The sequence below is a fragment of the Camelus bactrianus genome, chromosome 32 (assembly GCF_048773025.1).
Source record: "Camelus bactrianus isolate YW-2024 breed Bactrian camel chromosome 32, ASM4877302v1, whole genome shotgun sequence".
NCBI classification, from domain to species: domain Eukaryota; kingdom Metazoa; phylum Chordata; class Mammalia; order Artiodactyla; family Camelidae; genus Camelus; species Camelus bactrianus.
The window spans coordinates 8,305,108-8,519,152 of NC_133570.1; the positions used below are offsets into that span (position 1 = coordinate 8,305,108).

The window sequence follows — 214,045 nt, forward strand, 5'->3', positions numbered from 1 at the left end:
AAATGGGAAGTACTTTCTACGCAGCTGGTGGTAAGAGAGAGCTGAGAGCTTTTCCAGAAAATCAGACAATGAGTCAAGTGACCCCAAGAAGTCTCCTCCCTTGGAACTAGAAGGACTCTGCGCAAGCATCTGGGAGATGAGGAAGCTGGCAAGCAGAGGAACTCTGCCTGCTAACCAGGAGGGCTGAGAAATTTCCCAGCATGCTTTGGGAACTCGGGTCTAATCTCCAGTCTCCTTATGAATATGTATGAGCCCCTAGAAGTCAGCTGAGTTTCCTAGCCCCCTGCTTCAGAATTGACAAAATAGTCTTGTATGAAAGGAGAGAAGGTTAGCAAGGTCAAGGTCCCCTTGACAAGAATGCAAGAGGGCCTTGGGCCTGACAACACACACACACACACACACACACACACACAGACGGTTAAGGCATTGCCACCTGCTTTGTGGCTTCTAACCATCGTTTTTTATGTATGTATATGTATGGCTGAAACATTCTGCTATACACCAGAATTTGACACGTTGTGAACTGACTGTATTTCAATTTTTTAAAAAAAGAGAGGAAAGAAAAAAGAATTGACAAAATAATGTAAACATCTCAGAGCCTGAGGACCCAAATATAGCATATTTCAGGGCCTGACACCTGGATTAGGAAACTGTTTTCTAGCAGTGGCTTCACAAGTATTCCTTCAGTGATAGATGAATATACTTGTGACTATGTGCAACATACCAAACAAAATGGATTTTTTTGAAGACTGCCAAAAAGTTCTACCTCTATCCACAGGGTGAGTGTATGGAATGAATGCCCTTCCTGTGGCAGACACAGAACTGACTCCCTAATAGCTACCTCCCCCTTTACTCCCTGCCAGAGGTCCTGTTTCCCCCTCCCAGCTTACCAATTGTCTAAGCCCCTGTGGGTAACCATCAGGTGGCTAACTAATGGGTGTGTGCCTGAGTCATCCCCTGGAGTCGGTGAGAAAAAGAAGAAGTTGGAACCTAAAACTCACAGGTGGAAATTAATAGGCTAGGTAAATAATAATAATAATAAAAAAATAAGCTAGGGCTAACTGCAAGAACTTGAAAATCACCAACTCATAAGAGCTGGAGATATTTATGAATATATGGATGGCTGAAAGTTTTAATAACCAAAAACTAAATAGATGGATACTCTAGAGTCCAGCCCAGCAATTCCACTTTTGGGTGTACATCTAACAGAAGTGAACATCATATCTAACTAAGAACAAGAGTATTCATTCCAAAATAGAAACAAACCAAATGTTCATCAATCGTGGAATGGGTTAATAATTTATCACCTGTTTACAGTTTATTTGGAATACTATATGGAAAGGAAAATAAACAAACTAAGGCTATACTCAAGAATATGAGTGAATATACCATATGACCCAGGAATCCCGCTCCTGGGCATATATCCAGAAGGAACCCTACTTCAAAATGACACCTGCACCCCAATGCTCATAGCAGCACTATTTACAATAGCCAAGACATGGAAACAGCCTAAATCAATAGATGACTGGATAAAGAAGATGTGGTATATTTATACAATGGAATACTATTCAGCCATAAAAACCGACAACATAACGCCATTTGCAGCAACATGGATGTTCCTGGAGAATGTCATTCTAAGTGAAGTAAGCCAGAAAGAGGAAGAAAAATACCATACGAGATTGCTCATATGTGGAATCTAAAAACAAAACAAAACAAACAAAAAACATAAATACAAAACAGAAACAGACTCATAGACATAGAATACAAACTTGTGGTTGCCAAAGGGGCGGAGGGTGGGAAGGGACAGACTGGGATTTCAAAATGCAGAATAGATAAGCAAGATTATACTGTATAGCACAGGGAAATATATACAAGATCTTGTGGTAGCTCACAGCAAAAAAAAAAATGTGACAATGAATATATATATGTTCATGTATAACTGAAAAATTGTGCTCTACACTGGAATTTGACACAACATTGTAAAATGACTATTACTCAATAAAAAAAGTTAGAAATAAATAAATTTAAAAAAATGGAAAAAAAAGAATATGAGTGAATATAATAACCAAAATATTGCATGAAATAAGTGAGACACAGAAGAGTATATAATGTATTATTCTATTTACATGATGTTCAGGAACAGGTAAAACTTATTTTTTATTTGTTTATTTCAGATATAATTGACATAAAATACTACGTAAATGTAAGGTGTGCAACATGTTGATTTGATACGTTTATATATTGCGATATGATTGCCGCCTTAGCTAACACTTCTATCACCTCACATAATTATTACTTATTTTTTGTGGGGAGTTTGCAAAACTTGTTCTTAAATGATAGACGTCAGAAGACAGGTTGTCCTGTAGGAATAGGGAATAGGGACAAATAGGGAAGGAACCTAAGCGAATCTACTGGTGCTGGAAACATTCTATTTCTTGATCTGGTTGGTGGTAACATGCATGTATACGTATGTAAAAACTAATTGTGCAAACTCCTTTCCTAGTTGAATTTCTTCTAGCAACATAGAACATGTCCACACAAAAACCTGTATACGAGTGTTCACAGCAGCATTATTCATAAAAACCTTGTCTACTAAAAAATGCATCACCTAAAAGTTGAGAGTTAGTTTTATTCAGCAGACATTTCTGAGGATTTAAGCCTAGGTTACGCCTCTCAGGTCACTCTGAAAGACAGCTCCATAGAGTCAGGGGAGAAGCCAGGATATATAGAGGTTTTTGCAACAAAGACCAGGTAGTGGGAGCATCAAAAGATTACTGTTAATTAAAGAAAGCCAGATATCTCAAGGTAAGGAATTTAGTGCTTCTCTATGGATGGGAATATGCAAAAGTCTGGGCTCACTGAAATCATTCCTTTGATCTGCACCTAGCTATCTAGGGCCAGTATCCTGTTCTGAACCATCCCGAGTCCCCTCAGGCTACACATTGAGGGTGGTGGCAGAGGCCGGGTTGCCTGCTTTTCTCCATCCTGAGTTCCCTCTGGCTCATTGTGGCAGTAGTGGCTGATGACTTGATGGCCGCAGCACCCTTTGTTTACTGATATGACAGGCAATATTCTTCATTCACAGTTGAAAAGTGGAAACAACTCTTTATGAGTTTGCTAGGGCTGCCATAACAAAGTACACAGACTAGGTGCCTGAAACAACAGATATTTATTTTCTCACCATTCTGGAGGCTGGAAGTCAGAGATCAAGGCGTCATCAGGGTCGGTTTCTTTCTCTATAAGCCTCTTTTCTAATTGGCTTATAGATGGCTGTCTTCTGCCTGTATCCTCACATAGTCTCCTCTCTGTGAGTCTGTGTCCTAATTTCCTCTTTTGGCAGGGGTGGGTAACTTTAATTAATTAATTTTTAATGGAAATGCTGGGTATTGAACCCAGGACCTCGTGCATGCTAAGCACGCACTCTACCACTGAGCTGTACCCTCCCCCCTTTACCTAATTTCCTCTTGTTCTAAGGAAACCAGTCATATTGAATTAGAACCCACCCTAATAAATTCATTCATTACCTCTTTAAAGACCCTGTCTCCAAATGCAATCACATTCTTAAGTGCTGGGAATTAGGACCTCAACATATGAATCTCTGAAGGACACGATTTAGCTCATCACAAACCCAAACATCCATTGACTGATGACTGGAAAAACAAAATGTGGTATATCCATTACAAAAGAATGTTATTCAGGAGTGAAAAAAAATGAAGTACTGATCCATGCTACAATAAAAGCATCATGCTAAGTGAAAGAAGCCAGTCTCCAAAAGGTACATATTGTCTGATTCCAGTCATATAAATGTCCAGCATAGGAGAACCCATGGAGACAGAGAGCAGAACACTGGTTCCCAGGCCCAGAGTAGAGATAAAGGAAAAGTAGAGAGTGACTACTCCTGAGCTCAAGGGTCTTCTTGGGGTGGCAAAAATATTCAAAAATTAGATTGTGGTGACGGTTGCACAACTCTCTGAATATACTAAACATCACTAAAACACTTTAATTGGGTGGATTGGATGATGTGTGAATTACATCTCAAGAAAGCTGTTATGAAAGATTCATGGCACGATACACTTAAGATTTCTGTACTTTATTGTGTGTCATATACCCCGATACAAATTAAATCAAAACTATTAGTCCCTTCCTCCAGAGGCATTCAAGAAGATGAGTGGAGAGGGAGAATGTATTTGGGACTTGGGATGGAGGTTGGCTGGGAGGCCAGGGAACCAGGGACTCGCTCACGGCCAGAGTTGCCCCTCGCTGTACCCAAAAAAATGCCAGAAAGTTTAAGCATGGGGGCAGGTGGGACTAGGGACCTAAACATGGATGGAGCCGGATAAGAACTGAGGGAAGGACAAACGAGATGCCTGAGAATAAAATGGAGTCCAATTCAATGAAAACAGATTTGGTTTGGGCCAAACAAAAACAAAACTACCTTTTAGTGTTTCATATGAAGCAGCTCATAAAGAAAACCATCAAATCCTACAAAACAGAAATCACCACCAGCAACACCTTGTTGTAATTCTGCAAGTATGAACTGAGTGCCTTCTATGTTCCAGTCTGAGCGCGGCACCAGGCCAGGAATATGTGACTCCAGACAGCTGCTGGGAGGAAGGAAGAGAGCGGGTGTGGGCTAGACACAGGAGAAGCTGCATTCAGTTAGGGAAAATCCCTAACCTTGAGCCGGGGCGGAGGCTGAGGGGAGCAGAGGATGGTTGCGTGTCTGTGTGTGAACCGGGGCGTCGGGGAAATGTTGGGGAGGAGGAAGTCCATCCTGATTTCTCAGACTGGGTAACGACAGCTTTGGCTAGAAGAGAGGGGTCCCCCACCCCCATCCTGGCTGGGACCTGAATTTGGCAGAGCAGGGAAGAGCAAGGCAACACCTATCCCCAGGGCTTTATCAAAATTCCACTCCATCCAAGGCTGAATCTGCGGGGGCCGATAAGGGAAAAGTTCAGGCTATGCTCCCCAACACTCAGATTCAGCAAATCTGGATTTTGTTTGCAGGTATAAGACATTGGGGGTTGTCCGGGAACCAGCAATTTAAATTTTTAACAAGCCCTCAGATGATTCTGGTGCAAATGGGTGGGAGGCAGGGAGTTGTTCCTTAAACTACAGTTGGAGAAACACTGCCTAAGGGGAACTGCATCTAAGCTTCTTTTATAGATTCTCTCCTAGTAAATGGGGAAGCAATTCCTACCTAAAATCCTTTCTGCTGCTGTTGTAATCAACATGCCCTGCCTACCTCATTTGATCAGAAATCAGATGTTGGTAAATTTTAAATCTGCTGCTGAGTACCAGCCAGTAAAAATAAGGCACCCCTGGGAGTCAAGTGAACTTTGAGCTTGTCATTATTTCTACTTTATTCTTTGCTACCCTGGCTGATGTCTCCTACTGTGAACTCTGAATTCAGAGGGAGGAAAGTTAGTTGCTCCCAGGAGACAGGAGTGCTATTCTTTTGTTTGTTCTTTCAAAATGTATTTATACCAAGTGGTCACATACGTGGAACAACTGGAACTCTCATACACTGCTGGTGGGACTGTTAAATGGTACAATCACTTTGTGAAAACAGTTTGGCAGTTTCCTGTAAAATTAAAACATAGACTTACCATGTGATCCAGCAATTCCAGTTATAAGTATTAACTCAAGAGAAATAAAAACGTTATGTCCTCCCAAAAGGCTTGTACAGACGTTCATAGCAGTTTTATTTATATTAGCCTCAAAGTGGAATCAAGTCTAATGTCCATCAACACAAATTGTTGATGGACATTTACAACAGAACACTACTAGGTAAAAAAAGGGAATTGGTTATTGATATGATCGAGGGAACGGGTGAACCTCAGAAACATGCTGACTGAAAGAAACCTGATGCAGAAGTGAGCATACTGTATGGTCCCACTTACATGAAATTTCACTCTGCAGTAATAGAAGCATGATGTGGGCTGCCAGGGGCTGGCTAAGGGGTGGGGATTGACAGAAGAGTGATCGAAACCATCTACAATTGTAGTCATAGTTACACATGTCAAAACTGTCCTGTGCACTTAAAGATGGCTGCTTTGTTTGTAAATTATGCTTCAATAAAATTGAAAAGATAAGGTAAAAAAGAAAAAATACATTATGTTATAGATCATTCAACCATGAAGGCATACAAAGCAGTCAGCAAGTTAAAAAAATCTGTCTTATGATTCTCTCATCAATATACTGTGTGCAGGTCAGCTCAGAAGCAGAGGGAGAAATAGGAATTTTTTTTCTCTGCTTACAAAAATAACCTACTTGTAAGAAGTGAAATTCTCACCTCCCTCCCCCAAAAAAGACAAAGGTGAAAGGCCTTGTAAACCCAACATTTCAGAGGCTACCATTGGGACTGGATTATTCCTCCCGTTTATTCCTAAGCCTATTCTAACACATCATTAGATAAACAGTTTAATATTACTAATATTATTTATTAATATTGTATTTATGAATATAGAGTCCTGGTAACACATTTGGTTTTTCAACTTTCTTCTTCATAAAAACAATATGTGTTGTGTATCTTAATTTCCATACTTAATTCTTTTTACTTTTTGTATAGCTCCACTGAAGTATAATTTATTTAACTGGTGTCCTTTTCAGGGCCCATTTGTTGCTATTTTTCATTCCTGAAAACAGTAATAGTCATCCTTGTCATTACATAGCATGTGGATTCCTATATATAAGTTGGCTTTAAAGTTTCTTGCTCAAAAGGCATAGCAGTTTTAAGGAGGGGAAAATGATTTCCTTTCTGTCGCTGTGGCTGCAGGATATGGTGGGGAGTGGGGAGGAAAGGAGGTATATTCTCAGGGATTCCGGTTTTTATAATGCTTTCTTTATTAGACAAGATTGTTAATTACAAGACAAAAAAAAACCCCTACAACTCTTGCTGATCTAGTGAAAATGTATTTTTGTTGAAATGATTCTGTTTGGTTCATAGGATTGTGGGAAATTTTGGTACACATTGAGTAACCTGTGGGGCAGCCTGAGAGTGGAAATCACCACTGTAACACTGCTGCTATGGGAGAATCGGTTTCCAAGTTCAGAAACCTGTTTGCAAACAACCTGAATTCCTTGCAAGCAGAAACTACACCTAATTAATTGTTGTGGCCCAAAGACTTTGTGGCGTCTCACCGTGGGTTGTGTGGTCTTATGCTGTAACTGGGCTTCTCCACTAAAGCACGTGTTCTGTTTCATCCTCAGCTGGGTGCACTTACTCAATTCTGATGCTAACCTTCTGTAGTTAGCACCTGACTCCAAAGGTTTATGGGCTCAATCCGCGAGATATGGTGATACAGCAAGAAAGAAATGTTTGGTCTTTGTCCTAGTTCCTGGCCTAAGAGCGTCTAAAACCTTTGAAACTTCCGTGTGTGTTAGGGGTGAGAAGAGTTTTTTGTTATTCATTATAACCTCCTTTAAACCATACCTGAGTTTATACTAATGAAGTGACTCTTTGTGTCCTTAAATAGCTTCAGGACAGGAACTGGTTACCAGAAGAACCAGCCACGTGATTCGAGGGTTGGAATTTTTGGTCTCATCCCACTCTCAACCTCCCAAGGATGAGAGGGGGCTGAAGATTGCGTTAATCACTAATGGCCATTGATTGAATCAGTCGTGCCACTGTGTAATGGAACCTCCATAAAAACCCCTCAACTGTAGGGTTCAGAGAGCTTCTGTGTGTCAAGAGGGTGGCACACTCCAACTCCACGGAGATAGAAGCTCCTGTGCTCAGGACCATTCAGACCTTGCCCTATCTACCTCTTCATCCGGCTGTTCAACTGTGTTCTTTATAATACCCTTCCTAATAAACAAGTAAACGTAAGTAGAGTGTTTCCCGGAGTTCTGTGAGCCATTAGAGCCAGTTATCAAAGAGGAGGAGGGAGTTGTGGGAACCTTCAATTTATAGCTGGTTGGTCAGAAGTCCCCGAGACAAACTGGACTTATGACTGGGATCTGAAGTGGGGGGAGGAGGAGGAGCAGTGTTGCGGGACTGAGCTTTTAATCTGTGGGATCTGATGCCAACTCCTCAGGAAGTTAGTGTCAGAATTCAATTAGACTGTAGGATATGCAGCTGAAGACCCAAGAGTTGGAAGATTAGTTGTTGGTGAGGAAAAACTCTTACATGTTTGTTGTCAGAACTTAATTGCTGTGAGTGAAAAGCAGATCTCAGTAGTCGTCAAGACTACCCTCGTGTCATTTGCCAGCCACACTTTGAGAGTCCCCAAACCAACCGTATTTCTGACCAATTGGCTACAAATTCAGGGCTTCCCATGACTCCCTCAGGTTTGATAACTCATTAGAATGACCTACAGGACTCAGGAAAGCACTAAACTTACAATTACAGCTTTATTATAAATGATAGCGATCAGGAAAGGCCAAATGAAGAGACACAGAGGATGCAGCCTGAGGGGCAATACAGAGCTTTTGTGCCTTCTCCCATGGACTCAGGGTGTGTCACATTCCATGCACCTCAGTATGTTCAACCAGGAAGCTCCCACGAGCCTAGGTGCCTGGAGGGGTTTCATCAGCCCTAGGCTTGATAGAGCAAATCACTGGTCACACAACTGAACTCAATCTCCAGACCCCTCCAGTCCCTGGAGGTGGAAAAGTCCAATCAGTCATGTGATGGGTCTTTCTGGTGACCAACCCACCATTCTAAAGCTGTCCAGGGGCCCATCTTGAGTCACCTCATTAGTGTAACATAGACACTCCTACCACTCATGAAATTCCAAAGTTTTCTGAAGTTCTGTGCCAGGAACCAGGGACAGAAACCAGATACAGTATAATCTTTATTATACCACAGCAGTATCACACTCATGGTTATTACCATTGTGCCTGTCTCCCTGGGAAGCTTCTGGGAAGGCAGGGAGCTTAACCTGTTGTTTGCCAGTGAAGTTCCAGAATCTTATCTGGGGCCTGTCACATAGGGAGTGCTCTATACATTTGCTGAGCAAATCAGTGAGGCTGATCTGATGTAGTTCTGACTTCAGGTATTAGTTATGCTGTATTCAAAAATAAAACTTCGTAGCCAAAACATCTATCAACAGAGGAGTGGCTGAATAAATCACAGCTCATCATACAATGGAATTACTATTGAAAAAAGTAAGAAGATGCTGTAGATAGATGTGCTAATAATGGATAGATCTCCAAGTCAGATTATGTAGTATAACAAAAAGAAAAAGAAAAAAAAAGTCAAGGTGCAGAACAGTATTGATGGTATGTTCTCTTTAACATACAATATAAAGTATTTAAATCCTAACTGTACAGCCTCGTGACAATTTCCTAATTAATACATCTGTGTTTGCCACTTGGTAGATTGAGTTATAGAACATTTCCAGGACTTACAACTCTTTCTCATATTTCCTTGTAGACCATACCCTTTAAATGGAGCCATTATTTTAATTCCTCTCACTTCAATTTTTCCTGATTTAGAACTTTATGTATTTGGAATCACAGAGAATATACTGCCTATTTAAACTACTCTATCCGGTTACAAATAACGCTGTGTGACCCGCTTTTCCTGCTTAGCACTATGTGATGAATATCCTGCAATTATAATCTGCAATAAAATCATGACTTTAAATTGCTGTATTATAAATAGTATGTTCTCTGTTATATTTAACTATTCTATTTTTAAAAAATTATTATTCATGAGGGAAGAATTCAGAGAATCCATACAGGCAGCAAGTGGAGAAAGTGGAACTCAAACCTTTATCTCAGGCGCTCAGTCTTCCACTGCAAAAAGCCAAGTGCTCAAATATGGGCAGAGCCTTGCAGATGTCTTGCACGAGGCATAATGATAACAAGAATGACTAATAAGTATTAATGGCTCATGACAAAAGAACAAATGCCATTACCTTAATATATTAGGCATATTAGTACTGTTTGTGCAGTATTATTCATGCAAATATTATTAGCCTGTGGCAGGGACAGTTGTTGGACCCTGAACTAGGCTCATAGCTCAGGTCTCTGCCCTCCTTTCCATATGTGCAAGGGCTGGGACTTCTAGGGACACGCCCCGTAGCGCTCCGAGGGGCCAATCGGCTCGCAGAAGGCGGGACTCTGGGAGCGACAGCTGTGCTACCCAATGCGCAGACAGCCGGGGCCGACCCTGGCCAATGGGCAGGCTCCTCCGCGACGGTCGGAAGTGGTGAGGCGGCTTCGGGGGCCGTTGTTCAGTGCCCGGGCTGTCTGAGGAGGTTCTAGGTCTGTGGCTGGTTGGTCCGCTCGGCGTTTTTCCTCGCTTCCCGGGTGAGAGTTGCGACGGGCCGCGCCTGGGGAGCCTCCTGTGGCCTCCAGTTCGAGAGGAGGCCGGCATCCCGAGGGTGGGGTGTGTGGGTGAGGGGCTTCTGGGCCTTGGGTTCGTCGGCGTTTCTCGTAAGGAGAAAGATGCCTGCGCCGCGGCGTCTCCTCTGGCCAGTGGGGGAGGCCGTACTTTCTCTGGGAACCGGAGCCTCGACAGCCCCTGGCGGCACCGCCCCTTCCCGGCCTTGGCCCCAGGGGGACCGGGAGGCGGCCGTCCGGAGCGCCGCCGTGGGCGCCGCGCCCCGGGCGGAGCTGGGCCGGAGCCCCAAGCGGCCAGCGTGAGGGGGTCGCAGGTGGCCGGGTGCGGGCTCTACGCCGACGGACCCGGGTTGTGTCCCCGCCCTGAACAACTGTACGGCGACTGTCTCCCTGGACTTTCGCTTTCGCGGTCCCTGAAAAGGGGAGGATGACGTTCACCTTGTAGGTTGTGGTCTGGATTGAAAGATTGTCTATGTAAAGCGTTTGGCAGTCAATAGAGGCACAGTAAATGGTGGCTAGTATTTGCGAAGCTGATGCCCTCTCCCCTCCGCATCTCCGACCTCATCTACCTCGTTGGGGGAGGGGGCAGTTGGAAACCGCCTCGTACCGGGTCTGGACCGTACGGTGGTGTGCCCACCCCCTCGCGCACAGGGAAATTCCGGGAATCCTGGTCGATCTGTAAAAGAGGGCTTCCTTCTAAGGTTTGAAGGAAATTTACGCTACCAAAGCACTTCCTTGCATTCGCTCATTTACTCCTCACAGTGACCATTGTCACTTGTCTGTGTGGGGAAATCTGAGGCCCAGGGAGGGTAAATCACAGCACATCTGCTGAGTGGCCAAACCAGAATTTGACCCTCAGAGGGGCCAACTCCGAGCCCTGCGTGTCATCCCAATCCCCTTGCAGCTAGAAAACCGGGCACTTCACCTCATCCGAGGCTCTGGCCTCTGCTTAGTGGGCTGAAATAGGTCACGTCCAGGGTCAGTGGGTCAGCCCTGGGAAAAGTATGAGGCTTCCCGCTTTTGGCAACTTAATTTATTTTCATAGGTAGATGCTTTCTAACGCTAATTTACATCATAACAGAGTGGGTATCTTGAACAGTGTCACTCCCTAGTTTAAAACTCTTCTGTAGTTTACCACTGAGCTTGGAATATAATTGAGTAGTATTCTTTGTCTCCTACATGATAAGGTCCTGACTGATTCTCCTTTTTTCATTTTGCTTTTTCGGATCTATCTGTACTTTCTCTCATTGACTCTTAGGCCCACTGCCTTAACTGCATCGTTTATCTTATTTACTCTTTGCATGCCTGGCTCTTTGCAATTCGGGTCTTAGTTTGAATGTCATCTCCTCAGAAAGGTCTTCCCTCACACCTTTATCTAGAGTCCCTTTACTCCATCTCCAGTTGTCTACTTTTCCATCAAAATATTCATCTTAAGGTATATCTGGGTTTTTTTCTTGTTTTTCTCTATCACTAAATTGTTATGTTAAATCAGAGATCAGACACTGTATTTCTTTAATTTGTAAAGTATTTTTAGTACTAGGGTACAAGTGGCACACAGGGTTAACATGTTAACTTAATTAGTGTGTTAAATGACAGTACTTGTTTTGAAACGTGAGTTAGTTTGGAAATGTCAAAACCATTAGAGAGCCCCATTAGGGGTAAGCATTTTAGAACATTTTGCGTCACGGAAAAGGATAATCTAAAGTAAATATTGGTAATAAAGTTGCCAGGACTTTGCTTTCTGCCTTGACATCTTGTTTAGAAAGAAGGAAAAACTTTACACTGGAGAAACCTGGCACTATCTCAATGAAGTGCTCAGCAGCATCATCTGTATTAATAAGGCTGTTGATATAATGTGCTTTCTGATGTAATGCATTGAGATGAGCACCACATCACTGCTATGGTGTTTTTGCCAAAAATGTACTAATCATAAGAAAACATAAAATGAACCTAAATTGAAGGGCATTCTACAAAATAACTAGCCAGTATATTTAACAAGGGTTATGAAAGATGAAGAAAGACTGAAGAAATCCCTAGATCAAAGAAGATTAAGGAGAAATAACAACTAAATTCCATATGTGACTCTGGATTGCATCCTGAAACAGAAAAAGGGTATTAGTGGGATGAGTTGTGAAATTTGAATAAGATCTGTAGATTAGTTACTAGTATTGTATTGATTTCCTGCACTTGATAATTTTACTATGGTTATTTATGATGTATTGAGTGAGAAGTAGGTGGAAGTTCTTTTTCTTTTTTTTTTTTTTTTTAGTTATAGTCAGTTTACAATGTTGTGTCAATTTCTGGTGTACAGCACCATTTTTCAGTCATACATGAATATACATATATGCAGTATGTGGGAGTTCTTTGTACTGTTTTTGCACGTCAAATTACTTTAAAATGAAAATCAAAAAATAATAAAAAGATAAAACCCAAGTGTATTGGATATTAAATAAAATGCACTGGTTTCGGTGACATTTTCTGTGCACTGTTTGTTTCTGTATTTTGCATGTCATCCTTAAAAGCAGAAATGAAATTGAAAGATCACACTTTATTGTTTTCAGGAACATCTAGAGATGGCTGAATTTCAAGGTGACCAGGACACTCGACTGTGTGACAACTGGTAAGAAATCTAAGAAATGTTTCTGGAATGAGGACAAACTAGCTTCTGTAAAGAGTTGATTTATTTACTGGCAGGTTAAAATTGGAGCTGTATAGTATGTGGTGCAAATATATGAGACTAAAGCTTTTTTTTTTTTTTAACAATTTTGGATAAGATTGCTTGTTTTAAATTTGACAAGCTGGTTAGTTTAGTTTAGGTAGCATAGAGTAGTGACTAGAGTGACAGGATGAAGCTGGGAGTCAGGGCTCTTGTTCCTATCTGTAATTAGTTAATGACTTTTGGCAAGTCACTTGACTGCTTTGGAGCCTCACTTTTCTGACATAGAGGTAAGGGAATTTATTTTTTGTCTTTCTGAAAAGTATATTTTTTTAAAGGTACTAAAAATATAATGAAATATTTGGACTCGAGCAGTGTCTTTCAATGTGTGTTGCAAGGATTTCCCTGAATGGCTGCAGTGGCTGTCTTGAGGTTGATTGTGAGCAAGGCTTAGTGAGCTTGGCTTTATGTCTAGTAGTGAAAAAACAGTTCAACCAGAGCAGCTTAATTGTTTTTATAAAGAATTTTGCTGAGGGAATGTTCCATTGCTTAAAGAAAAAAAAAGTCAAAGTTTTCAGGAGTCTAGTTTAATCATTATCATTTCATGATTCCAAAATTGTTAGACTGGGTGTAGACTTGAATGTCAGGCTTTTTTATTTTGATGTTTTTGACACACGTGAGTGACAAGAAAGAGCAACTCTTTCTTACTGAAATGAAACTTAGCGCAGCTGATAATCAGCCAGTTCCTGGTTGGGATTTCTCAAGAGCTTGTGTTTTAGTAATATATGAGTTCCGTTACTGACAGCTAAAGAAAAAAGCAAGGCAGAGCTACCTGTGCTGTGTTTAACTTACCAAATTTGGTAGAAGGAAAGAGATGTTGATGAGAAAAGTTGTTCGACCTAGACTGGTGAAAGGTTGAGCCAGATAAAAATTTTTCTTTTTTTATTGCCTTTTTCTTCTCAGCTTCTTGACGGCATTAGGATATAATCAGAGCAGCTGCTGGGCACAATATTCTTTCCCTGCGTGGAATTAAGATTTCATTTCTGTGAAGGTGTCTTGCTGTACAGGGTATTTTTTCCTACTGTGCCACTATTACTTTTGCCATTTTAAAAACTTTTTAAACTTTGTTTGGGTTTTATATGTACTGTTTGAGATCCAAAGTATAATAACCAGTGATACAAAAAATCACAAGGAAACATTGTGATTTTATAAGAAAACAGACATATTGGCTTTGACATCAGTTAAGATATTCTTATTTTATCAGTCCACTCCAACTGAAGGAATCTCAAACCTAGGACAATATATAAATAACTATGCTAAGGGAGTTAAAAAAAAAAAAAGTGGGGAGTGTAAGTTAATGGAAAGCTAATGAAAACAAGGTTATTTGGAGCCCAAGCAATTTATTTAAAGAAAAAAAGCAGATTAGCATGGAAAGCTGATTAAGCCAGCACAAACCTCCTATCTAAGTAGCCCTGTTTAAATTCCAGGCTTTAAAATTTTGTCTTTAGAGCCATATTTCTGTTGTTCCCTAAGCCATATTTCTGTTGTTCTGTTGTTCTGTTGTTCAAAAAATACTAGCTGCAATTAGACCTACTGGACCAGTAAAAAGAATAGTTTATCGTGATTGAAGATGTTTTTTGCATGTTATCTCTTTTCTTACTGTATTGTCTGTTTGATGGGAGAGTTCGGTTCTAGGAAACAGGGTTTCAATGTTAAAAGATTTTGACTTTTTATCTTTGCATGTATTAAAGAATTAATCTCTGGCTCCTTGTGTTTGGGGATTTTTCTGGAAGCCTTGGCTTGCCTTTCAGTCATTTCTATCTAAAATGAGATTTCATCTGTAGCTTTGCTAGTCCTTCCTTGGGGCTTTTAGCGGTTTTATCTAGAATGGAATTGTGTTCTCATTTATCTCACTTAAACCATCTTGATATTATCTGTAGGTAGGAAGCAAGTGTATTGGTATTTTGTCTGCTTTGTAATGTTTGGTGGGACTATCTTGGCAGTTAAATTTAAAAAGAAAACCATCAGGCAGCTGTTTCATGTAATTGTTGTAAATATTGTTTATCTTTTTCTTTCAGGGTATCTGAATAGGTGAAAATGTGTAGTAGTAAATACTGCTCTGTGGTCTTAACCTGACGGCTGCCTTTGATTCTTGCTTCTTTATGTTATTATTTTGTGGTCCTTAATATTTTCTGTTTTAATTCTAAAATTTTAGTGGCCTTATGTGTGCAGAATGCTCTATGTCAGGAGATTATTCTAAATAGATCTGTAAAATAAAAACTAGACATTCATTTTCTTGACTTTTGCTGTTAAGAAAATTACTGTCAAAATTATGAAAAAAGAATCTAGAATCTTAGCACCGTAATCAGTAATTACTGGCTTTAATTTTTCATGGCATCTGTGCACAGAAGATTTGCAATCAGCATACAGCTCTGCTTCTTGCATGTTGTTGGTGTACCATATTTAACTTAGCTGTTTCCTTGTTTACACATTTTTAATGGTTTTCAGTTTTTTACCATTTTATGGCACTCTAAATGAAAATCTTCATAATCCCAAGAGTGGGACTACTGGGTTAAAAAGCATATAATTTTATGGTCCTAGAAACATATTTTTAGGCTGTTTATAATCAGTGGTTTTACACTACCATAGGTGATGAATTAAAGTACTAGTTTTATAACATCTTTAGTAGTGGGATTTACTAATTTTAATATTTATTGATTTAATAGATTTAAATGGTAACTTTGATTTATAGCTCCTTCCACTGTATATTTTAATATTCTACAGTTTTGAGATAGTTAGGCTGAATTTAAAGCCAGTGGTTTCCTTAGAGAGCTGGAAATTTTGGAGAAAAGGGGGAAATTAAATGTGTCAAAACATTGGTAGTTTCCCTCTTTATCTGTTAGTTTCCTTCCCATCTTTTACATTTGTTATTCTGTGTCACCTTCCAGTTTTAGCATGAGAACTACCTTAATAGTTCTACCTTTGGATGAAAATGAATTTGTATTTTTTGGTGTCTTGGTCTTTCAGACTGGGAGTATGACTATAGCTGGAGGCATATCAGTCATCCTACTTTGAAATGTTTCTTAGACTATGTATGAAGATTATGTAAGAGCAGTAAGCTATCTACAACTTAGTGTGGGAGAAGATTTCTGTAGTATTTAGCTTCCGAGGCAAAATGGGTTATTAAAGATTTGTTGTGGGTGAGGGAGAATATAGCTCAAGTGGTAGAGCAAATGCTTAGCATTCACCAGGTCCTGGGTTCAATCCCCTGTACTTCCTCCAAAAATAAGTAAATAAATAAACCTAATTACCCCCCCCCCCAAAAATCTGAAAAAAAATTTATTCTGTAACTAGCTATTTATCCTATTTAGTATTTTATTTTCTGAAAATTTATTCTAGGTGACATATTTATAGGCACATTCTTTTTTTTTTTTTTCAGCTTTTTTTTTTTTGAGTTTACAATGTCAGTTTACAATGTGTCAATTTCTAGTGCACAGCACAATTTTTCAGTCATGCATGAATATACACATATTCATTTTCATATTCTTTTTCATTGTGAGCTACTACAAGATCTTGAATCTATTTCCCTGTGCTATAGGCGCATTATTTTAATGCATTCTTTAGTTAGACTGTGGAATTGGAGTTTCCTAATGGGTATAACCAAATAAGTAAATAGAAGGCCTTTGAATATTATGTGCCTCTTGTTTGTGTATATATATACTCTTATTAAATTTAAATGATCTTTTTCAGTCAGGATTGTCGTATCTTCCCCTTTCTTAACTTAGATATGGTCTTTAATTGGATACCTTAAACTCAAGGAGAATGGCAAAGAACGAATGAGGTGACAGGACTGGGGGAAGGGGTTCAGAATTTCATTTTTGTACATTTCTGCAGTGACATTTATACCAGCCCAGCCAGAGCTTGTTCCCAACTAGCATCCAGCCTGCTTTGAAAGACATGTGGGACATAAAGTAGGCAAGTTTGTCTTCTCCATTGACTGTCCCAAAGCTGGCATCTGCTCTTTTTGGTTTGACTTTTAGTGGAATAAAATCTAATGGGATTAAACCTACCTGAGACTGGTAGTGAAATTTTTTTTTTTTTAAGTACTCCTGGAGTGGATCATTGTGCTTTGGGGCATGGTTGGATGCCTAGCTCAGCTCTTCTTGGCATCTGACTTCCTGTTATTGGTTGTGGCTCTGACATCTAGAAAGTGAGTCTGAGCTTTTAGAGGTAGTGTATTAGCACTGATAACTCAGTGTTGCACAGAAGACTCAAAACCTTCAGGAGTTAATTCTTGAAAAGCAGGGGTAGTAACAGTAATAGTACATTAGATACTCACTAAAGAAAAGTAATGGAGACTAAAGGTTAGACAGGACAGATTTCCATGTGATACCTCTGGGTATAGATGCCAGTAATTCTTGCCTTTTTCTTTGATCTATTTCTGTAGCAAAAAAGAAATTCCTGTGTTTAACTTTATCATCCATGAGATCCACTGTCAAAGGAACATTGGTATGTGTCCTATCTGCAAGGAACCATTTCCCAAATCTGACATGGAGACTCACATGGCTACAGAACACTGTCAGGTGAACCACCAAGTATTCAAACGTTCATAAATGGATTATACTTGCTATTGTGTAATAGCAAGTGAGCATATTGTCACAAAGCCAATTTATTGATTCTTACTTCTTAACCCTAGGTGACCTGCAAATGTAACAAGAAGTTGGAGAAGAGGCAGTTAAAGAAGCATGAGGTAGGTTTCCCTGCATTGTGAAGGGAGTGAGTTACCATGGGGCTAGTCCTACCAAGGTTACAGAGCCACATGCAGAGCAGAAAGCCAGTCTTGTTGAGTTTGTTCTCCACCAGCTCCATGCACACTGCCACTCAAAGCCTATTTGAAGCTTTAACTATTTGCTGCTAGATTTGGCTGAATGGCTGTTGTGCTTTGTGCTCAAGCCTCAGAGCCTTTCTCTTTGGAACTGAGTCATTTCTGCTGGGGTCTGGCTGTTGGCAGGCTCACTGAGCACTAAACCAAGCCTGGGGTTGGATAGTGTGATATGACCTCTTTAGCACAAAGCCTGCCTTACTTACATCTTGTAATTTCATTTTGACTTCTCCATCACTTAGATAACATGTTGTTTACACCTAGAGATTCTCAGAGAACATTTGATGAGAGAAAACATAGTATCATGTGGCCCCTAGTTGAAATAAAACTGGCCATAGTTGAATGAGTTTATATATTGAATGAGCATATTCACCAGTTAAAAAATCCCAGGAAGTGTTTAGTTGGTGGTCACACAGGAGTGTGAATACATATATAAAAATTCATCAAGGTATGCACTTAAGATACGTGCATTTCATTTTTTGTGACTTAAAATTATAAATGAATTACTAGTTTAAAAGGTGACTCATATATTCAATGTAAAAAATTTGGAAAATATAAAAAGAAAATAAGAATAACTCATGACCCCACAGCTCAGAGATAAACGTCTCATAAATAATTTAGCACATTTCATTAATTTTTTTAAGCATTTGACCTTTGTTTTACTAGGCCAAACCAGCAAGAGGGGTTATGATTGAGGTTATGTTAATAATAATGAAGAGGAGTATAGCTCAGTGGTAGAGTGCATACCTAGCATGCATGAGATCCTGGGTTCATTCCCCAGTACCTCCATTAAAAAAAATAAACAAACCTAATCCCCACCCCCCCACAAAAAACCCTTCAAAACTAAAACAAACAAGCAAAAAACAATAATAATGAGTATTTCTGTGACTTTTAACATCTACTTGGTGCATAAAACAACCTCCAATCAACTGCCCTCCTCTTCTAGTTTCTCTCCCAGCTATTTCTGGGAGTCACATGGTGATACACCAATCATCATAAAAGTACAAGTACAAAGTATTTCCTAAAAACAAAAACAACAACAACAAAAAGAACAAAGTATTTCTTAACATTCTTGCAAGTCAGGCTTTGACAGTTGTAGATATTGAAGTTCTTAGCTTAAGTTCCCAAGTTTTGGAATGACCATATCATAGTAACATTCCTTTTAATCTTTTAAATTATTTAGTGCTTTAATGACCATTTCAAATTAAATGTGAAAGTATTGTCCATCATCTGCTGAGTACATTCACATTCTTGGGTCATCTTCATTGGTGATTCTTGGTTTATTTCGTTAATTTAAAGCCAGTCCTATGTGTGGATGTGCAGATTAGAAAAATCAATGTCTTTCTAAAGAGCAGTCCTTTTTCTTCATTGCCAGGTACTTAAGACAAATTGGAGTAGTAAGGGGAAATTGGTCTGAGGGGAGCTTTGACAAGCTTATATGAATTGGTGTGCTTTTTGTTCCTGTACTTCTCAGGCTGATTGTGGGTTACTTTGTAATGTGTGCACAAAGTGATGAAAGGGTGACTGAATAAATTCCTTATAAGAGTTTCCCTTTTGTAGAACCTGGTGGCAGGACAAAGAGGGAAGCTGTAACTCTTAAATACATAGAAAATCATGTCAGGCAGAGCAGGGTTGGAAGCGAGTATTGTTGTGAATACTTTTTGCTTTCCTTGCCCTGTACTAAAACATGGCCTGTCTTAGATTTGCATGTTAACTGCCTCATTATTCTGTGTTGCAGGAGATTGAGTGTCCTCTACGGCTTGCCGTTTGCCAGCACTGTGATTTGGAACTTTCTGTTCTCAAACTGAAGGACCATGAAGATTACTGTGGTGCCCGGACGGAGTTGTGTGGCAATTGTGGGCGCAATGTCCTGGTGAAAGATTTGAAGACTCACCCTGACGTTTGTGGGAGAGATGGACAGGAGAAGAGAGACGAGGTTGCCATGCCACCTAATGCATATGATGAATCTTGGGGTCAAGATGGGATCTGGATTGCATCCCAACTCAGACAAATTGAAGCTCTGGACCCACCCATAAGGCTACCTCGAAGGCCCCTGAGAGCCTTTGAATCTGACCTTTTCCATACCAGGACCACCAACCAAAGGAGCGTGACAGCCCGGTTTCCAATTCAGAATAATCTACGTGAGTTGCGTTTGGGATTAGAAAACTGGAATGACATCAGGATCTCAGGGCAAATGGGAACAGGGCTTTGGAGCCAAATAAATCTTAATTATAGAAACCTGACTGTAGCTAGGTAGCATGAGGAAGAACACTTAACTTTCCTATAGGTGAGAATAACAGAACCTCTTTGCTATTGGATTACTCTTGGATGGCAGGGTTGATGGATGATGATGCTGTTAATAGCTAACATTTATTGAGCATGCCCTGCGTGCTTCAGGCATTTGCAAAGTGCTTTGCAGGTATTAACTCATTTAGTGCTCGCAGCCGGTTTATGAGCATAGTTAAGTAGTAGAGCTGGAATTTGGATTCAGGCAATCTGACCCCATGCTTTAAAGCCATTCTGCTATAATGTAGAAAATACATGTAAAATGTTTAGCATAGTATCTGCCTCAGTTATAGCTCATTAATATTGCTTATTAATAAAATAATTAGAATAATAATGGAGCCTTTTACCATGGCACTTAATATATGGAGTCCTGTAAGAACTGAAGGGCTGGACCTCTTTTCCTGCACAGATTCCTATAAACCTTGAATATTTGCTAGGCATGGACTTGAGTTGACGGATGGCAGTACCTCTAATGTATCTTGAATATTGGTTGGTTTTTTTTTTCCGCAGTGGAAGAACAAGAAAGGCAGGAAAGGAATAGAAGCCGACGGACCCCCAAAGAGGGTGGTGAAGACAGTGCGAACTTGGACTTCATGTTGGCCCTAAGTCTGCAGAATGAAGGCCAGGCCCCCAGCATGGCAGAGCAGGACTTCTGGAGGGTCATATGTGAGGCAGACCAGTCCCGTGAAGGTCCCAATGCTCTGGATGACATAAGGGGTAGGTTTGTTTATTCTGCACTAGCCTCTTTCTGTACAGTTTTTTAAAGACTTAACACTAAACAATTCGTTTAAAATGGAAAGTTTTTATGAAAATGAATTTTTTTTATTTTGTTTATTAGCTTTCCCCAACTCTTCATTTTTAAAAATTGTCAGAATAGTACAGCCAGTATCTGTATACCCCTCATTTGTATTCACCAACTTTAATTTTTTTATTTTACTATTCTTTGTATTTTTTCCCCTGTGAACCAGTTGAGAATACTTTGCAGACATAATATTTTATCCCTAAATCCTTCCTGCATCTTAAGATGAATTTCTTAAGAACAAGGGCACTCTCAAATATCACTGTCAGGAAGGTTCCCTCCTTGTACATAGTGTCCTTTTTAGTTTTGTTTTGAAAATCCAGGATTGTGCATTACATTTAGTTCTTTCTAGGTTCTTTTAGTTGAGCCCCCTCCCCCCACCTCCCTTTTCTCCTTTAGGGCATTGGCATTTTTGAAGAGTCCAGGCCAGTTGTTCTGTAGAATATTTCTTTCTCAATTAAGATCTGTCTGATTATTTTCCCATGTTTAAATTCAGCTTACAGTTTTGGCAGGAATGCTATTTGGCCATGCTGTGTTTTCCTCAAGATGCCAGTTTGTCCAGTTATTCATTTAAGTGGGGTCTGCCAGGTATCTCCATTATACAGGTAGCCTTCTTACATCATAATAGGTATATGCAGGATGTTATTTTTAGATTGTTGGGGAACAGGGTATCTACACAGTCTTATGTAGCAGTTTTAGTATTCACTGATGTTTCTTGGTTGAATCAAGTATTACTATGGCAATTTTAAAATGGTAATTTTTCTGTTCCTATCCTTCGTTCTATGTTTATTGTCATTCTTCTGTAGAGAACTTTGCTTCCCTCCGCACCCCCACTTAAAAACAATTCTTTTTTATTAGTATTACTGGACTCATGAATTAAAAGTAAGCTTTGAAGTGGGGGAGGGTATGTAGCTCAATGGTAGAGTGCAGGCTTAGCATGCAGGTGGTCCTGGGTTCAATCCCCAGTACCTCTGTTAAAAAAATAATAAATAAATAAACCTGATCCCCCCTCCAAAAGAAAAATCCCCTATGATTGATTGATTGATTGATTTGGAGGGGTGGAGGTAATTAGGTTTTGGTTTTTTAAAAAAATGGTTTTTTTTTTAACAGAGTTACTGGAGATTGAACCCAGGACCTTGTGCATGCTAGGCACACACTCTGCCACTGAGCTATAGCCTGCTCCCTAAGACCCCCTAAGTTTAAAACATTAAAATTGGATTATGAGCAGTGAACCGCCCATTGGGTCTTTTGTTTAGAAAATAATATGTTTGAGAAATGCATATCATATTTAAAACCCTCACGCTGTAAGATTTTAGGGACTTGAAAGTGAATTAGCTCTCAGCTGTGGTTTTTCTTCATGTCACTGTAAGGATAGTGATTCCAAGAACAGTAGGATTAACTCTTAACATTTTGTTGGTTTTGATAAAATAGGAATTGGTCCTGGCTCCAAGCATTGAAGTTGGGTCTTTCTATAGCCTGGTTAAAGGAGATAAATGGTAGTGTTAACAGAAATTTGGATAGGCAATGACATTTTTCCTTTTTAAAATTTTTGTATATTCTTAATTACAATAAATTACATTACTTTGAAGAATAGTAAATACATGTGCAGTATTTTTTTTTTTACGGTCTACTCTAGACAGTGGCTGGTTAACATGTAGATTCAAAGACTGTGGAAGATGAGTCTCTGATGTCTTAGAAGGTTATGTCCCCACAGGCTGAAAAACTACTATTTAGGCTGTATTTTCTCCCTTAAAAATAATGCTTTGTATTGGGGGGGGTGTAAAAATAGATAATTTGCATATGTAATAAAAATAGAAAATAGTAAAAGGTGTGTAAAAGGGAACATGTCTTTTTCACCCACTGGTGAGTTTCCCAGTTCTCCCCAGAGGTCTCAGATAGCTTTATATTCTTTGTGTATAAAATATGTGAATGTATAATACAGTGGGATTGTTTGAGAGCTGATTTTATTAGGGAGACATCCTGAATTTGGGGGAGCAGAACAAGGCTTCTCAGTGTTTAGCTTTGTAGTCTTTTCCATGTCTAAGTGTGGCAGCCCTTTATGGAATGTTGATATTCAGGTCTTCCTTTTGTTACCTTTGACCTGTTCTGTTTTAATAGCTGCTGCTTCTTTCCCTTAGGAAAATGTCCTAGTCCCACATAAAGTGTTTTCCAAACTCTGAGCAGTGTCTTTTCATCGTGAGTCTTCTTATCAGCGGTTCAGACTTGACTTCTATCAGAGCATTTAGATTAGTGAAGAAAGTAAAATCACAGTAGCATAGTTGTGGCAAGTGAAGAGTCTGCATTTAGTGTAGTTTTATTTTTTCCTTTCTTGGCCATTTCTTAGATTACTTTATTGACTTTTCTTTGTTTGCATGTTTCATTCCATCTTTCTGCTAGCTTCTAATTTATTCTCTTGTCTCTGTTCCTGTAGTGGTTGCCCTGGAAATTTTAGCATGTTAATATTTAACTTAGCAAAGACTAAATTTAATCAACGTATCACACTTCTCTTAATTAATACAGTACCCTTAGAATTTATAAATGATATAGACATTTCTTGTTTTATATACTCATTCCATTAATCATTTTATTTATTATATATTTACCATTTTCTTTGCTCATCCATGGTTCCTTGTTTCTCCAAACTTCCTTTTAGGATATATTTCCTGAGGTGAATTCTTTATAAATTCTATGGATTGTAAATTCTCTCTTTTGGTTTGTCTGAAAGCATCTTTATTTTGTCTTCATATTGATAGTTTCTCTGGTCATACAGTTCTAGATTACCAATTATTTTGTCTTAGTTCTTTGAAGATAACTATTTTATTTATTCTGTTGTTGGTTATAGAGAAGTCATCTGTTAGTTTGTTATTTCTCTGTAGGTGGCTCTCTCTTATTCTGTCTGGCAGATTTTAAGATCTTTTTGTCTTTGGGATTCTGCAGTTTCCTGATGATTTCACTTGCTTTAAAGTTTTTGGGATTTAATGGCCTTCCTGATTCTAAATTTACTATTTTTCATCTATTTTTTTTGCGTGTCTTCCATGCTCCGTAGTCTCTCCTTAAATTCCGTGTAGGTTTGTTAGACTTCTTTCTGTCCTCGGTTTCTTTACCTGCATTTTCCATTTCCTTGCCCTTTCTGCTGCATTCTGGGTAATTTCTTATCTGTCTTCTTAGTCTGTCGTTTAGTATGTCTATTGAGACTTTCGCTCTAATGATTGTATATATATATTTTTCATTTGTTCTGTTTGATTCTTTTTTCTTCAGTGTGCTTCATCATTTTAAAAATAATCTCTTTTACCTCTGTGGTCGTGGTCTAATTCTCCTATCATATCTTTAAACATGTTAAATATACTTATTTTTCTATTGTGTCTGAAAATACATCTAAAGTCTGGTTTTTCCAATTTGTTATTTCTGCTGACTCACTCATGGTGGCTTGCTGCCTGCCTGTATGTGTATGTGTGTGTGTTAACGTTAAGTTTTCGGGTGTGTTCCTCTGAGGGTATTTATTTATATATGCCTCCAGCAGACACCTGGGATTACTACTGACTGGGATAGATATTTTAAATTGAGCTTCTTAAAACTGTGCAATGTGAATGTATGTAAAAACATAAATGTAGATTCTCCACTCAAACCCATGTAAAGGCCAAACTCTGGTTACTATTCCTTATTGGAGATTTTTCTTTCTTCTCTGTAGAGCTAGAACCTAGGCAGGCAAGCTTCCTTGCCTCTTCTCACTGTTCACCCTCTACTTGTTCAAAGTCTCACTGAGGCTCTTGTGTTTTGGGAATCCTAGGTTTAAAATTGCTCTTATTTACTCATTTAAATTACTTTTATTTAACACCTTTTTTTTTGTACTTTGTGCTGGGAGGGTTTTTCTGTTCAGGATATTTGTCTGCCAATGTGATATATGAGTCTCAGTGCCTTCGTCTGTAAAATGAGGGTCATCTGGATCTATTTTGTAAGTTTTTCCTGAGGATTGAAATAATGCGCAAAAGGCTCTTAGTGCCTAGGGTAATGACACACGTACATTTCTTCCTTTATAGTGGGTAAACTACTACTTTACTGCTCCTCAGAAATGGTGAAAAGTAATTCTCTTTCTGTAGTGGAAGTTTTTTGCTTAGGGTTTGTCTCTTAGATGGTTTCACTTTGAGGATCTACAGCCCCACAAATTGCTATGTCTAAGAAATTGCAAAGGAAGTCAAACTTTCCTATCAAACCTCCCAAGGTAGGTAAAAAATTGAATCAAGTTGTTTTTGTTCATTTTGAGTCTGACTGTGTGGCCTGATACCTAGGTGCGGCTGATGAGACCATGTTGCCTTGTGAATTTTGTGAGGAGCTCTACCCAGAGGACCTGCTGATTGACCATCAGGTGTGTTGTGAGTTACTGAGGGCTTTAAGCTTTAAGAATGGACACGTACAGGCCATAATTGGTGTTGCAGGCCCCGTGAAGTTGAGCAAACTTTTAATACAGCTACTATGATGGGGTAGCAACTGTGTTTTTAACTCTGGTGTTTGTGACTGACATGTGGGTATGAGAACTCAGCTTGTTCCCTCTTGGGCAAAGCACTGTTCATGCCACCAGGCCCAGTTGCTCCCTCCGTACTGTGGTGATAGTGTACATCTCTGCTGACCATTTTGTAACCTGGTCTCCTCTCAGGCCGCGTTGTGATTTACTAGAGCCGTCCTGAAGTCTTTGCAGTTTTCTGGAAGGGTCAGGGGTCTCTTGCACTTTACTTTTTCTGCCTGGAGATGCATGGCCTTCTGCCCCTGCCTCTGTGACACACCCAGCAGCACACAGCCCTTACTTACAGACGTGGTTCAGATATGACTCTCAGGAGACCATCCTGTGGAACACTCTGAAGGCTAGGCCAGGGGTGTCCCACCTGTGTGCTCCCCAGAAGCCCACATTGCTCTTAGCCTGTCCCCTTCACCCTGTGATGTGGTCTGCTGATCCCCTGTTGGTCTGCACCTCTAGACTGAGTTCCTTGAGGGTAGGTTCTGGGTTTTCTTAGTTTCTGAATCTCTCGATACCTGGTAAGTGAAAGCTGTCAGGTATTTTTGAATGACTGAAAGTTCTTGAGCTATTTAGGAACGATCAGGGAATAGCCTTTGTGTTGGAAGATTACCTGGTGGAAGGAGACATTTTTCCCCTCAACACTCTTACTGTCTGACTTGGTTTGGTCTAGTCTGGCACTTCTGTAATATTAAGTGGTCCCTGTGCTCTGGGTGGAAATGCACCCCCCACAAGTGGAACAAATACATCTGGTATTTGCTTTGGGAGCAGGATCAGAAAATACATGAATAGGGATAACAAAGAATGCTTGGGCCTCTCTTACTGTATGGCCGTGGGAAGAATTTGAATCTTTTCGAGTTAATTTGAAAAGAATAATCACATACATATGATAAAAAAATTAAAACAGAACAGAAACACTTAAAATAAAAAAGCAAAGTGAGTGTTCCATCTGCGTTCCCTTGACCCTTTTTAGTTTCCCTTTAGGATCCCCAATATTAAGCATTATTAAAATTGTGTGACTTCTAGAAAATATTTTCAGAATGTAGTTTTTTCCTTAACCGCTGCTGTTTTTTTTTTTTTTTAAACCTGTGTTTTTTGAGACAGACAAGCTGTAACCCTCCATGTGCCTTACCTCCGCTCAGTGTGGGCAGAACTTCCCCCAAAGGGGTGGAGGACCCTGAGGTCATCTTCCAGAAGTTAATGCAGCAGGCTGCGAGTAACCAGTTTGACTCTTTGATGGGGCTGAGCAGCTCACCTCCTGTGGAGGACAGCGTCATCATCCCGTGTGAATTCTGCGGGGTGCAGCTGGAAGAGGAGGTGCTGTTCCACCACCAGGTAAGAACCTTCGGAGGCCCCGTCCCCTTCACCCGTGCTGCTGATCCTCTGTGAGCGAGCTGCAGGCTTTCAGAGCTGAGAATGCTGCTTTGGCCTTTAAGTTGCATGTGTACCTGATCCTTCTACTGGCCACGCCTTGTTTTGTGAGCTGCATGAGGTATACAGTTCCAGGCCTTCTGGCAATGGAAATCATCATATCACTAGGTGAGGTCCAGGGAACCAGGACTCCATTTAAGCAGGCGTGGAGGGCTTCCCAGAGGGGTTAGAGGAGAGCTTCCCTGAGGTCACTGATGTGTTCTACCTCTGACCAGGTGGCTTCTTCCTGTTGGGGTGGCATTTGTGTCTTGCATTCCAGGAGACCGGGATCTAGTTCTAGCTTTGCCCTTATGTTTGACCTTGGATAGGCCCTGTTCCCTCACTGGGACGTCTGTAAATGAAGGAGTTAGATTAGATAATCTGAAGCCCCTTTTCAGCTTTTGCAGTGTAGGGTTCCAGGGTCTTAGTGGAAAATACTTTTTCTGGCCCATCTTGCTTGTTAGTGGGAGCTAACACTGAAGGTACTTCAGGGGCGCTCCTGTGGCTGACGCTATAAAGCTGTTGCTGGAACACCACACATTTCACGTCTGTGATAAAGACTTCTGTTTTTGGATCAGGCAGTAGATAAGTAACTGCTTGCTGTCTCCTAGGGGGACTACAAAATAAGCAACAGTGCAGATTTCTCTGTGGTCAAAATGTAGACCTGCTTTTCCAGGCTCCCAAGACCAACCCTTCCCTCATCCGTACACAAATCAGAGACAGCTTCTGTCAGTGCACTGAGCGCTGGCAGGAATGACTGGTCTGTTCCAGATGCGTTTGTCTGTTAGTCCCAGTCCCTTCCTCTCAGTGATTGTCAGAGTTATCCTGCCCCATCGTCTGCCCCTTCGCCCCCCCAGATAAGGTGTGTGCACCCACCTGCTTTTCTTTCCTTTCATCCTGCTGCTCCCTCTCTTCTAGGAATGACTCAGCGCAGAGGTACTAATTCTCTAATTTGTTGTTGCTGTCAGGACCAGTGTGACCAGCGCCCAGCCACAACAAACAGCCATGTGTCAGAGGGGATTCCTAGACCAGATTTCCAGCCTCGGGAGACCTCACCAGAGCTGCCCAAGAGGCGTGTCAGACACCAGGGTATTCCGCAGACTGGCTGCTGCCTCGGGCCTGCTTCCCTCTTCTCTTCTGCTCTTCTGACATGGGGGTTGCCTGTATCCTGAGTTACCAAGTACAGTATGATCTCACTGGGGACTCCCTTGTGGCTAGTTGTGGCCCCGTGTTAGACTGAGCTGTTTCGAGTGGAGGTTTGTAGGGTAATGGCTTTGGGGACTGCCATGAGACGTGCTTCGGAGTGAGTGCTCATTCAGCTGCCGGTCTCCTGTCGGTGCCCTTAGTGGGTAATTTGGAGATCATTTTCAGACCTTAACTGTGGCTGCCCTGGGTGCCTGCTTCTAGTTGAAATATGCTCAACTAGAGTAGGGCACTCAAATTTATTATCCGTGTTGTTATTATTTAATAGTCTCGTGACTAAGCAAGTAATCTGTTTTTGAAACTCAATTGCTACAAAGCCGATTAGAAATTATTTTTCAAGGTTTGCTTGCACACTGTTGTTGACTAGTCAGGAGGCTGTGCTTGAGGACTTAGGTGCTATACTGTGTGGATTAATGTTCCCAAGCCTGTCCTGGAGACGTGGGTTTCAGCATCCTCTAGGGGTAGGGCAGTCGTCTTTTACCCAGGATCCTTTGTTCCTGTCCCGAATCCAGCTTTAGTAGCAAGAGCAGCCTTTTCCCTGAAGCTGGTGCTCTTTTCTCTTCTCAGGAGACCTGTCCTCTGGTTACATGGATGATCTCAAGCAGAAAACGGCTAAAGGGCCCACCTACCCTCTTCCCCCCAGCAGACCCACTAACAATATGACAGCTACTTCGAACCGCCTGTCAACATCCACGTCAGGCACCAGGGCCGTGTGCCAGCCCAGCCCTCCTCGCGCACCAAAGCTCAACAACTCAGACAGCCAGGGCATGCGGGGCTGCAGTCGGAGCAGCCGGAACGGGGCCTTGGCCCCTGGGCACGTTCCAGCCATTCACCCTGTTCGGAGTCTCTACCCAGAAAACCTTGTGCCCTCTTTCCCTCGTGGGCCTTCAGGGAGATACGGAGCAAGGTGAGAACCAGAGGCCTGGGAGTGGAGCTTGGAGGTAGCTCAGGAGAACGTGGGGGTGTGGACTTTGATTGTACTGTGGCCTGATTCCAAATGCTCTTTTGCTTTGTGTGGTTTTTTTTGTTCATTAGTTTCACCTGCTCCTGCAGAGCTGCTTTGTTCTGGTTCCAGCTCTTTCTGTTCCAAGTTTTCTGACCTTTGCTCAGGGGCATCTCAGGAACTAGTTTCCAATCCTTCTCTTTCAGTGGTAGGAGTGAAGGTGGCAGGAATCCCCGGGGCACCCCCACAACCACCAATTTCCGCAACAGGACCGCAAAGGTGAGCGGGCTCCAGCCTGCGGTGCTCAGCGAGGACTCAGACGTGGGTGGGCTGCTGTGGGTCTTGAGGTCCGAGAGGCAGCTGGGTGTAGGCCGATTGTGGCTGAAGGATTGTTCTCTGGGCCTTTCACAAGGAGGCTTCCATAAAAGCTTGGTGTTTCTGGGGCTCTTCAGGAGTGCTGCTTTCTCCCTTTCTCTGTAAACTTCACTTGTGTTCTATTGTTCAACAGGCAAAAGCCCCCAAGCAGCAGGGAGCTGGAGACACGGAGGAGGGGGAGGAAGAGTAGCGGCGTCTGCAGACAGCCTGCGTGTTGGTTCTGCCTCCTCTACACAACTCGCTGCGCTGCAGCCCCGCTCCTCGAGCTCTGCAGGAAGGGGCGATCTTACAGATTTTAACTTTTTCTAGGTTATGGCCATTTTGTGTCTTTTGAGATTGTGCTGTGGGAGTTTGGGGGTTTGAGGGAGGAGGGTTAGCAGGGAGGCTGTTGAGAATGTTTCAGCTTTAGCTGCTGCCTTTTGGCAGCACAGAAATGTAAGTTACCACCTCTCAGCCCACCAGGGCTCCATCTTCTGACATACTGTCACCGCTGCTTCTTGGTGCTGTGTGGTCCTGGTGTAAGGAAGAGAGGGTTCTGGGAACCTGGTACCCACCAGTGAGGTGATGCTCCTCCCTGCGGGGGCCTAAATTTGGGAACGTTTGGGTAACCTCTCCTGTGTACTGCCCATCCCCACTCTAGAATTTGGGCCCCTGGTATGTGTGGAGGAGCTTTGGTAAAGCGTTCAGGCCAGTTGCAATACGTGTTAGGAGCAAGGCTTTCGGAGATGAGCTGAGGTATAGGTGAGTGGATTAGGTGTTTTGTTTTAATCTGCTTCTCTGGCATTTGGCATCACTGCCGTTTGTTCTGATGGGGAGCACGCTTCTTCGTCTTCACTGCCTTCTGTTGGAGGAGGCCGGGGGCTCCCTTTCCCCCTCAGGGCTGTGCCGGGCTCTGTCCTAATCTGAACTGAGGCCCAAGCTCTTGGCTTGCTCTGAAGACCAAGTGTCAGAGCCCCCTCCCCCTCTTTTAATTTTACTATTATTATTAACATCCTTGTAATAGAAATAAAGTTTGTACTTGGAGTTCAGCCGAGTCTTGTGGTTCCTTCTCCTACATGCTCTGCGGAGTCCTCGGAGACCTCAGGGAGGCCGGAGTGGGCTGGAGGCAGCTGTGAGGAGCGGGGAATGGTAAGCGGGGCCGGGCTGTCTCTGCGCTTCCTGGAGCCCAAGCAGCAGATGCAGTGTGAGCTCCCTCTGAGTGCGCCGGGCGTTTACGGTATGGTTTTCTTTTCCTGGACTTTGAGAGAACTGACAGGTGACTGCAGCTCTGAGGATGATTTGGCAGTGGGGGTGGGGGGTGGCGTGCGAACCACCTCCAACAGAAGAGAGGAAGGCAGATTCCTCAGAAGCCTCAGTCCTGAGAGCAGTTGAGCCTTAGTAGAATTATCCATCACCCCTCGGCACCTCACACTTGGCACTCGAACATCTAGCACCTAAGGTCATTTTGAGCGCATTTGTTTTTCTCCTAAGAACCTAGTGGAGGCGGGAAGAGTAGGAAGAATTGCCCCGATTTCATAGGTGGAAAGGAATGACTTAAGGCTGTGCCACCCTCCTCCCTCCCTGGGACTTAAAAGAGGTGGAAGGAAGGATCCTCTCAGCTGGGGTGGAGAATAGTCATTTTGCCCATAACTCATTTTTTAGGGGGTGCAGGTAGACTTGAGAGAAAGTAAAACGTTTTCCCCCTCCCTCCGGTTGGATTAGACGTTGAGTAAATAGCAGAGGGTTGGTTTGCTTTTACTTTTTTTTTTTTAAAGTAATCTATAGTTTCTAAACATTTTATAATGGATACACTTTCTGAGATTTTTTTAAAAGTATTGTATGCAACTAAGAAGTAAAGCTAAGAGAAATAATTCCTTGTCCTCTTTTCAGAAATTCTCTTGCTTTGGGGTGTTTTTTAACTTTTTTTTTTTTTTTGCTGTGTTTTGTAAACTATTTCTTCAGGTAGTCACTGCCATATTTCCAAATCATGACATTTGATAGCATTGCTCTTTTTAACTATTTGCTTCAGCATTCCATCTATAATTTTTTTCCCCAACTATTTGAGAGGGAGTTGCAGATGTGGTGTCCCTTAACCCTAGGTGCTCCAGTGTGTGTTTCCTAAGAACAAGGACATTTTAAGTTTTTAATTTAACCACAGTCCAATAATGAGGAAATTAACATTGACACACTACCATTATCTAATTTACAAACCCTATTCAAATTTTACCAATACCAAATTTGTCCCAATACTGAGCTTTACAACAAAAGAACCATTTTTCTCTGGTCCAGGATGATGGGCTGCATTTAGTTGTTTTGCCTCCTTAGCCTCCTTTAAACTGGACAATTCCTCAGATTTCTTTGTTTTCAATGACCTTACATTTTTTCAAGAGTATAGGCCAGTTACCTTGTAGCATGTTCCTTAATTTGGGTTTGACTGGTGTTTTCTTACGATTAGATTCTGGTTACGCGATTTTGGTAGAGATAATGGAAGGAAATTTCCTTCTCAGTGCGTCATGTGGTACGTGGCTGCGAAGCCAGCTTGTCTCACTATTGGTGAGAACTTTGATCACTTGGTTAAGTCTGCCAGGTTTCACTGCTGTAAAGTTACTATTTTTCTCTTTTTAATTACTAAGTATTTTGGAGGGGGTATTTTGAGACTAAATACCTTCTTCCTCATCAAACCTTGACTGACTCGTTTTAGCATGCATGATTCTTGTCTGAATACTATTCAGATGGTGATTTTCTGACTCCATCATTCCTTCTACAGTTTAGTTGGCATTTACTTTAAGGAAGAGCTGTTTTTTCTCCCCTGTTCATTCCTTCATTTATAACAAAACAGATTCTTACTTAATTCAATTTTTTTTTATAATCCATCTCTATCATTTATTCTGATACTCAAATGTATTTATTTTGATGACCAGATTTGGCTGATTCCTGTGTTTTGGCATGGCCAGCTATTCCTTGAGCACATCCTTACTTTCTGGTATAAGATATTCCAGGTTTATCTTGTATTTTTTCCTGCGTCAGCCCTAGAATTAGTCATTTTGCTCAGAAACCCTGGATCCTTATAGGGAAGAACAGAATTTAGAAACCAAGATTTGGGCGCTAGGTGTGTATGTATGCTGCTACTACATGGGGGCAGGGGATTACTGCTTCTAGGTCATCTCAGTAGACAGGAACTAGCGTGTGTGTGTGTATGTTTATTATGTATGTGTTATGTAGGTATGCTAGATCCATGCATACACTTATTTTTGTATCTGTATACCACCATGAGTTCATAGCAACACAGCCAATATCCATCGCAAGGTCTATTCTGTCCTTTGTCTTCTCCAGCAATGAAATCTGGCTCCCATTTTTCTCAATATATTTACTTACTTGCTCATTCCTAAAGTACAGAGAAGCTAGTTTCAGAATTGCTCAACCTTCCCACTGCAGAAAAAACAGCCTACGAATGCGTTAAACACTTGTTTACAGTTCTTTGTGACTTTATTTATGAGAGTATACAGTCAAAATAATGTGTTCAAAATTTTACTTTAGTTTTTGTTCCGTCATCCTTCAGTGTGGTTAGGTTATTCATTTGAAATACTTATGTTAGTTTTTTTTTTATACTTCATCTTAAGAGTTTTTTTTTCCACCTACACTTGTTGATGGTATTTTACAGTATGTAAAATATTAATATGATTCCAGGTTAAAACTACATATACTCAAAAGTGTCACCAGCCTTCATACCTTCCACCTCCATTCAGCATCTCCATCCTTTCACCTTGTTTCCACCTACTGTCTGTGGGCAACCCATCTTACTAGTTTCTGTTTTATTCTTGTTTTTTCTTTTTCCAAATCTTTTCCTCTTTTTTTTTTTTTTTGCCAAAATAACCAAATACATGTGTATTTTCTTATTTACTCTTCCCTCTTACACCAGAGGTAGCAAATTATAAACACTCGTGAACTTTGCTTTTTTCACTTTAACAGTATATTCTCAAAATCACTCCACTGTATGTAATGTGTTAACTATACCTCAATTAAAAGAACAGGTCCAGGGCTATTCAGATTATCAGTTTCTTCTCAGGTGAACTTTGATGGTTTGTGTCTTTCAAGGCAATTGTCCATTTCAGTCAGTTGTTTAATTTAGTGACATAAAGATAGTCTTAGTATTTCCTTATTAAAAAAAAAATCTAAAATTTGTAGTGATGTCACCTCTGTCATTTCTGATGTTGGTAATTTGTGTCTTTTCCCTTTTCTGGATGTGTTTGGCTAGAGCAAGGATCTCCAAACTCTTTCCTAAAGGCCAAATAGTAAATATTTAAGGTTCTGCAATCTGTATTGTGTCTATGGCAACTACTTAACAATGCTGTTGTAGAGCTAACACAGCCATGGACAATACACTAACAAATAAATGGGTGAGACTTCTAATAAAACTTTATTTACAAAAACAGCGGGATTATAGGCCATAGCATGGCAACCACTGTGTTAGAGATTTAACAGTTTTTATTTTTACTACATTTATCAACTTTGGTTCCATTGACTTCCTTCACTGTTTTTTTGCTTTCATTTAATTGACCTCCATTCTGACTTTTATTACTTCTTCTGCTTACTTTGAGCTTAATTTTTAATTTTTCTAGTTTCTTAAGGTCAAAGTTAAGGTCAAAATTGAGGTCACTGATTTGAGACCTTCCTTTTTAATATAACTGTTTGGTGCTAGAAATTCCCCTCTAAGAATTGTTTTACCTGCATCTCACCAAGTTTGATGTGTCTTCATTTCATTCAGTTCAAAATACTTTTATTTCTTCTTTGACCTATGGGCTATTTAATAGTATACAACTTAGTTTCCAAATACTTGGATATTTCCCAGATTTGTTTTTGTTATTTCTAATTTAATTTCACTGTGGTCAGGAAACATACTTTGTATGAACTCAATCTTTTAAAATTTATTGAGACTTGTTTTTTTTAATCCCTAGAGTATTCTCCAGGCCATAAATGTTCTGTATGTACTTGAAAACAATGTGCATTCTCTTCCAGTTGGATGAGTGTTATATAAATGGCAGGTAGGTCAACAATGGTTTATATCCTTACCGATAGTGTCTGTTTCCTTGTTCTGTATATTACTGGGGGAGGGGCTGTTTGAAATCTCTTGTTATAATTGAGGATTGTCTGTCTTTCCTTATAATTCTATAATTTTTGTTCCATTATTTTCAACTCCTGTTATTAGATCTGCAATAACTTATGATAGTTATGCTTTTATTTAATCAGCCTTTTTATTATTATGAAATGACCTGTATTCTTTTTAATATTTGCTCTGAAATATACTTTGATGTTAACATAGAAATCTCAATAATTAATATTAACATTTCTCAGCTTTCTTAGTGTTAGCATAGACATCTTTTTCCATCTTTCAGTTTTATCCTATTTGTATCTGTGTATTTAAAGTCAGTTTCTTTTGGTTATGATTTTGGTTTGGGGGCCAATCTGATAATCTGTCTTTTAATTGAGGTGTATAGGCCATTTACATTTAATGTGATTATTGATATGATTGGGTTTAAATACATCATTTTCTCTGCCTCGTGTTATTTCCTTTTATCTCTTTTTCTGTTTTCTTTTGAATACTTTTATGATTGCACTTTATCTCCTTTGCTGGCTTATTAGTGATCACTGTTTATTGTATTATTTAAGTAGTTGTTATGGGACTTACAGCATACACCTTTAACTTACCTCAGTCTAGCTTTAAGCGATAGTATGCCACTTCATATTTAGTATTACCGCAGCATGGTTCCCAGCCTCGGTGCTACTGTCACACAGTTATTTCTGTATTTGTTATAAGTCCCCAACACACTGTTGTTCTGTTTAAAAAGTCAGTTATCTTTAAAGAGATTTAAATAGGAAAGATGTCTTTTGCATTTACAGTAGTCATTATTTTGGTATTTTTTCTTTCTGCTGATCCAGATTTCCATCTGGTGTTTCCCTCCTGCTTGAATTACTTCCTTTAACTTCGTTGTGGTGCAGCTCAGCTTTTGTGTGTCTGAAAAGGGCTTTCTTTCTCCTTCACGTATAAAAAATTGTGGTAAAATACATCTAACATGAAATTTTACATTTCAATTATTTTAAAGTGTACAGTTAGGCGGCACTAAGTACATTCAGTGTTGTGCAACCATCACCACTATCTAATTGGAGACTTTTCATCTCAGAAGGAAGCCCCATACCCACTAAGCCCTTACTCCCCAACTACTAACCTGATTTCCATCTCTAGGTACTTGCCTATTCTCTCCTTCCCTATTTGAAAGATATTTTTGCCAGCTATAGCTCCTCCCCACCCCTCCCCCTGATTTTAAATATGTTGCTCTACTGTTTTCTTACTTGCACTGGTTCCAGTGAGAAGTCTACCATCTTTATCTTTGTTCCTCTGTACATAATGTGTCTTTTGAGGGGTGTTTTTCAGATATTATCTATCACTGATATTAAGCAATTTGGTTGCAGTGTGCCTTTGTACACTTCCGTGGCGCTAAGTATATTCACATTATTCTGCAACCATCACCAGCACCCATCTCTTTGTTTTTTGTGCTTTAAGTTCATTAAGCTTCTTGCATCCTTGAGTTTATAGTTTTCAATCATATTTCAGCCATTATTTCTTCAGATTTTTTTCCTTCTTTCCCCATTTCCCCCCTCTGGGGGATTCTATTTACACATACATTAGGCTGCATAAACTTGTCCCATGGCTATTGATGCTCTTCACTTTTTTGGATTCTTTTTTCTGTGTTCAGATGGATAGTTTCTATTCCATGTCTCCAGGTTCACTAAATCTTCTGTAGTCTTATCCGTTGTTAATCCATCCAGTGTAGTTTTCATCTCAGACATTACAATTTTCATCTCTGAAAGTTCAATTTAGGTTTTTTATTTCCCATGTCTCTACTTAATATGCTCATTGTTTCTAGCTTCTTAAACATATAAAATATGGCTCTAATAATTGTTTTAATGCCCCTGACTATTAATTTATCATTTGTATACTTTCTGGGTGCTTTTGCTGCTGCTTCGCACGTCTGATGGGTTTTGATTGGATGCCAGATATTTCTGAATTTTATCTACTTGGGTGCTGGCTATTTTTGTATTCCTATAAATATTCTTGAGCTTTGTTTCTCATATTTGGTTACTTGGAAACAGTTTGACCCTTCTAGAACAAACTTGTAAGCTTTCTTAGGTAGGGCCTGAGCAGTGATTAGCCTAGGGCTAGTTTTTCTCCAAGACTAAGGCAAAACTGATGTCCCATAAACTGTTTTTCACTCTGGCTGGTGGAAACAGGAACTGTATCTCGTTCTTCCCCGGCTCTAATCTGTTTGGGCTGGTTCTTTCCCCAGCCTCTGGCAGTTTCCTTAATTCATGAGCTTTTCAGTACTCAGCTACATACTTGAGTGGGATTCTCAGCAGAGCGACAGAGTTCTCTCTCTGTGAATTCTTTCCTTTTTGCTCCTCTGCCCTGTATGCTGGCTGCTTTGGTCTCCTTAGATGCCTTGTCTTCTCAGCTCAGGGGGACGGTTGGGTTCCACCCTGGCTTTCCCCTCCCTTTGCTGCTTACTGAAAACTACCCCGACCACAAGCAGAGGCAATGGTAGAGCCCACTTTGTTTCTTTTCTCAGATCTCTGTCTTTCAAGCCTGATGGTCTTAAGAACTGTATACTTGTCATTTTTGTTTGTTTGTTTGTTTTTGTCTTTGTCCTTTTAGAAGGGGAGGGTAAGTCTGGTTTCTGTTCATCTACATTGGCTAGAATTAGAAGTGTGTTGAAAGCATTACTTTTACTTTCTAGGTTGTTATAAAGTCTGATGTCATTCTGATTTGAATGTAACTGACTTTTTGCCTTGAAGCTTTTTAGAATATCTGTCCCTGGTATTTTGAACTTTCCCTGTGTTCTGTGTTGGTAGTTTCTTTTTCCATTCAAAGACACTTAGTGAGCACTTTGTCTAGAAACTCGTCCTCTTGAGTTTTTCAGATTTTTCTTATAATTTTGGTAATTTCTCTTCTATGTTCTCCTTCTTTGCAGAATTCCAATTACAGTTGGATGTTGACTCTCTTAGACTGATCATTTAAAATTTTTTATTGTAGTTGATTCACAATGTTGTGTTAGTTTCTGGTGTATAGCATAGTGATTCAGTTATATATTTTTTCGTATTTTTTATATTTTTCATTATAGGTTATTTACAAGGTATTGAATATAGTTCCCTATGCAACACAGTGGGACCTTGTTATGTTTTATATATAGTAGTTTGTACAATATTATATGTTACAGGTACACAATAGTGATTCACAAATTTTTAAAGGCTATACTCCATTTACAGTTATAAAACATTAGCTCTATTCCCCATGCTGTATAGTACATTCTTGTAGCTTATTTTATACCTGATAATTTGTACCTCTTAATCCTCCACTTTCATCTTGCCCCTCCCCTTCCCTCTCCCCTCTAGTAACCACTAGTTCCTTCTCTACAGCTGTGAGTCTCTTTTCTGTTATATTCACTAGTTTGTTGTGTGTTTTTAGATTTAAGTGATATCTTACAGTATTTGTCTTTGTCTGACTTCACTAGTGTAACGCCCTCCGAGTCCATCCACGCTGCACACCAGAAACTAACGTATTACATCAACGGTATTTCAGTTAAAAGGCAACCAACCAACCAACCAACCCACCCACTTAAAATACAGGCAGAAGAACTGAACAGACATTTCTCCAAAAGAGGAAGCGCAGATGGCTCACAGGAACATGAAAAGTTGCTCAACATCACTAATATCAGGGAAATGCAGATCAAAAATCACAATGAGAGATCATCTCACACTTGTCAGAATGGCCATCATCAAAAAGAACACAAATAACAAATGTTGGCAAGTATGTGGAGAAGAGGGAACCCTTGTATGCTGTTAGCGGGAACGTAAATTGGTGCAGCCACTGTGGAAAACAATGTGGAGGTTTCTCAAAAATCTTAAAATAGAACCATCACATGGCCCAGCAGTTCCACTCCTGGGCATATATCAGAAAAACAAAAACATTGACTCAAAAAGACACATACACCCCGCTATTAACAGCAACCAGCATTTATTGTTCGTGTACTTTTTGGTCATGGCCATTCTGACTGGTGTGAGGTGATACCTCGTTGTTGTTTTGATTTGCATTTCTCTGATAATCAGCGGCACTGAGCACTTTTTCATGTGCCTGTTGGCCATCTGTATGTCTTCTTTGGAGAAATGTTTGTTTAGGTCTTCTGCCCGTTTTTTGATTGGGTTCTTTTTGTTGTTGAGCTGTATAAGCTGTCTGTATGTTTTGGAAACGTGTCTTGGTGACGTATTTCTGTTGGATTTACATTTAGGAGTGGAATTGCTGGTCACAGAGGAAGTGCATAGACAGCACCAGTTTTCCAAAGCAGTTGTCCGATACATTTCCTCAGCAGTGGGGGAGCGTTTTGTTGGCTCCACATCTTTCCCAACCATGGTATTGTCTTTCTAGCTCTTTTGGTGGTGGTGCAGTATATATACCTTGTTGTGATTTTAATTTGCATTCCCCTGATAACTAATGAGGATAGATATCTTCATTATTGGATGGTGTAATTCTGTACATATTTTGAGTGTGTGTGTGTGTGTGTGTGTGTGTATATATATAAAAATATATACAGTATACTTTTTATATATAAAGAGGCAACTTGTTAAAAAGGAGATGGCCTCCTCCACCATCCCAGACAGCAGGAGAGTCCTTGCTGTGCTCGGAGGGCAGAGGTAACTCACGCCCCAGCTGCGCATGTCTGACAGAGGTCATCTCTCTGCTCTGAGTGGTCACTTTTGCTCCGTTTCTAGCACCCTGAAGACAGACATGAGAAGAAGGGAAAGTTGCTTGTTCCTCATCTGAGAGGGTTCTTGCTCTTTGTGTAATAAAGACATACGTAGAACGCATTCGCTAAAAGTGAGCACTGACTAATGGAGTCAAGAGAGTGAGAATGAAGTGGGTCTGAGTGAGGGCTCCCACAGAACACGGGGAGGTGATAAATGAGTCAGGGAGACTGGCTGGGTTTTCCTGAATGCAGACCACAGGGGTGTGTGTGTGTGTGTATATCTGTGTGTGTGGTCAGGAGTATGTCTGGGACGGACACAGGAGCAAGAAGAGGGCAGAGTCAATCGGAGCTGATAAGTCCTCACTCTTCTGTGAACTTTCCTTTTGCAAGAAGTAGTTCTAAATCCCTGCCTGTGCCGAGGGAGGACACGTGGGCTCAGAAAGGCCCGGACTTTACTGGAGCAACAGCTCACTTGAGGAAAGGCCTCACACCGGCACAGGAGCAGAGACCAGCGCCAGGACAAGGAGCGGGCAGAACCTGCAGGGCCAGGCTTACCTTTGACCTCGGATTTCCATCCTGTCAATCCAGCTTTCTATACGAAGACAGAGACTCGGGGTGCCGAGCAGTCGGTAAGCGCGTGGGGCAAGAATCGCTCCGAGTGCAGAGACCATAATGATTAGAAACACTTTTATTTCCTGGCCTCCTGGCGACCCTCAAGCATCAGAGCCAGCCGAGCGCACTGGCCTTTGAGTCTTCTCAGCAAGAGTGCATGACGACCACACAGCGCTCAAGGTCAATCAAAATTAGATGAAGGTTATTTATTGGTGCAACTTTTCCTGTCGTGAGCTTCCTTTACACAGCAGTGGTGTAAATGGCATCAAATTGAATGAAAAGTTTGTTAAATGCAACCATAAATAATTATAATAAATATACATCAAGTAACTTTACAGCACACGTTTTTTAGGGCCAAGGTTTGGATCTGTCTGGACCTCAATGTGCTCTCTGGGAGAAGCAGTCACGTTAGCAGCAGATCTAGTCCAGTGATGGGCCAACAGAAGCTCACCAAACCCCTCTTGGGGAGGTAGCTGACAATTCTGAGTCCATCCAAGGGATAGGAAGGATGGGGGGAACAAGATTTAAAAGTACGAGGAGGAAAAACCACTTCTAATAAATCCAGAGGCCATTTCATTATGCAGAAATGAAATAAGAGGATCCTTATGGTCAGGATGACCTCCTGACGTGACCCCCAGTCAAGGGGGCTGCGGCCCCCGGGAGGGAGCGGCCGACCGTCTTCCTTCCAAGCAGGGCAGCTGCTTGCAGGCACTCACCTCCGGACGTGACTGCTCCTGCATCAAATGTAACTGATGCAACGAACGATTCATCCCGGTTTATCTTTTCCTTAGGTCTGGGAATCTTTTCTACAATGGTCCTTAACGCATTTCCTAAGAATAACAGGGAGGAGATGGATGCTAATGGCTCTAACTCTAAAATCCACACATCTTTCCGACAGGCCAGGGCCACAGCAGAGAAAGGAGGAGCACACCCTCTTTCTCTCACCAGCATTCACACTCCAAAGCCTCCTAGACAGCACTCACTCAGAGCTCCCACTATTCACAATATTGTACAATAAATACAGTGACGCGATTTTGCGAGAACTGGCAAGGCCCAAAATGACAGTGTCCAACAAGACGGCATATGCTGCTCTCGAACAAAGTACCATTGGACAAAGACCTATTTGGGGCACGAATGCACTTTTGGGGCAGTGGGTGAGCCTGGAGCAGCTCAGCCCTGGCACACACACACGTGGGGCGGGGAGGGGCCGCACGGCAGGCCTGGCTAGAGGGGCGGAAGGACCCCCGGTGTCTCCATCTGGACTTGAAGGTCTTAGTCATGGACGCAGACCTCAAATGGGCAGAGCATCTCAGAGAGCTCTTGTTAAAATGGGATGTGGCCCTTTCCTCTGTTCCTCACATTACAAAATCTGCAGCGAGGCTGGGCCATTTCTGAGTACGCAAGTGGGGCAGGCTTGAATCGTGTGCTTTCCTGTTCAATCAGAGTCTCGGGAGAAGGCCCCCACCTGAGCACTGTGCCTCCAACTCCTGAACTGAGGTGCAGCTGGCCTGGCTCTGTGAACTCAGGTAGAGTTACCCTTTGGTCTTCTGGTCCTGAACAGCACTCAGCGGGAACCTGTCGGACCAGGGCCCAGAAGAGTCGGAGAGCAGAGAGGGCTGTCTGGGTGGGAAGGGACAGGGGAACCACTGTGGGCTTTTCCTCAGAAAAAACCTAGACCATAAACAAGGTTCTAAAGCCCGAAGATGAACACACAGAGCTCGCTGGGCGCGTCTCCCATGTTTGGGGAACTAGCCCAACCATTTCGAGGTGGAAGGAGGCCTGCAGGAGCCGCGTCCAGGAGAACCTCCAGCTCGGGGCGGACGGGCACGGCAAGCCTGTGGTGACGCGCTGCAGAAGGAGCAGGACACTCTGTGGGCCGAGGGCGTCTCACTACCAGCTTCCTGCTGGGTGGTTCTATGATGTGGAACCAGCTGAGGCATCGGGGCATCAGAATCCAGTGGCCACGAAGGACAATGTCCAGGAAGATCAAATGAGACACAAACTGGGACCTAAACTATCCTACAAACATACCACAAACAGGTAGCAAAAGAACCGACCCACCACGAAACATACAAATACATAAGGGTAAGTCTTCCACGAGGCCCCGGAATGTGGACAAAAGTTTGGAAAAGCAAAATGTCGCCAACTCCTCACGCAGGGCCCCGGAGGGAAGTGCCCGCAGCGGCAGGCTTCCCAGGCCGGTGGAGCGGTGCCTTGGTGACAGCCTAACTCGGGCTTCCTCCCCTCAGCCACTCAGTGGGTCTTCGCGGTAGTGGATGGCACAACGAAGTTTCTCCAGCATGATTTCCAGCGAGGAGTACTGGGGAAGCTTGATCATGAACATGCAGGTCTCCACTCGGATGTACCGAGAGTCTGGGGAGCCTACAGGAGAGACATCGGCCGGCGTTAGTGTGGGCCCGGGTCCCACAGAGGCCTGGCTGGCCCCTCCGCCTCCAGGTTTGCCTTTCTCGGCGGATGCAAGCTAACCCCGAGGCCCAGCAGGAGAGGGACGAGGGCCTGCAGGGCGGGGCAGGGGGAGAGTCTGGGGGAGGAAAGGGCAGACCCGTAACCACCCCGTACAGCACAGGCAGCAGGTTGCTGACTTGTGACAGAATCTGGCTGCAGGCAGGTTTGGCCAGCAAGGAGTTTTGTTTTGATTTTTAAAATTTAATTATTTTGCTGCATTTAAAAAGTTAGAAGATCAAAACATTTCTGGATTTGTAGCTTTTTAAAATTTCAGAAGACGTGTCAACATCAAGCCTGTTCTGCCACTTGGTGAAGGTCAAGTTTGAGAAGCACATGACCTCTGACCTCCCTCCCTTGGCCTTTCCCTCATTTACTTTTGGGCTTTGGTGTTTGGGGGTCCCCGTCCATTGCTCTCCCCCCTCGTGCAGGGCCTAGCAGCCCTGGCTCCAAACAGAGAGGCATGTGTGTCCCCACTTGGAACATAACCGGGGGGGCCAGTACCTGCTGTGCCATCCGGGGGGGCAATCTTCATGGGGTACGGGGGCACATGGGCTGTGTCGGGGCCCCCGTCTTTGCAGGGGCAGGTGAACGGGATGCGCTCCTGGTTGCAGGCAAACTTGATGAACTTGCACAGCTCCTCCTGGGCAAACATCTCCAGTGCCCCCCAGAAGAACTCGATGTGCTGGTCCGTCTCCATCAGCCCCACCTGGTACATGGTGTGGGCCTGGGGAAGAGAGATCCCCAGACGTAAGCGGGCCTGGCCCTCTGCTAACCCAGTGCCCCCCAGGCCGGGCCCAATCCCGGGGCAGGGTGCAGCAGAGAAACGATGGCCGCAGGACACGGGGAGAGTACAGTGGTGGCCAGGCCCACAGAGAGCTGTAACTGTGTCTGTGTGACCGTGGCCTGTGCACTAGGCCCCGTCCCCCACTGACCCCACTGGGCGGGTCCTGTCACGATTCCCAGTAGGTGAAGTCACTTGGGCAAGGCCTCCCCACTAGCACAGGCAAGGGCCGGCCTGGCTGAGGCGTGCAGGAGGCTCGGCAAAAATGTGCTTCACCTTAATTCACGGGCTCTGGAGGCAGGTGATCCGGGCCCCAAGTTTGACTCTACCGCTTCCTGGCTGGGTGACCTTGGGCAAGTGACCTCTCAGCTTCAGTTTACTCAGCAGAGACAGGGGTTAGCACAGAGCCTCCCACATGTAGGGGGACAGAGTGCGGGGACACAGGAGGTACTGACAGGCCACTGCCGACTCGCCTGCCAATCCCGCCCAGCCTGGCCACCGACCTTCAGGAACTCGAGGTTGATGTAAGGGAGGCCGCACGTCCGCAGCTCCATCTCCAGCGGGCTGAGCGTGGTGAGAAGCTGCAGGGGGATGATGGCGCCCAGGCCCGCCCGCACGGCCGTCACGCACTCCACGTTCTGCAGCTCCCGCAGCCGCAGGCTCCGGATGGCTGCCGCGTAGATGTCCTTGTTCTCCCACCTGCAGGGTGTGGGGGACGCAGGTGAGGGGCGATGCCCTGTGGGCTGCTCCAGGGCCCGGGGGTACAAACCCGCTTGGGCAGAGGGGCCCAGGCCGGTACCCAGATCTCCCAGACCTGGCAGCTCATGAATTCCTCTCCTGCTCTGGGAGTCACCTGCCTGAGTCCGTGTTTCTGAATAAGGTCCTTCCACTGAGATATTCCACCCTCTCTCCTGGTGCCCCAACTCCTGCCTCACGACCCCCCTGGAGGAAGCCCCCGGCCCGACCTCGGCCCCGTGCACTCACGCCACAGGGATGTGCCGGCCGCGGCTGCACAGCTCCACCTCCTCGCCCGTCATGGTCAGGTAGGTAAACCGGCAGCAGGGCTTGTTGGGCCCGTCAGGGCTCTCGGTGGCCAGGTGCTGGGAGGCGATCTCGGCGCACAGGGCCTCCAGCTCGGTCTCGTCGTCGATCTGGAGGGAAGGGGCGGAGTGGGGCTCACTGCTGCCCGGCTCCCGAGGCCCCCGGAAGACAGAACCCCATCCCTAGTTGGGCAAACACTGGGTGTTGTTTGGGCAGGTGGCACAGGCCTGGGCCGTCAGCCTTGCCATCAGTTCAGGGTTAGGCACATGGACAAGGCCTGTTGGCTCTGGTACCCCGGCTCCCTCCGGGGTCTTGCCCATCCCCTCCAGACGGAAGCCTCGGCTGGGCTGTCTGCCTGGACACCGTCTTACATCTCTTGCCCGCTTCAGGCCCTCGCCGCTACCCACAGCCCCGGGAAGACTGCTCAGAGCAGCGCCTGGCAGTGACAGAACCCCGAAGCCCACAGTGGGAGGGGTGTCCTGCTTTAACCCTTTAGACAATCCATCATCAGCTGTTTCTGCTGAGAAGCCAACTGCTATCCAGGACCCCGGCTCTGCTGCTCCCCTGCATTCGTTGCCGTCAAGAGGCAGCTAAGGGGACTATGGAGAGTCCGGCAATGAGGCCCCTCAGAGGGCCTGTCATGTCTGTGTCGGGGGAGGCCGATCAGCTGACATCTCCTTCTGCTGACAGATGCCACCTCCTCTGACACGAAGTCTGCTCCCCGGAGGCCAAACACCATTGGCCCAAGGCGGGGGGGCTGGATCAGAGGCCACCTCCACTCTCCACTGGGACAGTCTCTGTTCTGAGGAGAGCGTGTGGGGCCAAAAAGCACAGGCTTTCCAGCTGGACAGACCTGAGCCCTGCTGGTGGCTCTGCTCCCAGCCAGCCCACCTCTCTGAGCCTCACCTCCCTCCTGGCCTTGCCGTGAGGACTTCTGAACACAGCCCTCCAGCACGGGCCTCACATAATCGGGGAGTAGCTCGGCGCTCCCTGGCCACGGACGGGAGCCCCAGCCTGGCCTCGGCGACTCTGCTGAGCCACTGGGCGGACGTGGTGGCAGCCTGAGCCCCGAGCACAGGTGGGCGGGCCTGCGTGTGGAGGGGGGCAGTCACACACTGCTGTGGTCGCTGTGTCTGTGGGTCCCAGCACACAGGGCAGGGAGAAACAGCCCTGTTCTCCAGGCCCTGGCCCAGGTGAGGCCCTGCCCAGGTGAGGCCCAGGAGCTGATCTCCCATGCTCTTCGCGAAGCCCTCAAACCAAGCGCTTAAAAGTGGAACTGGCTCTACTTGGAGCAGTTCCCACCCAACACCTCTGCTCATTCAGTGGCCAGGAACCCTTCACCCCTGTGTCCTAACAGGCCCCACAGGCTGGTCAGGTCGCCCCGTCTGCTGCTGTCCACAGGGAGGGAAGCCAGCGGCTCCTGTCCCCGTGAGGCAAGCCTGGCCAGCGGGGATGCCCCAGGCTCCCTAATGTTTTTCGGGAGAGCCCCGTCAGTCTGCGGGTGGGACACAGAGGCCTAAGCAGACAGCAGGCCACAGGGCACTGCCACCCCAGGAAAACACGCTTTTCACTTACACTCTCGAATTTCTTGACATAATTGTAGGTGAGTATGTCTGCTTCCTGCAGGTCCTGGTCGGGGTCCAGGGGCTCGCCCACCAGCGTCTTCCAGAAGGAGGGCAGGAGGTCCAGGGGAAGAGGAACATCTGCTCGGATCGCAATTCCCAGCAGCTGGCCCAGGAAGTGCAGCAGCTGCTCCTCGCCGTAGGTGATGGGGCTTGGGGTCAGGATGTACTTGCCCTGAAAGTGGAGGCGGAGGCGAGGTGACTGACGTGTGCCTCTGCTCCCCCTGGAACATGTGTCCCCGGCCCACGTGACCCACAGGAGGCGGGAAGGACCCCCTGCAAGGCAGGCCCCTGTCTCAGAGCTGTGCCGCCAGAAGCCTGGTGAAAGGACCAGAGCCGATGAGGACACGCGCGCACGCGCCCAGCCACCGCCCCTCAGGGAGCCGACGGCTGGGGCCTCAGCATCTTACCTTGCTCTTGTTGACGGCGGAGCTGGGGCACAGCAGGAGGAGGGAGAGCGAGGAGCTCTGAAGCTCTTTGCACACCTGCCACAGAAAGTGGCGGAAGGAGCCGCCTGCGGGACAGACGGGGCCTCTCAGTCCTGCCCCCACCGGGACCAGCACCTCATCTGCCCCCTGACCGTGACTTTCTCGGTGGAGTGGAGAGAACTCGCCTGAGGGCTGGGAGACTGGACCTGAACCCGTGGGGCCGGGGATAAGCTGGGTGACCCCACCTCAAGGAATCATTCCACTTCCTGACCGGCCTCGGCCCCTCCATCTCTCAACTGGAGGCAGTAATTGTACCGACCTCCAGGCTAGTTTCAGGGATTTGAAAAGATCAAAGGCAGATCCTACTCAGGGCACCTCACAGCTGCAAGCTGACAATGACACGCGGGCTTGTGGGACCCACATCCATGTGACCCAACAGCAGGCCCCGTTTTCCTTGGCACTGCCTCTTGCTGAGCCCAGGTGTCCCATGTACGTTCAGTGAGCACTAAAATGGATGCACCCACGGTTCTGTGCACAGGGCAATGGGCAAGGAGCAACCCTCTCCTGCTGCTGGTCCAAATGTGCCTCTGGGTGTCTCGCAAACCTCCTCTCTGTGGCTGGGTCTCCTCAGCCCCTCCCTGTCAGTACCCTCAGGTCAGGGAGCTCTGAGGACAGCTGTGCACACACTGTTTGGTCAGAGCCAGGCAGAGGACTTGCTTGGGGACAGATGTCAGGGCCTGGCCCTCACTCAGCTTCCACGGAGAAGCAGGAGACCCCTGTCTGCTGAAGCTGCCAGGCCAAGGGCTGGGCTTTGGAATCACACAGACCTGGGTTTGAACCCCAGCTAGCTGCCTGACCTTGGGGAAACTGCTTAGCTGTGTGGAGCCCCCATTTCCCCATCTGTGAAGTGGGCCAGTGCTGGTGTCATGAGGAGTGTAAGGTGTTAGCCTGGGCCTGGCACGTTCTGGTATCTCAGTGAATAGAGCTGCGCCCAGGGAGCCTGGAAGATGTGCCCAGAGGCTGCCACAGTGCTGGCCAGTGCCCAGTGGAAGAATTTTCTTTTCCCTTTTAGCATGGGAAGCATTTCCTGGATGTCTGGGGCCAAACGTGAGTGAAAAGGCCACGAGCAACTTCGTCTCTCACAGGGCGCATACTAGCTTTTAACCCGACCAACCCCACAAATAGGCACTCTTCCTGGAGAAGTCAATCCACACTGAAGGTGTTCTCTCCTGGGTCCACACAGCAAGAAACTCGCCCCCAGTGCTGATCAGAAGCATGGTCTCCAAGCCTGGACAGCGCTGGGCTGAAGTCCATGGGGATGGGGCAAGGCCGGGGGGCTGGGTCTGAAGAGCCTGGACAGATGGTGGCTCTGGGGCAGCCCTGCTCCTGTGCAGAGCAGGGACATGAGGACATGGCTTTACTCTGGCTAATGGGGAAGACCTCGGTCCATTTAGGCTAAAAATCACCCCGGCAATTTTTACATCTTAAACACAGCCTCCCTGCCAAAGTGGCTGACTGAGGGCCCGGCGGGGGGGCTGTCACTTACTGGTGCCGTGGACCTCCTCCCCAGTGAAGCGGATGTTGAAGGCATAGGTGGGGTCGCCGCCGCTCGCCAGCTTGACGCAAAGCTGAGAGGACGGCACAGAGGCCAGCTGCCTGGCCGCCTGGCAGAAGTAGGAGTTTTCAGAAGCTCTGATCTCCCCTGGAGAGAGAAACCAAGTGGTCGAACCCCATGGGGGTGGCTCCGGCCTCCTACCAAGGGACAGCCGCCTGGCCGGCCCGGCCTGCTTCCGCCGCCTTGCCTCCTTCCTGCTCCTGGAGCATCTCCGGACTTTTCACGCCTCCACCACGTGGGTCCCTCAAGGAGCCCACCCCATCCCACGTGGTCGGCCCCTCCCATCCTTCCGCGTGTCTCCTGGGGCGGCAGCCCACCTGGCTCCTCCTTTCCTGTCCCTCCTGACATCTATCTGTTCACAAGCTGTGGTGGGGACGCCTGGCTGCCTCCCCAGTATCCAGCCTCCCCTCTTCTTTGGTGCCAGAACCCTGATTTGAGCAGGTCCATGGCCAGGACTCGGCCCACCTCTCCCGCCCTCCCCTGCAGCCTGGAACAACGAGCCCCGAGCCCGGGAGTGACTGGGAAGTGGAAGCCACACGCTGTCAGAGCAGCCCTGGACCCCACCTCTTCTAGAGGCTTCTTTTATGTGTAAGAAATAAACTAGTTTAAGCACTACTGTCAGCATCATCTGGTCTGTGTAGCTAAGCTCACCTCCTACAATTTCCAGTGGGTCCAGAGTGATCTCCGGCGCCGCGTGGTCAGCTGTCCTCTGCACGGTGGCGTTCAGCACCCGATTCATGACTGTCACCTTCGTGTCATAAAAGATCAGCCCTGAAGGGAGGAATGTGGGACAGAAGCTGGGATGGCGCGGCTTCCTCTCCTTCCCAGTCACCCTGAGGCCTGGTGGAGGCCACACTGTCCCCTGTGGGTCTGTCCAGTCTCTTCTGGGACGGCCTGCGGGCCCCTGGGGAGGACATGCTGCAGGGAGCACAGGAGGTCCCGCCCTGCTGGAGGGCAATTCATTAGTATCCACCCAAATGTGAATGAACCCAGAATTAAACCTGTGGACCCTGCCACGCTCAGGAGACACCTCACTTTCAGGAATACAAACCCAAGTACACAGAGAACAAGGTATTGCTGTGGCCGCTCCTGAAACAACAAAAAATAAAAACCACCGAAGCATCTATCACTAAGGATGTGGGCACCTGCATGGCGGACGGTCAGGCAAGGAGGTTCTGAGCACGTTGACACAGATCTGGGCAGCAGAGTCACAGAACAGAACATATAAAGCCCAGTTTTTAATTAAAAAACAAACAAAAAAAATCAAGTGTGTGTCCATTTGTATGTGAACAGAAAAGTCTGGAAGGACAGACACTCATCTGTTAGCAATGGTCACCTCTGCAATGCAGGGGGCAGCTAGAGAGTCAGAGCTTTAACTTGATCTATTTCTAAATAATCTGAAAACATTTTTAGTAAATTTATTTTCTCCCAGTTTGTTAGTAACTGCTCTTGGGGGTACCCGCTGCTCCACAGGAGACTGTGTGTCAAACGTAAGGCTGGGTGTCGGGGTGTCACCCTGGGCAGCCGCCAAGGCCAGGTGACGGCGGCGACCCCGTGGTGGGGTCCCAGCCCGAGGGCCCCCGGCACTGACCCTTGGCCTCCTTCAGCAGGGCGGCGATGCTGTGGGTGTACATGGGCGTCTGGCGCAGCTCCACCAGCGGCAGGAAGAAGGTCTCCAGCGTGGTGTTCAGGGACTGGAGCAGGGCGAAGCGCAGGCGCAGACTCTCGATGGGCACGTCTGCAGGGCACAAGGAGCGGTCAGGCGGGGGCTCGGCCCCGTGAGGCCCAGACTCCCCATCTGTGAACGATCAGGTGGCCCGGTCACGGGGAGGGCCCTGAGAGTGGGGCATTTCAAGTGAGGCCAGGAGGCTCCCACAGGGGGTTTTACCCCTGGGACCCAGAGAGGCTGCTTGTGAGTGAGTGGGGCCCCGATCTCCCTGACCGTGTGCCAAGCAGGAGCGAAGGGCGAAGTCCAGGCTCTTAAGGAATCCAAGGGCCCCCTCAGCCGGCCTTTGGGGCTGTGCCCGGGCTGAGTACCATATTTTGAAAAAATTACAGGCTATAAGAAGTTGCAAAAATAATGCAGAATCTTGGGTACCTCTCACCCAGCTTCTCCCAATGCGACAGCACACATCAAAAACAGGAAACTGGGACACTGGCAGATTTTACTTGTCCGCCCTCACACCTGTCTCCTCTCTAACTGGGAGACGGACGTTCACCTTCACAGTATCCGGACCCGTGGCTAAGCGAGGCCGAGAGGGCTAAGCAGAGCCCGGGGCACGTGCGGCCAGGCACAGAGGCCGGTCCAGGACCGTTTGCCAACGTGCTATGACAGGGGTCATCTTGCAGGGATGGATTTGTGGGGAACGTCCTTTGTGTGCAGAATTCTTTTGTATATTCCTAGCTTTTGATAAAAACCTGCGGCTCTCCTGTAATTGGGGATGAAGCCTTTAACACATGCATCCAGACTGCACTGATCCCGCTCGCCCCCGACGCCAGCCGGGCATCTGTGGCGGCCCCTGGGCGGGGGCCTCGCCTCCCAGCCACCGTGCTCTCCCGGGTCAGCTGCCTGGCTTGGTTGCGCTGAGCACATGATAAGGCCTCACAAACTCTAATCTGCCGCAAGCACAGCTTCTTGTCTTTCTCTTCCTCTTTTTTTGCCCACCTGGTTCACAGCGGGTGTTCCCAAGGATTTGTTTAATGGACGTGTAAAGGGCACCTAGTTCTTCTAAACCCCCCGCGCCGTCGTGGGGGAGGCCCCCACAGGGCAGTGCAGAGGGTGGACCCCGAAAGGCTTCCCCATGGGGCCACGTACTCAAGAGACAGGCCACCCTGGGGTCGGCGGCGTCCGCGGGGTCCAGATACACCTCGTGGGGATGCAACCGAGCGGGCGTGATGGCCAGGTGGCGGCACAGCCGGTTGATGTACTGCACGAGCGCCACGTCCATCTCCAGGGTCCACTTCCTCGAGGCCTTGTGTGCGTGCCGGACGTCGATGCAGGCGCACCTGGGGCAGGGAGAGGCAAGGTGGGGCAGCAGCGCCGGGGGGTGGGGGGGGTCGCTGGGCCCCTCCAGAGCCACATCCCAGCTCCCAGAGGGCGTTTCTAAGACAGCCTTGCCTCCCAGGTGTTTCTTGGTGCTCAAACAAGATGCTGACTGCAGAAGGGCTGCTCCTCGCTGGGGGAAAGCTCCTTCCAAAAGAAACAAGCTGAGCGGGCTGGGGTCAGGAGGGAGGACGGCACAGCCTGTGTGGGGAGCTGGGCCGCACACAGCCATGCGTGCAGCCCTCTCGTCTGTGGGCAGCAGGGTCTTACGCTTTCCTCAGAGGCCACGTACTCAGGAGACAAGGGTTAAGGACAGGGTTCTGGAGTCTAGGCTACAAAGCACAGCTACTTCCTGAGCCTCAGTTTCTTCATCTATAAAATGGAGCTGGTGACAGCTCGGCCTTGTGTGCTGTCCTGAGGACTAAGAGGATGCTGTGATGCACACAGTACGGTGCCCAGCACCTTCTGGGGGCACAGGAAGTGCCAGCTGCCGAGTGACTGGGCCATCAGCCCTTACCCAGCGATCCCACCCCCGGGTTCATCCATGGAGCTACTTGGACGAGCAGGCAAGCTGCGTTTGTGAGGCTGCTTCACCACAGCACCTTCAGCCCTAAATCACACTGCCCCTTAATTGTGGACTGCTGGGCAGCCACCAAAATCATCTGGTGGCACAGGACCGAATGACGTGGGAAAATGAAAAAAGCACACTGCGGAGTGGTGTGTCCTGTCTGACCCCACCCTACTGGACTGAAAAAATCTACCCCCGCAAAAATGTTGGGAGAGGTATTTACTGAAACATTTCAAAGTGATCACCCCGGGCACAGAGCCACAGGCAATCTCCTCGTGTCTGTACACGCTGCACGCGGTTTTACTGAGTGCACGTGTCCCTATTCCACAAACATGGAGCTATTAGCCTAAGAAAGGATGGCAGGCGGCAGGCGAGGGGACAGGTGCCTCTAGTTCTGGAGCCCAAGGCACCTCAAGTGGGCCACATGCCACCCAGGGTGCATCATGGGGAGGTCACCTGGCTCAGGGAGGTGGTGGAACCTGCTGTCAGGCTCTGCTTGCTACAGGCCACCTCTGTCCTACCCCGAGAGTGCTCTGAGGGACCTAGCCTCCTTTGGAAGGGGATCCCCTCTGCCGGGAGGGTCCCCTCACAGCCCCTTCCAGGCTGGATGTGTCAGGGCATCGCTGTGACCCCACAGCACAGCCCTTCCAGCTGTTTCAGATGCATCATCTTGGAATTAGTTTGCAGTCCGATTTGCTCCCTTCCCACTTGGAATGCATTTTCTAGTCGAAAGTAGGTGAATCTACTTTTAACAACTGCCTCCCCTCTGGCCCCAGTCATGACTCTTACTGGTTTCCAGTACCAGTCAGAGAACTTGGCCCTGCCACCATGATCCAAGGCCCATCTGTGAGCCTTCAGTGAAGGTACCAAGCGCTGGTCCAAGCAGCAAACAATTTCTCAACTCTGAAAACAGGGTTTTAAAAAGGCATGCTCCTGACAGCCATTCCTTCTCTGAGGCCCGGGACGTCCTGCTGCAGGGAAGGATGGTGGACCTGCGTGTGGGAGAGCCTAGGGAGAGCGGGGAGAAGCCAGGGGGAGAGGGAAGGGAGACTTTTTTTGGTTTGCCAACATCCTGTCTGCCTGGGATTCACTTACAGCTAGAAAGGGGAACAGTATTTCTTTGGTCCTGGAGACCTGGTGACTTGTGACTTGCTGCGCTCCTGCCTGAGGGGAAGAGAGGGCAATGGAGACTGGGAGGGAAAGTGTGGCTCCAGGGAAAAAAGATTCTTCTGAATAAGAAATCATCCCTGATAGGGACTGAAATGGGTCCCCTTTCCACCAATTCGCATATATTTCACTGTATTTGAAAAAAAAAAAAGATTATTTGGAGACAGGGCCTTGAAAAAGAGGTAATTAAGGTTAATGAGGCCATAAGGGCGGGGCCCTAATCCGATAAGGACTAGTGTCCTCATAGGACGACGGAAGGCCACGTGAGCGCACAGCAGGACGGAGCCCTCCCGAGAAACCAACCCTGCGGCACCTTGGTCTTGGCCTTCCAGCCTCCAGAACCGTGAGACAATAAATTTCTGTTGTTTAGAACAGGGCTTGTTTCCAAATGCGTGAGAAAACCCACCTTTAACACTTATGAAAAATTAGCAAATAACTCAGTAGGCGTTAAAAACAGGCCCGATGGAATGGCCCCCCAAGAAGTAATTTCTTGGGGGAGCTTCTAGTGACGGAGAACAACCTTTACACCAGGTATCAGCGGGCACTGGTTCTTACCTCTCAAAATGAAGATCGTAGCCACAGGACAAAATGGCCCTCCAGACACTGCGGATGTCTTGCTTGGCTCGGTCAATAACAAACTTGTGAAACCCTTCCAAGGTCAGGTACTTTTCCTCAGGGACTGCTGGAAAGGTGTTCACAGTGTTAGGAGAACCCAGTGAGAAGCGAGGGCCTCACAATGTGCTCCCGTCACACTCTGTCTTTCAGGGCCCAGTTCATCCAACCCTCATTCCGCCTCCCGTCACTCCAGGGCCCGCCACCTGGCCATCTCACCCACTGCCCAAGACAAAATGACCCGACCTGACGGGGACTCTGAGCCGCAGCCGCGCGTCGTCCGGTGGGTCACGGATGGCGCAGCGCCTTCCCCTCAGTCCTGACTTCCTATCAGCTCAGAGACACTCCCCACTAAGCCATTCTGTGACCACGAGAGGCCCTTCCCCAACTCTCCCCGGGGCCTTCAGGAAGCTAGGGCTCTAATGCCCCAGGTAGTGCCTCTTCTGAGCAGATCTCCAACCTTTACTCTCGGTCGCACTCATCTCTCTTCCCTAGAAAGTGCGGTATTTCGGGAGCTGCCATTTCGCCCTCCACAAGTTCGATCGGCAGAGACAGTGTCCTGGGGCATAATCGGAGTTGGCCAGGGCTGCCTTCCGTGTCTGAGGCAGGGCTGCCCAACCTCAACTAAAACCCGAGGGAGCCAGCGGTTGGGGGAAGCAGGGAGGCTGGTCCCCAGGCTGGAAGCCGCCCTGAGCCCACATCAGACCCAGGCCTCTCACTCACCTTCTTGTTTTTTGGTGGGTGACTTTTCCGGGTCCTTTTCGTCTGGCTTGCTCTTCTCCGGTGACTTCGGCTTCACTGTGGGCTTCTTCTCGCTCAAGGCAGTCCTGCTATAGACCAAAGCAGCGGGATCAGAATTCCTCACACCCAGCCCTCCTCCTGGCAGAGGGTGCGCGGAACCTCTCCAGGCTGCGGTTCATCCTCCCCCAGCCAGGGCTGATGGTTCAGCCAGGGCTGGGGTCAACGTCAGCTTTGTTCTGACCAAGAAGAGTTTCCTGAGCAAACTATAAGGACAAATCGATGCTTTAAAATGTGAAAAATCTCGAAGAGACACTTTTCCAACATTCTTTGTACGTATTTCAGAGCTGCACTGTCCAAAAAGCAGGCACCAGCCAGGTGTAGCTGCTTAAGTTTAAATTACAATAAAATCGTAAGCTGAGGTCCTTGATGGCACTTGCTCCACTTCAAGGACCACACGCGGTCAGTGGCTACTGTGCTGAAGGGCACAGGGAAGCAGCAGAAAGTTCTGCAGGACGGCACTGATTTAAAAGCACCATGTATGCATCCTTAATTAATAAAAGACACTTTTTTCTCTGACAGTTTAAACAAGTCTGCTAGAGACTCCTGCTCGGTAATACTTGGCCATCTGAATTTCAACTGTGAGTACTTGAGAGCCATAAGCTTGTATCTAAAGAATATTCTATTAAATATGCGTGCACATCCACACATGGACTATTATGTAGCTATTTTAAAAAAGGACGGGGGAAGTTCTTTTTGTGCTAATATGGAATCATCTCCAAAATTAGTTGTAAGTAGAAACGGCACGGTACAGACATTCTGTACGGTTCCCGACACTTGGGTGTGTATACGCTTGCTGGTGTACACAGAAGAGTCCTGGAAAGCTGCGTGAGTGACACAGGCAGTCTCGGGGAGGGGAACCGGGAGGCTTAAGGATGGAGGGGAAGAGGGGTGGCTTTTCACTGTGTATGCTTTTGAATATTGTCCTATTTTAGCCATTTAAAATGTAAGAAAGTAATACACATGCGCAAATAAAACATCGTGCAGTTATTTTAAAGCATTTGCTATGTGTGGGGTGATTCAATTTTTCCAACATGCACGTAGGTGCTTTACAGCCATTCTACCACGACTATATGTCTTATGTGTGGGTAAAGGAATTAGACTTTTTCAACAATTCTGTGCATTTTAGATGTTTTATTAATTCAGACTAGTCTGCTTTCCAGCTGGCACGGTCCAGATTTGACTATCCTTGTGCGTCAAATGAAATGTTCTCTTGCCGTTGACGAGGCCGAGGACCACACAGACTCCAGCAGCAGAGCAGAGCCGAGCCAGGACTCCCCAGAGGGGCCAACAGCCGCCCAGGAAGCCTGCTGAGCGCTGGCCCCGCGTCCCCCAGCCTGGCCCACTCTCCGAGCTCCTCGGTCACGCACCTGACGCTGTTGAGCACGGCTTTGTCCTTGGCCGGCGGCTTGGTGATGGGCCGCTTGGTGCTCACCACCTTCCCGGGGTGCTGCTCCTTCCCGGCCTTGCTGTACTTGCTCTTGTCGAACTTGGGCTTCGGCACGCCGTACTTCCTCAGGATCTGCAGGGCACCAGGGCGGGAGGGAGCTCAGGCTCGGCCCGGTGCGCCCCAGGGCCCAGCACAGGCGCGGCGGGTCGGGGTGCTACCTGGGTGAGCTGGTCCTCCAGCACCTTTTTTGGAGGCCGGACGTTGGTGAAAAAGAGGTGGAGGAGGTTGCCTGGCGTCTGGGAGTTGATCTGCTCTTTGCTGAGGTAAATGTCAGACACTTTGATGGGCTTCACGGGGGTCAGGCTCAGCATCTGCTCCGAGTGGGCACAGCTCTTAAATATCTCCGTCAGCACCTCTCTGGCCCCGGGCACCAGCTTCTCTCCTGTTGCAGAGTGGAGGCAGGGCAAACAGTTCTGCCGTGAGCACGCTCTGTCAGGGTAAGCCCCCTGCAGCATCTGATTTGTTTATTTTCCATCAACAACTTATTTCTGAAGGTGGGAAATGGGCATTTAGTGGCGATGACGCCCTGCCCACCAAGCCCTGGTCTCCCCTTTCTGGGCACACACCTCAGTGACACCCGTGATGTGGACCGTGAGCCCTGCCGGGGCCCGTGTGCTCTCTGCTGTGCTCGCCCCCACCGCTGGCCAGGGACATGACAAGCCCCAGGGATGGCCGGCCTCAGGGCTCTCTCTGGGCTCTGACGTGTGCAAGAAATAATTTTCTACCGGGTTGGAGCCTCTGTACCCCGGGTCTCTGTACTGTGGCGGTTGAACCCCTCTTAACTTCAACAACACATCTGTGAGGGACAGTCCTCAGGGAACAAGGGGACGTAGAGGCTCAAGTATTTTTAGTGCGAAGTACAAGTTGTTCAATGAGTTATTATCAGAGGACACGTTTCAAAACTAGTACAACCAGCAGATGGAAAAGAAAGTTCTCTCAAGTAACAAGAGAACTGTCCACAAGCACGAGAAAAAAGATTTTTTTTTCTGGCCCCAGACAAGCACTCCAGAAGGCGCCCTCGCCTTTCCTAAGGGGCTAGTCAGGACCCATCTGCATGTTCCTCGAGGCCGAGGGCCCTGACCTACGAGCCAGACTGACGTGCTCATCGCGCCCCTCTGCTCCCGCGCCATCCTCCTCATCCTCTTTCTCGGGGGGATCTGACCTTCCAGAGCCGCCTCCAGGTCAAGCCCGGCTGAGGGAACCAGAGCACAAACTGGAGACCTAAGAGCTGACTCAGCAGAACCACAACTTAAAGAAAACATGTGTGGCTGTTACGTGGCAAATATGTTCTCAAAATACTGAGTACCTTATGTGGAAGGTTTGACTATCACACAATCAGGAACTAGAACTAAATTCAGACTGAAGTATGAAAAGACTGGTGAAGCATTAACTACGGCAGAAAAGGACCTCCCAGCTCCCACAGATCTTACACCTGCCGCCCCTACGTGGTGCAGCTGAGAGTTGAGGGAACACACACCAGTGAGGGAACAGGGCCGGGAACAGGGCAAGGAGAGGGAGGCAGCCCCTCAGGCGCAAGATTTCCGAAAACCTCAGAGATCAAGATACATATTTTAATACAGTGTTCAAAAAAGAATCAAAATTAATACAAAAAAAAACCCATGATGAGCAAAATATTAAAATGGTACCATGCCAACTGTATGAAAGCCAGATTCAAAAGGAAAAATCAGTAATTCTGATCTGTCTTTATTAAAATTTTAGTATTTTGTTCACCATGGATATTACGCATTTATTTTGATTTTTGTAAATTTTAAAATATTATTCACAGAGATAACTGAGTTTTGGGGGGACCTCACTCTGGTCCTAGTCCTGAGGGAACATTTCAAAGTTTCATGATTAGGGGATAATAATTTGAAACAACAACAAAACCCATACTCAATTATTACATTTCTGTCCTCAGAAAACACGAAACAAGACAAACTCAACGACTCTATTGTGAAGTTTTAAATAGTATTAAAGATTATAAAAGAGAACATAAATTAAAAATTTTGATACAGAATAAAAATGACAACACAAAGGACTATAATTATAAAAAGGAAAAAGAAACTGCTGCCACTTCTGAGGCACAGCTGGGGGCGGGTCCTGGCCTCAGGCTCTGCTGGGTGCAGCTCCATGGAGCCTCGGTAGAGCCTGCGTCCTGGGTGAACAAAAGAAACAGGGAAGCCAGACAGGGTCCACCGACATTAAGAGCCACCAGAAAGACAAAGCGGGACTTTTTAAAAAAGGAACTGGAACTGTTTATTACCCAAGAATTCGTTTTAAAGGGTGAGGCATTAGCCTCCTCAAGCATAGGACCAAATGGTTACCAGCAGTGGACTTGGCACATTCTGGCCCCAGAAGACAAAACAAAATAAAGACACTTGATCTTGAGCAACGGGAAGCCTGGCTAGACAAAAAGAAGTAAAACTACCTGACCGCAAGCCCACGTTGGAGGCTGACGCAGGCTGCGGCCTAGCCCTTCCTGGTGGTCCCCGGGCTGGCTGAACGCGGCAGGCCTGCGGCCGGGCCGGCCCAGCGGCCTTTGAGGCCCCGAAAGCTCTGCTGGGAGAGGGTAGGAGTGTTCTCGTTGCATCATGTGAAGATGCACACAATGCGTCTTCTGTCAGCCACGCAGTGAACCTCTTGTCCCATGTCCCCAGTACCCTCTGAATCATTTCTTCCATCTGTGACCCCCAGAGGTCCTCTTTACAGTAAGATGTTAGAACAGGGGAAACTGGGCAAGGTGGGGGGGAGTGATTTTTGCTCCAATTTTTCTGTAAATTTAAAACTGCTCAAAGAAAGTCTATTATTTAAAAAAAATCCATAACCCACCTTTAATTGACTTATCGTTGAAATAATCTTCTAACCCTGGGCTCCCCTGTGTATCAAACAAACTCTGATTTACTACAGACACAGTGAGAATCTCTTCTGTGGACATTTCCATCAACTCATCTTCACCATCCAAACTTGACAAACCAATCAAGTCATTATTGTTAAATAAACTTGCTCGAATTTTCTCGATTTTGGCTCGGGATCTTATCTGTGTGAACAAAGAAAAGGGTCAGGACTTGAGTAGTGAGACATCAGTCATTCAACAGGTATGCCCTTTCTTTCCCTCCCGCCGTCCCTGAAAGCCTCCACTCATCCTGAGCGTTGTGGGCATCGCCTGACTTGGGCGAGCTGGCCTTGCCGGTAAAGCCTCCCTCACCTGCCAACAGCAGTGACTTACAGGGGGACAACTCAGTTGGAAACCTCTGTCGATAAACCCTGCTTGTGGCTTTACCTAGATGCCCAGTGGGGTAAAGTTCATGCTTGGCTCTAAGAAAGTCCCCAAGAAGAAGGTGGACAGATTAAAAGAAGTGATTCTGGGGAGGAAGCCAACCGCTGGATCCTGAGCTCTCTGTTCAGAGCCCATGGGGTGGGTTGGGGTGGGGAACAAGACGGTGCAAGGTTTCTTCCTCGCGCCTTCCTCTTCACATCCAATAAGGGGGAGGGCAGGTTTTACCCCACCCCTGACTCCCATTACAGAGGGTGCACGAGACACAGGATGCAGGGTTTCTAAACAAGGAGGCCCAAGAAATAATGGGAACTTGAAGCAGAAATGTAAGCTGGCGACAACGCACGCACCACCTGAAACTCATGATCAACTGGAACAGAACGAACAGCAAGTCTGATCTCTGCCTGCTCAGCAGGGATCCCTCCTGCTGATGGCAATGGCTCTAAAGGCCCGAGGCCACTCTGAAAGATGCCAGTGCGGCCTGAGTTGGAAAGTACCTGGTAAAGCCCACCGTCAGGAAGGGTCAGCCCCTCTGAGCCCCCATGTCCCTCCGCCCCGCACTCAACAACGAACTGTGTTTACTTCCTGACATCAGACTTGCTATCGCTCTGAGATGTGACCCCAAACACAGACAATCGACATGATACGTGTTTGTTGTCTCCCCTAAGGGCCCCAGAGTCACCTATCAGATAGTCTCTTGGAAATAATGTTAGAAGGTTTAAAGAGGCCCGGGGGATTCTTACTGCTCACGGTTTAAGTGGTCGCCAAGGCACGAGCACACTGACCTCCACGACTGCAAAGCCTTTGATGGGGCGCGCTGCGAGGGGCTGGTTGTCCAGGGACGTGACTGTGTACATGGAGCCCATGTCCGACCCCGAGGCTGTCTCTGCGTTGTCCAGTGGCTCCCCCAGGCTCCCCAGGCTGCCCAGGCTGCCGGTGCTGCATAAGGAAATGTCCAGGCTCTCCTGGCTGGACACCACGTGGGGCTCCAACAGGCCCGCGGGGATGGGCAGCTCGAGGCCCGAGGGCAGTGGATCCGCGGAGAGGTCGCTGACCGCCTGTGAGATGCCCTGGGAGCTGCAGATGGAGGCCTGGCTGGTGGACGCAGAGGCACTGACGCTCACGGCAGGGGTCGGGCTGCTGGACGTGCTCACCTCCACGCTGTCTGTGCCGGGGAAGCTGAGGGTCTTCTCTGGCTCGGCTTTCCCATCACCGCCCTCGGCCTTGTCTTTGGGCTTCTTGGGGTCTTCGTCCTGCAGAGGGATGTAGATCTCGTCTTTGAAGACCCCGCCATGGGCGTTGCAGGCCTTGCGGATGGCACTTCGGACGATGCCCTCGTCCAGGTGGGTGGGGATCCCGGAGATCACCAGGAGGCGGCTGTGGGCAGTGGGGCCCACCAGGGCCTGGCAGGCGTCGGCGATGGCGTCGCTCGTCACGCCCAGCCCCTGCGGGTCCTTCCTGGTGAGGTGCCGGAGGATGATGAGCAAGGTCAGGGCTCGATGGAACCACAGCATATCTTCGGGCTTGCTGCCCCCAATGCTCAGCATGGCGGGGTCTGCGTCCACTGAGCGCGCGGACTGCCGCTTCCCAGAGGAGGAGGCCTTTTCCCGCTTCATCTTGACTTTCTTCCTCTTGGACAGGAGGCTGGGGCTCTGCGGCGTCTGCCCGGGGGAGGACGACGAGGAGGATGACGAGTCGCTGAGGTTCGGGGCGGTCGCCGAGGTCACCCCGCTGGCGGTGACGCTCATGTTGGTGGGCAGGGTCACCTCGGCCACCGCCAGGCAACCTTCCATGAGCGCGTGAAAGTACGTGGAGAATCGGCCGTGGTCGGGGGCTGCCGCGGCCCCCGAGCCTCCGCACGCGCCACCCGGGCCCCAGCTCTGCGTCTCCTCGTCGTACAGCTTGTGGAGCTCCGACTGCAGCGCCGTGAGCACGGCCAGACAGGGGTTCAGCTGGAGGGCGACGGAGGAGGGCAGGCCGGCGGGGTGCTTCCTCTGCTCCAGGCCATGCGCCGTGCGCAGGAGCTCTGCCAGGAGCTGGAAAACCAGCTCCTTCACGCAGGCCGCCAGGTCCGTGGTCCAGAGGAAGTTTCCTGAGGCAAATAAAAAGGAATACTTATTAAAAAAAGCAATCACTTACACAAAGCTTACAATGTACCCGGCACTGTTCTAGGCATTTTAATGGAGTCAGCCCTCACAGCGACCCTGTGAAACAGGTACCACATCCTTCATCCCCATCTCACAGATGAAGAAGCAGAGGCTCAAAGAGCTGAAGGACTCACACGCCACCGCACAGTCACAGTCGCACAGGGAGGGTCGCACAGGCTGGCCCCAGAGCCCGCGGCTTGGACCCCTGTGCCGTGTGATCGCACGCAGCCAGCTTCCGCAGCTCAGGCCGACACATCATTACTTTCTTTCTCGTAAAGTTATCAAGCAGGTTGGTGACAAATCACTAGAACAGTGTTTCCTGAACCATGGGATGCTTCCTACTGGGGGCATACAACCCAATTTTACCAAACAGCACAGAAACACACGTGGAAAATTATTCCTTTTTAATTCCTCTTTCTGTCCTGATTTTGTCAACAAGGAAGCCTTCCTGTGGGGCTAGAATATTCTTAACAGAGAATAGGCCAGAGACCGAGAGCCTTTGACAGGCAACAGTATTTAGTCACATTTCATAACAGTAATTGTTTACCCTTTTCATTTTTATAGTTATCTTATAGTTATAGCAAGGCATACTAATTTTTCACTTAAAGTAGCAACACAAAGTTTCCTTTGAAATTAAATTTAAGTTTAAAAATAGGAGAAAGGAGTTGATTGCCACAAGAACAAATCAATACGCATGACACGCATGACTGGTAGACGTGGCAGAAATCACATAAAGGCGGCATGAGAACAACTAAGTTTGGGAAATACTGTCTGTAACAGTGATGGGCCACACATCTGTGCCAAGGTCCTGGTCATGCCAGACGTGTGTCTTATATCCACAGCCACATTATGGGCAGGGAGTCGCAAGGTCCAGGTCCAGCTGACTTACCGATCATCTTGGCTAAGCCCGGAGCCTACAAAGGAGGGAACTAGGCTGACTACTCTCAGCGGTGACGCTGTTTGGTAATTCCAACTGAAAATGAACTCATGGCTGTCCCGGGACATCGGCACTCATGGAGCCATTCACAGGGGACAAGTGCCAGTGGGGTCCAGGGCCAGGTGTTTGTGGACCTCAGATGTTTGTGTTTCCTTCTCCATTGTCCTTCCTCTGCCACTGGGCACTTGTGGAAGAGGACGGCCTCGGAGAGAAGTCTTCGCCACTAAAACTGCAAATGGTGGCCCGTGGCTGAGACCGGCCACAGACATCTTGTTCCTACAGACAGTGGTTCCTTGCTCACCTCCCCCCACGCCCTGCCCAGTGTGTTTTAAAGAATTTGAATTTGTTTTCAACATTAAAAAATTGGGAAATTCACATCAGTATCTAGATTTCTGGCTTTTCTTGAAATAAAAAGTGATAGTATCTGGCAGGACTGGGGCCACATTCTTACACAGCAATGAGCAGCGGGGTGCAGCGGCTGCCCACCAGGGCACGTGCCCTCCAGTTCATGGATAGTCCCGGGCCCACCTTTGTGTTGTATTTCTCTCACTGACGTCATCTGCCTGACCCTTAAGGACATCTGAGTTTGCAACATGTTTTTCCCTCCAACATTTTATTAGGAGAAAATATAAAAATATAGAAGGCTTGAAGGACTTACACAGTAAATATCTGTATGCTCACCACCTCGATTCTACCGTTAACATTTTGCTGTGTTTGCTTTATTACACATCTGTCTACCCCTCCGCTTACCCACAGACTCAGTTTAGCTTTTGATTTCATTTCAAAATAAGTTGCAGACATCAGTATGTTTTATCCCTAAACACTTAAGCAGACACATCATTAAAGTTCAATATTTAGAAAATTCTTGAAGTATATTTACATATGCTAAATGCACAAACCTTAAGTTAACCATTCCATGAGTTTTTCCAAAATGCTATCTCTTCTTAACCTTTCAGGAGCTGTGAGGTCATGTTTGACTCTCTAACATCATTCACTTCCATGCCACCTTTCACCTTCAAAGTTACCATAAATGGCATATTTTTGTGTTTTAAAGTAAAGTATGATAAAATTAATCTTATTTTCCTAACTGGTTAGTTATTTCCCTCAAAATAATGGAAATACTCTGGGAGTCATGGATTTGGAAGTCTAGACAGCACCTTCCACTCAACTCCCCAAGCCCACTTCAAATGACAGCAACCTGACGAGAGCGGTCGCCGCCTGGGCTACCTGTGGCTGCCCCAGGCCCTGCGGCAAGCCCCCTCCTCAGGCTCCCGAGGGGAGGGAGGCCTCACCCAGCAGCTCCACCACTTGCAGGAGGACAGACGTCGGGATGGTGTCAGGCTCGTCCTCGGCTCTCCCCTCGCCGTCCTCTGACTTCCAGGACAGCAGCTGCTCTGCAAAGGCCACAGCCAGCGGGAACTCCAGGGGCAGAGAGTGCAACACCAGCACGGCTCCAGGAGGGGGGGACACCCCTAGAAGAAGCACCCAGGAAGGAAGCTTGTGAGCGGCAGCACCTGATCGAAGTAAGCCTGTGAAAAAGACCCGCCAGGTGTGCGCAGATAGCCAGGGCCGGAAAGCCCATCCACCCATGTGTTGGGGCCGAGAAGAAATATAACTCCCCACTCTCCAGACAGACTCAGCTGCAGGTGCAGGAGGACCGGAGGATGTCCTCTTGTTGGTGTGACAGTGGGACAAAGGGCAGCAGGGGACAGGGAAGGACAAACAATGCCCCGTCAGCCCGATGACCGGCAGGGAAACAGTAAGTCAGACTTTAGAAGATGCTTCGCTGGAACAGCCCCGCCCGGTGCCGCTGCAGTCCCAGGGAGCGCCAGCTTATCGGAGGTTTACAGAGTGGACCAGCAAGGGCCCCCAGGCTTCAGGCACTACCAGGACCCTGGGCTCTGACTCTTCTTTACTAACTTCTGTCAGTGCCGTGGCCTGAATCTGACCAAAGCCGCCCACGGTGAGAGAAGAAAGGCCCTGAGGCCTGATCCCCCTCACACCCTAACCCCCCAACCCCCTCCACAAGCACTGGCCAGACATAAGTCAGGGCGTCTAGGGTCTCTGGCCAAGTCAGGAGGAACCACGTTGACTGGCCTGTACTTTGGGGAGAGTGTTTATCTGGGGAATGATAGGTAAGACAGAGATCATCTTTGTTTAATACATAAAGTTTTAAAAAACAGTCTAGGCAAAATATGATGAAAAAAATAGACCCTAATATTTATTTTTAAAAATTTTTTCAAACAGAGGTACCAGGGATTGAACCCAGGACCTTGTGCATGCTAAGCATGCACTCTACCACTGAACTATAACTCCCTAGACCCTAATAAAAAGAGATCATAAAGTTATTTAGCACTGACCAAATCACTTAAGAAATGTCCTTTCATTTTATTCCCTGAAGATGCAATGTCCCCGGATTGCGGCTGTGGAGAAGCCAAGGCTCAATTTTGGCTGAAAGTTTAAATACATCTTTATAACTGTCTCCAGCTAACACATGTCCATCTTTTCCTGTCCAACACGCCAAGGAAGCACAGTGGAAACCTGAGACTAGGTCTTCCTCCCCACTGTGCGCTCATGCAGAAGCAGAGTCAGCGGGGCCCGGCATATAAAGCAGCCAGTCAGCGACGTCTTCAGGATTTACAGAGACAGAGCCTTCAACTAAACTTCAAACTGCAGAGGCTGAACAGAGGACACCAGGGAGACAAGAGCACTTGGGCCTCCCTCCCAGGCTTGGTTTACCATTTAGATGGGGCGTGGAGGACCACTGAGGCCCGTGTCTCAGGGAGCCACATTACACCCAAAAGAATTCTGTTTTCACAAGAACGTGAGGAATGACAGCCAGGATTATTACAGCTAAGTGATGAGACGGCTCTGTTCAGGTCGTCCTAAACAGTATGTGTCCCAGCACACACTTGTGAAAGGAAAGGAAATCCCCACTGCAGCCTGGGCAGCATCTACCAGGCCTTCCCCGGGCCGGCGAGGGAGAACATTTACTCTCCTGTCTCTGAAAGACACTGCCCACGCGGTCCTGTTCTTTACCCATAGGAAAGCGGAACACAGCAAGGTAGAAAATCCTTCCAGCTTTCACAAAGAAGTTAAGCAGAGAATGACTTCAAGCTGTTCTTATGACTGCGAGCTAATTCAGAGACTTACCCAGTTTGATGTGCACCTTGTCTGTGGAGAGGATCACAGAAGGGTACTGGTTGGTGGTAGGAGGCGGCGTGAGCCCCGTGTTGGCCGGAGACGCGTCCCGCGGGTAGCAGACGGCTTCGATGAGGTTGAGCTGGCCGTTGCGCTTCACTTTGTGGCCCAGCCCGTACACGAGCACCCGCGCCCATGGCGCCTTGTACAGAGAGGAACTGAGGAGGGGGATGAGTGTGAGCAGAATCCCACCATGCACGCCGGGGGCACCAACGGACACTTCGTCGTGAGAAGGGGGTAAGTGAGAACTGGGCACGTATGAGTCATTTCCACATTTCAGGTCATCCTTTATAAAAACTAATTTCCAAAACATGGAAGTAAGGGAAGGACTGTAAATCACTTTCAAATATAGGATGACTTAAAGAATAAAAACTACGTGAGGTTTTTTTTTTTCCTGTCAATTTCTCCAGCATCCGTTTTACTTTTCTCTCCCCATCACCATCTCCTGTAGAATGGGCAACTTACTCTTTGCGGAATCCAGACTGGCTTTCTTTGCAAGACACAACGACAAAAGCTGCCCCAGGGAAATTAACATCCATGTTGACTTTAGACTCAGAAATCGGGAACTCTTCAGAGGGGAACTGCTCGGGTGCCGTCTGCAGAGACATTTAACAAAGAAAACCATAGGCTAACCCCAAAAGAGCATTTCATCTTCTCAGCTCCCAGGCAAAGGACAGACCAATGCATAAGCTATAACAGGTTGGGGAGGACAAAAAAAGCCCACTGGGAGGAAGGACACCACAGATGGGCCAAGACAGGGGAGCTGTGAAGAAAAGCAGACTGGTGGGGCAGGAGGCTTGAGCAAGAAAGTGTCATTTTTAGTCAGCCAATAAGATTTCCAATTAAAAATTGTAACCCCGGTTCAGGGATGTCAGAGCTTTAGATTTTTACCTGCAGGAAAGAACAGATCTGTCTTGTCAGCTCCAAAAGGCTCTCCTCGCCCTGGTGCAGGGTCCGTGTGATGGCCACGTTGAGCCACTCTCTCACTGTCTGGGAGTTGCCCTGGTAGAAGAGGTCCGTGGCCGAGCAGTTCTGGGCATGGACGCAGTGCTGCAGGGACTGTGCCAGGAGGATGGAGCTGGAGCTGATGGTGCCGTCTGGGGACAAGAACGAAGACACAAGTTGACAAGAACCACGGGGGCCAAGGACTGTGAGACCCTAAGTGACAAACAAGGAGCAACCTGTCCAGATAACTGGGATGGGACAGCCTGGACATATGTCTTGGCTAATAGATGTTACCAACCTGACCCCACGGAGAGGGTAGATTCAGGAGTTCAGTGGTCTTCACATTTTTGCTTTCTTTTAAGCTAAAAAAATGTTTCCTAAAGTCGTGAGTGGAGGTCCAGGTCTATTAATCAGGTAGATTTGGAGCTGCTTGGATCAGGAGTTCCTGGAGTCTGACCCACCCTGAGCTGCCCCAAGGGACCACCAGGGCGACTCAGAGTGGAGTTTGTAAAGCAAGTGTTGTTCCTGTGGCAAACCTTCTTCCACAAGCACTTGAAAGCATTCTAAGTCTGTTTCAGAGCCTCTGCGTTGTTGGGGTGGGCCATGGAGGTGCAGCTCACACAGGCCCCGGCTGGGACCCCGTGGCTGTGAGATGCCCTCGAAGTTCAGAACGTCGCCAGCCCTCTTACCTCTTGCTCCCATCTTAGTTGCTGGGAGGTCAAGGGAAGTGGGCTGGGGGCCAAGGCGCCAGAGAAAGACAGAAGGGGCCCCTGAGTGTTCACCTGGGCTGCGGGCAGATTCATCACATAGCATTCACCAGGGAGCGAACACCCAGCACCAGCCCGCACCCTGAGGGCCCCAAGCTGAGCCGACGCACACAGGCCGGCCCATTAAAACCGCTCCGCCTGTAGTCACAATGAATCAGTTAGGTCTCTTTGGAGGAGTCTGACAGCAGGACCGCTTTCCTTTCTTTATGATGCCAAACAGAGTGTCTGTGACCCCAGTACAGTGACCAGATTTCATAAGTAATACTTCATTTTCCTTGATCCATGATTACTTTGGGAAGCTCAATGACGGCTTAACAGGTTAACGACTAAAATGTCATGTAATATACTTAGATTTTTCAAAGAGTGAGAAAGCACTGCCAAGACAACCGCGATCTTTCATGCGGTTCACCTACACTAAGTGTAAAGGTCCTGTGCGGGGAATTCCTCCTCCCGCTCACGTGGAGAATGAGCCCACGGAGCACCGCTCCTGCTCGGCGCCTGGCTCCCTCTCAGGGCTGCTCCAGCCTGGAGCTGCTTTCTGCAGTGACAGCAGCAAAGCCAAGGTTTACCTGGGAGGGGAGGAGCGAGGAGCTGATTGGACAGCAGCTGCAGATGCTCCAGGGTAATGTCCCGGATGGCAGGGATGTGGAAGAGGCGGGTAAACAGGTGAGGCAGCTTCGGGGCGAAGATGTTGAGCAGGGCCATGCGGCAGTACAGCCGGGCCAGCGCGGCCTCGCATCGCAGCAGCTCCCTGCAAGGAAAGGGCAGGGGAGATAAACTGAGCGTCGCTGCTCGGCCCCCACACTGGGCAGGGCCGCGGGCGGCTGAAAGGGCAGGACCGCATCTCAGGTTCTGTACGCTGAGCTAGACACTTGTGTTTTAAACAAAAAGCCACATTTAATTATGTTTGATTTTTTTCCCAACTCAAAAATCACTGCAGAAAAACAAATGAAAATATATGTTCACATAAGAAAGCCTCATATACATGTGTCCAGAGCAGCATTATTCATAGTAGCCAAGAAGTGGAAGCAACCCAAATGTCCATCAGCTGTGGAACGGCAGATCTGTACAGTGGATTATTATTCACCAGTAAAAGGAATGAAGCTCTGACACAGGCTACAACACGGATAGACCAGGACAACGCTGTGCTCAGTGAAAGAAGCCAGACACGAAGGGCCACCTGCTGTATGATTCTGTTTATATAGACTGTCCAGAATTAAGCAAATACACAGAAGCAGAAAACAGATTGGCGGGGCTGAGGAGGGGACAGGAGAATGGGAAGTGACCACTAGTGGGTGTGCGGTTTCTTCCTGGGTGATGAAATGTTCTAAAATTGATGGTAGTGATGGCTGCAGAACTGAACAGTCTAAAAACTGCTGGCTTCTATGCTTTAAATGGGTGAGTCACATGGTATGTGAAATATCTCTCAGTAAAGCTATCATAAAAATGTCACTGTGTTCACCCCTTTTCTGTGATGAATGTATGAACTGATTGGCATTCACCTTGAATAACAGCTCATTAGTGCCTAAGCAGGTCTCATTTAGAAACGCACCTCTTGGTAAAAAATCTAACCTAGCTAATACTAAGCATAAGGGAGGCTCCCTCTATTTTATTAGCTAGTCCCCATAATTTAAAATTCTCCTGGTATTACGCACTTAACCAAAAAGGCAAGTTAGAAGCAGCCTCATTGCTTCTCTGAAGTCTAGGTCTAAACCCCACTCAGAGCCAACAAGGGTCATTTGATACCACCTACTGACCTGACTTAAAGGTAACGCTGGTCCCTCATAACTCAGATTTGGGCCAAAGGGCAACGAAAGAAACCGCCACCCAACACGTAACACCGGATGAGTCTGTAGAGCTACGACGCGAAGATGAAAGAGGAGGCAGCTAAGATGCTGCGTGGTAGCTGGCTTCTTTCTCTTCTCCAACAGTGTGCAATATTCTTGGGCCAGAATTTAAAACAAACCAACTCCAGCTGTTTCCTCCCTCCTCGCAAGTCTGTCTGTCAACTATGCTAGCAGAGCTCATAGGAGCAGGGCAGCAGAACAGATGAGGTCTGACTGTGAAAGCTGAACACCCTCCAGACTCCGCTCCGCTCCCTCCCCGGGTTTCAGAAGCTCACGTGCCAGGGCGAAGCTGGAGTGAGACTATTTCCAGTCGACCCTGCAAGATTGTCATCGCCTCCCAAGGCTCTGCTGGCAAGCCCTCCACCTCGTTTCCCAGAGTCCTAGCCCAATCCACGTGAGTGCTTCAGACAGAGCGCACCTCTGATGAACACCCGCACTGCGACCGGAAACTCTGTCACTTTACTGATCAAACTGCGGCATGTTTCATATTTCTCCCAGTACCGAGATCACTGCATTAGTACTGATAATAAATGTCTTGTATCTGTAACCTAGCACTCTACAAAGCACTTTCTTGCCTTTTGTCTCAGTTGCTAGTCAATAGTCAATAATCAGAGAAATTTGCCAAAAATATGGAAGTCTTATTAAATAAAGCTTTACAAACTTTGAATAGTTTATGTTGATAGTCGAGCATATATGTTTGGGGATTCTTTTCAACAAATATTTGGAGTCTACAGTGTGAGAGCCAGGGCCCAGGTTAGACACTAGGGGCTCCAATAATGACCCAGACAAGGTCTCCGCTTTTGGGAAGCTTATGTTCTAGAGGGAGAAGATACAGAATAAGCAAATTAAAAAAAAGAAGAAGAAGGAGAAGAAGGAGAAGAAGAAGGAGGAGGAGAAGGAGGAGAAGGAGGAGAAGGAGGAGGAGAAGGAGGAGGAGAAGGAGGAGGAGGAGGAGAAGGAGGAGGAGGAGGAGGAGGAGAAGGAGAAGGGGAAGGAGAAGAAGAAGAAAAGAAAAAACATCAGGTCCTGGAAGGGAAGTAAATTACAGTCTACGACCACGTGCTACTGTGTGCTTACTTCAGATTAGATGGTGAGGCAAGGCCTTTTAGGAAAGGTGACATATTTATTGTGACAAGAATGAGCAAAGTTCTGGGAAAGCACTGTAAGCAGAGGGAACCACAAACACAGATGCCAAGGAAGGAACAAGCTTGGTGTGTGAGAGAAGCTGCAGGAGAGGGCGCTGGAGGAGCAGACAGACTCTCAGGCTCACAGAGGGTTTCGTGATCCAGGCTCGAATTCCACTCCATGGGAGATGGAACGCCATGGGAAGGTTTAAATTAGAGGAGAGACATGAATGATCTGATTTGTGATCTTCTAAAAGATCACTTCGGCTGTCGTGGGGAGAAGAGAGCTGAGGCTCAGACTAGTGTGGTGGTGGCGGAGATGGGGAGAAGTAGACAGACTGGGATGTATTTTGTAGGAAGAGCCAACAGGACTTGCTGATTGGTTACATGCGGTTGTGAGGACAAAGGATGACCCCTGGGGCCCCTCAGAGACAAGGAAAGACCACTGGAGGAGGAGGACCAGATTCTGCCTCACATGCTACATTTCAGGCGCTATTAGGTTATCTGTAAGTAAACGGTCAACAAAGCCAGTGCCTCATCCATGTAAGAACAGACTTGGTGAACTTGCTTTCAGCTCCATTCTTTGGAAAACTGACAAAAGCAGAATATCAGCAATATCACCAGGTATGTTGCTTATGGTCAAAATGACCCACAATTGGCAAGCTGCATCTGGACTGGGAGGACTGAAAGGAGAACACTGTTGGTGGGGAGCCACAGCTTCGGGGGTACCACGACTCTTGCTAACTGGGCATGTCTTCCCAGAATCCCTGGAAGCTGTGCCTGTGGAGTTGTCACAAAAGATACTGGCTTCTCTTTGGGATGTGGGGCTGCTCAGCCACCACGTGAACATGACCATGTGAAGCCTGTCCCTCACACGCGGGTTGTCACTGGGTAGATGGGGTCAGAGAACGGCCCCTGGACTTCTGTGTGGATTACCACGACCCCTGCTGTAAACACATGGAAGACACTGCCCTGGGGAGAGCCCTGCTTCCATCCTGGATCTTCCTAAGTGAAGCAAATGCCCAGTGCGGCCTATTTTGGCCTTGTGAATTTGACTGTCAAGTTGAACTTCAGACCACCCAATGGAGTGACGGAATATCTGGGTGACAATGGCAAGGATGCAGCTGGATGCACGTACCTACCATTCCAATGAGAGATCTAAGCTGAAAATATACTCAGGTTGGTTCAAAATTGACAATATAATGAGAAATTGTGATGCTAATGATTGAACAGCATGAAAAATAGTTTATGGAAACTTTTATCAGAGAACTCCATTTATTATTTCCTTTTCCTCTGAATTATGGCAAGAATTTTTAGGCTTGAAACAATTTACAGGTGCACGTGAGGGAATTTTGCCAGATATTTAGGTTTTAATCCACTGAGGCCAGGCGCATGACCCCTGAGAGGCCCTGCAGTGCGCTGGGCACAAAGCAGCGGGCAAGAAATACCTCGTTAGCATCACAGAAACGAGCTCGCTGCTCACCCAGCCCCTGGACTCCTCGTCGGTCGTTGTCACTGTCTCTTCCTGTCTTGCTTTGCTCCTTTTACACTCTCCAAATCTCCAGCTCCCCCTCCATCTCCCCAGCTCACAGCAGAGTGCCTGACAGGCCAGGTGATACTGGGTGATGGAACTTTTCTTCCCAACTCCTGAAATTTTTCTATTACCTTTACTAGCTCCTTCTAACTCTCAGCTCTTTGAAGGAAAAGCTTTCTTGTCAACGATGAACGGCACGTGAGATAAGACACAGTCAGTGGATTCCTGCAACCCTCCAAAAAGAGGGGCTCAATTTTACCTGTGAATCTGAAGGTTGGTATTGTCCAGCGTGACCAGCCCATTGGTGGCAGTCCTTCGGTAGCCTGCTGGAGGCCTTTCCAACATGTCAATAGGGTACCAGTATCGCACCAACACACCTTCACTTCGCAGGTACGTCTCTACCTGCACCAATTCATTCACCTACAATAGGAAAAGGAAATGTCTAATTGTTTTTTTTCTTTGAGCACTGACTTATTTTTCCCATGTTTAAATATGTGTGTGTGTATATATATATACAATCAAACTTTTATAGCAGTAAATGCAGTGTCATATCAGAGAGTTGAGAGTTCAGATAGTGTGTTTAGTCTTTTTCATACCAGTTGGCGAATTTTAATTGGTACAATAAATTAAAGAACTTCAATGTAATCATGAGTTAGAAACTTAAATAGTGCTATATTTCAGTAACAGTTCAACACACACTGTTGCCAGGTAAAATTTATGTTCGTTGTTTTTATATTAATAATTCGGTAAAAGCAGGGAATCTGACAGCTCTATTTTACTGCCAGAAAAATTTTAAAAGTAAGCTCATGCATATACATTCTAGATTCAAACAGCAATGTAATTTTTATTTAGGGATTAATATTAAAGGGAATCAAACGACTTGAGGAATAACAGAATGATGAACAAAATTTCTATTTTTCTAATTTTACTTTCACACATTTCCACTGCTGAAAAAATAGTGTCAGGTTTATAACTTCTGATAACCAGAATCAGAAATCTGTATCATAAGGTAGCGGGAGATTAACAGTATTATTGACGGAATTTTCTGCCTGAAAGTTCACCTTAGTAAACCACCAGCCAAAAGGCTCTCTTAAAAATGTAATGATTTCAATTACATTCTGGTAAAAGAGAGTCAGTCAAAGATGTAAGACTTTCAGTTTCAAAGCATTAATGATACCTAACATTATGTGTCTCTCTAGACTAGACAGATACAAAGTCTATCTACACGGTGACTGGTGCTTCTCTATCAGAGACTCTTAGGCTTAACCTGTGTACCATTTCATCAGTTTTTCCCTCGTGGGAAACTTAAATGCAAGCATGTGTTTACAACCTGAGGACCATGCAGTCATGGCTTTCAAACGGGACTCTGTTTTCAAAAGAAAGCTTCAGCTTGGCCCTGACTCCCTGTCTCTGTTCCTTCTTCCCTGCCACCTCCCGTTCCGCAATCCTTGCTGAGCCCCTGAGAGGGCTCCGCAAAGCAGAGAAGAAAATGACTATCTAGTTTAATACACTTGTTTTCCAGGTGGGGAAACCGAGGATGCGAGAAGCAGTAAGATGACGATATCAAAATCACAAAACTATTTCTTTGAGTCTGTATGACAATCATGACAATAGCAGATTATCCATTCATCAAGGACAACAGGGGGACCTTCCCTTGGAGCTCAGGTAGCTAGAACGTAGGGGCAGTATGAACACGGCTGGTGGAAAACAATGGCGGCGGCGGCACGGTCTGAGGGAGCTGACGGCACTGAGAGTCAGGAGTTTATATTCTGTCATCAGCCCTGATCTGGGCCCATGAGAAAATCTCAGGCAAGTCAGTTGTCATGACAGCACTCAGCCTGGTTTCTTCCCCCCAAGCTGAAGAGTAATCTATCTGCGTGATCACTTTTTGAGGTTACTTGGAGTCTGGGCATGAAAGTCTCAGTGTATATAAAAGGTGTTCACTCACTGAATCCACATCTAAGACAACTCCATGAAGCCCAAAGGTTTTCAGCATCCCTCGGATGGCAAATTTGGGGAGAGCGGTTCCAACTGTACTGCTGGCTACGTTATTGCTGTCTGGAGAGCGGGTTACTACCGTGAGACCTGAGGAGGGGAGAGCGAGAAGTTTTTTCAGGAGCAAGTACCATTATCACCTTGGGACCCTATATTTTAGGGTCTAAAATAGCTCTACGGCGCTGATCAAGACCCTCAGTTTAGTTCTAATCCAAAAGGGACACAGCTCAGTCTGGAAGATAATACAACAAAATGTTGTTTAAGAACTCCGGCAATTCAACAATAAAACAAGAAGACAAAAAAAAAAAAATTGGCAGAAAAGTTGAATAAACATTTTTCCAAAGAAAGAAAAGATACACATCAGCATTAGTTGTTAGAGAAACGCAAGTCAAAGCCACAATGAGATACCACTTCACGATGGTATTACGATGGCTATAATCAACAGACAGACAATACTAAGTGTTGGTCAGGGTGTAGAGAAAATGGAACCCTCACACATGCTAGTGGGAATGTAAAATAGTGCACTTATTTTGGAAAACAATCTGGCAGATCCTCAAAAACTTACACATAAAGTTACCACATGACCCAGCAATTCCACTCCCACAAATATACCCAGAAGGAATGAAAACATACCCACACAAAAGCTAGAACACGGCTGTTCACAGCAGCATTATTCATAACAGCCGAAAGGCAGAAATAACCCAAGTCCCCGTCAACTGATGATGGATAAACAAAATGGGGAATTATCCATACAATGAAATATTATTTTGCCATAAAAAGAAAGTACCAACATGAGCTACAACAGGGATGAACCTTGAAAAATCATGCCATGTGAAAGGGGCCAGACACAAAAGACCACGTGTTGTTATGACTCCATTTACACGAAACGTCCAGATTAGGCAAATCTATAGAAGCAGAGAGCAGATTAATGGTTGCCAGGGGCTAGTGAGAAGGAGAAATGGGGAGTGGTACAGGTACAGGATTTCTTTTAGGGGGATGAAAATGTTCTGGAATTGCAGGCAATGGTTTGGTGGTTGCATAACTTCGTGAATATACTGAAAACCGCTTAAATGTAGGCTTTAAAAGGATGGCATGTGAATTACATCTCTCAAAAAATAGAGAAAAGGAATAAAGAAAAAAGAAAAGTAAATATATATATGCCTAACTCTGTCCATGATGTTCTGATATTTTTGTGAAGGTCTAATAATAAGTGGTTTGAAATTCTCTTTTTTGTGCTTTTCTGTACTTTAATTTCCTCAAAATATGCAATAGATTTTTAATCAAAAGAATAGACACATTCCATCAAATTCTAATCAGCACAGCACAACCACATACTCCTGGTTTACTAGCTCAGCAGCCAGGACTAAGCCTGAGGGCCTCTCTGCAGTGCTCCCCCCAGGCCCCGCTCCTCCCTCTGACCAGCGTCCCGGCTCCCCCGGCTCACGCCAGTCGCTCTGGGAATGTGCAAGAGGCCCCCAGAGGCCAGACAAGCATCTGCTCGTGCCCCTCCAGGAAGCTGTAGGGCCTCACACGGGAGAGCCTGGAAGAGGTCACGGCACTGAGAGAGAGGAAAATCACCCTAGGAAAGCCAGCAGCTGCTTGACTCAAGCTTATGCTTGGGAAAACTCAACTTCTCACTTCAGAGGAGGTTTCACAGATGAAGGAAGGGGGAAAGCAAAACCTTTTCGAACTTTGTCAATTGTGAACTTGTTTGCTTCGTCTTTAATGTCTTCAATGGTGGGAAGGTAGAGGTCTCTGGGGATGCCACCGTTCTCCTCGTAAAGGAATTCAACCGTCTGCCGGGCAATATCCACCATGCCTGGAAGAACAGAACAGAATGACACGATCTTCAGTCCAACCACGACACTGACTCATTCCTAGAATGAAGAGATAAGAGGATCTTTCAAACACTGTTTGTAGGAGTACGTAACCTCTTAGCAAAGGTGAAGTGTCTACCAAGTTTAAAATTCTCAATGCCCTATTTCTAGAAATCTCTCAGTCTCTCCCACAGAAACACAAACATGAGTGTGTAAAGGTGTGAGAACACTCCCCGCAGTGCTGCTGGGAAATATAACAGAAGAAGGAAATAATGAAAATATTCATCAATAGAGAATGGTTAAAAATGACGGTTCATTATCATGTAGTCACTTCATTTTAGTTAGGTCAAGAGAACAAACTACATGACAAATGGAGAGTAAGAAGAAAGTGAGGGTGGTGGTTTTTTTTCTTACTTTTTGTGCTTTTGTTCTGTGTTTGATCATTGCTACAACCAGCACATACTGTTTATTTAAGAGAGACAGAGAGCTACACTAACTTTCATCCACTACTGGAATCTGCTGTCCTTCCTTCTCAGATTGAGGAGACATCATTTCATTCAATAACAACAGCCACTATTAATGAATAAAACAAGTAAGTAAGTGTGAAAGGCCCTGAAGAAAGCAGCACTGTGGGGAGGGTGGAGAGGTGGGGCACCCTGTTTCCATCTGCTGTTGCCGCCTCCCACCTCCCAAACCGCTGGGGAAGTGGTGGATGCCAGTGTTGACAGCATCTGCTTTTAAACAAGGCGTATCTCCATCACACTTAACTACCATTCCTTTCTTTGTTGGCCTTGCTGTAATGAAAAGGCATAGCAATTTTCTGAGCCAGTTAAGTAGGGGCTGCAATTAGAGGAGGATGCTTAGAGAAAGAAGTGTCAGAGAGAATAACGTGACATGTGGCCTGATATTAGATTATGGAAAAGTAGTCTTTGCAACTTTGCTAACTTTTCCAAAGAAATGTGGGTAGGAGAGAAAAAAAAAAACCTCTGCTGTCTACTGAGCTGGAACCTGGGAACGTGGGGAAAATGTCAAATTAAGTCTTGCACAGCACAGAGATGGTTTCATTAACCCTCCTTGGGGTCCTGACAACAGGACCCTCACAGAGGTGGCCCTTTGGGCACTAGAGACATCTTCCTATCCTCTTTTCGGCCTTTGCCACAGCTACACTGAAGGAGACTGTATTTGAAAGGTAAATGTTTCATGTTTAAGTTAATGTGGTTCAGATGACCTGCATGGCTGCACAGACGGAGCCCCAGAAGATCCCTTGGCAGCATGTGTGTCAGGGGCCACAGACACTTCTGGGTGAGTCAAGAGGCCAGGAGTCGTGGGTCTGGCTCTGTCTCGCAGCTCCCTTTGGATAAAAAAATTTTATGCTGTGTTATCTATATTTTCCCTCCTCCAAACTGCGAGCAGAGGAAGAGAAGGCACACTTGGTCACGGACATTTAAGATGGCTCTGGGACCAAATGGTGAAAGAAAAAGAAATCCTGAGTTAAGCAGAACCTACATGAAAATGAAGGCAGGGCAACCCATGATCACACACACGAGCTTCTATCTACACACTGTAAAGATTCTCCCCCTTCTCACTCTCCCAAAGCCGTAAGCAGCACCAGACTCCCGGAACAAACAGTGTGTCCTACTTGGAAACGTAACGCTGCTTTGCTGAATTAGCTCCAGGTCCCAGCTTCAATACTATGTTGTGTGAGCAGCCAAGCTAGACCGGGCTGCCCTCCTTACACCCGCAGTGGCCTCTTGATTGACCACACACAGCCTTCACCACGTGGGGCATGTTGTTGCATTACCTCTTTCCCATTAGGATGTAAGCTCTGGGAGGAGGGACCGTCTGTGTCTTGCTCGCAGAAGACTCCTTAATCCCTACCATAGGGCCTGACCCCGGGACGCATGTGTTGGATGAATCGATGGCTGAATAAATACAACAGAAACAAAGCCTCCTGGTTCTCAAAGTCAGTGACGTGTACGGTGCTTCATGGCAGAGAGCAGCGAGTTTGGTATCACACTGATTAAGGGAAAGTCGTCAGAAAACAAGATGAAATCTGCTCCGCAGTCTGATGTAACACAGACACGGCATTTTCTTTCAGATGCTGAGAGTGAATGGAGGGGCATGAATTATCTGTCCATCTGTAGGACCTACTACAGCAGATTACGTTTCTCCTTTGTTTAAAACCTCCCAAAGGCTCCTCATTTTATACAGAATCAAAGACGCAAAGTCCCTGCCAAGGCTGCCACAGCTCCCTGCTCCCTCTCGTCCTTCCTGCAGCTCCTCCCTCACCCTCTCTGCTCTCCAGACACTGGGTCAGCCTCACTGCCGCTCCCTCCTCCACCCAAGCTCACTCCCATCCGAGGATCTTCCTGATGTTGCTCCCTCTGCCTGAAACTCTTAAGAGAAAAGAAAAGAGAAGAACATGAATGATCTGCCCTGGAATTTGGGTTGGCAGCTGAGAGAGGGCTCTGATGAGAGTGGAAACGATGACACCAAGTCAGAGGATGAGTGGATATTTCCACGGTTAAATATGAACATGATCGTTCCGCTGTCATTGGTCTTAGCTTTGGGGATAGAAAGGGGGTAGGTACACACACTGACTAGTTCTGGCACCAGTCTGAGAAAAAGGGATCACCGAGATACACTGGAAATCAGAGATTCAGCATGTAAGTTGATGAGGAAATAAAGGCCCTTTAGTGGTTTTTCTCCTTGTTTCTAGTCTCAGTCAGGACAAAAGTTACAAGAGGAGAAAGACTGCTGACACAGGGACAAAACCATCTTCTTACAGCATCTCTGACTGCCACGATGACGGCAGAAAACCCCAACTGAGGTTCCACCAGAAGAGCGGCTGGGCCTCTTGGGGAAAGGCATTTGCGCATCTCAAAAAGCAGGTGTTTCACAGATGAGGAAAAGCCTTAAAACAGGAATCAGCTATCTGCACTTCAGACTCACTCCTAATCTGCTGTCTGTAGTCAGACTTGGCGCTATTGCTGGCCATGGGAGAAAGACCTCACTATCATCACTTGAGTTACCGCAACACTTAGAACTGTTTTAACTGAATGTTTACTATGTACGCTGCTCTTAGGAGCTTTATCTGTATTCATTCTTATTTTTCATGTACGTATGAGGTGGCTACCATTATCGATTCCATTTTAAAGGTGAGGGAAGTCTAGAAAGGCTAAGTAATACTCCCAAGTTCAGTAAAGGCCCAGGGAGAAGATACTGTCAGGTCTGGCTCGACTTCAGACGAGCCTCTTTTTCTGATTTACATCCTGTATTTCATCTACACGCATCTCTTCATGTCATGAATCGAGCTCCTTAGGAAAACACAAAGCCTCAGACCTAGTTGGAGAGCTCCCTTTATCTGGTCCAGGCCCGACTTCCGCTCTGCTTCATTGCGGAAGCGTCTTCGGATAGTAGGAAAAACCTTGGTCTCCCACGCTTTCACCAGCAGGGCATAGTGGTCCTCCTGGAAGGAGAAGGCACACGTGAACGGAGAAGGAAGGCCTCGTGCGGGCACCAGTCCTTCCCTGACTCACAGTTCTCACCCCTGAGCTCTTCAGCCACTCAAATGCCAGGGACGGAAACATCCCGTGCGGACCACCAAACTAACTGTATCCTCAGACACAGGGGAGGCGACAGCTGGACTGGGGCAAGCTCTTCCTTTCCCTCTAAAGCCATACAAACTCTTCACATGATCCCCAACTCTACTGCTGAATTACTGTCAAAGTACTTCATTTCTGCAACACCCGGACTGCTACTGGGCAGTGGAGCCCAACATTCTGCTACTGATGCTTCTGGTTTAGAAAAATGAATACCACAGAGTCACTGTGCAGACACAGTGATGTGCCTGAAGGTGTAACAACTCCAGCCTTGCACACTCAAATCCAAACACTCCTCATGGCCTAAGCAAACGCCGGGGGTCTCCCACCTGCGGAATGTCATCGTCGTCATCGTCATCACTTTCGTCATCTGCAATGGGAGGCGGGTGGGGGTCTGGGCCAGAGGTGATGAAATTCTCATAGCTGAGCTCTACTTTATAATGACAGGAAGTGTCACTATCATATTCTGTAACAAAGCACACAGACAGTGAATTCTAGGCAAGGGCACGTGAACTTCTCACCCTGAGACAAACCAGATTCACTTAATTTGCGTGACAGAAAGACTCCTAGTTCTTGGAGGGGTTTTAAAGCACAGAGTCAAAGGAATAACTAATCGCCTATAATTGCCCTGCATCCTAAAATAGTTTTTATGGGTATAATTCATTCAACTCAAAGACTTTGGAAGGTTCTTCATCACGGAAAATAATTAAATAGACTCTTTTCTTTTTTTAAGGGAGTTGTAATTTTATTTTATTTTTCTCTCCTTTCCTCTCTTTTTTAAAAAAATTTTTAAACCCAGGACCTTGTGCATGCTAAGCATGCACACTACCACTGAGCTATTACAGTGGTAATAGCTAAAACAGACTCCTCTCTAAAACATACTCTCGAAAAGAAAAATTTTTTTGTTTATTTTGCAGGGGAGGTAATTAGGCTTTTATTTATTTATTTATTTTAATGGAGGTACTGAGGATTGAACCCAGGACCTCATGCATGCTACACACGTGCTGTACCACTGAGCTGTACCCTCCCCTGTAAAACAGACTCTTAAAACTTTTCAAACCAGTATCCCAAGGGCCAAACATGGTGGCAGACATCTCATTTCAGGAAGCTCAGCTTTATTCCATCTTATTATGAAATTTTTCAAACAATCAGGAATTTTTTTAAGTGCACATCTATGCACCCACCACCTAGATTCCAGAGTTTATTATTTTCAATGACTTCCATTTTAAAAGTTTTTAAAAGTGATTAACATTATTAAATTAGGAGAATTCATATACAATTCTGGGGTTCTTAGCTGTCTTAGAAAACGTGGGCAGTCTTTCAGGCTTCTATCTCCATGTGGCGATGCTCTGCTGGCCCAGAAAAGTGGCAGGCTTCCTACGTGTGGGGGATGCCCCTTCCAACCTGCCACACTTCCTCCTGCTCCCCATTCTGTTTTACCAGGGCTGTTACCCCATTATCAGTGGGCCCTGGAGTGCGCCCAAGTTAAAGGGATGCACGGAATTAATAGCACTTGCATTCCCCGGAAGCAGTGGGGCCCCGGGAGGAGGTGACCTACGTTGCTGAGCAGTGGCCACAGCAGCAATCCGGCAGGGTGGCCCGTGAGTGCCAGGGTCTGACGCAATGCTGGTGCCAGCATCGTTGTCACTGTCAGATGCCATGGCAAAGGGCAGGGCCTCAAAGTTAGCACTGATCTCTTCTGCCAGGTCGGTGCACAGGTCAGCGGCGTTGCGGTGGGCCTGCCCTTCAGCATAGGCAAATGGGCGGGAGCCAAAGTTAGCTCGAGTCTTGGTGTTCTGGAAAAGAGACCAAAGAAAGGATTGGAAGGGACCTGGGTTTATTTACGTATTCATTTTTAACACCTCAAGGTGAACGTCACTGTCAGACAAGAAGTACAGCCCCAGCTGTGGAATCCGTGAACCCGGGCAGAGGGGCCGGGGCACCTGCGTCCCCCGGTGTTTCCAGCTCTGCAGGGCCGGCCAGGCCCGCCTTGCCCCTCACCTCGCGCTCACGTTGTCTGCTACTCAAACACAGTGACCCTTCCAGTTTCTAACACTGTTCTTTTCTACTCGATGCCACATGCTGTTTCCTTTCACCTGGAAAATTCTTTGCTCTGATTTTGCTTGTTTAAACCAGTTAATATTCCAGACCTGGCTCAAACATCACTTCTTCAGCGTAATGGGGACATGATCAGATTTGCTTGGTACTTGCTTCCATAAAGTCTATGGCTTTCAGTCACACTGTGAAGGTTAATGTCATGTGGCAGCTTGACTGGCCACAGGACACCAGATTAAACACTGTCACTGCTGGGTGTGTCTGTGAGATGAGCATTTCAATCAGTGGACATAGTAGATGGCCCTCCACAGTGTAAGTGGGCACCATCCAATTCCTTGAGGGTCTGAATAAAATAAAAGGCAGAAGGAGGAGGAATTCACCCCCTTTTACCTGCACCCCTGCTGGAGCTAGGATATCTCATCCCATCTTCTCTTACCCTTGGGTTCAGACTGAATTACACCACTGGCTCTCCCAGGTCCCCAGGTTACAGACCAAGCCACACCAAGGCCACGTCTGGTATCTTTAATTTTCCTTTTCCAGACAGAACAAATTACTGAGGAGAACTGGGTTTCCTTTCCCAACAAGACAACCTGCCTTTTTCTGAATGTGAACCACAGGCCACATCCCACCAGAGACGTCTTCAAGATACGGAGAGAGGCGCTGCCCGCAATACGTGAAGTACACTCGGCCCTTAGCTGGCTGCCCCGGAGGCGGCGGCGTCCCCTCTGTTCTCTCCCAGCCAATGCCGGCCACGTCACCTAGGGCAGAGGACAGGAAGGGAATAACACTTTTTTCCCCCATTTATTGACTATTACATAAACTTTCAATGTGCAACCGGTGTGAGGCCACATATCACCGACTATCTTGGTTTTTATTTATTCATGCCATCGCCATCAGCTGCATCTGAAAACGACATGAAGTACTTTGTATTTAGATATATATAAAGTAGCACAATAGAGGTAAACAATTTTAAAAAGAGAAGGAAACTGTTTAGAAGAAGAAAAATATCTAGCATTTGAGCTAAGTTAGTTACCACAATTACATATTAATATAGCCTTTATTTTCCAGGCAGCCAAGACAAAAAGGAAAAACACTTTTCAAATAGAGGAATACAAGTTTTTATCTTTTGACATGTGTAAGATTATTTATGCATAAAGATAAAAAGGTAATATTTCCTCAGTAAATTTGCAGAAGATTTAGAAAGGGTCTAAAAAATACAATTTAAAATTCATCCTACAATGTAAATTAAACATACACTGTTAAATCATATTATGGCCCATATTACTTATACGTATTTAAGGCGTCTTTGCAAGAAGCTAAAATAATACAAGCAAGCTGCTTTCTGATGAGGTGACTGGATACTAGAATAAACTTAGGGACCATGGAACCAAAGGGACCATGTCCACTACATCAGCACCATTACAGGCTTCCTCGGGCAAGCTGCTAGCACACATAGCTGTATAATTAAGCTGTTGTAATTAAGCTATCTTCAATAAGTGCTCGAAGTTCTGTGATTGCTTCTGATCACAGCATCTCACAGGCTTTTAATATCACTAGGCTGGGCTTGTCAGTGTCTGGGGACTTGTCATTGTTCACCATGGCATCCCCAGGGCCTGGCCTGGAAGGCCCAGCGTATAGAAGCTGCTCAGAACACCTGTTGATGAATGAACACTGAAAGGCGTTGAGAGGTTGGGATCCTGCTGCAAAAAGCGGGTTCTTGATTCCTATTCCCACACAGACACATTTCTCTAAAGGTATCATGTTAGCAGGAAGTCTAGTCCAAAATTTTCTCAAACATCAAAGTATGATCAAACAAAGTAACAATCAACTGCAACAAACAAATAAAAACCATGACCGTGGTTCCTCTGCCCTCTTTACTCCCCCTCCCTTTGTGCTTAAAGCACTTAAGTACTCTGCTGAGACTACAAAGTTCTGCTCTATAAAGTAAGAGAGAAACAACTTGCCAGGAAATCATTTCCAACGCATAACTTGACCATAACTGAAAACACTATGCTCACTGGAAAAGTGCAATATAACAACCAGCTCCCTCAGGGACAAGTGATGACAAAATTACCCCCTAGATAGCTGCCAGAAGTTAGCTATTGGGTTGAGTGACTTAGTAAATCCTACCCAAGCTGTCCAGATCATCTATCACATAGAACAATTTCACTTTTATCCCAGATGATGCTAACGTAAGTATCACCTGAAAATAAGCAGCCAACATGTCTGGCTGCCTCTAATGTCAAGAGGACAATGCCTGTATTTTGCTTCCCCTGCAGGAGGTAGGACTGACCTCAATTCATCTACTATACAGACCAAGTTAGTTATATGGAGGCTTAAAAAGAAGAGGGGAAAGATTTTTAAAATTGAATTGACTATGTGACTAAAACATCTGGGCAAAAGATGTTCAGGCTACTGAGAACAAAGTCTCCAGCAGGTATCTTATCTACCATAATGCACCTGAGTGCTCATGGTAACAGGTAGAGTTCTTTTTTGAAGGCATTTATCTGCTGATCAGTGAAAAGCTGATGAAGGACCAAACTTCAGAGAAAAGCAATATCTCAGATTTTTCTAAAGATGAAGGAACAAAAGTCAATGTGATTCCCAAATTATCAGAAGCTTTAATGATGATGGTGCCTTACAAAATGAGAGATTTGGAGTAAACTAGGGGACAGCAATGACAACTGTTTGGTTTTCACTAGAAGACACAGTGCCTGTTTCCAGTTGCTAAGTTTAATTAATTTTAACCTATTTTGACCAAAACCTGGTAACAAAAGAAATACACAGGGTTAAAAAAAAAACAAAACAAAACTCCCCCGCACTCACCTGGAGAGAGAGTCACGTCTAAGCGAACGCTCTTCCACTGTAATAAACTGGAGCCGTTGTAGTGCACGGCTCGGCCATTGCTGTGAAAAAAACAAAGAGAAGTCAAAGACAAGGCTGATCAGCCAACACAGAGGAGCAAAGAAGTGAATAGGTGGAGCAGTGGCAGTAGCATGGGAGTAACTGGAAAAGAAATCCTAAGAGCTATTCTTGATCACTAAACATGAGTATATTTCCACTGGTAATTTCTACATTTTTAGGGTAGAGATTATAATGATACCACTTTAGTATTAAAATGCCCACACCCACCATTTTTTTTTTTAATAACAGCAATAGTAGCCACTTACTTATGGAAAAGACAAGTGCCCACTGGATTCGTCCAAGCCCCATCTCGTTTCTCTGCTTCTGTAGCAAAGCCAAAGGAAACTATTGGTCCAGTGTCGTCATCAGTATCTCCATAGGAAACAACTTCAATTTCCCAGTAGAAAGATGGGGCCTGAAAAACACCAGAAGTGGGCAGATGATCAGAGGGCTCACCAAAGAGAACCTGCTCTTGAACTTGCTTTTTCTTTCACATTTGAAGGAAAGAGGCAGGAGACAGTGTGTCATGTGATTTCTCACCTGAACAGGCAGTGGTGAGGTGGCATAGATAAACGTGCCCCGGGGCAGACCACCCCCAGCGCTGGGGTCGGCCAGGAAGGTGACGGAGGTGAGGTGCGAGGAGAACATGCAGGCGCGGACGGGTGGGAACACTCGCGAGGGGCTCCACGTGATCTCTTTGGGCTGCATTGGGGAAAAACACCCTCATTCAACAGAACTGCAAAAACAAATTCCTTCATTCTCCCAAAGGAGAAAAATAATGTTTATCTAATGGTATTATAATATAGGAGTATCTTTTTTTTAAAGGTTTTTTTTTTCCTAAAGGAAACTTTTCTTCATCTGAAGAAAGGCACTCTCCTTCCCTATGCCCAGGCGTGCTCTCTAGAAACACTGTCTTTTAACTGTTAATTCTGACACTTACCTCTATATTTCTCCTTCTATACTTATAAAGCTTAATATCCCTTTAAGACATCGTTTATCTTCTTTCATGACAAATGAAGTTTTTTATATTTTTTATTCTCTTAAAATAATTTTAGGGGTAATTAGATTTATTTATTTGTCTATGGAAGTACTGGGGATTGAACCCAGGACCTTATGTCTGCTAAGCACACACTCTACCACTGAGCTATACCCTCCCCCTTAATTCCTACACATCTACTCCTCCTTCCACACATGTACAGACTCAGGCCTTCACCTCCTCATGCTCCCAGGATAGTTTACAGGGCAAAGTTTTTAGTTCATTCAGTAATTAGAATTTATATTTCTATGACTTAATAATCATCAGCTCAAAGCTAAGGAGGAGTAACATGATTACCCTTCCATTTTCTCTTTTAGGTTAGTTGCCTCATTTTTTTCACTTTCATAATTTGAAGTAAATCTAATAATCAAAAATGTCAAGCTTCTCTAGCACATTTTTTAACCCTCAATTTCACTTTTTACCCTAGAAAAGAAGTGAAAGATGCATGTAACAATTAGCTCCAAGGACATGCATCAGATCACTGTTACGGTGACAACTGAAGACGATGCAGATGTGAACGATAAAAACCTGAGTGAGGAAACCGAGGCACAAGCACACACTAGCCTCTAGGTTGCTATCGATGGACATGGAAAGGGGCTCACCATCTACGAAGGGAGAGAAGCTAGACACAAAACACAGCACGGACAGTAGAAACCCAGTTGTAATTAGGAAAATTATAGGGAATGTATCATTAACACGTTGACAATAGCAACCGGAGACGCTGAGCTTTCAGGGGACATTTCTTCTTTCATGTATTTTTAACTTTCTCATTTTGAAATAATTTCAAACCTATAGAACTGTATACTCTTACCTAGAAGCACTGATTTTCTGAAATAAAATTCATAGAACATACAATTCACCCATTTAAAGTATACAATTCAATGGTTTTTAGTATATTCATGCAGTTGAGCTTTTGTCACCACAATGTAATGTTAGGACATTTCTGTACCTCCTAAGAGAAGCTGTACCCCTCAGACATCAATCCTCATCCCTCTCTCCTTCGAGGCCCTGGCAACCACCTACCTGCTTTCGGGCTCTATGGATTTGCCTGCTCTGGACGTTACTTATAAATGGAATCATACAGTATGTGCTCTTTTGTGACTGGCTTTCTTTCACTTAGCATAATCTCAAGGTTTATCCACATTGTAGCATGTATTACCACTTCATTACTTTGTAAGGCATTCAGCCTTAAATAGAATATTATTCAATATTCCATTGTATGACTATACCCCATGTTATGCATTCATTCATCAGTTGATGGACATTTAGGCTGTTCCCACTTTGGCTATTATGAGTAGTGCTGCTAAGAACATTCACAGATATATCAAAATTTAACATTTTTGCCTCTTTTGCTTTTTTCCCCCTAATGAGACTTTTTATTGAGTCTGCTTCTTTTTTGTTTTATTCACTAGTTTGTTGTGTTTTTTAGATTCCACATATAAGTGATATCATATGATATTTGTCTTTCACTTTTGAGAAAGTGCCTCTTTTGCTTTATTATGAAATGAACTATAGATCTAAAATTTTGAAAAAGCTTTCTTGTTCTTTCTGTTATAGGTAACATAGAAATTATTTATAAATTAGTGAGTTCTGCTCCTCTGCTATAATCTTTCAATATTCAGAATGTCAAATCAATGTGCTTCGACATTCAAAAATGATAACATGTTACTGCAGAGCATACACCTCCAATGACTTTGCAAACACTCACTCTAAATGTTATTAACGTGCTGCTTGGCATTCTTTTAACTCTTTAGTGCTGCGCGCTACAGACAGGTGGCAGGCGTGGGGCATTGCAGAGGGCTCACCTGTCTCCGGTCCGCCTGCAGTGGAGGCGGCGGGGGCCGAGCACAGTCCCGATAGAGCATCCTCAGCCTTTCACACTGCACCTCCACAACTGCCAGGCGCTCTCCTGGAAGGGGATACATCAAATATGTGAAAACAATTCCTACAACCCCTGAGAGGGTTCCAACTCTCCTGGAGTAGGGTCAGAGCAATAAAATGCTTACAGAGATTATTCAGATTCTTACAAAAGGGCAAACACCCTGAGACATCTTTGTCTACTATGCGTAGCTCAGTAGCGTAGCAATGTGGTCAAGGGCAAAGGCTCTGGCGCTGGGCTGCCGGGATTCAGAATCTGGCTCCACGACTCAATATTTACCATCTCACTTCCAATATGAGGGTACTAATAGGGCCTGTGCCTCACAGGGTAGTTGTGAAGAGGAGATGAAATAATACAAGTAAAGCCTTTAGCCAAGTCCTGGCACAGGGCAAACACTCAAGAAATTAAAGATATTCTTATCCTCTAATAAATGAAAGGGATAATTCCTATCATCTAAGTTGAGTTCTTAAAGTCCGAGTTCTTAAAGTCTGCTGAACACCTCCTATAAGCAAGGCACAGCGCTAGATGTTGGACAATACAAAGTGAATACGAGCTGAAGCCCCCACTCGGGGAGGAGAGATAAGACACGTATACACATACACGATAAAGAACAACAAAGCTGGAGCGTGTTGTTATGTGATGTAAGGCACAAACACAGGTGCAGATGAGTGAGCACTGACTTCATTCCAGGATCCAGAAAGGCTCAGTGCAGACAGCATTAATAAGTTAGATCTTAGAGAAGGCAGGATTTCAATCCACAGAGAAGGAAGGAAATTTTCACCGGTTTGGCACTACGAGAGTAGTCTATAACAGTCTAGAATCAGATCTCTCAGGAATACCTCACATGATACACAAAAATGCAAAATGGATCAAAGACCTAAAAAATCCCCTATAGCTAAAACTGTAGAACTCCTCGAAGAAAATATTGGTGTAAATATTCATGACTCTAGATTAGGCAATGTTTTCTAAGATATAATACCCAAAACACAAGTAATGAAAGAAAATTAGATAAATTGGACTTATCAAAATAAAAGACCTTTGTGTTTCCACAGACACTTGAAAAAGTGAAAAGATGACCCACAGAATGCGAGGGAACATTCACAAATCGTATCTGACAAGTATATCTAGAATATATAAAGAGCTGTTACAACTCAACAAAAAAGGACAAATAACCTAGTTAAAAATGGGCAGGAAATTTGAATACACACTTCTTCAAAGAAGATGTACAAATGGTTAATAATACGTGAAAAGACGCTCATCATTAGTCATTAGGAAAATGTGAATTAAACCCACGATGAGATACCAGTTCACACCTACTAAGAAGCTATAATCAAAAGACAATACCATTCTTGGCTGGGGTATGGAGTAACTGTAGGACCCTCATACGTTGCTAGTGGGAATGTAAAATGGTGCAGATACTTTTTAAAAAAGAATTATTTATTTACTATTTATTTTTTATTGATGTACAGTCAGTTACAATGTGTGGATTTCTGGTATACAGCACAATGTCCCAGTAATGCATGTACATACATATATTTGTTTTCATGTTTTTTTTCATTAAAGGTTATTACAAGATATTGAACATAGTTCCCTGTGCTATACAGAAGAAACTTGCTTTTTTATCTACTTTTATATATAGTGGCTAAGATTTGTAAATCTCAAACTCCCAAATTTATCCCTTCCCACCCTCTTTCCTCGGTAACTATAAGATTGTTTACTATGTTTGTGAGTCTGTTTCTGCTTTGTAAATGAGTTCATAGTGTCCTTTTCTTCCCCTTTCTTTTTAGATTCCACATATGAGTGCTATCATATGGTATTTTTCTTTCTCTTTCTGGCTTACTTCACTTAGAATGACGATCTCTAGGTCTGTCCATGTTGCTGCAAATGGCATTATTTTATTCCTTTCTATGGCTGAGTAGTATTCCATTGTATAAATATACCACAACTTCTTTATCTAGTCATCTGTTGATGGACATTTAGGTTGTTTCCATGTCTTGGCTATTGCATATAGTGCTGCTATGAACATTGGGGTGCATGTATCTTTTCGAATTAGAGTTCCCTCTGGATATATACCCAGAAGTGGGATTGCTGGATCATATGGTAAGTCTATTTTTAGTTTTTTGAGGACTCTCCATACTGTTTCCCATAATGGCTGCAATGGTACTTTTGAAAACTGTTTCTCAGAAAAGGAAGCAGGTTCCTCAAGTTAAAACACAGAACTGCGATAAGACCCAGCAATTCCACTTCTATATATATGCAGCAGAAAACTTACGTCTACACAAAAACTTGTATACAAATGTTTACAGCAGCATTACTCAAAATAGCCAAACATTAGAAACAACATAAGTATTCATAAATTGATCAATGGATAAATAAAACGTGGTCTATCCATACAATGGAATGGTATTCAGCCATAAAAAGTAATGAACTACGAGATACCTGCTACAACATGGATGAACCTTGAGAACATGATGCTAAGTGAAAGAAGCCAGACACAAAAGGCCACATACTGCATGATTCCATTCATACGAAATGCCCAGAACAGGCAATCCACAGAGTCAGAAAGTAGATTGATGGTTGCCAGGGGCTGAGGGAGAGGGTTAGACAGAATGAATATGGAAGATTTTTTTTTTGGTTAGGGGTAGAAATGTTCTGGAATTAGATAGTGGTGATGGTTGCACAACTCTGTGAATATGTTAAAATCCACTGAACTGTATGTACACTTTAAAATAGTAGATTGTGTGTATGGGAATTATATTTCAATTTAAAAAGACGTCTTAGGAGGAATGAAATGTAGTCTAGTAAGAGTAAACCACAGAATTTGCTTAGGATAGTAGCAAGAAAGACTTGCTGACTTATACTTAGCATCTACAGACACTTAGACACCTAACACAATCCAATGTTATGGATTAGACAGCGGAAGGTAGATGAGGCAAAGATAAAACAGTCAAAGTGAAGCCGGGAGTAAGGCCAGGCCTTTAGGTGTGTGTCCAGTGTCCTCTATTTACGCCTGGGTAGGGGACACAAGTCCAGACCTGGGCTTCCCAGTAGCCAAGCCAAAGAGGGAAACTATTCAGTTACAGGATTTGTGGAGACCATTACGTAAGTGCAAGCTGACTAGTCAAAAAGAGCCCAATAAACACTTCCCAATCATTTTTGTTAAAATGACTTAAAAATTATTCTGAGAGACTTTACACACAGAATGCTGGGTGATATGGCGAATAACGTCTGTAGCAGGTGTCCTTACAACCAACCAGTAACAAGTGTCACGGAGACACTTCAACGCAGACGGGTGGGATCATACCAGATAACAAAGGCAAAGCAACTCTTAGAAGGAAGGAACAGAAGGAAGCGGGGTCTGTTGGGCAGAGTTGAGGGGTATGTGCTGTGAGGTAGGCTTACTGTTAAGAGGAGACTTTACAGCATTTAGTGTGAGAATAAAAAGCTCCTAGACTTCAAATTCAAGAAAGAAAAGACTGATTGTACTTTAGCCACAGTAACAAATAACCCGCCAGAACTGGCTGTAAATTCATTCCAGTCTATAAATGACAACCTCACATTAGTGACCATGCTTAGGGAAGCCAGCCTCTTGGTGACAGCTCCATGCTCCTGACAATCAGCCACTCAGACTGGGCCTTCAGGAAGGTGACTGTGATGACAACGTGAAAAGACAAAGCACAAGAAGGAAAAGTTTGGAGAATAATGCAGACGTCTAAACATGAGATAAAAAGCACCCGACTTAAGGAGTTGGAGATGAACAGGAAAGGGATAAATTTCAGGAGCATTTCAAAGGAAGACTCAGATATGGCAACTGATTGGATTTGAAAGGACCAGAGAAGAAGTGTCATATCTGACTCAGCGCCTGCGTGTCAAAAACAGTCTGAGTATTAGAACAGGGAAGTTGGAAAGGAGAGCGGACTCCAGAGTAAATGATAACTTTGGTTTCAAATGTGGTGTATTCATGAGGCTGGCAGGGTCTGGTCCTTCTGCGAGAAACAGACACCAGGTCTGGACCTCAAGAGAAGAACTGCCCACAGCAGAAGCCATGAAAGCAGGAGGGAGGGCAGATAAAGCAGAGAAGGAGGATCAGGGCAAAACTTAGAGCAGTTTCTTCAAGTGAGGTGTGAGGACCACTCGAGTCACAACTGCCCAGGCCAACCCTTGATTTCTGACTCTTTGGTGGAGCTCGGAAAGCATTTTAAACTTGCTTCCCAGGGTTTCTTATGAACTTTCAAAGTGTGAGAACCTCTGGCTCAGGGAGTGTGTACATTTAGGAAGGAGAAGAGGAAACAGCGAATCTGAGAGATTCTGGCTTCTGCAAGAGTGTAAAATAAAGTTGAGAACTTTTTTGGTCACTACAAGCCTTTCCTTCAGTTTCACAATTTGGTTCCTATGCTCTTTCGACCAAGAGACCCAGTTAACTTCTAGGGAATATTTCTTCATGGGAAAAAGCTCTGTAGTGCTCCCTTCCTGGGAAGACCAAATGGAGTTAGGCACTCTTTTCCTCGGATTAAGCAGCCATAAAATTTAGATATGAGTGAGTTAACATTACAATGGCCAAGTCTGAGGATTAATTTATCCCAGATGAAGTAAAATAACAGAAGGAATTCATTGACCTTTTTTTCATTTCAGAGAATCAATATATTAGTGCCTATAAATTTTATGACACTTTCATAGAAGAAATTTAAGAAATCTTAATACATTAAAAAAAAATCAAAGTACTCTTTCTCTTCTACCCACCACTTTGAATGTCATTTATTAGACAGTATTTCTTTTGAACACAGACTATGACTCCCTTACAGGCTGTAAGAATCCACTGTTGTGTAATGAAGTAATTCAGATGCAGAGTTGTTTTCGTTTTGAATACAGGTAAATGACTTGGGAATAAGCAAACGTGGATATGTACTTTGAACCTCAGGGCTCTTTCTGGTAATCTAATAAATGAGTTATTAAGGACTGTTAAACTTGACATAGGCATTGTTTTAGAATATAAATTTCTGTGTATAAGCTCATAGTCTTCTCTTTTGTAGCAATTAATAAGAACTTTCCCACACATTTCTTTCCAACTCTTTGTTATGACAGAGTTCTTTTCCACAGGAAAAATGGGTTGAGTGGGTTATTATTAAAACCGGTTGCTCTAAATTATTTTGTACATTAAGTACCAAAGTTAAATTTACAGATCTTATGACCCCTTTATTCTATAAAACGTATAAAAGGTACCCAGAAAGAATCCTACAGAAAAGCAATTGATTCATTCAGCAAGTTACATGCTTGCTAAAATCAGTCAAATATGTCTTAGGATGCAACCCAAGCCAAGACTATTAAAAAGCAGAGTCAGGGAACAAAGGACCCACCTACTACACAAGTACAAAAGTAAATTATGAGCAGATAATTTAGTAACAAGTAAGTTCACCCGAGAAGCTTAGAAAGCAAGCTTCTTTTCTTTTGTTATCTTTTCTCGGGGTCTCTCTGAGGTTTTTTTTTTTTCTGAAATATAGTTGATTTACAATGTTGTGTTAGTTTCTGGTGTACAGCACAGCATAGTGATTCAGTAATACACACATACATATATATATATATATATATATGTTTTTTTCATATTCATATTTTTTTCAGATTCTTTCCCATTACAGGTTATTCTAAGATGCTGAATATAGTTCCCTGTGCTATACAGTAGTACCTTGTTTATCTATTTTGTCTATAGTAGTTTGTATCTGCTAATGCCAAACTCCTAATTTATGCCTCCTTCTCTTTCCCCTTTGGTAACCATTCTCTGAGGTTTTTTAATGGTTGCTGGCTCCACAGAACCACCCTTATTAAAGAAAGGGTATTTGAGAAGTAAAACAGATATAGAATGAAGACAAATTAAAACACAAAAACAAACCAACAGAAATCACTGCCACATGAAAAAGGACAAAAATTTAAGGTCAAAAAAGAGATCAGAGAGTTACTAAAAAAAAAGGCAAAAAAAAAAAAGCAAACAGCATGAGAAACAGGAAATAATACAGATAACAAAAATGACCAAAAGCAAAAAAAAAAAAAAAAAAAAGGATAAAACTAAAACCGTTAAGGAAGTCAAAGAGATTCATTTCTTACTTACAGTTTATGAAAATTCTAGTACTAAGGCATTGGAGAAATGCTAATCTAACTGTGAACAATTACATTTAGAGTCCAATTACATCCTTGGAGACATAAGGTAAATTTTTCACTTAAAAATACTCAGGAAAACTACCAAATTACAGGAAATTCAAGGACAAAAGGACATGTTAAATGACACCACAGGGCAAAATCTAGACTGCGGGAAACCCTTCAACAAATAAGCTGCAAGGGAAAAAAGATACTGAGAGGAATCTATATTTTACAGGAGATTTAAAAGACACAGCAATGAATTGCAATGGACAAACTTTATTTGGATCCTGATTCAAGCAAACAATTGTAAAAACAAGTATGACTTTATGAGAAAATTAGAAAGTTGAGCACTGACTAGATATTTAATATTAAACAATTACTGTTAATTCTTTAGATGTGATAATGGTATTGTGGTTATTTTAAGAGTCCTTATTTTTGAGACATTTGAAAATATTTATGGATAAAGTAACAGAGTATCTAAAATTTTGTTTAAAAATAATCCAGGAGGGTGCAGTGTAGATGAAACAGGCTTGGTGAGGAGTTGATAACTGTTGAAACTCGATGATGGAAACATGAGGGTTCATTATACAAAAACAGTCTATTTTTGTATTTGTTTGAACTTTTCCATAAGCAGACACACAAGGATGGATGTTAGTGCCAACTCCTGACTCTGAATTCAAATGTAGCCAATGACAATAGTCAGAAATATCTGCAGCTCTAAGGATAGCTCATAAATAATTCTAATAGAGAAATAAAGGCAATTAGTATGAAAGGGGAAAAGAAAACACTGACATGGTCCAGAAGTTAAACTGAAAAGTGCTGATTTCCTATTTGGCATATAGATCAATATATACCTTTTTGTTTACATTGCTAGATCTGAAATGAAAGTAAATCGCGATAAGTGTTGTATTTTGAGTTCAGCTGTTTGATGTGTATATGAAAACAGTTAACATTCCATTATCAAACTGTCAAAGGGCTGATAAAACTCAATAAAATAGAGTAAAAAGGAAAGCAACAGGCACTCACCAGCACTGCATTCCTGGGCTACCAGGTTAAGAACTTCAACAGCTGCTGGACACTGCTGTATGAATTCTTCACAAAATAAGCTGTCTTCTAAAAGCTGGGCCATGACCAGGCATGCTCTTAATGTTAAAAGATTTATAATATTTCAAAGTCATCAATGGTCATTCTCTAAAAAGTCAACTGTGAAAAACATTTCAATCAATTTCATCCCCTAATTTAAACCAGGTTCAAACTCCCCATTCCTCTTGCTTTTTTTCTGAGCTGGACTCGTTTCAAAATACATAACTAACTTCCCTTTCCCACATAGTAACTGCTGACACTGTGTGCAATCAGAAAAGGGAAGATGGTGGCCATTTCTCTAAATGGAGACACCAAGTGCCAGGTGAGAAGCGGGATCATCTCTTTAACAGCTTTTCCTAAACTGTGCCCCATGGGCAGTAGTAACGACCTGGGAACAAGAGGGATCCAAACGCTTAGAAAATCTGTACAATGATCTCTCTCACCTGATTCAAAATACATACTAGAACTTTCCGAGAAATTTCATTATCAAAAGAGAAATCTGTTGCTGTTATTTAATGGTAAATAAACATATTTGTAGGAAAAGACTGTTTTTCTTTCCAACACAATACTGGTGAACATTGGCTAATTTTTTCCTCATCAGTTTGGAAAGTAATGGACCATATAGGTATGTGCACTTGGAGCGGTCTGAACCACTTTAAAAAAAGCAAAGTGGCAGAAGAATTCCTGTGACAGAACAAAGTTCTTTTACTGAACTTTGTATTACATTCTGAGTGCTTCTTTTCTTAGGGAAACAGCTAAACTTTACTTCCAAGTGCAGAAATTGAGGAACGCACCCAAAATTGCAGAACTCGGGGAATGCAACAAAAACTGTAGTGAATGTAGCATAAGAGACGAGTTTCTGTTACTCAGCTTGGCATGAACATCACACCGTGGACCCACTATGCCCAGAGCAGAAGGGCCCACCAAGGACCCCTGCCTCTGGGGCCTGCACCACCTCAGCACATTAGGGGATCTTTGGAGGGCGCTCACCTTGTCCTTATTTCAGCCAGGAGCCGAACGACTGCCATCACAGGAGCTGACCCATCTCCTGTTGCAGGAAGTGAGGTATGAATAGAGAGACTTCCCTCCTGAGGAAGCAACATGGACTGGACTGCCTGTACTACCTTCTCAGTAATGGACAGTTTATGAAGAGGCAATGCCTGATGGCGGTGGGCGGGGGGGGGGCATGGCAAAAAGTTAAATTCAAGTAGTTAGTTTATAAGAAATGAGGATGTTATTATTATCTGGAGTTAATTTTCAAAATTTCATTAAAAAAAAATCAAATCACCATACAGAAAATTGCAAACTAGACCAAAACAATTAAACATATGGAACACTGTGGAATATTCCTAACCAAAGAAATGAATTTTGTCATCTAGGTGAAAATTTTCACACAAATGTTACTCTTAAGTAATTATGCCCAATCTATAAATAAACATCACAAGTAAAATTTAAGAAAACCAAGTATTTGTGCTTTTATAATGTGTATGTCCATTATTAATCATTACAGTATGGTTACCATTTGCAGTGACATTTTTATGATGCATTTAAAAATCACCTTACCTCTGATCTTGGAACACAAAGTCTAGACAATGGAATAGTCAATGTGTCTGATGCTTGCGAAGTCTTTCTACAGTCTATGGGTGGGAATCTGACTGTGGCTATACCTTCCTGTTCATTGATAGAAGCCACCACTCCGATGCTTCCTGATATTCCTCTACCTAAAACCTAGAGACACAGATGGATTAGTCCTACCTGCCAGCTCTGATGGTGAAAGCAATTACTGATGTGACAAGTGGGAAGAGTAAATTTATAGCTGTCACTATCGGCATTACAGTCATAGTTTACTGTAACAGACACCAAGCTGTGAACACGAGTTAAAATAACAGGTCCTAAACCTTATATCAAGGTGATCACAATACAATATAAATTCAAACTTCCAATTCTAAAATATTGCCAATATTAATGACACCGCAGGATACAAGTATTGCAGTTAACATTATACAGTACTGTACCAATATCTGAATAATCTGTAGCACAGTGTAGACTAGAATTCATGAGTTTCTTAGCCCGAAAGAACAAGGATTTCTGTCCAGCTGGGTGGCTGATACTTGTCTTACGGCCGATCAGTTAAACAATGGAGGCTGATATACAGGGGAGAGTGATGCCTTAAGAAAATGGTGGCTGGTTACCTGAACCTCAGACCCTATCTTGATTGTCTCTTTGAAGCCTCCAAGTGCACACAGTGCGGCGACAGCCTGGCGGGCGATTCTCTGAAGTTTGGCGAGTTTTCGGCCACTACTGCTGCCATTTTCCAGAATGCTTTCTGCATATTTCCCCAGCTGTGGAATGTACATCAGCGCACGAGACAAAACCTAAATATAAGAAGCAGCCCAAGCAACAGGAGTTGAGGCTTTGGTGGTTGTGATCCTCGGGGTGATGCAGTATTTTCAAAAGTGCCTGGGTACCAGGTACTAAAAGAATTCCGGATATAGGAGAGGTGAAATAACTATCAGGTGTAACCCCTAACATTCTTGCCCTATTTGCCTTATGTAATTACATAGAACGGGAAATACCAACCTCAAACTATGGGATAATCAAACACTGTGTTAGAAAAAAACCTTTAAAATGAAGCAAAAATTTATCTGAAGGAAAACCATCGCGTCACACTGCCTACACCTCAACCCCATTACCTTTAGGACATGTTAGAAGGTTTTCACTTGAAGAATGACTGTGGGAAAAGGGAAATTGATTACTGAACTCTAGTTTTCATGAAACTTAGAGATGAATCACTGACAGAGCACTCAGGGAGTGAAAATCACACAGGGGCCTCCTTAGGACTTAGTAAGTACACTTAACAGATCCAGTAAAGCGAGGCTGTGTGATTTTCTGATGTCAGTACCAGGTACACATAAGCAAGGAGGAGAAACAAGGAGCACCATTCTTTCCCTGAGAATACTGTTCTGTCTTCTGTGAAGTCAGAACTGGCAGTGGCAGGAGATGTAGGTTAACAGAGTTGAAATTGCTAAATCAAAGCAAACTTCAGAAGAAACACAGTTAATGAGTCTATCTGGCCAATCTGGGGGAAATCTCTCTTTATTAAAATGTTCCTTGCTAGAAGAGAACATTAACTTCTGTCTGGCTTCCTCAGTTAAGCAGTAACTGTGTACTAACCTTCTCTGCTGTCGTGGTCCATATCTGAGCAGCGTTTGACTCAGGTGCCATCAGCAAGCTATGAAGCAAGGCGATCACTTCGGCAGCCATGCTGTTCGCCACATGCCCACTGATGAAAGGTCGGACAGGGTCAGTCCTGCAAGCGTCAACAGGGAAAAGTGTCACTGCCCAGTGACGGTGAAGACAGGAGAGAAATGGCCTCCAGGGTTAGCATCATACGGAAACATTTCTATTTATATCAGAAAAAAGTGGGTTTCAGTGACTCCCATTCTTTCTGGTAACTGAAGAAGCCTTTAAAACAATGGCTCAAACTTTAAGTGTATATAAGACATCAGGATAAAGGAGAGATACTGTGTTGTTCGTGCTGCTGGCCAGCAGGTACAGAACACCTCACATGAACACCCAGGGGCAACCCTCATTCATCCTTTCTCCAACTAGAAAGCTTCTGTGTACAGTTGGGATGGTGACAAGCATCGCTTGGAAGAAGTAAAGGCAGCAAGGCCAGAGTTTACTATCACTGCTCAAAAAAACTGTAGCTGATGTTCCTGGTGGTGACCTTTTCTCAAAAAGATGACCCTCCGGCTACAGACATCCAACTCAGCGCTGAGCGCCACCGTGTTCGTCCCTCACAACCTCGATCCACCTGGACGGTCATCACTCGCCAACCTGACTTTGAGAGCAACAACTACAACTTATGGGCATTTTGAGCCCTCAGTCCTCATTTCCAGGAGGTCAAGGGGAGGATGTAAAATTAAAACCCTGAACATGAGCCATTTACTAAGTAAGCTTCGTTCCTGTGAAAGGTTCTACCTGGCAAGTTCGGAGTTCCTCTCTCGGCAAATGGAGGTTTGGGCGGTTTTCTTTTTGTCCCCTGTGGACAGTCCACTCACAGTCTCTGGGTTGACCGATTCCACGGGTGGCCCGACGCTGACAATGAGGCCCGACTGTGCCCACTTGGTTGCTTTCCGCAGAGCAGCGGCCGCCTCTTCTGTGATCACTTCACAGCAGCCACCCTGGGGGGCAGTGTGAAGACATTCATGATATTCTTTTTCACTCAGCTTGATGCTTTTAAGAATCTACTTCCCCCAACTGTCAAAGCAATTCAGGCTCATTTTGATAAATTCAAATATTAAAAAATTATGTGTAGAAAGTAAAATCTCCACAAACATCCCTTGTCCAAATCCTGACTATTCAGAGGTAATTGTTAGTCCTCTAGAATTTCTTCCATGCAGGTTCTGACATACACACTCATAGGTCCCTACTACACACAGTTTTTTGTTTTGTTTTGTTTTGTTTTTTTCCCCATTATACACAGTTTTGCTTTCTTTTTATCAGTTACCAAGACATCATGAATTTTGATAACTGATATCATTCATCTGTTATCATATCATGAATATCCATGTCTACATATCTAGATCCACCTGATTATTTTTTACAGTTGTACAGTATTTCATTAGATGAATGTAACAGTTTCTTTAAAAGTCTCTGTTTATGGGCACATGGATATTCTATTTTCTTTTTTTTTTTCAAACAGAACTGTGAAGAACACGCTTGTCTCTGGGTATTTGAAAATGCCTGTTTACCCTCACCTCGGCAGTCATGGGTATCACTAGTCTTTCTTAACTTTATCAGTGTGACAGGTGAAAATGATATGCTACTATTGTTTCCATTCCTCTATTTATTGTGTAATTTGTGAGCCTTGGCATATTTTTATATTTTTATGGGCTATATGTCTTTATTTCTTATCTATTATTATTACTCTTTTAGCCTTTTACCCTATGATCACTTTTAAAGTATTTTTAGGTTGTGAATCTTCCTTAACAGAGCTAAGAAAATTCCTAGGTCAGGGGGCGGAGGGTGGGAAGGGATAGACGGGATTTCAAAATTGTAGAATAGATAAACAAGATTAAACTGTACAGCACAGGGAAATACACACAAAATCTTATGGTAGCTCACAGAGAAAAAAATGTGACAATGAATGTATATATGTTCATGTATAACTGAAAAATTGTGCTGAACACTGGAATTTGACACAACATTGTAAAAGGATTATAAATCAATAAAAAATGTTTAAAAAAAAAAGAAAAGAAAATTCCTAGGTCAAAACCAAGAGCTCTCTTTTACCTTTTAACTTTAATGATTTAACTTTAACTTAAATTGATTTTGACTAGTTCTCTTGAAAATGGCCTCAGTTAAGCCACTAACTTCACTTTCTCACTCTGCCTCTTTGTGGGAACTTGAAATTAAAAAAAAATTCCTCCTGAAAACCTGGAGCATGGCAAATGTCCTTCGACTGTGTGTCTTGTCAGAGCAGGTTCCTCCACACTGGGGTTACCTTTGTCATGTCTCGGTCCATTTTCACCACCTTCTCCATGTTGGCACCAGTACCAAGTCGGAAGGGCCGTCCTTCTGAGCTGCTAAAATGGGAAGGCAGAAAGAGGCAACGATCTTACAGGCACGGTCAAGGCGGGGCTGCAGGCCGTGACACAACCTGCTAATAGTCCATTATATGCACAACAGACTTTTCAAATCCACAGTGAGACTCAACTTTTCAAAAGGAAATGATTCATTATTGCTTAATTACAGCACTTTTAGGGATCAAAACAACAGCTATTTTTTGAGTTATAATGATAACTAAAAACCGACATGAAAATGACACACAAATTTACGAGCTGAACAATGTGACCATCTGAACCTAAAATAAAGAGAAGGCCGGCACACAGGAGGCCTTGGTAAGTGAGCTAAATCCCTAGGTGAGGGGATTTTAACAGCTTGGATTCGTGCCTTGGTGTAAGTAGAAAGAGTGGATCTTTCTTTCTAATAATTCAGCTCCCCTTGCCTCATAAACCTGGCTCTCCAAAAAAATCTGTCACCAAATTTGTACTATGACGTTTTGCAATGCCCAGGACTGTTTCTTGGAGATTTCCTCATCTAAGTGCTGACCTGCCCTGGCCCTGCTTGGTCCATGCCCGTTAGTGCTTTCAGCTGCCATGAGGGCAGACAAGGGACACAATTATGTAGATGACACCATCATCCAATCACTCATCTGAAGAGAGGACTCTCCCATCGGAGACATCAACACCTCTTCTAAATTCCCTTGTGTGTTGTGGCAGGCCCTCCCGCTGTCCTGGATTCCACTAACAGGGCCCTGTAGGTTCGTAATCTTTGGGCAATAATTATCCTTTAACTTCCTTTCTGAGCCATCATACCATTCATACTTTGAAAAATTAAAGGTTTAAATTAGTTTTTTATTTCTTCACCTCATAGTCAATGGTATCCCTAAAGTTACCAATGGCTGAAGGATGCCAGTAACTGAAAACGAAGCTGCATTATTCCTTCTCAGAGCCCCAGTCACACTGCAGACTCTCCGCTGGACACAAATGATACTTTCTCAATGGGGCTTTCACTCTCTGCTTGTTTTGGAGAGACAGTAGAGTTGTGGTTAAAAGCTTGGTTCTGAGGTCAGGGAGACTGCATCCACATTTCAGCTCTGCCTGTTTCTCCATGTGTAACAACAGGGTGAGAGTAAGAGTGACTACCTCGCAGGGGTGGTAAGAGGGCTGAGACCGCTGAGACCTGTAAGGGGCTTACTCAGCACAGTGCCTGCCACGGGGCTAGCGTCTGAAGACACGCAGCTACTACAAGCATCACCTTAGTAACGGCTGGAGAACTTCGTGGGATGACTGGTCTTCCCGCTTGTGGATAAAGATAGAGAGCTTGCCATCCACCGCTTCACTCTCTTCTCCAGGATCTTTATCTCCTTTTAAGGAACTCTTGGGACTGGTTTTTGTCAATGTGGTGTCGGGTTCGGAAGCGGTTGGAGAAAGGACTGTCTGACATCCTTTAAGTAAACAGAAAAACTACCAAGTTGTTTGCGCAGCAACCTTGTACAGGGAGAGCACTGGTTTGGGAATTTCTCTTCCTCCCTCTTGCTGGCTCTGCCCCTCCTGCCTCCTCTCTCCCTTTTATCACGGGGAGCACAGTGCCTCAGGGCCTTTCTCCGTCCAGGAGGCTACTCACCTGGGACCACGTAATCGGCCAGCTTTGCTAAGAGCAAGGAGGCGATCTTGGACGCTGGGTCGCTGGGATCCTCCTGCTCGCTGTTCAGGGAGGGGACGGAGTAGCTCCAGGGTGGGAGCTCCACGTTCCCACAGTCTTCCACGCTCATGAGCGGGAGCGCTGCCCGGCACAGCTGAAGAATGATAAGAACCAGCTTTGGGGATGGGCGCTGGTCAAGCAGCAGGGAGAGGAGTTTGGACACACAGGCTGGCTGGCTCAGGATGGCTTTTCCTATGTGGCTCCTGGAGAGGGAGGAAGACAAGGCACACAACGCTGGGAATGTTGAGCCACAGAAATTCAGAAGCAGGAGTTCCCTAAATGAGGTTAAACAAACTGCTGATTTCAGATTTTGTGAGGAAGACATGGATTTAGAAATATGTTTTTATGAAGAAGAATCGAGGTTTTTTGGTGAACATCTGATGAAAGCTCATAACTGACCAATAATACTTAAAAAGATTTTTAAATATTTTCTGATCCCTGACGTTTAACTTAATCGAGATCCTATAGTTCAGCACGATTCACAGAGCACCAAGACTTGGAAACCCAAACGAGGAGGCTTTTAGTTTAGTCTTTTATTCATTTTTAAGGAGTGCTTTAAGATTAAAGAGATAATACAGTGTTGTACTGGCCTCAACAGTCTGGGACCTGCCATGGCAGAAACCAAAGAATAAGCAGCCTGAAGTGGACAAGCTTTTGTGAGCCTCACAGCTCACACGTGATTAAACCTCCACAGAATATCTTCTTTTTAAGACACAGCATGAGAAGATGAATTAATTACAGGTCCTGATGGATCACTCTTTAATCTTGCTAGAATGAGGAGAAAGATTTTTGGTTACTGAATTCAACCGCGTTGACTCAGAAGGCTGGCAGCTGTTGCCAGCAAAGTATTAAAGCAAATATATTATTTTGTGATGTAGGTTTCACTTCAATAATTTTCACATTTTGTGACTAAACGTTGTTTTTCAATGACTTTACTCTCCTGTCTCTCCTGAGGCAGGAGCATTTCAGAACAGCCCGGTGATTTAGATGTTTCTAAAGACAACCACCACCCAAAGGAACCCCAAGCATTCAGAGGAGAAGCACCTCCCTCCCCCCACCCCCCGCTCCAGCGGGCCTTCCGCACCTCGAGAGGTCATTGAGAAGACTCAGGACATCCTGCAGAGCGTCGTTCCCCGCAGCCTGGTTGCCACAGCACTCGGTCGCTCGGGCAAGATGGTTCGTGAGAAGGCTGGACACCTGACGGGCCAGACCTGAGTGCACAGCTTCTGTGGAACCACCTTCAGAGTTCAAGAAAGACAAAGCACAGTGAAAACCCCAGGACGCCACGGCGAGCCGGCAGGTGTGGCGAGTCCTGCCCCTTGGCCTCCCTGCATTAAAGCTCCCCCCTTGCCCAATTCTTCTTTAACTGCTCAGTATTTCTTAGCAATTAGTATCTCCTCATTAGATAACAACTGTACATAAAAAAGGTAACAGTAACTTGAAAAATGATTCAATGCTGGGGAAAGACATTATTCTTAATTAAAACTGAATATAATTAATCCACACAAAACCCAGGAACATACTTTGATTGACAGAGAAGTATCATTTTACTGTAATGAAAACATCTTGATTTTTTTTCTAATTGAAGCACAGTTGATGTACAGCATAAGTTACAGGTGTACAATATAGTGAGCCACATTTTTTAAAGGTTATACTCCATTTACAGTTACTATAAAATAGTGGCTATATTTCCTGTGCTGTACAATATATCCTTGTAGCTTATTTTATAGATAATAGTTTATACTTCTTAAGGCCCTACCCCTGTTTTGCCCCTGCCACTTCCCCTCTCCCTACTGATAACCAGTGGTTTGTTCTGTGTATCTGTGAGTCTGTTTCTTTTTTGGAGAACATCTTGATTTTTGACTCACACCTTAACTCTTCTCCAACAAAATAAAAGACCTTTTTGGATCTTTCCATTTTCACTATAAGTTCCAGAGCCTCCCTCAAGCATCTCTTGCAAAAGCCACAAAAATTATTTGTTATTTACTGTTCATTCTGCTTGGGAAGTCTTCTTCATCCCTTAAGAAGAACTTCCATGTCACCTTCTTTGGGAAGCTTTGCCTGATTCCTAGCACAGCTGGTCTGTGGGAACCTCTACGCTCCGCTCCCACAGCACTTTGTGGGCACCTTGATCATGGCATTGGTCTACTTCCCCAACTGGACCATAATTTTTAGGGGAGGAACAATACCTCATTCATCTTATGGCTGGCTCTCAAGAAAACAAAATGCACAGTGAATGGATAAACAAACAAGCTATATACCTGGGATATTATGGAGATGTTACCCTTCAAGTTTACTTTTTAAATTGGATTGCTGACTAAAAAATATAATTTGGAAATTGCACCTCAAAAGTGCAACTGAAAAAAACATTTCATAAAAATATTCATTTGGACACTGTTAGCAATGCTGACAGGAAGGAGATAAAAGATGCCTTCAATTTCCTGGGGTTACTGTACTCCTTTCAGTGCCTACTGTCCCTCCCTGCCCGCTCTGCTTTACTGAGGCATGATTAGCAAATATAATTGTATATATTCAGATTGTAGAATGTGACTTTTTAAAAAGCTGTACAACATAATAATTTAATATGCAGATATACTGTGAAGTGATTACCACAATCAAGTTAGTTAATACATCCATCACCTCACATAGTTAGCGTTCTGTGTGTGTGTGTGTGTGTGTGTACGTGGTGAGAACAAAAGACTTTTTTACAATACAATAAAGTATTATTAATTACAAGCACGATGCTGTACATTAGATCCCCAGAACTTGTTCATTTTATAACTGAAAGTCTGTCCCTTTGAACAGCATCTCCCCATTTCCCTCTGACCCCAAACCCTGGCAACCACTATTCCACTCTCTGCTTCTAGGAGTTTGGCTTTTTCAGATTCCACACATAAGGGAGATCATTACAGTATCCTTCTTTCTGTGTCTGGCTTATTTCACTTAGCATAACGTCCTCCAGGTTAGGATGCTGTTTAATGCCCAGTGTAGCTGTAAGTTTTCACAGAACCGTGCCAATGAAGAGGCTCCCAGGAAATCATTAATTGATTAAACCAATTTAACTGTGTAATTTAATATAGCCTTTCTTTCTCCCATCCAGCACAAATACTTAATAAACATATTGATGGAAGAAACTGATGCGTTAGAGAGGAATCCTGCTTCTTACCTTCTTCTTTTTCCCATTCAACACAGCGGTTGGCAAGCACCTGGAAGGCTGCCCAGGCCATAGTGGCCACCTTCTGCTTCTTGGTTTGTTTCTCACTGGAGCTGGACTCGGTCTGACTGCTCAAGCTACACAGTCGATCCATAAGCTGAACAAGGCCACTGCGTACCAGGCACTTCTCCTCACTCCTGGGCCAGGCAGAAAGGGTCAAGAAAAGAAATGTAACCGACCGGCCCTCAGGAACTTCTCACTTAAGATTCAGGTTATCAAAGGGGCATAAACATGTCAGTAGAGTTCTGTGTCTACACAGAACTTAGGATACGACCATGTGTAAGTTGAACACAGAAATTTTTTAGAATGAGATTTCCTTCATAAATAATGAACTTCAAGTTCTGGTTAGTTCATACTGAATAGCAAAGTAAAACTCGAAGGAATCAACACAAGGTCACCATAATAATAAAAAGAAAAAACCAAACATTTTACCATAAGAGGATTCAAAGAATGACTGCATGAGTTCTTGACATCTCCAAACTATTAACCAAGTAACTAAGAGAAGAAATAAGTGTGCATATGCAAAAACTTTGCCTAATATATAAGTAATCTGCCAGGAACATTTTTCTTTCCTTCAAACCTCTCCATTTTGACAACGTAATATAATCCCTAATGGGGATCCACTTTTGATCATGTAGGAACTCAACAATCAGTAATTTACATAGTAACTTTAGGTGTCTATCAGGAGATGAGCTCATTTAATGAGTGATTAGTGTCACTGGATAATCAAAACTAAAAAATCCAATTTTTTTAATTAAAAAATATTCCCATTTAATCAACTACCTTGTGGTGTAACATACACACAATGAAAAGCCTTTCCTTGCTTACCTGGTGTAAGGTATGGTGCACAAAAGTCCAATGCTGTTGGCACACGCGATAGGGTAACGAGCACACAGAGACACAACGGAGGTCATGGTCTCGCCAAAGGCTTCCTGGACCTGCTCGACCATCCCACCACAGGTCAGTTCTTCAATTCTAGGAAACAGAACCAAAGCTCAGGCTTCCTGAACCATGTCAAGAATAGTGAGCAATAGTGAGCCAAAGAGCAGGGGAGTTCTTCTGAGCAACCCAGGAGTGTCTGCATGAATCCAGAACTGAAGGAGTCTTGGAGATCAGTGTTCCCCAAATTGCAGGACCACAGAATGCTGTCGGGCAGGATTTCTAAGTGTGCCTCAAAGACAATGCTCACTCTCAAGTGATGTCTGGGAAATCCTCAGTTAGGTAAGCAGGGCTCCTCATTCTAGCACTACTCAGAGCCTTTTAAGTTCAAAGCTCTTCATATCTCTAGGTGAAAAGAATGGAATCCAACATTTCCCAAACTTATTCAATAAAGAAACCATTTATTTGAGACGTGCCTATAATATCCCACATCACGCTGAATACTATAAATCCAATTGTACTAATGAGAAAACCAAGTCACAGATAGATTAGCTCAGTGTCCTTTTCATGTTCACAATCCAATTATTAGCAGAGTACGAGAGTCCAGTTGATATGAAATAAGACTTTCCCAATGTAAAAACACAGCCCGGGACAGATTCAGTAGCAACTAAAAGTAGTTGAAAACTGGAACTATCTGACTTATTTACAGAGATATACAACATGATATTGTTTATAATAGCAAAGACAAATAAATTAAACCTAAGGTTTAAAAACAGGAAATTGGCTTAATAAAGGTTCAGGAATCTGATGCAGTGCTAGACGACTACTAGAAACATGATAGGAGATCTCTCTGGTTAGAATGAAGACTGAACAAATAAAATAAAACCTATTAATGTTTTAGTGTAAGATACTGGATTTACAGGTGATTTTTATTTTACGCTTTGGGATTTTCTGCCTATGTTACAGATGTCTGGCATATGACATTAATAATGTCATGAGAGAACTGTAATGAGGGAAAAAGGAATAATGCTGCCACTGTTATAGAGAAAATATGCTGGAAGTAAGCTGTGTAGTCATTAGTGTTACGATGCCTTCTGGGCACCCCTGGGGGTGGGTGGGCATGTCATCAGTCTGGCCAATGAGCCAGAGCTCTGACAAGGAGCCTGACAGCTTCCGAGATGGTGATCTCCTTCTCTGTCCTGGGCTCTCTGTGATTGCCATGAGCCAAGATGGACCTGCGATGGACATGAGCAAGAACTAAAATTTTGTTTTTTGAGCCACTGAGATTTTGGAGTCGTTTTGAAAGAATAACCTGGTCTCTCCTGACTGACATTGAAATTTCTCAAGACATTCATGTTAGCTCTTCCTTAACACCTTTTCCTCCAGCCACTGCCTTCTGCTTGTTGGTCAGAATTCCTCAGAGTTGTCAGGAGACCCAAGCAGCCTCCAGCAGCTCCAGCCCAATACTTATAGAGAATATCTTTTCTATCTGAATATTTTTAAAGCCCAATAGGGAACTAGTGTAACTCCTCACAAATAAGTTATAAACCCTTCTTCAAAGTTAGTATCTACAGCTATGTTTTTAGAAATTTGATCCAATAAAAATAAGTACAAAAGTATACAAAAATATAGATATAAGGATGTTGACTGCAGCACTACTGTTAATGCAAACCAAAACAAAACAGGAATAAAGAAGGAAGGGAGGATGGAGGAAAGGGAGGAGAGAATGAGCGAAAAAGAGAAAGAAAGAAAGAATGAACAAATGAACCTACGTGTCCATCAACAGGGAATGAGTTAAACAAAATACAGCCATCCATAAGATGGCAGTCCACAAAGTTCTTTAAAGCTATAAAGCAAATCTACATGTATTAATACGAAAAGATAGAGATATCCAAGACACATTGAGTAAAACAACTCTGACTACAGTAAGGTATTTGTAATAGAATCTGAATAGACTTTTAAAAACATCACACACAAACACCCCTATGTGTACAAAGAGAATGAAACGGCCATTTATGTATGTGTAGTTGATACAACAAGCTCTTAATGAACAGAGTTCAGTTTAGGAAGGGAAGGAAGGTAAAGAGACTTACTTTCTGCTATATATGTTGAATTTATTTTTTATTAAATCAGGTACCAGTTGGTGTAGCCACTGTGGAAAACAGTATGGAGATTCCTCAAAAGACTAGGAAGAGACTTACCATATGACCCAGGACTCCCGCTCCTGGGCATATATCTAGAAGGAACCCTACTTCAAAATGACACCTGCACCCCAATGTTCACAGAAGCACTATTTACAATAGCCAAGACATGGGAACAACCTAAATGTCCATCAACAGATGACTGGATAAAGATGTGGAATATTTATACAATGGAATACTATTCAGCCATAAAACCCGACAACAAAACGCCATTTGCAGCAACATGGATGTTCCTGGAGAATGTCATTCTAAGTGAAGTAAGCCAGAAAAAGAAAGAAAAATACCGTATGAGATCACTCATATGTGGAATCTAAAGAAAACGAAAAAACATAAATACAAAACAGAAACAGACTCATAGACATAGAATACAAACTTGTGGTTGCCAAGGGGGTAGGGGGTGGGAAGGGATAGACTGGGATTTCAAAATGTAAAATAGATAAACAAGATTATACTGTATAGCACAGGGAAATATATACAAGATCTTGTGGTAGCTCACAGCAAAAAAAAAAAAATGTGTGACAATGAATATATGTATCTTCATGTATAACTGAAAATTGTGCTCTACACCGGAACTTGACACAACATTGTAAAATGACTATTACTCAAAAAAAAAAAGTTAAAAAAAATCAGGTACCAGTTTTATAAAAATACATTATTTCAGGGCAAAACATTAGCAAATGCCACTGTCTATGATTTGACCCCAAGAATAATCTTTGGAATGACTTTAGCCCATTCCAGACAGGACAGTATAAACTAACAGAAACAACTGACCTGGGGCCTCCCTGAAGGACCATGGTTACCGGACCCACGAGGTGCGTCACTCCCCCGACTCGCACGGCAGCCGTCAGCAATTCCCGCATGTGCACCAGGGCCTGCTTGCGAGTGTTTCCCCGCCGCCACCTTGTCTGCGCGGCCAAGAGAAAGCTACTGCTGGACACCTGAAATCATGAGAAGGAAGCACACCTGACTCCTGCTGTCACAGGAACCTCACGTGTTCGCTGCTACGCATCTGTAATCGGCAAAACATGACGTACAGCTTGGTCAGGGTTGGTGCCGATGAAAGCAAACAGCTGCCCCAGCAGCACGCTGTAGGTGGGCTTGTCCCTGCTGTCCTCGATGGCCAATGACTGCAGGAGCGTAAAGGAGCTGCTGCGGTGGCTGGTCACGTGGCGCCGCCTACGGCCAAACAAAAAACCCGCTCAAGGAATGTGTTTCGATGAATGTGCTCAGCCACATGTGGGAATCCAACCTTGGCCAGTAGCCATTCACCTCTGATTTGCTCTAGTAAATTCCAAATCTTCATTACCAATCATTTCCAGGTCAGAAGGAGCTGACATGCTGCGAAGAAAAACAGGCTGCCGCACAGCATGAGATATCACCTTTGTTTCTGAGGCTGACTTACAAGCTGGAACAGAAAGGAATAAAAAGGTTGACGTACCTGCTATCCTATTTGTAAGGACAGCAGCAACCGGAAAAAGTAACACGAAACTACCAAACTGTCTGAGAGGGTCTTCGCTTTCTGTGAGCTTTCAGCCACCAAACCAGCTAGCCCAGCACACAGATGATTTTTAGGCCAGTTTTTTAAAGCCTCAAATATCAAACGTTGAGGCTAAAAATTATTTTAGCTTAAAAAAGTAAAATCTTTTTATTAAATTGGGTTTCCAAAGAAAGACTGAAAACTCATTTGATTTCATAACTATCAATGTTCACTTTAATATAAGCATTCTAAAAAGCAAGAGAGGGGGGCGAGGGTATAGCTCAGTGGCAGAGTGCGTGTTTAGCATGCACAAGGTCCTGGGTTCAATTCCCAGTGCCTCCACTGAAAAAATAAATAAATAAATAAATCTAATCACACCCCCCCCCCAAAAAAAAGTTAAAAATAAAAAAATAAAAAGCAAGAGATGACAGAGAAAGTAAGTTCTGGAAGCAGAAAATCTGAATTCAAATAATTCCAGATCCATTTTTTTTCCAGAGATGATCTTTCTTCCCCTTTTAATCATAGATTTACTTATCTGACTTATTGCCATTTGGTGGCACCTCTGCTTTGATCATAGCTGGTGTAAATAACACACTTCAGTATGAAAACGAATATACGTACGTATATGCACGACTCAGATATTGTGCTGTACAACAGAAATTGACACATTGTAACTGATTATACTTCAATAAATAAATAAATATATATATTTAGCTAGAATCTGACTGGCCCTTTCTATAAGATATATACATCTTAACCCTATCCAGGGAAATAACTGTTTTATAAAACAACACTTTAATGGAAGAAGACAAAACTACATGTGAAGATTAGCTAAGAAAAAAAGAGGTTAAGAAAGTTGAGGTCATTTCGAATCTGTCTTAAGAATGTTATACAGCTTCAATCTAAAAAAATTATAATTTTTGAAGACATTATTCTCAGGAAACTACCAGTTCATCGTGTCTAATGGTAAGAGCCTCTTGGAAAGCATCACCAGCCTTACTGAGTGGTTAAATCTTTCATGGGACCTTTAATGAACCAAGGGCTAACGTGGCCAGGGATGTGGTGTAGCAGACCATCTTGGCAGGGGATCATGCCGGTCACTTGGCGCACCTGCCCTGATGTTCTCAGGGAGGGGGACCCTATTACTAGGGTCAGAAACCTGAGACTCATCCTAGACTTCTCTCCACGTGACAGGAGCCCTGGGCAATCAGCTGGGATGAAAACATGCTCACTTGCTCCACAGTGTCCACTGGGCAATGGGGCTAGATCACATGGAGTCTTTCAGTTAAGAACATGTTTATTCGACTTGTTCTCTCAGGGTAAGAATTAACACTTGCTATTATGGGTTCTGCCCAGTGTTGTGGATCTCACTTAAGGAAGAAGACTCATTCATTTCCCTGAGAAATGTATTTTCAGGCTAACAATTAAAATGTGATCCAGAAAAAAATTAATAACGGAATTCATGCCAGAAGGTAATTAAAGATGAAATGCAAATTCAGCTTCAAGTAAAGAGGAAAATATGATGTATTACAAGATTCACAGTGTTGACTAATTAGACGTTACTATGAAAATTACAAATCATAATCTAAAAATAAGGGGCACTGGATTATAAAAACATGCCATTGAGCTCCTTAGATGTTTCCCTCCAACACTGAACAAGGCGGGAAAGGAGGCACCCCTGATGCTCAGATGGCTCACAAACCAACACATAAATCAATGAAAAATATTTCTTGGTTGGAAAAAGTAAAAGGCAAAGTTTAAAAAGGTTGAAATTTCCTTTTTTTCTTTTACTTTTCTAGGAATATACAAAGTGATTTTTTTTTTTTTTTAAGTAGCTGATGTTTGTTCTATGAACAGACTAGGGCAGAGAGCTTTGCAGGGCTGGCTTTTAGCAGTACCCGGTGTTTCTGCAGGGGTCCCCGAGATGCTTCTTGTGAGGCCGGACTGGGCTGCAATGGTGACGTGCAGCAACAGCTCAGCTCGGTTCATTAAGCTCTTCACTAACGACTTCGTTTTAGCCAGTGGGTGCGAGGGTTTCTGAATAAGAGAGTTCACTTCTTGTAGGAACTTCTCCCTATAAAAAAAGACTGATGTGCATTTAGTCGTTCTCTAGTTTACCAAAACCAAAATGTTTAATTACAAAGGATATGAGAAGACAGAGGGGAAACTAAGCAAAAGAAACCTGATATATACATACATACATACATATACATATATATATATATATCTCACCTTCCTCCTTCCCCATCGAGGGGAGCAGTGCTATAAACTGTGGCAAGTTTTAGTTCCTTATACCCAGTTTCAAATGCTTATATACTAACTTCTGAAGGTTAAAATCAAAATTCCCAAACTATCCAATGAATTCCAACTCTAAAGTATATAGTGAATGTACAATATTTTTTAAAAAAATCTGTTAAGAGACTAGATCTGCACACTTTGTTTTGAGCATCAAGGTGATAAATTAGCTTTACACAGTTACTAACATCACTAACCTCAGAGATAGGACCATATTTTCAAGATCATTTCCATCAAAGGAGACTTCCTTCATTGAACACAAAAGTTCTAGTTCTTTCATTTTGTTCTAAAGAAGGAAAAATCAAGAAAAGATGGTATGCAGAATCTGCAAAAACCGAGTTTTACCGTATACATTAAAAGGAACAGACAAATTTCAGGGGGAAAACCCTACCATCTTTGGTCTATACTTCTATGCCAGAAGCACATTTGTAAATTATTATTTGATATTTTAATGATTAAAATGGCATTGACTACTCTCTGGGGATTTCTTCAGTGCTTATAACTCTGCCTTCTATTTGTTTAAGGCTTAAAGGTAAAATATAATGATGAAAACTGCTTTATAACACTATTAATCAGTTAAACAGCTTAAGAAGCAACTTATTCTCTGTTATCACTGACATGCTGATCTAATGAACTTAATTTAACCCTTTTCAAAGAATGGGTACGTTTTGAGGTATACAACATTTTAAGAAGTGACGTTGTTTTATCTCTATACACATGGTCTATAACCTCTGCACTGTAAACAGCAATGCCCCAGTGGTAAGTCATACAACTTGCTCACCTCATTAAAATGGTAATCATAGAAGAAAGGCATGTTGTTCTCCAGTTTCCCCTGCATGGCATCATCAACCTCACTTTGCCATTTCTGTTCCAATTCTGCAACACTCTGACATATTAAAATATAAAAGAACATGAAACTAGATGCAAAATAAAAACAAATGCAATGTGTAAATTTGGAAATTTTAGTCACAATCATCTTTTTAAAATTCAGATGACATTTTGAACTTCATTAATTTCTACAAAAGAAGTTATTTCCAATAGTTAGAAGAGACATCTAAATTTTTGAACTTTCACTTACCTGCAGCTGTCTCTCCATGGCATTGAGTTTCTTAAATGTCTCTCCCATGATTTTACACAATAAATCATATTCCTCAGCATGTTCTTCTTGATACTGGAAATTTATTAGGGACTGCAGTGCATCAACCAAGTTCAAGTGCTTAATAACACATGATACCACCATTTCCTCCATCACGTCTGGCTGAATTACTTCTCTGTAATTACAAGGGAGATGAGCCAGGTATGTGCCATGCTCTCCGCTTACCAGTACTGTATTTCATAGGTAGCAAAATACAGGCTTCGATTTAAATATTCATCATATCCAATTTTTACAATAAAGAGGCATGAACATTACGACGGCTTTCATAACAAGTTGAAAAAATTTAACATATTTAACTGATAAAACTGACATTGGCTGGTGAAACTGAAAATCAAAATTAAAGAGACTTCATTTTCTCTGATTTGTATATTTTGAGCTTGAGTTATGTTAGAGCTGGACCAGCTCTAAGGTTAACAAAAGGCCTTTGGCACCATTTATCGGTCAATTAATTGTATGCAGTATTACAACTTGTAGTATTTTGTGCTTAGGGAGGGTTGGGCTGAAAACAGTGGTACTTCTGTATTTTTCATGTCACACTTCATCTATTCTTCAAAGTTTTCTCTCTGAAATGGCCAATCGTGTCTCAGAAGGCAGAGAAGAGTTTTGCAACGCAGACTTGATTTAAGCAAGAATACTGCAAAGACATTTGTAACTGTAAGACTTCACATTCTAGACTAAAGACCTTCACTACCTCTCTAGGCATCAAAAATAAAGAAACGTCTCTAGACTATGGAAACCAAAGGTGATGGCTACCTTCAGTAGACGGTCAAATCACCTGAGAACAACCTAGAACGTGTCAAATTTTAACATGTATCAGAATCATAGGGAAAACCTGTCAAAACACAGATTACTGGGGCCCATCCTCAGAGGTTCTGACTATGCAGGTGTGAAATCAGGCCCAGGAACTAAATTCTCAGGGAATACTAACGCTGTTGACTGGAAGCCCACCCTCTGAAACCCGCTGACCCAGACTACCATCTGGGGGTACTCCCCAGAGTACCTGGCTAACAGTCATTAAGCACACGTAAAATTAAAAGTTCATTTACTAGACTACAAGAAGTAATACACACCCTTCACTTGGTTAAACGATTTTTCAATTGGGAAAACAAAATGCTATATAGCAACATACTTTATACTTGGTCTAAATTGAGGTCTAGCACGCCCAGAAATTTCCCTGAGCTTTATCATGATTCCTGGAGGCAGTCTGATCCGGGGTAGGTCAAAGTAGTTTCCAACGGGAGGCACGAGGACATCAGAGGGGTAAGTGAATTCTCTGTCTTCCTCGATGGTCAGTGGCAGTGGAGACGGGCTTGGAGTTAGGGCAGGGGAGATCACACCATTGGCCTCCACCTGCCACTGGCACCTGGACATAAAGAAAAGAGATTCTTCACTCCCTCTTCTATCTGGAAAACTTCTTAAAGTTTGCAGATATATCAAATATATGAAGGATCACATTGTATATTAAGTATTTATTCATCAAACTTCCTCCAGAGACTAAAAAAATGAGCATTATATGAAACCACATCTTTGGGAATCTACCTCCTCCCCAACATTTTACTTTTAAATACATAGAAAAGTTGAAAGAATGATATGGTTAACACTCATATACCCAAAGCCAAGATTCTAGAATAAACATTTTGCTATTTTTGCTTTATTGTCCATCTTCCCATCCTTTTGGGGATCTTTTAATTTAATTATAACAATATTTGGGTTGGAGAAAGGCTTATGTAGTTCAAGACTGTAATTTCAAATTTAGTAAAGTAAGAGCCACAAGGCACTTCAGGGTAATTTTCATCTTATTTCTTAGACACAATGATACCCATGGGATTCGCAGGCAGTAGGTTCAATCAGCTAGGAAACATACTAAAAGTAGCTTTCTACATTAAGTCCTTTTCCTTCATGAGCAAAGGTAGTCCTATTTGAGCCATTTGTTACCTTTGTAAAAGTTTGGACCGCAATAGCTCCTGACAGGCTTCTTCTTCTTTGGTAATTTCTGGTCCGTTGTACAGGATTCTCAGCATGGAACAAGCTAACACCGACAGACCTAAAGCCAGGTCTACCAGAAAGGGCAAGCCTCCTGACACATCCTCTGAAGACTCCTACAATGCAGACGGGGCAAACCGCGCTGGTCAGTGACACGGCGGAGCGCTCCGCCTGCGCTGCACCGCACTGGACTGCCCCCACTATGACGCTCACAGGGCAGCATCAAGCATCACTGCAACGGGACACAGACACAGCACCCAACACCAAGAGTAGAAAGAAGGTGGCACTGGAATGACCACAGAGGAAAGTCTCAACACAATTCTGGAGAGAGAAGGGCCAATACGACTCCATATTCGAAACAGCACAAATCTCACGCAAGACTTTTTGGAGAGCTTTCCCTCTGCTGTACCTCTCCCAGGTATAAATCACTATTTCATTCTGTCACCTCCATCCTAGGCTTGAACGAAGATGCTGTCAATGATTACACTGAATTCATTCAACAAATATTTATTGAGTGCCTACTGTGTACCAGCCACTGTTCTAGGTGCCTGAGAGAAAGCAGAGAACAAAACAAATACGCCTGCTCTCACGGAGCTTACATTCTAGCAGATAATTCCACTCTAGAGAGTTTTGGTTTGGTTAAATTTAAGCAACCTACAAGTCTAAAATATGTTTTACAAAGTAGAACTCCTGCTACTCTCTCTTTTTTTCCAGGTAAGAGAAGAATTTATTCAAACAGATTCCTGGGAGGACAGTAACTAGTACTGCTAAAAGGAGCAGATTAAACCTATACACAAAGTGTAACACGAGTAATTAAGCTGAGACAGATCTAGACTAGCAGGAAGAGCCTTTAGGAACAGAATGACAATAATCTGATCCTACTACTCTTATAACCCAGAATCCAAGGGCCTAATTCTACCAGGTCTTCTAGTCTTCCTCGCCCTCTGGAAAGATGCTGGAGGCAGATCACCTCTCCAGGCTTTGAAGATGGAGCCCCTAGCAAGGGATTCTTTCTGTGGAGCTGTACTGCTTTTAGGTCTCAACTAGTTTTATTCCATAAAACTATTACTTCTGTTCATAGTCTATTATTGTCAAATGGAAGAGATGGATAAAACAGCAGCTCATATTTTGCCCTGTTTCCAAGGCAAATATGATGTATGTAACCAAGGCACATGGGAAAGGTACATTATGGTCACAGCAGTGGTTAGAGTCAAATACCTGAGCGCGAACCGTGCAAGCAAAGCCCCACATAGCTTTATCGGGAGTGTTGTGTTCACGGCCACTTCTCATTTCAAAGGAGAAGGTGACTGTATCTCCTTCCACCTTAAAATTTAAGGGAGGGGGGAAACGCACTTTAAAAACAAGACACACAATTCAAGGGAGCAATGAATTTTCAGAGATTTACTTTCAAAAGGACCACAGGCAGATTTCACTTCTTTTCTCACTTGCTTTTTTGATTCAAATTCCATCCCCTCTCATCTGGACATCAACCCTTTGGGTGTTTCTCCTGACCAGGTAGCTTTGGGAACAAGGCATCTGTGAAACGGGCAACGACTGCCCAACAGCAGGATCAGAGTCAAGATCAAATCTTGAGCATAATTTCAATAAATTCCTCAGATTTCTATTCTTTCTGCCCTCCCCCTCACCACTTTGCCACCTCACTTGTGCCAATAAGACAGGCAATTAGCCAATATCCTGAAGAACACAAGACACAGTGCTGGAAGACCTTGCTCTGTATTGTAGAACCAACACCATGAGTAAGAAACTAAATGCAGGAAATCAGAGAACAATTAGAAGTATTGTGCTCATCTGGATTTGGATACATCCAGACCAGCTTCTGGAGGTAACTTGCTATCTATGGCTGAATTAAAGAGGGTACATAATGTATGTGAGATAAAGGCTCTGGGAACAGTCTTTGGATGGATTTTCAGGTTTTAGTGGGCATTTCAGTTCAAATTCATATTCTAGGTAGATCCGTTATAGTTAAAGGGCCCACATTTCAAAGCATGGCTCCAATCTCACCAGTTTGAGAAGAGATTATTATTTTTAGTCCAAAGGTCCAACTTCATTTGAAAACACTGATTGCACATTTTTAAACCACAATAGCCCTGTGGTTCCAAGATATCCCTCATAAGGGAGTCTCGAGAAGAAGTAAGTGGGAAGAATTAGTAGTCCTTTTAATGCACTGGGACAGAAATGCTGTGACAACCTCAGTCCATGGAGCAACCTATGGAACAGATACCATTTCTGGAGCGGACAGGGGTCTGATGCCGTACAAGGGAAAGGACAGTCATTCTAAACAAAGCAGTGAGTTGACAGGCCTAGCAAAGTAGCCCCACATCAACAAAATCCCCCATGGAAAATTGTTCTCTAGAATTATCATTAATACTTGGGCCCGTGAGGAATGCAAGTTCATTTTCTTTTCTAGGAAGCAAACATGCCTGGATACCATACCTTCACCAAGTCTTTCGGCCAACCAGTTCCTAAGACACTACGGCTGCCATATCCCAGTGTATTGCCTCCATACTCAGCAACCTTCCTACTGTTTGTGTTAGGCCCCGCGTATATCACCAACTTCAAAACAGAAAATATACTGTTAGACTGTAAAAGAAAAACAAAAACAACATCTACAAATAAAAAGGCTGCAAAAAAAATGTTTGTTTAAAAATACATTTACAACCAGGCATTGGTGTCATTATAATGTAACTAATATTTCCTAATATTTCTTAAAAATAATATTTTTTAAAGATACAATGGACACTAATTTAGTTGCAATCAGTCATTGGTATTTACAGGGCAGCCACAGAGTAGTAACAAATATTACCACAATTTAATTGGCTTGGGGACCTCACATTAAAATGTTACACTCAGCTATTGTATTTTTTAAAATAGCTATTTTAATCCTGAGTAATGACATATAACCCATTAATAACAGGTACAATTTGCCCCTTTAAGTCCTCCCCCATATTAAAAAAGTGAGCAAATACAAATGGAAAGATGGTTATTATCTAACACAGCAACAAAATAAAAGGGAAAAAAATGAATGAGGATTTAAGAAAATGCAACAAATTGAAAATAAGCCATATATTCTTAGAAAATTGCTTAATAGTATAAAAGAAAATGACACAGATTTGGGCCAGAAAGGGGGCTGCTGCTTCTTGGGTCAGTTTTCATGTATCAACATTTTTCTTCAATAAAGGCTATTTGTTTATATCCAATTAACCAACTTTATAATATGCAGGAAAAACATTTAAAGGTCATTTGGCATTCAAATAGCTTCACAGGAAGAAGGCTCTGGCTTCTGTAAATACCAAATTCTGTCTTGTAACACGTACGCTGGTCACCTCTGAGCTCAGTTCGGATCTAACAACTGCACTTTTAGCTCTGGATGCTTAATCATTTTGTGATTTCTTACCCTTTTGCACCTTTGGAGGACACCAGCCAGGGACCACTGGAAAAGTAAGTGTTACTTTTATCCAAATAGTAAGCCTCCCCGTGCCTCCACACTTAACACTAAGTCTACTGCAGGTGGCGGTTAGCTATATCAGAAGACGCAAGTTACTGTCTTTTAAAAGAAGAAACAAAATGACACCAGCTAAAATGGCAACCTGTTCCATTTCAAATAGTCATATATCATTTGACTGGAGGAAATGTGGGTAGCTAACGCCAGGAGCTATCAAGTGGGATAAACTGATGCTGGGAGATACGTTTTTGACAGGCCCACCGAAGAATTTTCTAAATTCCCTTGTTTCCAGCTAAGGTGAGTTAGAGGGGCAAGTCTTAAGCCCCTCCAGACATCTGGGAATCTTCACTATCCTAAAAGATAATGGGAAAGAGGATTCTATAAATTGCCTAATAATGTGTGTCACCCTCTCAGTATATACAGTTAAGAAGTCCTCTATTTTTAACCTAAAAATCTCCCTTGATGAGATTTAAGACCACTTGCCCTTACACAGTTCACACAGAGAGACAAGAAACGGCTAACAACCTACATAAAAATAACCCTGTGCATTTACAACGCGATCAGACAACCCTTCAGTTGTTCTTATATGTTATGTATCACAGTTTCTTTAGCCTTTCCTCATAAGTTCTGCACGATGGTTTACAAGGCAATAATTAGAAACAGAAGTAAATATTTCAACCCCTAAAATGAGCTTCCTTTTACTTTTAATTGTTAAGCTACTAGGTTGGAAACTATACTTTCTCAAAATCTATGTGGGCCCTGAGGTAATGGCAAAAAAGAACACATAATTTAAATAAACGTAAACCAGATTCTAGGCACGTCTGAAACCGTGCTAAAAGGTCACCTTCTCCCAAAAGATACATGAGAAGCCCCAAGAATTGGGCAGTAAGACCTTTCTAGATGAATGGTCACCCACGTCTACAGGAATACCAAGCACAGAAGGCAGCAAATAAACAGCTTGGAAAGAAAAATTTCCTTTGACTCAGATCTGAACTTTTGAAAGCCTACAAAAGTCCACTTTCAACAGTGTTTCATGACAACACTGTTCTTAGGCCACAGAAGTGCAGGCTCTGATTCCCCAAGTCACTACGCTTCAAGGTATTATCTTAGGAAAGTTCTCCTAAGCGATCTGCAGGCAGAAATAAGTCAAGAATGGTGACCAGCGGCAAAGAAAAATAAGAAGCATCTAATAAATCAGCCTATTAGAGGTAAAAGCAATACTAAACTAGTTCTTGCTTACTTTGTCATAGTCATATTGTGAAGAGCATCTGCTATCAAATCTGAGGTACAGGCAGCGAGCTCCGGGGATATGGACAGTTTCTTTAAATTTATAGTTGTCTCTGACGGGGTGGACTGTTTCCACAGTCTTCCCAGCAGCCCACGGAGCAGGAATCTTTAGACCAGTGAGAAAGCCTGGCTCTTCCTTCTCTTCCAGCATTCTAAAACCAGACAAAGAGAAAGTGATTTAGCTTAACAGCAAGGAAAGGAAAATGCAGACACAGTAAAACACAAAAGGTTAAGAAATTTTGCTTTAATTTTCCACAACATGCAGTATGACGACATTGTAACCAGAAACATTTAAAAAATTCCTTTGTTTAAGGTTCTTTTTTCTTTGTTAGATAATATATTTGCATTTCCCCCCTCTTTTTCAAGGGGGAAGCCCAATTCATATCCATGAGAAGATCTTGCCAACTCTCATTAAAAATTCACCAGAAAAATAAAAAAAGATTCTGCAAAGGACCTTTAAAATTGGCCACTTTCCAAATCCCACAGGATTAGTGTCCTGTAAAGTTTCCTTTTTGATATCTAAATCATGAAAAACTCATGAGTCTACATGACTACTTTCTACAATTTTTACTAAAGACAAGTGCCTTCGTGGGTCCTCTTATCTACTGAAATTGAACCCAAGGACTCCCCAGCCCAAGGTTGCGGAACACAAACTCCTGTAAACTAAACTCAGCTGTTGCCGAATTCTCTTACTCTCTTTCAGCTCTGCGCTATCCAATATGGTGGCTACTTGTCCAATATGGCCATTTACATTGAATCTAAATGGAATACAATGCAAAATTCAGTTTCTTGGTCACACTGGCCCCATCCCAAGTGCTCAATAACAGCCCGTGGCCGTGGCTGACAGCACTGAACCACACACTGATACAAATTTTCACCACCACACAAAGCTCAACTGTATAGCACACTGCTCTAGAGAAATCTAGAAGTCCTTCTTTTCTGACCAATGGATTTAAAGATAGCTTTAGTGAGGTGAAATTGACATATAATAAATCACACATATTTAAAGCATACAACTTGGTCAGTTTGGCCATACGTATACACCTGTGAAGTTTCCTCCTTCGTCTTGGTAATCCAGGTGATCATTCCTTTGCTTTCTTTCACAAGAAGTTATTTTGCATTTTCTAGAGTTTTATATAAACAGAATCATACAAAATGTACTTTCTAGGGGGCTCTGGCTTCCTTATGCTGAGTGTAGCATAAGTATTTTAAGATTCACCCGTGTTGTTGAAGATATCAGTACTAATCCCTTATTATTGCTGAGCAGGATTCCACTGTATCAGTGGACCACAGTGTGGTTATCCCTTCACCTGCTGGTGGACATTTGGGTTGTTTGGACTATTGTAACGAAAGCTGTTACGAACCTTCACATACAGGTCTCAGTAAGAATCTGTGCTTTCTTTTCTTTTGTGTAAATACCTAGAAGTGGAATAAGCTGGGTCATACGGTAGATGTTATGTTTACCTTTTTAAGAAACTGTCATGATACTTTACATTACTATATGAGAATTTGTCAATTTTGAACTAATTTCTTGATCTGTAGGGAAATTTATTCTAACCTGTTCCAATAATATTCAAAGCAATTCTATGATTACCTGCAGAATTTTGACCCTGAAGTCTCTTTCTTTTCCCAGTTTTGCTAAAAATCATTGTTGTGAAAGGAGTACTGAGCTTTCACCAGAAGGACACGTGGCAGGGCTTCCTGCGGGGAGGCGGCGTTCCTTACCTCTCATCTGGGAACAACCTGCCCTTCTGGTCTGAGGCACCACATGGGGAACAGCCCACCTCGGCAAACAATGGACACTGGGTTTTGAGCAGCAGAGCCGTCTGAAACACAAAATCATCATCATGTCCCAGTGCGTACCGTCAGTTATCTGGATGGTACTTCATCTTTTTCCAACCCTCGTCTGCTCTCCTTCACTAACACTTGAATGGAACATGTCACTTATGCTAGTTACCAACAGCCAGTAAGGGCTCAGGAGACTAAATATTATGGCAGGATCTCAGGAGCATCGTGGACAGCAGCTTGCCAGCAATTAACTCTTGCTAAAAGGTCGCAGTAAGTAATTTAGCCAAACAAACTCAATGTTTTCCTTTAATATTTCAGTTTATTTTTGTGACACGGTATTTTTCTTCACTCCATCTTTATTTCCTGATCCCAAGGAGCAGTTCCCTTTGGCACACCGACAATCATACCTGGCTAGTATAGAGTACCAGCTGCACGAGCTGAGGCATCAGGGCATCGGCCATGGTCAGAGTCTGTAAATTTGGATGCATCAGGGAGGTCAGTAAAACTGGGAGAAGGTGACCAAGCATAGTTGCCTTAGTAACTTGTTCCAAGCCTTTTAACCTACAAAAGTTCAAGAAAACACACAGCTTAAGCAATTCTCAATCATGCAAAGAAGCGACTTACATCGCCCTTCTCTGACAAATTCTCCTAAACTGTATCTCCTTGAACTAGTTAAGCACCTGTCATTATAGCAATTCAGTTCACAAACTTCCCACCTACCGTGAGGAAGAGGGAGAGAACAGAAATCTAGTAATAGATTTCACCTTCGATCTGTCATTTGCCCCCAAAAAAGCTTATATGGCGCATTTCACAGTACCTTCAAAGTACTTTATAAATGGGTTCTAAAACGCAAACAGCAACACTAGGTAGTTATCACCCGCCAAGTTCCCTTGGCTCTGGGGCTGCAGGTCACTGTGCTGCACCAAATCTCTGACAGGGAGACAGTGAGTGGCTACAACACTGACTCTGGTGTCCAGAGTAGCAAAACCCACTTTGAACCTAGAGAAACTGGTTCACGCGGAGGACAGAGGCAGGCAGATTTTTAATCTGTCTTCAAAATCACATTCTTTTTTCCCCCAGTTTTACTGATACATAACTGACATCACTGTATAAATTTAAGATGTACACATAATGATTCAAGCTATATATATATTATGAAATGATTTCCTAAAATCACATTCTTAGTATCTCAATCTTCTGCCAGAAGAACTCAAACATGCGGGTTATGCAAATTCTCTAAAACTACTTAAGATACTGGGGTTGGAATCAGAAACAGTCCTCGTGTCTCCCAGGCTCTCAGACTGTACTTCATCCCCAGGGCAGGTCTACAGCACATGCCAGCAGTGAACCCTACATGTGCTAACAAGCCCCAGTGCAATGCCTTTCTGGACTATATTGCTCTCAGTTCCAACCTGCCCCCCAACTCTCCAGGAATGGGCAAGAAACAGGGACATGAGGGACATGGGACAGACAGAGTTACTGGAGGAAAAGTTACACTGTAGGATTGTTTCAGGTCAGCATCTCAACACTGAAATCAACAATAATCACAGTATGTAACTCATCTCTAACAACAAGCCATAGTAGAAATTTTAATGGGGAGGATCGAGAAAGAGCTTTATTACTGGGAAAGAGAAGCTTACCCTACAGATCACACCTGTATTTGGAAAAGTAAAATTACAGTATAATCTTGAGATATCATGTCAGTGTCATCTTTTGCACAGCAGTTGATTGTCTGTATCATTGAATCACTTCTACCTCCTTAGAGTACTTGCCATAAGGAAACTAAGTACACAGGTGCTGATCTAGATAATGGAAAGAAAGGCCAATTTGGGAGTGATGATGGCAGAAGACCCAAGCGTCAGAGATGATGGTGTCCACCATAGCCCTTCGACCCTTATATGGTGGCTGTCAGCCCAGTCTCACCTAAAAGAACCATTAAAGAGCTGGCTTGCATTTGGCTTTGAAACACTTGCCATTTCGATCTATTCTCACAAAAATTCCTCTATATTAAATGAATATCTGATGCTCTGCTCTAAAAAATTTCTCTCTCATTAGCAAATTCTTCTTCCTGAAGGGCAGCAGGTCACAGCCCACAACACATTTCCTCACCTCTGCTCCCGGTCAGCTATGTCACTATTTATGAGGGCAGTTGTGACCTGCTGTAGCATTTCCAACACTTCATCACATCCAGTCAGGATTTGGGTGGCAAGAGCCAAAATACTGACCTTTAGTTCCTAGGTAGAAAATATCATCAAATTATTTTTAAGCTTTGTGATGAATATACACTCACAATGACAACATGAAATGATGCCTTTAATGATGCATTTCCAAATTAAATAATGAGGTGGCCAGAATAAGCCCAAAGCAGTAAGTTCCGCTAGGATGGCAAGTAGCAATTTGAGTTGGGAGGCTAAAGTCTGGAGTGCTGACAGAAATACGCAGTATTTCACGGGGAGCACACCGAGTCCCTAGGAGAAAAGGCATTTCTCCCATCCCCTCCAGCACAAGAGAGCTCCCGGTGGCCAGCCCAGAAACTGTCCAGGTGGAAGATTGCCTTGGGTGGTATGAGGATAGCTAAAGAGAAAAATAGAACAGTAAAAGGCGCATGTATAGGCGGTGAATAAAATGAGACAAAAACACAACATTCTGAAACAGTACAAGTGACCTTTTTACTTAATGTTTTAAACCATTACAGTTGAAAACAGGCAAGTTAAAAAATTCAATTAAAGTCGCAGGCAGTTAGTCTATTAAACATCAAAAATAACTATTAGAGAGTTCATGGCAGTACAAATACTAAATAATGTGTGAAAGACACTAGTTACAATCATAGAAATGTTTAGATTACAATTATTTTCTAGAAAGGAAAAAATACAACCAAACTAACCTTTTAGGTGAAATCTGTATCTTTTATTTTTCCTGGAAATACTAGACAAGGCAGCCTACTCTGCCATTTGCCAAGAGTATTTCCTTCCATGGGTTAATTAAGAATTTATAACATTTAGCCTTTCAAATAGAATACACCGGTTTTCAATGTTGGAATTTTCTGGGATCTTTTTGGGTATTATTAAGATATTTTCATCATTAAGAGAAAAGGAATTCTGAAGTGGCTAGAGAAAAATCATGGCTGAAGTCACACTAACCGTATCAGCCATCACCTACTGACTGCACGCCCCGAAGCACCGGACACACAGGCCTCGCTCTAATTCTCCCAGCAACCTCACAAGGGAGATGCTATGGCCCCTTTCTACCGAGTAGGAAACCAAGGCAAGAGAAGTTAATAAACAGTGTCAGGAATTTAAATGATTAATCCTGTTTAAAAACTGATTACATAATGAGATAAACCCATACATATGAACTAGCAGATTTACATAGTATACATGCTTAAAGGGGTAAGAAAAGGGCAAACTATAATCTTTAACTAGGGCTTCCTCACTTAATTTTTAAGTGTGGTTTAGTCAATGTTTTAAGGAAGAATCAAGCTCTTATTGATTTCTCTAATTCTCCCACAAATGTGAAGTTCTGAAGAATAATGCAAACACCACCATCAAGCATCTGTCAGAATTATAACCACCACAGCTATAAAAAAAAAATCTGTGGATTGCTATAAATTGCTATGTGGGAATAAATTATTGAGTTACACAGAAGTTAACTTGAAAATAATTACCAAAAATGATATGAACTATAGATTCAGAAATCAGTCAATATAAGGATTGTGAGAAAATCAGCACCTTTTTAAAATTATTTGAATCAAGATAAACCAGCCAAAATGTCAAAATTGTTTTAAATGTTGTGTTCCAAGATTCATTTCTCTCTCTATAGATACATATTTACACATATAACTTTCGGGTGCGTCTGCGATCACTTGTAAGGGCCGTATTTTAATAGTTTTTAAAAAACGATGAAAATAAACAAAGGCACAAAAAGGTTGACAGGAGCACATGGATGACACATTATGAGAGTGTCACAAGTATGGTAACCACTGTGCAATGACATAAAAATCTATGAAATGAGTGACCTAATGTTACCTCTCACAAAATTATAAGCCACATGGTGAAATCTGACATCATCATACACAGAAAGTTAGCCAATTAAGCTGTGCTTTACACACTGGGTAGAAAGCATTGTTAGAATAAAGCTTGGTGTTTACCTGTACCTTCAATGTCTCTCCCTGCAAGGAGTTGTCACTGTCATCATTCTCATCAGGTTTAATCAAAATAGTGTTACTGAGAAGGTGGTTCTGAACTGCCATCAGATAGCGCAGGCAGGAGGATGCAGCCTTTAATACAAATAAGGGCATTTAAATAATCTAAACCCTACTCAGAGAAGGGCTCATGTAATCCTCATGTTTTTAAAAAAGATTTCGACAAGGGAAGCAAAAGAGAAAGTACAGAAAACAGACCAAGTTAGTTTCTCAGGAGACTTATTTCCATATGGCTTTTGATACATAATTTGACACATTTACCAATAACTTTCTGCCTTCTGCTATGTATTTCTCACTAATCACTCAGATACTTACTTGAATTTTGCCTCTTAATAATTCTGTCCTACCCTCTTCCCCTTACATGCATCTCCACGAGAGAAGATTCTACTCAAGCCCATAAAAGAATCTTTTGGTTCTTATCAGTCTCTGTAAACCACTGATGGTTTAGAAAACAATGCTAAATTAAAAATTAACAGGAGCGAAATCCTCAGGGTTTTAAACAAAGCGAGACTATCCAAATTCAGTCTAAGAATTTATTGCATCAAGACACTTAAGCAGGAGGAATAAAGTCTTTGGAGGAAGTAGCTCCAGTGGATTTGTCTAGTTCTACGTTTCTAAGACAAGCATGATCACTGACTTTCATCAATTAAGTCTATCCTTGCAAAGAATGTAAGTATGTGTGTACACATACATCTCAATTCAGTAAAATGAAAACAGGGACACGATATAATTCTGCTTTCATTAAGCACATTTTTACTTACAGGCACAGTTGAAAGGAGTTTTTGAAAATCATCTTTAGAGACAGTTTGGCACTTGGTGATTAAGATACAGGATTCTCGTACAACAATCTTCAGAATGTAGTGTAAAAGTTCATCATTTAGTCTTTAAAATGCAGGAGAAATGTAACAGTAAGATACTGATGGTTTATTAATAAAAGGATAAACTTTATACAATTGGGACAAGACGACAAATAGACAGTACAAAATTCATTGGTTCTTAAGCAAATCACCTTACTCAGTAATGATGCTAACAACTAGGTGTATTACCTAAATCTAACTTAGGGAATCAAAACAGTACCCAAGCACCTAGTCCAAATATTTTATAAATAGCAAAGAAACACCTTCCTCCCCTCACCAACTCTGACCACACCCTCACCCTGTCACAGACCAGCAATCTGAACGATGCCCTCCACCAAGTTTTCTTACATGAGTTCCACCCGTTATTTCTGCTAAGTACTCTTTGGCCAGGCCCACGTTACTTTATTCATAAAACCAAAATGTTTATTATCATTTCTGAGGGTGACTGTGGGATTCATTATCTTTCAAGTGACCCACAGTTTAGACTTCTCATGCTAATGACCATATGAGATATTTTAAGGGACTAAAGTAGATCAAATGTATTTAAATATAAATTAATTACTGAGAAAAACACAAAGAAAAAACTAGTAGTGAATGACATAACTGGTGTCACCTGTAATGATCATCCTCCTCGCTGCCAAATCGGTTGTTTTGAAGCTGTTCAGCTAAGTTGGTTAGGATCACATCCCGCAGTTGGGAGAGGCCGCTGTTTCTCTCTCCTAACACAGAATAAAGCTCCATAAACTACCTCGATAATTACTCTTAGAAAACTGATGCGATAAAAAAAGTTTTAAAATGAGCAGACTGTCAACCATCTAGGGGCACCAGGTATATGTACTTACACAAACAGAAACAGCAAAACTACATCACAACCAATCAGACTTCCTCTTCCCAGCACATCCTCATTAAAGTGTAGCTACTTTCTGGCTATTTCATGAAGTGTGATTTCTAATTCCTTGAACTAATGTTGCTTATAAATGCAGAGTGTCTTTAACGTGGTGAATTTTGTTGTTGTTGTTTAGTCTAACTTTAAAGTTGGGTTTTAACATGTGGGGAAAAAACTGGCTTACAAAACCCAAGAAATCGTCATATTTAACGTTCATTAAACATCTACAGTCAGGTACATTATGCTACACAGTGGGGAAGAAGGAGGTTTATAAAGCTTGATGATATATCAAGCATGGTTTCTGCTTTCAGTCTAGTTGAAGTGTTGGCATATGTGCAGATGCATTTTTAAAATAATACTGACTAACAGATATGAAGGAAAAAAAAATCTTAATACTCAGTCATTTCCTTAGGGAAAGAAAAGGATGGTTTTTCAAGGATAATTAAAGGATAATTCTCACCTTCTGTTAAGACCAGCTTAAGTAAGTTATTGATTTCAGTTTCACCTGGGTACAAGATATTTAAACCAGAGCTGAAATGACAGAAAATTCAAAAAGCTTTTAAACTCATGTTCTAGAAAATCCAAACTCTAAATTTTTATTAAAGATTCCAGTTTGAGTAGTTTCATCACTAAAAAAAAGCAATTGAGTCTAAATTCACTACTGTGATATAGCCCAATCACCTCCCTGATAAACGGTATCTCTCTCTCCTTCTCATGTCTGTGAATTACCAAAGTGATAGCTTATCGGAGGCTAGGCGCAGAACTAGGTAAAGGGAACTCAGCTGTAAAAAGTCAACGCAGTCAAGTCAGCTGTATGCAGACTGTGCGCCCCCCCAAACCATCTGCGTAGTACGGGGCAGAGCAAAGACTGGAATCCAGGTCTGCCAGCTGCCAAAGTCAGCTTCTTAACACCCTGCCACACGCTGTCCCACGTGAGAGGAACATCTACTTGTAAACCATCAAAATATCTACTTAAAGATTGTTTTCTTCCTTTTGTTGTTTTAAGATCCAAAAGTCGAGATGAGGAGTTATGTACATGGATGACTTGGGTTCTCTGGGAGTGGGGCCACAAACTTCTCTCCAGTTAAATTATCCTCTACACGTAAGGTCCTAACTGTGGGATGGGGAAAGAGACATCTAGGCTACCAGCCTGCAGGGAAGATTCCAATGCGGTGCAGGAAAAGCCTTCTGCAAAGAGCACCAAGAAAACATGTGCTGATTACCTTATGGCAAGGCAGACTTCCTTCTGAATTTCAGGGCAAATCTGATCTTTTGGTGCCATCAGCAACTGCCAAAGAAGCAATCCCGACCGTCGAATGATGTCTCGATTCCTTTCAGTTTGTGGGCTGAAGAAAAATTTAAACACCACCTACAGAAACATAACGGGAATATCTAAAAATGCTAATTCTACTGGGGATAAAATTATCCTTATGAAGAAAGTACATTCTAGTTATTCTTATGAATAAATCCCAAGGTGGCTTCTTAACCACAATCTCTTCTATTGTGTAATGGTATAATTACAGTAAATATTTTACATATATTAATTGCAGTGAGCTACATATAGCAATGCTCTATTAACTGCAGTGCAATGAATATGATGATAATTCTAATTACAGGATTAGAATGTGTTAAGATGTAAAACAGGAATGTTATTAAATTTTTCTTCTGGTAGAAATTTGCTGGCTGAAGCCAAGGTTTTGTGTTTCTTTTTCTCTATTTTATTTACCTCAAAACAGTGTATTTACCTGAAAGACAACGAGAATGCAGCGTATAATACAGGTGTCTCCGTTAACCATGGCCTTCTCCATAATGTCACAGATACTGCTGAGGTGGTGTGCTTCGATCGGATGCTGCTTGCCCAAGACACTTGTGATTGGAAGATTGGGGTTGGTAGCAAGAAGATTGAGTTGGTGTATGCACATCGCACCAACGTGGTGCAATAATTGGTTTATAACCTCATTCGTGGTTATAGCCTCATCTAGAAGATGAAAAGGAAATTCAGTGAGGAAAGACACCTCTGTGGGTGGTCCCCAAGGAACATATCTCTGGTTTATAAAAGGCACACGCACACTAGGAAACAGTATCTTGGCTCCAATCTCTTCTACTCCTGCTGGAGAACCCACCTCCCTGCCATAGAACGCTGAGACGAAAACACTTGGGAATTTCCATTTTTTAAAGAGCTTAAGTAGCTACCACTTCTTGAGCCCTTTCCATATGCTAGACAATGGGCAGAATGCTTTACACGCATCACCTCACAGTATCGTTGTAAAATTTGACTATTTCAGTTCTGTTTTGCAGATGAGTATATCAGGAAGGTGCAGTAACTCGCCCTAGGTCACACAGATGTTAAGGAGTAGAGCTGGGATTTGAATTCAAGCCATCTTAGCTCAGATTCCATGCTGGTAACTCTTCTAGAAAAATCTCTTCATCTTCTATGCCTCCTTTATAGTGGAACCCAGCACCCTCCTCAGGCCAGAAATATCTCCTCCCACAGTATCTCAAACATTGTGATCTCATTTAGTCACCAGACCCTAGACAGCCATCAGTTCAACTTCGTGAGAGCTGACAAGCACCCTCTTATATAATAATAAATGCCTCCTGGATGGTTACAGGCATTCAGGGAATGCAGGTGAAAATAATCTAAACAGGCAAAGTGCAAAAAGAAATAGCTTTTTTCCTTAAACCAGCTGAAATGAACTACCTAAAAGGAAAAAGAGGCAAGCTTGGGTCAGGGAGTCTTAGAGCTGCAAAAGGATTGTGGGCACTGGAAACTATGAGGAAAGGATCATGGAAACCCAACAGAAGGTAAACCGTGCCCAAACTAAACTTTTCAGTTGTGTATTAACCCTAGGGCTGGCTGGGTCCCGCTCTCTTCTGTGCCTTTGTGAGTCTTGGCCTTACAACAGAATTCAGGTCAGTACTGTGCAGTACTGTGCAAGGTAGCTTTCAAAAAGACCTTTCATTAAATGAGGTCCTTAATGTTTATCCTGAGTTAGATGGGAAGCCACTGGAGATGTCTGAGCAGAGGAGTGACAAATCCGACTACAAGATTGTAAGAGGCTCATCTCCACACAGCAGCCAGAGTCTAAGAGGCGTGGAGGAGGGTGACTGCAGAAGTAGGAAGACCAGCGGGGTTGGGGGCTGCTAGGATAATCCAGGTGAAGACGATCACCAACAGAGCAGAGGGAAATGGTCAGACTTGGGCTACATCTTGAAGATAGGAGTTGGCAGGATTTGCTGATGTCCTTTTGGGTGTGGGATAATGAGAGAAAGAAAGTCAAAGATAACCCTGCGTGTTTGGTCTGAGTATATGAAAGAATAGTGATCCAAATACTGGCTGGCATATGGGGGACCCAGTAGGTATAGATCTGTGGGGGGAGATACAGGGAGTTTGTTTTTGACATGTTAAGTTGAAGATGTTAGACATCCAAATGGAGGTGAATACACAGTCTGGAGTCCAGGCAAGAGGCTTGGAGTTAACAACTTGGAGTCAATAACATATAGATAAACAGCAAAAAAGAAAAGAAAGTTATCTTTTCTACCTTTCTCAAGATAAAATGTACATATGCCATGAAGTTCACCCATTCTAAGTGCAAAATACAATTTTTTAGTAAATTTACACAAATACCAAAATCAAGAATGAAAGCAGAGAAATTACTGCTGACCCTATAAAAATTAAATTATAATACTATGAGCACCTTTATGCCAAGAAACAAGAAGACTTAGATAAAGCGCACAAGTTTCTAAGAAGACACAAATTATCAAAACAAACTCAGAAAGAAATAGAAATAGGTAACAGATAATTTCATAGCCTTAAAGTATCACCTCTCCCAAAATATTTATTAATTACTGAGGTAATTAAGATGTGTCCATAAATTCTCTGATGCTTTTCCTTCCAGGAGGGGGCGCTCAAGTGGGCTTAATATCTTGCTTCTAACAAACAGATTTTGGAAAGGGAAAAGTAGTAACTTTGCAGTGAAAAAAGATGGCATTTCAACCAAGTGATCAATCCTAGTTTCACTAGTAATAAGTCATGTTGCTATCACGTACCCTGTGATGTGATGTGATGAGAAAATTACTTCCCCTCTGCAGTACTCTTCCCCAAAATCTACTACCTCAGTTTAAAATGGGAAAACATCAGACGACCCCAAACTGAGGTCTTTTTCCCCAGTATTCATTAAAAATGTCCTTTTCTAGTCTTCAGATAGGTTCACTCTATCCATCTACATCCAAGTTTGTTAATTCTTTCTTCCACCTTCTCGAATCTGCTTTGAGCCACCCTGATGGTTTTTTTTTCAGTTCCTGAACTTTTCAAATCCAGAATTTCCAACTAGTTCTTCTTCTTCTTCTTCTTTTTTTTTTTTTTGGTTAATAAATTATTTGTTGAAATTCTCTATTTGTTTAATCATGGTCATCGTATTTCCTTTAATCTTTAAATGTCATTTCCTTTTGTTCTTTGGATTTATTTATAAAGGCTACTTTAAAAATCTTCATTTGCTAACAAGTCCAATATCTGAGTTTCACCCTGAGGTGTTTAGCTACGGATTTCTCCAGTTTGTTTTTTTTTAATCCTCATTTCCATTTTACTTTCTACTTTCATTTGTTTATTTTTATTATCCTTCTTCTTATTTTTAAGCCTGCCTTCCTAGGGGTCACCCCGCCTGGGTCAGAGGTTGTACTCAAACACCTTGGGCCAGTAATTCTTCCACCCTGGATGGACTTGTGTGTTTTGGGGGAAGCACATCAAAGTTTAGGCAGTTTTAAACTTTTCCCTGATTTTCATTTTCTGCTGGGCCCCCTCAAATCTCTGCATGTGTGTATGCAGGCTCATTGGCAGGCATGCCTGTGTGAATAGGTTGGGCCCTCTCTGGCTTTCTCTGTGTGGATGTGTGGGGAGCTCATAAAAGCCCTTTGTAGCTTTCTCACTCCCCAGAGCTCACAAGTAAAATTCTGGCTAGTCTGCTGGTTCGCTGCTGGCCCTCACCAGGACCACAACCTCAGGCTAAGCCACCGGTTTCTCTGTATGCCACCAAGACGACTACTGTTGCAGACATCGCTGCTGAGCATGAGTTTTTTCCCTGCTCTGCTCCAAACCAAGTCAGCCCCCTCTGGCAGCAAAGCTGCTCGCTGACATGACCGGCCCCACCCTGGTGGGGATACTGCACTGACCGGGCTTGAGGTGGTGGGAAAGGAGTATCCCCAGCTAAGAACACCACAGACTTCTACTGTTCTTAACCAAAGTTCAGTGGTTTGTTGTTTGTTTTTGTTTTGTTTGTTTTGTTTTTTAATGAATACCACTTCTCAATTTGGCGTAAGCCTTTGGTCAATTTCCAGAGCCTAGAAATAGTTATTTTTGATAATTCAAGTCCATTTTGTTATTGCTTTATCGGGAGAGGATTTGCTGAGCTACTCACTGCTCCGTATCTCTTAAGTTGACTTAATATTAACTTAATATTAAAAATCTGAATATTAAGAAACATAAAGGTCCTTACCAGTAATTCTATCAAATTATAAGTTTATGTATAAGTAAATCGTTATTGATGCAAAGCAAAGTAACAGCATATATAATCCCATGCCGAGTACAAATATAGAGCCAATTTTTGACCCAAAGTTCTGACAATTTCAAAAGGGACATAACAATTTTCCTTTTAAAAAGTCTGTAGACCGCCTCAAAAGCTCTATTTATTTACACACTTATTTATTCAATTACAAACCAACCAGATAACTAGAATTTTTGTCTTCTCAATTCAAAGAGGGAAGGCTGTTGACACATGTGTTGTTTGGGCTGTGTTCCCGCTTACTAACGCTGCTGCGCTCTCTCACACTTCATGAGGGAAACTCTCTTCCTGTGGGACTACGAGTGCACCTCACCTTTGGGCTCAGTGATGATGTGGCTGACTCCAAGTCTCTGACAGACGTAATGGAAGGCCTGATTCCCAGGATTACACCACTGATCGATATAGTCATTCGAGCACGTCCACAGCATGTTGTTCACCGTGTCATAACAGGCGCCTGCAAAAAGAGCATCCTTTATTCAACCAGCATGTCATCTGCTTGTATACATACTTCTCAGAAGCACTGCTAAAGAAAGGAAGGGCAAAGATTCTCCCCAATGCTGATAAGCCACGTCCCCACTCCCAAATTATTTACCTGGCAAAGCATTAAACTGGGGTTCAGTAAGAAGGCAGGATTCAATTCCTACTTTGCTTAAGTCCTATGTGAGAATGGAATAACTCTTATGGAATAGATAGTTCTTAGTAACTGATTTACATGTGACCTTTTTAATTCCAAATTAATTCCAAATTTAATTCCAATTTAAGTGGCTTACATTAAAACCCAGGTACAACAGGACTAATGATCACTGATACACAATAAAAGCGTTAGTAACTGAGCCCAAAACTTAGATGTGAGCTTCCTAGGTGCCAAGGCAAAGAGGAAAATCGGATGTCTTACATAACGCTCATTTTTAAACAATAAGAAGTATATCAATTCCTTTGGGGAAATAAACCTTTTTATGGCATGAACTTTGAGAAGAATTTGTTACAGGTATCATCACACAACCTAATGGAAAGTATCTTTCACAGTAATTTATGCAGAGGAATTTCAAATATGGCAATTTCTTATATTAATCCTCAAAATTAAACAGTAGCATAAAAGATTCTCTCTTTCAAGGAAACTACAATGCCGCAGGGAATTGGCAAAATTTTCTGAGAGAAACTGCTAAACCTCTGAATTCTCCAAGGCAGTGTGGGCATTTATTTCTTACCCAGTCCTGGTACAAGAGCACCACGCCCCAGAGAGCTTCCAGCAGCATCTATGAGATCCACACGACTCGTGAACTGACCATCCGAGATGTTGTACACCAAGCTAGAGGCTAGGACTTCCGAAACAAACATTAAGCTGTTTAATAAGCCTTAAGATGATGGTTAGTCTACTTTTCAAAACTTAAACTTTAGCCTCTTAACAGGACTTTCATAAAAATCACATTTTTTTTGGTTGTCTGCTGGTGGCGACAATGAGGAGACACACATAAGACCACAAAAGAAACTGTCACAAAGTCTCCTCCAATATAGTGAACCATATTTTCGAAAGTGTTTTTAAAATGACAACTTTTGCATGCAGGTTTTTTTCAACATAGGTTGTCAAAGGGGTAATTGCAAGAGGAGTTATGATAATTAATATACATTAATTACATTAATTATGTAACAACATTTATAGGAAATACTTTACAGATAATTGGTGCTCAATAAAGGTTCATGGATGCTCAAACACAGTTCAGTTGCTAGCCTTCCAAGCCCTGGCTCTAGCACTCGGAGACACTTTGGCCTTTTCCTTTAACACAGGATAGTGTTGTGATGACAAACATGAGCTTTCGGATTCTGGGTTTGAATTTCAGCTCCACCACTTCTGTGTGACCCTGGGAAATTTACCAAACCTCTCAGCTTCCTCCTATGTAAAGTGGTGAGAATAAAAGTGCCTACTTTATACAGTTGCTGTGAAGATTAAGCGAGTTAAAATATGTCAAGAATCTCCACCAACACTTACGTGCTAGCTGCTATTATTATTTTTTTTCTCTCTGAAAAGGATTTACTGTGCACAGAGGGGACGCAGCTCCATCCTTCTTGGCGGGCTGCTTTTCTCAAGGCGGCCAGGACATTACTTAGCTCCTCTCTCTTCCTCCTGGCACAAGGGTGTGTCCCCACTCTTCTTGATGAACTCGAGGGCCTGCTTGTCTTTGGAGATCCTGAGCATCTCCATGGCATGCACTCCTGAGGGGTGAAGCCACACACCCACTGGATCATGTCTCCTACGCACTTGGTGAGGCCCCGTGGCTGTGGCTACGCCCCAGCTCGCTCATGTTCATGGTCACCCCATGGCCCTTAGGCACAGCCATGGCTGCCGCGGCCGAAGGGGTTAGCTGCTGCTATTATGATTATTTTCTTCCCTACTTTCCAACAGAAAATTCTAGCACTGCCTCTCAAGTTTCTTTTTCTTATTCCCATCACCCTAGTAATCCAGATTCTCATCACGCCTGACTTGAGCTATCATCTAAACTGTACTCTTTTGTTTCTTTTGTATTTTCTATTGTTCCATCCTGCACACCAACAAAATTTTCTTCTCCAAATCGCTTTTTTCATGGTGTTTACCATGCATATGCCTTTCCCCCACGTGGCCACTCATATTAATAACAGCCATTTTTCATGACTTAGAACTTCATGAAGTCTCCCTTCTGCCACACGGGACAATGCCCCTTTCTTTCTGATTCTGCAGCACTTCCGTCTGCTCCCCAGGGTGCAGGCAGTGACACAGCACTGTGCAGCATTTTCTGGTTGTTTCACACACCTGCATGGTTCCTCCCAACCAGACTGTGAGCTCACGGCAAGCATCTCTTCTTCCACTTACTGAGTAGCCTCCTCACAGAACAATGTGGGATAAGACATAGAAGGAATTTAAACATTTATTTTTTATTTGTTGGTCTAAAATAGAATCACTGGGTAAGCTATACCTTCATGAAAACATGGCACCATGAAGGCCTGTTTTAAACAAATGGGGCCAACTTCAATTGAAGAACAAAGCCATGCCAAGGAGACTAAAAGATTTCATAAGACCAACAGTCAATAAAAAGACAAATACCCCAATTTTTAAATGGACAAAGCATTTGAATAAATATTTCTCCAAAGAACATATACAGATGGCCAATGGGCACAAGAAAAGATGTTCAACATCATTAGTCATTAGGGAACTACAAATCAAAACCACAGTAAGATAATTTCATATCCACTAGGATGGCTATTTTTTAAAAAAAAAAAAGGAAAGTAACAAATGTCAGAGAGGATGTGGAGAAACTGGAACCACTGCTAATGAGAATACAAAATGGTGCAGCCACTTTGGAAAAGCTTAACAGTCCCTCCAAAGGTTAACATACAGTTACCATATGACCCAGAATTCTACTCCATGTGTATACCCAAGAGAAATGAAAACATGTGCACACAAAAACTTGTACATGAATGCTCACAACAGCATTATTCAAACAGCCAAGAAACACAAACAACCCAAATGTCAACAAAATGGAACATATCCACACAAATATGATTTGGCCATAAAAAGAAATGGAGTAACGATTCATGCTACAATACAGATGAGCCTTGGAAACATTACGTTTAAATAAATTAAAAAAAAAAAAAACCTCAGTCACAAAAGTACATATATTATATAATTCTGTATATATGAAAATTCTAGAATAGGTAAATCCATAGACAGAAAGTAAACTGGTGGATGTCAGGGGCTGGGATGAGGGGGAAAAAAGTGAATTATTGCTAATGGGCACTGGGTTTCTTTTTGGAGTGATGGAAATATTCTAGGATTAGATAATTATGATAGTTGCACAACTCTGTGAATATACTAAAAACCACTAAACTGTATGCTTTAAAGGGGCGAATTTTATGGTATGTAAGTTATATCTCAATAAAGCTGTTATTTTTTTCAAAATAGAGTAATAATAAACTTACATCATTTATTCAAGGGCTGAAGGGGACATGCTGGTCACATGTTAGAGAAAACAAGCTACTGAGAAAAAGTCTAACCAATTTGATTCTAAAGGCAAAAGAGTTTTGAAGTTGTTATGAATATCTAAAAACGAAACATACACAACTATTTGAAATGGCCTGAAATGGCCTAAAAGTTAAGTTGATAATAGATAAATGATTTTGTTTAAACTGCTGAGGTCAAATTTATATTTGCAGGCTTAAGTTAGAGTAAGAAATGTTTTCTTAAATACTCACTTAAATGTAAAATATGACCCTTTAATGGAACTATAAGAAATTATATAGAGAACAGAATATGAAATATTAGAAAATGAAAACAAATAAACTGATTCTAAAATAGTTTAATTTTATGTACCTAAACAAATCAAATCTCAAAGAAAAAAGAATATAAAAAAATAGGTGTTACCATATATAAAAGGAATATTTTGGGGGGTTTTGTTCTTGTTTCTAGAAATACTCTAACATACTCTATTGCATATGAACACCAAACAATAGTGTGAGATATTATTAGCCTATTATTTTTTACAGGTTGGGAAAACTGAAGCTCAGAGGGGTTAAATGATGTCCCTAAGGTAAGAAAGATAGAAAATTGCAAAGTAAAAAGACTCATTTTTTGAGTCTACATTTTATTTAACTATTTGTCCACTCTGAAGCCAAAATCACATTGCTTTAATTACTATAGTGTGCCTTGCTCTTTTATAAAAACATACGTACACTTAACAACATTAATGAAATTTTGCATGTACTTTGTGTGATATACACATATTCTGCTTAACATTTCGTATATGTGTCCTAAAATGGAGGCACTTCACAGACTTATTTTAACAGCTCTACAGTGGGTAGAGTTCTTGCTGTGTCAATAGTAAATTATGTGCCAACAGATTCTTCTATTTCCTAAAATTTTCCTGACCTCATTATTATTTCTAGTAATTTTATAGGACAATAGTTTTCAGAAGTGTACTATTACATCACCTATAAAAATTCTATTTTTAATTCCTCCTAGCCTGTAACTATACTGATAAGGGTTTTTGTTGTTCTCAAGCTATTGCAAACAATAGTTTAAAAGATTAAGTTTTAAATCACTAATAGGAAAAAACTTAAATTTCAACGTTGGGGACAAACTGGGAAAAAAGACACAAAACAAAGCTCACTTACTTTTTAAAGATGACAAACCACTTGTTCCACCAAAAAGAGACCGAGTGGCAGAGCTGCCTGATCCCCCTGGAGGCGGGACCAGCATCACCAAGTATGTGCCGCAGGTATAAATGGGTGTCTTTCGAAGCATTTTTAGAGGAAGACCACAGCTAGTATTTGCTGGTAAAAGGAATGAAAATGGTGAGTAGAAACAGTTGACACACAGATCAATTGGATTACCAAAACAGATGAGAGTATAATAAGGGGGTCCCAAATTCTAACAAGGATATACTCAGATTCAGAAAACAGAGCAAGAAGTAACAAGCTAAGGAAAAAATAATGATCTTCTGGACCACAGTCTGGTCCCAAACCTCCTGAGTTACATGAGCTGAACATTTCTCAAAGGTGTTCCCAGAATTCAATAAGCCCTTATGTCTCTTAAAAAAATCTTTCAAAAGAATGAATCCTCACATGGACTAACCCTCAAAATAAAAAAAGAATCCTACTGTTTGTGCTTCCCCTAGGAAATGGTAGCTCAAGTAGAGAGCTCTTCATTTTATGTAGAACAAATTCTTTACAGGTTTGTGATACTACCTTCATTACAAACAACTTCGAACATGAAATCAGCCAGAAATTTCAACCTATAGCTAATGAATAAAAGCTCTTACAATTATCTATCACAAAATAATTTTATGCCTGCAGGATTTATGACCCATGATGTATTTTTTTTAGGGTCAGTGACATAAACTATCATTAAGAAAATAATTATTGTTTCTAATCACGAGGTATAAAGTGTACTTTAATTTTCTTACTCATTGGCAGATCTGAAAATGCAGGGTGAGTTCAAAGATTTTTCTCTATATTAGTCTAGTGAGGACCAATGACAGCAACTGAAAGTCAGTCAGAGTGTTTTACCCAGGAAGCTGTCAGGGTGTAAAATATAATTGTTTACAGTGACGTAAAATTGTCTTTAGATGATTTAGATTAGAAAAATAAGACAGGTGAAACCAAATCTGTCATCTGTTTTGAATGCTTGTGCTTCTACAAAGCTACATTTTTTAAAAAAAACTCCAAGCCCCCAACAAGTATATTCTTCACTTAGGACACAAATCCAGTAGCATAAATTTCCGTAAGTAAGAAACCCAAGAGGGGGAATGACTGAAAAGTTAGCAACTTTGTGAGCATATTTTCCCCGAGATATTTTTAACAGAACTACTCTTATTAACATGGTAATAGGTATTAGTTATCAGAGGATAAAAAATTCTAGACCCTCTGAATTAATTGTCAGAAGTCCATTTAGCTTATAACTGGTGAATTTTTATGCAGCAACAACATGTTAAATGAATAAAGACAGAATGTGCGTAAAAGTACAATGAGTGACTAAGACATATAAAATAGATAAACAGCAAGTTCATACTGTATACCAAAAGGAACTATATTCAATATCTCACAGTAACTTATGGTGAAAAAGAATATGAAAACGAATATATGCATGTTCCTATGGGACTGAAGCATGGTGCTGCACACCAGAAATTGACACAACATTGCAAACTGACTATACTTCAATAAAAAAAAGTACAATGAGTGAGATCATATATTTAGAATACAGATACCAGTTTTCACAGGATTCTAAATAAACCCTCGCTTTCTGAGTCTTCTTTTTGACTTCACCCATATTTTCTTATGCAACAAACACATTCCTTTAGTATTTCTATTGTGCAGGGTAGGATTCAATTTTCTCCCAAAGGATAAATGCATATCAAGCCTTCACCTTGTCAGGAAAATATTTAGGTAAAAAGGACTGTCCCCTTACAAAGTATTTCCTATAACTCAAATTATCCACATACCCAAGTTATAAAAACTATTAATAAATTCTCCACTCATATTTGATACAATAGGGACGTATGGAAGTAAAATACGATTCTTAATTTCTAATATGGACTAATAAATATTTAAAATTTGATAGCTCAAAATAACGACAATAACCTGTAAGAATTAATCACAAATATTTCCTCTTCCTAACGTTTCAATATATAAAAGGATTAAAGTATAAAATTGCTTTAATTTCATTCAACATTAAATTTATTAAACATATTAATTCAGATACATTTTTCTACACATGGCATCTTTTTCAAGCCTTTTCTTTTACTACAGGTCACGATTTGTTATAAATTCATGTAGTTGTACAGAATATGAAAACTCTTCAAGAATAATAGTTCTTAACTTTTGGGGGATCATATATGACCTTGAAAATCACAATGACACATATAAGATGTAACTTAAAACTTTGGGGGAACATGTTTGTGAACTTCTGAAAGATTTATCCCAATTAAGAACTCCTGCTTTGAAAGTCCTAAACGGTGTATTTAGAAGGCTACCTTTCCCACCAAGCTAAAGAAGGCTGCCCAGAATGTGCAGTTAACAGTGCCACTGGTGTTACAACTGTTTAAAATTTATCAGGGACCACGAAAAGAAACTCGTGCTTCACCGAAGAAAAGTACCTAAACATCGAAAAACTTAAAATATTACGGGAAAAAAACATTACAAAATATAAAATAAATAAAAAAAGGAAAGGAAACTCAACTTTATGTACCAAGCAAATGCCAGGTCTAGCAAACATGATGCTAGTCCTAAATTACATATTGATTTAAAAACAACAAAAAACTACAAAAAAAATACTATAATATAAAAACAAATTAATGTTTTATAGACCCTGGAAAAAAGAATTTTCAGCAAAGTACAAAAATTTAAAGCATTCCTTTCTTTAATTTTATAATTCTTTACCGTGGAATAGCTCAGAATGTCACTTCCATTTTAAATAACAGAACTGATAACTGAGCAAGGAAATGTAATTTGGATTAAAAAATTCTTGCTTTAATAAAAATTCCTTAAACAGTGAAAAAAGGGCAGCTACCTTTTCTTGAGAAAAGGAGAACAATAAAAATATATAAATTTGTCTTTCTAAATTAATTTGTCTTTGCGTAAAGAAACTCTAAGGATAAACAAAAACAAATAAATAGAGTTACCTACAGGGGGCAGCTTGGGGGCAAATTACAGAATATACCAGGATGTGGGAGTAAGATTTCTCTGCATATATCTTTTTATATTGTCTTCACTTTCAAACATATTATCCATTTTAAAATATTAAAGTACAAACTCTAAATGACAAATTCTAGAAAAAGCCATCTCTGTTGTGGAAGGTTTGCCTCTTGCTTGCTTGGTCAAGATTGTATTTAGTGAAGATGATGCTAAATATGAGTCTTTTACTTTACATTCATGAAGCATGTGCTAAACGTGAAATCAATTAATTTACACTAGCAGTAATGGTAAGGTATGTACAGTTAAAGACAGAGCTGTTTCGAATTATTAGAGACTCATGCTAATTCATGTCCACAGCCAGCAGCATGTATTAGCTTGGAATAAAAAAAAAAATGAACAATGACTGGAAGGACATAAAAGGTGAACTATGGAAAGCAAAGTGCTTTGTATGGTACACTGTAAGTCCTTAATAAAAAGTACTGCCTGAATTCCACAGGCAGCATGCACTAATTACAAGCTGATTACAACTAAGCCATTAAAAGACATGGAGGAATTGTGAAAGCATATTACTAAGTGAAAGACGCCAATGTGAAAAGGCTGCATAGTTATAAATCCAATTATATGACATTCTGGAAAAGGCAAAACTATGAAGATAATAAAAAGATCAGTGGCGGCCAGGGGGTGGGGGGTGGGGGGGGATGAATAGGAATTGTAGGGCAGTACCACTACTCTGGAGGAGACCAGACCGTAATGATGGAGACGTGTCATTATGCATGTGTCCAAACCCACAGAATGTACAACGCCAAGAGTGAACCCTAATGTAAACTATGGACTCTGGGTGATAATGACGTGTCAAGTGGGGTTCATCAGTTGTAACAAACCTACCACTCTGGCAGGGGACGTTGATAACAGGAGAGGCTATGCACACCTGGGGGCAGGAGCTCTATGGAAAATCTGTACCTTCCTCTCAATTTTGCTGTAAATTTAAACTGCCACTAAAAAAACAAAGTCTTAAAAGATATATATAGCTAACTGGAGCTACATAAGGTAAACACACAATGAGCGAAGTGCAGCCTACCTGCCTGGTCCTCTTTCAGGGTGTTGGAGATGGTGGAGCCGGTGAGGGCAGCCAGAGTTGCGGACGGGGAGGCTCGGTAGCGTGAAAGTCTGCTCAGAAGCATCTCGTTAATGCTTTTTGCAGACTCGCCCTCTTTTCTCATTAGAATTGTGCGTTCCTGAAGCGGGTTGGCTACAAATACACCATTTTCAAGCTAGAGGGGGGAAAAAAAGCCGTAAAATGAAATCTGTTTCCATTTAGTTAGCAAATTCCTACTTGAGAAGTATATCATTGTCATCTGGTTACTTGAAAACATTTCCCAAAATTGTACGTGAGTAGGTGTATACCTCAAAACTTACCTGCTCTACAGAAACTGAGAACAAAAAGAAGCCTATGAGAAGTTTGAGAGCTTTCATGTTTCATAACAGCCCAGATTTTAAAAGTGATCAGCCAAGTTTAATGGGTTCTACAAAAGGTTGTTGATTAAAATTCCTTATATTGAATTTCACAGGCAGCTCTAACTAATTACAAGCTTCTGACAGGTACAAGTAAGATGAGAGGAAAACAAATCAATCAGTTTTTGATTAACTATTAAGTACAACTCTGAGGATGTCTTCTTGAAATATAATTAGTGGCCAAAATCCAAACCCTGTATTAACAGCAGTTAACATGGGTATTGGCAGAGCAATGCTGGAGAAAGGCCGACTTTGTCTGGTGAAAATACATGCCAGCTTCAGCTGGATCCTTGCTGGTACTTGGCCGTTCTTCCTTCATCACTTGACTATTCCCCAGCAAAATCCCTGGAGTGGTGACTCCAAAATTCTTTCACCAATTTGGAGTCTGACTTTAAGCAGACCACCTGGTTTTCTTTATTGCTAAAAAAGATCCAGACCACTTACTGTAAGCTGCTCCCGCTCATCTTTCTTCCAAGTCAAGAATCTTTGTATCCAACTCGTATGTTCTTCCTTTCCTCTGAATTCAGAGGAAGAAGTACTGCACCTCGTGTTATTTAAGAAAGAAGCACTTCTGCTTCCTCTCTGACTGCTCCCTTAATTATCAGCTGTCTGCCCCTTCATGGTCAAGGTCTCCCTCTCTACTGATTTTCTTCTCCTCGATTTTGAATATTCACAAGTCTCTGAGATCCTAAAGAAAACCTTGGTAGCCCATTGCAGCATCATCCCTCTTCTCCACTTCCATTCATTGTCAAATGTCTCAAATATGTCTCATGCAGCCTCTGTATTCACTGCCCCCTTCAGACCCAATTCCTAGATCTGGCTGGAGTCTCAAAAACAGGTGGGCAGGACTTAAGAGAGAAAAGGAGTACAAAATGGCAAGGCTTCCAGAAGCAAATAAAAAGCAAAGGAGTCCAAAGTGAGAGGACAGTTAACAGAGAAGGGGCAAGAGAAAGAGAACAGATTCAGGAGCACGGCCAGGCAGGATTCCCAGAGAGGGCTGGACCTGCCGGAGGAGCCTTTTACAACACATTCACAAACGATAAGCGAAGGGGTTTCCTAGAGAGTTCGAAAATGCTGTTTCTATTCCCTCGCCCCAGCTTCTTAACCCTTTGCAGTTACTTATCTCAGCCCCTTCTAACAACTGGACATTCTTGATGGTCCACAAATAACCTAAAATCAAAATTATCGAACTTTTCCTTGACTTCCGTTGTAGGTTGTGCCATGGTTGTCAGTCTCAGTGGTAGAATGCAATCCTGGTTTGTTTCTTTTTAACATGAACACTTACCTGTGTGTAAGGTACTCTGCTAATGAGCAAAAACGAAAACAGTCCCTACCCTCCTTGCTATCCTCTTATTTGCTGGTTCCTATCTCCACTTACTTAAATGGGAGTTTGTCTGGATTAGACCTAGCCTCTGGCATCCAAGACCTCTGCCTGGAACACTGCCCCTAGATCCTTCTGTGTGTAGCTGGCTCTTTCTCATTGTTCAGGTTTCAGGTAGAATGTCACCTCCTCAAAGAGACCTTCCATGATTACCAATCTAAAGAAGAATCTCCACCCACCCACCTCCCACAAGCCAGAGCACATCAGCCAGTTTTGTTATCTGCACAGCACCTAACATTCTCTGAAATTATCTTACTCATTAGTTCCTTTATTGTTTGCCCTTCTGCCTCCCCCACCCCAACTGAATGCCGGATCCCCGACAGCAGGGATCCTGCCTGCTTGTTCACCAAATTTCTAGCACTTAGGAGGCATGCAATACATACTTGAAGCCTTGCTGAATAAACAAATCGGTGCCCTCACCCAAATCCAACCCCAACTCTCCGTGGCAACTCCCATGTTTCTATATAGAGACCCATCCTTGCTACAAAGATCTAGTCCTACTTTTCTAACTGCCTCCCACTCCCCAGCATTTTGACTAGAATAGTCTACTGTCACCTAAAATTTAACACATCCACATTTCACCATGTAACTTTACCCCCACCGTCTGGTTAGATTCATCTTAATCTTTGGGATGAAAAAGCTAGTACTGATTTAGAAAGGAGGGGAAGAGCCTGGGAGGAGTAAGGAGCAGCACAGTTAGTGGGGACTAACTTCCCTCCTGGCTGCCTCCCTGGCCCAGTCACCATTATCTTAAGCCCGATGACCAAATCAGCCTTGAATGGTCTCCCCGTTTCCACCTAGACCCCTATATGCCTCACTCTCCACCCACCAGCCAACGATCATTCACAAAGGTAAATAAAACCACGTCCTTCCCTGTTTGAAATCTGCAGAAGCTTCACAACCCACTTATAATAAAATCCAACCTACCAGTAAGGCCCATAGGGTCTGACATGCACTGACCACCCCTCCTCATCTGCCTCTGTTCCCCTTTCCCACCAGGCTTTCCGCCACACTGCCTTCTGTCACTCCTCCAAAATGCCAAGCTGCCTACTAAGGCTAGACCTGTACTTGCTGCTTCCTCTTCCTGCGCTACCTAACCTTTCTGATTTGACTAGGATCATCCCGGTTTTAGCACTGAAAGTCCCATGCCCCGAGGAATCGCTCGGGCCCAGACAAACAGGGACGGCTGGTCACCCTCTCTGTCAGGATGGATGGCACATCTCAGTTCAAATGCCCTTCCTCAGAACGGCCCTGTCTGCCAGGCAAACCAGAGTGGCTCCCCACCTTCACCCCCCTCACTCTCTTTTGCATTATCCTGTTTTATTTTCTCCCCAGCATTTATCACTAGCTGAAATTATTTTGCTCTTGTTGTTTACTTTCTTAATCCCTAACTCCCCACACACTAATGTAAGCACCTTGAAAACAAAGGCTTATTACCCTGTTACCCAGGCAAGGTACTGGATTAATACTGGATGAATGAAGGGCATCTCAGTCACCCAGATCATAATTTAAAGGAAATAATAAACCTGTAGGGTGAAGAGGGGAAGGGACCTAGTATGTCCATTACCATACTGACCATGTATTTAGAAAGAGACAGAATAAAACAGCACTAAAATTGTCACAGAATCTATCTAAAGAACAGCAGTTTATAGAAAGCGCATGGGGGCAGGAAGAACTCTCAGAACAAAACAGAAGTGAGGATGCAAAACATGTGCCCTGGAAAGGTAAAAAAGTCACCGAAGATTCTCAAGCTGGGATGTGCCCAGTATAGAAGTAACCAATCAAGCAGGAAAATTCCATGCCCCAGCCATTCTGTAGTCTTGAAGGCCAGAATTCTAAGTGTCTTAGAGTTTCACAAGGTCTGTGACTCCAAGCAGCAGACTGTCACACTGGTGGCCCTGGTGCCACAGACTCTGGGCGTGGCCAGTAGAAAGCATGATGCAAGTAGAGGCTTGATAAGCACTTGTCCTCCTGAAAAGCTCCCATCTGAAAGCCTGCCTCTGTGTTATCAAGAGGCTCAACCTGGATTACTGACCCCACGTGGAGAGAGACTCTGGAAGGTAAGAGGCCACTTGAAATGTTACAGGCCCATTCAAGCCCCAAGCGGAGGGAAGCTGCGGCTGTGACCTCAGCCTCACCTCGTGGAGAAGAACCACCCAGCTGAGCCCAGTTCACCCAAAACTCGTTGTTGCTCGAAGTCAGTTTTGTAGGCGGTCTGCCGAGCAGCGGCAGATACCCCAAGAGTCACAGAAATTCTAGGATCCAAATGTTAGAGGCTGTTCCACGTTAACAGTGTAACTATTAAATATACTTTAAGACCATCCTCTACCTTATATAACGATTAGTTATCTAATACCATTCTGAGTTAATAAGAAATCATTTTGAGAGATAAGCACAGCTAGTTGGACCCTACTCCAGCTGCCTCTTCAGTTTAGGTAATCCTTCAATCCTTTACCTTCCCTCAATCCTAGGTACCAAGAGGCCTAGTTTGTAGGCCAAGCTTGGCTGATTTTTCATGAAAAATGACACAATGGAAAAACACTGCAGTTTCAAGCTGCCAAAAAGTATGTTTTTAACATTTAACCTTTTACTGATTATAAAATACATGCTCCCTTCTATAGTTGTTTAGTCTCTTTAAGAATCTGGAAATCTTGCTTTAGTCTATTCTTGACCCAAAAGCTATGATGAACTTTTAAAATCAGATCCTGCTCAAAGCTCCCCAAGAGCTTCCCATGTCACTTGAAATAAATTCCAAGTACCTTGCCAGGCCCTACAAGAAGTGGCGCTGGCTACCTCTCCAACTTTCCCTCTTGTCACTCAGCTCTCTCGTCACTCCACTTGAGCAAGGCACGATGTTTAAACCATTTGTGTAACAACAGAAAAACAAAACCAAACACTTACGTATGTATTTGTTCGTATGTGCTCGTAATATCTTTGGAAGGATACAGAAGAAAATGTTAGCATTACTTGCCTCCAGGAGGGAAACTGGGCTTGGGAGGCCGGTAGGCGAGAGACTTCTGTACCATTTTCAGTGTTATTAACTATGTGAATACATTATCTTTTTTAAAAAACAATATTTCTAAAACATTAAAACAATACAACTACCACTAAATTGGGAGAGAAACTTATCAATACTTCCAAGTATCTGGGTGAAATCACAATTCATAGCAAATTCTTTCCAATGATAATCATTAGCCACATTTATGTGGCAAATATTTATACTATTTAGAAACCAAAAGTTTTCATGGATCAGCAAAGTAAAGGACTCAGCCATAAGAAGGAAATCTTGCCATCTGTGAAAACATAGATGAGCCTAAAACTAAGAAACTGAACGATTCTAATAACTGGGTGAAAAATCCTATTGAATGTCAAATGGTTTAAAAATCTTGGCTTTCAATGGAATTAAGAAATAACTGAATTGTCAAATGTTAGTTTATTTTTGATAATATATTGGCATGTGATTTTTTGCATGTTACTTGGAAGTGTTTCAAATAATTGAGTGAAACTGCTTTAACAAAGTTTCCTTCATTCTAATTTATCCATGGAACCAATGTTTTCTCAGGATATATCAACGAAAATGAAGAATATAAATATTTTTTAAGGAAGTTGAAAATACTTCAATGTCCCCAGTCTACTACCTCCTGCAGATGTCTTTTTTTTTTCATGACAAACTTCTGGAGAGAATTATCTATCCTTCTGCATCGTCCTCTCCACCTTACTCCTCAACCAACTCCATCCGTCTTCCAGCCCTTACTCTCACCTACAAGAGCTTTTGCTACGGTGACCACCAACAGCCTCCACATTCTCCATCCAAAAGACCTCTTCTGGTCTCAATCTTAACCTCTGAAGAGAATTCAATGCTTAACCAAGTTTTCCTTCTTATAAAAAATTTATACAATTTTATAAAAATTTAATTTTTATAGCCTGTTTTTAAACTTTTAAAACACATACAAAGATGAATGGTGGAAGGCACTGCTTGCCCCTCCATCCTCCCTCCCCAGAGGCAATCAGTGCTGCCAGTTTCTTGTGATGTTTCCATTCATCCAACAAATATTTAGTGAGCACCTACTGTGTGCCAGGCATTGTTCTAGGTGCTGGGGATCCTGTGGTCAACAAAAGAAAACAAAATCCCTGCCCTCCCGGAGCTGACATTCTAGGCAAGGGAGACAGTCAATAAATAAGCAAATAAATGGGTAGTAATAAGAGCCATGAAGAAAAACATCTGTGAATATGGGGGATAAGTGGGGACAAGATTTTATTTTACATAAAATAATTTATAAAAAATGGTCAGAAAGGTCTTTCTGCTAAGGTGATATTTGAGCAGACACTTAAAAAAATAGAGAGAACAAGCCATGTGGTTATCTGTGGGATGGCATCCCAGCACAAAGGCCTTGAGGTGGGAGCAGAATCCGTGTGTCTGTGTGTCAGCAAGGAGGCCAGCTGTGGCTAGAGCTGGGTGAGAGGCGGCCCAAATCACATGGTACCTTTACAGAGGCTAACGTGATTTGGGAGACACTTTGAAAGTAAAGCAGGTAGCAGGTAGCATGTGCTGACTGGACATGGAAATTAGGAAGGAAAAAAAGAGAATCCAGAGTGACATCAAAGGTCTCCAGCCAGCACTTAAAGGACACAGACGCCATTAAATGAAATGCGAAAGCCTGTGGGAGAAGCAGGTCTGGGGTAAAATCAGGAGTTTGGTTGAGGGTATATTTAGCTTGAGGGGCAAATCAGACTTCCAACTGGAAAAGTCTCATACTCTGTGCATATACAAAAAGACATCCACATCAATACACATCTAGGGTTTCAGGGACAAGTTTTGGCTGAGAAGCAAATTTGAGCATCACCTGTATAGAGGTGTTCAAAATGGTAAGATAGGATGAGATCAACGAGAGAGTAAGAGCAGAAAGAGCAGAAAGCAGGGGTCCTAGAACTAGGTCCTGGCACACATGACTGCTGAGAGGCAGGGAAGACAGGCTGGGCAGGAAAAACAGGAGACGTCTGGGGGTGTCCCAAAGTCCAAGTGAAAACAGCTCCAAGAAGAGGAGGGTGAGAACCACGTTAAATCCTGCTAAAAAGCCAAGTAAAAAGAAGACTGAGTTGATCTTGAATTCAGTAACGAGGAAGTCCCTGGCGAACTTGGGAAGAGCTGTTTTGGTAGCATGGTGAGGATATGAGACTGACTAGAGAGGATTCAAAGAAAATGAAAGGAAAGACCATAAAACAGTAAGAATAAACTCTTTCAAGAGTATTGCTGTAAAGGGGGGCCAAAGACAGGAGAATGGAGGCAAGTATGGATCAAAGGGGTTGTCTTTGGTCTTTCAAGACTGGATATCCTCTCGTGTATTTGTATGTTGTGATGAATGAGCCATGAGAGAGGAAAGCTGTTACTGCAGAAGGACAACTCCAGAAAGAACCCATGTGCCCCACCGCAACTTTTATTACACATCAGGTACTGATTACACATAGTGTTTTAGAACTAGCTTTTTGTACTAAACAATATAACTTGGAAATTAATCGACTTCAGTCCGTGCTTTCTGATGGCTACACAGTGTTCCTTTCCGTGGAAGTACCATAGGCAGTAAGCCAGATAGATACTCTATGTTTAGCTTCCCAAGTCAGCATTTTAGAAGCTGCTAAACTAGTGATGCTTAAAAATGTCTTGTTTTATGATGAAAAATTTCAAACATATGCAAAAAACAGTGAAGAGTATAGTGACCCTCCCTATATCCATCATCCAGACACAACTATTATCCAGATGTGGCCACTCATCTCTTTTTAACCCACTCATCTCTTTTTGCTCCAGCATCTTAAAACACATCCCAGACATCATGTAATCGCACTTCTGAATGCTTCACTACACATCTCTAAAAATATAGACATTCTTATACAACCACAAGGCCATTATCATACTTGAAAAATACAAGAAGAAAACCATTGGTTTCATCAAAGACTCATTTTATAATCAGATTTCAAACTGTCTCCAAAAAGTTTTTTGTTTTAAACGATTGGTTTGTTTGATTCAGACTCCAAAAGTGATTCAAAGGTTGTCCTTTCACCTAGAGCAGCCTCCTGCCTCCCCAACTTTTTATTTCATGCCACTGGCAGAGGCTTTTGGTTGTTCTATTTTCCTCCAGGGCAGGGATGGGCTTTTGACTGTATAATTATATGGCTAAAAATATCTTTGTTGTCTTTATAATTGATTGATACTTTGGTTAGCTACTGACTTCTGGGTTAGAAATTGATTTCCCTCCGAATTTTGAAAGAACGGCCCCACTGTCACATCAGTAATGCTATCGAGCAGCCTGATGCTTTTCCTATTCCTCATCATTTGTGCATGATTTTATTCTAGAAGCTTTAGAATCCTCTTTATTCCTGAGAATCTGAAATTAAGATGATGTGCTACAGTGTGTACATTTTTCATTCGCTGTGTCAAATACCTTTCAATCTGGGCATCAGTGTCCTTTAGTCTGACATTTTTCCTTTTTTTTGATCTTATCTTGCTCTTTATTTTCTCTGTTCTCTTTCTGGAATTCCTCTTTGTAAGACTTTAGATGGATTACTCCTCTATGTCTTATTATCTCTCTCACGTTTACTGTTCTTTATCTCTCTGTCCTACTTTCTGGGAGATTTCCTCTTATCTTTAATCCCTTTATCAATTTTTAAATTTTGACAATCATAGTTTTAATTCCCAGAAGCTCTTTCTCATTCTGATAGTTCTTTTCTCATAACAATCTGTTCTATTTTATGAATGCACATCTTCACATCTCACAGAGTAGTTATTTAGGAAGTTTTATTTTACTCTTTCTACTAGCTGTTCTGATATTTTTTCTTATTTTTAAATTTCCAAACTGGAGATGTGCCTCATTTGTCTAAAGATCCCCAATGGTCTGCTTTAAAAATTTAAGACTTTTTATTAGGGTAATTTTTAAATGTACACAAAAGAAGAAAGAATAGTATAATGAGCTCCCCATGTACCCATCACATGGCTTTAATCATTATCACTATTTTGCCAACCTTTTTAAAATCTATTCCTTTCCCCTCCATACACAGCCTCTCCAAAGCTTTGGGTTTTGTTTGTTTGGGATTTTTTTTTTTTTTTTCATGTCTGCTCTTACTGTTACTATTTTTAAAACAGTTCAGCACTAGTCAGGATGCTATGCACATGGCTGAGGCTTGCTTACTAGAAGAAGACATCACCTGTGGGTGATTCACTGGGGCAGCAAGTGTCTTCCTTGGATGAACCACAAAGTCAGCATATTGGGGTCTTTTTCCAGGGTAATTCAGTTTCTTAATACAAGAAATGTCTAGACTTTTGCCTGGGCAGCCAGCATCTGAGCACAAATGCTGTGTGCACCAGGAAGGAGGATGATAGTTCACTTTATAAACTTTCAGTCTACATCCTGGTCTCACAAGGGCTCTGCACCATATCTGATGCCTTGAATCCTTGAGACTCTTTAAGGCTTGGTAGGGGTGAAATCACCTTCCTTCCTCTTGGGATTCCCCTGAATATAGACTTTGAGTTTTGGCTCTTCTCACACTGAAGGACAGGAAGGGGCACTACTGTCTCCATTTTCTAAGGCTGGGGGACAAGAGCTACTATCTAGAGCTGAGGAACAAGCAATAAAGGTTTCAGTTACAAAGATCTCCTCCTCCAAAAGAGGACTTTAAATGAATGAAATAAATACATTAGGAGGAAGGAAGAGAAAAATAAGAGGATGAATTGAGCCAAATTATCTATCACAGCAAAAAACAAAACAACAACAATGAAACAAACACACACACACAATACATGGAGTTAGCAGATCAAGAAACAGTAATGTAAGCCTTTTACTTAGTGATATGAAGGTAACCACCAGTGGAAGGAAAAGCTGGCACGATTAAACAACTGTCTGTGAGGAGAGTGCCAGGGATGGCACGTGTCACTGTGAGAATGGATGTGCTACCCGAAGGTTTAATCCATGTGCATGTTTTTCTTTGATACAATTTTTTTTTTTAATTTAACAAAAGCATATCAGGGAAAGGGGGAACTCAATGTTTTCCCATTATTCTTAGGACAAAGACCTAAATCCTTTAATCAGTTGGTAAGTCTGTTTAAAAACAAATAAACAAAAGAAAGGCCTTTCTTTTTTCTTTTTTTTAAGTTGGTCAAAATTTATTAATTAATTTTTTATTTTTTTAATTGAGTTAAGAAAGGCTTTTCTGACCACTTAATTATGAACACATGTTTAAGCAGTATAATCTCCAGCAGATCAATTCGAAGATAGACTTTGGCTAAGACATTTTATAAGAAAAGATAATGATTCAAGAATATTGAGAAATTAGATAGAAAAAGAAAAGAATGTACAGTTAAAGTTTACCAGACTGACAGTTAGCCGGCGGGATGGGTGACTGCTTTCCCAAAACAAGTTTTAACCCCATTCAAGTTTATTAGAAAATGCTTCTGCGTTTTTTTTCTCCCCTTCAGGAATGCTAATTTCTTCCCAGAAGGAAGCCATAAGTTACACCATGAAAAAAAGGTTTTGTCACAGATATGCCTTGGGGCAATTTTTTCATTTACAAGTCTCTACAAATACTATCTAGACTACTGTCCAACAGAACTTTCTTCAATGATGTAAATGTTTTCTATCGTTGATGTTCAATATGGTAGCCACTAGCCAGCCACATGTGGCTCCTGAGCACTTGAAATGTGGCTGATGCAGCTGAGCAACTAAAGCTTTGTTTGTATTCCATTCTGATTAATTTAACTTTAAATAGCCACATGTGGCTACTGGCTACTGCACTGGACAGTGCAGATCAGACTACGGTGGTTCCCAGTCTCTCCTCTGCATTCCAGCTCTTCTAGCCCACGGTCATTTCCTAAAACACACATGCTCGCTCCTGTCCCAGAGCTTTGGCACTTGTGGTCTCTTCTCCTAGAATGTTCCTCCCTCCCCTGTTCCCCAATTTCTTCATCTGGTCAGCTGTTACTCTTCCCTCACTTCCTAAAATCATGTTGTCCATTTATATGCTCACTTGCTTATGGTTCACATTTTGTCTCTCAGCCACCACCACCCACCAGCCAGGATACAAGCTCCACCTGGGCACAGATCCCGTCCCCCTTGCCCGTCACTGTATTCCCACCACCTTGAAACCACACTGCCTGGCTTTCAGCAGGCTTTCAAATAATACCTAATGAATGAATGCTTTCCCTCAATTTTAACTGTCATCTCTCCCAGAGATTCCCAATATCCATCTACAGACCCAATCTTGCCACTGAAATTTTGTTTCAAATTTCCAAGCCTATGAGCACTTCTACTTAAAAACCCACTGTCTTCACGTTAACGACGGTTATCTCCACTCTGCTGCTGGATTAACCTTCAAAAAGCTTGGCTTTATTTGTGTCATACAACTCCAAACAAAGAAACCTTCAAAGGCATCCAAGTGAAAAATCATTTTTGAGGCAAGAGTGAATAACTGTTTAAGTACTCCAAGTTTCTTTAGGTCCTTTGTAAGCCAATATAAAAAGAAAGCAAGTAAAGCCATCTCTGCAAAGACACCAGATGAGAAAGTGAAACTCACCACAAGTTCAAAGATGTCCATGAAGACAGAATGTCCCTTAGGTGTTTTCTCATTCAGACTGGCAGGAGACCAGATCCAGTAGAAGTAAGTACCATCTGAAGAAAGGTGCACAGTACTCATAGTGCTGCCAACAGGGAGGTGATTGGCTGGCATTGGCACCATCTGGCACACCTGCACACGAAGGGGAGGGAAACTTCATTAGTGTGGCATGTAAATTCTGATTAATTCCATCAGTTTATCATTAATGCTGTTAAGTCCAAGAAGAGAACTCAGTAAGTTTCCTAGTCAAAATAAAACTGACATTTATCTCTAAGAATAATATATGAAAATTACCTGACAAAAAATATAAAAGCTCATACAATGGGCCAAGCAACAGATAAAAAGATTCTTGAGATTAATTCAAATTACATTTTAATAGGAAAAAAGTATTAATTCTAAATTTGCTATACATATATGTTTTATCAAACATTTATTCAAAACAAGGTTTCAGAGAATCAGTACTTTCTGAAATTCCCTTAGTAAATTAAAGAATTATATCTAAAAAACAAAAACTATATCTTATTTTTCTTTATATCCCCAGCACCTAATTCAGAGTCTAACTCAAAAATTAATAAATATGGAAGGAAGGCAAAAAAGAGAAAGCAAAAGGAAAACAAAAAGGCCAGAGAAGAGGGAGAAGGAGGAAGGAGGAAAATGACAAAGGCACACACACATCCTAACTTAGCACACTAGGGCCTGTTCAAACTCACCAAGTCCATCAGGAGGAAAAAGACAAACACCAGCTCTCTACATTAGACACAAGAGCATGTGTTTCTAATACTAAACATTCTTCAGTGTCAGTATAACGAGTAAGTCCTGCATCACTTTACATTAAATGTGCAGTTATGTACTAATTTTTACTGCCAGAGAAAAGCACTTCAAATGAGAGAAAATGAGAATCAAGAAAACTGCTGGCTAGGTTTTTTGGTTTTCTTTTTTTTTTTTTTAAATCCAAGAATAGGAGCAGAACTGAAAATCCCCCAATAAAAACAATTAGAGAAAGTCAGATGCCTTCAGGGAACAGTAAGAATGACCTTCAGTTACTCCATCTCTTTGGGTGAGTCACTAGTTTTCCTAAGGTTTCTTCTGACCCCTGAACTCATTCCATTTTAACTTTTTTTCCAGACTTGTTTTGTCTATCTCAAAAGTTTTTTAAAAAATCATTTAGTTGCTATAACCACACTTTGAAACTTACGAAACTTACACTGCCGAGAAATCTAGAAAGTTGACAGCTCCTGATTGGCTTAAGCTACCCCCAAATTGTTCCAATGTATCTACCTAGCTAGTGACAACACTACTTTCTTAGACAACATCAAAGTTTTAGCAACAACACAGAGGATACTGACGTTACTTCAAATGCCAACCATGTTCCAAGATTTAACATCGGTTTAACTCTCAGGCTTATAACTCTATTTTAAATAAATATAGACAATAGTCTCAACTGTCTGCATTAGTGATAAGAAATGAAGTCAGTTTGGCATCTATCTGCTCATTTTACTCATTGAACAATTACTGAGCACCTCCTATTTGCTCCGGAGATGCAAGGTGAATAAGACTTAGTCCCTGTTCTCCAGGAAAGGCACAGTTGACTGAGAGAACAGATGCAACAGCCTACTTAAGTCCTGGATGTGATCACTCCCAGGGCACTCATTCCACAGACGGTAACTCTAACCATTCAGTTCAACTTTGGTTGAAAGGCAGAAAGTTGTAGCACAAAGAGCCCAAACTCTACAGCAGATGAGTTCAACTTCTCATATTGCCTTTCTTGTGGGGCAAGTTACTTAACCTCTCTGAGCTACATTCCTTCCCTGAACAATGAACACTTACTGAGTGCTCACAATGTGCCTAGCCACAGCCGCCTCAACTGTAAGATGAAACTGCCAGAGTCACACCTCACAGGTAGGGGAGGAAGTAAATGCCAAGGCCAGGACCCAGCACAGAGAGAGACATGGTCATTATCATTATCAATTGTTATTATTGTCAATTAAATGTTAGGCACTGTGCTACATTCTAGGGACACAAAGTAAGACAGGGTCCAGACCCAAAGGTGTGAGTGGTCTTGGGGAGGAGTTAGACACAAGAGCAGGTGATTTCAGTGCAATGCAGCAAGTGCCACAAGAGAGTGCTGTGAGAGCTCTTAATCCCTGACACAATGAATCTACCTAAACTCATTTCAAAGATCCCATTCCCACAGAAAGGCTGTTTAGAACAAACTGAATAGGAAAATAATGTCTTCCCAAAATAGATCTGGTTAAAAAAAAAAAAACCTAGTATTTATACCATCTTTGTCTAGAAAATTTTTTTAACCACCAAAAAAAAAAAGGTCTGTTGGCCTTAGAAACTCAGAGAGCAGATTCACTCAGATCATGTGGGAAAACTTAAGACAGAGAAAAACCAGAATGCCCAAATGATGACAGTTAAAAGGATGCCACTCTGGCAGGAAACTGTACCACCTGTATTGTTACTCTTACTGATGATGTCATGAAATTCCCCTACTGTCTCTAAAATACAGAAGACAAAGCCTTGGTGTTCTGTTTACCTGAAGGGTATTCTGGTCAATGACCTGGAAAAGGGAGTGAGGTTTATTGTCGAAAGACACAGGCCGATGGAGAAGACTGCCACTGCCAAAAGCAACCCATCCAGGTTCCAGCTCCTCGTTCCGGCAGTACACAAAACCTCTGTGGGAAAAGAAGTATACAGGCTGTCACTGGGACACGTCTGAAGCCCCGCAATGAGCTCCAACACACAAAAACAAAACTTTCCCCCTAATTTTTTTTAATGACTAAATGTGCAAGACATCTAAAGGAGAGTGAAGCTATTTTATTAACTCAGAGATTGACAAACTATGGCAAAATATTAATTTCCCACAAACAAACTGGAGAGGAGAAAAAGTTGGGGAAACGGTCTAATTAAATATGCATAAGGATCTCAAACTGTGGTTTCTTTTGGCAGCAATTCATAGATCTTATATCTCAACTGAGAAATTACTGCTAATCCAATGTCAAATCCAAGGACAAACAGGCTTAACTAGAAAAATATCCATTTATCAAAATGGAAAAGTCACTAATATAGAAACTCTGATCTTAGAGAAATTTCTGGATAGAAGCTAGAAACAATGATCTTAGGGCTACCAAAGTATAGAGTCAAAACAAAGCAAAATGCATTAAAAGAGGCAGAAAGTAACAGTAACAGAAAACCAAAATCATCTGAAGTCATTCAGACTTGTGTAGTTACTAGTCAGTCTACAGGGAGACAGCCCGCATCCCCCGGTGGCTTCATCACAGATCTACCTAATGAGGAAAACATTCCAGCCAAATCATTCAGCAAGTTCCATGCAACTGACCTGAGCGTGCCATGTAATCCAGACCCCAGTTTGCTTACTCCTCTTCCAACTGAGTTAGTAGTATACAGGTAAAGACCATCTGCCGTGAGACAGCGTCCCAAGTCAGCATCTGAAATTGTGTTTTCACAGGTAAATTATATACGTGCTTTTACTAATGAGATTATAAACCTGCTTTTTCTAATGAAAAAGCCATTAGGAGGCTGAGTGAAAGATAACCTCTCACTTCTAAAATAAGTCTTTCAATGTGACTTCCCGGGAAAATGGTTTGAACCCCCAAATCAAACTCCAAAATGTATGTACGATCACTGACCAAGATTAGGGGAAGAGGTCAGATCCTTATTAGCAGGAAAACCTGGTTCGGTCTGCCAAAGATCTTTTGTTTCTTCTTTTTTCTTTCTTTCTTTCTTTTTTTTTTTTTTTTTGAATAGCAAAAATACTGAGTTAACTTCATGCATTCCTAATACTAATCTGAAATGACTAAGAATACAATATTTTCCCTAATGATTTTCTAAGAAAAAAGGTGTGAGAGTTGAGTTTGGGGCACTTATTAGTTGACAATGGGCCTCTATGAACTTCAGTTTCTTCATCTGTAAGATGAGGGTAGTATGTACCTCAAGAGTTACCATATGCTGTACACAACATTGTAAACTTTTACTGATTATACGTCAATAAAAATATATATGCACAAAAAAAGTAACCATATGAAGCAAAAAAAAAAAAAAAAAAAAAAGAGTTACCATGTCAGTTAAATGAGACAACATAGGTAAACACACACATTACTCTCTGGTACAAAGTCAGTGCTCCAGAAACAGCAAATGATATTATGTTGATATACCAATGATACACATTGAACTAAAATATGCTCCTGTGGATTCTCCATCTAGAGATCCTAATTTTAAATTTCTAGAGTGACACAGCCCAATGTTATATCTCTTCCATTTAAAAACAGCAATTTTGTTTCCCCTTAGCTGTATATTCCCCAAGCTAAAACAGTGTCTCTCTGGTAGTAAATGGTTTATTAATGTATTCTAGAAAACTTACCTTAAAAAGAGAGCTTATAAATAAAATTCTCAGTGCTTGTTTTCAAACATCAAGCTATTTACTATGTTTAAGCGGAGTTTCTCTACAACTTGTCATATTAGAGGAAATCCAAGGTCACAGTACTCAAATTAGTACTGAATATGCTGTTATCTTAAAAATTCAGTCTACTAATTCAAGACGATTAGATTTGTTCCTATTGGTTCTTAAAAAAAACAATTAAAATGGGTAACCATTTTTAAAATATTAATTTCACTCCTTAAACATTTTAACTTAAAACTTACAAAAATACATTTATTCATCATTCTTTAGATTAAGGCCAAAGGCTTTTGAGTATGGGTTTAACATGGAGTGGGAGAGAAGGAGACAGAACGAACAAGACTGGCCGGAGTTGATACTTGCTGAAGTTGAGGGGTGAGAACACAGGGTTTACTACAGTAGTCTCTCAACTTCTGTATACGTTAAATGTTTCCATGTTAGAAGTTAAGCGAGATTACTTTTTAAGTTAATATAAGGAAAACATCCTCTAGCCAGAAGCAAAACCAAAGCAAAACACAGATCAGCTTAATATCATCATCCTCAGTGAGAAACTACTCCAAAGGAGAGACAAAAAGGAGAGTGTAAAGAAGGGGGCTTGGTTTTGTGTGAGTTCATAAATTTCAGCCTGTAATGGCTAGGAACTTCTTAGGCATCGCAGGCTTTTCGCTTCTCCTGTTGACTCTAGTTGAGTCAGTGAAAGTAATAACTCACATCCCGAAGTCTTGTCTGCTCCTCTCACCACTTGCACATGACTGCCTGGAAGAAACAGCGGACTGCGAAAAGGCACAGGCCCTGGTGAGAGGTGCAGGGGTGGCTCATGCTTAGACTGCACCCGGTACCCTTACCGTTACCTGGGAAAGTTGCCCCCATCAAGGGTGTGAAGTGAAGGGGTGGGCAGAATAGACCCTGAATCCCACTCTAATTTCTTAGAGAGCACCCATTTCTTAGAGATTCGCTTTGTTGAGTCTTTCTAAAACATTCCATTTTTTTAATGGAAACAATTCCCTAGGGTTTTAAAAAAAATTCCTCTTTCATCAATTACGTAATATTTAACGATATAATCACAAGTACAAGTTACAACAACAAACAGGTTTGGAAGCAAAGCAGACTCTTGGCAAGCCTGCAACCCCACAGGTGGGAGCAGCAATGCACAGACGGTCAAGAAGAGCCCCCTGGCCTCACCGGTTTGGTGTGTCACAGCACAGGTCAGTACATCTACTAAGCGAATTAAGAGGCCTAATTCATCCAGCAAGTTAAGTGCAGGTCATTTAATAGACCTTCTGCCATTTTCGCTGAGATCACAGAATAAACTGATATATAATACTTGCGAAACTGTGTAAAAACATTTTAACCTGTCCACTCTATTTAAAGGAGATAATTCATGCTCCTTTGAACAATCTCATGGTTTTTTGCTTTTAGGACGGGAGGGCTCATCAACACACACAATAAATTACTAAAAGAAACAGTATCAGGCAGCAACCTCAATACTCTGTTCGTGGACAGAAAAACTCAACTTAAGGCTCCCCAAGCCCAAATTCAAATACCCAGGAACCAATTTAAGTAATTCATGCCTCCTTGGCAGGAGTGTATAGACGATCCTTTTCCCTTGCGATAATAAAACCTATCCATTTTCTTACCTCACTGAGTATCAGCTTTTATAGTTTTACTGATAAAGCAGACAATGAACACACTGTATAGGAACCTTGAGCTCTTAATTAAAAGGAACACAGAGTTATATTTAAATTGTTTGCCACAGTGATCTAAAACCAGTCTTTTCACATCTTAATTTCAATTACAGGACCAAAACCCCTCCATTACCTTTATTCTCAGAACTGGAGCCAGTGTTGCTATCTGGTGCAGGCAACATGTCTTCATATCCCCATGATACTATGTGTTTGCCACCGAGCAAACAGGAGGGGGATCCCGGCCCGCCTTCCAAAAGTAACAGCCTAAAAAGGAGAGAGAGAGAATCATAAAGACACTGAGATCATTCATTTCAGCAAGGAGGTGAAAGTCTACTTACCATCTCAAAGAACAAGGACTTTTACATAAATGTTATACATCTGAAAAGATATTCATGATACATATTTTTTAATTAAAAAATTATGAAGTTATGCTTATAGAAATATTATAAAATTGTAGCTGTGTATAAAATGTATATATTTTACATGCATACTTGTGTATGTGAGAGACAGAGAAGGAAAGGAAGAAAGGGATGGAAGGAGGGAAGGAGAGAGGTATGCACTATGAAACACACAGAACACACATAACACTAGGAGTGGTTATCTTTGAGTAATGAGATCATGAATGATTTTCACTTTCTTCTTTACCTTAACATATTGTCATCTCGAAATCTACAATGAGAATTCATGACAAACTACTGCACTTTTAAAAAAATCCACAAAAATTAAAAAATGAAAAACAACATTCTCTGGGAACACCTTCAAAGAAGGAAAGAAACAAAATTCTCACTTAAGATGAATAGAATAACATGCTTATTTAAAAATATGGATCATTAAGCAGGGAGGGTATAGCTTAGTGGTAGACTGCATGCCTAGCATGCACAAAGTCCCAGGTTCAATCCCCAGTACCCCCCAAAAAAGTAATAAATAAGTAGATAAACTTAATTACCTTCCCCAAAAAAAAGTTGTAAAAATTCTTCACATAGAAAAAAATTTTTAATAAAATAAAATAAAAAATAAAAATATGAATCATTAATTGATAAGAGACTTTAGCAATTTACTTATTAAAAGAGCTTTTACGTACAAACCTCCCTTGTGTAGAGAAGGGTGGCGACTGAAAGTGACATCTTACCTATAGAGCACATCGGCGACGGGCAGGGACCCTAGATCAGTCTGTTTCTGTAATAGATGAACTGTATGAACAAAAGTTTTCAACGATCCCCTAAAAACAGAACGGAACAAAAAACCGTCAAAACTGAAACGTCAAATAATAAGATTGTTAAAGTTAATTTTATTAACCACATGGGAAAGTTCCAAAATGTGCCTGGTTCCAAAGTGTGTCTGCTTCTGCCAATCAGCAGAAGTGCTGTACAAAGAAAACTTGATGTTTGTACACCAGTTATGATATTCTTCTTGCATTTGCAAAGGTAAATAACTCTCCCCTAACATAAAAGTTCAAAACATAAGGCTCAAGCACAAAGAACATGTGGCTATTAGGCCTGGATATGTGTCATCAAGTCAGTCTCTAGTCTAGAGGAGAGATTTCATAGGAAGAGGTAATATTTAAAATCTAACAGCATTTCCAGGCTTAATTTTTTTTAATATATTTGTTAAGTTCATCCATTTTACTTAACATCTCACCGAACCCTATCACATTAAATATGACCTAAAAGGAAAACATTCAAATAATTAATACATTGGGCTGAGAAGTGTTTCTTCTGCCTCCCACTGCTGTGAACTATGTGAATGTAATGCCTGCAGAGCTCACCCACACCTGGTTTTCTTTTGGTTCCCAAGGCTTGAGGCTCTGGGAAGTCTGTAATATAGTCAGTAGCATCTAAAAGAAGGTGCGTTTAAGATGCACAGGACTTACCTGGCCAGATTCTAAGTATAAATCACCACAAGAACATTTCCTGAACTAAATGATCGCCTGTATCAGAGGGGCAGACTTCGGATTGCTGCCTTCCTCTCTTAGCCAAGACTTTAATTGCTCAGTATCATGTGCCTAAACCCAAAAGAAATGGAACACCTAACGTGGGGCCAAGGAGGCCTAGAGTTCTCCTCTTAACTGCCCCTTTCACTATCCCTGGTGTTTAAAGAATCAAAACCAAAGAACCGTCTAAGGAAGGGAGGCAGCAACTGGGTATAAAAGCACAAGCTGGGAGTCAGGACCCCCAGGCTGTGAAACCTGGCTCTGCCACTCACCCTAGGCACCATCTCAGTCTCGTCACCAGACTCCTATGGGTTTTTGCTGCTTCATCTATCCAGCAGGGATACCTCCCTGGGGTACAATGAAGTTAAAATAAAGGGGCAAAAGCACACTGGAACACTTAAAACCATTAAACCAGCTGTAAGATATTACCTGCCAGACCCAATCAGATTTTAACAGTACAATTTAAACTCCTTCCATGGCTCCCAAGCCCTTACATCCTCATCTGGGCCCTGCCAGCCTCATTCCTGCCCCCTCCTTCTACCCCTGCATCCCAGCCGCCCTGCTCACGCTGCTGCCCTTCAGTCACCCCAAGCACAGGAAGAGGATCAGAGCCGTGCCACTTGCTGCTCCTCTTGCCTGGAACACCCCGTCACTGGCTTTTTTGTGTGACTGGCTCTTGCTCATCATCTAGGCCTCAGTCCAAATGTCACCTCTTCAGTAAGGCCTTCCCTGGTATCCCCAGCTAACGCTGATCCCCACTTCCACTTAAGTCACTCTCTATCAAAATATCCTGGTTTGTCTTTACAATGAATATTCCTCTCTGAAAATATCTTATATATACATTTGTTGCTAGTTGTCTACCTGTCTCACTCTCATATAAACTTCATAATCTGAGGGATCATCTACCTTGCTTACTGCTATAGCCCCACTGCCTAGAAGGCTACTTTGCACGTGGTGAATGAGCAATAATGATTTATGAAATGAACTGCCCAGAGTCCATTCAACTGTAAGATTAGAGACTATGACTCACTATTTCCCAAGGTTCCTGGCAGAGGAACATCAGAGGTGTTCGATAAATGATGGTTGAATAAAAAAACATCTTCAACATATTTTGGAGAAGTCATTCTGTCTTTGAGAGCATCATTCTCAAAAGTTCAGTAATATGTTCCTAGTAATTTCGTTAAAGGAAATGACCTAACACTGGAAAGCATGTGAATTCTGAAGTAAATAAAGCTAAGTACAAGGTGATAATACTAGGAAAAGAATGCAGGAACCATCTAAAAGCATAAACAAAAACACACACTCAAGAAGAAAAAAATATAAACACTCATTTCAACATTTCTGCTGAATGGAATTTGGAATCTCAAATATACAAAGCAATTTCAATAACTATCTGTGGTTCAGACTAAATTAGGGACCATAATTTTAAAAAAGTGAGTTTATGATCCAATGTTCAATTAAAACATTTGAAACTGAAGAGCTGATGATTATTCCAGACATCCTAAATCTAAAGATAGGACTACCTAAAAGCAAAATTTCCCAAAGTGAGATTTTTGCATTAATAACAAATCTATTTAGGGCTCAAAACTGTCCTCTGCATAACCCCCCAAAAATAAATCAATCCAATATAAAGCCTTTACACAGAAACTTATTTTAGTACAGGTCACCCAATAATGTCTCCAGTATTAAGCTCATGTCAGGATTTCCATAATCAACTACAGTTTTCAAGGATCTAAAACTAGGCTATGACAGTTCGCTCAGGGCAAAGAAACTGACAATAAATACTGGTGCCATTTTGCTTTAAAAATAGCTTGAGATTCAACCATTTAAAGGTCAACTTTGAAACCATAAAAATAGAGGAAGAAGTCTTATAGCTAAGAACCTCATAATCCTCCAAGAAGAATTTTCCCACACATGCTTCACTAAAAAAAGGAAGGACCCAATCAAAGAAAAATTCTGAAGGGAGAGGAACAGATTAGTGACACTCATCTGTCAGACCATGGTCCTAATTGGTCCCTAGACAATTAGGTTAGAGGAAAGCAAAGGTAGTGAACCTTTTTCTCACAAATATGTGAGAATGACCACACAGTTTACTGGGCAGGAGAATGTAAGAAATCCTCTCCTGGAAAACATACTTCCTATTGACAGTGGATCAATAACATCAACTTACACGTCAAAGACAGCATGTTGTTAGGTCTTGATACATACAGAGAGAGCTTTTAATTAAATTGATGAAGCCAAGCATCAAGGTGCAGAAACATAATTTGTGACCAAGTCTGTGTGACCGAGTCTGGGTGAGTAATAACCCGCCCCCTCGCTGATGCACTCCTTATAGACACGCATGAAAAAAATTAAAACCTCTGCATATTTTTTTGATGCTCCTTCCGGGAGAAATACAAACATAACATCCTCCACTAACGACCTCATGCAAAACACTAATCATCGAAGGGGTGAACAGACAGTGGCGAGTGTTCTCCATTTTAAACTGTTTAAGGTGTTATCGCGGTATAACGGAAAGCAAAAACTTAAACTTAGGTTCCAGCTCCATCTCCCCAGTGCCAAGTTTTGGTGAAAGCATCTTATGCACTATCAAGGCTATGAAATTCAACACTGAAAGCAAAGAACGACTTCTGAATATTAAGCCTTCCACTGGAGGACGCTGCCCTCTCGTTCATTCACCCAACCCAGGCAGCAGCCGTCACAAGGTCACTGGTTAGCACTTTTGATTTTCCTTACCTGGCACATGCCAAAGCCACCAGGGCAGCAGCAGCATTTTCTTTTTGCTTATGTGGGATGTGTCGGCCTGTGTCAGAAGTCTCCTCTAGCCAGGAGCACAGCAAAGTTTCAATTCCATTGAGACAGTCGGCGGGCTCCTTGGTCAAGCTCAAAGGCTGGCAGTCGCGAAGGCAGTTCAATAGCACCTCAGCAGTTATGTTACAGAGAGAGGGGTCTGTTCTACTCTGGGACTGAATAAGGGGGAAGACCAGCAGGAGCCCCATCCTCGATGTGAACGGAGCTTGCTCGGGTTGCTGCAGCAAGCCCTGGCGTTTGAGCAGGGCCAAAGTTTCTTCATCCCCCGAGCTCTCCCTTTCATGCTGCTCTTCCAAGGCCAGCTGGCGCTGGGCATTCCACAGTCCTCGCAGGGCGTTCAGGCGGTATTCCAGCAGGCGGGCGTAAGCGTTACTCTGATTCCCACAAACAGAGCGCAAACGTTCTGCTAATTCTGTCGGGTTCTTGGTCTCAAATGTTAAAATCTAAGGAAAGAATCAATAGAGAAGAAGTTGGTGTGTACAGCTTTCACCATTGCTCTCATCGATGGAAGCAAATCTATCCAACGGTATCTAAAAATGGCCCACATCAACAATTCTTTTCATTGTGACCAAATACGAAAATGGGCACTGTAAAGCCAGGTTGCTGATGCTGACTTTCACCCCCCTCCCCTGGCATTTCTGCTAGTGCTCCTGTTAAAAGTGAGATTAGGACCCAAATCATTAAAATAATTAAGTGCGGAAGTCAAAAGTTGATTTGGAAAAAAAAAAGTTGAGTAACATTCTAGAAAATTGAGGTGTAAATCTTTATTCAATGCCTGGGTTATAAATCTATATCTCTAACTTCTATTACCAGGTGGATTGTCAGTGAAAACAGAAGAAGTTTTATCTTCAAAATCAAAAATACCTACTAATAATGTGATTGTTTATTAATCTTTGATTTTGAAGGACACTCCATTCTTACCACTGTTAATCCATTATTTCAATTGGTGATAGGTATAGATTTATCTAGTTCACACTGATAACGGAACCACCACTATTTTCTTGCCAAAAACAATTATCAGGAGACCTTCTTGAGATTTTCAACAGCTGAGGAAAAAATAAAACCATCAAATCCTCAATTAACTAAGAAAGTAAACTGCTTTATCAAGATAACGAATCATTTTTTTTTGAAACCTTGAAGAAATGTATCCCTGACTTGTTAATGTTATTTTTTTCTGATAAAATGTAAAACTGTGCTGGAAGCCACGCTTCTCCGAAGCAGCCCCTCAGAGGAACCTGGGAAGCGGGCTTCCGGGCCAGTGCTATTCGGCTCAGATAAAACTCTTCTCTACACTACAAAAAAAAAAGACGCAAACTAAATTTATGATGCAAAGAATTATACATATAAATTTGACTAAGTTAAAATGAATGAAGTGTTGTATCCAACAAATAAAGGAAGGTATTCTTAGAGCAAGCACATGAAAACAGATTATCAGGTGCCAGAGGGGTCTGGTTCTCAGCAGACCAGAAAGTTGAGATGGGAAGAGGCTTGGCACAAAAGCAAAGAAAACGTGAAAAAAAATCACAAAATTTTAAATTTCATCATCTTCTCAGTTACGAGTATCTAAACAAGTAAGAAATTTTATTGCATTTTTTAAAAGCTTTCCAATATTGATTTTGTAATTTCCACCCAAAACAACTCTGATATAAAATACATATGTGCTCCAAATATATTTTTACTTATGCAACATTGACCAGCTACTTATGTTATATGAAGCAACTACTAAAAAATTCAATACAGGCTTTTATTGGACTCAAGAATCAAAGAACAATTCAGTAACACTAAACCCAGCTATTTATTTTTATTGTCAATCTCAAAATGTAAGTGCTTCTGAAACATGGTATTTCATGGTTCATAAACTGATGTTTATGAGAGAATCTGTAGCTAACTCCAAATATTAACATTAGCTAAAAAATATATATACTATACTTCTGCATTTTTCCCATGGTTCTATTTTTATAAGCACTTCAGTTATATTTTTAGCATTCTACTTGAAAGACAAATATTCTAAAAGGATTTGAGTTATAATATAATTAACCCAATATTATATAACATACACACTTAAGTGACTATAATGTTTATTGATTTAGCAGTATCTAAAGCACACTACGCTTTCAGAAATCCATTAGATTACTCAGCACTATCCATTTCAGTGGCCCCTTATGAAAACTAAGAACTGTCCGATATGCTGCTGTTTTTTAAGAATTCTAAAGTTTGAAGGTCATGGCCTAAAGTTATATTATAAAGACATCAGACCTTTGGGTTTTAGTAAGTGAGCTATGGAGGATCTATTCTGGTGCTTATGAATATTAAATAATTTGTCTCAGATCCTCATATCAGTGACAGCTCTTGACAAATAAGATAAAAGACCAAAATGTCATTAGAAAATTAGTATTTTTTTGTCTTTAAAAAGGAAAAACGCTATTTAAGGAAAAGGGAAGGTTCCCATCACCCTTAATCAGAAGGAAGGTTTACTAACTATACTTCGGTGATAATGCTGAAGTCACCCCCATTAAAGGAGCAACATTCAAAGTAACTCATAGTCTTTATATGATTTATCATACATGGCATACACATTTTCAAGCTAAACAACAATCACTCTGAAAAGCTAAGAGAAAGTAGGCAAGATATTCTTTGCCAGCCAAATCTGGCTGTGAGCAAGACTCCAATATTTGACATAAGAACAGTTATAGAGGATCGTATCATTTTAGCCAATTTATTTCCATTTTCCATCTGGGAAAATATGGAACATGTACCTGCCAGCCATGATGCAAAATGTAAAATGCCAATATGCATTTCAAGTAAATGTGGCAGGGAGAATAAGCATATAGAGGCTTTTCATGGGATAGAAAGTATTATATATCGAAATAAGGAAACTAACTAGGCTAATAATTAGCAGAAAAGTCAGGATTGGGGAATGAACTACTGTATTCCCCTAAATGTAAATCTCAATCTCCATCAACCTTGCTGTTCAGAAGAGCAGAGATATAATTCCCTCAAAGGGTCAAGAAAGAAACTAAAAGATGTATTAGCTTCTACTTCTGATAGAAGTAGAAAGATATCTCATTTCTAAGAATTTATCCTAAAGAAAGAGTCCAGAAATAAAAATTCACAGAGATTTTCACTGCAGTCTTATTATAGTGGAAAAAGTGGAAGCAATCTCAAAATCCAGAAGTGTTCAATTAAATTATAACATATCACAGTAGAATATTATGCCATAAATAAAAATAATTAAAATCACACAATAAAAAGCAGTATAAAAATTGTGTATGCCCCATAATTAGGTTATGTAAAGCATATGCATTCAGTTTTGAAATGTCATTAGTATTTGTGACAACAGAAACATGAGGGGTTTTTCACTCTATTAAAAAAATTAAACGTAACAGTGATGACAAGTTAGTTTATGTTGAAGAAAAGCAGTCATATCTAGAGCTAATATTTTACACAAGCAGACACTATCTTTAAATAACTGCTAGTCAAACAAATGGGAACACAATTGATGTATTCAACATTTGGGAGACATATCTGACAAAGATAATCACAAGTACCATAGGAAGTACTTTCCTTAAATCCATTCACTAGTCCCACCTATTCTACTTTGGCAGCAATTTCTCTCAATGTAGGGCTGGTTATACTCCTGGCTAGGAGAGAGAACTGTGGGGTGGGATGGGGGACACTACTGTGGATCCTAGGAACTACCAGTGGACAATAAAACCTTTCATTCTCCAAAAAGAAAGGACATTTAAAACTCAGGATCACTCAAGCTGCAAATAAATGAATTCCTATGCTCCTTAGTATGGAACATTAACCGACTCAATTCATTACACGAACCTGTCAGCATAAAAGGAATTTAAACCTGAATTATTCCAAAGCAGATCAACTGGCCAGACTTGCAACCCTAGTACAAAACTTTTCAGTAGAGGCTACAGAATACCAAAACCCTCTCAAGTGATGGAGTGGATTTTTAAACCCTTCTACAGGTTTTCCTACCATTTTCACATTATGAAGATGGCAATCATGGCCAAATTGAATTGCATATGGCAACTCAGAGAAGATGAGAATGGTTTCAGTGAACCAAGTAGATGAATCATGAATGGAAGGATGGAATTCTATCTCCACTACGAAAGCTGAAATCAAGAGTGGATCACTTATCAATTAAATTAGACTCTGAGGCTGCATGACCTTATCCAGTCTTGGAAATATATATTCAAACTCTCTTTCTACATCACCTATTTTTCAAAAGGGTCTTAACTGATAACCACGATTAAATTTCACACTTTAATTCATGAGTTTTAGCCCCTAAGGCTTGGATCAAAACTATGAATGGACCCTCACGTATCACCAGATTAATCAGCTTTGGCTCAGCCCTATAAAACTTTCTCCAGCACATGATGATTTTTCCCAGATCCCTGTATAACTGCTACTGAGAACAGGATTGTTGTAACTGTGAGGACTCCCACATGTAAGAAATTATCGTTCAAATTCTTTTTGCATGAAAATTCCATCTTGTCCTGGTCCCTGCCCAGTTTTTATCTTTTCTCATTTTCCATGACCAGGGTCCTACTTTTCCATCTCCCTAAACGTGGCCAATGTGGCCTGAACGTCCACACCACTCAGTCTAAACACTACCTATCATTCAGAACTCAGCTCTGCTCCACCACCAACTTTGAAAAACCCTGATTTCTTCTCTCTTCCTCTTTCTCTCTCTCTCTCTCTCCCCCCCTTTCCAGAATAACTTTTTGGTGTTTCCATAGTATCCAGCACATACCTCTATCAGATGGTCAGATATAAACTATAAGGAAAAATGTGTCTGCTGTTTCAATAGGAATGTATCAATGTTTTATTTTTAATAGATGATGTCTATAAAGGAAATGCAGTGAGTGGTATACAGAATGACTTCAAAGTTGATCTGAGGCATGAAATCCAAATCAAAAAATTTCTCCATGTTACAAAATTTTTTTCACCTACACAAAATCTTGACAAAACCAATACAGATCATCTTCCTATGCTTAGTAATCGACAGAATAAAATTCAGAGAAAGATGTAGGAATGAACTCTCGAGATGGTTTGAACGCTGTTACAAATTTTATTATTAGGAGTATTTAAAGAAAAGATATCTATGCAAAGACTAACTTTACCTGTTATTCTTGAATTACATACTTAACGTAAAGACTACTATTGTGTGACATATTCAAATCCTCAGCATAAATATATCTTAGTAAGAAAATCACTGTTGACAATTTAAAAATACAAAAATATAACAAATTAAGGGGGTAGGGTATAGCTCAAGTGGTAGAGCACATGCTTAGCATGCACAAGGTCCTGGGTTCAATCCCCAGTACCTCTTCTAAAAAATAAACCTAATTACCTCCCAACTGCCAAAGTAAAATAATCAAATAATACAATAATAAATAAAATATTATATATAACAAATTAAAGAAGGAAATTATACAGCTCCCAACATGTGTAACACATGCCATTTACTTTAATGGTATTTAAGTCTACCCGCCCTTTCAACTGTGAGCCCTGAAAGGGGGAAACCATGTCTTATTCATACTTGTATCACCAGAGCTTAGCAAAGTGTCTGGCACATAAATGTTTGATAGATTAATGAAGAAGATACATAAATTCCAAGAATAATTCTCTTAGGATGTACATCTGGTTCCCACTGCACATCTAAGTAACCCTCTCTCACTTGGACTAATCATAATTCTGCCTTCTGGAGCAATGGAAAATGATTCTTCCTTTTCCATATAAGAGCTTTCTAATTAGATGAAGAAAATACCTGTGATGGGGGAAGGAACACCAAGACGTGAGTTAGAGCAGTTGTTTTCAACCTGGCTGAACGTCAGAACTGCCTTGAGAGCTTTTAAACAATACTGAGTGGGCTCCACCCTAGTCCAATGAACTCACAATACCTGGGATGGGACCAAGGCTTTTTTTTTTTAAAAAACTCAGGTGAAGGCAATATACAGTCAACATTACAAACCACCCAGTTAGGTGAACCAGGTTCTGGCCCAGCCTCAGCAAATAATTGTCTCCCCTTAGGCATTTTACTTGAATTATCTCAGTCTGTGTTTCTACTATCTATAAAATAAGGGGTTTACACTATTAAGATCAAAGGAAATAATGTACAGGGAGTGCTCTGAAAACCTTGAAACTGCTAAACACTTGTTAAAACATTAAAGATACTTTCTTATTTTGGACCAGATCACAACCAAGAAAGGGAACTTTCCCAGATAAGCCTCTAAGAAGGAAGACCTGACTAGATAAAAGCTGGGAGTGCTGGAGGTGGGGTAGAGGAGGTCTGAATCAAACACATGCTTCATTGGAGCCAATACAGTTTAAAAAATGCTAATGCAATCTTAATACATTAGTAGAATTCCTGTGTCAGAAGCAAGGGAGCTAATAATCCCATTTATATTCTGCAATAGTCAAACTATAACTGGAATATCCTGTTCAAAGTACCTCATTTTAAGCAGTCATTAACAGACTATGTGTCCAAAAGAGGGTGATTTGACTAATCTGGCAATCATGTCACATGAGAAATGGTTAAGGAACTAGGGATGCGTGGCCCTCAAAAGAGATGAGCTGGAAAGGGGAGCTGCTTTCATAAGACTCAAGGGCAGTCATGTGGAAGATGAAGACTTATTCTCTATTGCTTCAGAAGAGGCAGAAACAGAAAGTTACTGGGATGCACGGCCCAACAAAGAACTTCATAATAATGCAAATAGAATTCCTGGATGTATTTACTTTCAAAAGAGAGTCTTGGGATCCAATTACAAACACTGTTTCAAGAGGTCTAGGATATACCCTGGAATCTGCACCTAAAACAGGCTCTCTGGGTGACTCTGGGTAGTCCGTTTTTAAACATAATAATCTTTATAAAAGGTTTATTATAGTATAATACACCCACCATAAAATTCACTAAATTAGAGTATACAGTCCACGCTCGTTTCGGCAACACATACTTTCTTTTAAAAGTATACAATTTAATGGCTTTTAGCATATTCACAGAGTTGCACAATTATTACCATAAATTTAGAACACTTTCATCACCTCCAGAAGAAATTCTGTATCTATTAGCAGTCACTCCCCATTTTCCCCGAAATCTCTCAGCCCTAGGCAAACACTAATCTACTATCTCTACAGATTTAACTATTGTTTACATTTAAAAGAAATGAAATTATACTCTAAGAGCTATTTTGTGCCTGCCCTCTCACTTAACATGTTTAAAATTTATCTATGTTGTACCATGTATCAGTGGTTTATGCCTTTTTATTGCTTAATAATATTCCATTTTATGGGTATACCACAACTCATTTATCCATTAATTAGCTAGATAGAGATGAGTTATTTTCACTTTTTGGCTATTACAAACAATACTGTTATGAACATTCAAGAACAAGTTTTTGTATGGACATAAGGGATGAAAACCTAAGAGTGAAACTGCAGAGTCACATGGTAATTCTTTTGACCCTCTGGAGAAACTGTTAAGCTGTTTTCCAAAAGTGGCTGCACATTTTACATTCCTACCAGTAATGTATGAAGATTTCAATTTTTCCACATTATTCTAACACCTGTTATCTGTCTTTTGATTAGAGCCATTCAGGGGAGTGTGAAGTGGTGACTCCTGTGGTTTTGATTTGCGTTTCCCTGAAGGCTAATGATGTTAAGCATCTTTTCATGGGCTAATTGGTCATTTGTATATCTTCTTTGGAAAAACAGTCCATTTTGAGAAACAATGATTTTGCCAAACCAATAAGGACAATAACTTCAATGGACAGAACTACACATCAAATACATTTACCTCCACAAACTTATAATGATATTACAAAGCAAAAAAAGTGAAGGATGTTGGCAAACCAACTCTATTTTGAAAATTAGTTAATATAGGGAAAGATTCAATCATTTATCCTGCCTTTCTCCTATAAACTGTCCACCTAGGTAAGCAACAGTTGATGAAAGAAAACTTCTCTTTATAGAAAAATTCCAGCTAATAAATGAAAGAAAGGCAGACTATCATTATTTTGCAATCTCAATGTAACTAGGTCTAGGCATTGAGCATTAGCAGCTGCAAACATCACACAAAAAGCAGCAGACATTATGTGCCTACTGAAAAATATACACCACCACCCGTGAAGCAGTCTTACCAAAAATAAAGAGGGAAAATGAATATACAGGAAATAGGACAGAAAAAACATGTTAAACTATTCCAAGTGGGTACAATAAGCATCACCTAGACGGTGGGAAACACAACAGGACAATGTATCAACTTTCTTCTACAAATAAATTGTAAGGCAGGAAAAAAAAAAAAGAACATGTAGTTTAAAAAACAATCAGCCAATCTCAATGTGTGCGTCTTATTTAGATCCTGATTCAATTAACCTGTTAAAAATATTAGCACAGTTATAGGACAATTGGAAATTTGAACACTGCCTGCATATTTAATTAGAGAATTATTGTTAATTTTTAAAGATATGAAATATTATTACGGTTTTTGTAATGAGTCCTTATCTTTCAGATACATATTGAAATACATATGGATAAAATGATAGGATGTCACAGATTTACTTCAAAATAATATGGGAATAATATGGGAAAGAGAGAAATAGGTGGTAATACAGCTGAAACAAGATTGGCATGAGTTGAAAATTGTTGAAGTTGCTAATGAGCATATAAGGATTTGTTATGCAATTCTGTCTACTTTAATATTTTTGCAATTTTCCAAATTTTTTATAAGAAAAGAGTTTTTGTTTTTTTTGTTTTTTAAAAAAAGCTTATCAAAACCAAAAGCTTAAGAGGTTGTTAGGGTCCCATCACTGGCCATAATCAAGAAGAAACTGGATGGCCCTTTATTATAGTTCTTGTAATGTAAATGACACACAGGCATTTCTTCTTCAAATGCTAGGATTCTACTAAAATAAGCAGTCTTAAAGAGACCTGGCTAAATCACCTCAATTTGCCACTTAATTTGGCTAACAGAAACTTATTCTTGGGACTCTCAAAACGGTTTACCAACAACTATGAGTAACCCAGTTTCCTCGGTATATAAATATATCTGCTTAAATGCTTCCCTTTAAGGAACACAACAGAAGAAAGAAATTAATCAAATGAGAATATACATTTAAAGAAAAAATTTTAAGCATCAAATACAGTTCTAAGATACAAGTATTGTTAGCATGTGGAACATGTTTATCATCAAACAATATATTTTGTGAGACAAGGGCCTGAAAGGTTTTCTGGAACTGATAACTAATATCTGTTCCCTTAAAACAGATGGACAAATATACCATCTTATTGAGCAGATAGGTTATAGTTAACTGCCCCTTCCCAAAAAATGCTATTTTACCAATCTATGTTTATTTAGCCAAAAAGTCTTAATGTGGGATAGAGTAAAAACAGAAACAAACCAAACAGAAACTAAAGAGCATGCCAATTCATGTAATGAGTACCAAAGAGTCACTGGATTATTTTCAAGAGAAGAAAGAGTGTATGCAGAAGATATTAATTTTAGTGGTTAGGAGATGAGGCAAGAGAAATAATAGGTATAATACAGTATCTACAGCATATTTATTAATTTAACCAAGCCCCTCACCTTCATTATTAACAGTATTCAATATCAACATTTTTACCTTCTTATTAGTGTACTCATCTGTTTTTGCATTCTGAACTATATTTTTAAAGTTTACACTAAAGTTCATAGAACTGCTTAGAAAAATCTCCTATTGGTAAAATGCAAAAGTACCAAAATGCTTAGAAGAACGTGAAACAACAGGAATTCTTACACACTTCTGGTGGAAATATAAATTGGTACAAACAGCTTAGAAAACAATTGGCACTGTCCAGTTAAAATGAAAATGCATTGTCTTAGTTCCCCGTGGCTGCTATAACAAATCACCATACACTTAGTGGCTTAAAACAACAGATATTTCTTTTCTCACAGTTCTGGAGGCCAGAGTCTAAAATGAGCCTCCCTGGGCCAAATTCAAGGTGCTGGCAGGGCCGCACTGCCTCCGGAGGCTCTAGGAGACGACTCATTTCTTGGCTCTTCCACTTTTTGGTGGCTGCTGGTATTCCTGGGCTGTAGGCACAACACTTCGGTCTCTGCCTCTGTGATCACACGGCCTTCTCCTCTTATACTCCGTGTAATCTCCCTCTGCCTCTCCTCTATTAAGGACACTTGTGATTGCATTTAGGGCCCACCTGATAATCTAAGATAATCTCCCTAGCTCAAGATCCTTAACTTAATCACATCTGCAAAGAGCCTCTTTCCATATAAGGTAACATTCACAGGTTCTAGGGATCAGGACCAGTATCTCTGGAAGCCATCCTTCAGCCTACTCCATGCATACAGCCTACGCTACAGCAATTCATCCCTAGGTAACTCCCTGCAGAGGCGCCTGCACATGAACACCAGATGACAAGCACAAGAATATTCACAGCAGCATCGTTTATAATAACAACAAAACTGGAAACAACTCAAACATCCATTAACAGAATGGATACTCTGTGATGTAGTCATATAATTACAGAGCAGTGAAAACAAAAAAGTACTGCTACACACATCGACATGGAAGAATCATATAACGCACGTGGAGCGGGAAAAAAACCAAGTCACAAAAAAATATATATGGCATACTACATTTATACAGTAAGGTCTTCAAACACACAAAACTGAGCTCTGTAATGTTTAGAGCTGTGTGCAAAATATGATAAAACAATGAAGAAAAGCAAAGAAAAATAAACAAAATTCAGGATAGTGGTTTCCTATGTGGGAGAGAGGGACAGTTGGACGGTAGAGCATGCAGAGAGCTTTAAAGGTATTGGTAAGGGCCCATTTCTTAACTGGGTTGTGGAGTAACAGAATATATATATATATATATATTTTTAATTTAAATATTCAAAAATTCTACCCCAAATGTATATACCTTACATATATACCTTTGAATTTATAATGTATTTAATAATAATAAATGTTGTAATTCCCACTGATTATTCTAGCCCTGAAAAGTGGATTAAGATCATTCTCCCCACTACTGATAAGCACTTAGTTGTTTCTCTACAGATCCCAGTATAAGGTGTGAACAGCCCAAGCGCTTCACATTTTTAGGAAGAGTGTGAGCTGATGGCACGAGCTAAGCTCTGGGTGATGCTGTGGTTGGCTCTGTCTCCTGAAGGAGCTGCTGGTTGTCTAGGGAGACTAACGCCTGGCGCAGAGACTCCTAATGCCTCCCAGGGGACATTTGGCAATGCCTAGAAATATTTTTGGTTGTCATAACACAAATAGAAGGTGCTACTGGCATCTAGTGGGTAGAGGCCAGGGACGCTGCTTAACATCCTACAACGTAAGGGAAGCCCCCACCACGAGGAATCACCTGGCCAAGGTTGGAAACTCCTGCTTTTTAGTAACCACTTGATTGAGTGCACACAATAAGCCTACCTAACTACTGCCACCTGCCGTTAAGTGTGAAGAAGCAACCTCCCATTGTAGAAAGTTCCGGTCTGCGAAATTTGGCAGTCCTCAGAATTGTGCACAAGAGAGATTCTAATCATATACTCAATGAAAATACAAGGTTTATAGATAATTATTATTTCCAAAGGGATTCTGATAGACTGTAACCTCCTCAAGGGGGCAGACTTAAGATTCGTTCATCATTTTATCTTCTGCACTACAATCTTGGCATGTTTTAAATTGTTTCTCCTTAAATAAGGCACAGAGCACAGCACCTGGCATGTAGTAAGCACTCGGTAACATTAGTTAAAATTATTTTCAAGGGGGGTGTATAGCTCAAGGGGTAGAGCGCATGTTTAGCATGATAAGGTCCTGGGTTCAATTCCCAGTACTTCCTTCAAAAATAACCTTAATTGCCTCCCCCTTGCCAAAATAAAATAATTAAATAATGCAATAATAAATAAATATAAAAATATTAAATTAAAAATTATTTTTTAAAATATTATTTTCAAAGTCAGTCAGTATAGCTTACAGCTTTTTGTCTGGTTTTGTTCCCTAATGTATCCCAAGCACCAGAGAACCTGGCACATACCAGAGGCTCAATAAATATTTACTGAATGAGCAAATGCTCATAAAAATGCTACCTGACAGTGAACATGCATGACCCCAAAGAAAACAAAACAAAACAACAGAAAGCAAAAGACACAATGAGGCACCATTTGCAAACAGTCTCCCAGGTCAGCACTTCTAATGGGACTCCTGACCTCATCTTCCTCTAGTCAGCAAGAACAAAAAAGCTGAAATCAGTATCATCCGGACTTTGTCGCTTATAAGATCAAAGACCTGTGGCCTGTAATTGTTAGGCAAGGACACAAACAGGCACCCAGCGACTACTCACTAAAAATTACTGATGACCACGGCTGACCACTAAGTACCTCTAAGAAACACAAAAAATGCTTCATCTTTTATGCCACTGCATCTTGCCCTTCTCACCAATTCCTACTCACAGCTGTGCCTGACTAATTAAAACTGCCCAAAAACCTCGTCTATCACTTTACTGGTTATTTCTTCTACTAAATCAAAAGATTCCACTTTAGAATTCAAGTCCATCTGTCTCCCTCAGTCTGCAAAGAACAAATGTTCAGAAAAACTAACCAACTAGCTAAAATTAAATGTACCTTTTGTAGCTAAGACTTAATATGTTGTTGGGGGCAGGGAGGAAGGCATCTAAGGATAAACCACTAAAAAGAAGATAACACAAAGCTTAACCCTATTAGATACTTAGATATTCAACTCTTAGCAAATCAGAGACAAATCCAGAAACTCTTGGCTAAAACGGGTTTACATCTAAGGGCAACTTTCTGGTGAAATTAACACATGTCAAACATTGCTCACCCAAAATAATTATATAGGGCTATCAACCCCAAAGGTTTGCTCATCCATTTTCCTCTCATCTGGACATTAGAAAACCTAAATTGGCTCATAATCCATAGCTTCACTTTGATATCTGAAATATGGATGATTTATTGGTGAGCTACAGGCCCTGTCCCATGATCAGGAAAACACTAAAAAATCCACTTTTTATGACCTTTATCTGGAATCTGTAATTTCACATTTCTAACAGTTTTATAAATTATTACAGCAAAATACATAAAATTCTCGGTACAACTTTTACTATCATAACTTCTGAATTATAAAGTCCTTGCCTAGAAATGATACACGATGATCACAAGAAAAAGACCTAGTGCATTACGGATTTCAACAGCCAGAAGTTGCTTCTGTGAGATTTTGGATGGATTAATTTTTACTGCCAAAGCCAAATATATCAAATTATATCATGTTATGCCTATGTTCTGAAATGTCACAAAATATCTAAAGTTCAATTTCTCTTTCCAACATGATTTTTTTTAATCAAAGGGATCTTTTCTTTAGTAAGCAATGTAGCAGACAACAAGATGAAGCATAAAAAATCTTACATGTTGGAGATTTATTTCAAAAACACTATAATTTACCACATCAATGTACATTTAACTTACTACACTCTGTACTACCCAGGGGTTACTGATCAAATGAAAAATAAGGCTCTTTCTTTTTTGTCAAAATCATATAACTGCAATTCTAGAATTTCACTATAACTCTTAAAACTACAGACAAAAATCACTTCCAAAGATGTCAATTTTTCTTATTGCATGGGAAATGTGTATACCAAATATGACAGAAAATAAATTTCCACCAACTAGGCTTAAAAATATTTTTGTTACATAGATTTGTTGTAAATAGGTTCAACTAGCATGATATCCCAGAGCATATAGGTGATACTGACTAGTGATACTGACAGTCTCACAAAACTATGCTTCACATTTTTTAATAATACTGTTATTTCAACAAATACTACTGAATTCTATTTATAGGTAAATAAGTAAATAGCTAAATAAATAAATCAGCATTCTTCAAATTCAATTCAGCAAACTTTATTTCTGACATGGTTTCTGATGTACCAAGTATTGATAAGCACTGGCAGGATTCAAAATATTTGGAGGTACAAAGACACTGAACATTGTATTAGAGAAAAACTGGCATCTAAAATGCCTATCAACAGGAGGAGGGCTAAATAATTTGTGAGGAAGTTTAAAAGAATGAGGCTTGGGCAATTCATACAAATAAATAAGTAATATAATATAATATAATTATATATAATTCACATATGTGAATTCTATTAAAATAATTATAATCCACACATTCATATAGACACAATACACATATAATTACATATAATTCATAATATAGTCCATATTCACATATATAAATCATGTACACACATACATGAATCAAGCTGTAACATACACTAAGTAGAAGAAAACAAAACTGCCAAAACATGCCTATAACATTTACTGAGGTGACAAAAAAAAGCCAATACTACATATCTCCTATAGTAGCATCTTCAGGCTCTGTGAGAAACAAGCTAAGAGTTGAGATGAACACGCCTGAAGGAGGCCAACTATCGTAGGGGGACAATGAAACGGGATTTGAATAGGGCTGAATGTGAATCCTAAGTACCTCTGCAAAGAACTCCCGGGGCAAGTATGTAGATCACTTAAATTTTTGTAATAAATTTAGATTTCCATTTACTTAGAACTGTCACTCCTGGGAAAACTTAAATTTTTAACTCCAAAGCATTTCTAACTCTTAAAGGCTTTAAGGAGAAAAATCAACAACTACGGAACTATCCTACAATTGTCCTGTTTTAGTGAAAAAACAACTAAAGTCGCAAACTAAAACCAGTGTTATAAGCGGTCCTATGATTTCTGAACCAACTTAAGTTAAGCATAAAGAACATGGCCTGGTGAATAGCCACACTGTAAGAAACTAAGTAAGGCAGCAAGGTCTCAGTCCAAAATACAAATTCCAAAACTAGCTTAACTCAGAGTTCATAAAAAGCTCAACATAGCAGAGGCACGTAGGTACTAACAGGGAGGAAGGGAGACTGGAAACAAAAATGGCAGTAGGTCTCTGGACCATCTTGAGTTTTTCCTCTTGCATATAAAATTCTTGGATTAAGAAAAAAATCATGAACAATGAAACAATACAAAAACAAGAAACAAGACTCTAAACCCTATCTATGAGAACAAACAAAAAGTAACCAACCAAAAAACCAAAATCTTAATAAGAGCAGGTAAAAAGGTAAATAGCAAAATAAGCAATGTGAGGACAATTAAGTATTTCACAAAAGAAAATTACTAGTTATACATTAATCACATTATAACATTTGCCTACAAAGACTGGAAGTAAATTCATGAAATTATGGAGTACAAGTAATTTATATTTTCCTTCATTTTGCTTTTTCAAATTTTCTCCAGAGAACAGATATTACTTTTTTAGGAAGTTCTTTTAGAAAGAGTAAAAAGCAAATGTCTTTCCTAAAGGCTCTAGAAAGCTGTAGTTCAAGAGCTCAAAGGAGGGAACTGTTTTGGTGGTGAGGAAACTACATTTGCAAAATTTACCAAATGCTTATGTGCCAGGGGCTGTGCCAAGAAGCTTCGATTCACTATGGTTCTTAATCTGGAAAATCATAACATGAAGTAGGTAAGTAGTAGTGCTGTCCCCATTAGATAAGAAAATGGCTAGTTTGGAAGATTAAACCAATGACCAAAATCACTTGTAAATGGTGAACTGGGATTAAAAGGCAGTCTCAAATGTCACAGCTCTTTTAGAAATTGTTTAGCAGGTTTTCTGGTCCACATGGGAATCCTGCCCCATCCAAAAATAAAGGCAGTCTGTAAACAGAGCCCCTGTTCTGAACAGCACTACCAGTATTTCCCACACATGTTAGGATCACCTTGAGCACTAGTTAGAAAAGCATACTCCCCTACACCCTCTATCAGAGGTCCTGGAAATCTGTATATCTCATAGGCATCCCAGTAATTCTCACCAGCTATAAGGTGGAAAACCCACCCATTCTCTACTGCCACGCAAACTTTTTGTTAAGATGAACATACAAATTGGCCTTTCTTGCTAGGATGAACTTCTTAAATGCCAGATGCTGCATTCTCCAAAACACAAAAGAAAACCAAGACAGTCTATTGGTTGAAGCCACTCTTGGGTTTCCAGAGAGAGAAAATAACCACTTTATAACATGAAGCAGGAGATTAAGCTTTTGTGTTGAGGCTGCCATAGTTCCTGAATTCCTACAACCTCCACAATTGCTCTGAGAGTCACTGGCAACTTATTTTCCCCAACCATGAACTCAGTGGCTGGGGAAAGGAGAAAGGAGCAGGAGGTGAGTTCAGTGACTGCCCTACTCTGTTGATCTCATTTTTGAAAATAAGAGAAAATGAGATACTGAGTTTCATATTAAAACAGGTTATCAATGATGTGAATTAGTGCATACGTATCTACAGGCAATGGCGAGGTCCACCACAAACTGGAGAATGCAAGTTCCTCCTAAATGCAAATACTTTTTAAAACTCAGCATGTCAAACAAAACCTATCTGTGGGTTGAATCTGACATTCTGACTATAGTCTGCAATGCTTGTGGGCCCAAATTCTTCATACCTCAGTTCCTTTTTCCATAAATATATATCATTTATTATATAAAATAGGTAGGTATATATTTCATGGAGGGGACAAGTATTGAATTTAAATCTCTTACTGATCAATTATACTTCAATAAGGCTGAAAAAAAAAAAAAAACAACCTCTGATGATAAATGAGTTGGTATCCGTCAAGTGGGTTCTTTGAAAAATGAAACTCAGAATTGGAAATAACCTAGTGATTGAAATACTCAGCCAGGTAAAATACGGAATTTACTTGCACTTCACTTACCTACCATGAATCATCAATATGCATATTGAAATTAGGAATGATATCAGACCCCTAGCAGACAAATCACAACCTTCCTTCTATTCCAACACAGCTGAGAGATAAGTCACACTCTCCCCAGTCACTGTGGTTTCCCAACACAGTGATGCTTGGGGCAGAAGGAGAGGGGGGCCCGTGACAGGTGTTAAGAATTGCTGATTTAGAACATAAGGACAGTATGTCGGCCCAAGCTGTGCTTGCTCTCATGCCAATTGCTTGCCATATGAACTATAAACACATTCCATTTATATGGATGACGTGTAATAGGACAATACACAGAATTCCCTGCTTGAGCTTTTTCAGCCTGTCACTTCACTGGCCCTGCCAAGTCCTTGCCCCAGGCTTGAGCAGAAACAGTTCACTTCTTAGTTTGGACAAGCCATAGAGATAAAATAGTGGAGCACAGTGAAGATAAAAGTAAGTTTTTAAAGATCAAGTATTCGAGTTGAAGTGGAAAAGCTTCTTTATCTTTTATTCAAATCACTGCAGCACAGAAAAAAACTTATGATTGCTTTGATATTAAGAAATAACTAGATTAACACAAGAAGTGTTCTAGAAGGGTATGCATTAAGAGGACCATATATTTTATCTGGAAGACCCTGGCCTCTTTCTATTTTTGTAAGCAACCTCTAAAGTAAGAGTTAAGGAACCAATCAATTTCATTGTTGAGAGAAATAAGCTTCAACAAGCAGATTCTAGATGTCCTTGAAACAGGTTTTATGATGTTCCTGAATGTTGTATCAACCAGAACTAGGGATCAAAAATTTTAAATTTACATTCACTAAAATAGTAGGTACAGCATAATCCTATTTTTAATTTTTATAATCCTATTTTTTAAATGTGCATGTATATGTTTTATATATAAATGTATGTGTGTACATATACAGTGTATATATGGGGGGAGGAGAGGAAAAGATTCAAAATCTTAAGAGTGGAGAAATTATGGTTTATTTTTACCTTCTTTATTTTCCAAGTTGTGTACAATAAGCAAAAACTGCCTTTAAATCAGGGGGAAGGTTGGATATAATATCATGGGAAGATTATTTAAAATATAAAATATTAGGCAAATAAAGCAGGCTACAAAACAAAAAATATTTCTACTACTTTAAAAATCCCTCAAAATCAACATTTTAAAAATTTGTTGCATGATATTTCCACATCAAATTATTCTCTAGTGAAGACTAACTGGCAAAGATAAGCCATGCTTCTTGGGGAAGAAGTCAGATGAAACATGTAGCTTTGCTTTTCTCTCGTTGAATGAATCTCAACTTATCCATGCTGAGAACAGATGGCAGAAGAAACTGGCACAGAATTCAGCTGTGGCAGTACCAACATGGTGGTCAGCAGGAAACACATTATTCTTAATTTTAACCATTTCCTAGAAACAGTGCCTGGAGTGTTATGGAGTAAAAAAGGATGTGCACGTGGAGGAGGATTTTATTTCTGGCAAGGTGTGAGGGCAAAGGAGAAAAACAAATTGACTAAAGAAACCTACTTAATTCTAGAAAAGCAATAATGTTGGGAATACCTCAAGTAATTTTATATTTCTGAAAATTTTTATATTTGAGGGGAAAGGCTATTGGTAATAAAAATACAGCAATTTTTATTTTGGTATCAAATGTCTTTTTAGACACAAAACCCAAAATAAACATGCCATTCTCATAACATGCTGAAGTGAGGAAGGTAATAATCATTTCTGAGAAAACAGCATATGTTACTGGAAAAAATTATTATTTTGCATAACTTTTCTTATTTTGATTTCACTGATTTTGGGGGCAATACTGTCATATTCTCCCAAGCTTCTAAGCAGTCTAAAGCAAATTCCAGACTTTGCTTCTTAAAGGTTTAAAGTTTCTATTTTGTTTTTCTTTATTAGAGATATGAAGCCAATGAAGTAAAAGAGGTCCTCCCCAATCTCTCAGTATATTTTTATCTAATAAACTCTATGCTTTAGTGTTCTCAGATGAATTCATTTTCCTAGGCTTCAAAAGAATCAAACATCTTTACAGCGTCCCTCAAGTGAATAAGACTTTATTTCATCATAAGAAAAAAATCCAATTTAAAATGCTTAAGGCTGTCAGCAAGACACACCCTCAATTTTTACTGTCCACATGTAATCAGCTCTGATTTATGATGCCAATACTTTGGACCACACATCACACCACACTTTGCTCTCCTTTCTGCTGAGAGGGCTAGGTCACCTCTTTGGGCTAACATGGCGAGCTCGGTCAACTGGAACCAAATACTAAGTTGTGGTTCAATCTACATTAAGGGCCTTTTACTCTCCCTAAGGAAGAGCTCCAACCTGTATCAGAAATCCACTGGAGTGTGAGCGGCAGCATAAACCATCACCTTCATTCATCAGCCACCTCGTTTCCTATTCAGTTTGGGTAAGGGTTGATTTCCTATACCTTGCTGGTCTGAATGATCTGAACCCAGCTTTTTATAGGCATTATCAGGTAGCCGACCCCAGCACAGCCCTCTTGCCTCGCTTTATTAGTGTTTACAAAGAATTCAAATCTCTTTGTTTCCAAAGTAAATCCAGCTTAGTGTGAGAAAGGATGTCCCCAGTGCACGAAGGGGCCACAGCTCATCATCAGCTCTGACACACTATCGCCTCTCACCAAATGTGCCACGGTCGGGTCTGTTTAGTGTCTGCCAGGACGCAGATAAGGGCACACAGCTGGCCCTCCTCCTGCTATCTCAGACTGCGGCTCCCAATACCACAGAGCTCTCCTCTAGGGAACCAATTTGTAGAATCTTGTCATAGTAAAAAACCAACTGAGTGGCTTAGGAAAGAGGACTATAGCAGGTACCTCAACAAAGACAACTCTGGAGATTTCTAGATCTATCAACTATTCATACTGGCTAGATAGATACAAATAAATCTCACACTTTAATAAATAGAAATTTCTAGAGAAGGGGTAAAAATGAGAGTTTTTAATTTGGTGTTTAGTTGGGTTTTTTTCCTATGAAAGCTACAGATAAATCATGGAAGATTGTAACAGAGTATGTTTACATATTTTTAATGCTACATTGCCTGACAAATTGTGCCAATGCTCAAGAAAGATTTCATTACCAAGGCTGTCTTATGTACTTACTTGGTAACATGGCTTAACTGAGAAAACACTGCTTAGTGTAAGAGGCAAAACTGCTAATCCAAGGCATGTCAGTCATTAATCTTCCTGTTCCTCAGTTTCCTAGTCTTTAAAACAAAAACATAGTGGTCCATCCCAAGCTACCTCTCAGAAATGTGACTAAATAAGGTCCATAACTAATATGCCAGTTTCCTCTCATCTATTGGTGCTTTAGTTCAATTTAACAAATATTCAGCAAACATAGCACACTGTGGGTAGTTAAGTAGGCTAAGAGGCTCTGGTTTACAAATATTCATGCAGTTATGGGGAAATTGAGAACTTTTCCCATTAAGGTTTTTTGTTTTTTTGTTTTACAGAATGCCCAGCTCTTAAACATATCAGGAAACTTAAAATATGTCATAGTTTGAATATGACTTGGAAACAAAACCATCAATAAACATAAGACATCCATTTAGTTTGGGCCATATTAGGCCCCTGCAAAGTAGAAACATGGAAAAATGAAAAAGAACAACCCCAAATAAGATCACTAGACACAACCCTTGCTAGCCTAGGAATAGGGAACTAGCAGTCCTATGGAAAAGCCTCAGAATAGGAGGGCTGGAACAGAAACAGCCAAAGAAATAACTTACTATGTTAGATGAATGAATTACTGTCACTGAGTATTAGATTACCTAAAAAAGGGAAAATTTGTAAGTAAAGTTTTGAGGGTAGATTTTACTTTGTGGAGTTGCTGAGGGCGCTGTTTTCCTTTTTTGACGGTACAGAGGTATACAGTTTCCATATGCACAGAAACTACACCTTATGGTAAGGCTGTATTCAAGCCGGTCTTTGACATCTTGATTCCTTTCTGCTATTTACGCGCATCCATTCAAATAAATAAGATACAATAACAATGAGAAACTCTGAGGAAAGGATAAGAGGAAAGGGTAAGGACCATCTGACATCTCTGAGCTGCCAAACAATGATTTGAAGCAAGAATACCCACCTCTTCCCCATTACCTCAAGGTAGGTTTCTAAAATTCTCAAAACATAACTCACTTGATTCACTTTAATTATAAGAAATACACTCAAAGTTTCAAAGTTTTTTAACTGTGTTGTGAAATTTGAACAGGACGGCTTATGATCTACACAAGGGGAGAAAAACACACCCTTTGAGAAAGTTGAACATATTGAAATCAAATAGTAAGACCCAGAAATCTTTTGGTAGTTGCTTGCTACAGAAACATAACCTACTAGCCGAAGTCTTTCCTTAACATCTAAGAGCACAGTTTGGTAAATCTAATCAACGACAGTGAGAGGCCAGGGGACTGTCCTGACCCTTCTGCCCAAGCTTTGGGGCCTCCCGTTTTCTCTATTTGCTCCAGACAATCTTGTTCTCTGCTTTCGTTTTTTCATGAAACTTTATTTCTTCATGAAACCTGAGGTTTTATATAAGGGCTCTGCTTTTCCTTATTATGGTCTACAAGCTTTGTTCAGTCTTACAATGACTCCTTCAGAAGCAGAGGTTTTTTGTTTTTGTTTGAAGGAAAAAACCTCTATTTCTCTAGCTTATGATATCGAATTGGTTTTATCAAAAGACTGTGGATTTTTCCTTGCCTTTTCAGAAGACTGAAACTCCATTTCCCCCTTAGATGTTAAAAAAAAAAACAACTGGGCTCTAATATGGAAAGTACATTTTATGACTAGAACTGCATCTTGTATATATCTTAAAGTAATAGTTTTTTAATCAAAGTATACTTGATTTACAGTGTTGTGTTAGTTTCAGGTGTACAGCAAAGTGATTCAGTTATACATATATTCTTTTCCATTACAGGTTATTACAAGATATTGAATATAGTTCCCTGTTCTATACAATAGGTCCTCGTTGTTTAAAAAAGTAACTAATATTAATGTTCTATTTGAAAGTTTATTTTTAGAGAAACTAGATTGTGCATGAATTGATTTTAGAAACTAGGAAGGAAGCGACCATCAGTATAACCCTATCAGGACAGGCAACTAGAGGCTTCTTAGAAAAAGGTTTCATATCTATTTTACTAACATTTCAAGTCCTAAAACAGGCAAAAACTAGCTGAAATCACTCAGATATAAAAACAAGTTGGGGAAGTTGACCCTAAAAGTCATTAAAACGTTAGCATTACCTAGCCTCCCTTGGGACCATTAAAAGCATTTCTAAGGGATAAAAAGGGAGGCAGGGATGAAAAGGGACAGTCAGCAAGGAGGGGCATGATCTAACCCAGTGCAGAGCTGAACTTCATTCGGGTCACCTATACTAAGGCACAAAGCCCCACAGGGATACGGCCATAGAGCAACACTTAGTCATACAACAAAAATTTTCTTTGCTTTATTTAGGTACTTGAAAACACAAGAAGCAAAGGGGGAAAAAAATCTTTAACTATCAACCTGAGTTTTAAACACAGAGAGCATAATTCTAATTGATCCTCAAAAACTCAGCAGCAGAAACTGGTGCTTAGCAGTGATGAAATCTTGTCTGCAGTGAAGAAAACATCAGAATTGCAACAAGTCAGTCAACAAAAGGCTGGGAGCATCATTGTTTTCATGTTAACAAACATCCATGACAGGGATGCAGTCCTTGCCCTAACCTAGACCAAAAGAGAATAACAACCCTATGGAAACAAGCATGAGGATTTCTTAAGAACTAAGAACCAGACTGGATAGCACCTTGACTAGTCGCCACTATTACCAGGTTAAAACTATGCTGACCTCTCTAACAGTATTATCTTGGCATCTCTGCCGATTCCAGGACCAGCACATGGTTTCATTATAGTCAAGGAGCAACTTAAGAACAGGTGAGGGATTCTTACCAGGTACCCTTCTAGGCTAATGGATATTTCATCAAGCCTGGGCTGCTTCCCTAAATCCTAAACATGCTACTGGAGAGAAAGGGCTCTGAAATTATTAACTCACGTATAGACTATTTAGTATTTATCATCTCTCTCATAAAACAACGTATCATCCCACGAAAAGAGTTCCAGTTTCTTATTTGTCTTTCATATTTTCCAAAATATGGCTCTTCTTTGAGTTTCAAAATGACTGCTGAAGAGAGATAAATTGTGTTACTTTAAGAAACTACAACCATATTCTTCATGGGTCAAAGCAAAACCCCAAAATAAATTCTAAACTTTGGAAAGTTAGCCTAAAAGAAAGTTCATTTCTTGTCCTCCTAGGATCTACCTGCTTGCTAATGACATTAAAGAAATATCTTTTAAAATGTAAAGGGTAATTTTAATCTCATCCACCAGCATTTGCCAAAATGTAATATGCACTTGACAAGATTAATAATAACGATTCTTTTTTTCTGAAGTTCTTCAGCCTGGCTCCTAAAAGAGACAGAAAGAGGGGGAAACCTGGGTGTGTTATTCAAATGAACCTATTAAAACCAGGCAGCAACAATTCAAATCTCAAATCATTTTAACTCATCACTGCAAAATTACTCTCAATCATGGTGTATGCTGTTATTTCAAATCCTAGGTTAGTTTCGAGTATCACAGATATTAAGAATTTGAGCGGGGAGCGTATAGCTCAGTGGTGGAGGGCATGCCTAGCATGCATGAGGTCCTGAGTTCAATCCCCAACTACCTCCATTAAAAAAGAAAGAAAGAAGCCTAATTACTATCCCCCCTCAAATTTTTTTTTAAAAAAGAGAATTTGATAAGAAAAAAAAAAAGAATGAAATTTTGCCATTCACAGGAACATGGATGGACTTGGAGGATATTATGCTAAGTGAAATAAGTCAGAGAAAAACAAATACTGTCTTATGTGGAATCTAAAAACTACAACAAACTAGTGAATATACCATAAAAGAAGCAGACTTACAAATATAGAGAACAAACTAGTGGTTACCAGTGGGGAGAAGAAAGGAGGAAGGGGCAATATAAGGGTAGGGGACTAAGAGGTGCAAACTATTATTTATAAAACAAGCTACAAGGGTATATTGTATAATACAGGGAATATAGCCAATACTTTATAACTATAAATGGAGTATAACCTTTAAAAATAGTGAATCACTATAATGTACATCCATGTGTAATACTGTACATCAACTATACTGCGATTAAAAAAAAATTTTTAAAGGCAAGAAATAAAGGAAAAAAGAATTTGAGCCTTGTCCAAATAAAAATGAGGCTTGAAACAAAAAGCAATGCAGCCTTACAGATCAAATATTTATTCTATATTTAAATAAGAATAAGATTAAGGATGTTCCAAATAGGACTTTTTTAAATGTGTCATTTCATTTCATTATATGGATAAAAATTTATCCTATTACATTATGTGTATTGTATCACTTGGAGGTGGATGGTATTGTCAAGCAAAAAGCAATCATTTCAGGTTTCTTAACATTCAAAAAATTTTTTAAATCTGCCAAAATGAAATCTCATAAGTCAAAGGGATTTTGTTTCTAAGGATTCTTGGATTATAAACAGAATTTTTATAGGGGTGACATTTGAGGAGAGTCACTTGGCTCAGTCATTGACATTCCTTTATCCTTAAATAGGGAGTGGCAATTTCATGATCTTGATAATATGAAAAAGATGTCCCTCAAACCTGTAAACCATGGTAAACTAATAGCCTTTGATAGTCTGTATTTATTGTATCATATATAAGCTTAACTACAATTTAATTCAATTTTAAAAATCAGGACAAGACTACTCTAATTTCAAAAAATAACCAAGGACTGCTAAAAATATAAGAGCTATTGTATGTGGCACTAAATTGCTTCAAAATGGGAATGCTAAATAATACTACAACTATGTACTTTCCAAAAGCTGGATGACATGAGAAAACTGACAAAAGCCCCAGTGCTTCTCACTTGATCTTTTCCTTCTCTTATTCAAGAAGATAATACATACTGCCATGATGTATTCAAATATTTATGGATGTGGCTAGCTACCAAAAAGTTAAGTTCCTTAAACCTTGCTGAGCTTAGGATTTAGTAGCACATTAAATGTTATAAAGTATCTCCAAGAATTAGTGCAAATATGTATTACAATTCTCCTGTGTGTAAATTTCTCTTCAAAGCATAGACTAAGTTTAAAAAGGAAAAAAAACTAAGTTGCTTATATTTGAAAACAAGCAGTGTCAACTTGAATCACCTCATTTCTATAAAGTAAGGTTTCATTTATCTGCTACTCAGATATCTAGCATCTTCACCCAAAATAAATGCAAACTTTTAAGAAACAAGGAAGTGAATCTAAAAAGAAAAAAAAAAGACAAATGAATTTATTTACAAAACAGAAACAGACTCACAGACATAGAAAACAAACTTATGGTTACGGAGGGGTGGGGCGGGGAAGAGGGTGGGAAGGGATAAATAAGGGTTCGAGATTTGCAGATACTGACTGGTATATATAAAACAGATAAACAAGTTTATCCTGTATAGCACAGGGAACTGTATTCGATATCTTGTAGTAGCTTACAAGTGAAAGAATATGAAAGAATATGAAAACGAATATATATATATTCATGTATGACTGAAGCATTGTGCTGTACACCAGAGATTGCACAACACTGTAAACTAACTATACTTCAATAAAAAAGAAAGAAAGAAAGAAAGAATAAATTTAAAAAAAGAAACAAGGAAGCTATTGGATTTTGAGTGCCTACTATGTGCTAAATGTTGCTTCTCAAACTATCTTGGGTGCAGGAACAGTTTGGGTTTTCTTTTTTTTTTTTTTGGCAATCAACTGCAGAACAAAAATTTTGTAAAATGCAGTAAAATCAATTAGCATCCCCTAAAAGTGAAAAAAAAAGACAAAAATACAGGTCCCAAGTTTTACTGTTAGTTCAACGGATATAAAATTAGCCTACGGGGGTGGATTTAGCTCAGTGGCAGAGCACATGCTTAGCATGAACGAGGTCCTGGGTTCAATCCCTAGTACCTCCATTAAAAAATTTTTGTTTAATTAGTCTAGCAATCTGTTATGACATTTCTAAATGCTTACTCTCAATTCCTGTACTTATCTTGTCATGGTATGTGGCCCACACTTAAGAGGAGCACTGCTCTATATGCAAAGTATCTAATTTTCCAAGGTGGTTTTCAACAGCTTCCAAGCTCTTAGTAATGACCACTACAGGCTAAAGGAACTCAATGTCTTCTTAAAAAAAAAAAAAAGCTGAATTAAATGATCTCAAGATCCTTTTCAGCCCCACAAATTCTATGATTCTGAATGCTGAAGATGTGATGTGATTGGCAAGTAAAACCTTCATTGTCTAATGACAGCCACCTGTGTCACACCAATGGCATGATTAATGGAGGCAAGACAAATTTTAAAAAGGGAAGAATAAGCTCAGAGAAAAGGCGTAAGAATTTACCAACAGCAAGGAGATGTAGCCGAGTAAGAGGGATAAACACCAACCAACTACAATGGCTTTTATTTGGGATCATTCAGGGTTGGAGTGCAGCTCGCCTACAAATCAGTCTCTGAAAACCCGACATGGTAAAAAATAATAATAATAATAATAATAATAATAATAATAATAATAATAATAATAATAATAATAATAATAATAATAATAATAATAAATAAAAAAAGAAAATCCGACATAGTAATAATTAAATCTAAGTCATGAAAAAAGTTTAAAATATCATCAAGGAACGGAAGTTGTGACAGGTGGCAAAAACGGCTAGATGTATTAATGCTGAAACCTACAGGCTTAACCAACGGGCTCGCTTTCTGGGTCCACACATCCCTGAAGACTCCTGTATTTAGAAGTCCCAGGTTGCTGGTTTGTGACTGACTCAGTATATCATTCTTCTTTAAATCCCAGAGGGCACCATATTCTGCATGGCCCCACATAGTAACATGCATTCTAAAAACATCAGGCAAAGAAAGACCCATACAATATAGTACTTTATACATATTTTTAAACAGTCCTGTGCAAGATATATAGTTGCTTACCATGTAAGTGCCTGTTTAATTTAGCAGGAAGGGTGACATTTTAGCACCAACTAGAACTACTTAAAGAACAATGAATCTGTAGGGTCAGGATTTGGGAGAACAGCTCTAGTTCTGGTTAACACTGTATGTCCCAGTTAAGTGGAACTGCCACAGTCTTGCATCTAGAGAACCTTTGAACTAAAAAGTCCTCTGTCTCCTCTGCCATGTGTGGTACTTAAAGTACGATTTCTGTCTGCACTCTCTGGGACGCACATAGCTGCTCGTATCTGTTTGGAAAGATTCATTGTTTTAGCTGTTCCAAAGTTCTCCCACTGCTCTGCTACCAGAGCTAAAGCTGCCCTTGATAATATGGCTATTTTTGCTTTCTACTATGTTAAGTGTCTAAGTTTTTCATACTTTAATATTCTCAAAATACCATCTCTATCACTTTTGTGGACTGCTGCTTTATGGAAGCTAACTTCATCCAGAGGGAACAGCAAAGGCGCTGAGGAAAGGGAGCCTCTGGGACCTGCCAGCCTGACCTATGACGAACGCCAGGAGGCCAGGGTGGCTGCCGTGGAGTGAAGGGAAGGAGGGTGGGCAGAGCAGGAGCTAAAGTCCCCAGGAATCCTCTAAGCATCAGCCTGTCTGTGCGTTAAATACCTTTGAGGGCATCACTGGCTGCAGGGGAGGCAAGGCTACGAAGGAGGCTTTTTCCTGAACTTCCTTTAGAAACTTAAGAATTTTGAATATGTGTTGCTTTCCTAAAATTTTGTATTAAATAAAGCACTTTATGAAGCCACAGACTACATGTGTAATTTATGTATTACCTTACATGATCAGAAATATGAACTTGATTATGCAAATAAAAATGAATGGAATAATCCTATCAGTTTACACAGTTACAGCACAGTTCTGAAGCCTCTCATTCTCACTTATGGTAAAAAAAACCTAGGTGGTCATATATGTGTGCTGTAGCTTACTTAAAGGGAAGAATCTCACTATAAAAACTATTTTCCTACTTTTAAAAACTTTTCAAAAGGATCGACTAAATATCCAACAATAGAGGATCGGGTAAATAAATCATTGAATACCCATATAATGAAATACTATGCAGGCTTTAATATCTATTCAGGGATTAAAAAAATATATTCTCAACAATACTAGAAGCTTTAGAGAACTGTCCTCCAAATAACATCAATGTTAAGTGAAAAGGGCAAGACACAAAATGTATATATAGTAATTCCGATTTCTTAAAATATATGTGCGTGTAAGTGTACATGTAAGAAAAAAGTCTGAAGGGGAACAGTTAACTAAACTCATCTCTAGGTGGTGGTAATATGAGTGATTTTATTTTCTTCTTTATACTTTTTCTACATCTTTCAGATTTCATAAAATGCTTACATTTTAGTTTTTAAAATTGTAAACATTTTGTAATGTTTTAAATAAATTATGATTACCAGCCTTATTATGCTAATCAGTAACTAGATTATGCTAAATCCTGTAATATAATTTTTGTGACAGTTCAGTCCTTGAGGCCTTGCCACTCAATAAAAGCTGGTAAATGGACACAGTTCACTGAAAACCCTGAAAAAAAAAAAAATCTCTACACAGAAGAGCTCAAAACAAAAAGAACAGTGCTCCAGTTTGATACCTAACCATAGAACAACTAAATTAAACAAAATTCATTCAAATTCATTAAGATTTTTAGAATGATGATCAGAGCAAGGTATTTTCAGTTAACTGCTTCAAACTACCTGTTTGCAGAAATCTCTCAGGAATTCACTATTCTCTATGCAAAATTCATTAGGCTGTATACAAAATCAAAGATCTTAACCCCAAATTATCCACATGACAGCACTGACAACATTTATTACAACTACTGGGATATGTTCTTTCTTCTTATCTACAATGCAAAGCATAACTGCAATTAAAATGCCTAAAGTCTTACCTGAACTAGTTTCCTTTTGTTCATCAAAGATAACCACCTATTCTCATCTTATTTTATTCTCTATTAATGAATTTTTCCTCATCTATGTATTTAATTCATGATATTATTCATTAAATCATACTCTTATGCATTTTAAATGCCCCTTTTAAAAAATAAAAATAATAAAATAAGTAAATGCCCCTTTTAACATTCAGTCCAATCAACATCCAATATTTGAGCTCCTAATATATTAGGGCAGGTACTCAACGGACAATATGAAGTGGCTGCCCTCAAACAGCTTGTAATATAGTAAGTAAGGGTGATCAAGATGCAAATAAGTAACTTTAATATACATAAGGCACAGCTATGGAGATACAGAAGAGAGCATGACTGCTTCTAATTGTAGGCATCATGAAAATTTCATGGAGAAGCGGCATCTGATCTGCCACTTGAAGGATAAAGAGTAGGGTTACAAAGGTGGAGGTGGGGTTCCCCAAGGCAATGGAACCCCATAAGCCAAGAGTGTAGAAGAGAATGTGGTGAGTTTGTAAAATCTGGGAGGTGGGGGCAAGGAGTAATGAGATAAGATTAGAAAGGTAGATGGAGCCAAATCATAACTACCTTGAAATATCATTTTATTTTGCAGGAAATGGGAAACCACTGAAGATCTGGACAAGGATGTAACATAACTGTGCTGCAGGAAGATTACTCTGGCTGAGTAATAGGTGCCATTAACTACTGTCTCAAAGATAACAGGTTATCAAGAACAAGTGCTACCTAAAACAGAGGTACAGTGGAAAATCACCCAAGAAATGAACTACAGGCCTAGCACTAATTATATGACCTTGAACAAATCACTTCACTTCTCTAAGCCATTTTTCCTAAAATAGCTATTATTTCCTCTGCTGCCTCATAGAGCCACTGAAAGGATGAAATGAAAACAGTATACATGACAGTCCCTAGAAGGCACACTGGCCTAAAGGTCTCTGTCACAACTACTCAATTCTGCACTGTGGCATGAAAGCAGATAATATGTCCATGAATAAGCTGGTTATGTTCCAATTAAACTTTATTTACAAAGACAGACAACTGGATATGAGGGCCACAGTTTACTGACCTCTATATACAAAAGCACTGTCCAACAGAAATAGGTGAAACATGGAATTTATTATTTTCCAGTAGCCATATTTAAAAAGGTAAAAAGAAATAGATGCAATTAATTTTAGTATACTTTAAATAATATATTTTACTTAACACCTCATATCCAAAATGCTATCATTTCCACAATTAACCAACTTAGATATTATCATGAAGATATTTTACATCTTTTTTGGCATGAAGTCTTCAAAATCTGCTGTGTATTTTACACCTTCGGTACACTTTACTTCTGACTGGCCACATTTTAAGTGCTCAATAGCCTCACATGACTAGTAGCTACCAACTGGACAGCACAGTTCTGGAGGCTATTTAAGTAAAACTGCTAAATTTTGACAAGACAAGTGTAAAATAACAATTTGAACAATAAAAGAAACCACAATCACATAATTGTACTCTACAGAGAAGATGAAAGGAAAATGAATTTCAAACATGAAAAATAATGTTTCCCCTGGGATACCAACTGTTAGTGCTTGAGGCCACCTGTTTAAAATGGCTCATTGTTAGCAGTGTAAGATACCAGTATAAAGTCTGTTAATGCATTTTCATTCCCATAGCTTCAGCTGATCAACATTCTCCCCAGACGAGGGGGGAAAAATCCCAAATTTTTGATGAACAAAAAATTGTTCTATTTCAAAAGAATTGCTTGTCATTTTTAGTAGATATTTTCTTTTTTAAAAAATATAGCTTCCTTGGTTATTGATACCATGTTTGGCAAATGAGCAAAAATCAGATCACCCAAGAAAATTACTACTAGCTAATAGCTTGCAGTCAGTAGGTAATTGAAAAAATTGTAGGAGGATAAAATTTTCTATCACAGAAAACATTAACGAGTTTCCAAAATGTGGTCACTTTTATTTCAAACAACTGCAAACTATGCTGGTCTGCAGCAAACTTCAACTTAAAAGGGAAAGATGCTGGCAGAAACATGGTCTATCTCAGGGGCCCTAAACCTTCGCAAGTTTGGTGAAACTTACCAACCCATCTCAGATAACATTTTTAAATGCATAAAACAAAATGCATGGGATTATAAGAAACCAATTATTGTATCCTAAAATACAGTTACCAAAATATCTTAAGAAACAAATTTGTGATGTTAATACAGGAGCTTCATTAGAACGCTGAATAACAAGAGCTAATGCTTACCGTAATTTCTGAGTAACGGTGAGCATGAACAGTATTTAAGACATGTTCAACAACTGTAATATGATATGAAAATATCTATGATTTCTATTGGTTACATGGTCACAGGTACTGCCAATACTACTAGGATTTGTTGACCAAATTCATAATTGAAGGAAATGCTGAGTTCTAGCTAAAGATATGACTAAATAAAGATGTAATTTTTCCTATCCAAGTTCATATAGCCCCTGAATTAGATTCCTGGATCCCAAGGATCCCTGAATCCTATTTAGGTTCAGAACCCCCGAGGGAAAGGAAACTTTCATTATAAGCTCATCCAAAAAATGCTTCCTCCAGAGTTCCCCAAATGTGTTTTTATCTTTCCATCACCCATTTTGCTCTTTTCTAGATTAAATAAACCAGTAGTTGTCTTTCAGCCCCACCACAACTGAATGATCAAGAAGGAATCAATATCAAGAAATAAAGGTAATCCTTCTGTTATTTGCCACTGTTTTGATGAAAATATGTTGACACAGATTCTCCTTTAACATTCTTAATGATTCTATTTCAAGACTAAGAAAAGCAAACATATCAATAGAGATAAAAGGTCCAGATTTTTAGTCTGTCCTGTAAATAGCTAGATCTCTTATATTAGAGTATGTTCATTTGAAATTAGTAATGCAAACTACAGAGCTCAAAAAATATATAGTAAACACTGAAAAGATCCATTACAAATACAAGCTGAATGTTAATATTTTGTTGGTATAAAACCACTACATTAACCACACATCTGTAGTTATTAGTGTTGCTAAACCTACAATTTGCATAAAATAGTTTGCAAATTACGTATCTCTTTATTGTTAATCTAAAATTGCTACACACTGTGCTCTGACCTACACTGTGCAGGTTTCAGTAGAAACACCAGGGATTCAAACGTGTCCACTCCAAAGTGTCCCATCACAGAACATTAATTAATTACTCTACAACTGTGCTTAATAGCACTCCATAAACTCAAAGCTCCACACAAATATTCAACATTATTGGGAGAGGAATCATACAGCACTATAAAAATCCCTCTCAATTATAAACTGCCGATAATAACAGGTTACAGAAACACACTTTAATAATTACTGCAAATTTATAATTTACCAAACTTTAACAAGAACATAACACTCCAAACACTAAAAATCTTTTGGATTTATTTATAATAATATATATAAATGTGAATTTAAGAAGGAAATAGTAAACAATTATTTAATATGGCTATTTCTGGATGGTGCAATCAAAGAATTACTTCTTTTCTCTCATACTTTTAAGTGTTTTCTCTATTTTCTACAACATCCATGTATTACTTCTCTATAATCAAAAAATTTTTGCATAGCATAAAAATAGAACTTACTATCAGTTATTTCTCATAAAGGTCAAAAAAATGTAGAATTACTCCTTATATTGCCATGTAAGAGAGAAAATTTTAAGATAGTCTGCGTCCCAATAGTCTGCCTAACAACTGCTATGCACGCCGATCACACTTCAGGGGCCAGTGCATCTCCTCCCAGACTGGGTGGCCTCTGGCAGCATCCCCAGACCATCAGAATACAAAGCTGTGGCTCTCTCCTGCCTATATATGGACAATGTCTGTATGAACTGGATTACTGACCAAAACGAGTCAGGAGGCAAAGGAGACCAAGCCAGAAGACAGGTCCTCTGAAGTGAAGTGAAAATAGCTCGGTGGCACTACCAAAAAACTCTTCTCTCTGCTGACCATGATTCGACATGCATAGCCAGGTACCCAATTACATCTACTGGACTCATCTGCTGGAGCGCAAGCCATTGGCTTAAGCAAACGATAAATTTCAGCAAATCCATGAGTTCTAAAATGGTCTGTATGACGGTGTGAGGAAAAGAGGTCCTATCAAGCACTGTAACTTGTGTAACTTGGGAGTATGAATTGGAGTAGTCACTTAGGAGAGCAATCTGGCAGTATCTGTTCAAATTGGAAATGGTCACCTATGACTCAGCAATTCTACTTCTCAGGACCTGCTCTAGAGAAATACTCCAACATGTGCACAAACAGAAATGCAAGGATGTGCACTGAAGGACCATTTTTAATAGTGAAAACCTGAAAACAACCAAAAGATCCATTGTGGTAGGCTGAATAATGGACTCCCACAATGTCCATGTCCTAATCCTTGGAACCTGTGAATGTGACCTTAGGTGGCAAAAGGGACTTTGCAGGTGTGATTAAATTAAGGATCTTGAGATGAGGTGATTACCCTGGATTATCCAGGTGGGCTCTAAGTGCAGTCACAGGGGTCCTTGTAAAAGGGATGCAGGAGGAGCCAGTCAGAGGAGAAAATGATAATGATATGATAACATCAGATACTACGGCGATAAACTTTGAAGACTGGAGGAAGGAGCCACAAGCCAAGGAATACAGGTGGCCACTAGAAGCTTTGAAAAAGGCATTCTCCCCTAAAGCCTCCAGAACGAACCAGATCTGCCAACACCTGACTTTAACCCAATGTGACTCATTTAGGACTTCCAATCTCCAGAAATGTAAGAGAACGAGTTTGTGTTGTTTTAAGCCACTAAGTTTGTAATAATGTGTTAGCAACAGGAAACTAAGACACCCATCAGTAGGGGAATGGCTAAATAAACTATGGTATTTCTGGAATCTTGTGCAGCACCTTTAAAAAAAATGCAGTAGATCTATATGTAGAAAGACCAAAACGTATCACTGAGTTTTTTTTAAAAAGCAAGTTACAGAAAGATATGTCTAACATCACTTCTTTTATGTAAAAAAGAAAAATGCTAAGTGTTATGTATACATACAGACAAACACACACATTTAAAAATGGTCTTGAAGAACATATAAAAAAAATTGGTCATTGATTTAACTGGGGTGGGGAGTAGATGGAGACAGGATTAGTGATGGTAGTTAAAAGGAACTTCAGTTTCACCTGCATTTTTTAGAAGAATGTATTCATGTAATGTTTAAAAAACATTTAATAGGGGGAGGGTATAGCTCAGTGGTAGAGTGCATGCCTAGCACGCACAAGGTCCTGGGTTCAATCCTCAGTACCTCTATTAAAATAAATAAATGAATAAATAAACCCAATTACTTCCCCCACCCCAAACAAAATTTTAAAAATAAATATACAAATACATAAATTTAATGGATATGTAAGCTGTGTTAAAAATGCAGGATCAAACTAATAGTTGTACAATTTCTGCAGTCTTCTCTCCTTTTCAGGTAACTACGCATTTGTCCCATAGTCGATCACCAGTTGTTATTTACATTTGTCTACAACTATTGACTAAATATCTTGTAAAGCAGACTACACTCCTTGTGTTCACCCCACCACCACTGCTGTAAAACAAGCCAGAAAGAGAAGTGGGAGGAGAAAGCATGGGCACTCTCTGGAATTGACAGTCCTTTCATAATTATCACCACAGGTACCTTGTGACTTAGGAAAGAACAGGTGCATGACAGTCCACCCAGCAGCCCTGGCCAACAGGTGGTACTTTGTGACAGTCAGTATGGAAGCCAAGAAGACAGATAATAATCAAAACTGATTTATTTAGCAAGACCCTAGGCGTACAACTGGAGGAAAGTTGAAATGAGACTACTATCTCATCTGCCAGCCATATTCCAAACAAATTGGGGAGGGAGAAAATTCCAGAGGGATCACAAACACACCAAAAAAAAGCAAGCTCTCCACTATTCACTACTAGAAAAAAAAAAAATTTGTTGATGGGATAGTTTTGCTTCCATATGCTTTCATATACTGAATATACACAAAATAACTTTTCAGCAACACAGCACCTTCTAAAGAGAGTAAACACTGTAAGTCCATAATCACATCCACCCCTGTCTAATCCTTATATTAACCCTATTATTATCCCCCTTACAGACGACAAGCCAGTCTTAACAGTTGTTTTTCGAGCCTGGAACCTGGGCTGGAATCAGACAGATCTATTTCAGCCTCAGCTTTGCTACTGACTGTATGACCTTTGTCAAGTTACTTCACTTCTGTGCCACAGTTTCCTTTTCTGTAAAATAAAGATAAAGGTAGCATCAACCACATAAGGTTTCAGTGAAGATTAAATGAGATAATGGGTAGGAAGAGCTTAGCAGAGAGCCTGGCATGACATATGCTGATGCTGCTGTCCTGGTGGCTGTAGAGGTGGTGACAATGATGACAAAGAAGTTGCAGCGGAAGAAGCCAGGGATTACTAAAGGTATTGAATGTACCCAAGGTCACGCAGCTAACAAGGGACAGAGCTAGAATTTCAATCCCAGTCTGACTCTTTAAACTGGACTTTAACCTCTGGGCAACACTGCCTCCCACAGCCTTCAGGTACTTTGTCCTGACTTTACTGCTAGCCAGCCAAGCCTGAGAGCTTTTGAGCTATCTGTCAAAGCTCACAGTACACTGTACCAAGATTCAGTGACTCTTATTCCAGTGCTCATTAATTACCTGGTAATTAATTCTGTTGATGAACAAAGATAGCTTATCCATTTATACGTTAATTCTTCCAAATCTAGAATTTGGAATTCTCTAAAAGCACATAAACACTGTCCAAAGAATTCTGGCCAAAGGATAAATAGGTGGTAGTATTCTCCTAGGAACACAGATCAACAATTGTGAAACTAAATACTGCCTTAAAGATTTCACTTGAGTGTAACATAAGTATTCAAAGCCCTGACAATTTCAGGTGATCACCTCCAAACCCAAGTGCTCCTTCCCTTACATGATAAAAAAACAAACTGAACAAAAAACTCTGTTGAGCCTTTTCTCACCTCCTAAATAGAAACAGTAAAGCATTCTGGGCTTGTGTGGATTTTGTTTTATTGAGGTATAACTGGCATATAATAAACTGCACATATTTCAAGTGTACAATTTGATGAGTTTTTTTTGGGGGGGGGGTAGGTACTTGGGTTTATTTATTTGGATTTTCCATGGAGATGCTGGGAATTGAATCCAGGACCTCCTGCATGCTAAGCATGCACTCTACCACTTGAGCTAAACCCTGCTTCCCCCAATTTGATGAGTTTTGACATATGTATACAGACAACATAAAACTATCACCACAATCAAAATGGGGAACATAAGCATCACCCCAAAAGTTTCCTCATGCACCTTGGCAATCCTTTCTTTCATCCCTTCCTGCCTGCCTCCATCCCCAAGCAACTACCAATCTACTTTCTGTACCTACAGATTAGTTTACAATTCCTAGAATATCACATAAATGGAATTTTACAGTGTGCACTCCTATATGACTGGGTTCTTCCACTCAGCATAAATCCATGTTGTCAGTATCAACAGTTCATTCATTTTTATTGCTGAGTAGTATTCCATTATATGGGTGTACCAAACTTGTTCACCCCTTCACCTGTTGATGGACATTTTAATTATTTCCAGTTTTTGCCAATCATAAATAAAGCTGCCATGAACATTTACATTCAAGTCTTTGGTGAGGGGAGCTTATAAACAAACATAATGAAAAACACTAACCAAAATGCTTGGGTTCAAAATTAAACTACGGGGTAAAAAATACCTTGGCCACCTTGAGCCAAGTCAATTAGCTATTCTGTCAACATCCCTATGTATGATCCCTGTCTCCTCCTGGAGTTTGTAAAGAAAAATGAAATAGGAAGTCTTTTGGAACATCCATAAATAAGCTAATGCCTTTTTCTTGTAAATTCCCTTTATTTTAAAAAGACTAATGTTCTATGAAATGTGGTGCAAAATTCAATAATATTTGAGTTGTCATTTTTGAGCTATTGCTTTTTGATTTCTCTTAAATTTATATTTATTTCAACACTTAAAAAATAATCTCCTGCATGCCTTTGCTTTTGCCAACAACATAAAATTAAATACAGATAGCTATTTTAAAGGCCAAAAAAGAGCTTTACTCTGCATCTTTAACTCACTCAGAGTAGATTCAAAGTCCTTATCTATAAGGCTGTACTTGAGCTGCACCCCCCGTCTCCATCTCCTATCACTCATTCTCTTCTTCCCCTTTGCTTACTGGGCTCAGAGCTCCAAACTAAGGATGCTAAGGCTGCTTCCCTCACAGGGAAACTTGGCTCTTGCCGTCCTCTGTCTGGGATGTGCTTTCCCTAGTAGCCATATGGTACACTCTCACTTCCTTCAGGTCTCAAATGCCATCCTAGGCTTTCCCTTCCTGCCCGCCCCCCTCATTGCTCTCCACCCCTCTTACTCAGCAATACTTTTCTCCACAGCACTTGTCATTGGACATATTATATACATGGACATATATACACATGTCCTGTGTTTGACAATTTGTTATTGTCTTTATCCCTCACTAAAATAGAGGCTTTTTTAAGAACAAGGATTTTATTTTATCCCCTATGTCCCCAACACCCAGGACAGCGGCCTCAGCTCACCTCTGAATTCCACAAACACTTGTTGAACAAATTTGTTGATTAAACATTATTGATTGAAAAAACAACAAACAAAAACCTTCCGTTTAGAATTAACTGAGAAGAAAATTTTTAATTCAAATGCTCTGCTCTTGCTTAAATTAAAATGCTAAGTCAATGTTAGTCTACTTCTTAGGATGGGTTCTTTTTTCAGATTGACATTCAACTTTGAGCAGCATTTACAGAGTGAAAGAACATTGGAATTCAAACACAGAAAAACCAGAGTTTTCATTCGCCCTGCCATAATTAGCTATGCCACTAAGCCATAACCTCTCCTGATCTTAGACAACTTCTCTCTAAAATGAGGGAAATGAGTCTAAACTTCCTTCTTGCTCTAAAATTCTGAGACTCTATTGCAGTGAGCATAGTCTTATGCGGTAAGGTTGTCAATCATAAATTAGTTGGCTTAGTTTGAGTCTCATCTTTCTTAATCCAAAATTGTTAACTGAAAGATTCTATGTAACTATAAAACTCTGTTAAAACCGAAAAAAAAAAAAAAAAAGGTCATTTTCACCCAGATGTCCACCGGAAGGACAGGCTTGGAAGAGTATGCTTCGTAGGAGTGGTGGCAATTTCAAAAGTTAGTTTTTAAAAAGTTGATGAACCTTTAATCTTCCTCAAATAAAAAAGAATACATTACTAGAAAGGAAATAAACATATCTGTCTATTACTCTACCTGTACTCAGTTTATTAAATTTAAAATAATTACAAATGTGAGTATCATACATGACTGAAGGTAGTAGAATATTATGATTAGGAGCAGGTATGTTTGAGACCAACACACCAGGCTCTCTTCTCCCACCATGTGTGATCTGGAGCACACTGCATATCTGCTCTGCACTTTACTTGCCTCACCTGTACATGGGTACAACATTTACAACTGTTACAAGACGTAACAATATGTAACTATCAGGATCCTTTTTTTTTTTTTAAACCAAGATCCTTTTGAGAATTTAATAAGATGATGCCTGAAACACAGGATAAACTTAATCAATATTATTATTATTAAATAATTAAATATGAATACACCTACACAGAACACAAATCTAACAGCCAAAAAACGTTCTCAGCTATCCATTTCTCCTAATACTATGTGCCCTGTATTAACATACGGAAAGAAATGAAAAAAGTTCCTCACTACTACCAGTCAGAAATGTTTATCACCCATACAGGTATTGATTTCTGAGAGGTCAGATATATACAATTTTTAAGAGGTTTTAAAAAATCTTCCAGACCAGAGAGGTTCTTTCTCTTAAAATCATTCTTCTGTAGAAATATTTGACAGATGCTCAAAATACAGTAAACAGCTTAGGAAAGCCAGCTAAACAGCTCAGGTATTTTTAACTATTCCTATACTTTTTAATCCTAAAAATAAATAAATTACATACATAAAAATCTTGGCCCTGTGAACTTGGTCTCTAAGGTACAAAGAGCATCCGATGTCCACATTTCACATACAAGAGAGCCAAAGATTCCACCATTATAGCATAATACCCCTTGAGTTTTCAAGCTGGTAAGACACTCAGATACACCTTGCTTTTTATAGAATGGGCCCAAATGAGACATAATAAAACTATGATTCCGTATTAGGAATTCCCCACCAATTTGTACCTTCCTTTTTTGGATGGCCAGACTATAAAATAAGTCAATTCACACTTCGCAATGGGAATGTTGCAACCTCAACCTCAAAACCAGACACAAAAATACAGAGGATCGCATTCGCATCTCAGGCACGTCCAAATGTCTCGGCCAACGAGATCCCATCAGTGCCGTTTCCAGAAACACACAGTAATGGTTTTAACCCATTTCTATAAATGTTCGTTGTGCTGAAAGCCAAAGTGCCTGCAAAACCTCAAAACACAACAGATTCTTCGCATTCCGTTTATAGCCAGAAGACAGGCCATCCTCTCTGCGCCCTGCCCCAGAGAGTCTTCCTTGCGACAAGAATTTCGTGACACCCCATGCTACCTACACAGCAAAATGTCATCCCACAAAGTGGAGGGGGCGCAGTGTCAGCATCTGCTAGCCTTCATGAACCTATCCTGCCAGTGTTGCCATCCCTAGGCAAACACGAAACGAAGTGAAGTCCGTGGAAAGTTCCCATCTACCAAGCATATCTGGTTTCCTTCTGCCCCAAACCCAGTAGCACACAATCGCTGAGATTTGCTCTTGCTCCTGCCACGGCTCCGAAGCCTGGGCTTTCCGCGACCCCCTGAGCTCGTAAAAAGGCGTTGCGGCCTAAAACCTCCGTGACCCTGCGCACCGAGGGCCGCTGTACATCCCCCTCGCTGTCCACACCGCCTGGTTCCCTGACAAAGGCCCCGTGTCATTCTAAGGCTGGACACAGAGTAGTTGCTGGATTGCCCATCACGGACGGCCACTACCCTCTCCCGAAAAAGCAAACAACACACACACACACACACACACACACACACACACACACACACACACACACACACACCCCTGGGGAATGACAGGCGGGAGGTGTAGAGCGTTAAAATTAAAATGTCCCCAAAGCTAAGCAACCTGGGTGTGCCCTGAGGTGAGTCCTGGGGGCCCGTGGGGGAGGGGAGACAGGGCCCGGGAGGCGGCGGCGGCTCCTCCCGGGCGTGAAGGCCGTGCCGGGTGATCGTCTAATAAAATGCTGGGAGTCGGAACGTTCAAAATTAAACCACAAATGAAATCCCCCAAGGGCTTGAGGCCCGGAGGAGGGAGGGAGGGAGGCTGGCGGTGTGCAGACTTGCGGCCGTGGCCCCCACCTGCCTGCCCCGCGCCCACACACACACACCTGCTGGGGCTGCCTCCGGGGGCCTCGGGGTCTGGGTGAGGCGCAGATGAGAGGGCCCGACCCCGGGGATGCGGAGTGGGTGGACTAAACTGATGGCGAAGGCCAGGGGCAGCCTCGCTCACCTCTAAGTCGGTGTCGGCGGCCTCCGGGGCCCCGAGGATCTCGCTGGGCAGCTCGGCCAGGTCGGTGACCCGGATCAGCCCGTCGTGCAGGAAGATGGTCTCCTCCTTCACCGAGAGCCACTGCGCCGAGTCTGCGGCCGCCGCCGCCGCCGCCGCCGCGGCCGCCGAAGAGCCCATGGCCCCGGCTGAGGGGTTTGCAGTGAGAAGCAGCCGCCCGGCCCGGGGAGACACGAGCAGGAGCCGCCGTGATCACCAGTCCATGGCAGCAGCCGCCGCGTCCGCCTGCAGCGCCCCACCCGCCGCCTCGCCCGTGCAGCTCCGCCCTAGGAGGTCCGAGTCGCCATCCTCCCACCCCTGGCCCCGGAGACCCCAGCCCCGCCGCCGCCACCGCCGCCGCCGCCGCCGCCGCCCTGAGGAGCAGGATCCGCCTCTGCCTATCAGCAGCCAACTGTCAGTGAGACGCCATGTTGGAGGCGGGGTTCCCGGCATGCCCCGCGGACCGGACAATACCGGCCCCGCCCACTCGTCTGGCCCCGCCCACCGCTCCGCGTCCCGGGGCCGCCTGGTCCGGTGGACCTCGGCCTTGCCTTTCACTGCAACTTGTCCTCAGACTGACCTCCCGCGCACCTTCTTCCCCTAGCCATTCGAGGGCGCCTGGGTCTACAGTGCACCGGAAGAGACCACTGCCTCCTCCCCGTCCTCGGGTGTGCACCCCAATCTCCGGCTAGAGTCCCCAACCTGGGCAGAGCGTGGAGGTTCACTCCCTGCTTTGACGTTTAAATGAGATAGATGCAAAAATCTGGCACAAAGCAGGCGCTGCACAATTGTTGATAAGCACTTGGTAGAAGAGCACAGTAGGTGCTTCATATTTACTACAAATTCTAGTACTCAGTAAGCACTCAAAACCTGGTGAAAATTAAGCACCAGTAACAATGATTGGTGTCCATTGTCTGGAACTTACTGAATGCTGAGAGGGAAAAAACCTGGTGAAAATTAAGCACCAGTAACAATGATTGGTGTCCATTGTCTGGAACTTACTGAATGCTGAGAGGGACTTAAAACGGTTGTTACATTCCATCGGTATTCAACACTGATTGACATACACCTTAAAAATATGCCTGCCATCCCATTTTTATTAAAAAATAAAGGAAAGAACTGTATTTGTAGAGAAAAGTGTGTGGGAAAATATGCACCAAATTGTTAATGTGAGTAGCCATGCAGAGTGGGACCCGTCTGGACCGGTCGAGGTGAGACTGCTATCTTTGTATTGCTTGTATACTTAAATAAATAAAGCACTTATTGGTATCAAAGGACTTGAAAACTGCATAGGAATGTTTATAGCAGTTTTATTCATAATTGCCAAAACTTGGAAGTAACCAAGATGTCCTTCAGTAGGTGAATGTATAAACAAACTGTGGCGCGTCCAGATAATGGAATATTATTCAGCACTTACGAGAAATGACTATAAAGCCATGTAATGACATGGAGGAAACAAATGCACATCACTAAATGAAAGAAACCAATCTGAAAAGCCTACACACTGTATGATTCCAATTATATCATATTCTGGAAAAGGCAAAACTACGGAGGAAATAAAAAGATCAGTGGTTCCTGGCCATATATCCAGAGGAAACTCTAATTCGAAAAGATACATGCACCCCAATGTTCACAGCAGCACTTTTTACAATAGCAAGACATGGAAGCAACCTAAATGTCCATTGACAGATTATTGGATAAAGAAGATGTGGTTTATATATACAATGGAATACTATTCAGTCATAAAAAAGGATAAAATAATGCCATTTACAGCAACATGGATGGACCTGGAGATTGTCATATTAAGTGAAGTAAGCCAGAAAGAGGAAGAAAAATACCACTTATATGTGATATCACTTATATGTGGAATTTTAAAAAATGACACAAATGAATTTACTTACAAGACAAAAACAGACTCACAGACAGAAAACACACTTGTGGTTACCAGAGGGGAAAGGGATAAATTGGGAGTTTGGGATTTGCAGATACTAACTACTATATGCAGAATAGCTAAATAACTGTATAGTACAGGGAACTATATTCAAAACCTTGTAATAGCCTATAATGAAAAGGATATATATAGATATATCTGAATCACTATACTGTACACCATAAATTAACACAACATTATAAGCCCAATTGATCTATTTCAACTAACACAACACTGTAAACTGACCATACTTCAACTTTAAAAATTGTTTTAATCTTAAAAAATAAAAATTTAAAAAATAGCTAAGGGAAACCATGTCTAAACAATTATAAGAACAATGTTTTAGGAAATGGGAAATACCAATGAAGTGATAATTATAAAAAAGAACCAAATAGAAATTCTGGAATATAAAGTAAAATAAAAAGATCCATGGTGACTAGGGGTTGCAGGAAGGGAGGGATGAGGAGGCAAAGCACAGAGGATTTTTAGGGCAATGAAAATGCTCTGTATGAGACGGTAATGTTGGGTACACATCATCATACATTTGTCCAAATGCATAGAATGTTCAACACTGGGAGGGAACCATAATATAAACTGTGAAATTTGGGGATTATGATGTGTCAATTAGGTTGATCAGCTGTAACAAATGTACCACTCTGCTGGGGGATTGTGAAAACAGGGGAGGCTAAGCATGTGTGGGAGCAGGGAGTGCATGCATCTTCTCTGCACCTTCTCCTCAATTCTGCTGCAAACCTTAAACTGCTCTAAAAAATTAAAATTTAATGAAGAATAAACAAACAAACAAATAAATAGACAAATAGATTAGAACATTAAAGTGTATACATTTTGATCCAGGAATTCAACTTTGAGGAAGTCGTCCGAAGGAAATAATCAGACCCATAGTCAAGGATGTACATACAGGGATGTATAGCTCAGTATTGTTTGTAAGAGGAAAAGCTATGATCAGTTTAAGTGTCCAACCATATGGGACTGGTTAAATATAATAATGGTATATCCATATGATGGAATATTGTGAAGCCATGTAGAATAATGTTTATGAAGAATATTAGTACAAATGAATATTCATGATATATTGCTAAATGGAAAAAATCAGGCTAAAATAGTAAGGAAATTTGGAAATTTGTTTACTGTATGATTGCACTTTTAAATTACATGCATGTATGATTATAGGTGTAGAAGAAAAAACAGGGAAGGTATCATGTCTGATAACATTTGGGTGAATCTCAGCAGTGCATTTACAGGTGACTGGGGGATTTGTGGTTTGTGCTTTGCAACCTTTTCCACGTTTTCTTCCTAGAGCACGCATTCCTTTTGAAAAAAGCGAAACTTTAAAAAAAATGTATTGAGCACCTAGGAATCAGGGTACCTTCACTCATACATCCATCACAATACCCTTCTGAGTATTCATTAATAGTTCCATTTTACAAGGAACTGAGGCTCAGAATTAAATGACTTGTACCTGCCTAGGATTTGACAGAATTGAGATTTGAACCCCTAGCTGGCTCGATCCTATACTGCCTTGCTCCCAAATAAGTAATTCATATACATTGTGCTGTTATAACAATCTCATGTGCTTTACAATGACTGTCAATTTCATTTTCATGATATTCATTCCACAATAATTTGCTAAGCTTCTAGCAGGTGTCAAATCCTGAGAGGCATGTAGAATGGAAATATTACTACTCACCACCCCTCAACTTACAGATGGAACCAAGGCTGAATTGGATACGTTGCTCAATATCTCACAGCCAGTAGATATCAAAGCTCAGATGTGAACCCAGGTCTGTCTGATTCCATAAGCCCAGCTTCTTTATTCTGGCTGTAAAGCAACCCCTTCACTTCTTTTGCTTGCCACTTCCAAATCTAATGGCAACCATCACAATCTTTTTAAGGCTTAGGTTTCGGAATCTAAATAACCTTTCTGTGTGGCTCAAAGAAAAATTCTCTTCCTTCTTGATTTATATTTAAAGATCAGGAGTCAAGACACTCAAGAACTACAGATCTTTCTTGACCTATGATGGAGTTGTGTCTAGGTAAACCCATTGTATAGTTGAAAATATCCAAATGCATTTGGAAAAAGCCAAAAAATGCATTTAATATACCTAACCTACTGAACACCATAGCTTAACCCAGCCTACCTAAAATGTGCTCAGAAGACTTACATTAGCCTACAGGTGAGCAAAATCATCTAATACAAAGTCTATTTTATACTAAAGTGTTGAATATCTTATATAATATATTGTATACTGTACTGAAAGTAAGAAACAGATGCTCATAAGTCTATAGGTTGTCCCACTCATAATCACATGGCTGACTGGGAGCCACATCTTGCTGCCCAGCATCACAAGAAAGGATCTTACTGCATATTGCTAGTCCAGGAAAAGATCAAAATTCAAAATTTGAAGTATGGTTTCTATTGAATGTGCATCGCTTTCATGCCATCGTAAAGTAAAAAAAATCTGTAAGTTGAACCATCCTAGGTCAGGGACCATCTATATTGTCCTTCACTTCAATTAATGAAAACAGCACCTATCAGGGCTGAAAGTCTTTAGACTGCATAATGAGTAGTTACTTAATATTTTAGCAACAGTAATTAATTAGTCATAGGACTGCATGGCTGCCACCGTACCACGATGAGGCAGCTGAGGAATTAATATTTATAGAAACCCCTCTGGAAAAAGACCATGTACTGGGAATTTCTAGAACAGATCAGCAAGACAAAGTCCCTGGTCAAAAGAACTCTACGCTGGAAGCCTGGAGGCAGAGCATCCAAATTTAGTCAAGATCACACACACACACACACCACGCACACAGGAGACATCCATTCATAGAATCATAGAAAGGTTTATGATTTCTTTCCTTTGGAATTGTCCTTTCCACTCTTCCATTTGGGAGTGGAGGCTCAGGATGGGAAAAGACACAAGAGAAGGTGTTGGCTGGGCAACCTATGCTGGAAGCAAAGAGGAAGAAGGGCTAGAAATAGATTAGACCTCGGTTTCCCCCGGGAGGCATCTCCCCAAGAGGGAGCAAGCTTGTTGATGGAGACCATCTCCCTGCTGCCCCAGTTGCTGGCATGATGTTCACTGGCCTTGGCTCAAGCTGGGGCCCCTCTGGGATTTTGCGATATCTCTCCCTTCTGCTGGCTTTTCTACACCAGCTGACTATCTAAAATAAGTCTGTAATCCTTTCCACGCCCACAAAAATGTGAGTGTAGTGTGAAGATAAGTGGTCTTTGATAAGCCTTAATAGAGCTTGAAATAGCTTTAAACAAAGCAGCCATGTTAATTTTTAAGGCCTTTCAAAACACCAAGGGAAAAAACACATGCACACATCTGCTGAATAAACACATGCACACACACTGACGGAACCTGTGGGGGTGACTGATTATTTCCATCTCACTAATCACAGTCTCCAAGAGGAAACACATACACCTACTCAAAATCCTTTTTTCCAAGTGATCTGGTTGGCTCCGTCTTTTGTTTCTTTACAATTTATTTCAAGGAAGATTATTTCAGCTCACAGGTGAGCCTGTGAGGCGGCAGAGAAAGGAAATCGGATGTAAAGGATATTTGAAAATGAAGAGGGAGAAATTCTCCTTAGAGCTCCCTTGATTACGGTAACTAAGGGACAAGACTCCACGCTGATGCTCCAAGAGGAAGCGGCATGAAGTGCAACTGTCATTGGAGGAATAAGCACCTTGGAGCTCCCAAAGATGCTGTGTTCTCTGCCGCCCTCTTGTGAACATCAGAGGACTTACAGCTCTGGAATTTCCAATTCTGATTTACAAATTTGGAAGCACTCCCCAGCTGCAAGAACTTAGATTAAGAAAAGGTAGACCCCATAAAGGAAAAGTGGGTAAAAGACACAATTTTAGCGTTTTCACAAGAAGAAAGGCAAACACTTTATCTCTTCATTCACTGAGTATTCACTGAGTGCCTTCTTTGTGCCAGACAAAATGTTAGGTTTGGCACTTCCCTCTTGGAGACAGGCAGCTTCCTTCCCTCGTGAAGCTTAGGATGAGAAAGCAACTCTAAACAAGTAATTCCAAAGGGGATGAGAAGTCCAGGGACCTGATTGAGAAGAGGGGAAGTTTCCCTGAGGATGTCCTGGAGTTTTGTCGTGGTTGTTCTTCCAGTTTTATTGAGCTATAATTGACATACAGCGCTGCATACGTTTAGGATGCACAGCATTATGATTTGACTTACATACATCATGAAGTGACTATCGCAGTAAGTTTAGCAAACATCCATCATCTCATATACACACAAAATTAAAAAAGTGACTTCCTTGTGATGAGAACTCAGGATTTACCCTCTAAACAACTTTCATATGTAACATATAGTAGTGTTAATTATATTAATCACATTACACATTACACAAATGGTATTATTTATCTTATGACTGGAAGTTGTATCTTTGACTACCTTCATCCACTTCCCTCTCCCCTACCCCATTCCCAACCTCCATCTCCACAGACGTGGTAACCACAAATCTGACCTCTTCTTGTACGAGTTTGTGTTTGTTTGTTTTTGGAAGCACATCGATCTACAACAGTATGTTAGTTTCAGGTGCACAACGTAGTGATTTGACATTTCACACATCACAAAATGACCACCAGGATGTCACATTTAATTCTGGTAACTGGTGTGTATGAGTTAACGAAATGAACATGAGGATGGTGGGAAAACTTAGTAACTAAAGAAAAGTATTTGCGGGAAACGCAGGGTGTGTGGGATTTCAATCACGGCCTGCCTAAGTTTGGGTCCTAGCTCCTTCGTGTGTCACCTCCGCCAAGTGACTCCTCACATCTGTGCTGCAGTTTTCCCACCTTAAAATAGGATGATGGTAATGGTACCTACCTCACAAGGTTTTTGTGAGGATTAAATGACTTAACACGGGCAGGACTATCAGCACCATGCCTAGAATGAACAAGGTCTCAGTATTAGCTGTCATTAAATGTGGCACCATTTTTCACCTATTAATTCAAAGATTTTCATTTGAACCAGGGATGCTGAAGCTCTGGGGTAAACACCCCATCTGTTGCTGGTGGTACTTTAAATCAGCATGGTCTTTGGGGGAAAGCACTTTGGCCATACATACCAAAAGTCATAAAAGGATTGTTATCTTTTGATCCGTCATTTCTCCTAGAAACTTACCTATGGAAATTTTTCATCCAACAAGGAGTTATTAAGTTCCTATTCTCTGCTAGACCTTAGCTATAACTGAGTCATAGCTCCTATCTTTGAGGAGTTTAAAGTCTAATGGGGGAGAAGACAAGGAATCAGGACACATGCTGCAGGGCAAGAAGTCCTGTCTGTGATGGACAAGTTGAGAATACAGAGCAGAAGCACTTGATCCACACTTGGGGTGAGGCTTGGGGGACCAGGAGCTAGATCTAGAGCAGCAGTTCTCAACTAGGGGTTATTGCACCTACCTGGGGGATGTTCGGCAATGTCTGGAAATGATTCTCATCATGACTGGGTGACTGGGATGAGTTGCTGCTGACATCTAGTGAGTAGAGGTCAGGGATGCTTCTCAACATCCTACGATGCACAGGACAGCCTCCCTTCCCCTCTCATGCTCCCAAGTTGTATCCTTTACAGCGAACCAGTGAATGAATGCACATAGTGTGTCCCTGAGTTCTGTGAGCCATTATAGTAAATTACCAAACCTGAGGAGGGAGTAGTGGGAACCCTCAATTTGCAGCCAAGGCAGAGCTGAGTGTGGGAAAACCGGGGACCCACTCACTGCTTGTGATTGGCATCCGACACAAGGGGCAGTCTTGTGGGATTGAGCCCTTAACATGTGGAGCCCCTGCTACCTCCGGGTAGGTAACATCAGAATTGGATTGAACTGTCTGCAGAGAATTGGAGAATTGCTTGGTATGGAAAACCCACACATTTCGGCATCAGAAGGGTTGTGAGTAGAGAAACTGATCCTCACAGGGAGGCACCCTGGAGTAGCAAGTTGGGATTAAACTACAGTGGTCCCCCAGAGATGGGGGAAACCCTATGCATTTTATCTTGTAACATTTTTTAAGTTATTGTTTACCATGTCTTTATGTTAGTAAGTTTTCACTCTACTGACCAGTCCATATTCAAATTTCTGTAGCTGTCCCAAAATATCCCTTATAGTTGGTTTCTCCAAATCAGGATCCAACCTAGGACCAGATACTGCATCTGGTCATGTTTCCAACTTGCTTTTTCCACTGGACATGTCATGAAGGTCTCTTCCTAACAGTTCTTATGCAGCGACTTCATTCTTCATAACACATTAAACTCCAGTGTATGGATGTAAACTAATCCTCTACTGATGGAACCTTTAGTGCTGCAATGAACATCCTTGCATAGAAGTGGAGTGAATCTGCAGGAAAAACAGAAACCTTATTTTTCAATACACTGAAGGTCGCTCTAGTCCTAAGCTCACACTGATAAACCACATTATCTTTTCTTCATCATGATAAACGCATCTGTCAAGTGGACCACCAGATACTTGCACTGGTCTGAGCAATGTTTCCTTCCTAGCTGCCGGGTAAGCTGCTCAAGTCAAATGATCACTACTATTTGGTCAACACAGTAGGGGCCAGTCATAGGGTGGGAAGGGCAGTCCAACAGGGCATACAGCCCATGCAAAATCTCTGAAGCAGGCAAACAGCCCAATCTGAGGAACTAAAGAAACTCAACATGATGAGAGGCAGAGTAGAAGAGAGACTGAAGAAATAGGCCAGTCAGAGGGCCATAATTTTGGAACTGAACCTGAGTAGTAAGGAGCCACTGAAGGGCTGTATTGGGGCATGTTTGGATTTGTTTCAAAAATACATCAAAACCTATCACTATCAGTGCAAATTTACTGGAACCACAAGAATTAAAGACAATCATGGGAACATAATGTACAACATGACTATTATTAGTAACACTGCATTATAAGCTTGGAAGTTATTAAAAGTAGATCTTGAAAGTTCTCATAAGAAAAAAAAATTTTTAAGTATGTATGGTGACGGGTGTGAACCAGACTTACGTGATTATTTTGCAATATATACAAATACTGAATCATTATGATATACACCTGAAACACATCAATTATAACTCAACTTTAAAAAAAACCTGGGAATACCCAAAGCCAAGAAGGAAGTAGAGTAACTGGAACAGTTAAACACTGCTGGTGGGATGCAAAACGGGTTTGGCAGTGTCTCACAAAGTTCAACATGCATATAACCCAGCCAGTCCTACTAGTAGGTAAACTCACACAAGAGATATGAAAACGTATGTCCACACAAAAGCCTGTACATGAACGTTTACGGTGGCTTTATTCATAACCTCCAGTAATTGCGAACAACCCAGATTATCTTTCAATGGGTATATTTTAGACTACTGATACACTGGAATTCTAATTGACATTAAAAAAAAAAAACCCGACTCAACCATGAATATGAACAAATGTCAAAGATGTTATGCCAAGAAGCACACTGTGTGATGGAAAGGACAAAATTAGAAAAACAAAAATTCTATCAGTATAAACACTAGGAGTGGGAACTGACTTCAAAAGAACAGAGAACTTGTGGCGTTAGTGGTGCTTCCCAAATGGTCTAGGTGTCACAGTGCTCGCTCCATCACTGGGTTTGATGACCCACTGTTTAGGGAATATAAATTGGTACAAGCTCTGTGGAGGTCAGTTTGAGACCATTTACCAAAACTGCCTGAATTCGACTCAGCTAAAAGCTTTCATTCTTACTTGGTACTCGCTCATCTGCACACATACTTTAGGTTACTTACTACAACATAGCCAAGCATCCCACTTTCCGAAGGTTTGCTTTAACCAAAAGAACTTCATTTGTACCTGTCTTCGTTAACTGGGAGATTTTCGCTTTTGTGGAAAAAGACAAAAAGGGGAAACATTGGCTTGTTTCCCAGAGAGCCATTATAGAGGCAGCATGTCTGAGCAGTGGGAGTGGCACTGCCAACTGCCTTCCCTGGAAAGCACATCCAGCATCTCAGCACTGAACTGCATGTGCACATCTGCCCTGTATCTCACTTCATGTATCCGTTAGCAAGATGTGTTCTAAGA

At 41.6% G+C, this 214,045-nt stretch overlaps 2 protein-coding genes, 1 non-coding gene and 1 pseudogene across 12 annotated transcripts; 3 read left to right on the plus strand and 1 right to left on the minus strand.

Moving 5' to 3' along the window:
- Positions 1 to 305: 305 nt before the first annotated feature.
- On the plus strand, positions 306 to 463 carry LOC123612739 (U6atac minor spliceosomal RNA; annotated as a pseudogene).
- A 9,653-nt stretch (positions 464 to 10,116) lies between these two features.
- TRAFD1 (TRAF-type zinc finger domain containing 1) lies at positions 10,117 to 30,382 on the plus strand. Its single transcript, XM_010969622.3, has 12 exons — positions 10,117 to 10,260; positions 12,855 to 12,913; positions 17,397 to 17,532; positions 17,646 to 17,699; positions 19,570 to 19,972; positions 20,628 to 20,834; positions 25,203 to 25,279; positions 26,528 to 26,758; positions 27,802 to 27,922; positions 28,604 to 28,943; positions 29,186 to 29,258; positions 29,488 to 30,382. The coding sequence occupies exons 2-12, from the start codon at positions 12,867 to 12,869 to the stop codon at positions 29,542 to 29,544; spliced, it is 1,746 nt and encodes a 581-aa protein (XP_010967924.2). The 5' UTR covers positions 10,117 to 10,260; positions 12,855 to 12,866; the 3' UTR covers positions 29,545 to 30,382.
- A 9,418-nt stretch (positions 30,383 to 39,800) lies between these two features.
- On the minus strand, positions 39,801 to 204,431 carry HECTD4 (HECT domain E3 ubiquitin protein ligase 4). Of its 10 annotated transcripts, none has more exons than XM_074355855.1 (76): positions 203,995 to 204,424; positions 163,545 to 164,062; positions 160,008 to 160,097; positions 159,012 to 159,142; positions 156,117 to 156,225; positions 155,313 to 155,451; positions 152,735 to 152,905; positions 141,362 to 141,554; positions 137,266 to 137,424; positions 133,332 to 133,445; positions 132,437 to 132,577; positions 128,311 to 128,543; positions 127,789 to 127,934; positions 127,026 to 127,096; positions 126,293 to 126,398; positions 125,584 to 125,704; positions 124,775 to 124,897; positions 122,731 to 122,855; positions 121,029 to 121,182; positions 120,559 to 120,659; positions 118,787 to 118,985; positions 116,538 to 116,657; positions 115,302 to 115,406; positions 114,036 to 114,199; positions 113,230 to 113,463; positions 112,023 to 112,215; positions 111,726 to 111,830; positions 111,142 to 111,230; positions 110,548 to 110,723; positions 108,442 to 108,577; positions 108,207 to 108,348; positions 107,944 to 108,110; positions 104,921 to 105,067; positions 104,045 to 104,229; positions 101,963 to 102,116; positions 100,801 to 101,081; positions 100,432 to 100,621; positions 99,116 to 99,197; positions 97,591 to 97,793; positions 96,781 to 96,916; positions 95,799 to 95,981; positions 95,170 to 95,334; positions 94,597 to 94,766; positions 93,550 to 93,665; positions 86,321 to 86,424; positions 84,020 to 84,181; positions 83,746 to 83,894; positions 83,402 to 83,481; positions 81,170 to 81,333; positions 80,079 to 80,316; positions 78,850 to 78,986; positions 78,261 to 78,387; positions 74,783 to 74,920; positions 73,055 to 73,191; positions 71,366 to 71,526; positions 67,171 to 67,352; positions 65,781 to 65,986; positions 65,355 to 65,485; positions 64,842 to 65,047; positions 62,981 to 63,160; positions 59,390 to 60,696; positions 58,160 to 58,367; positions 55,489 to 55,712; positions 55,251 to 55,402; positions 53,806 to 53,912; positions 53,026 to 53,149; positions 50,508 to 50,698; positions 49,284 to 49,430; positions 48,344 to 48,463; positions 47,624 to 47,779; positions 46,060 to 46,163; positions 45,603 to 45,824; positions 43,971 to 44,137; positions 43,490 to 43,685; positions 42,707 to 42,929; positions 39,801 to 42,121 (listed from the first exon to the last, which is right to left on the minus strand). In XM_074355855.1, the coding sequence occupies exons 1-76, from the start codon at positions 204,169 to 204,171 to the stop codon at positions 41,985 to 41,987; spliced, it is 13,251 nt and encodes a 4,416-aa protein (XP_074211956.1). In that variant the 5' UTR covers positions 204,172 to 204,424; the 3' UTR covers positions 39,801 to 41,984. The 10 variants fall into 10 exon arrangements, with proteins under 10 accessions (XP_074211956.1, XP_074211955.1, XP_074211951.1 ...); XM_074355854.1 differs by having other exon boundaries at positions 53,026 to 53,152; XM_074355850.1 differs by having other exon boundaries at positions 53,026 to 53,152; positions 116,538 to 116,684.
- On the plus strand, positions 179,266 to 179,330 carry LOC123612731 (U7 small nuclear RNA). Its single transcript, XR_006720023.1, has one exon. It is a non-coding gene; the product is annotated as a U7 small nuclear RNA (small nuclear RNA).
- Positions 204,432 to 214,045: the final 9,614 nt, after the last annotated feature.

What these genes read in the sequence shown, in the direction of transcription:
- TRAFD1 (XM_010969622.3), top strand. Translation starts at nt 12,867, where the DNA reads ATGGCTGAATTTCAAGGTGACCAGGACACTCGACTGTGTGACAACTG. An exon ending in ACCTGCTGATTGACCATCAG is followed by an intron (nt 25,280 to 26,527) that starts GTGTGTTGTGAG and finishes TTTTTGAGACAG; the next exon opens with ACAAGCTGTAACCCTCCATG. An exon ending in TCCGCAACAGGACCGCAAAG is followed by an intron (nt 29,259 to 29,487) that starts GTGAGCGGGCTC and finishes ATTGTTCAACAG; the next exon opens with GCAAAAGCCCCCAAGCAGCA.
- HECTD4 (XM_074355847.1), bottom strand. Translation starts at nt 204,171, where the DNA reads ATGGGCTCTTCGGCGGCCGCGGCGGCGGCGGCGGCGGCGGCCGCAGAC. An exon ending in ATAGCTGACCGGGAGCAGAG is followed by an intron (nt 121,183 to 122,730) that starts GTGAGGAAATGT and finishes GAACTTTTGTAG; the next exon opens with GTTAAAAGGCTTGGAACAAG. An exon ending in TGTGGCCACTGCTCAGCAAC is followed by an intron (nt 78,987 to 80,078) that starts GTAGGTCACCTC and finishes GCTTTGTTACAG; the next exon opens with AATATGATAGTGACACTTCC.